Here is a 288,358-nt window from a genome sequence, read left to right as displayed (position 1 = left end):
TGTTGCACTAGCCTTAAGTTGCTCAATTTTAGTAAATAGTTCAACATTGAGATTAGCAAAGTTCTCATATTGTTCAAGCAAAGTTTTATATGCTTCTTGTGAACTATCTAGCTTCTTTTTAATTTTTCGAGCTTCTTTTGTTGACTAGTGCAAACTTTAGCATAATTAAGATTTTGTTGCACAATTTCATCATAAGAAGGTATTTCATCATCATTATCACTCTCACTAGAGGATGGGCTTTCGTTACCTCGTGCCATAAGGCACATACGAGAAGAGCTTGATGATGAGTGCTTGCGCCCTCGTCTCTTGTGATGGTGTTCTTCTTCACTTGAAGAATCATCCCATGACCTTATTGATGTGAGGGCTTGGTTTTTATATCCCTTCTTCTTTGTCTTGGGTGTGGGCTTGTTTAGACAAACTTCCACAAAGTGCCCCAACTCGCCGCATCCATAGCATACTCTCTTTCTTTGCTCATTTCTTTGATTAGTGAAATGAGATCTTGGATTTGGATGGGCACACCCTTGACATTGAGCCTTTGGATCATCTTCTCCACCTTGTTGATAAGTTTGATTGATTTTTCATCAAGGTCGGAGGTGGAGGAGGAAGATTGATCATCATCTCTTGAACCTTCATCATCATCATCATCATCCTCATCTTCTTCTTCATCTTCACTTGAGGAGCTTGAGCTTGAGCTTGTCTCAACTTGCTTGCCCTTCATCTTCTTTTTCTCGCTACATGCGAGAGGTTTGCCTTTGCTTGATGAAGAGGCTTCTTCTTGACCAATCTTACGTGACATTTCAAATGCCACTATCTTGCCAATGACTATGCCCGGAGTCATGGTGCTCAAGTTCTTCATGTTGTGAAGGATGGTGATGATGCTTGCATATTTCTTTTGTGGTAGCACGGAGATGATCTTCCTCACGATGTCCGCAACATCTAGCTTTGTTAATCCTATAGAATAGAGCTCATTGATAATTAGATTCAAATGAGAAAACATATCACGAACAAGCTCATCATCATTCATTGTAAAGGAATCATAATTTTACTTAGCTAGACAATATTTTTGCTCACGGATATTACTTGTGCCGTCATGGAGGTCTTGGAGTTTTAACCAAATTTCATGTGCCGTATTTAAAGTGAACACTTGGTTAAACACATCCATACTAAATGATTCAAACAAGCAATTTTAGCTCTAGCATTGAAATGCATTTCTCTTTCATCACTCTTTGTGGGTTTTTCGGGATTCTTAATGGGTTTCATCCCGTCACGAGTGACTCTCCAAACACCCAAATCAACCGCCTCAAGGTAGCAAGCCATTCTAGCTTTATAATAAGAGAAGTTAGTGTCGTCAAAGTGCGGAGGCCTAGAGGTATCCATCCCAACCACACTAAATAGCGCCGGCTCAACGGCGGTTAAGCCAAAGGTCCAAAATGAGCCAACTGGCTCTGATACCAATTGTAGTGGACCGTGACGCCTAAGAGGGCGGGGTGAATTAGGCAACTTAAAATTCTAACTCTAAACTATGGCCTCTTTTTCTACCCTTAGCAAACCTATGCAAAAGATAAACTATCTAAATGTGCAACTACGATTTTGCTAATGTGTTGCTATCTCTACCGCAAAAAGAGTGATGTAATCAATGTAAATGCGGAAGCTAAAGAGCAAGGTAGAGATATGCAAACTCCCACCGACGACTCCTGTATTTTTATCGAGGTATCGAGAAGCGTGCAAGCTTCCCCCTAGTCCTCGTTGGAGCCCCTCGCAAGGAATCCCTTTCAAGGGCCAAGCTCCCAATCGGGTAACTTCGTGGATAGCCTCGGGCCTTCTCCATACACAAGTGGGTCTCCGACGTGCCTTCGGCAAGCCTCTCCCGGATGCTCCCCGCCGTCTTCACTATCAAGCTTCCGGCCGAAACGCCGCGGGCCTTGTTCCCTCGGTACACGGTGGCGGCCACAGCACAAACGCGGTTGGTATCATCTCGCAAGACTACAAGCCCCTCCGATGTACAATAATGGTGCGCGCAAGCACCAAGTGTTAAGAGGTATGCAAACCTCACTAAACACTAGGCCTAAACCTAGAGCAAGCGCATAAGCGGTGGTCTAATCAACCTAAGCACTTCGCAAAGCACCTACGCTAATCAACTAATAAAACACTAAGCACTATACAAGTGGAGATCATTAAAATGGTGTATCAACACCCTAGATATGCTTCCTTAGCTCCACACTACTCAAATAGCCGGTTGGGGGGCCTATTTATAAGCCCCACTGAGAAAGTATTCGTTGGGGACGAAATCCTGCTTTTCTGGTACTGACCAGACTCTGAGCAGCGTCCGGTTAGCACTGCCCGGACGCATCCGGTCACGAAAATGGCTTTTTGGAACCTTACTGATGTTGACCGGACTCTGGCACTCAGCGTCCTGTGCAGCGTCTGGTGCAGCGTCCTGTGCATCGGAGCATCCGGTCGCTGCTGTTGACTCTACTATTGCCGAGCCTCTTGATCGGAGTGTCCGGTGCAGCGTCCTGTGCAGCGTCCAGTGCAGCGTCCTGTGCATCGGAGCGTCCGGTCACCTCTGTGAGCTTGTTTCTTCGTGATCTTGCGTCCGGCTTGGTTCCTATCTTCGTGCTTGACTTTGCTTGATGTATTGGGTCTTCTCTTGTGCTTCTGAGGTCTTGTTTATGGTGTTGATCATCGGATCATCACGTCGTCTTCATCCAAGTCACGTCTTGCATCCTATTGAACTACAAAATAATCACTTGCAAATTCATTAGTCTAATTTAATTGTGTTGATCATCAAACAATAAAATCCAAAATAAATGGGCCTATGATCCATTTTCCTTACAACGTGGACAGAGAGAATGTGAAAAGTTGGGTAGCCAGCGACGAACTGGTCGCTCGGCTCGCACTGTCTCCGGTGCACCAGCATCTCTCTGATTGCGCACCCCGTATATGCTGTTCGGCTGGACTTTTTTTTTCCTTTTTTTATTCTGAAATCAGCAGGCGATTGAGAACCCTCGTTGAGGACGCCCTAAGAGTGGGCTTGTTTGTTTGACTTTTAGCTTTTGGGCCTTTGGCCCTGTTCGCTTGGAGAAATTTGGAGTAATCTAGAGAAATTTGGATGAATCTGGAGAAATTTGTGAGAGGAAAACACTGTTCTGGATGAAAAAAAGAAGCGGATCAAGCCGGGTTCTAGAAAAAGCTATGCCACCCACTGCTCACAGTAAGGAGTAGGAATCTTCAACCCAGAAGGGCGTGCAGGAGGTATCTGGCGGCTATGGAAGCCCCAGTCACTACACTAGAATATTCAATGCCAATGCAAACAAGAAATCACTAACGGATGAACGGAAGGACACGCGAACGGAGCCTTTGTATCAAAAGTCCAAAAGTTAGCTTTTGGCTTCTAGTTTTTGACTTTTTCTATTAACTTTTGTAATATTTTTTAGTTTCTCAGCACACCAAAACCCAAAAAAAAACTTCTCTTAATATTTTTCAACTTTTAGTTTATTTTCTAGAACTCAACTTTCCAGCTTCTTGAAAACCAACTCAATAGTTGGGCCATTGGTTTTAGCGGTAGAAACTACTAAAAAGCTGAAACAAACAGGCACTATGAATATCTCCAAGAGTCTTTGTTAAACTCATTCTCTAAATCATTGTTTGGAGAGTAATTTTGAATAGAAATTGCTCTCTATATCTATGCATCCTTCAATAACTTCACGATATTTTGTGCGCACTATAAAGAGCTAAACCTGTTTTTCATCTTTAGCTAATGAAAAATCTGAAATAGATGATGGCTATATTTGGAGACTTAATTAACAAAGTGTTAGAGTGTATTTTTTAAACAAAATATCTATTTTTATTAATTAGGAATGATATAATAGACTCTTTGAGTTGCTCTAAGTATTGTATGGCCATCAATATTTCTGGTGTCCATTTTTACCGTCCACACTCCAGACTCTATCTACAGAAAATGCGAATACCGTCAGAAAAATATTTTTCTGACGGTGTACCCTAAGAACAATACACACGGAAATATAATGACAGAAAAATTCAATTGTTCTGTGTGTTCGCCGTCAGAAACAATTTTTCTATGGGTGTTACACGCACGGAAAAATTGTGTTCGGCCAGATTAAAAATAAAATTTCTGTGCATTATTCCTCACAGAAAAAAGAAAAACCCGACAAAAAAATCATTTTTCTGTTAGTGTTGTCCCGTCAGAGTTGCAGAGGTGCACTCACAGGAAAAAAAATTGTATTTTTCTGTCGGGTTTGGTGAACGCACAGAAAAATTGTATTTTTCTGTCAGGTGTTAACAGACCACAGACAGAATAATATACACTTACCCATGCAGAAAATTGGATACAATAATTATTTGGAAACAGTAACAACAACATATTAAAATATGGACTGTCCATAAAGTAATTTCATCACAACATATAAAGATGGAGTCCAAATGTTCAGCACATTCATTCATAGCATCCAGTCTACATGTAGATGATGTCCAAATATTCCGACATCAATACATTCAAAAGCATTACCACCTCATCTCAGCGGTTCATGAATTTCATTACTGATAACTATTGCACTACTATGCTGACAACCAGATCGATGTTGCTACCATTGAAAATGAGCAGCTCTTAGCTCTTTCATTGCTGCTCCTATCGACCTGCAAATAAAGCACAATAAGCAAGATAATATCAACTTGGCATACATCAGGTAGTAAACACAACTTTATTCTAGGTAGTAACTTGGCAGCTAACTTCCAGATTTTCTCTACACCATTCATTCTCCAACCCACCGATTCTTTGTTCCAGGTAGTAACTTGACTGCAGTCCTTTCCGTGGCCCTTTTGCCCTACACTGGAGAGAAAAGTTAGGTAGAACAATAACATATGAGTTTATATACTATGACAGTTGGCTGCCCAAATCCCTGCAACTATATTTTATAAAATTTTGATGGATGTATATGCAAGTAATAAAATCCATTCAGCCTGTCTGCCTCAGGTTACAGTTTCCCTATATGTGCTGTGCAGGCAACCTAATCTTCAGAAGAGTCAAGTCCTCCCACTGGTAGAGAACAGAGCTTTACTCCCGGTGGGGAACCCCCTCTAGTCTCGGTTCCCCACCCGGGAGCAAGCATCCGGGACTAAAGGGGGTCCTTTAGTCCCGGGTCAGGAACCGGGACTAAAGGAGAACCTTTAGTCCCGGTTCGTATTACCAATCGGGACTAAAGGTGCCTCCTGACATGTCACGATGGCCGGCACCTTTAGCCCCGGTTGGTAATACGAACCGGGACTAAATGTTTTTTTTTCTTTTTTCTTTTTTTTTTCATTTTTTTGTTTTTTTTTCAAAATAGGTTTTCGAAGTCATATTGTACGCTGCTAATTATACATTTATACGCGCGTATAGTATGTTTCGGTTCAAGCACAATGAACGTATTAAATCACACAATTCAAGCATAGAATATATATATATATATATATATATATATATATATATATATATATATATATATATATATATATATATATATATATATATATATATATATATATATATATATATATATATATATATATATATATATATATATATATATGCATGCATGCATCATATATATATTTACATGCATGCATGCATATGTGTATTTTACATTATATTATTTTTCATGTGCATATATTACAAAAAGATTGCATTACAATTGTTGTGATATAACAAGTTTCCTCTCATCCTCTAGCTTGGCTTCTATGGCAGTGTTGGGTCGAAGTAGAACTCGCCCTTGGAATCGATGACCTGCTCATTAAAAAATCTGGCTATAGACTCTTGAATTGCTTTGATTTGGTCTTGCCGTATGACCTTTTCCTCCAACCATCGAGTCTACAGGTTTGAATTAAAGGAAAATAAATTAATATATGTACATATATATATATATATATATATATATATATATATATATATATATAAAGACATAGTAACACAATCAATAATAATAATTAAATGAATATATAGTGTATTTTTAACGTACTTTGAGTCTCTCTGTAGTTCTTTGGGAGACCACCTTGATAAACTTGCAAACATAGTAACCACAGTAGTTGTTCCCCTGTTCCTGCCTCAGACACCACTTTACGAGAAAAAGAATTGTCATCCAATCTGGTGATCCGATGAAAGCTATATGTTTAATTAATAAAGATGATGCGATTTAGGGGACTTACTTTCAAAGGGATTACATTCAGTGGCGCTTTGCATTTTCCCATGTGTTGCTTCTCAATAAAGGTTTTCCAAACACTGCCCAATAAAAAATTTGCCACGTCATTAGATATAGTTAATCATCATGTTTGTGTATATATATAGTTGCTAGAGATACCGAAATTACCTCTGGATAATATCTATCATATCTTGGTAGTCTTGTTGTGGTTTTCTCATCGAGTCATAGATTATCAAGTGACTTTTCACCAGATCGATGTCCATCAATATCCAGTGATGGCTGCATGTGTTTATAGGATATAACGCATAACACTCATTAATTAACTAGAATCAACATATGAGCCATTAAGGATGATCGACATTATTAACACTCACTTGAAGTTGTAGGGAAAGAGTATATCCTTCTTGTGGCGTTGGTTCACTAAGAAGTTCATGAGGTTACTCTCTGACTCAGACTTCCAATTAGGCTTTGGAGTAACTAGGTCTTTGAATACTATATGGGGATCAACAAAACCAATTTCATTGTAGCCTTTTTTTCTGCGTTCTGTCATTGTAAATCTGCATATATATAGTACTTGTTAGGATAATTTATATGCATATACACACATATGATGAGTTTAATAATAGATCGAAAGAATTATAACTTACAGGCAATAGCAGCTAATGATAACTTTGTCCAGAGAGGTCAGGTGGCATAGTTGATGAAATTCTGCAAAGTCAACATACATAACATCATCGTCACAGAACCAATGTTCGTCTCTAATTCTGACACAAATGCAGAAGTCTCCACCGGTAGACGCCTGCATGTACCACTTGTTTAGCAGGTATATTTGCGTCCCTAGATCACCTAAGGCTTGAGGGTTGTATAGACTCTGGCCTAGTACAAATTTTTTCTTCCAAATATCAATCTCCACCGCACTCTCAATGTTTCCATCACCAAACATATGGTAAAGGTCGAGACCAGTCTCTTCAATAAATTCACCAAGGTGATCCAAATCGACATCCGGAGGTATGTTTGTCTGATGCATTAATCCTAAATTCGAATCATATTCATTACCAACAACTAGCGGGGGGACTGATTCGTGCGATTATTGTCCGAGTTGTGCAACTCCTTTCTCTGTCCGCTTCTTTTTCTGTGCCGCCTCAATTGACTTGGTGAGAGTGCGGTCATAGTCCGTTAACGTTGCTTTGGACGGCTTACGAGATTCCCGCTGTTGTTGCTGGTAAGAAGCCACCGTTTTTCTTAGAATATCTGGAGCTACAAAGAAGTATGGTTTCTCCGGGTTACTCCTTGCTTCTTGATCCTTTTTAAGTTTGTCATAGAATCTGGACATATCTTTTTTATATGCATCAGTTACTTCTTCCTTCTCTTCAGATATTATTTTGGGAATAGCCCTTGGTTTCACGGTGGCTTTCTTTGCCGGCGGGGGCTGGTTCTTCGTTTGCGGGGCTGGCCTCTTGCTAGTACTTGGCTTCTTGGTAGGCGGGGGCGGGGGAGGCGTTGGAGACCTCCTTGGAGGTGGTGGCAGCGACGTTGGAGACCTCCTTGGAGGTGGCGGCTGCAGCGTTGGAGACCTCCTTGGAGATGGTGTGGATGCAGCATCGCCTTCCAACACATTGTCATCGTACAGAGCACTATGATGATCTGGCGATTGAACAATTGGACTTAGGTTGGGGGATGATCTGCTACAAAAAAGGAATGACATATTATTATGAGCAGATTGTTAATTATTTAAGCCAATATAAATTAATGATGTAGTGTTTTCATCCGCACCTATGGTGAGGTAGTTCAGGAGGAGGTGGAGGCGACATCCCGAGAATGATGATGTAGCGCTTGCGCCATAGAATGAATGTCTTCTCTGCTTCTCCTAGAGTCTTCTCGCCATCACCTCTAGGAATGTCAAGAGGCAAATCACTAAAACCTTTTTTAGCTTTATCTACCGAGATGGTAGCATATCCTTCTTGGATTATATTCCCATGAATCCTTGGGGTCTTGGTTCGGTCGATAGGATTAACAAGACCGATAGCCACCTTGATTGTGGAATTCCCCTTCGAAATGTTTAGCTCACACGATGTACAAGGTTCAATGACGTCATCCATAGGGAAGCGCAGTCCTGTGTCCCCTTGATTTGGTATCTCCGTGGAAGCGCAGCTGCTTTTCAACTGAGCAGATTGGCTAATGTTGATTCCTAGCTCTGATGCCTGCTTGCTTACACTCACTGCTATTTGCACTTGCCTTCTGATTTTCTCCTGCATTCTTGCTTCAAGGTTTTTTTTTCTGCTCCTGTGCTTCACGCACCGCTTCCTCCAACCTCTGGAGCCGCTGTGCCTCTTCTTCCTTCTTTCTCTGGCGGCTTCTGTAGGAAGGTCTGTCCTGAGGGAATCCATGCTCCCACGAGACACTTCCTTTGCCTCTAGTTCGACCACCGTGTTCAATAGTCCCAATGGCGTATGTTAGTTCATCTTTCTCTCTGTTGGGCCTGAACGCACCACTAGCAGTAGCTCTCTGAGCATAAAACAATCTTTCTGCTGCTTCTTGCAGTCTTGCGCCATAAACGCACTTCCCTGTCTCCTGGTCTAGTGTTCCCCCATGAGCAAAAAACCAATTCTTTGCACGCTCTCCCCACTCGAGTGATTCTGGTGTGGTACCCTTGGCAAAAAGGTCTGCTTCCATTTTGTTCCACTTCTTAACGGCAATCGGGTAGCCACCTGATCCCAAGTTATGGTGGTATGTCTTCTGTTGGGCATTACGTTGGTTCTTTATCACCTGACTTACACCCTCTTCCGACGTCTTGTACTATACAAACTCATCCCAATAGGGCCTCTGCTTTGAGATCGGGCCTAGGACAGTGAAATCTGGTGCTATGTTCTTCTTGACATACGTCGTGTATAGGAGTTTCTTCCAAGTCTGAAACTAGGTGGCCATCTTCTTCATTGCCCAATCCCTAACTCGCTCCTTCAATTCATCACCATCTATTATATCATCATAACCATCTGTTTGGAGCGTGAAATGTTCCAAGACATCATTCCAAATTAACGTCTTGTCATGATCGGAGGCAAAACTGATATGAGGAGCATTGGTCTTCTTCTTCCATTCGCGGGTACTGATCGGGAGCCGGTCCCGTACAAGGTAACCACAGTGGTGCCCGAATTTTGTTTTATTTAGCCCCTCGGTTCGCCTATATCCACATTGAACTCCGAGATGATGAAGCGGCCCTCCAATGGCTTTTTGGGACCTCGAACATTTTTACTCTTCGTTGTAGTTGTTGATGTCGATCCAGAGGGCTACAAAACATAAACATTATTTTTAATGTCATGAGCACACATAAGACATATGATAATATATATAGCTAATAATAAAAAATATATACTTGGCCAATATGTTGTTGCTCATTTTGTTCAAGAGCTAAGTACTGACTCCCGTCATCTGCATCCTCTTGCACGTTATTTTTAGCACCATCATCGCTGGCAACTTGAGTGCCAGTGTTGATCAAATTCATCATCAACTCCTCCTCATCCATGTTTCTCAGGTCGGCCATCTAGCTTCAAAAAACAAAACCAATATATAGTACGTCAAATCTTTGCTTACATGCGTAAAATCTACGAACAATATGCATTATTAAATCTTGCCCCTCGGTCACGGACGCAATTCGCCACACTAGGGCGAACTGCGTCGGTACTAGGGCGAATTAGGGCTATACATAAACGGCCGAGGGCGAATTACGTCAGTGACTAGGGCGAACCACGTCGGTGACATCAACAACGCGGTTCGCCCTAGTCACCGACGCAATTCTCCCTAGTGTGATTGTTTAGCATTAACAATAACGATAATATGAATGTTGATCGACTAGGCTGCGAGAGAGGGCGGTGTGACGAGAGTGGCGGTGCTCCGCTCCACCGTATATATGTTTGTACACATGGGTGAACAAGGGCGGCGGTGCTCCGCCGTATAAACCCTAAACCCTAGGGCGAACGAGGATGGTGCTGCTCTGCCGTATAAACCCTAAACTCTAGGGCGAACGAGGGCATTGGTGCTCCGCCGTATAAACCCTAAACCCTAGGGAGAACGGGGGCGGCGGTGCTCTACCGTATAAACCCTAAACCCTAGGGCGAACGAGGACGGCGGTGCTCTACCGTATACATAGAAATGCATGGGCGAACGAGGGTGGTGGTGCTCCGCGACGTATATATACATGCATATGAATACAAATGACAAAAACATATGGATCGCGATCGAGGACAAGGACGTATGGCAAGACGAGCGGCGTGGTCTCGACATCGGCGCAGAGTGGGCCGGGGCAGTGGTCGGCGCAGCAGAGCGGGCCGGGCCGTGTCGGTGCGGTGGCGACCGGAGTCGGGGGCACGCACACTGCGGTCTCAGCTGATGACGACAACATGAGGCGAGCTGGGCCGGGGGCGGTGCTCGGCGTGAACTGCTAGGGGCGGTGGCACGGTGGTGGCGGCCAGCGTGCTGACCCGCGCATCGGGCCAGGGCGGTGGAGGTGTGGCCCGCGCGTCGGGCCGGGGCGGGCAGCAGCTGGCGCCACGAGGTCATCGGCACGCGGTGGAGGGCCACATGAGGTCATCGGCGTGAGGTCGTCGGTGGCCGCACGAGGCGAGGCGTGGGCTCTAGTGTCACGGCGGCGGGCTAATGCGCGGGGGCTGGGCGACCGGCGTCGAGCGGGGTGGCGACTGGTGTGCAGCAGCATCGGTGTTCGAGGTGGGGTGGCGACCGGCGTGCGGCAGCGACAGGCGTGCAACAGCGCCGGCAGGGGAAGACGAATCGGCGGCGGCGCGAGGAAGAAGAGAGAAAGGGTGGCAGTGTTCGACGAGGAAGAAGAGGAGGGGATCGATTCGTGCCAGGCACTGGCGCTTATATACCAGGGAGATTTACTCCCGGTGCCAGCCACTAGCCGGGAGTAAAGGTCCTTTACTCCCAGTGCGTGTTACCAACCGGGAGTAAAGGTATACCTTTACTCCCAGTTGGTAACACGCACCGGGAGCAAAGGTTTTTTTTGGCGGGCCACGAAACTACAACCCACCTTTACTCCCGGGTGGGCTTTCCACTCGGGAGTAAAGGTGGGCTGCAGTTTCGTTTCCCGCATGTTTTGAGCAAATGTTTTTAATAGAAATGCAATAGTCTTGTTAAATACATAGTAAATTAAATAAAAGGCATAAAATTATTTTGTTAAAAATATGGATTTTCTTTTTCTTTATTGCACATAGGAAAAATCTATAACCTAACTTTTTTATTTTTTGTTATAATTATAAAACATAATGTAACTAATATTTATTATTTTGTTAATGCAAAAATGTAGTGTTTAATTAAAATTATTAAAACTATTAGTTTTGGATAGAAAATTTGTTTTCACATCATTTTAATGTTAATATTTTAATTTTTTATCACTCAATATCCTAATTTAACTTTTCGAGAGAGAAATCCCACCAAATCAAACATTGATTTAATTTGAAACACGACATAATAAACATCTAAATTCACAATTATTACATAATATCTTAAACACACACTACATTAAATCACTATATCATCAAGTGGACACAGCAGTGAACTTCTTCTTTACGTATGTCCCTTGGTTATGATCGCGTCGTAACCATGGAGTGTCCTCATCATTTACCAAGATGCTAGGGTCTTTGTTCACTTTGAAGGGCATAATTCGATCATCCTTTTCATAATCTTCTGACATATCCGACTTGTCCTCAATTCCCACGATGACTCTTTTCCCTGAAAGAACTATGTGGCGCTTTGGCTCTTTGGTTGAGTCATTATTGTTTTTTTCCTCTTTTTGGTTTGGTAGACATATCATTGACATAGAACACCTGATTCACATCCTTGGCAAGGACGAATGGTTCGTCTTTATACCCAATATTACTAAGGTCTACTGTTGTCATTTCATACTCGTTGTCTACTGTTACCCCGCCTCCGGTCACCTTGACCCATTAGCACTTGAACAATGGGATCTTCAAAGTAGGTGCATATTCTAGTTTCCATATTTCATCTATGCGGCCATAATATGTCTGCTTATTCCCATTCGGGTCTATGGCATCTATGCAGACACCACTGTTTTTGTTGGTACTCCTTTTATCTTGGGCTACTGTGTAGAATATGTTCCCATTTATCTCGTACCCTTTGTATATGACGATATGCCATGATGGTTGCATAGTCAATAAATACAGTTGCTCATGGATGCTCTCATCACCTTGACATTTTTTTCGCAACCAACCGCTGAAAGTTTCCATGTGCTTACGCGTAATCCAAGCTTCAGTCTTCTCTGGAAACTCGGATCATAAGAGATCCTTGTGTGTCTCAATATACGGATCTACCAAAGAGGAGTTATGTAGAACTGTGTAGTGTGCTTTATTAAAATAATCATCCTTTGTACCAATATATGTTTTCCTCCCTAGTGCCCCCTTTCCGCTTAGTCTCCCCTCATGTCTCGATTCAGGAACACCAATCAAGTCAAGGTCGGGAATAAAGTCAACACAGAACTCAATGACCTCTTCTATTTCATAGCCCTTGGCGATGCTTCCTTCTGGGCGAGCACGGTTGTGAACATATTTCTTCAAGACTCCCATGAATCTCTCTAAGGGGAACATGTTGTGTAGGAACATAGGACCGAGAATGAAAATCTCCTTGACTAGGTGAACTAGGAGGTGTGTCATGATATCAAAGAAGGAAGGAGGGAACACCAACTCAAAGCTGACGAGACATTGAACCACATCATTCTGTAGTTTAGCTAGATTAGTTGGATCAATTGCCTTCTGAGAAATTGCATTGAGGAATGCACATAGCTTCACGGTGGCTAGACGTACATTTGGAGGTAGAATTCCTCTTAATGCAACTAGAAGTAATTGCGTCATGAGAACGTGACAGTCATGGGACTTTAAGTTACAAAATTTCTTCTCTGGCACATTTATAATACCCTTTTTATTCGAGGAGAATCCAGATGGTACCTTGATGTTGTTTAAGCATTCAAACATGATTTCCTTCTCCTCTTTGCTTAGAGTGTAGCTGTCAAGACGTAAGTAATGACGTCCATCATCTGTCTTCTCTGGATGCAGGTTGTCTCTTTCTCTCAAACAATGTAGGTCCTATCGTGCTTCAAATGTGTCCTTAGGCTTTCCATACACACCCATGAAGCCTAGCAGGTTCACACAAAGATTCTTCGTCAGGTGCATCATGTCGATCGAGCTACGGACCTCTAGGACTTGCCAATAGGGTAGCTCCCAAAATATGGACTTCTTCTTCTTCTTCCACATGGGTGCGTGACCGTTAGCGTCGTTCGAAACAGGTTGGCTGCCATGTCCTTTTCTAAAGATGACTTTCACATCATTGACCATATTGAGTACATCCTCACCAGTTTGGTTGCGAGGCTTGGTCAGGTGGTCTGCCTTCCCTTTAAAATGCTTGCCTTTCTTTCTTACGGGGTGATTTGCAGGAAGAAATCGACGATGGCCAAGGTACACAACCTTTCGACATTTTTTCAAGAATACACCTCTAATATCACCGAAGCAGTGTGTGCATGCATTATATCCCTTGTTTGACTGTCCTGAAAGATTACTTAGAGCAGGCCAATCATTGATTGTTATGAACAACAATGCTCACAGATCAAAGTGTTCCTATTTGTACTCATCCCACACACGTACACCTTCTTTATTCCACAAAATGAGAAGTTCGTCAATAAGTGGTCTCAGGTACACATCGATGTCATTGCCAGGTTGCTTCGGGCCTTGGATGAGCACATGCATCATAATGAACTTCCGCTTCATGCATAACCAAGGAGGAAGGTTGTAGATACTTAGAGTAACAAGCCAAGTGCTATGACTACTGTTCTGTTCTCCAAAAGAATTGATACCATCTGTACTTAAAGCAAAACTTAAGTTTCTTGCGTCATTTGCAAACTTTGGGAATTCTCTGTCGATTGCTCTCCACTGGGACCCATCAGCAGGGTGTCTCAACATATTATCTACCTTGCGGTCTTCTTTGTGCCATCGCAACAATTTTGTATGTTCTTTGTTTCTGAATAGACGTTTCAAGCGTGGTATTATAGGAGCATACCATATAACCTTGGTAGGGATTTTCTTCCGTGGACGTTCGCCCTCAACATCACCAGGGTCATCTCGCCTGATCTTATACCGCGATGCATGGCATACCGGGCATGCATCCAATTTCTCGTACTCTTTGGCACGATAGAGGATGCAGTCATTAGGACATGCATGTATCTTCTTGATTTCTAGCCCCATAGGACAGACAACTTGTTTTGCTTTGTAGATAGTGGTGGGCAATTCATTGTCCTTCGGAAGCATCTTCTTTTTGATTTTTAGTAACTCTCCAAATCCCTTGTTAGATACACCATTCTTTGCCTTCTATTGCAGCAATTCTAGTGTGGTTCCCAACTTTTTCTACCCTGCATCATAAGTTGGGTACAACAATTTCTTGTGATCTTCTAGCATCCGCTCAAACTTGATATTCTCCTTTTCACTTTCACATTCTCTTTGTGCATCATGAATAACCTGACAAAGATCATCAGCAGGCTCATCTTCTGCGGCTACCTCTTCTTCAGCTTCTCCCATTGCAGTATCATTGAAGCACGCACCATCGGGAACAATATCATTGTCGTCCCATTGTTCTTCTTCACCTTCCATTACAATGCTGGTTTCTCCGCAAATATAGTTTGGCATGAAACCCGACTTGAACAAGTGTGAATGAAGAGTCCTTGAGCAAGGATATTCCACCGTATTCTTACATATGGCACATGGGCAACATATGAAACCGTCGCGTTTGTTTGCCCCGGCCGCACGTAACAAAGAATGCACACCATCAATGAACTCTTGGGAGCGGCGATCAGCATTGTGCATCCAATGCCGGCTCATCTGCATTACATGACATAAATACCATATTAAAACCTAGATCATAATTAATTATTTATACAATATGCGTGGCACCACAAAAGGTACAAATTTACGAAAGCATCGCTACAATGTAGACAATCCCAACTACCACTAAAAGAACTAAACATAAAATACATTTCAGGAGCACAAGGATTTCGCGACCAATCTTAACTAAAACAGACAGATCCCTCGATTATGCAACATCTTTGGGCTTCTTCGGCTGGATCACTGCCTCATTAGCCGCCGTATCTGCCTGTTGTGAAAGATATTTTTGCACGAGTTCAACATACTCTTCCTCCCAGTAGAAGCCTGAACATCGCCCACTGCCATCCCGCTAAAATTAAAACAAAAAATTAGAACTTTAATAACAACCATCATGAAAATAAGTATAAACTAACAATAATCATAAAATACGATAAAATAACTCACAATGCGATCCAGACATTTGTAGAAGATACCACCATTGTTGGGACCCTCCTTCTTCACTCGGTACTCCATCACAATCTTCGTCTCATCACGACACTTGCCGCATGGAATGAGAGGGGGGCCCGGCCTAAGTCGCTTTGGAAACCCATGAGAGGCCGAGGACCCGGAAGCAGTTGCCATCTACTCTCTATACTCATTTTTTAATACACTATAAATTTCTCATTTTATAAACAAATAAAATTAAGAAACTATAAAATTATCTATATCTCTAAACAATGAAGTGTGCTATGCATGCTAGAAATAAAAAGTGAATACTAATTTTAAATACCTACTTTAACCTTTCTTCATCCAAATATGCAAACTATAAGTTATTTTGAGCTCAAATTGTTTACAAATAAAAAAACACCATAAAAACAATATATATATAGTGAACAATATGAGATAAGCCAATGATGAAAAATGAGAGTATGAGATTGATAACCTTTACAACTGAAGAATCGACGGAGGAATCAAAGAAATAAACGGAGGAATCGAAGAATGGATGGAGAAACAATGGAGGGAGGAAGCAAGAACACTAGTGCAGTGAGCTTCAAAATGTGCTGAGCTCGGGCCTCCTCGGGCTCGGGGAGGAAGAAGGAGACGACCGGGATATAAAGGGGGGACCTTTAGTCCCGGTTGGTGGCTCCAACCGGGACTAAAGGTAACTTTCCAACCCCCGGCGCAGCCACGGCCCGGGAGTAGACCTTTACTCCCGGTTGGAGTCACCAACCGGGAGTAAAAGTCTACATTTAGTCCCGGTTGGTGGCTCCAACCAGGACTAAAAGTCCCTGCCACCTCTGTCTGGCGCAGTAGCCGTTGGGCAGGACCTTTAGTTCCGGTTGGATTCACCAACCGGGACTAAAGGTCTCTCTAGTCCTGGGCACAAAAAATGCCGGGACTAGAGCCCATTTTAGCTGAGGATCAAAGGTCTGTTCTCTACTAGTGAGGCCAGTGTTAGTTGGTGCGTCATTATCCAAGAGATTAGGCCCTTTTTAGCCCAAAGTGATGCCGATCAAGAACATGTGACGTTCTTTAGCAAAAGAAACGAATTCTTCACGGGACAGAGGACACCTTCAAAAAGCAGATGTCTGTTCCAGATGCTGCGCCTGATTATCTTTGTTAGGTCTTGTAAACACAAGAAAAATAGTCAAGTTTTGAATTTGAACCTGGGCTTCTGCACAATATATGGTTGTATTTTTTAATATTAATACGGTATAAGCTGAAATAGATTACCAAGCATCAGCTTTATTAAATTTTGAATGTGTCATATGTTACTCCGAACTCAGAAATAAACACACCAATGCAAGCTTGAAATTTTTTAAATCTTTTTTTTGTTCTTTTTAGTTCGAATATATATAAGGAAGCATGAGAAGGATGGGTGGGTTCTTTTTCCAGAGTAAAGTACCTCCTGCCTTGTGGGAAGTTGGGAACCGCAAGATGCTACGATTTGGGTTACAAAAGACTTTTGCATCGTTGTTTAGTGAATCTATGTAAAAAGGATCATTTTTAGGGCTTGTTTGGCAGGGATTTGGATTCACCAGATTCAGATTCGAGAGCTTGGATCCACCAAAAATTTCCTAAACACTCCAAATTCACCAAAATCCGGATTTAAAAAAATGATGGATCTGAGGGCTGGATTCACTATTTTAGTGGATCTCCTCAGGGGTACTCCACCAAACTCAGTTTGGTGGATTTGGGAGAAATTACCCACAACTGCGACTCGTTACACAGAAAACGATTCTCTTTTTCTCTTCCGCGTCTTCCCTTCGAGTCTTCTTCCCCGTCCGTCCCCGTGCCCGGCCCCGCCGCGTGCTGCTCGGGCCGCGAGGGAGCTGCCCCGCCTTGCGGAGTCGCCCCAGCGGCAAGGAAGCCGTCGCCCATCCGCCGCGGCGAGCTCCCCCCTCTACCTCCCCCACCCTCATGCGCAAGTCCCGCACTCCTCACCGCGCCGCCGGCCACCAGAGCCGTGGGTCCCGCGCGCGCCTTGCCCTGTGAGGCCGTGAGCCCTGGGCGGCCGCAGTAGAGGCCGCCATGGCCGGCTACGCCGTCCCAGGACCCGCGCTCGCCCCTTGCGAGCCGCCGGTGCTGTGGCTGTGCTTGGCTGAGCCCCGCCCGCCGGTGGCCGCGCCGGCTGGGGCCGCACCCACCGGTGACGTGGCTGCGCCCGGCCGGAGCCCCGCCCGCCGTGGCCGCACCGGCTGGGGTCGCGCCCGTAGTTTTTTTCTTCGCTCAATTTGGTCGGAGAAGGAAGAAAGGACCAGAGATACTGACATGTGGGGCCTATCTCAGGGGCAAATTAGGCAATTCCAACCAAATTGCCCTTGTGTGGATCTGGAGCTGCTGTGTTTGCCAAACGGTTCCATCGTGGATTTAATCCACGGTGAATCCCAGATCTGGATTTACTTTTTCCGTGGTGAATCCCTGCCAAACATGCCCTTAAACCTTATTCATCGGAGATGTAGAGCTTGAAATTGCACCAAGTGTATTTTTTTCCCATAGTCATTGCACAAAGGTCACAAAAACAGTAGAACAAAGATGACCTTTGTGTTGTGGACAAAAGGGACCTGAACAAGTAGGTAGGTGTATGCGCAAGCTAAGGGGATGATAATCTGATGACCAACAGTACCCCTCTGGTCAAATGAAGGTGGGGGAGATGGGCCTTGTTGGGTCCTTGGGTGGGGTGGGAAATGGGTCCAAGAATGTATGATTTTGGGCTGAATTATTCGTAGCCTCACAGGAGTTCTATTTTAGCTTCATTTCCTCTCTTTTTTTTTTTTCAAATAATATACATGCATACACTGTACGGAAACGCTCGGCCACGGGCGTCCATCTCGTTGGACACGGCTCCTAGTCTTGACTCCTGCGCAGCGGACTGGCCTCTCAAAAAAAGAGAAAATTTCCCCACTCCGCTCATCCGCCCGTCGCGGCGTGGCTGAGCATTTCCGGGCAGCTCATCCGTCTGCCCGATGCGCCCCCTTCCCCCACCGCGCCCTGTCCCCCGTCGCAGCGTCGCGCCGTGCCCTTCCCCTCACCGCGCCGCACCCCATCGCCGACTGCACCGCGCCCCATCCCCTGCGAGCAGATGGCAATGGACGACTGCGGTCGAGCGAGCAGTGGCGCTGGAGTAGCAGTAACAGGGCCGCGCTGATCAGCACGAGCCTGGGCCGCGAGTAGGCATTGGAGAATCGTAGGAGGGTCACGCCGCTGCTGCACTGGCGAGCTCCATGCGCCGTCGCCGACCTCCACGCCGGCATCGAGCTCCGTAACGATGAGCATCCATTCGCCCAAGTAGCAAGGTGACATTATGCTAAAAGCGCATGTTGCATGCATATGTTTTAAGTGTTTCAGATGTTTCAAAGGTATATTACAAGTGTTTCATTTGGATGTTGCAAAAGTAGATCGGGATGTTGCATATGTTGCAATGGTTGTACACGTATGTTGCAAGCTTCTTTTCACAATGTTTCGTCTGTTTTTCCAGACGCATGTTGCAAGTGTGTTTATTTGTATATTGCATATGTTTCACATATATGTTATAAGTGTTTTATCTGGATGTTGCGTAGGTTTTGCAATGGTTTTCCAGTGTTTTTCTCATGTGTTTTTGCAAGTGTTTCAGATGCATGTTTCAAGAGTTTCATCTGTCTTCTGACATATGTTGTAAGTGTTGCATCTGGATGTTTCAAAAGTACATCGGATATTATATCTTTCTCCTCGCTTTCTGTTGTCTCGCCTTGGAGTCTCCTCCTCCTTGCTCCTTTTTTTTTCTTTTTTTGTTATGTATTATGGCTATTTTCATATCTTTTATTCCATTTTGACCCCTCCTAAATTCGAACTTTGTGCGGCGTGGGCCCCTCGTGGGCGCGCGAAATGGCACGGGAAATGGCTGCAGGCGAGGACATTCGGATGCCCGGTCCATCCGGACGTCCAAGCCCGGACACTATATACATTTTTCACCAAAAATTTGGGTATTCTAGAAATACCATTGAATCCAAGTGGGCCGTCCCTTTATTATGCAGCGAAATCGTGGCCGTCTTGTTCGCCAGGGAAGCATGGGTCCCTGACACGCGCGGCCTCCACAACCATGCCAGTGGACTCTAACGCGTCCACCGCAAGTCTTCGGTTCGTCCCTTCTGGCAAAATGCATGATGAGTGTACTCATTTATGTAGTCAAATTCAACTCATACCCAGCACTCGGAGGATCGAGAGAGTCAGCAAAAGCAAGATGCTTGCTAGCTGTGCCCAGCCTAAGCGAAGGCCGGCAAGCTACTAGCTAGCAATCGATGGAGCAGGTCTGCAGGTGTGAGCACAATTAGTCGATGATTCTGCTGCATGCACCCTACTAGCTACGGCGCTACGCCGCATCGATATATCCATGGCCGATCCGGTGGCTAGCGTGGAGAGGATCATCATGGTCGGGCTGAGGATCAAGGCGGCGGTGGACACGGTCCGCCGCAACGCGGCGGTGTGCCAGGAGATCCGGAGGCGCGTGCTCAGGTTCAGCGCCGTGCTCTCGCAGCTGCAGCGGGCTGGCGAGGTGGACGACAGCCCGGCCATGGGCGGCGCGCTGGACGACCTCGAGGAGACCCTCCGGCGCGCGCTGGAGCTCGTCGCGGCGTGCCAGGAGCGGACCGGCGTCGTCCGCCGGCTCCTGACGGCGGGGGACCTGTCGAGGCAGCTGCGCGCGGTGAACGAGGACATCCTCAACAAGGTCATGCTCGCGTCCTTCGCCATCAACGCTCACACCACCGTCTTGCTGCTAACTATGCAGACCGGTGGTTACCTTCTGCCTCGGCTGCAACAGGTACGGAAGAGTTCTGGGATTCAAATCATCCAAAAATTTGAAATGGACGAATCTCGGAAATTTTAAAATATGATTGACTTGTTTTGACCAGTCAAAATGTTCAGATTTAGTTAATATTTGATTGAATTTTAGCCAAAATTTGATCAATAGGCATGAATATGAAACGATTGATTTACAGGTTGGAAAGTTTAGGCTTCTATATTGAAATAAGAACTTGTAGTCATGTTTGAACTATCACCTTAACAAAAAAAAAAAAATGAATTTAACTGAATTTTTTGACTGGTATGATGTTGTTTCATTCGGATGTCACCGAAATGGGTGAATTTCACCGAAGTTCATTAATTTCGGGCGGAGTCCTGGAACCTTAACGATACCATTCTCGTTTCAACTGTTTACATCTTATTCATGTTGGCTAACTGCTGCTGCGGATGACACTCCGTCCCCACCAGGCCACCACCCACTATACAAGATTATTAATAATCTTTTTTTAGACGGTTTCTTTGTTAGTGCTTAATACGGAGTAATTGCTTAAATTTAACTTCACAACTAAGTGCAATAATTTTTAAAGGATTATGTTGTTAGTTTTTTTTTAAAAAAATCCATCACTGTTAGGTTCTCAAATTCTAGGCCACTTGTAAAAACTGGTAAAAGAAAAGGAGAAAATTCTTCTAGTGGTTCCACCATCAATATCGCTATCGACGTGTGTCCCACACACACACTCCAATCCCCTCCCAAACAAACCGAACCACCTCTCACCATTGTAGCTGATCTAGCCCTTCGTTCTGCTGCTGCCTTTCCCTCTTGCTTCTAAGGTAGTCGGATTTCGGTGAGACCTGAACCTTACAACCTGGCACAAAATCCTAACTTCACCTTTGGCGGATGAGGAGTTGGGGAGGAGAATGGGGTTTAACATAAAAAGTATATAAACCAACATAGTTCAATGGAAATACATAGCTAATGACTTGTTGAATCTCTAGGTGTGCTCACGATTACATTTTTATTTTGTTACATATACAGCTCTAAGAAAATTGGCTTACAGTAGAGACTTCATCGTGATACCATAAGCATATTATTTTCCATTTCAGGATACAGCTGGAATTGTGGAGATATCGCATAACAGTCATTCAGCTAATGATGCTAGGTCAGATGTTTACGGTGCAAGTATACCTCTATTTGTTGGCACTATATAAGATCCAAGAAACTGAAGTAAAGCATATTGGCATGTTAATAGCGGTGTTATCACTACTACCAAGTACTAACATGGTACACACTACATACTACAAATGTTAGGAGATAATCCAAAAATGGCTAGTGATTTTCAGAGACCATCTGTGTGTATTTAGTAGTTACGAAGACAGTCCAAAAAAAAAAGCTTATATAGGAAAGCAGCGAGCAATTATCTTATATTCTATACTTCTCATGTGTAGATTCTTGTAGGTCGAAAACGTTGAATAGGAGTGAGCTATTTATTTAATATAAGGGTGTAATCATATTCAAATGAAATGTGTCACATGCCGCCCCATCAAAGTTTAAGCTAATTACACTGCAATTATTTCAAATAACATTTTAAGCAATTTGTGTAATATAACTCGGATGAGGATGATGTACGTAGACATTATCTTCCTATCGTATTTCCAAATGGATGTAAAAGTTAACGAGCTAACTATTCAGCAAGCACCTTCCAAAATCTCTGTTTTATCTTTTCCCACATAAAAAGGAAGTTGTTTTCTCTGGACAATGGTAATTGCAGATCTGAACTGGACGATGAGCAAAGCATTGAACCTGGAGGAAGCGAGCAGACTATTTCCATTGTAGGTAAGATATGTGCTCTGTTCGCTTGGCTTATTATAAGCCGTACTTTTTCAGCCAATGAACAATATTTTTCTCTCACAATAAATCAACCAACAGTACTTTCAGCCATGGCTTATCAGCCAAACGAACAGGGCAATGATCCATGCAAAGTAAAATCAGTAGCTTAAAGGAATATATAGAACATACATAAAACACGCAAAGATGTTGCCTGGTGTACTCTATATCTCCAGAGGCTAGGGGATTGGGGGGATGGGTTGGGGGACACTTATTATAGATGAGTCGGTTGTATGGGCCTCATGTCCTGTTTGCCCTCATTTAGTGTAAGTGTCCATGTAGGGCCACATGGGGCCTCTAATGGAAATTTCAATGTTATAAATGTTTTCCAATTTCTGCATAAAAAAACGAATGAATATTATGGAAAATGTTCACAGTTGAATAACCTAAATTCTAACTAACCTTGGTGGTATGTGTGTTGGTTCCTCAGCAACCTTAAGAAATTTTGAGTCTACTGAAGTATGGACAGCCACAAATGGATACTCAGACAGCAACATCATTGGTCGAGGTGGCTCTAGCACAGTCTACAAGGTACTCCATATACTTGATACTCTAATTTTGTCTAGAGTTGTTTAGATGATTATTGCCAATAACCATCTTTAAATGATGACACTATATGTTTGGTGGCCTATCGCTGACAGCTTGAAAACTGTATGCGATAAGTTAATAAGTGAATGACAAACAATTAGAGCTAATAAGGTCAATGTCTATAGAACCATCTTTAGTGAGAGCTAATACCACAGTCACTTTTAACATATATAAACTGTTTGTGATGTATCCGATCTATCTCCTATTCTTCGTTACTCCCTCATTTTGAAGATGTATTCTACGTACCTTTTATTAATATCATACAACTTTTGTACCATTAAAATATAGTGTAAGAAAAATATTGTTAAAGTTATACTTTCAAAGACTTGTCATGTTGTAAGCGATATGTATCTCTTCACATAGATTGGCAAGGACATAGCACTAGGGAATCACAACTGGGTCTTGAGGTTGTGCAGAGCTGCCATTGACTTATTTCGAAGCCGAAATAATTGAAGAAACCAAACAGCTCCTGAAGCATGATACGTTATAGTAGGGTTGACTCCTTGTGACTTCCCTAAGCGTACTCTAATAGGGCTTATGTTATTTCATTGTTTACCCCACTTTCCCATCTAATACTAACTTAGTAATTTACTAATTTTATATAGGGCATTATTACATAACTAGCCTTAACTATTTTACAAAGGTAAAGGTAACACAAGCGAAAGCATAAACACAACAAAAAAATAGGATGAGATAGACAGAGCAAAGTCCTGAGACAAGAATTTTTATCTGTGACATATATCAGTTGCCAAAACGCATCCTCTAGTATACGTCCAAGTCAGCGTCTCTCCACACCGTGCTTGGAGGGTTACTGACAATGCTAGAGAGTCCCCAAGACTCCAAGTACTCAGGCACCACCGAGGTTACAAGGGCACTAAGCCATACACTCGAGCTCTCAAGTTACAAGGCCTAGATCTCAGAAAGATGAACACTAATAAGTGCTATTCTATGCCTAGGATGTGATTAATGTGAGCTTTGAGATGGATGGAGTGTAATAGAGTCACTTGCCTTAATTTCTAGCAGCCTCAATGTGGCCGGCCAAGGGCATATCTAGCCTCCTAAAAGCTACTAGCCAGTGGGAAAAACGTATAGAAGTTGTGTACACCAAAAATGATCCGGTAGCTCCTAAACCCTACACCTGATCATTCGCTGGGGTATTCGAATGTTGTCGGCCATTTGTTCCTCAGCCACTAACACTAGGTCCCACAACACTAGATAATACACTACTCTTCATATTGCACCCGGTGGACAACATGGCGACCCTACTCAACAAAGACTTGGACCTATGACACGCCTATGTATAGCACTAGATGGTACACTACTTTACTTCCTTCATTGGAGGATGATCCAGCGTGAAGAGGTGACATTGTGTAAACGCTACAAAGTGGTACGCTGTTTCGATTTGTTCGACCATTTATCCCATTTAGCTAGCTGTTTAGCTTATCTATCCTGAATAATGGCTAAATGCCAGGTGACCGACTACTTACTGTGCTTAGCATTTTGGAAAATACTATTGACACTATGGTAGATAAAACCACTATTGAAACTGCTCAGGTTGGTAAAGTAGGCGATTTTAAACATCTGGTTTTCTGGATCATTGAGGAAAATCAGATCCCGGTATACTGGTGTAGTCTAATTACTTGGATGCAACCAATAATAGTTAAAATCACTTGGATGGAAGCTCATTACTAAAATGAGTGTCATAGATGCAGCAGGTTGTACTTGAGCTTGTACTTGGTCTTATAGTAAGTGTTATCATTTATTAGTATATGCATAATTGTGTTGTTGTTGTTTTTAATAACATGAATCAATCATATACCTGGTGCTACAACTTTTTAGGGTGTGCTGGAGGATGGGAACGTGGTTGCCGTCAAGATTTTTCATAATTCTTCCTTGGGATGGGCACACAATTACAATGTATTTGTTCTTGCTTCAAAGCTTCAGCATAAAAATATAGTGAATTTTCTAGGATACACAGAAGGCAGAATTGGTGAAAATAGCCAACAACAATATATTTGGATCGAAGAATACATGCCAAAGGGAACCTTGCACAATTTTGTTTATGGAGAAGGTATGTTACCATTGAAGTAGCTTAATAGCAGTCATATCGTTATTAAGATATACCTACACAACGTTTTGGGGTGGTTGGTACTGTAGCCGCCCATACAAATCGATTTGTAGGGGCGGCTGGTGTTCCCAGACCGCCCCTATAAATCGATTTGTAGAGGCGGCTACAGTATCAACCGCCCTTACAAATCGATTTATAGGGGCGGCTGATAACACCAGCCACCCCTACAAATCGATTTGTAGGGACGGTCTGGGAACCGCCCCTACAAATCGATTTGTAGGGGCGGTCCACCTTTTTATAGGGGCGGCTGGCAAAACCGCCCCTACAAATGGTTACCAGCCGCCCCTACAAAAGGTTTTCTACGTAGTGTCAGGTCCTTCAACCCCACACATTGATACCCATCGTCTTCCTGATCTAATGACCTCACGGTGGTGAGAAGGATCAGGGACCTGCCCTCTGTACGCCTAGATCATGTAGTTTTTGTATGTTCATTATTCACATTATTTCTATTTGGTTGGTGGCTTCTTCGATGTGGCAATCAAGCAGGGCTTCAACTTTCCATTTTTTTGTTTAATTAGCGGATCAGATCCATGCCTTTGATGAGATTTTAAGCTTGTACGGGTTTGCATATCTATTTGTGAGGGGGAGGGAATTTTTGTTGTCCCTTGGTGAGGGTTTGGTTTTCGATTCTTGTCTTGCCGGTGCCATGGTGGCGATGGTGGGTGGTATTTCTAGGTAGGGGGTGGAGAATTGATTCAATGTTCAACCTTTAGCCCCGTGAGGCAACTTAGGAGATTGGAGATGAGAGAGGGTGAGTTAAGAACTTGGATGCAATTTCTATGTTATTTTCGCATATCTTCCTGTGCTCATGATGTAACACTACCGGAAACCGGCACTTTGCTGAGTGCCGGAAGCTTTGCCGAGTGTATTTTATCGGGCACTCGGCAAACACGACTTTGCCGAGTGTTTTTTTCGGCACTCGGCAAAGATGGCTTTGCCGAGTGTTTTTTTTTGGCACTCGGCAAAGATATATTTTGCCGAGTGCCATTTTTCGGCACTCGGCAAAATGCGTCTTTGCCGAGTGCCTTTTTTCTGGCACTCGGCAAAGATGTATTTTGCCGAGTGCCATTTTTTGGCACTCGGCAAAATGCGTCTTTGCCGAGTGCCTTTTTTTTGGCACTCGGCAAAGAGGCATTTTGCCGTGTGCATTTTTTTGCCCTCGGCAAATCATTTTTTCAAAGTAATTTTTGAGGCCCTAAATGAATTCAAATGAAAAACTTTTCAACTACAAAGTTGTATAACTTCTCAAGATCTACAAAGTTTATTTTGGTCATTTCTTCATTTGACAAAGCGACAATAACGTTGTTCATAAAATCTACATCTCTCTCATATCTCTCATATTAGTTTCATGAAAGTCAAAGAGAGATATATAAGATTTGTGAATAATATTACTACCACTATGTCCGATGACCAAATGACCAAAATAAACTTTGTAGATCTTGAGATGTTATGAAATTTTGTAGTTGACAACATTTTAATTTGAAATCATCTTGTCATGCAAAAATGACGTTAGAATTTGAAAATTTTAAAATTTGAATTTTTCGAAAGACCTTGGATGGAAAAACTTCCTAAATGAAAATTGTAGATCTCCAAAAGTTATGAAACTATGTAGTTGACAACTTTTTGATTTGAAATCATCTTATCATGCAAAACTACGTTTGAATCTCTCAAATTTGAAATTTGAATTTTTCAAACGACCTCGGATGGAAAAACTTCCTAAATAAAAATTGTAGATCTCCAAAAGTTATGAAACTATGTAGTTGACAACTTTTTGATTTGAAATCATCTTATCATGTAAAACTACGTTTGAATCTCTTAAATTTGAAATTCGAATTTTTCAAATGACCTCGGATGGAAAAACTTCCTAAATGAAAATTGTAGATCTCGAAAAGTTATGAAACTTTGTAGTTGACCACTTTTTAATTTGAATTCGTTTAGGACATCAAACAAGCAATTTACTCTCGATTTAGTATAATATATGAGGATACATAACGGAATCTAGACATAAGTGACAGGGCAGTGCAGTGGTAGAGCAGCAGACACACGAGGAAGAGGTTGTGAGTTCGAATCCCGCCGGCCGCATTAGCCGCAAATTTTGCTCAAAAAATACAGCGACTTCGATGGCCGGTGGCGCCGGACGGACGGGCGCTGGCCGATGGCGCCCTCCCCGAAAAACAAAAATTTGCTATTATTTTTGGGTTTTTTTTCTCATTTTCATTTTGCCGAGTGTAAATCTTTGCCGAGTGCTTTTCCGGCACTCGGCAAAGGCTGCGCCGATTGCCCGACAAAAAGCACTCAGCAAAGGCGCCGATTAATTCTTCGCCGAGTGCCCTTTGCCGAGTGCGGCACTCGGCAAAGCCTTTGCTGAGTGTATTTCGGGCTTTGCCGAGTGCCTCAGGCACTCGGTAAAGTGCGGGTTTCCAGTAGTGTAAGGGGTCTGTACTACTCAAAATTTGAAATACAGTGCTATTTCATTTGTATCTAAAAAAGGACTTTTCTCCTAATTGACGTTGTTCTATAGATGCCTATTATGCAGGACCCGGCCAGCTACTTGTCCGTTGGCGCTCCCTAATGTGTATAATAGAGGGGAGCTCAGGGTGTACATTACCTACATAAGCAACACATTGTCCATTTGGATCTGAAACCAGACAACATCCTCTTGGATTCAGAGATGAATCCTGTGATTACTGATTTTGAACTATCTAAAGTGTTGAGTGATACCAATATTCTGCGAAAAATGTACCAAACCCTTACAAGGTCTGTAGTGCATTCGAGTCGCAACCGCCAAGATGATACCGAGATCACGAGCGACCACAACAAGATATCAGGCACATTGTAAGAAGTCATTCTACATTAATATTTCTGTTCATATCAATACCTGGCACATGTATTCTTTTAGCCCGTTCGTTTTCCTTATCCATATTCTGTTTATCCCTTCTGTTCCTTATATATATCTTTCTTGATGTCTTTCTTGTTTTCTTAATCATCCAGTCCATACATAGCTCCAGAGCACACAGCAGATGGTATTATTTCAAAGAAGAGCGATGTGTATGCTTTTGGCGTCACCCTCCTGGAGGCTATCAGTGGTATCCGCAGACGTAGTGAATTTCCTTTGCATCGATGGGTAAATATTTACAGTCACTGCAATATGATCAGTTATTATCCGCAAAGAAAAAAATATATACAATGACATATACAATGGCTGCCTTACAATAGATCTTATAAATATTGCCATATGGAGTTTTGAATGGCATGGAGGAGAGAGCTGATAGGATATATATATATATATATATATATATATATATATATATATATATAAAGAGAGAGAGAGAGAGAGAGAGAGAGAGAGAGGTTGTTGTCTTGCAAACCATCGACCCCAAATTTAACATTATTAAGACAACTTCTTCACATTGTATTAGTTGTTGTCATGCTACTCATATATAACATCCATTTTGTCCACGTACAAATTAAGAGCATACGAAATTACTAAGAAGAGAACTAAAAAGACACCATATTATAATGGTTGTTTGTTAAGTCACCAAAGAATTTCGTGGTAAATGCATAACAAGATAGACAGCCTCTGAGACATTAAAATGTTGCAAATGTGTTTATCTCACATGCATGTCAGGGTTGGACGGCTTGGGAAGCTGGACGAATAGACGAGGAGTTTGATCCGGTAGTGTTTAAGGAGCGCCGGCTAATGGAGATTAGAAGGCACGTCCAGGTGGGACTTCTGTGTGTTCAGCAGGACCGGACAGACCGGCCCACCATGGCGGATGTTCTTCAGATGCTCAGTGGCAAGAAAGAGCTGCCGACCCCAAAGAAGCCAATGTACACTGAATCCTTCGACAAATGGAGACCTGCTTCCTGCCCTTCTACCAAAATTGTGGACACCCACTTGGATGAAGAACAGAGTCCTCTCATGCCAAGACACCGACGATGGGTTCTACCTAACAGTTCTTCTGCCAGGTCATCGGTTCCTGCTCCCAGTCCCAGCCCTTCTGCCAAACCAGCGGACACCGACATGCATGAAGAACGGAGTCCTATCATTCCAGGATACCGACACTACAGAGAATGGGTTCTTCCTGACAGTCCTTCTGCCTGGTCAGAAGGATCGTTGAGCCCCCGGTGAGGCTTCAGTTTGTCCCATATGCCTTAGCTATCTTGTAATGACACCCCTTTGTTGTCATCTGTCTCATCATTCATCTGTAAATTCTTTCCATCCATGGTATATTAATTGTAAGCAGAAACCATGTTGTGTTCCAGCCACAGCTGTGGGAGATTAGTTTTTTGACTGCTATACCGTCAATCTACTTCAAACAAGGATCGCAGATGAATTTAAAGTCTTCTTCTGTTTTATTTTGCTGTTTGATTCCATGTTGAGTTTCCTTTTCAGCTTGCTTTCCAATGTTTCTTAACTAGCAAGATTACCTGCGCATATAGTGCGGCTAGACTTGTTGAGTACTTATTTTTAGCATGACAAACACTTGGTTTTATGTTCACAGACATATATATGGAATTCAATTAAACATAATTTCATATGATTGTTTATTGTTGTACAAACCACTGCAAAGAAAAAGCTTAATACTAACAGACTGTAATTAACTCACTAAAGTGACGGCCGTCCTACGCTCATCACCTGAGATGCGTCACTAGCTAATGATAAGTCAAAAGTGATGGGTGATGTTTTGTGGAATATCAAGAAAAGATATCAATTTTACTAAATAAAAGGGCTCAAATTGGAAAAAGTCCACCAAGGCATGAAGCGATGGTATGGGTATGGATCCTAGGGCAATCTGTGAAGATGATCATCTGACATCGCAGACGTTGGATTGAATGGTCTTTTTGGCTGCATCCATACCTCAAGTCCCTGCCGCACTCGTCTGGGTTGAAGCCAGAAGTAAAGGAGTGGATGTCACAGGATTTGTTAGCATGACAGCATTTTCTCCTGAGCTGGGCTCAGCCGCTCAGCAGGTCCGTTATGTATCATCCTCTGTAAGTTCTTATGCCACACAGGTGCACGCACTGTGGGCTTGTTTTGTTCTACCGTCAGTCAAGGTTGTATGGCCAAGCAGCAGATCCAGACCATCGATTTCGGGTGCATGGAGGCCAAGATTGATGCTTGGCGAGGATCCTACCTGAAAGGCCGCCAACCAAATATGCCCTGTGTGCATGACCAGATAAGCGATGAACTCCTATGACCAGGCTGACAACAAACAAAGCTACGATAGGCTATGCTGCGGCTGCATGTAGTTGTTGCACTGTAAGGGCCTCTTGCACGGCTTATGCCGGCTTCAGCTTCATCTATTTTGTGCAAATTGAGGCACTGTAGCGTGAAGCCGTTTTGTAAGCCGGGGTTAAAATGAACTAGAAGTCGGGAAAAACCAGTTTTTCTGGGTTCACCAGCTTTGGCTTCACCGGTGAAGCCGTTTTGGATGAGCCGTGCCAAAGGGGGCTTAAGTGGATGCATTCAAAGATGCCCATACATGAGAGTACGGCAAGTGGGGCAGATAATATACACTTGTGGACCCATCTTGGATTAGTAGCTCGTATTGCTTCCTTACAACATATGCACTCGCACAAAATGGAACAATGAATTTTTTTTAAAAAAATAACATTATGAGAATCATGAAAGAATTGAAAAATAATAGGGGAGCAAATTTTGTGGAATGAAACAAATAAAAATTTAACATGGACCAAATCGAAAAGGAGGGACAAAATTAACCCTCACACAACCATACCTACTTGGACTGAAATCATGTTGGTTTAAGAGCCAATTCCCTCAGTGCCATTGGAAATTTTCACACCATTTATTTGGAAGGGGCAAAATGGTCATTTCCAAATCAACTTAACAGCTAAATTAACAGATTTTGATGGAAAGGCAATGAGGGAAGTGTAAATTATTCTGATGGCAATGAAGGAAGTTCAAAAATTTCGATAGCAATAAGAGAAGAGGTAAAATTTCCAATGGCACTGAGGGAATTGACTCGTTTAATAAGCATAGGCCATAAGAAAATATTGCCTCTATTGTTCAGAATGGAAGTGAAGAATAATTTGGTCGTGGACAGTGGCGGAACCAGGGGGGCCAATAGGGGCCGTTGTCATCCCCAATGCAGTGGAAATTTGTTTTAATACCCCTATAAATATTTCAATATACAACACATCAAGACATCAATTCACTCAGTTTTTATCTTAATATTATGATTTTTCGTTATGAACACTAAGTACATGTGTAGAAACAGTGAAAAAGTTGTTGATACATACACTTATGTATATATTTATTTATCATACTTAGAGGTGTCATTATATTTGTATTGTCCCCCTTCATCAAAATTGCTGGTTCCGCCATTGGGTGGTCGTGGATTACTGCCGGATGCAAACCTAGTGTCACAACCGAAATAAAAAAAAACCGACAGAGGGTAATCAATAGTGGCTTTATCAATCACTACTGGTTCCTGTGGTAGGATAATGTCATAAGGATCACTGCCAGGTCAGTGGCATCAACCAGGTATTGACATTCATTTCCTAACTTTTTGTTGATATATTTTATTATTAAATTTAAATAGAGGTTATGATCTAATGTTTTACATTTGATATTACTAATACACATAACATATATCTCACTGTCATCAAGATTATACGTACTAGTCCTCGCTAGAGCCCCTTGCAGGGACACCCTCGCGCAACCAATCTCTCTATCCGATAAGTTCGTGGATAGCCCACAAGCCATCCCCACTTGCAACATCTCAAGTGGGCCTCCTTGTGGCATCTTCTGAACTGCTCCCACGTCGTCTATGGAGAGCTTTGGCAAAACCGCCAAGGGTCTCTCATCCCTCGTAATACACCAGTGGGCACAACACAAACACGGTTGATGTCATCCACAAGATTATAAGCCCCGTGTGTACAACTCTTGGTTCGCAAGAGCATGGATAGCTTGGAGGTATGAAAACCTTGGTAGTTATGTATGATGGCAAGATGGTCATGGTCGATGAGAAGTCAAGTGCACACCAATACAATCTAAAGGGATGCATTGTCAAATGTGTAATCATGGATTGTAATATAACTATGCTAGTGTTCTATGTATCGTGGTGATGGTACGACTTTAGGATCAGCCTCTGTTTGAAGTGAGTGGCAGAGGAGACAACTCAAGTTTGTGTACACAAAGGTTTGTGAAGCCACGGCTTCAAGGTGACACACATATTTGCCAATGTGGATTTTGTTAGATATTCATCCAATACACTTATAGTTTGGTTGCAACTGATTTTGAGTTGTATTAGGGGTTAGGATAGAGTTTGAGTCCAACTCTATACCTAGGGTGCCATAAAGATGAGCCCAACCTTGTTATAACCATGAGATGACAGCTTGTTAGGGCGGCAACGAGGCTGAGGAATTGCTCGAATGCCGGTGTAGGTACTATTTATGTGAAGCTCCGATGAGCGTCCGTAGCCATGCCATAGTTAGGTGGCCAAACCTCATTAAAAGAATATCACGTCTCAGTGTTATTCTGGTTTATATTTTCTTCTATAGTGTTTATGCTTCTACTTTTTTCAGTTAATAGAACTGTTGAGCTTTTGGATTAACCGTGCATTCTAGTAGCTATATATATAACGTTATTCAATAACGTTTGGAACAAACTAAAGGAGAGTCCAATTATTCTTCCATTTGTTTTAGCTAGTCGTATTGTTCTCATCCTCCTGCATTGCTTGTTTGTCTTTTGCGCTTCATTTACTTATCTGCATTAATTTATGACTTATTGTAGTCTCTTATAGTAGAGGTGGCAATAGATTTGGATAATCCAAAATCCAGTTGGACTATTTGCTTTGGGTGCATTTGGATGAGATCTATATGGATTTGGACGTCCACAATCATTTGATTCAACCAAAATCCAACATCCAATAGACATTTACTCAAAAAGTGTAGTATCTATTGGATTTACGTGGACTTGACTACTTCAGAGGTAGATTACGCTTTAATGTATATTTTTAAATTTATGACGTGGGACCCACATGTATATGTAGTCACATCAATCTGCACAAAGTAACGAGCGATTGTACTGGGTTATCTTTCCAAAAACATTCAATTATTTTTACTAAAATTTTATGGTGTGAATGCGATGTTTTAATTTTAGAATCTGACTTTCAACATGGGGTCCATTTATATATTTAGTCACACCAATCTGTACAAAGTAGCAGACAATCATATGAAGTAAAAAAAAATTAGTCCACTTTTGTCGGTGCAGAAAGTGACCAACAAGTAGATATTTGTAGTTTTGCCATACGTTGTGATCGGAGGTGGCCTAGAACTCAATGACATAGGGTTTATACTGGTTCAGGCAACATGCCCTACGTCCAGTTTGAGTCGGTCGGTGACTTTATTCCTGAGCCCAGGTGCTCGAAATTTGCAGTGGGGTTACAAACGAGAAGGAGAAGGACGGTCGGACTCCTGCCAGAAGGGCCGAGAGTGACGGGAGCCCCGCTATGAACTAGGTGTTCGAGCGTGTGCTCGTGGTTCGAATCTGACGGTTCTGTACTAGTGAACTTGATTGATCTAATGAATCTGGAATGACTTTGAATCTCTTTGTTGGGAGAGAGCGCATCCTCTTTTATAGATGAAGGGGATGGCCTTACAAGTGAGAGAGAGAGTACGTATACTTCTAATCCTTGTTACCCATGCTGGCAGGTACAGGATGATGGTAGGCGCCCACAACACTGTTGGATGTCAGATGCACGTGGGAGGTTACGTCGTATGGTTCAGGTATGGCAGATGGGTACCTGCTATACTGTTGATGCCCAGAGGCATGTGAGGAGTTTTAACATGTTCTCCTGGTACGATAAAAGCCAACACCCACAACACTGTTAATGCCCAGAGGCATGGGGGGCCTTACCGTATGGAAGTTAATGGCGCCTATAATACCGTAGGGAAAAACGTCGGCGCCCAGAACACTGTTTTAGGCTCTGTCGTGCCAGGGAGTTTGCAGAGTACTGTTTCTGTAGGTGCTCAGGGTACGGACCCTGGTATTGCGGTTTGACTTGTGCGCCCTGCCTTGCTTTCTCCGTTCGTCCCCTAGTCCTTACCGAGCAGGTGTTCCCGGTCGGTTGATCCCAGTCGGTTCTGACCGTGCTAGTCGGAGAAGAGCAGTGGGCAGGGGTTTGCCGTATCCTCGGACGGAGACACGGGTCAGAGTCGGAAGCGGCATTGGGCCGTCTGGAGGCGGGCTGGATACCAGAGCAAGCACTCCAGTCGGAGAGGTGGGTCGGAGTAGGAAGACGGGCGCCGTTCCTCCTCGGCCAGACCTTCCGGTCGGTGATTGGATTGCCCTTCTATCCTGTTGTTTAGGTACCTGGGCCAGCCCAAAAGTTGCGCGTTGTCTATTTGGGCCGAGCCTTTGTTGGGAAGTCGGTCCGTGAGGGACCCTGGGTTTATGAACCCGACAGGAGCCCCCGAGCCCTCGGGTGATTCGGGTAGAATCGTCTAGGGGATTTTTATCTTGACGGTGGGTGCGCGCGAGCGCACCCACGGGTGTAGCCCCTGAGCCCCCGGGCGATTCAGGCAGAATCGTTTGGGGGGTTTTCGTTTCGTCAGCGGGTGCGCGCGAGAGCACCCTGCAGGTGTAGGCCCCGAGCCCCCGGGCAATTCGGGCAGAATCACCTGGGGGGTATTATCAGTGGGCGTGTGTGCGTGTGTTTTTTGTTGAGATGGAGCTGTCGACCAAGACGTCGTTGCACAGCTAAGGTGGTTAATTTTTAGGGATCGAGCGAGACGGAGCTCGCGGATCCTGGCATAGGTGTGCGCCGTGGGATCGAGCGAGTCGGCGTTGTGGATCCTGGCGTTGGTGCGTACCGTAGGATCGAGCGAGTCGGCATTTGTGGATCCTAGCATTGGTGCGTGCCGTGGGATCGAGCGAGTTGGTGTTTGTGGATCCTGGTGTCGGTGCGCGCCGTGGGATCAAGCGAGTCGGAGTCGTGGATCCTTGCGTCGGTGCGCGCCATGGGATCGAGGCAGTTTAGTTTAGTTAGTTTAGGGATCAGGCGAGCCGGAGCTCGTGGATCCTGATGGGGCGAGTTTGGGGTCGCAGACCTAGGTAGTTTTGGAGTGCAGTTGAAGCGTAGCCAGATGGGGTAGGTTCGGGGTCGCAGACCTGGGCATTTTGTGTGCAGTCGAGGCAGTTAGTTAGTTAGTTTTGAGATCAAACGAGACGGTGCTCGCGGATCTTGGCGTCGGTGCGCGCCGTGGGATCGAACGAGTCGATGTTGTGGATCTTGGCATCGGTGCGCGCCGTGGGATCGAGCAAGTTGGAGTCATGGATCCTTGTGTCAGTGCGCACCATGGGATCGAGGTAGTTTAGTTTAGTTAGTTTAGGGATTGGGCGAGCCGGAGCTCGTGGATCTTGATGGGGCGAGTTTGGGGTCACAGACCCAGGTAGTTTTGGAGTGCAGTTGAAGCGTAGCCAGATGGGGCAAGTTCAGGGTCATAGACCCAGGCATTTGGTGTGTAGTCGAGGCAGTTAGTTAGTTAGTTTTGAGATCGGATAAGACGGTGCTCGCGGATCCTAGCATCGGTGCGCGCTGTGGGATCGGGCGAGTTGGAGTCATGGATACTGATGGGGTGAGTTCGGGGTTGCAGACCCAGGCATTTTGGTGTCTTGAGCCCCCGAGCCCCATTGGGCCTTAATAGGGGTCAGTTTGAGTTGTGTGCGTTACCCCGTCCTCGGTTCCTCACAACCGGAGGGGCTGAGTTTTGTCGCTTGTCTTGATCACTCGGGCTCGAGTGACGCGCTCGGTAAGTTCGCTAACGGGTATGATCGAGTGGAATCCGGGTCTGTTGTTTGTGACAGGGTTGGCATAGCCCTCTTGTGACATTCCACTGCTCCTTTACCTGCAACCCAGTAGATGCCTGCATCGTTCCAGAGATCGACCCGGGTGGCCTAATGGCCTCCCCTCGATGGATATTTTGTGGGCTTGGCAGAGGTTTAGGATCGAATGAGAAGGTTGAGATGACCCTGTCTGCCAGACTGGGCAAGGGTCACACGGGGTTCATCTACGTTTTTCTCCCCTGGCTCTGTTTGATGTGGGCAAGCCCTTCGTGGGCCGACCTTCGAACCCCGGTCGGTCGTTGTTCATGTCGAATGAGGCAACTGCCACTTCGTGATGCAACACGGAGCGTTGTGATGCATTTCGCTGCACGTGCGATGCTTAGTTCCCGAGCCCCCGGGTGGTTCAGGGCCTGAATCGTCCGGGGGGCACGGGCGTACGGTATGAATGCGCGTATGGATGTATGAAATGTTTTAAAATAAAGAAATAGCGGGGGTCGGTAGTGTTACCTTGATGACTTGAGAGACGAGGTTTGAAGAGCTCCAGTTAGAAATGTTCGACTGGGACCCGTGCTCGTCGTTCATGATGGAGTCAGTGTGGCCTACATGGGGTGTCCCTTTGCTCCTTTACCTATCTCTCGGTGTTTTTTCGAGCCATTCGATCGACTTAGGAAGCACGATGGTCTCTCCTGGCGGAGATCCTTTTGTTTGGGTTTTTCCATGTCCCGCCTGGGGAGGCGGAGAGCCTCCTGCGTGGGGTGACGCTTCGGTTTTTGCGCTCGGTGTGCAGTAGTGGTGGGCCATACCCAGGCCATGTCCTGTCTTACCAGGCGTCCTTCCGTCTGACCAGGCGTCATTCCGTCGGTCAGTGTGCGTCCCAGCGGTCAGGGCGCGTCCCATCGTTTCCCATCCGTATTGAATGGGGGAAGGGGGAGAGTTTTTCGCTCTGATCTTTTGCCCCTCTTCAGCTGTCGCGTTTCCTCTTTAAATAGGGGAGGGAGAGGGCTTCTTGTCGTAGTCCTTTGCCTGTTCTCCAACTATTGTCTCTCCTCCTTCTTCCTCACCAAGAGTGCCTATATGCCGCGGCGGTTCCTAAGTGAGAGAGAGGGTAAGCGAGGGGGAATACTTATAGATCCTTTTGTGAATCCAGAGCGTGATGTCGAGCTAGAGGCTACCTAGGGTGGTGCTGGCCATCTTTGTCTGAGAAAGGGCGGCTTCCGCTGAAGGAGGTGGCATGCTGGATCCATCTGCGAGGCCTTTTTTGGGATGGAGCCGTGTGTGGATTTTCTCCGGTGGATCTTCACCAGGCGAGCCTTGTTGGAGGGGAAGTTGCCTAGGATGGTGCTGATGGAGGGTTCTGTGCCTGCAGTTGCTCAGGTTGGCCAGTTAATAAAGTTTGATGAGATCTCTTCTAGCCATGGTGGCCACGCCTCGGTGGCTACGTTCCTACCCAGGAGCTGCCTCGACTGCTTGAGAAGGTCAGGAGCCCCATGCTCTTCTGCTGAGCATCTATGGGCACGACGCCCTTGAGGTACCCATTGCACTCGCCGAAGTTGAGGGAGCGGATCTGGACGGGTCCCTTGAGGTACCCATTGCGCTCGCCGAAGCCGAGGGAGTGAAACCGGGTGGTGGTTATGTCCGGCGGCGTGTGCCGTGGCCTCTCCTTTGGCGTCAGGCGATGTTGTCGAGCGGCCGCAGTAGTATTTAGATTAGAAGTAGTTAGGAAAATATAATAGTTGAGTTTGTGGATGAGTCCCCGTGTGAACAATTTTTTGTATCAATGAATGCATCAGTTCTGTTTTTGTGATAGAATTACCATCCGTTCCTTGTTTTTATCCTAGCATAGCCTTTGTTTTTGTCTTTTCTTTTTCGCACCTGCCCGTTAGTTCCGTAGGCTGTAGTTTTTAAGAACCCAGGTATGGCCCGCGGGGCTCGGCTGTTCGTAACCATAGGTTGTGGCCGAGTGCATTCGGTCAAGAGCAGGAACAAAGTTACGTAGGGCAATCACAGAAATGGAATGTGCTTCTATTCGGGGACAAGATTGTTTACCATGCGATAGTAAAAAAGAGAGGTAATTTAATTCTTAGTATTGTTTCCTCATGGAGCCCCCAAGCGACCCAGGCTGAAAGTGTTCAGTCTGGGGTGCTTTACAGGAGCAAGTTTTTGACTAAAAAGCGGTAAGACCAAATTTAGGGGAAGAAACGACGTAGCTGTTCAATGTTCCAATTGTTGGTGAGAACATTGCCGTTGTCGTCCTCCAGTCGGTAGGTGCCTAGTCGGATCACTTCACTCACCATATAGGGTCCTTCCCATGGTGGAGAGAGTTTATGTTTTTCCTTCATTGATTGGGTCCTTCGGAGTACGAGATCGCTGACTTCGAGTATCCTCCCCCTGATCTTCCTTTCATGGTACCTGCGGAGAGTTTGCTGGTAGCGAGCGGAGCGGATGACGGTTGTCTCACGGGCCTCTTCGAGATGGTCAACTACGTCTTGCTGAGCCTCCGCGGCTCAGTCGCGGTCAAAAGCCTTCACTCTTGGGGCGCCGTGGTCGAGGTCGGAGGGCAGTACTGCTTCAGCTCCGTAGGCCAGGAAGAAGGGTGTGAACCCTGTGGATTGGTTTGGGGTCGTTCTTAGGCTCTAGAGGATCACTAGGACCTCTACATCCCATCGCCTGGCGTACTTGTTGAGTCGGTCAAAGATGCGTGACTTGAGTCCTTGGAGGACCATGCCATTGGCACGCTCGACCTAACCGTTAGTACGCGGGTGTCTGACCGAGGCCCAGTCGATTCTGATGCCGTACCCATCACTGAAGTCTAGGAACTTCTTCCCAGTGAAGTTGGTCCCGTGGTCAGTGATGATGCAGTTAGGAACGCCAAACCAGTAGATGATGTCGAGGAAGAATTTGACCACCTCTTCTGAGCGGATGTTGATGATGGGCTTGGCCTCTATCCACTTGGTGAACTTGTCGACTGCTACGAGTAGGTGAGTGAAACTACCTAGGCCCTTTTTGAGGGGTCCCACCATCTCGAGGCCCCAGACCGCGAATGGCCAGGTGATAGGGATGGTTTGGAGCTCATGTGCCGGCAAATGGATTTATCGAGAGTAGAACTAACATCCTTCACACCTACGGACGACCTCCTCTGCATCTCGTAGCATGGTGGGCTAGTAAAAACCTTGTTGAAAGGCTTTTCCAACCAGCGACCTTGGGGCCGTGTGATGTCCGCAAATTCCAGCATGGACCTTGAGGAGGAGCTACTTCCCCTGGTTGGTGGGAAAGCACTTCATGAGTACGCCTGATGGACTCCGTTTGTAGAGTTCATCACCGAGCATGACGAAGGTCTTGGCGCGTCGAGCGATCCATCGGGCTTCAGTCCTTTTGGGTGGGAGAACCTCCTCGAGGAGGTAGGCGAGTAGTGGCGCTCGCCAGTCGGTTCGATCGAGTGCCAATACAATGACATTGGCGGGTGACGTCATCATGGAGGTACTAGGATCGGAGCCCCCGGGCGGTGGCTTAGCGTTGGGGTCAGAGATCCCGGGCATTCGCTGGGCGTTGGGGTGTGTCCAGACTAGGCCTTCCATGATGCGGGTGGATGGTTCATGGATGTCATTGATGAAGACCCCGGCTGGGGATGGATCCCGCCTGGCGGCCAATTTTGCAAGAAAATCGAAGGCATCGTTGTCCTTTCGGGGGGACGTGATGTAGCTCAATGGCCCTAGAATTTGTCCTTGAGCTTGCGCATCTCTTGGCAGTATGCTGCCATGAGGGGGCTTTTGCAGGAGGACTCCTTCATGACCTGATCAACGACCAGCTCTGAGTCACCGCGAACGTAGAGCAGCGTAGCACCAAGCTTGATGGCGATGCGTAGTCCGTTAATGAGGGCCTCGTACTCTGCGGTGTTGTTTGAGGCTAAAAAGTGGAGGCGGATGGCATAGCGGAGCCTACTCCCGTCTAGGGAGATCAGAACCACTCTAGCTCCCGAGCCGAGCACCATTACGGACCCGTCAAAGTACATTGTCCAGTACTCATGGGTGACATCCAGGGTCGGTAGCTGCACATCTGTGAGAGCCTGAGACTTAATGGCGGTATGGGGGATGTACCTCATGTCGTGGCCCATGAGTTCAAGAGCCCACTTGGAGATCCGTCCCGCGGCATCGCGGTTGCGGATGATGTCTTCAAGCAGGTATGAAGTGACAACCGCGACTTCGTGGTCGGTGAAGTAGTGCAGGAGCTTCCAGGTCGCCATTAGAACGGCGTATAGGAGTTTCTGCACCTGGGGGTACCGGACATTGGGGTCAGTGAGTACTTCCCCGATGAAGTATATGGGCCACTGGACCTTATGGTGGTGTCCTGGTTCCTCTCTCTTGACGACCAGGGCGGCGCTTACCACATGGCTGCTGGCTGCGACATAGAGGAGGAGGGGTTCTCCTCGTTCATGTGCGACGAGGATTGGGGCCGACGTCAGGGACGCTTTGAGGCTCTCTAGAGCCTGCTGAGCTTCCTCGGTCCAGACGAAGGCATCTGTCTTTTTGAGGAGCTTGTAGAGCAGCATCCCTCATTCATCGAGCCGAGAGATGAACCGGCTCAAAGCGGCCAGACAGCTGGTGAGCCTTTGCACGCCCTTGACGTTGCGTATGGGACCGATGTTAGAGATGGCCATGATCTTTTCAGGGTTGGCCTCGATGCCGCGCTCGGATACAATGTATCCTAACAGCTTCCCCTTTGGAACCCCAAAAACGCACTTTTTGGGATTCAGCTTAATGTTGAACCTGCAGAGGTTCACGAGTGTTGCGACCAAATTTGCGATCAGGTCATAAGCTTGAGCCGTTTTGACCACTATGTCATCAATATAGACGACGATTGTTGGTTTTGGCCGCTCGGTCTGATCAGCCTGATTGAGCGGGTCGATTTGGTTGGTGAAGCATTGCTGCATGCACCTTTGGTAGGTGGCGTCAGCGTTATTCAAGCCAAAAGGCATGGTTACATAGCAGTACGAACCATATGGGGTAATGAACGAGGTTGCGAGCTGATCGGACTTTTTCATCGTGATCTGGTGATAGCCCGAGTAGGCATCCAGAAAGGAGAGGATCTCGCAACCCGAGGTGGAGTCGACTATCTGGTCTATGCGCAGCAAAGGGAAGTGATTCTTTGGACATGCCTTATTGAGGCCAGTATAATCAATGCACATTCTCCACTTCTTGGTCTTCTTTTTAACAAGAACGGGATTGGCAAGCCAGTCGGAGTGGAATACCTCTCTGATGAATCCGGCCGCCAGGTGTTTGGCGATCTCTTCGCCTATGGCCCTACGTCTCTTGTCGTCGAAGCGACACAGGTGCTGCTTGGCAGGCTTTGAGCCTAGGATGAGGCACAATGCATGCTCGGTGACTTCCCGCGGTATGCCCGGCATCTCAGAAGACTGCCATGCGAAGAGATCACAATTGGCGCGCAGGAAGTCAACGAGCTTGCATTTCTATTTGGCCGGGAGCTGGGTCCCGACCCGCACTGTCTTAGTTGGGTCGGTGGGGTCGATTCCCACCACCTTGGTTTCCTCAAGTGGGCGGAAGGCCATCGAGGAGGTTGGTTTGTTGCAGTCTGGGACTACCGGGTTCGACGACTCCTCGAGCTGCGGAAGCTCAGATGAGTTGACGACTGAGGTGGCAAGCTCAAAATGCTCGTGGTCGCACGTAAAGGCATGCGAGAAGGCGCTGCTCATGGTGATAACGTCATTTGGTCCTGGCATCTTCAGCTTGAGGTATGTGTAGTTGGGGATTGCCATGAACTTGGCGTAGCATGGTCGCCCCAAGATGTCGTGGTAGGACCCTAGAAAGTCCACCACTTCGAAGGTGAGGACCTCCGAGCAAAAGTTGGCTCGGTTGCCAAACATGATGGGCAGGTCGATCTGCCTGAGCGGGTATGCCTGCGCTCCCAGGATCACCCCGTGGAAGGGAGAGCCCGCCAGGTGGAGTTCCGATCGGGGGATGCGCATGGCATCGAGGGTGTCGACATAGAGGATGTTGAGGCCGCTGCCCCCGTCCATCAGCACCTTGGTGAGGTGCTCCTTATGGACGATGGGGTCGATGACGAGCGGGTAACGTCCCGGTCTCGTGATGTGGGAGGGACGGTCCCTCTGATCAAAGGTGATCGGAGATTCAGACTAGCTAAGGAAGGAGGGGACAGCTGTCTCGGCGACGCATGCCTCCCTATAGCGCACCTTGTGCTGGCGTTTGGTCCAGATGGTGTCGGATCCGCCGAAGATCATGATGCAATCCTCAGGGTCGGGGAAACCGTCTCCGTCCTTGCCCGCCGCGCCTCCTTTCTTGGTTGCCGCCTCTTTGCCATCCCCTTCTTTCGGCCCGCCGGCCTATCGGAGGAAACATTTGAGGAGCTCACAGTCCTTGTAGAGGTGTTTGATGGGGTAGGCGTGGTTGGTGCACGGGCTGTCCATGAGCTTGTTGAAGTGGTCAGGTAGCCCCTGCTGGGGTTGTTTCCCTGTGCGATCGGCCACAGCGACCAATGCGGTGTTGTCCGATCAGCGCCGATCTTTTTTGTTCTTCTTGCCCCTCTGTGTGGAGGGGCCCTTGTCCTAGTCCGTGCACTTGGTTAGTGGCCATAGGTTTGGTTAGTTGTGACGTTGAGCAGGTCATGGGTGGTACGGGGATTCAGGCAGCCAAGCTTGTGGATAAGGGACTCGCAGGTCATCCCAGAGAGGAATGCGCTGATGACGTCCGCGTCGACGACATCAGGGAGGGATTTGCATCGTTGGGAGAACCTACGGATGTAATCCCGTAGGGACTCGCTAGGCTCCTGCTGGCAGCTCTTGAGGTCCTAGGAGTTTCTAGGGCGGACATACATCCCCTAGAAATTTCCGACGAAGACCCTCTTGAGGTTCGCCCAGTCATGGATGCTGTCGTGCGCTAGGAATTCAAGCCATACTCGAACATGTTCCCCCGCGCAGATGGGGAGATACTGGATGATGAAATAGTCATCATCCACCCCTCCGGCTCGTTAGGCGAGTCGAAAATCTTTGAGCCAAATACCAGGGTTTGTCTCCCTGGTGTACTTAGTGATGTTGGTGGGCGATCGGAAGCGTTGTTGGAATGGCGCTCTCCGGATACATCGATCAATGGCCCATGGTCCCGGGTCCTTAGGGCTAGGACTCCGGTTGTCTGGCTAGCAACCATGCCTGGGGCGCGTTTCGCCGCTCCCTTTGATGGTTCTACCAGGACCCGTGTCACCTACCCCCATTGCCGCCCAATGGACGTCATCATCATGCCGGGTGTGATGCCGGTTGCCGATGACACTGTGAGCGTCTTAGTGAGGATCGGTGAAAGCTCTAGTTTGGTTTTGGTGAATTGATGAAACCCTAAGTGCTAACCTAGTTTATCAGTGATCATGAGATAGGTAGCACACTCCGAGTGGTGAAGCAAATGAAGATCATAGCATGATGATGATGATGGCATGGTGATTATCAAGTGCTTCGACTTGGAAAGAAGAAAGAGAAAAACAAAAAGCTCAAGGCAAAGGTATAGTTTGTAGGAGCTATTTTGTTTTGGTGATCAAGACACTTAGAGAGTGTGATCACATTTAGGATTGATAGCCATACTATTAAGAGGGGTGAAACTCGTATCGAAATGCGGTTATCAAAGTGCTACTAGATGCTCTAACTCATTGCATATGCATTTAGGATCTAGTGAAATGCTAACACCCTTGAAAATGTTTGAGAAAATATGCTAGCACATGTGCACAAGGTGATACACTTGGTGGTTGGCACATTTGAACAAGGGTGAAGAAGTTAGAGGTGAAATGGAGTTGGTCGCAATGATACTGGTGTCGGTCTTCTGACCGGACGCTGGGTCACTCAGCAACCGGACGCTGAGGACCAGCGTCCGGTCAATATGACCGAAGCGTTCGGTTGGCCCATGTTCAGCCCAGTGAAGGGGTATAACGGCTCTATTTCATGGGGGCTTCTATTTAAGCCCCATGGCCGGGTCAAGCTCACACTCTTGGCCATTTGCATTGACATAGCAACCTTGTGAGCTTAGCCAAAGCCCTCCCACTCATTTCCATCATAGATTAAACATCTTTGTGAGATTGGGAGAGAATCCAAGTGCATTGCTCGAGTGTTTGCATCTAGAGGCACTTGGTGTTTGTGTTTCGCTGTGGATTTTGCTTGTTACTTTTGGTGGTTGCCGCCACCTAGATGGCTTGGAGCAGTGAGGATCATTGAGCGGAGGGTGGTGATTGTCTCCGGCTCCGATCGTGGTGATTGTGAGGGGTTCTTGACCTTTCCCCAGCGGAGCGCCAAAAGGTACTCTAGTGGATTGCTCGTGGCTTGTGTGATCCTCATCTTGTGTTGGTTGTGCGGCACCCTATTGAGGGTTTGGCGTGTGAAGCCAATTAGCGCATGAACCTCCAAGTGAGTGTATCGCCATAACGAGGACTAGCTTGCCGGCAAGCAAGTGAACCTCGGTAAAAAATCATTGTGTTCATCATTTGATTCCGAGGTGATTGGTCTTCATTGTTATCCACACTTGTGATTGATTGGTTCATACATCTACACGGCGGTATAACCTTCTTGCCTACTCTTTACATTACCGCAAACTAGTTTTCAAGCTCTTTAGTGTAGTTAGTTGTGAGAGCTTGCTTGGTTGGTTGGTGTGGCTCTTTAGTTAGCTTTTGAGAGCATACTAACATAGGGTAGTGTTATAGCTATTGTGTGAATAGATACTATCTAAACTAGAATTGTGGTAGGTGGCTTGCATTTTGAGTAGGCTAGCGCAACATTTGCTTTACCTCTTAATTGTCTAACCGTGTTGTTAAGTGTTGTTGTAGAAATTTTTATTAGGCTATTCACCCCCCCTCTAGCCATTAGGACCTTTCAAGTGGTATCGGAGCCGAGGTCACCGTGATTTGAGGCTTAACAACCTTCGGTGTAAAAATGGCTCAAATCAACAACACAAAGAAGCCACCCCAATTTGATGGCTCAAATTATCCCTATTGGAAGGCTAAGATGACAACATATATCAAGTCAATCAATAGGAAGATTTGGAAGGTGGTAGAAACAAAAATTGAGATAGAAGATGAAGAGGCTCCCACCGCCGCCAAAGAATTGCTACTCCAAAACAATGACATTGCTCTTAGTGCCATCCATGATGCTTTGGATGAGAGAACATTTGAGCAAATCAAGAACATTGAAAGAGCTCATGAGGCATGGAAGAAATTGGAAGAATCATTTGAGGGCACCAAGGCAATCAAGGGTGCAAAGGCATACATTCTCAAGGATAAATTTGCCAGTTTCAAGATGAAGGAAGATGAGAGTGTGCCAGACGTGTTCCATCGTATGGAAGTGATTGTAAATGATCTCAAGGCACTTGGTGAGAAGATAGAGGACAAGAAATTCTCAAATAAATTCTTGAGATGCTTACCCTCAAGATTTGGTATATTGGTCACTATTCTAGTGAGGTCCGGTTTGGATACAATGACACCAAATCAAATCTTGGGAGATATCATGACCGATGATGCTTATAGAGATGATGATGAGAAGGAAGAAAAGAGGGAAAAGAAAGATGAGAAGAAGGATGACAAGAAGAAGAGCATGGCATTCAAAGCCACATCATCCAAGGGAACATCCAAGCAAGAAACATCAAGTGAAGATGATGATTCATGGGATGATGATGACGATGAGAAGATGGCTCTCTTTGTCAAGAGATTTGGCAAGTTCATGGTGAAGAAGGGCTACCGTGCTAGAAGAAAGAAGTCTTCATCCAAGAACAAAGAAGAGTTAAGAAGGTGCTTCAAGTGTGGAAGCAAAGATCATCTTGTTGCTCAATGTCCATATAATAGCGACACTGATGATAACAAGAAGAAGAACAAGAAGAAGGACAAGGAAAAGAAAGAGAAGGACAAGATGACCTTCAAGAAGAAGAAGGGTGGTTCATATGTGGTCATTTGGGATAGTGATGCTTCCTCAAGTGATGATGATGATAGTGATGATCACAAGACCACCAAGAAGAAGTCACTTGCAAACATTGCTATAAATGAGAAGCCTTCTCTCTTCGAATCTTCATCATGCTTCATGGATAAGGCCACTAAGGTACAATCTTGTGATGATGAAAGTGATGAAGAACATGATGATGAAAATGAACATGAAAATGAGAATGATAGTGATAGTGATAATGATGAACCTACTAAAGATGAATTATTTGACATGTTAGAAGTTGCTAGAGAACACTTTGACATTAAGAGAAGAGAATGCAAAAGCTTCCGTAAGGAAATTAAAGCCCTTAAGCAAGCCTTTGATGAGCTCAATGCATCTCATGAGAGGCTAGAGGAAGCCAATGAGAAGCTTGGTAAGGCTCACAAGAAGCTTGAAAAAGCTCATTCTTCTTTGCTTGATGAGCAAAATAAAAAGAAGCATGCTGAAACTTGCAATGTAGGTTTAACTTGTGATATAATTGATGAATCATTATCTATGCCTATCATTGTTGCTCCCACTGACCCTTCTTGTAGTACTTCCACTTTAATCTCATCTAGTGGTGACGGTCTCACTTGTGATGCCTCACTAGTGGTTGAGAATGAGAATCTCAAGAAGGAGGTCAACAAGTTCACTCACACTTTGGCTAAGGCCTATGGTGGTGAGGACCGCTTGCTTATGTGCTTGGGTAGCCAAAGAGCTTCTCTCTACAAAGAGGGATTGGGCTATGCCCCCAAGAAAGGCAAGGCGGCCTTTGCTCCTCATAAGACTTGTTTTGTGAAGAACAATGGTCGGTTTTGCATTAGTTGCAAGCAAGTGGGTCATAAAGAGCATGTATACACCAATAAGAGCAAAAATGCTAATGTATCCTCCCTTAAGCTTGATTCATGCTATATGCTTACTAAGGGTATAAATGGTGTGAAGGCTAAGTTCATTGGTAAACCATGGATGGGCTCAAAGAAGAAAGCTATTTGGGTACCAAAGAGCTTAGTGACTAACCTTCAAGGACCCAAGCAAGTTTGGGTACCTAAAAAGAATTGATCTTCTTTTATAGGTCAATTATAAAGCCGGAGGAAGGCATTGGGTTTTTGATAGTGGGTGCACTCAACACATGACCGGTGATGCAAGAATGTTCAACTCAATCAACACCAATGGCAATGATGGATATGATAGTATCACATTTGGTGACAATGGCAAAAGCAAGGTCAAAGGGCTTGGTAAGATTACAATATCCAATGACATGAGTATATCCAATGTGTTGCTAGTAGAGAGCTTGAACTTCAATTTGCTATCCGTGGCTCAATTATGTGATCTTGGATTCAAATGCATATTTGGGGTAGATGATGTAGAGATCATAAGTGTAGATGGCTCTAACTTGATCTTCAAAAGCTTTAGATATGAGAATCTATACTTGGTTGATTTCAATGCTAGTGAAGCTAAATTATCTACATGCTTGTTCACTAAGTCTAGCATGGGTTGGTTATGGCATAGAAAGCTTGGTCATGTTGGAATGAAACAATTGAATAGATTGGTTAAGCATGACTTGGTTAGAGGCTTGAAAGATGTTGTGTTTGAAAAGGATAAGCTTTGTAGCTCTTGTCAAGCCGGCAAACAAGTTGGAAACACCCATCCTAAGAAAAGTATGATGAGCACTAGTAAAGCATTTGAGTTATTGCACATGGATTTGGTTGGGCCAACACAATACACTAGCATTGGTGGTAACAAATATGGCTTTGTGATAGTGGATGATTACACTAGATACACATGGGTATTCTTTCTAGTGGACAAAAGTGATGTGTTTGCAACATTCAAATCATTTGTCAAGGGCATTCACAATGAGTTTGAAACAACCATCAAGAGAGTTAGAAGTGACAATGGTAGTGAGTTCAAAACACTAGAATTGATGAGTTGTGTAATGAATTTGGAATTAGACATCAATTCTCGGCCAAGTACACTCCATAATCAAATGGCCTTGTTGAGAGAAAGAATAGAACACTCATTGATATGGCAAGGTCTATGCTTAGTGAGTACAATGTGAGTCAATCCTTTTGGGCCAAAGCTATCAACACGGCTTGTTATTGTAGCAACCGCCTCTATTGTCACCGATTGAAAGAGAAGACACCATATGAGCTCTTGAATGGTAGAAAGCCCAACATTGCATATTTTTCGGTTTTTGGTTGCAAATGCTATATCTTGAAGAAAGGCACTAGATTGGGCAAGTTTGACAAGAAATGTGATGAGGGATTCTTACTTGGTTACTCCACTGCAAGCAAAGCATATAGAGTTTGGAATTTGGATAGTGGTACTCTTGAGGAAGTTCATGATGTTGAATTTGATGAAACCAAGGGTTCACAAGTAGAGAATGAGAACTTGGAAGATGTTAGAGGCATTCAACTTTCAAATGCTATAAAGAACATGGATGTTGGTGAATTGAGGCCTAGGCAAGTGAATGATGATGAAGATGATCAAGTACTAGTGCTCTCTAACTCAAATGTGCAAGATGACACAAATCAAGCTAGTACAAGTAACTCTCATGACAATGAACAAGATCAAGTGGCTAGTACATCATCTCAACCAAATGATCAAGCAAGTGCAAGCAATCAAGTCCCTATCCTCCAACCAACCAATATTGCAAGGGATCATCCATTGGACACTATCATTGGTGATATTTCTAGAGGTGTACAAACAAGATCAAGATTGGCATCATTTTGTGAACACTTCTCATTTGTGTCTTCCATTGAACCAAAGAAGATAGATGAAGTATTGAAGGATGTCGATTGGGTGAATGCTATGCATGAAGAATTGAATACCTTCACAAGAAATCAAGTATGGGAATTAGTAGAAAGACCAAAGGGACACAATGTGATTGGAACCAAATGGGTCTTTAGAAACAAGCAAGATCAAGATGGGATAGTAGTAAGGAACAAAGCAAGATTGGTAGCACAAGGCTATACACAAGTTGAAGGTCTTGACTTTGGAGAAACATATGCCCCGGTTGCTAGATTGGAAGCAATTAGAATCTTGCTAGCCTATGCTTGTGCCCACATCAAACTCTATCAAATGGATGTCAAGAGTGCATTTCTCAATGGTTACATCAATGAAGAAGTATATGTTGAGCAACCTCCCGGTTTTCAAAATGACAAGAAGCTCGACCATGTGTACAAGTTGAAGAAGGCATTGTATGGCTTGAAGCAAGCACCTAGAGCATGGTATGAGAGATTGAGGGACTTCCTACTCTCTAAAGGGTTCACAATGGGCAAGGTTGATACTACTCTTTTCATCAAGAAGATTGGAAAAGATCTATTTGTGTTGCAAATCTATGTTGATGATATCATTTTTGGATCAACCAATCAAGATTTTTGTGATGAGTTTGGAAAGATGATGGCTAATGAGTTTGAGATGTCCATGATTGGAGAGTTAAGTTACTCCCTTGGTCTTCAAATCAAGCAATTGAAGAATGGTACATTTGTAAGTCAAGGCAAGTATATCAAGGACATGATCAAGAAGTTTGGCATGAGTGATAGCAAAGTCATTAGCACACTAATGGGAACCAATGGCAACTTGGATAGTGATGCAAGTGGAAATATGGTGGATCAAAAGTTATATCGGTCTATGATTGGAAGCCTACTCTATGTGACTGCATCAAGGCCGGATGTCATGTTTAGTGTATGCATGTGTGCAAGATTTCAAGCCTCACCAAGAGAAAGTCATTTGAAGGCTACAAAGAGAATATTGAGGTACTTGAAGCATACACCAAATGTCGGTTTGTGGTATCCCAAAGGAGCAAAGTTTGAGCTAGTTGGCTACTCCGACTCGGATTATGCAGGATGCAAGGTTGAAAGGAAGAGCACCTCAGGCACATGTCAATTGTTAGGAAGATCACTTGTTTCATGGTCATCAAAGAAGCAAAATAGTGTTGCATTATCAACTGCCGAAGCCGAATACATATCCGCCGGTAGTTGTTGTGCACAAATACTTTGGATGAAGGCCACTTTGAGTGACTTTGGAATCAAGTTCAAGAAAGTGCCATTGCTATGTGACAATGAGAGTGCAATCAAGTTGACCAACAATCTGGTTCAACATGCAAGAACAAAGCACATTGATGTCCGTCACCATTTTATAAGAGATCACCAACAAAAAGGGGACATTTGCATTGAGAGTGTAGGCACCGAAGATCAACTTGCCGATATATTCACTAAGCCATTGGATGAGAAAAGGTTTTGCAAGCTAAGGAATGAGTTGAACATATTGGATTTCTCAAATATGTGTTGATGCACCCCCCACTTATATGACATGCCTCTCCTTCATGCAATCTAAGGTAAAAGTTGATTGGCATGGCATACATCCTTGCTAAGGACATGTTTAGTGCATCTAGTCATCTCTCCATTTTATTTGGCTCATTCACGAAAATCAAATGAATTTGATGTTTATATGGTATCACTATTGCTTCTATGCTTGACTTGATCTAGTGATAGCATATGACATGTTTGTGGGCTTGTAAACCTAGTGTTTAATCTAGAAAATGAGCTTTAAGTGTTTAACTCAACATGGTACAAGATAACCCTTATTTAGAGGTGTGAAGAAGCTTGTCCTTGGATCAAACCGAGTTAAATATCTTTGGAAAATATTCTAGTTTGAACTAAATTTGGGAATATAATCCTCACCCCATTGATTGACATTGATAATCCTAACCTATCTACTTTTTAAATCTTTGTGGTCATTGATGACAAAGGGGGAGAGAAACAAAGATATAAGTGATAGGGGTAGAAATAACAAAGTAATTAAGAAATGAGAGAGAAACAAAAGATATTAGTGATATTAGTGTACTAAGATGGTGAAAAGACAACGAAGGGGGAGAACTTGACATAGGGGGAGAGATATGATAAAGGAAAGGAATCAATTAGAATCTTGAGCACACAAGTAGGGGGAGCAAGCTCATGAACTTATATGGTGCATTTGAATGTGCATTTCATATGTTTGCTTGCATGGCACAAGTTTTAAATTTCAATATCCATGCTTGTGTGGTGTATGCTAGTTGTAGGTTTGAATGATGAAATAAAAAACTAGCATGCATAGGATATCTAATGATTTCATTTCCAAGTGTTGTTTCCAAGTGGTATCAAGCTAAACATGATGCTAAGGATGGTATATTGGTGCACTCCGATTGGTATCACGCTTCAAAGGTCCATCTTTTATACCTTAGCATCATTTGGTAGACATTGTCTCCTATATTTCCTATCTAAGCATATGTGCAAGCTTCAATCCAAACTCTTAGCACATATGTAGGGGGAGCAATTGCTACCATATAGGATTCATGAAACTTGTCCATATCCTTTTACACATGGTAAATATGCTTGGACAAGCAACATGGATTCAATTGAATTTTAATTCATATCTTTGTATAAGGGTTGTCATCAATTACCAAAAAGGGGGAGATTGAAAGCTCTAGTTTGGTTTTGGTGAATTGATGAAACCCTAAGTACTAACCTAGTTTATCAAGTGATCATGAGATAGGTAGCACACTCCGAGTGGTGAAGCAAATGAAGATCATAGCATGATGATGATGATGGCATGGTGATGATCAAGTGCTTCGACTTGGAAAGAAGAAAGAGAAAAACAAAAAGCTCAAGGCAAAGGTATAGTTTGTAGGAGCTATTTTGTTTTGGTGATCAAGACACTTAGAGAGTGTGATCACATTTAGGATTGATAGCCGTACTATTAAGAGGGGTGAAACTTGTATCAAAATGCGGTTATCAAAGTGCCACTAGATGCTCTAACTCATTGCATATGCATTTAGGATCTAGTGAAATGCTAACACCCTTGAAAATGTTTGAGAAAATATGCTAACACATGTGCACAAGGTGATACACTTGGTGGTTGGCACATTTGAACAAGGGTGAAGAAGTTAGAGGTGAAATGGAGTTGGTCGCAAAGATACTGGCGTTGGTCTTCTGACCAGACACTAGGTCACTCAACGACTGGACGCTGAAGGGGCGCATCTGGTCGAGTGGTCGGTCGACATAGTAATTAGGGTTAAGCACCGGACGCTGGGCTGTGTCCAGTCAGGCATGACCGGACACGTCTGGTCGGCAAAAATTGGTTTTGGACCCTTACTGTAAACGACCGGACGCTGAGGGTTCAGCGTCCGGTCAGTTCTGTAGGAGTGTCCAGTCAACTTGTTGATCATTGAGATCAAACGTTCCCAGTTGAACGTAGGTGACATGTGGCCACCATCGGGCAACCGGACGCTGAGGACCAACGTCCGGTCAATATGACCGGAGCGTCCAGTCAGCCCGTGTTCAACCCAGTGAAGGGGTATAACGGCTCTATTTCATGGGGGCTTCTATTTAAGCCCCATGGCCGGGTCAAGCTCACACTCTTGGCCATTTGCATTGACATAGCAACCTTGTGAGCTTAGCCAAAGCCCTCCCACTCATTTTCATCATAGATTAAACATCTTTGTGAGATTGGGAGACAATCCAAGTGCATTGCTTGAGTGTTTGCATCTAGAGGCACTTGGTGTTCGTGTTTCACTATGGATTTCGCTTGTTACTCTCGGTGGTTGCTGCCACCTAGACGGCTTGGAGCAGCGAGGATCATTGAGCGGAGGGTGGTGATTGTCTCCGGCTCTGATCGTGGTGATTGAGGGGTTCTTGACCTTTCCCCGGCGGAGCGCCAAAAGGTACTCTAGTGGATTGCTCGTGGCTTGTGTGATCCTCATCTTGTGTTGGTTGTGCGGCACCCTATTGAGGGTTTGGCATGTGAAGCCAATTAGCGCATGAACCTCCAAGTGAGTGTATCACCACAATGAGGACTAGCTTGCCGACAAGCAAGTGAACCTCGGTAAAAAATCATTGTGGTCATCATTTGATTCCGAGGTGATTGGTCTTCATTGTTATCCACACTTGTGATTGATTGGTTCATACATCTACACGGCGGTATAACCTTCTTGCCTACTCTTTACATTACCGCAAACTAGTTTTCAAGCTCTTTAGTGTAGTTAGTTGTGAGAGCTTGCTTGGTTGGTTGGTGTGGCTCTTTAGTTAGCTTTTGAGAGCACACTAACATAGGGTAGTGTTATAGCTATTGTGTGAATAGATACTATCTAAACTATAATTGTGGTAGGTGGCTTGCATTTTGAGTAGGCTAGCGCAACATTTGCTTCGCCTCTTAATTGTCTAACCATGTTGTTAAGTGTTGTTGTAGAAATTTTTATTAGGCTATTCACCCCCCTCTAGCCATTAGGACCTTCCAACCAGGCCGTTCGCGTACCGGTGGTCGGTGTGGAGAAGGTGCCAAGTCAGACCGTGGCACAGCCGCTGCCTCCCGAGCCGAGCTTGGCGGTTGTAGCAGCGAGCGGATGGAGCGATCCGTTTGGCGTGTGCCCACTCCCCTAGTGGGGAGAGAGGGCGCATGTCAGAGTCACGATGCTGAGCCTTCCTCCCATTGAACGGCGGCCGCTCCTGGGGGTCATCGGGCTCGGGAACACCGCGCAGAAGCATTGCCGCAGCGGCGATGTTCTGGCTAGCCTGAGCGAACTGTGGGGGGTCGTTCCCCTTGTTCATGATGTCGTGCAGGACCTGGCGGGCGCGACCCCGAGCGCTGCCCGCCGGGTCAAGCGCATGGGGCGCAACATGCTGCATCGAGCACGCTGGCGCAGGCGACGACTAGTTCTACAGCCGTTGTCATAGTTCCTCAGTGTGCCCTTGTGCCCACGCTAGGGCCCCCACATGAGGGTCCAAAGGGGTGTGAGTCTGCAAGGATTCCGCTACCATCGGTGGCTGTCCCGGAGCGTCCGCCATAGCGCACTCTCAGGACGGACGGTGGCCAGGCACCACAACGCCGATGCTGGAGCCATCGCTCTCAACCTCGTCATCCAGGAGTTCGTAGAAATAGGTGGGAGCATAGCTTGCCATCCCCACGAATTCAGATGTGAGAGGAGATGGCATCAGCATTTTTCGGAGCCCCGAGGCGTACGCATCCACGGAGGACGCGAGGCCATAGGGGAACCGGTCGTGCGGTGGTTGTGGTACGGACAACGCGGTCCCTCCAGATAATTGACGGAAGATAGTAAATAGCGAGTAAATAACAGTATGGACATTACTCACAGTGGGGTTTGAGTAGAGAGTTTGCTCGGAATGAAGCGCAGATGCCTCGTCGTTGAAGTCATCGTGCGTCCCGGAGCAGATGGAGGGCGCCCCTCCAATGGGCACCGGGATGAGAGCCTCCTCACGGAGGTGTAGTACGCCGAGCCAGCTGACAATGAAGTCTAGACTTCCGAAGAGGAAGGCCTGGGATGGCTCAAAGATGGGTGGAAGCCACATCCCAACAGGTGAGAGTGCGGGAAACTCCAGTGAGCCGAAGCGAATCGTATCGCCTGAGCCCACCATGGCGATAGTGGCGGAAAAGTGGGTCATCCGATGACCAAAAAGTATTGAACGTACAGTGTCTTCCCCAAGGACGGCGCCAACTGTCGATGCAGAAAGTGACCAACAAGTAGATATTTGTAGTTTTGTCGTACGTTGTGATCGAAGGTGGCCTAGAACTCAATGAAACAGGGTTTATACTGGTTTAGGCAACATGACCTATGTCCAGTTTGAGTCGGTCGGTGACTTTATTTCTGAGCCCAGGTGCTCAAAGTTTGCACTGGGGTTACAAACGAGAAGGAGAAGGATGGGGGGTACAAGAGGTCCGGTCGGACTCCTATCGGAAGGGCCAAGAGTATGTATGCTTCTAATCCTTGTTACCCACACCGGCGGGTATAGGATGATGGTAGGCGCCCACAACACTGTTGGATGTCAGATGCACGTGGGAGGTTACGTCGTCTAGTTCAGGTATGGCAGATGTCGGTACCTGCTATACTGTTGATGCCTAGAGGCATGTGATGAGTTTTACCATGATCTCCTGGTACGGTAAAAGCCGGCACCCACAACACTGTTAGTGCCCAGAGATATGGGGGGCCTTACCGTATGGGAGTTAATGGCGCCCACAATACTGTAGGGGAAAACGTCGGCGCCCACAACACTATTTTAGGCTCTGTCGTGCCAGGGAGTTTGCAGAGTACTATTTCTGTAGGTGCTCAGGGTATGGACCCTGGTATTGCGGTTGACTTGTGCGTCCTGCCTTGCTTTCTCCATTCGTTCCCTGGTCCTTATCGAGCGGGCGTCCCCAGTCAGTTGATCCCAGTCGGTTCTGACCGTGCCAGTCAGAGAAGAGCAGTGAGCAGGGGTTTGTCGTATCCTCGATCGGAGACGCGGGTCGGAGTCGGAAGCGGCGTTGGGCCAGGCCTTCCGGTCGGAGAGGCCGTCCGGAGGTTGGATACCGGACACTACTGGAGGCACCCTCTTTGCCGAGGGCCCAGGGCACTCAGCAAAGGCCCAAGAGCCCTCGGCAAAGGCTTTGTCGATGCCGCCCTCGGCAAAGCACCCTCGGAAAAAAATTTAACGGCAAAGAGGCTCTTTGCCGAGGGCCATTTGTTGGGCACTCGGCAAAGCCTTTTCCGAGGGCCAACGGCGGCGCTCGGCAAAGAAAAGCAGCCGTCAACGGCGCTGCTCCATTGACGGCGCCTTTGCTGAATGCCGCGGCGGCAAGGCACTCGGCAAAGACATTTTTATTTTTATTTTTAAAAACTCTTTCCTGAGTGCCACGGCGGCACGCACTCGGCAAAGCCATTTTTTAATTTTTTTAAAAAGCTCATTGTCGAGTGCCTCCCCAGCTTGGCACTCGGCAAAGATTTTTTGCTTTTTTTAAAAAAAAATATTTGCCGAGTGCAATGTCCTGGCACTCGGCAAAGTTTCCTAGCTTTGCCGAGTGCCATGACCATTGCACTCGGCAAATCAACCGAAATTGCAATTTTTTTGTTTTTTTGCATTCCACTGACACAAACAGTTCAAATATATATCACATGTCACATATATATCACAAACATCACAATAATCACATATATATCACAACGAAACCATTTTCACACATTATATCACAACCACAACTCAAATAACAACATATCGCAAGCACAAGTCAAATATCACAACCACAAGTCACAAATTCACAACCACAGTCCATCAAGTCCAAGCACAAGTCACAACCACAACTGAAGCTCAAGTCCAAGCACATGACGAAGCACAACTCCTCAAAAAGGCGGCCTATGACACGATGGTGAAGCAAAGGCTCCATCATTCGGTGACGCATGAGTGGGGTTATTTGAACCCGCCGACGGAAGCTGCAAAAAGGATAAGAGGTTGCATGTTTGAGATTCATCTAGTAAGTTTCTATGTGAAGCATTGGTGTATGTCATAGCTAGTGCAAGCATCTAGTAAGTTTCTATGTCAAGCATCTAGTAAATTGAGAATGTCAAGCATGGTTGTATGTCATAGCTAGTGCAAGCATGTAGTAAGTTTCTATGTCAAGCATCTAGTAAGTTTCTATGTCAAGCATCTAGTAAGTTTGTATGTCAACCATGGTTGTATGTCAAGGAAGCATCTAGTAAGAGTGAACTTTCATACTTACAGGAGTGGCTGTAGGAGTAGGCGGTGGAGGAGCTGCCAACGGCAAAGGTACACCCCCTTGCTGGACACTCCGCATGAAGGCCTCCATTTCTTGCATCCTCCTCTCCTAGGCCGCAAACGCTTCCCTCTGGGCCTGCAGCTGCGCACTCTGAGCCTCGACCACGAGCTTCTGGGCCTACAGCTCGGCCTGCAATTCAAACTTCAATGTTTCAGTAATGCAAATGTAACTTAGGTGTGCAAAGATGAACATACGATGAGTAAAATAGGACGTACCTCGAGAGCGTCGACCCGCTGCAGTGACGAAGTAGGCCATGGGCGTATGGGCTGGCTGGAGCTCGTGCTCCATGCTCGGAGCACGTCGACAGAGGGAACAGTGATGGAGTCGATGGCGTCGTCTGCAATCCACATCCGCCCATGCTTCTTGCCTCCTCCTAGCCTCATGATGGTCTCTGCATCAATGGGCTCAGTGCGCACATTGTAATCTTCCCCATGGACCTCCCTCACCTTTGAGGTGTACTCTTGGACCTTAGTGTGCACGGTCGGGTCAGAGTACACCTCGTGCGGGGCAGACGGGTTGAAGGAGACAGAGGAAGACGCCCCGCCCATGTGGGACATAGCCCACGTAGAGAACTCCGAGACCTCCACACCCGGGTGTGCAGCCTCCTGCGAGTAAGACGGTAAGATGGTGAGAAATAAGGCAGATCTCAGCGTCAAATAAGATAAAAGAAATCACTTACATATGCTTGTTTGTAGGCGGGGAGGCTACGGCTGCCTTGATGGTGAGTAGCACCTCGCCTCGGCAGACGCTGATCCCGCTTCCTCGCGTGGTTCTCAACAAAGTCGTTGGACAACCACCTGTCCACGATCATCTCCCAGCACACGGAGTGGGATCGGCACCACAAGGGAATCACCTATAAGTCATCGATTATTTGACATAGAAAAAGATAAAATTAAACTGACTTAATCTCAAAACAAATCATTATTAATGTTTTTCGTCTACCTCAAGGTACAAGGCCCGGGACAGCTCCACCTGTCTTGCATCAGGCTTGCTGATGGACTGCTTCAACACCACGGTGTAGTAGTCTCTGTGGGCCTACACGCGCGCCTTGTGGTGCATGTCGGTGACATACTTCCTACAGGCGGCGGCAGCCGCCTGATCCGCTCGGGCCTCAAGTCCTCCTTCCGGCTTGAAATACCTCTGCATACAAAACCGATGTATCCATTCATTATTTCAATAAAAGACTTGCCCAATGAAAATGTTGTGCAAGAGAGACTTACCCAAAAATCCGCTAGTACCCGCTCCTGCTTGTTGCGGTACCTGTCGTCAGGGGCCAGCTGGTACCTGTCCCATGTGTAGGTCGGCTCCCGCACGTCCTCGGACACGTTCACAAGGCCAGGGTACCATTTCCTGCACAAAACACCAAGGATGCTCGCAGGGAAGCATGCAGGAGTACCCAACAAAACCAACCAGGCCCTGCACAAGTGATTAAGAAAATTTATCAGTTCCTCTTTTGATTTCCAACATTATCATATAAAGTAGTTGTGATAACATCTATAGTTACTTACCTCTTTGCCATAGGGCAAATCAGTGCCCGGTTGCGAGGAAGCGGAGGCTAAGGGAGGCTCGCGGGACCTCACTGGTAGATAGTCGGGGTAGCGAAACTGTCGCCCTCGGCGGCCTCGTCCTCGGCTGCCTCGTCCTCAGTTTGTCGGACGTCCTCGTCCTCGACCTCATCCTCGGGCGTGGCCGTCACGTGCTCCTCCTCCATCACCTCATCTGAAGGTGGCGGGGAAGGAGTCCGCTGCCTCCTGCTGACCCTGGTCCTCCTCCTCTAATCTCCTGTGGACGCTACCTCTGACCCCGACCCCTCATCTAAAACGGGAGGGCGTGGTCTCCCGTAAAGGGAGGCCGTCTCATGTCATGGACGGCTGCTCGCCATCACCTGCAATCACCACTACTAGGAATCAGGCCTTGGCCAACGCCTATATTTGGTTGCAATATGGCTATTTTGGTTGCAACTGGAATCAATTGCATCTAAGTCTGGTGGTCGATAGATGGTTGCAGTTGGAACGGTGCAATAGCCTCAGGCAACCACTGAAGATGTGGTGTTGCAACAGATTTTGCTATTGCAATGTAAAAAAAAGCCTACTGCAACCAATACTTGGTTGCAAGAACAAATATTGCAACGATTAGATTGGTTGCCTAAGGTTCTATAGCCACGAAACACTTGGCTGCAATATTTCATGATTGCCACGAACGAAAGTGTTGCAATAGAAAAGTATTGCCACTCCAAAATTACGTGGCCATATGGTCATATTACTGCAAAGTGTGATCCATTGCATCAAAGTGCTTTTGCAACGTATCAGATATGGTTGCGATAGATGATATGGTAATGCAACGAACTAGTCTTCGAGGTAATATATGTAGGTTGCAACGAATTTGTGTTGGTGGTAATAGAGGCCACATGCAACAAACAATTGTTGGTGGCGATAGATGATATCATAATGCAACAAACTAGTATTCGAGGTAATATATGGAAGTTGCAACGAATTTGTGTTGGTGGTAATAGAGGCCACATGCAACAAACAATTGTTGGTGGCGATAGATGATATGATAATGCAACAAACTAGTATTCGAGGTAATATATGGAAGTTGCAACAAATTTGTGTTGGTGGTAATAGAGGGCACATGCAACAAACAATTGTTGGTGTCAATAGATGATATGGTAATGCAACACATAAAGTTCGTCGCAATAATGCATATTGCAACCAAAATCAATGGTTGCCTATTATTCTATCGCAACGAGGGGAATTTGAATAGCAGTTTTTAGATTATTTTCTCAGCATGCACATCACATATAACCAACTGATACATTCATTAATTCAAATTTTGTCTCAAACCAAAGTAACACACAATGACCAGAATTGTGCTTTAAAGAACATGACTACAACTAACAAAATAAAGAAACCATATTTAACTTAGTTCACAACATTGTTTAGCATATAATAAATCGATCTAATAATGAGTTCGCTGGTTGCTCCATCGACAATCAGCTACACAACCACAAATAAGCATCTTTGTAACTTGTCATTCTTGTTGTGGCCGGCCATCAACATTAAGCCATAGAAGCTTTCTCTAATTGTTTTGGCTGTCCGAGTTTCTCTGCGATTCATGAAAACATATATGATTAAATTAAAGGAGTAATTAGCAATCATAGAACAAGAGAAATTGAGATCAACCCTAGAAGGAGAACAACTGTGTCTTGTCACTGCTAGGAAAAAATGTTTAACAATTCAATCTATAAATAAATTCTGTGAGAATCCAATGGGACACTAGAGTTGTCAAATGTAGTTTATTTATCCCCACATGTTAAACAAAAGCAATAGCGATCAGTTACTGAATCATCTTAAATGTCAAGTGCAAAACAACTGTAGTCAGTAAAGAAATTGGAATGGCAAAGTTTATTAAATAGACATGGTAAACATCACTTGTTTCTTTACTGGAGGGCATACACAACAGAAGGCATAGGAAAAAATCTAGCAATGACATGGTAAACATCACGTGCAGATCAAGTTATGAGGATTCAAATCAAAACATTATTCATACCTGCTGATTCTTTAACTGATTACGAGTCCTCAATAGCTGATCGGAACTAACAAAACTCATCGTTGATCCAGCAGCAGCATTAGTTTTTGTAAAAATATTCCTAGCTGAAGTACTCTTTGCTTTTATGGTGTGAGGTGCAACAACTTCCTTTTCTGTAGTCATTACGCTTTGTGGTTCAGCAGTCTGCCACAAAGAAACTTTGGTGTAAACAAAATGCATTTCATTTGGAAGCATGTGTCGGGATCATACAACAGATTACCTGTACAGCATCAGCCTCTAAGCGTGGTGGTGTGATGAAGTTCTGGTTAGTAGGTCCATTTGAAACCTGTGTGGGGATCATGGTTCCAGACATAGCCTGTGCAGGACAGAAGGCAAGGGAAATTAGAGGAATACGGAGCTAAAACAATAGTTGAAACATGTTTCAAAGGGGATACCTGTTGCAAAAGCTGACGGAATTCTACCCTCATTTCATCCATTTGTTTCTTACTTTCTTCCTTATCTTTTTGCCTTGCTGAAACTTCATTTGCAAGCTGTTCTTTTAGTTCTCGAACCTCTTCTTGGTGCTGCATTCTTTCTTCTTGGGCATCCAATTCAGCACGAGCTGCATCTTCTTCTTTTTGTTTCAGTAGAGCTCTTCGTGTTGGATATTTCGCCATGTAGCCACGTCCATGAGACTTGTATGATTTTGTTCCAAGAGTTTTTGAGTAGTTGAGTTGGAAAACTAAGTTTTCCTCCTCAGCTGTAAGAAAAGGCCTATCCTTCCCTCTTTCTACATTTGTAACTTCGATGCAAGCTTTTTCCTAAGTGTAACATGTCAAACAAATTAGGAGCATGTAAGATTAAGAAGTTCCAAATTTTAAGGTAAACATGCTGTAATTTTAATGATGCAAACATACACAAAGAACTCACATAAACATCCCTAGCTTCATCAGTTGACCATTCCCCATTCTTGGTGTGAGTTTTCATCCAAAGTTGCAGATCAGTAGGTTGTTCACCTGTAGCACGGTTTGTCTAAGGTGCCAAAAATGTAGCATTAGGTGATGGCCATATATTTCAGAAAGTAATCTACATATTATTTAATGTAGTTATTACCTGTTCGAAACGAATCTGGGAAAATGGTTTCGCTCCCATGAGATGCTTAGTCTTTTGTTTCTTTCGGTTTTCTGAATTCTTTGTGCTAAGTTTCTGCAAAAGGTGAATGAGCATAGTGCTGTTAATTGCATTACAAAACCGGGATTAGTAACAAATTTGGTCACAAACAAACCTGGAATTGCTCAGATCCAAAGTATTGGATCAAGTAGTACCACTCCACGATGTCTAAGTCTTCAGGCTTATGCTTCATACGTTCAGCATCAGTGGAGTATGCCTTGTATGTAGAACTGAATGAAGTTCTCCATCCTTTGTACCTCTCTTTGGCAATTGCCAATATCTTTTCACTAGCATCTTCAACAGTGTCTAAGTCCCAAATTTTCTGTTTCAATGTAATGACCAATATAAGAGTAAAGTAGAGGCGTTGAAATCATTAGATTAGGCTAAAGCTCAAAATTTACTTACCATCATCTCTTGTACTATTGATTCTTTTACAATTTCCTTGACTTTCTTCCAAGATTTCACTCCTATAAGTGGAGTCTTTTTCCTAGTGAACACTACAATCTCATCCACAAATGTACGACTGTTGTCACCACAGGGTCCTCCCGTCAAGGCATCAAATTCAACTTTTAATTTCTGAGTTCCGCCCCTGATTCTTTTAGCAGCTGCTTTGTAACCTTTGAGACATCCACGTCGACGGGTTTTGGATACACCTAATTCACATTTGAGACAAATATAACACGCATGGTCAGCAAAAGAGTTTACAACATACATTTTAAAAATAAGAGACAAGCATATACCATTCCCTTCCTTTGGTTTTCTTGCATGAGATGGCCGATTATTATTATTGTTTGTTGTTCTCCTTTCCTGATTTCCCTCACCTCCCTCACCTTGAGACAAATGATCATTATCTGTATCTGAATGTTCTTGTAATAACGAGACTACACACAACAAAAAAAAGAGCATATATCAATTAATTTATTCAATGAACAAGTATTTGATATGCTCATGATATGCACTAGAAAAAAAGAGGCTAAATCCTATAATTTTTCACATACAACTTTCATTTAGTAGACTCTAATCCTGATGTATACAGTATTGTGCAAAGAACTATATTGACAATCTAGTGATGAAATGAGAAGCACTTTCTAGATATTGGTTTGAAACTTTCAATTAATCGGATCCAAACATTTGCCGGTAGAAAATGTCCCAAAGAATACCGGCCTACGTGGCACTATTGCTCTGCAACTGCATGGCCGGATAGACCTCCACAGATCCAGTGATTACGTGAATTTAGGCTCCACATCGACCAACTAAGATCCAACCAGGTCGTCATCGCCAAGGCAGGAAGTCATGCCCAAGAACAAAATTGCCCAAGAAAACCGAAAAAATGAACCGAAAAAATTGCTAACCCTAACCTGATCATTGCCAAGGCAGGAAGTCATGCCCAAGAACAAGAACAACTAGGGGCAATCCAAATGAAGGTAGCTAGCAGATTTATTTAGTACCTCGTGTGCAGGAAGCGTAGTACCCCCAAGCCGTCATCTTCATCTTCGTCATCAGTATCATCGTGTTGGTGTGGGCGCATCTCCTCTGAAGCAGGCTCGGCGAAGCTGACGCTTCTGCGTGTGGTGTTTGAAGATCGACAACTTTTCTTCATGGTGCCCAGCCGTGGTCGCGCACCGTCGCTGCCGTCGTCGCCGTCGCCGTGGTCGCGCGTCGTCGCCGTCTTCATGGTGAGAGTGGCAGCGCCGTCTCTTGACCTAACTGGTGAAGACGAACAGTCGATGTGTGCCGCACGGTTTTAGGAGTGGGGCGGCAGGAGAGTAAATGTAAAGGCCGCTCGAGGACTTTAGGCGCGTGAATTTCGCATCCAATCGATGCTTTGGCGGGCTCCTAAAAAACAGACGGAAAATTTAGTACGGGACTTCATATATGTACAGGGAAACGAAATTTTCATATGTGTACACATAAACGAAATTTTCATATGTGTACACATAAACGAAATTTTCATATGTGAAATTACACAATAATGAATTTTTCATATGTACAAGTCCACGCTTTGTCTCGTGCCGTACTTTGAATAAATTTTCACATAAACGATATCAAGAGTGAATGCCAAACTTTGAATATTAAGTTGTGCCATATTTTGTCTCGTGTACTCCAGTATAGTTTTCCTCGTGGCAGCACGCGACCGGGGAGCGGGCGCGTCCCTGCGGCGTGGCGCTTGACCGCGCTCGCTGGCGGGTGTGGTGGCGCGTCACGGAGCTCCTAGTCAAGGGCGACGACCATGACACGGCGGCACTATCAGGCACGGCGGCAGGCACGGCGGCACTATCAGGCACGGCGGCACTATCAGGCATGGCGGCACTATCAGGCACGGCACGGCGGGCCGCCGTGCCGACCGTGCTCGTGCCTCGCCGAGCCCGTGCCGTGCCGTGCCGTGCCGGGCCGACCGATTGAAACACTATATACTCGGCGTAAAGCGTAAACCGAAAACAAGAAGGATAGCGAGTTCCTAGTCAAGGGCCACGACCATGACACGGCGACACTATCAGGCATGGCGGCACTATCAGGCACGGCACGGCGGGCCGCCGTGCCGACCGTGCTCGTGCCTCGCCGTGCCCGTGCCGTGCCGTGCCGGGCGGACCGATTGAAACACTATATACTCGGCGTAAAGCGTAAACCGAAAACAAGGACAGCGAGTTCCTAGTCAAGGGCCACGACCATGACACGGCGGCACTATCAGGCACGGCGGCACTATCAGGCACGGCACGGCGGGCCGCACGGGCGGACCGATTGAAACACTATATACTCGGCGTAAAGCGTAAACCGAAAACAAGGACAGCGAGTTCCTAGTCAAGGGCCACGACCATGACACGGCGGCACTATCAGGCACGGCGGCACTATCAGGCACGGCACGGCGGGCCGCCGTGCCGCCGTGCTCGTGCCTCGCCGTGCCCGTGCCGTGCCGTGCCGGGCGGCCCGTTTGAAAAAATGTATACTCGTAAAGCGTAAACCGAAAACATATATTCGAACAACTTAAATATTCGAACAAACTCATTCCAATAGATTAAATATTATATTGGGCCTCTAAGAATTCAAGTTGGCTTAAAGTTGGGTGGGTTCATGCAAGAGACTACACAGTAGATACAAATTGTAGTTTGTATAATTAAAATATACAGTTGGACAAGAAAAAAGGTGAGGCAAATTTAGAATGTGATTTAGTTGGACAAGAAAAAAAGGTGTGGCAAATTTAGAATGTGATTTAATAGGGTAAATGTTAATACGAAAAATATGAATTAAAATAATTGCAATGGGCTATAGGTATAATGAAAAAGAGGGAAAAAAATTGTGCTATAGGGCCAGCCAGGCAACATCGTTACAGGCTCAACCGGCGAGCGGGAGCCCGAACGGAGCCAGCCAGCCCATTAAACCCATAGCACAGGAAGAGACCAAGCGTTGATGGATATGATTCAGTTCGGAATTCGAAGGCGCAGCCATGCCCTCCCTTTTAAGCAGTGCTACGCACTCCTCAGTGTCCGGTGTGGTACTAAATGGAGATGATTGCGACGCCGCTGCAAACAACGCTAATGGGCCGGTGCAAACAACGCTAATGGGCCGCTGCAAACAACGCACTCCTCAGTGGCCGCTGCAAACAACGAAAAGAACAGGCCAAGTCGTCTCTAGGTCACGCCGCCACGCTCCTCTTTCCGCCGCCGCCCGCTCCTCTTTCCGCCGCCGCCACGCTCCTTTTCCGGCGCAGCCCCGCCACGCCGAGCTCACCTCGCCACGGCTGCGCGACCTCTTCGACAGAGCACGCCGGGGAGAACCACGCCGCCTCCTCCTCTCTGCGCCGCTCGCCGCGCCGCCTTCTCCATCCCAACAGCGCCGCCGCCACTGCTTCTCCTGTTCCCGAGCCGACGCGCGCCGCGCCTAGCTCCGCTCCTGCGCCGTTTAACGCGGCGCGCGCTTTGCACCTCACCAGCTCCACGCCGCGCAGCTCGCCGCCTCCTGGAACGCCATCTTCGACCTCACCGCCTCGTCATCGACGCACTGCATCAACGCGTCGTCCTCGCCGTCGCGCTCTGCGCCGAGCCTGCCATAGACCACGCCGACGCGCCCAACCTCGCCGACCCGGAGCACCAGCACGCCGCCTCCTTCGTTCGCCGCCACCTGCACCTCGAGCTCGCGTCGCCGGCCAGCACCTCCTCATCAGCCTCGCCGGGCCACGTCGTCCACCGCTCTGTCTCACCGGCGCCCTGTCCTCGACGCCGTCGCGCTCTTCACCACCACTGCATAGCCGCCTCGCAGCCGGTAAAACGAAACGGCTGAGCAGCGGCAAAGAGGCACCCGCCCCTGTTCCCCTCCGGCGACCCCAGCTTGCTCCCCCTCAGCTGGCTTTTATTGTGCTTCAAACAAGGTGAGCAGAAAACACAGGGGTCCTAGTTAATTTTCCTCTCCTTGGTGAACTTTTGAAGAACTTCGAACTCTTGGGGAGAGCTGCAAAGGCATATCATGCTCATTAGGAAAGAAACTTTTCAATTCATAATGTTAGCTTGATAGTGGGTATTTATTCTGTGGATTCGTGCTCACTGTAGGGATGTCAAATGAAGATAAGAGCTGGATGCGGATGTCCAGATATACATCTGATTGGCAGGCAGGATTCAAGAATTTTTTACAGAGTGTATTTGGGGGCACATCTAGTGAAGAAACAGCTCCATGTCCGTGTACTCGATGTCGCTGCATGTCTTATCGAAGTGAAAAGGAGGTTCGAACTCATGTGGCACTGAGAGGGTTTGATGAGAGTTTCATTCAAGGAGAAGGTAATTCCGAGCCTTCGTTAGTTGAGAATGATAACAATGATGGCCCTGCGGTAGATCATGCTGAAAGTTCCCATGATTTAGTTTCTTCACTAATTAGAGGTGTTATACATGGAGAAATCACAGGAAGAGATGAGGACGAGCCAAATGCAACTGCAAAAAAACTTTTCAGGCTACTAGAAGAGGCAAAGAAAGAGTTGTATCCAGGTTGCAAAGAGGTTACAAAGATTTCTTTCATTGTCATGCTATTTCAGATTAAATGCATGGATGGCATTAGTAATAGCAGTTTAGAACGCATACTTCGGTTGTTCTTGCTTGTGCTTCCTGCTGGCCATTGTCTCCCAGCTTCCTTGGAAAAAGTGGAGAAGGTTGTTCGAGATCTTGGCCTGCATTACGATAAGATTCATGCCTGTGTCAATGACTGTGTGTTATTTCGTGGAGATTATGCTAAATTGGATAAGTGTCCAACATGTGGAGAATCTAGATGGAAAGAGACAGGCGGTACTGAAAAGGATGATCATGTTGACATTGATTGTGGAAAGAAGCAGAAGTGTTTTGCACGTAAGATCCTTCGTTATTTTCCACTTATTCCTCGCTTGCAAAGATTGTATATGAGATCATCGACATCAAAGCTGATGCGTTGGCATGAGGAAGAACTAGTAAATGATGGGAAAATGCGTCACCCGGCAGACTCATTGGCATGGAAGCATGTGAATAGCGAGTATAAGGATTTTGCTAAGGACCCTCGCAACATACGGCTCGGTCTTGCAGCTGATGGCTTCAATCCGTTTGGGATGTTGAATGTTGCATATACTACATGGCCTGTCATCCTAATCCCTTACAACTTGCCTCCTTGGTTGTGTTTGAAGCAACCCTATTGGATGATGTCTATGTTGATTCCAGGGCCAAAATCACCTGGAATGAATATTGATGTCTATTTGCAACCTCTAATTGTCGAGTTCATAGAGTTATGGGTGACAGGTGTTGAAACATGGGATGAGAATAAGAAGGAGACGTTTACTCTTCATGCGCTTCTGTTGTGGACTATAAATGACTTCCCTGCTTATGCCATGCTATCTGGTTGGAGTACTAAAGGAAAGTTTGCATGCCCATACTGCCACAAAGATACAGAGTACTTATGGTTGAAATTTGGGTCAAAGCATTGTTACATGGGTCATCGTCGATTTCTCCCTCAGAACCATAGGTGGCGCAAGAGCAAAACAAGCTTCAACAACATGACAGAGATGAGGGAGGCACCTATGCCACTAACCGGTGCTCAGGTTCTACAACAGTATGAAAGTTTTGAGCAACCAGAATTTGGGAAAGCAACAAGGAAGAGGAAGCAACGTGAAGAAGACAGTAGGTGGCACAACTGGAGGAAGAAGAGTATATTTTTTCAGCTTCCTTACTGGGAAAAATTGCTTGTAAGGCATAACTTGGATGTTATGCACATCGAGAAAAATGTCTGTGAAAGCATTATTGGGACATTGCTTCACATAGATGGTAAGAGTAAGGATAGTGAAAAGGCGAGGCTTGACATGCAACATCTTGGGATACGGCAGGATCAGCATCCGGTGGTGAAGAATGGAAAGTATATTTTGCCATCATCATTGTACTCCTTAAACAGGGACCAGAAGAAGATGCTATGCACATTCTTAGAAGGAGTGAGGATGCCTGACGGTTACGCGTCTAATATAAAGAGATGTGTGGATGTGAATGGATGTAAGGTTTCTGGACTAAAATCACATGACTATCATGTTATTTTACAGAAACTGTTGCCCTTAGTTGCAAGGCATATCTTGCCTGAAGCTGTTGCTAGACCATTGATTGAGCTTAGCAGGTTTTTCAATGCGCTGTGTTCAAAGGAGCTGGTGCAAACTCATTTAGAAACACTAAGCTCTTCAATTGCAGAGACTTTATGTAAGCTTGAGATGATATTTCCACCAGCATTCTTTGACATTATGATGCATTTGCCGGTTCATTTAGCTGAGGAGGCTAAATTTGGTGGACCTGTGTGTTATCGGTGGATGTATCCAATCGAGAGGTATCTACGTACACTTAAAGGATATGTTAGGAACAAGGCACATCCAGAAGGTTCGATAGCAGAGGGATATATCTTAGAGGAGTGCATGACATTCTGCTCTCGCTTCCTAGAAGACATTGAAACGAAGCTGGATCGACCAATGCGCCATGAGAGGAGCGTGGTCAATGAACCACCGGCTGGGTCTAGCATAGTTGGCAGCATCGACTACAGTAAGAAAGGCTGCAAATTAGAGCATCTTCCTAAATCTGAAATGTTGCGGATGCGGCACTATATGTTATCAAACTGTGATGAGGCACTGAGATGGATCGAGTAAGTGTTAGAAACATTTTTCTTTGTGTTTTTACACAGTTTATAGTTGAATGCATACTAATATGTTTTTCCCAAAATAAATGTATAGGAAGCATAAGGAGCTGTTGAGAAGAACTAGCGCACAAGGCGTTGATAAGCGTCACAGGGAGCATTTTGTTGGATGGTTTGAACGTAAGGTGAGTAATGTGCACTTGAGTAGCCTCTCGCAATGTTAATTTTCAGTTCTCGAACTCTTCAAATGTTGTGGGGAAACTGAAGTGATGTATTGTCATCCCCTATTGCTATCTGTGCAATGCTAGGGAATGCCATGAGTGTCAGCAGGCTTAACTCTCATTGTGAGATGCTTTTTCAACATGTTTGCTGGCTCACATTGCTGACTTACTGTACACTATTTTATCAGTTACAATAAGATGTAGTACTATGTCAATAATCGCCATATACAGCTGTATTTGTGTCCATCATGTATGTCTTTCCATGGAACTAGGACCATTAGGTTTAAATTCCAGCCATCACAGTTGCCTTGTTGGTCATTGCACTACTATATCCCTCATGTTACCTGTGATAACTTCCCTCATGTGCTCTTCTTGTTCCTAAACAATCTCTTGTCAATATAAATATGTGAAGAGATGCTACCCCATTGGCTCAGCATTTGAGTTATTGCTCCCGTCTCAATTTAGGTACTGGAGTTAAACAGGCTGACCTCCAACTAATCCCCCTTGCTGAAGAAGGATTAGTCATCATCAGTTGCTTTCTCAAGTTAAGAATCTCAAATATACTTACAAAAAATAATCCCCCTGTTGTGGAGCCTTTAACCAATCTGAGTAGAGTTAAGCCCACTCCAGTAAAGGGTTACTAAGAAAATAATATCTCTTTGCTGCTAGAAATTAATATCTCTTTGCCCGCTCCAGTAAATCTCTCTTCACTACTACTTGACCAACCACATAGCAGAATTCTAGCAGTATATACTAGAATGAAATCTGTATGAAAATAATATATAGTAGAATTCTGCTATGTGGTTGGTCAAAGTAGAATTCTGCTAGAATTTTACATTTCTGAAATCTGCTATGTGGTTGGTCAAAGTAATCTCTCTTACTGCTAGAAAATAATATCTCTTTGCTGCGTTTGGGTGTGATCTTTTGTTATCTGTCATCGGTGGAGAGTTAAGAATAATGCATTGATATATAGTGTCAGGGTTCAAGGTACTTTATGCATTGATATATATATATAGTGTCACTTTTAAAATACAGCAGTCCTTATATTTTTTTCTTGCGTGTAGGCCAAGGAACTTTATGAAGAGCGGAAGATCAGTGAAGAGCTATATGATCTTTCACAGGGTCCTCATTATGTGGCTCGGGTTTTCAACAGATGCGTAATTAATGATTTTTTTTTCCGAACCGCTGCTATAGAGGCTAGCTTCAATACACAAAATTCAGGAGTTCTAGTGAAGGGTGATGATAGTACGAGCAATATGGATTGGTACGGTGTCCTTAATAAGGTAATCGCACTAGATTTCCCTGGTGAAAAAGAAGTCATATTGTTTGAGTGTGATTGGTTTGATGTTCCTGCCGCATCCAAGAGTAAAAGTAAAGGGTTCAGTAAGGATCAATATGGGATTATAGATATTGATACAACTCGTCGTCGATATATGAATGATCCTTACGTTCTGGGGACTCAAGTGGAGCAGGTTTTTTACGTTAAATGTGCAAATAAACCCAAATGGAGTAGTGTTGTTAGAATGAAGCCTAGGACCTTGTTTTCCATGCCAGAACAAGGAGAAACTGAACAACAGGGACAGATTGATATTGACTCAGTCGATGTAGGTGTGGAGGACATGGACATTTGTATCCAGCTTAGAGAGTTGACAAATTGGACAAGGAATGACCTCGATGGAGTGACTGGAGATGCCAGCATTATTCAAAGTGCTATACCTGTGCCAGAACCAGATCAAGATGACATACCTGATGATGATGATGAGAATGATGACACCTACATCAACGACGGGCATGTTGCACCTGTCAACACTTTAGGCCAGGGAGAGGAAGATGAGCTTTTTACATAATTGTGATCCTATATGTATTAATGTGATATTTGTTTCTTTTAATTGGTATCTAGTATGCAAACTTTTGTTTAATTTAGACCGTGTGTTGAGCTTAAATTATGATTTTACTTGAATTCTGCAATTTAAGTGGTGCGTAAATTTGTGCTGGATGTCGTCAGGTGTTACTTCAATTTTGCAAGCTGAAAATGCAATTCGTTGCCTTTTGCAATTGTATTTTAGATGCTCATTCTAAAAGTGAAGCAATAGTAGTCAGCTTCCTGTACAAATGAACAGCACCTTCTTGTGCATTTTCTTTGGTGTTGACTGTGCATTTTCTTGTGAGAACCAAGGAGCCAAGGAGCCCTTTCACAGGCAACGATGTGGTGTGATGGTCTGTCGCACTTTGCTGTAGTCCGAGGTCCTGGGTGTCCAGTGACATGGCGAAGCGTGTGGCAAAACTGTATACAAAAAAGTTGAATGCAAGGACTACGAGCAAAGTGATTTGTAGCGCAGTGGTAAGGACCATTTCAAGTAGAAATGGAGGTGGGTTCGAAGTTCGACTCCTCTATTTGCATGTTTTTACATGCAGTTTTTTTTCTCTATTTTTTTCTAATAAATATGCAGTTTTTTCTCTATTTTTTTCTAATAAATAATAAATGAAGTTCTAAAATTGAGCGTTTGATTCTAGTAATTAGAGCTCTATAGTCTCTAAAGTTTTTAAACTTTAAATTGTTTTGATGATTAGGCAATTCAAACTAAAGCAAATAAATTGTTTTTAAACTATAAATTGTTTTCTAGATGCAACAGGCACATGAGCTATCGAAACAAAGGTTAAGTTTTAGACAACGTTATTTCATCGTGGCCACAACCAGGCATAATCGCAACCAACTAAATATTCATGGCAACAAACACAAATCAAACGCAACGAATTGTTTTCTGGATGCAACAGGCACATGAGCTATCGCAACAAAGGTTAAGTTTTAGACAACGTTATTTCATCGTGGCCACAACCAGGCATAATCGCAACCAACTAAATATTCATGGCAACAAACACAAATCAAACGCAACGAATTGTTTTCTGGATGCAACAGGCACATGAGCTATCGCAACAAAGGTTAAGTTTTAGACAACGTTATTTCATCATGGCCACAACCAGGCATAATCGCAACCAACTAAATAATCATGGCAACAAACACAAATCAAACGCAACGAATTGTTTTCTGGATGCAACAGGCATATGAGCTATCGCAACAAAGGTTAAGTTTTAGACAACGCTATTTCATCGTGGCCACAAGCAGGCATAATCGCAACCAACTAAATATTCATGGCAACAAACACAAATCTATCGCAACACTAAATCAATATTATCGCAATGCACAATTAGTTGTGGCAATAGGTACCCAAAAAGGCAACCACCTTGTTCACTGTGGCATTAACACCAACTTATTGCAACGAATGTTTTAACTGACGCAACCCACATTTTTTGTGGCCATAAGATCCAGATATCGCAACCCATTAATATGTTGGTTGCTATAAAACAAAATATTGCAACCAAATGTGTGGTGTTGCGAAAAAAAATGGTGCTCTAAGGGTCAATTCCTAGTAGTGCACAAAGAATGAACAAGACTTATTAGTATATATATTAGAAATAGATTCAAAATAAATAAAGAAAACACAAACTAAAACAAACGTAGTATTACATGTATTAGGAATAATCTTCATGATTAGGATCATAGGTGTCGTCATGACTGTCAAAATTGTCCAAATGGGCAACACTATCTGAAGGTTCAATGTTGTCTTCGTCGTCATTGCCTAGCCTTAATCGGTCAAGCATTTCTATGTCCTTGGCATTTTGCACCACATCTCCATCAACCTCGTCATCCTCCATTTCATTGTCTACTTCCATTTCGATCACTTCGGGTAAGACTATCTCAAACGTGCCTGGTAGCCCATCTTCTTGATAGAACTGTCCATCATATGTGTTTGTGTTGAAGTTATAATCGTCATCGTTTGGGGCAGGTAGTTTACCATGTGGAGACACCTGGTGCACAATAGCCCAACCCTTAAGATCCACTTTGTCTTGGTTGGCATATCGCGTATAGTACACCTGCATGGCCTGTTGAGCCACAATGTAGACATCTTTTCCTGGATAGACGGAATCTTCTCGAATCTTGACTAACCCAAGATGAGGGGTCCGTCTCATTTCTCGAGGATTAAACCGGTGGCATTTGAACACGACAGGTTTATGTTTGTAACCATGAAATGAGAGTTCATAGATTTCCTCAACTCTACCATGATAGTCGAGGCCATCAGTGCCGGGCGTACAAACTCCGCTATTTGTGGTTTTCCGTTTGGGCCGAGTCTGCTCATATCTTGTTGTGTGGAAGCGATATCCGTTCACGTCATAACCGGTAAATGACTGCACCCTAACGTCATAGCCGCCTACAACCTGTCTCAACTCCTCACTCATGGACGAGTCAGTTTGGGCCTGCAAGCTCAAGCATGATAGGTCGTTATATTAATCGAACGAACGAGAAACTTGGAATATGGAACGTGGGAGCTAAATTGGACATTACCTTTTGTTTGAACCAAGAAATGAAATCAGGCCTCCCCGCACCCGCACCCCGAGAAAGAAGGGTGTCATGTTCCCGCGAGGTAGGATCCCTTGATTGATGCCAGGACTCACGAACAAATTCCCTGTCCGAACGAGAATCAGTGGGGTTGCATGAAGAATATTTAGGGCGTATTGAAACAAGGTCGTTGAGAACTTACTCGACGAACGGCTGCACCTCGGGAAGGCTGGTCAACACATATAGCATGACACTTCGCCACTCTTCATTTCCCAATATCTTATTGGTCGATCCACTTGCGCTGCCGAGTTGGCCTTGGAACAGGCTGTGGGTCCATTCATTTTCGCCAACATTGTAACGAGGGAGTGGATTATGATTGCTAGGAAGTTTTGGCTTGTAGTATAGTGTTGTGAAGTTTGCCACCTCCTCCCTTAGACTTGCCTCTGCAATGGAAGCCTCAATTCAGGCTTTATTTGTACATTTCTTGTGAAGAGTCTTTAGACATCTCTCGATTGGATAGCACCACCGGGCTTGCACGGGCCCTCCAAACGTGCCTTGGACGGGAGGTGCACAATCAGATGCTGCATGGGCAAGAAGAAGCCGGGTGGAAATATCTTCTCCAGCTTACAGAGCAACACAGGTGCCGCTTTTTCCAAGTCCTGAGCGATGGTCCGAGATATCTCCTTGGCACAAAGCTGACGAAAGAAAAAGCTCAACTCTGCTAGCACTTGCCAGACATGGTCAGGGACATAGCCTCGGACCATCGCCGGAAGAAGCCGCTCAATCCATATGTGGTAGTCATGACTCTGTCTGGGTTTTATTCATCTGACGTCGCAACTTGCTCGAAACATTCTCAATTTTTTACCACAGCCTACACATGCGATAACATGACACCTCGACAAGTTTCATGATTTTCGGACTTTGTATGGACTTTATATAATTTTAAAACACTTTTCCGGCAAGTGGCTCGTCATGTTACGTGAAGAAGATGCGCGAAATTTGATGCGAGTTCGTGGATAGAGACTCAACATACACCAAATACTATGAATAACATTTTTCGAAGCACTAGATTACAATATTCCATGCACTTGCAGTTCAAATTTGAATTATATATAAAAATTCAACATAATCAAATTAATCAACCAAATATAACAAAAAAACTAGAAAAAGCACCAAATTTGATCATGAAGTTGTAAACAATGTAGGCGGGCCCAACAAAAAATTTGGGGTCAAAAAAACAAAAAAAATTGAAAATTTGCCGAGTGCCAGCTTGGCACTCAGCAAAGACTGTCTTTGCCGAGTGCTGGGCCAGGGGTACTCGGCAAAGAATTTTTTAAAAGAAAATTTTCAAAAACGGTTAAAAAGTTTTTGCCGAGGGCCTAACGGTGATGCCCTCGGCAAAGATTGACGGCAGGGGATGGACGTCGTGTCAGGCGGTGTTGCCGAGGGCCGGCGGCAAAGAATTATTGTTGCCGTGTGCTTGTCTTTGCCGAGGGTCTGGCCCTCGGCAAAGAGTCTTTGCCGAGTGCCCGAGCATTTTCCCTCGGCAAATCCTCAGGCCCTTGGCAAAGATGCTCTGTCCGGTAGTGGGAGCGAGCGCTCCAGTTGGAGAGGTGGGCCGGAGTAGGAAGACGGGTGTCGTTCCTCCTCGGTCAGACCTTCCGGTCGGTGATTGGATTGCCCTTCTGTCCTGTTGTTTAGGTACCTGGGCCGGCCCACAAGTTGCGTGTTGTCTGTTTGGGCCGAGCCTCTGTTGGGAAGCCGCTCCGCGAGGGACCCTGGGTATATGAACCTGACAACTTTAGTTCAAAATTTAGTTAAGCCATGGAAGCAATGTTTTAAATTTTAGAGTCCTACTTATATACCTAATCACATCGGTCTGCATAAAGTAGTGGACAATCATACGGAACCATCTCCAATAATTTTTAGTTAGTTTCGCTAAATTTTCAAGGTGTGTACACAATATTTTTAATTCTAGGGTCCAACTTTCGATGTAGGTCCCAATTATATACCTAGTCACACGAGTATGCAAAAAGTAGTAGGCAATTATACTAAATCATCTACAACAAATCATTTTAGTTAATATTTAGGGTGCAACTACGAGATTTTTAATTCTAGGGTATGACATTCGACATGGGGACCACGTATATATCTAGTCATAGCTGTCTGTACAATGTTTGATCAATTTCGCTAAAATGTTAAGGGGTGAACACAAACTTTTAAATCACGGGTCCAACTTTTGACATAGAATACCTCTAGCTGAGTTGGTTAGGTGGTCTGAGTAGCACTTCTCCGATCCTAAGTTCGACTCCTGTGGGAGTGAAAAGATCTCCTCGTCTGTCCCCACACCAACGCACAGGTCTAAGGCTCGGCCATGGTCGTAGTCGTTCTCATATGGGCTATGGCACCGTTGTGTATAGGTGGGGCAGAGGTTCGGGGCAATACCCGGAGTTGTGTGCCCCGTAGTTTTTCTTATTATTGGATCATATTAGATGGATTTGGACTTGAGCAATTGGATTGGACATTTAATCATTTTGTATTAGGAAAGGTTTGGATTTAGATTTTTTTTCCTTTGGATTTATCTATATGGATTTTTTTCCTTTGGACTTTTTTCCTTTGCCACCTCTACTTACCGGTGCAAAAGTCTTGACCATCAATAGTTTCGATATATTTCCCATTGTAATTAAGATGATGGAGACGAGCACAAGTTGACGGACAGACCAGTTTTTTTCAGGCCGGAACTACGGTGACGGTTGATGTAAAATTCTTCAGAGCCGTTTTACACCCTATTTTTCTTGTGAAATGGTAGAAAATCAGGACTTTGATTGTAGCCAGTCATCCTTGTGATGAATGATATATATATGACAGCAGATGGCGACCGCAAAACAGATTAAACTGAAACCACCACCCGTTTGGCATTATATTGCTTTGATTTGGTCTCACCGCATTATAGGTGGAGCCTGGTCAATTAGCCAAATGTGAGCAAAAACATTGTTCTAGTTGCATCTCATAGCTTCGTTTCATTGGTGCCGAATCGAGGATGGTGCAGAAACGAGGTCATAGCCTAGGTTTGCACGTCGCATTGTAACCGCTAGATTTGGATTCACTTGGTTCATGGCGTCAAGAACAATGGCATGAGTTGCTACAAATGGCATGCCCCTGCTGGTGCTGGGTGTGGGTTATTGCGCTCTCACTTCAGTTTCTGCTGGGCGACACAGGAAGAAATGTTGTCAAGAGATCGTCTTGGTTGTGTATGGACGGCCAAGATTGTCTTGCTATTCTCTCTGTCGAGTTTGAGCTTCATTGCCGTTAATCATGCCCAGCTTGATAATCACGGTAAGCAGTGTGAAGCTCTGTCCTATGGTGTTAATTTCCATTGTTATATAATCTTGAAAAAGGTTCTCTCTTTTTACCATGTACACTTATATCTAGTATATCAAGAAATGGAGAAATGAAGAATTTATAATGTCAAATCAGAGCATAGGGATCGATTTATTAATTTCTGTTACAGGCTTATTATACACTTAAGACAGCTACATTGTGACGCTTACATTCTTACTAAGAAAACATGTCTCTCTCTTGGTTTTTTGGTAGGCTTTATAAGCATTGACTGTGGATATACTCAAAGTCCGAAGTACACAGATGACAAGACAGGCATAACATATGTGGCTGATTTGGGTTTCACAGACGCAGGGTTGATCCACCCTGTGTACCCGGAGAACATGCAGCCTGATCTTGCTGCTAGGTACAATAACATACGCTACTTCCCCAACGGGACACGCAATTGCTACACGATAAGGTCCCTAACACCTGGTGCCAAGTACCTAGTGAGGGCTATCTTTGGCTATGGGAACTATGATACACTAAACAAGCTCCCTATATTTGATCTCTATCTTGGGGTCAACTACTGGACCACAGTGAGGATCGTCAATTCAAGTACAGCATACATATCTGAGACGATCTCTGTGTCCCCTGCTAACTACTTGCAAGTCTGTTTGGTCAACAAAGGGTCTGGAACTCCTTTCATTGCCGGGCTTGACTTGAGGTTTCTGCAGCCAAATCTTTATCCCAATTCCACTGAGACGCAATCTCTAGTTTTGCTCAGTTTTTTCCGTACCACCGTTAGTTTTGGGTCTAATCGCTACCACTTTGGAACTGACCTTCGTCACATTAGGTAACCTTAAGCTTATACAACTTCTCTTTAACCTATGTTATAGACAAAGCTTTTAACAGAGTTCAATATAATGTTTGTTTTTGGTTTGTAAGGTTCCCAGATGACCGCTATGACAGGATATGGCAGAGGTATGAAGAAGTTCCTACCTGGACAATAGTGCCTGATGCTATCAGTGGGAACGTCACGAACGCTCCAAATGACACCTATGATGCACCATCTGCAGTAATGCGTAGTGTATCCACTTTGGTGAATTCATCAACAATGGATCTATATTGGAATTTGGATGGATCTATGAGTGTTGATTTCAATGATAAGTACTTCGTTGTGCTCTATTTTGCTGAGGTGGAGACTTTACAGCAGAACGAGTTTCGGCAGTTCGATGTGCTACTGGATAATACCACATTAGCTAATGGTTTCAGGCCAGAGCAAATGACGACTACAGTTCTTACAGGCACTGTGCAAGGATCAGGAAGTCATAGCATATCCCTTGTGCCAGCTTTAAACTCCAAGCCACCATTGATTAGCGGGATGGAGATATTCTTGGTTCGACCCCTGAATGAATCTGCCACTGAATCTGGAGATGGTATATCCTTATCTACTAGAACTGATATATTTTTCTCCCTTGGGTATCCACATCATAATTAGTTATTAAGACACACAAACTTGCTAATACAGGTATAATGAGAAGTTTGTTTGTCATTGCTACCCAAGAACTTATACACTTGGAGTAAATACTTGTAAACATTACACTTTGTGCTTAACTCCTAAATACTTTAGCTCTCACCCTGCTATGGAGAAGTATAAGCCACTGTAGGTAGCTTCTTAGTCCCATAAGCCACTTTGTCTGATTGAAAATCACGTTTACACGTATAATTTTGATGGTAACAATCTATTAGCCATTGGCCGCCAAGATTGACTCTATTTTTTCTAATAGATTACTAAGATTAGTTATAGGAGCTAGATATTTTGGTATAATGATCACAAGGACTATAGAAATGATAACAAACAATTGTTTTTTTTTTGGTATGCATTGAAGTGAAAGTACTGTTGCTGTAATTTGTATGTAAACATTATGTTTACCATTTTCTAGCCAGTGCATGAACTAAAATGAGTCAATCAAGGGATATTAGTAAGTCCAATAAACCAGTATCTTATGAATATTACCATCTAGTATTTTGGATAACTGTGCATCTAAACTGGTTTCAGCATGCATGCATTTTCTTGTTCAATTATAAGCGCTTGACTAAACTTTTGATGTTCTTGATGACCTTTTTCAATGTTTTTATTCTCTCTTAATTAGCAACTGCAATGATGACCATCCAGACAAAGTTTTCCGTTAAGAGAAACTGGGCAGGAGATCCCTGTTCCCCCATAGCTTTTGCGTGGGTTGGCTTGAACTGTAGCTACACTCCCAGTGCTCCATCGAGAATAACTGCCTTGTAAGTTCTAAACGAACAATTTCACTTGATTCATATGCTTTAAAGTATCATGCAGAGTTATTACATGGAAACTTAATAGAGGAAAAGAAAAAAAATGGGGACTTCAAATTTTTGTGATTGGTTTAACATTCCCTGCAGATATATGTCATCTAGCGGATTAATCGGTGAAATTGATCCATCCTTCGGTCAACTAACATTGCTCCAGCACTTGTATGTCCTTTACAGTTTCAAAATTTGTCCCAGAACAGTGATTTATTGAATTGTATATTTAGGCCTGGTTTAGTTGGCGATTTTTTTTGGAAAATAGTACTATAGCACTTTCGTTGTTATTTGGCAATTAGCGTCCAATAATAGTCTAATTAGGCTTAAAAGATTCGTCTCGTGAATTTCGTCTAAACTGTGTAATTAGTTTTATTTTTTATTTATATTTAATGCTTTATGCATGCGTCCAAAGATTCGATGTGACGGGGAATCTTGAAAAATTTTGCAAAATTTTGGGAACTAAACATGCACTTAGTCATTGAAAATTAGCTCTTGTTGACAGTGGATTTCAACACATATATATTTGATATTAAAAGATAATGAATAGATTGCTTTTTCTTCATTGAGGAGCACATGTGTTTTTAGATCATTCAATTGTATCAGGTCTTATATTATCTTTTGTATGTTTATTTAAACTCCCATATTGAACCTGCTCAATTTTGCTATTATATTTGATACTAAAAGATAATTTAAACAGCAACTTTCACTCTTTTCTCCCAAAGAAAATATTCAATTACTTTGACAGAAATGAGAAGCCATTTTCCTATGTTTATTTTTAAACTCTTAAACTGAACTAAGTTTTTTATTTTTTTCTACTATATTTAACATAAAAATACTTTGTATTGCAACTATGAAGCTTTTTAAGGCCAACTTAAACTCTTAAATGCATGAGGGTGCAAAAAGATAGTTGATTTCATTTTTTTGATGTATGAGTAGTGAGAAAATAGGTATAAGTGGATTTTTGGATTAACCTTTATGTAATGGAAGTGGCTAGAAATTCTTAAATAATGGTTATGTTGGTAACGGAGAAACATGTATAAGGGTTTCTAGGCTAATACACTGGTAGTTGTTGATAATTCATCATGTAAGGGGTTACTTCTCTTTCATCATATTAACATGATAATTTCTAGATCTTGCGAATTAACATGTAGGCTTCATTTATTATACAAATAACCAGGATAATAAATTACTGTTAAAGCCTAGGGAACTGGAAGATCACAGGGAAAAACACAGCCTCAGTATGCCCTACTTTTGCCATGTTTCATGAGATGATCATGTCATCTATCTATTTTGGGCATGTTGGATATACCATATACTACTTGTCCAAATTGGTGGCAATGATATTCAAGTATTCCGATGTCCAAAAGTTTCTACTGAAAATACCTACTTCAGCACTTGTTTTTGACTGTTTCATTTTGCTTTTTGTGATTTCCAGGGATCTGTCTCACAACAATCTGACTGGACCAATACCTGATTTTCTTGGTCAACTGCCATCACTTTCATTTCTGTAAGCTTTCCTGCTGATCGACCTGCACACTATAATTAATACTGCTCAAACTCCTCTTTTTATGTTTACTTTCTCGTGTTTTGTAGGGATTTGTCCAGCAACAACCTCCGTGGATCAATACCTAATAATCTGCTACAAAGATCTCAGATAGGAGTGCTGACACTAAGGTTCACACGGTTGCACCTGCTTGCCATTTATCTTTTGTATTGTATCACTTTATGGAATCTGTTAATAGCACTTAATATATCACTAGCTTGCAAAAAAGAATGTGCATGGTTTCCAAATCCCATTATATGTATATCATTTGATTCATATGTTTCTTAAACTATATATACCATTATTAGCCTAGCCCAATATATATATATATATATATATATATATATATATTGTAGTACTGCCAGGGATAATGTTTATTTATACGACATGTATGACGGAAAATAAGAGAGTGAGAGGGCTGTTTTACTGAAAAGAGGCCACTTAGTAATTTAATCTCTCCATTTACTGCTTAAGTCTGCCGGAACTGTAGTTTAGCCTTCCCCTCAATTGCATACTTGATTCTATATATATATGAAACTATGGATGATGAGGGGTCTCGTGTTCATAAATTTCAATATTGATCAGTAGCTAATACATGTATATTACATATTCTAATAATAGCCAGGCTAACTATCATATAGTATTCGTTTCAAAAAAAAAATCATATAGTGAAGTCAGGACTCCATAACACAGGATCTTTGCAGCAATTGGTGAACACATTTTTATCACTTCATTCTAGTCTAGCTATTTATATACAATCTTTCACAAATTAATATTGTGTTTGCTAGGGTTGACAACAATCCAAACCTATGTACAAATCATACTTGTGACCCCATTCGAAACCCGAGGAAGCGCAAGGCAATACTTATAGCTGAGATTATGGCTCCAGTTGCTGGAGCTATTATCATTGTTGCTGTAGTTCTACTCATCATTTGGCATAAAACAAAGAAAAGACAAGGTAAATAAGATAGCTATGCTTAATTATGGTAGTTTTTAACTGCGCCAGGATTTTTTTTTATCATTGTATGATTACCCTTTGATATCGACTTGCATATAATAGCTAAAACATATGAAAAACTATTATTATGTGGTCAGGTGGGGCTCGTGCTTCTAATCCATTCGAGAGCCGAAGATTCAAGTACAAGGAACTCAGAGTCATCACAGATGACTTTAAAAACATAATTGGGAAGGGTGGGTTTGGCTTTGTCTACAGTGGCAAGCTGGAGGATGGAACTCCTGTTGCTGTCAAGATGAGGTCTCAAACATCGTCACAAGGGAATACAGAGTTTTTGGCTGAGGTGCACATGCATTGAACTGCTGATTCTGTAGATTACTAATTGTGTGGTGTATCATTACTAATGTTGTGCACACCAATTAGCAGGATATATATGTTGGTCATCATATAATTTCTGAGAAATATTATATATATTGCAGGCCCGGCACTTAGCCAAGGCTCATCACAAAAATCTGGTGACCTTAATTGGCTATTGCAAGGATCGGAAACATTTAGGTCTTGTTTATGAATACATGGGTGGTGGAAACCTAGAGAACTGGCTGAAAGGTTTGTAATCTTGCACTATATCTACATTAGTACAAAACTAAATCCACGTCCAATGAAATTTTTTGCACACAATACCTATATGAGTACAAAACTAAATCAACCTCCAATGATTGTTAGTGATTCACCAAAATAACTAGAGAGCTTACGAAGTTTGAAGATTTAAACATCAATTTTTTACCAGTCACAACATGCCATTTTATGTGTTGAACTTATTAGGTAAGTTGGGTCGGGTACATATTTACTAGTGTATTGGGTGAGAAGGGGTTTAGTCATAGTTTTGGGCTTGGGCTTGAAAGAACTAATTTGGTGCGGGTTGCGGAATATGGGGAGAGTTCGATCACATTAGCAAGCCTAATAAATGCCATGGACCATGGTCTAAAGGAATAAGAGAGTGTTGGGAGTGTAAGCTAGAACATAAATGCCATGAGAGAATGTTACGGACGAAATAGGCTGACTCTTCCATGAATAACATGATACAACTAACCCTCAATTTATTATAATGAAAATATACATTAATTTGAACTTGCACTGGAGTAGGCTAGCAGCAAATCATTTTACTAGATTCCCCTGTTTTGTTTGCAGGCAAGGAAGGTTGTATGCTAACTAGATTCCCCTGTTCTGTTTGTAGGCAAGGAAGGTTGTCATGCTGAATTCAACCTAACTTGGCTACAACGCCTTAAGATTGCGTTGGACTCTGCCTATGGTATACAAAAGTTTTTTTTTTGCCAACATGGGCAGCGGCCCATCTGTGTTCAGGATATTAATTCCACACCACAGATCTAACTTTGTATGGTTTTCATCCATGTTTAATGATCCATGCTTGTAGGACTGGAATACTTGCACAAGTCATGCAGCCCTCCTTTAATACACAGAGACGTGAAGACCCAAAACATTCTTCTAACTTCAAACCTGGAGGCAAAGATAGCTGATTTTGGGTTGACAAGGGCTTTCAGTAGCGAAACAAAGACACACACTACCACCCGTCCAGCGGGTACTCTTGGATACTTAGACCCTGAGTATGCATTCTTTTGAGCCTAGTATTTTACCATTCCAAGGGAAGTCATTGTGCACGTCAATATTTTGAAGATTCTAATGTAACTGTTTACCATGCGTAGATACTATAACACCTCACATTTGAGCGAGAAGAGCGATGTTTTCAGCTTTGGCGTTGTTCTCTTGGTGCTCATCACTGGCCGTCCAGCTATCATCACTGTGAACAACACTGAAAGAACCAACCTTGCGCATTGGGTGCGGGGGAGACTCTCTGAAGGAGATATCGAGAATGTTACTGACCCAAGGATAAAGGGGAATTTTGATGTCAACTCCCTATGGACGGTTGCGGAATTGGCTCTTCGTTGCACAGAGCAGGCAGGAAAGGACCGCCCCACAATGTCTGAGGTTGCGGAGGGATTAAGGGAGAGCCTGCAACTGGAGACCTTGTCACACTCCAAGAGGAGTGGTTCAATTGGGACCAATGGTTCAGCGCTCACTGAAACTGAATCTGTTGGTGCGCTGGAGTCAGAACAGATTGAAGAAACTCTACCCCGGTGACATTGCAGCTGAATCACCCACATCTTTATGTACTGATGTTTATGTACTATATGCAATCTTTTTCTGCTCACGGAAATACATAACTATGACTTTGTATAATATTTGAGAACTATTCAAGTACTCCTGGTCAACAATGAGGGGGCTCTCTGTTCCTTGAACCCACAACCTGTAACATGACTGCGCTTGTCATGACTGCAATCCCAAATACAAGAAATACTCTTATATAAGTCAATTTTCAGCAAAGATTCTAAAAAGAAATGTCATACATTTATTAGGAAGCTTTCAAACTAGTTAACTAGTTCAATGCATATATTTTTAAGAGCCCAACAAGTAGAGCATGAGAATCTAAATATCAAATTCTCTATAAACTTCACATAGTGAAACACAAGCAGTAATAATTCAGCAAAGCTCACATGGCATACTTGTTTAAGGGCAGCTGCAGTAGATGTAACATAGTATAGCACACAAGTAGATGCCTCTGCAGAAGAGATCACCATGGTATAAATAGGGTTAGCACAAGTAGATGCCTCTGCAGATGGTTTGCGATTGACTAGTAGAAATTAAATGACAGGCTTACTTGAACCATTCTGGTATACTAAGTTCCGAATACCATTAAATTTAAGGTCACACATCTGCAAGGCAAAAGCAAGTCGGTTTTAATTTAAGGTCAAGCATCTGCCATGATAATACTTAACAAGGCATACATTGCATATATTCAACTAACAGTAATGCAAGTAGTGTAGAACAAGGCATACATTGCATATATTCAACTAAAAGTTCCAAAAATCTGTTCAGGTGTATGAACTCATACACCACCATCAATGAATCTGGGTTGCTGCTGCTGTGAATGAACATCATAGAGGCAAATATTACTCTGAACTGTGTAGATGAACATAACAGCTACATGAACTGCCGCAGGGACCAAACCAGGCAAACAAAGAAAAAATAACAGCAGTTCTCTGAACCTGAAAGTGGAATGAGCTGCTGCAGTTTAACTTTGAACACACGTCCTCATGGAGCTCCAAAAGTAAACCTACAGGTTGAAAGATAATTGCGCTGCTGAAAGAGAAGCCCACCAGAAATAGCTACTAGAGAAAATCCAAACAAAAAGCACACGACTCAAGCTGTGCACTGGACAAACAAGACGCCTACTGCAGCACCGGCCTCCTACGCCATCCCTGCCACTGTCGCTGAACTGGTACACCATGGATGTGGCCTCTCTACCATGTCGCCTAATGGATCTGGCGTCCCCATTGACCAGGCGAAGCCGTCAAGATCCAGGCAATTGCAGCTCAGATCCGAATAGAAATAGACAAGGGATTGGTTATTTTCACACAGCACGAAGGGAGTGATGGACCTCTGGTGATGCTCGGCGTCCCGCTCAGTAGGAAGAGGAGGGGCGGCGCCGGCCCCAGTCATCACGACGCGGCTGGCCCGGCGGCGGCGGCAGCATGGGTCGGGCGGCGCGGTGCTTGGGGGCCGGCGGCGTACATGGGAGGCTGAGGCACAGACGGCGCGGCTGGAAGGGGCGATGCCGGTAGCGGCCCAGCCGGAGGAGAGAGCAGGCGGGAGCAGGGGGAGGCGTCACGAGAGAAGGGACCGGGAGAGAGAGAGAGAGGGAGAGCCGAGGCAGAGAGAGGCTTCGTGAGGAAGAAGACATCGGCTGGGGGAAAACGCACAACCTATCCTCATTTTCATTTTTTATTTTCTTTTCTTTTTTAATGGTATAAACTGTGATATCAATATATGTTATATCAATGTACGACACCGCTTGGAATTCAATAAGAAGCATAAATTACACCCATAATTTGTGACGATTATGTTTATCTATCAGTGACACTATTTAATCATCCATCACATATTTTTATCAGCTAAGATACAAAACGTCACATAATAGAGCTTTTTATGATGGTTTCTTTTAACGTCACGTCTTAACCGTTATGCATAAGGATATTTCTCGTAGTACGTCCAAACTGTAACACAAAATAATAGAAAATGCCGAACCAGAAATTTTTTCATGATGCGATTTCATTCCTGAACGTTTATTTATTTGCAAGACAAATACATGTAGAGAATACATGCTAAGTCTCGAACCCAGGTCTTGATGCTGCCGCTGCATGTAGTCATTGCACTTGTTTGAAGTACCTTTACTCACCCGTTGCCACTTGGTCAGCTTCTGTGACACCCGGGGAGCACGGGCCCTGTTCGTTTGGCTTATAAGCGTTTTTTCAGCTAATAAATAGTATTTTTCTTTCACAACAAATCAGCTAACAGTACTTTCAGCCATGGCTTATCAGCCAAGCAAACAGGCCTTTCGTTGCACTCTGGACGTGGACCCTAAAAATTTCATGTTTTCGAAATAGCCTAAAATGATTTATTTAAATATTTTGTGAGCATGTGAATGTAGGAAAAATAATAATATTTATGAAAATAAAATTCACTTTAAGGCTAGATACATGTTTGTGCATCCATGCCGCATTATTTATTTTGTGGTGACTGGATTTTATTCAAAAGTCAAAAGGATTTCAAAATCTCTTTGAAATGGTATTCAAAAGTTTGGAAAACTAAAAAGAAAAGGATAAAATCTCACCTCTCTCACTCTCTTGGCTTTTGGCCCAGCAAGTAGCCAAGCCCAGCTCGCCAAGCTGAGCAGGCCCGCTCCTCCTCCCTCCTCCCTGGGCCGGATGGCCGAGGCCCAGCAGCGAGGCCAGCTCGCGCGCGCAGCGTTCCACCTCTTCCTTTGCTACCGCTGATGCACGGGGCCCACCGGTCAGGGTCATCCCCTACCTTGCTGTCGTACCCGATCGGGACTCTGCCCGACCCGGAGTCCGCCTCCTCCCCGTTTGGCGTGTCCTCCACGTTGAGCCGCCTTAAATAGCGAGCGCGTCCGCATCCGCACGCTCCTCCCTCAACCCTAGTGCAAGCCGCAGCACCGCCGCCTCGCTCACAGAGCACTTTCCGCCGATCGTGATCTCGCCGATCTCGACGACAACCGCTGCCGCCAAAGACCTCACATGCTGCTTCATCGTCGCGCCTAGACGATCGTTGCCGAGTCCCTCCCTTCCCTGCCTGCACGAACTCAGCAGCAGCAGGCAACCTCTTTGCCATGGCCACGTACGTCCAGATGGAGGAGGCCAGAGGTACAAGATGATGTATTTACAGTTTTGCCACCGATCGTTAATCCTTTACCGTTTCATCGTCTTAACTCCGTTTCGAGCGATTCTAGTTGCGTTAGTTTCGTAATTTTGTGCTCTACGCAGTAGTAGTAATGTTTATCATGTCAGTTAATTATGAATTTATTAACCTAATACTAATTACATTAATAATTAGTTAATGGTTTCCCAATTAAAAACAATCAGTTTAATTTCGTTCTTGTTCTTTTACGACCGTGCTGATCATGAGGTACACATTAGTAGGAAAATTTATCATGTTTCACATCTTTGAATTTTATAAGTAAATATTAATTTGATTTGTGCTTATGCAATTGAGTTTCTAATTAAAAGTAACATAGGCATATACTTCGGTCTTTTATAAATTATTGTAAATCTAATTAATGTGCAACTAGCTTTCTAAATTAATTAAAAGCAATATAGGTTTTCCACGTCGACCTTAATAAATGAATATTAAACTGGTTATATCAATTTAAATATATGTTTTGATTATAATTTGTTTAGCTGAACCCACGTCATATTCAGTTATAGTGTAGATGCTCTTACATGTTCTTTTAATTTGAAAAGTTAAAGTTTATTTTGATTAAATAATACATGCACATCCGCTCCTTAATACATTATTAATTATTCCATTGATAAATCCTAAACTGATGTAATGCTTACATCATTTTGGTTTTCCTTTTAAAAATAATAAATGCAAGGGCTTATACGTGCCATATATGTTTTGAATATATACTCTCACTTGTTATTATATCTTTGTAAGTCAAAATTTAATTTGCATAAATGATATCAAAATAACTACAATTAAGATATGAATAGTTTATCTTAGTTTTCTAAATCTAATAACTCAAGTATAAAATGACTTAACTCAATTTAGATATTTCTCTTGAGATATCTTATACATGTTTTATAATCATTAAAATAAATAAAGCATATCGATAGACGTTTTCGTTTCACCATAGGTCTGATTAGTGTGATTTTCGCGTTTGTGTGATCACAGCAATGCGTAGGCTAGTTTTCAAACCTTTTTATTGATTGGTGTATTGTTCTAAATTTTCTATGTTTGCTATGCATGTTTGATCGGATGCTTGTGTGGTGTTCTTTGATCATGTCCAGTCGGTGAGATTTGCGTCGGTGATCTAGAACAAGTTGGTGAGCAAGAAGCAGTTCTTTGAAGGTTTCGACTTGAAGAAAGATCTGAGTTTAAGGCAAGTATAGTTTGGGTTTTCTTTCTGTGGCCATGATCTTGGGCTTGTTTAATGAAATGTGGTACAAACATAAATGATGAATGTTATCCTTTGGCAAAAGCTGGGATTTACAGTACAATTGTGAGGGCTATATGGCTCTGGCTCTAGTTGCTTAAGAAAATCTTTTCTAGCTGGTTAGAGGTCTGCGAGTTGGGTATAGGACAGCCTCTGTCCTATTGAGCCTAGCTTTGGAAGCGGCCTTTTACTTTATTTTTGGAAGGGGGGTTCCTATATCTGATGACCCTACGGCCCTGGCCGGTTAGACGAGCTCTTGGGTGGCTTTATATGGTTCTCTGTGTTTTGGGCATAGCTAACCCGGGCATACGAGAATCATGACTCATAGTGAAAGTGTACACCTCTGCGCAGAGTTTGATAAACTGGTATACTAGCCGTGCCCACGGATACGGGCAGCCCGGAAAACTAAGGGAATTGTTGTACGTTCATTTAAATTGTTTATGTGCAATTCATTACTCAATTACACTTGATCATGTGGTTATGGATTACAATACCTTGTTGCTATATTTGTTGAGTTCGACATGGACTCACTCTTGCAATTTCCCCCACACCTCAGGCTGGATAACAGTCTGTCAGAGACTTGAGAAGTTGGGCTTGTGATCAACCAGTCAGTTGGATCCAGTGGAGTGAAGTCTGCACCCGGAGTTCAGAGTTGTCTATCCGTTGATTGCTTTCTAAGGTTATCTCTTTTGCTAAGTTCGCTATATATTAAGCATTATGAATTGATACTGCCCCTTCATTTGTAGCTATATGTGAGATTTGATTTCCAGGGCTCATATATGGTGTGCATTCGGCTTTGTCCTTGAAACTGGGTGTTACAAGTGGTATCAGAGCAATGCTGACTGTAGGACGCAAGCCTAGTAGAAACTGGTCGATCTAAGGTTTACAAGTTACAACAAAAATCCTTGTTCTATAAACCTTGATATTTTCTTTCCTACTACATTCTTACCCTTGATATTCGTTCCCTCCTTGATGCTTCTTTAAAAGCGTTTTGTTCGCATCTACTCCTTGCTTTGATATGCTTTTAGAATCTTGTCTTACCACCTTCTCGTGCAATTTGAAGTTAAGCTATAGGATCTTTACCCATAATATGAAGAAGACGATAGTATCGCAAGTTTAAGTCAATGATTGAATTGTGCACCCTAATTGCTTGTTGACTTGTCATTATGCATTTTCTTGCTTTGGATCTTTGTAGTGATTGTAATGATATTGTGGGTTTGTCCACAATTTTATTTAGCTAATAGGCCTAAGGTATAAGGACTAATGAAATAGATAGTTGGGTTTTAGTTTTCTTCTGTTTTCATATCCTGTCTTTCCGGAGCAACCTATCCTCTTTGGTTTAGATCTCTATTCTTGGGTAATTAAAAATCATGACAAAATTCTGGAGAACAGTAGACTTCAACATGTTTCTTTGACCGCAAGAATCACCCTGATATCTAATTTGGTTATGGAGTTATCAAAATCTCAAGAGGATATAGCTGTCCTGACTGAGATCTGGAGCAGTATGTGGTTTTCTGGTTATATCACAATACTTGTTTGAGAAAATGTTACGAAATTTCTATGGGATCAATTGGACTTCTGTACCTATCATATGCCTCTGGATTCACCCTCATAGCTATTTTAGTTTGGGAAATATAGTCATCACAAGTTGAAGTTTTTGTGCAGTCTGAAACCTGGAACAGTTTCTGTTGTGCACTATTTTTGACCAACTTAGCTGTAGAATCTGGAGAAGTCTTCTACATGAAAGTTATAAAGGATTTAATGAGATTTCCAACGGTGTAAAGTACGACATTATTGGATTTACAGAACAGGAATTATAGTAGTTTTACTGCACTGCTGTTTTTCTACTCGCGGATAAACTGAGGTTACTTGTTCCTACTTATACACATGAGTTCCTCTTGGTTATCAAAGGTCATCCTGATAAGTTAACTCACTTAGAAGAAGATTCAAGCTATCCTTTGGTGCCCCTACTTGATCTTTTCTTAAGGGGGGTGGCCAAGGCATAAAGGAATCGCAAGATGGAGGTCTCATACAATCTAGAGCTTCACTTGGAAGTATCGGTTATTCCTATGGTTGAGGAATAACTATCAGACACAAGGATCTTTGTTCAAGATTGTTAACAGGTTGGATCATCTACAAGGAGCTCGAATATTTTGTCAGGATTGGTCTTCGCTAAGCTATCATCACTTGGGAGAGTTCAACCTTCAACTCAAGACATGTTGGCACTGAAGGCATACGAAAATGTGATGATTGGACTTCTCTACAGTTGGTTCTATGGCAACTTAAGTGAGTGAATTTTGTTTGGAGGAAGTTCCTTGAAATGGTAAGATTCTATCATAGGTTCATTAGAAGTACTATAGTGTTGAACACAAGAGTTTCTTTATAATGCGGTTAGCAAGGATATGGATGTGCTTTATGTAAGAAGAGAAGTGGTTTATGCCTCAAGTCAATTAAGTAAGTGTGCGTTGGACAACTCAACACATAGGGTGAAGTTATCCATTGTGGAGCATGGAAGTACTATTATTTTGGATGAAAAGGTGATGTCTATGTGGACCATAAGAATCTACAGGACATCCTCCGTAAGTTGGTATTGAGCTTGTGACATCATTGTTGGATTGAGTTAATCAAGATGTATATGACTATGCTATCATTTAGGGGAGGCAAAAGTCGTTGCCAATGCTTTTAGCAAAAAGGAGATGTGCTAAGAATATTCGAGCGACACCATGGACTAAGAATTGTGTTGAGCAACATAAAGTGAGTATATATAGTCAATAATGTTTTGGAGATTGGAACTCACTTTGAACCGAGAAATTTCAAGTAAAAGGCTTCATTGGAAGGTGAATATTTGAAGTAGGAGATTGGATAGCATGGATTTGAAAAAGGATATACAGAGCATGCTAAGAGTTATTGTGTTGCAGCTTGGGATTAGTAAGAACAAAAGTTTGTCATACAATTGGATCTTATGAGAAGCACATAGAGTGTTGGTGTGAAGAGTAAGCTAGTACTCCGTTGCAGCAGATCGATTAAGGTGACTAAAAAAGGCCTAACAATTGGAAGTTGCCCGAGAGTTGGTTTAGGGTTACTTGAGAGTTAATCAGAGGGCTTGTCAACACCTTGGGATCAACGAGTATGTTATTTGGAGTAAAGTTAACAAGTGTGCAAAGTCAAGTGGAATTTATATCAAGATGATGGAACTACTTGAGAAAGTGAAGAGGATTTAATGGTAGTTTGTACTCCAGCGTCTTTGATCACTATCTTCCGAATCTCGAGGACGAGATTCATCTTAGGGGGGTAGAATTGTAACACCCTAAAAATTTTATGTTTTCGAAATAGCCTAAAATGATTTATTTAAATATTTTGTGAGCATGTGAATGTAGGAAAAATAATAATATTTATGAAAATAAAATTCACTTTAAGGCTAGATACATGTTTGTGCATCCATGCCGCATTATTTATTTTGTGGTGACTGGATTTTATTCAAAAGTCAAAAGGATTTCAAAATCTCTTTGAAATGGTATTCAAAAGTTTGGAAAACTAAAAAGAAAAGGATAAAATCTCACCTCTCTCACTCTCTTGGCTTTTGGCCCAGCAAGTAGCCAAGCCCAGCTCGCCAAGCTGAGCAGGCCCGCTCCTCCTCCCTCCTCCCTGGGCCGGATGGCCGAGGCCCAGCAGCGAGGCCAGCTCGCGCGCGCAGCGTTCCACCTCTTCCTTTGCTACCTCTGATGCACGGGGCCCACCGGTCAGGGTCATCCCCTACCTTGCTGTCGTACCCGATCGAGACTCTGCCTGACCCGGAGTCCGCCTCCTCCCCGTTTGGCGTGTCCTCCACGTTGAGCCACCTTAAATAGCGAGCGCGTCCGTGTCCGCACGCTCCTCCCTCAACCCTAGTGCAAGCCGCAGCACCGCCGCCTCGCTCACAGAGCACTTTCCGCCGATCATGATCTCGCCGATCTCGACGACAACCGCTGCCACCAAAGACCTCACATGCTGCTTCATCATCGCGCCTAGACGATCATTGCCGAGTCCCTCCCTTCCCTGCCTGCACGAACTCAGCAGCAGCAGGCAACCTCTTTGCCATGGCCACGTACGTCTAGATGGAGGAGGCCAGAGGTACAAGATGATGTATTTACAGTTTTGCCACCGATCGTTAATCCTTTACCGTTTCATCGTCTTAACTCCGTTTCGAGCGATTCTAGTTGCGTTAGTTTCGTAATTTTGTGCTCTATGCAGTAGTAGTAAAGTTTATCATGTCAGTTAATTATGAATTTATTAACCTAATACTAATTACATTAATAATTAGTTAATGGTTTCCCAATTAAAAACAATCAGTTTAATTTCGTTCTTGTTCTTTTACGACGGTGCTGATCATGAGGTACACATTAGTAGGAAAATTTATCATGTTTCACATCTTTGAATTTTATAAGTAAATATTAATTTGATTTGTGCTTATGTAATTGAGTTTCTAATTAAAAGTAACATAGGCATATACTTCGGTCTTTTATAAATTATTGTAAATCTAATTAATGTGCAACTAGCTTTCTAAATTAATTAAAAGCAATATAGGTTTTCCACGTCGGCCTTAATAAATGAATATTAAACTGGTTATATCAATTTAAATATATGTTTTGATTATAATTTGTTTAGCTGAACCCACGTCATATTCAGTTATAGTGTAGATGCTCTTACATGTTCTTTTAATTTGAAAAGTTAAAGTTTATTTTGATTAAATAATACATGCACATCCGCTCCTTAATACATTATTAATTATTCCATTGATAAATCCTAAACTGATGTAATGCTTATATCATTTTGGTTTTCCTTTTAAAAATAATAAATGCAAGGGCTTATACGTGCTATATATGTTTTGAATATATACTCTCACTTGTTATTATATCTTTGTAAGTCAAAATTTAATTTGCATAAATGATATCAAAATAACTATAATTAAGATATGAATAGTTTATCTTAGTTTTCTAAATCTAATAACTCAAGTATAAAATGACTTAACTCAATTTAGATATTTCTCTTGAGATATCTTATACATGTTTTATAATCATTAAAATAAATAAAGCATATCGATAGACGTTTTCGTTTCACCATAGGTCTGATTAGTGTGATTTTCGCGTTTGTGTGATCGCAGCAATGCGTAGGCTAGTTTTCAAACCTTTTTATTGATTGGTGTATTGTTCTAAATTTTCAATGTTTGCTATGCATGTTTGATCGGATGCTTGTGTGGTGTTCTTTGATCATGTCTAGTCGGTGAGATTTGCGTCGGTGATCTAGAACAAGTTGGTGAGCAAGAAGCAGTTCTTTGAAGGTTTCGACTTGAAGAAGGATCTGAGTTTAAGGCAAGTATAGCTTGGGTTTTCTTTCTATGGCCATGATCTTGGGCTTGTTTAATGAAATGTGGTATAAACATAAATGATGAATGTTATCCTTTGGCAAAAGCTGGGATTTACAGTACAATTGTGAGGGCTATATGGCTCTGGCTCTAGTTGCTTAAGAAAACCTTTTCTAACTGGTTAGAGGTCTGCGAGTTGGGTATAGGACAGCCTCTATCCTATTGAGCCTAGCTTTGGAAGCGGCCTTTTACTTTATTTTTGGAAGGGGGGTTCCTATATCTGATGACCCTGCGGCCCTGGCCGGTTAGACGAGCTCTTGGGTGGCTTTATATGGTTCTCTGTGTTTTGGGCATAGCTAACCCAGGCATACGAGAATCATGACTCACAGTGAAAGTGTACACCTCTACGCAGAGTTTGATAAACTGGTATACTAGCCGTGCCCACGGATACGGGCGGCCCGAAAAACTAAGGGAATTGTTGTATGTTCATTTAAATTGGTTATGTGCAATTCATTACTCAATTAGACTTGATCACGTGGTTATGGATTACAATACCTTGTTGCTATATATGTTGAGTTCGACATGGACTCACTCTTGCAATTTCCCCCACACCTCAGGCTAGATAACAGTCTGTCAGAGACTTGAGAAGTTGGGCTTGTGATCAACCAGTCAGTTGGATCCAGTGGAGTGAAGTCTGCACCCGGAGTTTAGAGTTGTCTATCCGTTGATTGCTTTCTAAGGTTATCTCTTTTGCTAAGTTCGCTATATATTAAGCATTATGAATTGATACTACCCCTTCATTTGTAGCTATATGTGAGATTTGATTTCCAGGGCTCACATATGGTGTGCATTCGGCTTTGTCCTTGAAACCGGGTGTTACAGGGGCTCTCTGTTCCTTGAACCCACAACCTGTAACATGACTGCGCTTGTCATGACTGCAATCCCAAATACAAGAAATACTCTTATACATGACGGTTTACTTTTGTCACAGACAAACAAAAACGCGTCACGGTTAATTTACCATGACGAACAAAAAAAGCGTCATGTATCCCGCATCATACATTTGCTGCCCAAATTGAGCCGTCACAGATTGGAATTTGTGCCCGTCATAGAGTGGCTGTCTGTATCTTATAACCAGCCCATATCCAAGCCCAGATCCAATCCATAGTGACGAAAAAGAACATCACTAACTAGTGCCAAATCATCACTGCACTAACATACATCCCAGCTCATAAGATACACCTATCATATAATCAACACATTGATCATTCATGTATTAGCAAGCCCACTGGTGTCACATTTTATCAAACTACGAATTGACTGGCTCACAGCCAATTAGTTTGATTATCACAACAACTAAGTATGAACTAAGATTTCATCTCTAGGGAGTCTAAAATAACTAAACATTTGTATCCACGAGCACTTCAATTGGCTTGGGGTCCATAAGATGTGCTACCTGAAAACCAAAATGAATATAAGTCAATTTTCAGCAAGGATTCTAAAAAGAAATGTCATACATTTATTAGAAAGCTTTCAAACTAGTTAACTAGTTCAATATATATATTTTTAAGAGCCCAACAAGTAGAGCATGAGAATCTAAATATCAAATTCTCTATAAACTTCACATAGTGAAACACAAGCAGTAATAATTCAGCAAAGCTCACATGGCATACTTGTTTAAGGGCAGCTGCAGTAGATGTAACATAGTATAGCACACAAGTAGATGCCTCTGCAGAAGAGATCACCATGGTATAAATAGGGTTAGCACAAGTAGATGCCTCTGCAGATGGTTTGCGATTGACTAGTAGAAATTAAATGACAGGCTTACTTGAACCATTCTGGTATACTAAGTTCCGAATACCATTAAATTTAAGGTCACACATCTGCAAGGCAAAAGCAAGTGGGTTTTAATTTAAGGTCAATCATCTCCCATGATAATACTTAACAAGGCATACATTGCATATATTCAAGTAACAGTAATGCAAGTAGTGTAGAACAAGGCATACATTGCATATATTCAACTAAAAGTTCCAAAAATCTGTTCAGGTGTATGAACTCATACACCACCATCAATGAATCTGGGTTGCTGCTGCTGTGAATGAACATCATAGAGGCAAATATTACTCTGAACAGTGTAGATGAACATAACAGCTACATGAACTGCCGCAGGGACCAAACCAGGCAAACAAAGAAAAAATAACAGTAGTTCTCTGAACCTGAAAGTTGAACGAGCTGCTGAGGTTAACTTTGAACACACGTCCTCATGGAGCTCCAAAAATAAACCTACAGGTTGAAAGATAATTGCGCTGCTGAAAGAGAAGCCCACCAGAAATAGCTACTAGAGAAAATCCAAACAAAAAGCACACGACTCAAGCTGTGCACTGGACAAACACGACACCTACTGTGGCACCGACCTCCTGCGCCATCCCTGGCACTGTCGCTGAACTGGTACACCATGGATCTGGCCTCTCTACCATGGCGCCTAACGGGTCTGGCGTCCCCATTGACCAGGCGAAGCCGTCAAGATCCAGGCCATTGCAGCTCAGACCCGAATAGAAATAGACAAGGGATTGGGTATTTTCACACAGCACGAAGGGAGTGATGGACCTCTGGTGATGCTCGGCGTCCCGCTCAGTAGGAAGACGAGGGGCGGCGCCGGCCCCAGTCATCACGACGCGGCTGGCCCGGCGGCGGCGGCAGCACGGGTCAGGCGGCGCGGTGCTTGGGGGCCGGCGGCGCACATGGGAGGCTGAGGCACTGATGAAGCGGCTGGAAGGGGTGACGCCGGTAGTGGCCCAGCCGGAGGAGAGAGCAGGGAGAGGTGGGCGGCGTCACGAGAGAAGGGACCGGGAGAGAGAGAGAGAGAGAGAGAGAGAGAGAGAGAGAGAGAGAGAGAGAGAGAGAGAGGAGAGAGAGAGAGAGAGAGAGAGAGAGAGAGAGAGAGTGACGAGGGAGAGAGAGAGGCTTCGTGAGGAAGAAGACATCGGCCGGGGAAAACGCGCATCCTATCCTCATTTTCATTTTTTATTTTCTTTTTTTATCATCTTTTTTTCTTCTTTTCTTTTTTAATGGTATAAACTGTGATATCAATATATGTTATATCAATGTACGACACCGATTGGAATTCAATAAGAGGCATAAATTACACCCATGATTTGTGACGATTATGTTTATCTATCAGTGACACTATTTAATCATCCATCACATATTTTTTTTATCTAAGATACAAAACGTCACAAAATAGAGCTTTTTATGATGGTTTCTTTTAACGTCACGTCTTAACCGTCATGTATAAGGGTATTTCTTGTAGTACACCCAAACTGTAACACAAAATAATAGAAAATGGTGAACCAGAATTTTTTGATGATGCGATTTTATTCCTGGACGTTTATTTTTGAGTTAAATGCACTCTAGGTCCACAAACTTGTTTAGGGGTGCCAGATAGGTCCATAAACTTGGAAAATACATTTGTGGCACAGTAATCTTGAGTTTTGGTTCACTCTAGGTCCATGTTGCCAAATAAGCAGGTTTATGCTGATGTGGCGTGTCCAGGGTGTACTGAGCCTCCTAGCTGTGTCACATGAGCGGCGCGTGATGCCACCATCCTCTTTGCCAATATACAGAAAGCCCCCACCGCATCCTCCTTTTCCCCATTTGACCGAGCGTTTTGTTCTCGAGTTTGTCGTGCGGGAGGCAAAGAGACAGGCGAGCGGGAGAGGTGACCGTGGAGTGAAATCGGCATCGCGATTGGAGTGTTGTGCGGCGACGACAGGTCGTTCTCCCCGCGGCGAGGGCAGTCTTCCTTGGCGATCCTGGTGGAAGTGCAGAATGAAGGCCAGAGTGCGGCGGAAAGGGGAGCCACCCCCTGATTACAGTAAGTGCCTCCAAGGTTCAATCTTGGTTGTGTTTCATAGTGTTTATCGCTGATTTGTTGAGAAGGATTCATGGATGGGGTCATATAGAAGCTTTTTTGCCTAGGCTAGGGTTTCTGACTTGGTTGTTGTAGGTCGAATTAGATGGATGGATGCCTAAATATGTTCTGTTGTTGTTCATGTAGGTGGAATTAGTGATCAGTTTACAGTTGAGATACATCACAATGGTTTCTTTGTTGGTCATGGTACGAATCGGTCATACATTGATGAGAGAGTGAGCTTTATCGATTATGTTTAAGCCCAAACTTTGTGTCCACAGACCTTTCATGACCTCAGTTTCATGCTTCACTATCCAAGGAATTCAGAATTGAAGGTGTTTTGGTTACTTCCTGGAAAGGATTTCCCAGATGGCATCAGGCTGATTGTTTCAGAAGAAGACACTTTAGTGATGGCTTCAGTTGTGCACAAAGTGAAGACACTTGTATTGTATTTTGATCATGAGGCCATTACATCAGGCTTAGATTGGGATGATGTAGTTGCAAACCCTGTTGCATCCTTGCCTAGAGTGATCAGCCCATCCAAAGGTCAGACAAGGCAGAGAAACAATGAGGCAGCAGATGACAAAGGCCCTGAAGATGCACATGACAGCTCAAGTGATGATAGTGATTTTGAGATAGTGATTATGACTTAGAGGATGATGATGACCTTTTTGTTGACAATGTTGATGAACATGTGACAAATGAAGGTGTTGCCAAAGGGAGGAAGATAGCTAAGGGAACCAAGAGGGCAGCAGGAAGGACCAGTACTGGAACTTCAGTAGTTGCTCATGATGATGATGAAAATGAGGAGTTAACTTATGATGATAGGCTAGAATTACCTCAGTCTAATGGTGAATGTGAACCAGCATTCAAATTCAAGTCATTCAAACCAGAGGACATGGCCCACCCAGTGTTTAAGGTGGGTATGATGTTTGACACTATTGAGATGCTAAGGAAGGCTATAACTGAATACAGTCTTAGGAACAAAGTGGATATCAAGATTCCTAGGAATGAACAGAAAAGGCTTCAAGCTAACTGTTCAGAAGGATGTCCTTGGTTCCTTTATGCATCATATGATAAGAGGGCTAATGGCATGATGATCAAGACTTATACTGGGAAACACAGTTGCCAGAAGCAATGGGTCTTGAAGAGGTGCACATCTACTTGGCTTGCTAAGAAATACATTGAGACATTCAGAGCAGACCAAAAAATGTCACCGTCCAACTTTTCTAGGACAGTGCAGAAGGAGTAGAATCTTACTCCATCAAGGACCAAGCTTGCTAGAGCTAGAAGGTTGGCTATGAAAAAGGTGCTGGGAGATGAAGAGGAACAATATCACATGCTTTGGGATTATGCACATGAGTTGAGGAAGACCAATCCTTACAGCACCTTCTACCTTAACCTAGATGGCAACATATTCAAGTCACTGTATGTGTCTCTGGGTGCTTGCAAAAGGGGATTTCTTGGAGGATGTAGACCTCTTATTTGTTTGGATGGGTGCCATTTGAAGACTAAGTATGGTGGTATAATGCTTACTATAGTTGGAATTGATCCTAATGATTGCATCTTCCCTATTGCTTTTGGTGTAGTTGAGGTGGAATGTTTAGATTCTTAGAGATGGTTCTTGACAACACTGAAGCAGGATTTAGGGATTGAGAACACATACCCCTAGACACTAATGACTGACAAGCAGAAGGTGAGGAATCTTCCATTCATTGTAGTCCAAGTTATGTTAAATCTATGAACTTATGACAACTGTGTGTGATTGTTGTATACTTATGACAATCTATGTACTTGAATTTTGCAGGGCCTAATTAAAGCTGTGGGTGAAGTATTTCCAGAGTCTGAGCATAGATTTTGTGTTAGACACATGTACTCCAACTTTCAACAGCACTTCAAAGGTGAGAACATTGAAAAAACAACTCTGGGCATGTGCAAGATCTAGTACTGTAGTTCAGTGGACAAAAAACATGGACAAACTTAGGGTGGCTAGATGAGAAGGCTTATAAGTGGGTTGAGAAAATGCCCCCTAACACATGGTCTAGATCTTTTTTAGTACTTACAGCAAGTGTGACATCCTATTGAATAACAGTTGTGAGGTTTTCAACAAATTCATCCTAGATGCTAGAGAAATGCCTGTGTTGAGTATGATAGAGCAAATTAAGAATCAATTGATGGCAAGGCACTACTCCAAGGAGAAAGAACATGGAGATATGTGGTAGGGTCCAATATGTCCCAAAATAAGGAAAAAGGTCAATAAGATTTCTGAGTGGGCAAACACATGTTATGCCATCCCTTCTGGTAAAGGAATCTTTTAGGTTCAAGATAGGGACCATAGTTACATAGTTGATATAGGACTCAAGAAATGTGAGTGCAGGAGATGGGATCTCACTGGAATGCCTTGCTCCCATGCCATCTCATGTCTTAGGCATGAAAGAATTCCTATAGAATCAATGGTCCATGACTGTTACAGTTATGCAAGTTTCCTTGTAGCATATGGTCCTAAGATCATGCCATGTAGTGATAAGACCACCTGGGAGAAGGTATCTACACCCAAGGTTCTACCTCCCAAGTATGAGAAAAAGGTGGGTAGGCCTTCAAAGAATAGAAGGAAACTACCAATAGAAATAGAAACTGCTACAGGAAGTAAACTGTCAAAACATGGAATGGCTATGACATGCAGCTACTGTGGAGACAAAGGCCACAATAAGAAGGGCTGCCAGCTTAGGAAAGCAGGACTGATGCCCAAAAAACAGCCAGAGACCAATGCTGAAGATGAAGAAATAAGACAGTCAGATCAAGGGGAAGCAATGCCAAGTAATATGCATGAAGAAGACATGTATGATTATGCAAGGGCTCAGGTACTTGCAGTGCTACAAATTTGTCTCATTTCACTACCATGCAACAAATTTGTCTCATTTCACTGACATTATTCTGTTGCAGACTGTGTACCATTTTGTAGATGGGAGTCAGCCACCATGGTCTCATATTACAGAAGGAAGTGTAGAGGTAATAGAGACAATGATTTCACATCTGGACCAAGAGGTATGTATAGAACATCATGGCTGTCACTATTTTCCTTTGCATTTCACAACATGACTATAGAATTGTACTAGTACACACAGGTTGCAACATCAAGCGTCCAACCTCAACCTCTGCCTAACTCAACCTTCATCATGTCAAACCTGCCTGCTGCAAGACCTCTAGCACCATCTACTGCTACCAAGAAAGGAAGAGTTGTAGTAGGAAAGCGCAAGGTGCTTATAAATCCCAAGGAGATACCTTAGGTTGCAAAGAAGCCAGGGAAGAAGACTACTCCAACAAAAAAACTTGTGTGTAAATATGTGATGTAGCACCCAAAACAATGTGATGTAACACTTGGATGCTGATATCATTTTGGTACTAGAGTAACTTAGTGGAAGTCAAATTACTAGAGTAACTTAGTGGTGGTGGCACCGGTACACACAGGTGGTGAAAGATGCTTTTGATTGACTGGTGGTGATACCAGTTACGCACAGATGACATGCTTTTGGTTCTGTAAGATGAAAGTGCTACTGTTGGTGACTTGGTTGCCATGAATGCTGCTTGTGAACTTTTTCAATGCAATGTCAAGCTCAGTTGGTGTCAAATATTTCCTGTGTCCACAATGTCTGTTAAAATTTTGCCTAGGTTCACATTGCCTGCCAAATATTTCTGTCAGCCTCAAAGATTACTGGGTTCACAATTTGTGTCAAATATTTCAAGATCAATGGCATGATACTAACTGCCATTCCATTGCATCATTATGGTTAACAAAAGTACAGACTAACAATTTACATGATGTCATTGACTACACTAACAATACTAACACTACATGGTGCCATTCACTTCACTATCAACACTAACAAGATCAGCACCTGAACTACTAGCATACAAACACACACAAAACACAGAGCCTTCAATGTCACAAGCAGTTCTTCCCTAGGTGCTACTGCTAACACTCCTGACTCCTTCACCATTGGTTCTTCCCTAGGTGCTACCAGCCCAATATCCTTCATCTCAGAAGCTACTGCATCCACTTTGGGAACTCCAGTGCTGTGCTCTCCATCACTTGCCAACAATGGAGCCAACAGTACTTCCCTGGCTAGCACCTTCAGATGCTCCTCATACTCATCTTCCCAGTAGGAAAAAGGACAACCCAAATTCCTCTGCAGCCAAAATGAAATCAAGATCGAGATGCAGCTCACAGGCAACCAAGAATCAAACTTTCCAAACCCTAACTTACCTTATGGAAGGGGCAATAGTAAAAAACTTGCCCTCGGCTGTGCTCCTGCGTTGAAACCTGCCGCACCACCCTCCGCCGGCTGCAATCCGAGCATATGATGAGAGGGAGGTCAAGGTTGCGCCGATTCGGGACCGAGCTGATCCACTATTGCGCCATGGAGGAGACGACAGAGTGGAGGGTGTAGGCAAGGGCAGAGAGAATGAGGGGAGCAGGGCAGCCCGAGAGAGAGACAGTGACTGAGAGAGAGCGAAGGAGGATGCGGCGGGGGCTTTTTCTATATTGGCAAAGAGGATACGGGCATCACGCGCCGCTCACATGACATAGCTGGGAGGCTCAGTCCACCCTGGACACGCCACATCAGCATAAACCTGCTTATTTGGCAACATGGACCTAGAGTGAACCAAAACTCAAGATTACTGTGCCACAAATGCATTTTCTAAGTTTATGGACCTATCTGGCACCCCTAAACAAGTTTGTGGACCTAGAGTGCATTTAACTCTTTATTTATTTGCAAGACAAATACATGTAGAGAATACATGCTAAGTCTCGTACCCAGGTCTTGATGCTGCCGCTGCATGTAGTCATTGCACTTGTTTGAAGTACCTTTACTCTCCTGTTGCCACTTGGTCAGCTTCTGTGACACCCAGGGAGCACGAGCCCGGTTCGCTTGGCTTATAAGCGCTTTTTTAGCCAACAAATATTATTTTTCTCTCACAACAAATCAGCCAACAGTACTTTCAGTCATGGCTTATCAGCCAAGCGAACAGGACTTTCGTTGCACTCTGGATGTGGATGCATTTAAAGATGCCCGTGATTCATGAGAGTGCGGAGTGCATGATCCTTGATGCCTATGTTTGGCAAGTGAGGGACAGAGAGAATACACATGTGAATCCATCTTGCATTAGTAGCTCGTATTGTTTCCATACAACACATGCACTAACACACCATGGTGGAACAATGAAAAAAAAACAAAAACCTGAACATTATGGGAATCATAAAAGAATTGAAAAACATTAGCGGAGCAAATTTTGTTGAACAAATAAAAAAGTAACATGGACCAAAATCAAAAAGGAAGAAAAAATTAAGCCTAACACAACCATACCAACTATTTCAACATAAACATCAGCATAAGCTAAATTTCAGCATAAGCGAATAGGGCGCATATTTGTTTTATGGGAAGAACTAACAAAGCATAGGTCATGTAGCACCTGGTTTTAAAGACAAAATCAGATACACACCATACATGTGCCCAGAAATTCAATTCACACATATAGTTACAAATGAAGGGGTAATATGAAAGACAATGCCTTTATTACATAGCACATAAATATTTGTTACAAAAGACATAGCCTTACTTTATAGTATATACTAAACTCTATTCTTCTAGCGAAGCCTCCAACACCACAGGAATCATAAACTGGTTGATCACAAACCTAACACCTATTGGAAAACTCCACTGAAGAACCTCCATCTGATACCCATCCGGGATTTTGCCAAAGTATTGAAATAAAATAAGCGTAAGCTACTACCACTTAGCAAGCATAACATGAGGGGATGCAGGCTCAAATGGCTTGACACGGCTAAACTGTGGTAAGCACTTTTAGTTGGTCATATTTTATTATTAATCATAAGTTGCTAAGTTATGCTTAGGCTCCCGAATATGAATAATTAGAGATATCAGCAATTTAATCATAACCCAAAACATCCAAGTAACCAACTATTCAGTAAGGATCTAGGCCGCTCATGTTCATGAGCACGGCTGATATACCAGTTTTACACTCTGCAGAGGTTGTACACTTTCACCATGAGTCGTGTTACCCATATGCTCGGGTTAATTACTCCCAAACCACTTCCAAGGTGGGCAGGCAGGGTACACTATGAAGCTTTTCCCCAGTCGTTCTAATAAGGAGCAGCCGCTAAGGATTCCATCTTCCAAATGTTATGGAGCCATCTCTAGAAATGGCACTAATACTCGCAGCATAGTACACACCCTGGGGATGAGACCCATACCCAGCCTGGTATGCCCCTCTTGCCCTTTCAGTAAACTGCTACAAACTAGAAAGAGCAAGGTACTGGACTAAGACCAGAGCCATGTGGTCCTCATGGTTGTACTGTAAGTGATTCCATCTCCCAAGTGTTATGGGGTCCTCTCTAGAAATGGCACTAATACTTGCAGCATAGTACACACCCTGGGGATGAGACCCATACCCAGCCTGGTATGCCCCTCTTGCCCTTTCGGTAAACTGCTACAAACTAGAAAGAGCAAGGTACTGGACTAAGACCAGAGCCATGTGGTCATTATGGTTGTACTGTAAGTCCTGGGTTGCCACTTAAAGATGAGTTCTTATGGAGAGAAACTAGAGCACCCTAGGAAAAGGCCCAATGCTCTAGCCCCCTTGTTCCATGTTGCTAAAAAACATCTTTTAATACCAAGTTGCATATATCTTTTATTGTATTCTTTAATCAATATTAGTTGGAGCAAACTGAGCATACTACCCACATGCACAACCCATAGGTAAATCAAGGACAAGATAAGCAATATCAAGGTAAATAGACTCCAAGCGGTTCATCAACATATGCATATGAATTGAGATTGCATTAAAGTTAATAGGTAACAAGGAGCCTCATATTATACTTGCCTTAATTCAAAGTATCGCTGCTGGTCTTGATCTTCAAAGAGTTGCTCCAGATCACCAACACAAAACTCACTGTCAACTCGAGATCAAACAGCACCACACAGGCATCCATACATACATGCATAGCAAACAGATATAAGCTAATTAGAACAATACACCAAACAGTAGAAATAGAAGTTAAAAAGGTTTTAAAACTGTTCTACGCAAAGCTACGAACACGCAGACGCGATAATCACTCAAATCAGAGTTAAAATGGACAAGTTATGAATTAAACAAGATTTCTTTTTGTAAAATAAAAAATTAAAGCTAACCTCGATTTTAAAAGTTGAAAACATACTCAACAGTAGTATGAACACGTAGATTATGAAATTACAAACCTAACGCAAGTTGAACGGATCAAATTCTCCTATTTTAAAATATTGCAATTTTTAGGGTGTTACAATTCTACCCCCTTAAAATGAATCTCATCCTCGAGATTCGGACAGTGCTTACTCAAAAAGCTGCGGGTATGTTTTTCTCAAATCCTCTTCTCTTTCCCAAATAGCCTCATCTTCAGTATACCGATTCCACTGAACCTTACACATCCTTATAACTCATCTCCTTGTAACTCTTTCTGCTGTCTCCAAAATTTTTACCAGAAATTCCTCATAGGTGAGATCTTCCTTAACTATAAGCTCCTCTAATAGAATCTACTCCTCAGGTACACGCAAACACTTCTTTAATTGAGACACATGAAACACATCATGTACACCTGACAAGCTCCCAGGCAATTCCAACTGATAAGCTACTTCTCCACGTCTCTCCAAAATCTTGAAAGGTCCAATATACCTTGGAGCTAACTTTCCTTTCATATTAAATCTTCTCACACTTCTCATAGGTGACACTTTTAGGTAAACATAATCCCCTATTTCAAAAACCAATTCCCTTCTTTGAGTGTTAGCATAACTCTTCTGTCTAGACTGTGCCACCCTTAAGTTTTCCCTGATAGTCTGCACTTGCCTTTCAGCATCCTTGAGGATCTTAGGTCCAAACACTTGACTTTCTCCGGTCTGATTCCAGAACAATGGAGTTCTGCACTTTCTACCATATAGTGCCTCGAATGGTGGCATCTTGAGACTCTTCTGGTAACTGTTGTTGTAGAAGAACTTAGCGTAACACAAACTCTTATCCCAACTTGTACCATATTGCAAAGCACAAGCTCTCAACATATCCTCTAAGATCTGATTGGTTCTCTCTGTTTGTCCATCAGTTTGTGGATGATAAGCTGAGCAGAAGTTCGACTTAGTGTCCATAGACTCATGCAATTTCTTCCAAAAGTGTGATGTAAACTGAGTACCTCTATCTGACACAATCTTCTTAGGAACTCCATGCAAACATACTATCCATTACATGTATAATTCTGCCAACTTTGCACCCGTATATGTAGTCTTGACCGGTATGAAGTGAGCAACCTTAGTCAATCGATCTACTATTACCCGAATTGAGTCATAACCACTTTGAGTGCGTGGTAATCCAACAATGAAATCCATACCAACTTCTTCCCACTTCCACTCAGGTATCTTCATAGGTTGAAGTAAACCTTTTGGCCTTTGATGTTCTGCCTTAACTCGCGGACATGTGTCACATATTGCTACATACTCGGCCACGTCTCTTTTCAAACCATACCACCAGTACTTCTCCTTCAGATCTAGGTACATCTTAGTACTACCTGGATGGATAGAGTATGCTGAGTCATGAGCTTCTCTTAGAATCATCTCTCAAATGGACTTTATCTCTTATCTCTGGCACACATATTCTCTTTTCGAACCACACTGTTCCCTGATCATCCAATCGAAAACCCGGTGCTTTACCAATTGTGATAAGTTCTGCGATCTCTTTGATTTTCTCATCGTCTAAATGACCCTTGCGGATCTCTTGTTCAAGTGTAGGTTCCACTTCCAATTCCATCGCATTAGCAACTATTCCCAAATTAAGATGCTTGAATTCAACACATAACTCCTTGGGTAACTATGTCACTAGAGCTACATTAACATATCTCCTTCAGCTCAGAGCATTAGCTACAACATTTTCCTTGCCAGGGTGATAGTGTACCTCAAGATCATAGTCTTGATTAGCTCTAACGAACGACGTTGCCTCAAGTTCAAATCTGACTGAGTGAAAATATACTTCAAACTCTTGTGATCTGTATAAATGTAACACTTATGTCCAACAAGATAATGTCTCCAAATCTTCAATGCATGAACCACAGCTGCTAACTCCATATCATGGGTGGGATAATTTAGTTCATGCTTCTTTAGTTGTCCAGATGCATAAGCCACTACTCGTCCTTCTTGCATAAGAACACAACCCAAATCAGGTCGAGATGCATCACAGTAGATGGAGAAACTCTTGTTTAGATCTGGTAGTACCAGCACTGGAGCTGTAGTCAACCTTTTCTTTAACTCTTCAAAACTAGCTTGGCATTGCTCAGTCCATATGAACTTAGCATTCTTCTCAAGTAGAGATGTCCTAGGCTTGTCAATCTTAGAAAAACCTTCAATGAACCTCTGATAATATCTGGCCATTCCTAGGAAACTCCAGACTTCACTTACATCCTGAGGCGAATTTCAACTCAACACATCACTAACCTTCTTGGGATCCACAGCTACTCCACCATTAGAGATAACATGCCCAAGAAAAGAGACTTCCTTCAGCCAGAACTCGCACTTGCTTAACTTAGCATACAGTTGATGTTCTCTAAGTTTCTGTAGGACTAATCTCAGATGCTCTTCATGTTCTGCTTCTGTTTTGGAGAAGACTAGAATATCATCAATGAAGACCACAACAAACTTGTCGAGATATTCCATAAACACCTTATTCATCATATACATGAAGTATGCAGGGGCATTAGTCAATCCAAAAGACATAACCGTGTACTCATAAAATTCATACCGAGTAGTAAAGGCAGTCTTGGGAATGGCCGAAGAACGAATCATCAACTGATGATAACTAGAGTGAAGATCAATCTTGAAGAACACACAAGCACCTCGTAATTGATCAAACAGATCATCAATTCTAGGCAAAGGATACTTGTTCTTGATGGTTACCTCATGAAGAGAGCGATAATCCAAGCACATCCTCTGTGTACCATCTTTCTTATCAACAAATATTCATAAATCGATTATTTTATATTTAATTAGTGTAAATCAATTAGGTGTAAGTTTTATATTTAATTAGTGTAAATCGATTATTCATAAATGAGAATAGTCAAAATTTATCGATTATTCATAAATGAGAATAGTCAAAAAAATTGTGGTGCTCAGAGGTACAATGTATTCATGGTTTTGAAGTTAGAAAAGGACTGTCTCAGCTGACTCGATATGATGAAAACTATGCAGTCAAGTAGGTAAGTTAGAGAATGGCTAACAATAAATGATCCTAACAAAAATATTTTCACTGCAATTGGTAATACAAGAAAAGGAAATATTTGTCCTCCACTTGTACTTCAGATAACATGATTGTCGGTTGCTTATATAAATCTATAGTGTTCCCCATTTTAAGAACATTGAGCCCCACACACTTCAAGCATCCAGCAAAGTGTAGACTAGAGGAACGATCCAAAGGGTTGGAAAAGTCTGCTAGGTATGATTGGGATTTCGAGGCATACAGGAAATAGAAAACACCAGGCCCTCTAGATCGAAATCATTGATGGAACATCAAGAAAAGAACACCTTTGGCTTTAGGAGGTCATCACCACCTCGTGGTGGTGGGATTGGGAACCTGGCAGCAGACAACACCAACGCCTCCATTTTGACGACATGCTGAGGGAAGAACACTATATGCCTTCGGTGTCCAAACGTCAATGTCGCCATGCGGTGGCGGCGATACCTGTGCTCCCATCCACATATCCTCTGGCAAGGAAACCCGAAATGCATGTTCCTACCACTCCTTCCATGCAGCTTACCTTTTAGGAATACTAGATTTAAGAAGAAAGGCACCTGCATGGTGTGTTGGAATGGGAGGCCAAAGGAAAGTGGACACGACACGATGAAGATGTTCGAGATAATCCTACTCATGGGCCACTGGTGTTCGGCTCTTTTTTTGTTTGTCTATATCATTTTATTTTGCTCTTTTTTGTCTGTCTGTATGTCTTAAGATTTCAAAGGGAACCAAATAAAACATACAGACAAACAAAAAAGAGCCAAAAAATGATCTGATAACTCTTTGAATAATTTTGACTATTCTCATTTATGAATAATCGATTTACACTAACTAAATATAAAACTTACACCTAACTATAAATAGTAAAATGCGGTTCAATACAATGTAATATGTTCCTATTAAAGAAATAAATTGTAACGCCCCATAGTCCAAACAGCTTAGATCCCACTCTGCACGCTGAGCAAACCACACCTACCACCATCCCACTTACGCTTTCGGTCGCGTAAAAGGATTAACCCAGGGATGGTGGGATAGACTCTAGAAGCCTTATATGTTGGTCTGTCCTATCTTTAACAACCATGGTGAGACTAAACTCTCCATAATATCTCATTAACTTGCATATGGGCCACTATGGGCCAAATTCCAAACTGGGTCGGATGTCACATACACCCCCCTCAAAGGAACCGACGTCCTCGTCGGCCCAACACACCCACAACCGGGAAAACGATGACCAAGAACATTCCCTCTTAGCACACGCAATCGTGCGCCCAGTGCCGACACATGTGCCATGCCGTGCACCCCGCAGGGCCTACACGCGCAATCAACCCCATGTCTGTGCCCCTGGCCCGCACACGCCCGTGGCCGCGAAGGTCGGCTCTGATACCATTTGTAACGCCCCAGAGTCCAAATGGCTCAGAACCCACTCTGCACGCTGAGCTGACACCTACCACCATCCCACTTACGCTTTTGTCCTCGCTTCGCGTAAAAGGATTAACCCGTGGATGGTGGGATGGACTCTAGAAGCCTTATATGTTGGTCTGTCCCACCTTTAACAACCAAGGTGGGACTAAACTCTTCATAATATCTCATTAACATGCACATGGGCCACTATGGACCAAATTCCAAACTAGGCTGAATGTCACATACACCCCCCTCAAAGGAACCGACGTCCTCGTCGGCCCAACACACCCACAACCAAGCAAACGATGACCAGGAACGTTCCCTCTTAGCACACACAACCGTGCCCCCAGTGCCGGCACATGTGCCATGCTGTACACCCCGCAGGGCCTACACGCACAATGAACACCATGTTCGTGCCCCTGGCCCACACACGCCCGTGGCCGTGAAGGTCGGCTTTGATACCATTTGTAATGCCCCAGAGTCCAAACGGCTCAGATCCCACTCTGCACGCTGAGCGAACCACACCTACCACCATCCCACTTATGCTTTCGTCCTCGCTTCGCGTAAAAGGATTAACCCGAGGATGGTGGGATGGACTCTAGAAGCCTTATATGTTGGTCTGTCCCCACCTTTAACAACCAAGGTGGGACTAAACTCTCCACAATATCTCATTAACTTGCATATGAGCCACTATGGGCCAAATTCCAAACTGGGTCAGATGTCACATACACCCCCCTCAAAGGAACCGACGTCCTCGTCGGCCCAACACACCCACAACTGGGCAAACAATGACCAGGAACATTCCCTCTTAGCACATGCAACCGTGCACCCAGTGCTGGCACATGTGCCATGCCGTGCACCCCGCAGGGCCTACATGTGCAATGAACCCCATGTTCGTGCCCCTGGTCCGCACACGTCCGTGGCCGCGAAGGTCGGCTCTGATACCATTCGTAACACCCCAGAGTCCAAACGGCTCAGATCTCACTCTGGACGCTGAGTGAACCACACTTACCACCTGCTGACTGTAGGACACAAGCCTAGTAGAAACTGGTCGATCTAAGGTTTAGAAGTTGCTACAAAAACCCTTGATCTATGAACCTTGATATTTTCTTCTCTACTATATCTCTACCTTTGCTATTCATCTCTATCTTGGTGCTTATTTTAAAGTCTTTGTTCTCATCTCCACTCCTTGATTTGATATGCTTTTAGAACCATCCCTCATCACCATCTTGCGTAATCTGAAGATAAGTCTTAGGATTGTTACCCCTAGCATAATGAGGACGATAGTATCGCAAGTTGAGTTAATGATTGAATTGTATATCTTTATTACTTATTGAATTGTCATTATGCTTATGATTGTTTTGCATCTTTGTAATGATTACAATGATCTTGTTGGGTGTTCCCACAATTTCATTTAGCTTATAGGCTTAAGGTATAAGGATTAATGAAATAAATAGTCGGGTCTTGGTTTTCTTTTGTTTTCCCTATCCTGTCTTTTTGGAGCAGTTTGCACTGATCAGCTTATATCTCTAATCTTGGATGAACAAAAATCATGAGGAAATTCTGTACAATAGTAGACTTCAATATCTTTCTCTGAGCGCAAGAATCACTTTGATAGCTATTTTGGTTATGGAGATATGAAAATCACAAGGCGATGCATCTGTGCTGTTTGGAATCTGGAACAGTTTCTGTTGTGCACTATTTTCGAGCACCTAAAATGCAGAATTTGGAAAAGTGTTCTACAAGTAAGTTGTGTAAAATTTTATAATCTTTCCAACGGTATAAGTTACAACTTCATTGGGTTAACAGAACGGGAGTTACAACTGTTTTACGGCACTGCTGTTTTTCTACTCGCGAGGAATTCCAGATTTTTGTTTTTGCCCATACACGAGAGTATCATTGAGATGTCAGAATGACTTCATATTAGTTAGCTCATCTAAAAGAATGTGCAAGCTATGCTTGGTGTCTCCTAGTTAATCTTTTCTTAAGGGGGGTAGCCAAGTTGAAGAATTTATAAGATGAAGTATCCTACGTTCTAGTTTGCGCAGCAGAAGCATGGTGGTACCCAAAGAATGTGAGAGAAACTTAGAGTCTCAATGAAGTTTGATTAAAGGTTCAAGGGAGGTTTAACCAAGATCATTAGGATATTGATAATGCCACCATAGAAGTTTTAAGTTAGTTTGGATCAAGAGACCTCAGCTAAGTGTTTGAAGGAGTTCAAGAAGATGTTGAAGTAAAACCTAAGAATTAGCTTTGCCAGATCAGGACAAGAGCCTTATATCCACTAGGATGCACTTTGTCAGGGTGTGGAATGTGTCCTTATACGAGAATAAAAGAAGTGGCTTGTTCATTAAGTCAATTAAGGAAGCGTGAGATGAACTACCTAACATGTTATCTGGAGTTATCTATTATGGAGCATGGAAGTAATATCTCCTTGGAAGAAAAAGTGACTTATAGGAGGGTCACAAGAACCTACGGGACATCTTTATTAAGTTGGTCTTGAGCTTGTGTTATTCTTGTTGGAATGAAATGGATTATGACTTAGAAAAGTGCTATCACTTGGAGAAGAAAAAGTCATGGCCGATGCCCTTAGCAAAGGAGAATTGTGCTAAGAAGGATCGGGTGACACCAAGGATTAAGAATTGTAATCTAAGTTCGAGCGACTTGACCAGAATCATTAATGTTTTGAAGATTGGTAGTAGAATTCCCTTCTGACCAAGAGAATTATCAGGCTTTGTTGGAAGGTGGATATCTTAAGGCAGAGAATTGGTATTATAGGAAAGATGGCCTAGTGATTGGAGTTACCTGAGTATCATTTGGAGTAACTATCAGAACATTGGAATCAGTTTAGCAAGATACTTGGAGTAAGGTCAATAGGTATGCAAAAGTAAAGTGGGATCATTATCAAGACGATGGAACTATACGAGAAAGTAAAGAAAAATACAAAGACAAAGTATCCCTATCTCCTAGTCGACGTCTTTCGAATCTCGGGGACGAGATTCATCTTAAGGGGGTAGAATTGTAACACCCTAAAATTTGCCTCTTTTGAAAATAGGTACAAAATGATTAATTTCTGAATTTTGTGCTCATAAAATATAGGAAAATAAAATTTTTCATTTAATTAAAATTCATCATAAGGTTTAACAACGTGTTTGTGCATACATGTTGGTGCATTTGTTTCTTTGAATGGTGTGGATTTGATTCAAATTGAACATATTCCACAATGCTTTTGGAGTTGGCTTTGAGGTAAAAGAAAAGAAAATTAGGAAAATAAAAGAATTTAAAAAAAGTTATAAAATTTATTTTTTAAAGTCTACCAAAATTGTTCATTTTGAATAGAATTGAAAAGTGTATTTTAAATCATGTTTATACTTGATTCGGTTCATATTTGAATTTGTTTTGAATTAAGAAAAGAAAAGGATTTGGAAAAAGAAAAGAAGAAAATTCTCCCTTTCTCTTATTAGGCCCAAGTGGCCCGTTTCTCTTTTTCTTCCCACCGGCCCAGCGTTCTCCCCTCTCCTCCCTGCTCGGGCCGAAGCCCAGGTTGCCCTGCCTCTTCCCTCAGCCGTCCTGCTTCCGTTTTTTTCGCGTTCGGCCCAACCTCCCTTCATTCCTCCCCCTTGGTCCGGCTCTCTGTCTTTCCCCGCTTCTCCACGTGGCCTAGCAGCGCTGCCCTGCGGCCCACCCCGCGTGCCGGCCCAATCCGCGCGGACACCGCCCGCTCTCCTTTCTTCCTCAGTCACCGACCGCCCGGGCCCGCCCATCAGTTCTGCCTCCTACCTCGGCTCGTCGTCGAAACGGACTCGCGCGAGTGTCCTTGTTCGCCCCGGCCTCGCCGTTTGCCGTGCGCCCCATGCGAAGCGCCCTATAAAACGAAGCCCCGGTGCCGCACGCCGCCCCTATCCCCTAATCCTAGCGCATAGACGCCTCGCCCTAGCCCTAGCCACGCTGTGCAACCCTAGCTTGCCATCGTCACACGCGTCCCCATCGCCTCGCCGCTCCACCGACGCTCCTAGCTGCTCTCCGGGCTTCGTACCATGGTAAGGATGCTGTAGGTACCAGTAATTTCCACCTTCTCTTTTCCTATCCCACTGTTCACGCTAGCCGGAGCTTCGTCGGACACTCGAGCCGCAAGATCATGCACGCCGCCATCTCTGTCGTGTCCCGACCTCAACCAATACCCCCATCAAGTTCACCGTTTTCCCCTCTGTCTTACTGTACTATTCGTTGAATTAATTGAGCCCGAAAATCGCCGTTTTGGTTAACACCGGCGACCTCCTCTGTCTTCCGGCAATGGCGCCGCCATCGGCTACAGCGCTGGTCACCCCTCCCCCTCTCAATCAATTTTAGCCGTCCGTTTTTAGATCTGTGGCCCAGATTAGAAGATACCCTTTCACTAGTATTTTTATTAAAGAGCCCCTCGGTTTCTTTCAATTAGAACCCGCGGTCCATTGCGTATTTCACAGCTTACGCTTTCTTCTTTTAAAAGCGTATTTCATTTAGTTGACTTCAAAAGTACGTATTCACTTATTTACAGATTTGCCACTGATTTTGTTTTAGCCATAACTTCTCCGTTTTAACTCCGATTTAATCCGTTCAAATTGCGTTAGGTTCATAATTTCATAATCTACATGTTCATACTACTATTAAATATGTTTTCAACTTTTAAAATTTGAGGTTAGATTTAATCTATTATTTTAATAAAGGGAATCTTATTTAAATCCTATCTTCTACGTTTTAACTCTGTTTTAGCCCATTCAAGTTGCGTTAGGTTCATAGCAACGAGATCTACATGTTAGTGACAATATTTATCATGTCACTAATATTGAAATTTCATGGTTTAAATCATATCTTGAATAACAATTCTGCAACTGGATTTTATAAATAAAATATGATTTGTTTCACTTTAGTTTTATAATTCAAATCTAAAATTTGACTTAATTCAATTTATAGTATTTATAAAATATCTTATATATGTTTTTATATAATTAAAACACATGAAGCTAATAGTTTTATAAGTAGATCTTTCGGTAGATGTATCTTCTTTACCGTAGCTCCGATTAGCGTGCTCTTCGCGTCTGTGTGTTCGCAGTGAGACGTAGATTCGTTTTACAAACTCTTTATCTTGATTTTATGATTGGTGTACTGTTCTGATTTAGTTCTATTATTTGCTTCGTGTATGATTGTATGGATGCTTGTGTGGTGCTTTATGATTTCGTCCAATCGGTGAGATATACGTGGTGATCAAGAAGAAGAAGAAGAACGTTGAAGATTAAAGCTTAACGAAGGATCGGTGTTTAAGGCAAGTATAGCATGGGACCATCCTTGTTACCTATTCACCTTTAATCATTTAATTCATACTGTATGTGTCTACCTTGACCGCTACTAAGGATTTTCTAGTACTTTGTATCATGTGCCTTGTTACCTTTGGGGTATTGCATTGGGTAGTATGATGCTAGTGCTCAACTACAACCATGATCTTGTAACTTGACTAATGGTATATGCAATAAACATTAAAAGATGTTTTTAGCAACATGGAACAAGGGGGCTAGAGCATTGGGCTATTTTTATGGTGCTCTAGATTCCTCTCCCTAAGGACTTATCTGTAAGTGATCATTCGGGACTTACAGTACAACTGTGAGGGCTATATGGCTCTGGCTTTAGCTCAGTATGAGGACCTTTTCTACCTTGTTAGTGGTTACCTTTATGGCGCAAGAGGGGTGTGTTCCGGGTTGGATATAGTGCGGCCTCTGTCCGTTAGTGTATAGGTTGCACGTTATTATGCCTATCGGAAGGGGAGCTCTACATTCACAGGCCACAGAAACCTAGCGGCCCTAACTTGTTAGATGAACATTTGAAAGGCTTCATAGTGAACTCTGCCGACCTTCCTTGGTAGTGGGTCAAGAGGCTGATCACCTCGGGCGAAAGGATAAATCACTGACTCACAGTGAAAGTATACAACCTCTGCAGAGTGTAAAACTGGTATATCAGCCGTGCTCACGGTCACGAGCGGCATTGGAACCCTTACGGAATAGATGATGAACACTGATGATACTGATGATAAAGATGCTCACTAATGATTACTGTTTATGATATTCATTATTCATGTTTACCTGATCATGTGTTTATATGAGCTTGTGATAAACTTGTTGCTACTCAATTGCTAAAATTATGACAATTAAAAGCTAATCGCAGTTAAAATAGTGTCAGCATTTTGAACCTCATGAACCGCATGTTATATTTGTTGAGTACGACATGTACTTACGCTTGTTTTACTTTTTTTAAATCTTTGGATAAAAATCCCGGATGGGTACCAGATTGCTAGAGTTTAGAGGAATTAGGTTTGTGATCAACCAGTCAGTTGTCCCTGTGGAATTGGAGTCTTCACCCGAAGATCGGAGTTGTCTTTCCGCTGTTTGCTATCTAAGGTTATATTTTCTATACTAAGTACGTTATTTATTGAGCATTGTCTTTCGATATTATCCTTATTTGTAGCTATATGTGAGATTTAACTTCCTGAACTCGCGTATTTGATTTTGTTCTTAAAACCAGGTGCTACATAAATCTGTATAAGGACGAGGTGACGTGATAGCGACGCATCCGCACATGCATGCATGCCGAGCTAGTGGCTAGCCGGTGGTCTTGGGACAGCAAAGAAAACAGCCTTGCTGCAACATTACTAGGTAGCTGCACACATGCATGGCTAGCTAGTGGCTAGCCGGTGGTCTTGGTCTTGGGACAGCAAAAAACGAGGCGCACAGCATGCACATCTCTGGTCATAAAACAGAGTAGGAGTACTAGTACACCGCAGCACACAGCACCGCCCGCAAAATTGAGCCGCCCGACCGCCATGCACACCATCTCCACCCTCTCCACTGTCTCACAGCTCTGCAGCGCCCCGTTCAGTCCCGTCCCATGTCGGAGGGGAGCGCGGCATGGTGTGTGAGCCCCGTGATCGGACGGCCTAAAAAATCGAGTGACACAAGCGACAGAATTGCCAGATTATTTCTATAGAAACATGGGCCATCCGTCTCTCCATGTCCAAGGTGGCCGCGCCATGTGTCGTGGTGCGGCGGCACCGCGCCAAGATCGGTGGCGTGGCAGACCCTGCCACGTCACCAGTCAGTAGCTCCGGTCGTCGCCACGTCATCCTCCTGTCGCGCTACCATGCATAGCGCGACACAGGCGTTTCGCCGCGCCATGGCAATATGCGCGGCCAAAAGTGTTAGTTTTGAAGAAAAAAACAATGTTAGATTTAAAATTAGTTTAAAAAGTGTTAAAAAAATCACGGTTGATGTAAAATTCTTCAGAGCCGTTTTACACCCTATTTTTCTTGTGAAATGGTAGAAAATCAGGACTTTGATCGTAGCAGGTCATCCTTGTGATGAATGATATATATATATATATATATATATATATATATATATATATATATATATATATATATATATATATATATATATATATATATATATATATATATATATATATATATATATATAACTACTATCCTGTAGCTGGCTGCAGAATAACTTATTCTGTAGCCACTTTGAGTTACAATAATTAATATGTTAATTTACGAGATTATAGTAACTCCTTACTAAGTGTTCTAATATAATGTTATGGTAAATATCCCCATGTGTTATAGTAATCCAACTATCGTAAATATGTATTGACATTATCGTAAATTAGTATATAAAATTATAGTAAATGGAGGTGGCTATAGAATAATTTATTTTGTAGCCGGCTACTGAATAGCCTCTCCATATATATATATATATATATATATATATATATATATATATATATATATATATATATATATATATATATATATATGACAGTAGATGGCGACCGCAACACAGATTAAACTGAAACCACCACCCGTCTGGCATTATATTGCTTTGATTCGGTCTCACCGCATTATAGGTGGAGCCTGGTCAATTAGCCAAATGTGAGCAAAAACATTGTTCTAGTTGCATCTCATAGCTTCGTTTCATTGGTGCCGAATCGAGGATGGTGCAGAAACGAGGTCATAGCCTAGGTTTGCACGTCGCATTGTAACCGCTAGATTTGGATTCACTTGGTTCATGGCGTCAAGAACAATGGCATGAGTTGCTACAAATGGCATGCCCCTGCTGGTGCTGGGTGTGGGTTATTGCGCTCTCACTTCAGTTTCTGCTGGGCGACACAGGAAGAAATGTTGTCAAGAGATCGTCTTGGTTGTGTATGGACGGCCAAGATTGTCTTGCTATTCTCTCTGTCGAGTTTGAGCTTCATTGCCGTTAATCATGCCCAGCTTGATAATCACGGAAGCAGTGTGAAGCTCTGTCCTATGGTGTTAATTTCCATTGTTATATAATCTTGAAAAAGGTTCTCTCTTTTTACCATGTACACTTATATCTAGTATATTAAGAAATGGAGAAATGAAGAATTTATAATGTCAAATCAGAGCATAGGGATCGATTTATTAATTTCTGTTACAGGCTTATTATACACTTAAGACAGCTACATTGTGACGCTTACATTCTTACTAAGAAAACATGTCTCTCTCTTGGTTTTTTGGTAGGCTTTATAAGCATTGACTGTGGATATACTCAAAGTCCGAAGTACACAGATGACAAGACAGGCATAACATATGTGGCTGATTTGGATTTCACAGACGCAGGGTTGATCCACCCTGTGTACCCGGAGAACATGCAGCCTGATCTTGCTGCTAGGTACAATAACATACGCTACTTCCCCAACGGGACACGCAATTGCTACACGATAAGGTCCCTAACACCTGGTGCCAAGTACCTAGTGAGGGCTATCTTTGGCTATGGGAACTATGATACACTAAACAAGCTCCCTATATTTGATCTCTATCTTGGGGTCAACTACTGGACCACAGTGAGGATCGTCAATTCAAGTACAGCATACATATCTGAGACGATCTCTGTGTCCCCTGCTAACTACTTGCAAGTCTGTTTGGTCAACAAAGGGTCTGGAACTCCTTTCATTGCCGGGCTTGACTTGAGGTTTCTGCAGCCAAATCTTTATCCCAATTCCACTGAGACGCAATCTCTAGTTTTGCTCAGTTTTTTCCGTACCACCGTTAGTTTTGGGTCTAATCGCTACCACTTTGGAACTGACCTTCGTCACATTAGGTAACCTTAAGCTTATACAACTTCTCTTTAACCTATGTTATAGACAAAGCTTTTAACAGAGTTCAATATAATGTTTGTTTTTGGTTTGTAAGGTTCCCAGATGACCGCTATGACAGGATATGGCAGAGGTATGAAGAAGTTCCTACCTGGACAATAGTGCCTGATGCTATCAGTGGGAACGTCACGAACGCTCCAAATGACACCTATGATGCACCATCTGCAGTAATGCGTAGTGTATCCACTTTGGTGAATTCATCAACAATGGATCTATATTGGAATTTGGATGGATCTATGAGTGTTGATTTCAATGATAAGTACTTCGTTGTGCTCTATTTTGCTGAGGTGGAGACTTTACAGCAGAACGAGTTTCGGCAGTTCGATGTGCTACTGGATAATACCACATTAGCTAATGGTTTCAGGCCAGAGCAAATGACGACTACAGTTCTTACAGGCACTGTGCAAGGATCAGGAAGTCATAGCATATCCCTTGTGCCAGCTTTAAACTCCAAGCCACCATTGATTAGCGGGATGGAGATATTCTTGGTTCGACCCCTGAATGAATCTGCCACTGAATCTGGAGATGGTATATCCTTATCTACTAGAACTGATATATTTTTCTCCCTTGGGTATCCACATCATAATTAGTTATTAAGACACACAAACTTGCTAATAATACAGGTATACTGAGAAGTTTGTTTGTCATTGCTACCCAAGAACTTATACACTTGGAGTAAATACTTGTAAACATTACACTTTGTGCTTAACTCCTAAATACTTTAGCTCTCACCCTGCTATGGAGAAGTATAAGCCACTGTAGGTAGCTTCTTAGTCCCATAAGCCACTTTGTCTGATTGAAAATCACGTTTACACGTATAATTTTGATGGTAACAATCTATTAGCCATTGGCCGCCAAGATTGACTCTATTTTTTCAAATAGATTACTAAGATTAGTTATAGGAGCTAGATATTTTGGTATAATGATCACAAGGACTATAGAAATGATAACAAACAATTGTTTTTTTTTGGTATGCATTGAAGTGAAAGTACTGTTGCTGTAATTTGTATGTAAACATTATGTTTACCATTTTCTAGCCAGTGCATGAACTAAAATGAGTCAATCAAGGGATATTAGTAAGTCCAATAAACCAGTATCTTATGAATATTACCATCTAGTATTTTGGATAACTGTGCATCTAAACTGGTTTCAGCATGCATGCATTTTCTTGTTCAATTATAAGCGCTTGACTAAACTTTTGATGTTCTTGATGACCTTTTTCAATGTTTTTATTCTCTCTTAATTAGCAACTGCAATGATGACCATCCAGACAAAGTTTTCCGTTACGAGAAACTGGGCAGGAGATCCCTGTTCCCCCATAGCTTTTGCGTGGGTTGGCTTGAACTGTAGCTACACTCCCAGTGCTCCATCGAGAATAACTGCCTTGTAAGTTCTAAACGAACAATTTCACTTGATTCATATGCTTTAAAGTATCATGCAGAGTTATTACATGGAAACTTAATAGAGGAAAAGAAAAAAAAATGGGGACTTCAAATTTTTGTGATTGGTTTAACATTCCCTGCAGATATATGTCATCTAGCGGATTAATCGGTGAAATTGATCCATCCTTCGGTCAACTAACATTGCTCCAGCACTTGTATGTCCTTTACAGTTTCAAAATTTGTCCCAGAACAGCGATTTATTGAATTGTATATTTAGGCCTTGTTTAGTTGGCGAATTTTTTTGGGAAATGGTACTATAGCACTTTCGTTGTTATTTGGCAATTAGTGTCCAATAATAGTCTAATTAGGCTTAAAAGATTCGTCTCGTGAATTTCGTCTAAACTGTGTAATTAGTTTTATTTTTTATTTATATTTAATGCTTCATGCATGCGTCCAAAGATTCGATGTGACGGGAAATCTTGAAAAATTTTGCAAAATTTTGGGAACTAAACAGGCACTTAGTCATTGAAAATTAGCTCTTGTTGACAGTGGATTTCAACACATATATATTTGATATTAAAAGATAATGAATAGATTGCTTTTTCTTCATTGAGGAGCACATGTGTTTTTAGATCATTCAATTGTATCAGGTCTTATATTATCTTTTGTATGTTTATTTAAACTCCCATATTGAACCTGCTCAATTTTGCTATTATATTTGATACTAAAAGATAATTTAAACAGCAACTTTCACTCTTTTGTCCCAAAGAAAATATTCAATTACTTTGACAGAAATGAGAAGCCATTTTCCTATGTTTATTTTTAAACTCTTAAACTGAACTAAGTTTTTTATTTTTTTCTACTATATTTAACATAAAAATACTTTGTATTGCAACTATGAAGCTTTTTAAGGCCAACTTAAACTCTTAAATGCATGAGGGTGCAAAAAGATAGTTGATTTCATTTTTTTTATGTATGAGTAGTGAGAAAATAGGTATAAGTGGATTTTTGGATTAACCTTTATGTAATGGAAGTGGCTAGAAATTCTTAAATAATGGTTATGTTGGTAACGGAGAAACATGTATAAGGGTTTCTAGGCTAATACACTGGTAGTTGTTGATAATTCATCATGTAAGGGGTTACTTCTCTTTCATCATATTAACATGATAATTTCTAGATCTTGCGAATTAACATGTAGGCTTCATTTATTATACAAATAACCAGGATAATAAATTACTGTTAAAGCCTAGGGAACTGGAAGATCACAGGGAAAAACACAGCCTCAGTATGCCCTACTTTTGCCATGTTTCATGAGATGATCATGTCATCTATCTATTTTGCGCATGTTGGATATACCATATACTACTTGTCCAAATTGGTGGCAATGATATTCAAGTATTCCGATGTCCAAAAGTTTCTACTGAAAATACCTACTTCAGCACTTGTTTTTGACTGTTTCATTTTGCTTTTTGTGATTTCCAGGGATCTGTCTCACAACAATCTGACTGGACCAATACCTGATTTTCTTGGTCAACTGCCATCACTTTCATTTCTGTAAGCTTTCCTGCTGATCGACCTGCACACTATAATTAATACTGCTCAAACTCCTCTTTTTATGTTTACTTTCTCGTGTTTTGTAGGGATTTGTCCAGCAACAACCTCCGTGGATCAATACCTAATAATCTGCTACAAAGATCTCAGATAGGAGTGCTGACACTAAGGTTCACACGGTTGCACCTGCTTGCCATTTATCTTTTGTATTGTATCACTTTATGGAATCTGTTAATAGCACTTAATATATCACTAGCTTGCAAAAAAGAATGTGCATGGTTTCCAAATCCCATTATATGTATATCATTTGATTCATATGTTTCTTAAACTATATATACCATTATTAGCCTAGCCCAATATATATATATATATATATATATATATATATATATATATATATATATATATATATATATATATATATATATAGAACTACTATCCTGTAGCTGGCTACAGAATAACTTATTCTGTAGCCACTTTGAGTTATGATAATTACTATGTTAATTTACGAGATTATAGTAACTCCTTACTAAGTGGTTTAATATAACGTTATGGTAAATATCCCCATGTGTTATAGTAACCCAACTATCGTAAATATGTATTGACATTATGGTAAATTAGTATATAAAATTATAGTAAATGGAGGTGGCTACAGAATAACTTATTTTATAGCCGGCTACTGAATAGGCTCTCCCTATATATATATATATATATATATATATATATATATATATATATATATATTGTAGTACTGCCAGGGATAATGTTTATTTATACCCACATCTTTATGTACTGATGTTTATGTACTATATGCAATCTTTTTCTGCTCACGGAAATACATAACTGTGACTTTGTATAATATTTGAGAACTATTCAAGTACTCCTGGTCAACAATGAGAGGGCTCTCTGTTCCTTGAACCTACAACCTGTAACATGACTGCGCTTGTCATGACTGCAATCCCAAATACAAGAAATACTCTTATATAAGTCAATTTTCAGCAAAGATTCTAAAAAGAAATGTCGTACATTTATTAGGAAGCTTTCAAACTAGTTAACTAGTTCAATGCATATATTTTTAAGAGCCCAACAAGTAGAGCATGAGAATCTAAATATCAAATTCTCTATAAACTTCACATAGTGAAACACAAGCAGTAATAATTCAGCAAAGCTCACATGGCATACTTGTTTAAGGGCAGCTGCAGTAGATGTAACATAGTATAGCACACAAGTAGATGCCTCTGCAGAAGAGATCACCATGGTATAAATAGGGTTAGCACAAGTAGATGCCTCTGCAGATGGTTTGCGATTGACTAGTAGAAATTAAATGACAGGCTTACTTGAACCATTCTGGTATACTAAGTTCCGAATACCATTAAATTTAAGGTCACACATCTGCAAGGCAAAAGCAAGTGGGTTTTAATTTAAGGTCAATCATCTGCCATGATAATACTTAACAAGGCATACATTGCATATATTCAAGTAACAGTAATGCAAGTAGTGTAGAACAAGGCATACATTGCATATATTCAACTAAAAGTTCCAAAAATCTGTTCAGGTGTATGAACTCATACACCTACATCAATGAATCTGGGTTGCTGCTGCTGTGAATGAACATCATAGAGGCAAATATTACTCTGAACTGTGTAGATGAACATAACAGCTACATGAACTGCCGCAGGGACCAAACCAGGCAAACAAAGAAAAAATAACAGTAGTTCTCTGAACCTGAAAGTGGAACGAGCTGCTGCAGTTTAACTTTGAACACACGTCCTCATGGAGCTCCAAAAGTAAACCTGCACGTTGAAAGATAATTGCGCTGCTGAAAGAGAAGCCCACCAGAAATAGCTACTAGAGAAAATCCAAACAAAAAGCACACGACTCAAGCTGTGCACTGGACAAACAAGACGCCTACTGCGGCACCGGCCTCCTGCGCCATCCCTGCCACTGTCGCTGAACTGGTACACCATGGATGTGGCCTCTCTACCATGGCGCCTAACGGATCTGGCGTCCCCATTGACCAGGCGAAGCCGTCAAGATCCAGGCCATTGCAGCTCAGATCCGAATAGAAATAGACAAGGGATTGGTTATTTTCACACAGCACGAAGGGAGTGATGGACCTCTGGTGATGCTCGGCGTCCCGCTCAGTAGGAAGAGGAGGGGCGGCGCCGGCCCCAGTCATCACGACGCGGCTGGCCCGGCGGCGGCAGCAGCATGGGTCGGGCGGCGCGGTGCTTGGGGGCCGGCGGCGTACATGGGAGGCTGAGGCACGGACGGCGCGGCTGGAAGGGGCGACGCCGGTAGCGGCCCAGCCGGAGGAGAGAGCAGGCGGGAGCAGGGGGAGGCGTCACGAGAGAAGGGACCGGGAGAGAGAGAGGGAGAGCCGAGGCAGAGAGAGGCTTCGTGAGGAAGAAGACATCGGCTGGGGGAAAACGCACATCCTATCCTCATTTTCATTTTTTATTTTCTTTTCTTTTTTAATGGTATAAACTGTGATATCAATATATGTTATATCAATGTACGACACCGCTTGGAATTCAATAAGAGGCATAAATTACACCCATAATTTGTGACGATTATGTTTATCTATCAGTGACACTATTTAATCATCCATCACATATTTTTATCAGCTAAGATACAAAACGTCACATAATAGAGCTTTTTATGATGGTTTCTTTTAACGTCACGTCTTAACCGTTATGCATAAGGATATTTCTCGTAGTACGTCCAAACTGTAACACAAAATAATAGAAAATGCCGAACCAGAAATTTTTTCATGATGCGATTTCATTCCTGGACGTTTATTTATTTGCAAGACAAATACATGTAGAGAATACATGCTAAGTCTCGAACCCAGGTCTTGATGCTGCCGCTGCATGTAGTCATTGCACTTGTTTGAAGTACCTTTACTCACCCGTTGCCACTTGGTCAGCTTCTGTGACACCCGGGGAGCACGGGCCCTGTTCGTTTGGCTTATAAGCGTTTTTTCAGCTAATAAATAGTATTTTTCTTTCACAACAAATCAGCTAACAGTACTTTCAGCCATGGCTTATCAGCCAAGCAAACAGGCCTTTCGTTGCACTCTGGACGTGGACCCTAAAAATTTCATGTTTTCGAAATAGCCTAAAATGATTTATTTAAATATTTTGTGAGCATGTGAACGTAGGAAAAATAATAATATTTATGAAAATAAAATTCACTTTAAGGCTAGATACATGTTTGTGCATCCATGCCGCATTATTTATTTTGTGGTGACTGGATTTTATTCAAAAGTCAAAAGGATTTCAAAATCTCTTTGAAATGGTATTCAAAAGTTTGGAAAACTAAAAAGAAAAGGATAAAATCTCACCTCTCTCACTCTCTTGGCTTTTGGCCCAGCAAGTAGCCAAGCCCAGCTCGCCAAGCTGAGCAGGCCCGCTCCTCCTCCCTCCTCCCTGGGCCGGATGGCCGAGGCCCAGCAGCGAGGCCAGCTCACGCGCGCAGCGTTCCACCTCTTCCTTTGCTACCGCTGATGCACGGGGCCCACCGGTCAGGGTCATCCCCTACCTTGCTGTCGTACCCGATCGGGACTCGGCCCGACCCGGAGTCCGCCTCCTCCCCGTTTGGCGTGTCCTCCACGTTGAGCCGCCTTAAATAGCGAGCGCGTCCGCGTCCGCACGCTCCTCCCTCAACCCTAGTGCAAGCCGCAGCACCGCCGCCTCGCTCACAGAGCACTTTCCGCCGATCGTGATCTCGACGACAACCGCTGCCGCCAAAGACCTCACATGCTGCTTCATCGTCGCGCCTAGACGATCGTTGCCGAGTCCCTCCCTTCCCAGCCTGCACGAACTCAGCAGCAGCAGGCAACCTCTTTGCCATGGCCACGTACGTCCAGATGGAGGAGGCCAGAGGTACAAGATGATGTATTTACAGTTTTGCCACCGATTGTTAATCCTTTACCGTTTCATCGTCTTAACTCCGTTTCGAGCGATTCTAGTTGCGTTAGTTTCGTAATTTTGTGCTCTACGCAGTAGTAGTAATGTTTATCATGTCAATTAATTATGAATTTATTAACCTAATACTAATTACATTAATAATTAGTTAATGGTTTCCCAATTAAAAACAATCAGTTTAATTTCGTTCTTGTTCTTTTACGACCGTGCTGATCATGAGGTACACATTAGTAGGAAAATTTATCATGTTTCACATCTTTGAATTTTATAAGTAAATATTAATTTGATTTGTGCTTATGCAATGAAGTTTCTAATTAAAAGTAACATAGGCATATACTTCGGTCTTTTATAAATTATTGTAAATCTAATTAATGTGCAACTAGCTTTCTAAATTAATTAAAAGCAATATAGGTTTTCCACGTCGGCCTTAATAAATGAATATTAAACTGGTTATATCAATTTAAATATATGTTTTGATTATAATTTGTTTAGCTGAACCCACGTCATATTCAGTTATAGTGTAGATGCTCTTACATGTTCTTTTAATTTGAAAAGTTAAAGTTTATTTTGATTAAATAATACATGCACATCCGCTCCTTAATACATTATTAATTATTCCATTGATAAATCCTAAACTGATGTAATGCTTACATCATTTTGGTTTTCCTTTTAAAAATAATAAATGCAAGGGCTTATACGTGCTATATATGTTTTGAATATATACTCTCACTTGTTATTATATCTTTGTAAGTCAAAATTTAATTTGCATAAATGATATCAAAATAACTATAATTAAGATATGAATAGTTTATCTTAGTTTTCTAAATCTAATAACTCAAGTATAAAATGACTTAACTCAATTTAGATATTTCTCTGAGATATCTTATACATGTTTTATAATCATTAAAATAAATAAAGCATATCGATAGACGTTTTCGTTTCACCATAGGTCTGATTAGTGTGATTTTCGTGTTTGTGTGATCGCAGCAATGCGTAGGCTAGTTTTCAAACCTTTTTATTGATTGGTGTATTGTTCTAAATTTTCTATGTTTGCTATGCATGTTTGATCGGATGCTTGTGTGGTGTTCTTTGATCATGTCCAGTCGGTGAGATTTGCGTCGGTGATCTAGAACAAGTTGGTGAGCAAGAAGCAGTTCTTTGAAGGTTTCGACTTGAAGAAGGATCTGAGTTTAAGGCAAGTATAGCTTGGGTTTTCTTTCTGTGGCCATGATCTTGGGCTTGTTTAATGAAATGTGGTATAAACATACATGATGAATGTTATCCTTTGGCAAAAGCTGGGATTTACAGTACAATTGTGAGGGCTATATGGCTCTGGCTCTAGTTGCTTAAGAAAATCTTTTCTAGCTGGTTAGAGGTCTACGAGTTGGATATAGGACAGCCTCTGTCCTATTGAGCCTAGCTTTGGAAGCGGCCTTTTACTTTCCTTGAAACTGGGTGTTACAGGGGCCTCATGTTCCTTGAACCCACACCCTGTAACTGACTGCGCTTGTCATGACTGCAATCCCAAATACAAGAAATACTCTTATACAATGACGTTACTTTAGTCACAGACAAACAAAAACGCGTCACGGTTAATTTACCATGACGAACAAAAAGCGTCATGTATCCCGCAATCATACATTTGCTGCCCAATTGAGCCGTCACAGATTAGAATTTGTGCGTCAGAGTGGCTATCTGTATCTTAAACCAGCCCATATCCAAGCCCAGACCAATCCATAGTGACGAAAAAGAACACACTAACTAGTGCCAAATCATCACTGCACTAACATACTCCCAGCTCGTAAGATACACCAATCATATAATCAACACATTGATCATTCATGTATTAGCAAGCCCACTGGTGTCACATTTTATCAAACTACGAATTGCCTGGCTCACAGCCAATTAGTTGATTATCACAGCAACTAAGTATGAACTAAATTTCATCTCTAGGGAGTCTAAAATAACTAAACATTTGTATCCACAAGCACTTCAATGGCTTGGGGTCCATAAGATGTGCTACTGAAAACCAAAATGAATAGTCAATTTAGCAAATTCTAAAAAGAAATGTCATACATTTATTAGAAAGCTTTCAAACTAGTTAACTAGTTCAATGTATATATTTTTAAGAGCCCAACAAGTAGAGCATGAGAATCTAAATATCAAATTCTCTATAAACTTCACCAGAGTGAAACACAAGCAGTAATAATTCAGCAAGCTCACATGGCAACTTGTTTAAGGGCAGCTGCAGTAGATGTAACATATAGCACACAGTAGATGCCTCTGCAGAAGAGATCACCATGGTATAAATAGGGTTAGCACAAGTAGATGCCTCTGCAGTATGGTTTGCGATTGACTAGTAGAAATTAAATGACAGGCTTACTTGAACCATTCTGGTATACTAAGTTCCGAATACCATTAAATTTAAGGTCACACATCTGCAAGGCAAAAGCAAGTGGGTTTTAATTTTAAGGTCAATCATCTGCCATGATAATACTTAACAAGACATACATTGCATATATTCAACTAACAGTAATGCAAGTAGTGTAGAACAAGGCATACATTGCATATATTCAACTAAAAGTTCCAAAAATCTGTTCAGGTGTATGAACTCATACACCCACCATCAATGAATCTGGGTTGCTGCTGCTGTGAATGAACATCATAGAGGCAAATATTACTCTGAACTGTGTAGATGAACATAACAGCTACATGAACTGCCGCAGGGACCAAACCAGGCAAACAAAGAAAAAATAACAGTAGTTCTCTGAACCTGAAAGTTGAACGAGCTGCTGCAGTTTAACTTTGAACACACGTCCTCATGGAGCTCCAAAATAAACCTACAGGTTGAAAGATAATTGCGCTGCTGAAAGAGAAGCCCACCAGAAATAGCTACTAGAGAAAATCCAACAAAAAGCACACGACTCCAGCTGTGCACTAGACAAACACGACACCTACTGCGGCACCGACCTCCTGCGCCATCCCTGGCACTGTCGCTGAACTGGTACACCATGGATCTGGCCTCTCTACCATGGCGCCTAACGGATCTGGCGTCCCCATTGACCAGGCGAAGCCGTCAAGATCCAGGCCATTGCAGCTCAGACCCGAATAGAAATAGACAAGGGATTGGGTATTTTCACACTGCACGAAGGGAGTGATGGACCTCTGGTGATGCTCGGCGTCCCGCTCAGTAGGAAGACGAGGGGGTGGCGCCGGCCCCAGTCATCACGACGCGGCTGGCCCAGCGGCGGCGGCAAGCACGGGTCGGGCGGCGCGGTGCTTGGGGGCCGGCGGTGCACATGGGAGGCTGAGGCACCGACGAAGCGGCTGGAAGGGGCGACACCGGTAGCGGCCCAGCCGGAGGAGAGAGCAGGGAAGAGGTCGGCGGCGTCACGAGAGAAGGACCAGGAGAGAGAGAGAGAGAGAGAGAGAGAGAGAGAGAGAGAGAGAGAGAGAGAGACTAGGGAGAGAGAGAGGCTTCGTGAGGAAGAAGACATCGGCTGGGGGAAAACGCACATCCTATCCTCATTTTCACTTTTTATTTTCTTTTTTTATCATCTTTTTTTCTTCTTTTCTTTTTTAATGGTATAAACTGTGATATCAATATATGTTATATCAATGTACGACACCGCTTGGAATTCAATAAGAGGCATAAATTACACCCATGATTTGTGACGATTATGTTTATCTATCAGTGACACTATTTAATCATCCATCACATATTTTTTTATCTAAGATACAAAACGTCACAAAATAGAGCTTTTATGATGGTTTCTTTTAATGTCACGTCTTAACCGTCATGTATAAGGGTATTTCTTGTAGTACGCCCAAACTGTAACACAAAATAATAGAAAATGCCGAACCAGAATTTTTTGATGATGCGATTTTATTCCTGGACGTTTATTTTTGAGTTAAATGCACTCTAGGTCCACAAACTTGTTTAGGGGTGCCAGATAGGTCCATAAACTTGGAAAATGCATTTGTGGCACAGTAATCTTGAGTTTTGGTTCACTCTAGGTCCATGTTGCCAAATAAGCAGGTTTATGCTGATGTGGCGTGTCCAGGGTGGACTGAGCCTCCTAGCTGTGTCATGTGAGCGGCGCGTGATGCCACCATCCCCGCATCCTCCTTTTCCCCATTTGACCGAGCGTTTTGTTCTCGAGTTCGTCGTGCGGGAGGCAAAGAGACAGGCGAGCGGGAGAGGCAACTGTGGAGTGAAATCGGCATCGCGATTGGAGTGTTGTGCGGTGACGATAGGTCGTTCTCCCCCGCGGCGAGGGCAGTCTTCCTTGGCGATCCTGGTGGAAGTGCAGAATGAAGGCCAGAGTGCGGCGGAAAGGGGAGCCACCCCCTGATTACAGTAAGTGCCTCCAAGGTTCAATCTTGGTTGTGTTTCATAGTGTTTATCGCTGATTTGTTGAGAAGGATTCATGGATGGGGTCATATAGAAGCTTTTTTGCCTAGGCTAGGGTTTCTGACTTGGTTGTTGTAGGTCGAATTAGATGGATGGATGCCTAAATATGTTCTGTTGTTGTTCATGTAGGTGGAATTAGTGATCAGTTTATAGTTGAGATACATCACAATGGTTTCTTTGTTGGTCATGGTACGAATCGGTCATACATTGATGAGAGAGTGAGCTTTATCGATTATGTTTAAGCCCAAACTTTGTGTCCACAGACCTTTCATGACCTCAGTTTCATGCTTCACTATCCAAGGAATCCAGAATTGAAGGTGTTTTGGTTACTTCCTGGAAAGGATTTCCCAGATGGCATCAGGCTGATTGTTTCAGAAGAAGACACTTTAGTGATGGCTTCAGTTGTGCACAAAGTGAAGACACTTGTATTGTATTTTGATCATGAGGCCATTACTTTAGGCTCAGATTGGGATGATGTAGTTGCAAACCCTGTTGCATCCTTGCCTAGATTGATCAGCCCATCCAAAGGTTAGACAAGGCAGAGAAACAATAAGGCAGCAGATGATGAAGGCCCTGAAGATGCACATGATAGCTCAAGTGATGATAGTGATTTTGATGATAGTGATTATGACTTAGAGGATGATGATGACCTTTTTGTTGACAATGTTGATGAACATGTGACAGATGAAGGTGTTGCCAAAGGGAGGAAGATAGCTAAGGGAACCAAGAGGGTAGCAGGAAGGACCAGTACTGGAACTTCAGTAGTTGCTCATGATGATGATGAAAATGAGGAGTCAACTTATGATGATAGGCTAGAATTACCTCAGTCTAATGGTGAATGTGAACCAGCATTCAAATTCAAGTCATTCAAACCAAAGGACATGGCCCACCTAGTGTTTAAGGTGGGTATGATGTTTGACACTATTGAGATGCTAAGGAAGGCTATAACTGAATACAGTCTTAGGAATAGAGTGGATATCAAGATTCCTAGGAATGAACAGAAAAGGCTTCAAGCTAACTGTTCAGAAGGATGTCCTTGGTTCCTTTATGCATCATATGATAAGAGGGCTAATGGCATGATGATCAAGACTTATACTGGGAAACACAGTTGCCAGAAGCAATGGGTCTTGAAGAGATGCACATCTACTTGGCTTGCTGAGAAATACATTGAGACATTCAGAGCAGACCAAAAAATGTCACTGTCCAACTTTTCTAGGACAGTGCAGAAGGAGTAGAATCTTACTCCATCAAGGACCAAGCTTGCTAGAGCTAGAAGGTTGGCTATGAAAAAGGTGCTGGGAGATGAAGAGGTACAATATCACATGCTTTGGGATTATGCACATGAGTTGAGGAAGACCAATCCTTACAGCACCTTCTACCTTAACCTAGATGGCAACATATTCAAGTCACTGTATGTGTCTCTGGGTGCTTGCAAAAGGGGGTTTCTTAGAGGATGTAGACCTCTTATTTGTTTGGATGGGTGCCATTTGAAGACCAAGTATGGTGGTATAATGCTTACTACAGTTGGAATTTATCCTAATGATTGCATCTTCCCTATTGCTTTTGGTGTAGTTGAGGTGGAATGTTTAGATTCTTGGAGATGGTTCTTGACAACACTAAAGCAGGATTTAGGGATTGAGAACACATACCCCTAGACACTAATGACTGACAAGCAGAAGGTGAGGAATCTTCCATTCATTGTAGTCCAAGTTATGTTAAATCTATGAACTTATGACAACTGTGTGTGATTGTTGTATACTTATGACAATCTATGTACTTGAATTTTGCAGGGCCTAATTAAAGCTGTGGGTGAAGTATTTCCAGAGTTTGAGCATAGATTTTGTGTTAGACACATGTACTCCAACTTTCAACAGCACTTCAAAGGTGAGAACTTGAAAAAACAACTCTGGGCATGTGCAAGATCTAGTACTGTAGTTCAGTGGACAAAAAACATGGACAAACTTAGGGTGCTAGATGAGAAGGCTTATAAGTGGGTTGAGAAAATGCCCCCTAACACATGGTCTAGATCTTTTTTTAGTACTTACAGCAAGTGTGACATCCTATTGAATAACAGTTGTGAGGTTTTCAACAAATTCATCCTAGATGCTAGAGAAATGCCTGTGTTGAGTATGATAGAGCAAATTAAGAATCTCATGTCATCTCATGTCTTAGGCATGAAAGAATTCCTACAGAATCAATGGTCCATGACTGTTACAGTTATGCAAGGTTCCTTGTAGCATATGGTCCTAAGATCATGCCATGTAGTGATAAGACCACCTAGGAGAAGGTATCTACACCTAAGGTTCTACCTCCCAAGTATGAGAAAAAGGTGGGTAGGCCTTCAAAGAATAGAAGGAAACTACCAATAGAAATAGAAACTGCTACAGGAAGTAAATTGTCAAAACATGGAGTGGCTATGACATACAGCTACTGTGGAGACAAAGGCCACAATAAGAAGGGCTGTCAGCTTAGGAAAGCAGGACTGATGCCCAAAAAACAGCCAGAGACCAATGCTGAAGAAGAAGAAATAAGACAGTCAGATCAAGGGGAAGCAATGCCAAGTAATATGCATGAAGAAGACATGTATGATTATGCAAGGGCTCAGGTACTTGCAGTGCTACAAATTTGTCTCATTTCACTACCATGCAACAAATTTGTCTCATTTCACTGACATTATTCTGTTGCAGACTGTGTACCATTTTGTAGATGGGAGTCAGCCACCATGGTCTCATATTACAGAAGGAAGTGTAGAGGTAATAGAGACAATGATTTCACATCTGGACCAAGAGGTATGTACAGAACATCATGGCTGTCACTATTTTCCTTTGCATTTCACAACATGACTATAGAATTGTACTAGTACACACAGGTTGCAACATCAAACGTCCAACCTCAACCTCTACCTGACTCAACCTTCATCATGTCAAACCTGCCTGCTGCAAGACCTCTAGCACCATCTACTGCTACCAAGAAAGGAAGAGCTGTAGTAGGAAAGCGCAAGGTGCCTATAAATCCCAAGGAGATACCTTAGGTTGCAAAGAAGCCAGGGAAGAAGACTACTCCAACAGAAAAAACTTGTGTGTAAATATGTGATGTAGCACCCAAAACAATGTGATGTAACACTTGGATGCTGATATAATTTTGGTACTAGAGTAACTTAGTGGTGGTGGCACCGGTACACACAGGTGGTGATAGATGCTTTTGATTGACTGGTGGTGATACCAGTTACGCACAGATGACATGCTTTTGGTTCTGTAAGATGAAAGTGCTACTGTTGGTGACTTGGTTGCCATGAATGCTGCTTGTGAACTTTTTCAATGCAATGTCAAGCTCAGTTGGTGTCAAATATTTCCTGTGTCCACAATGTCTGTTAAAATTTTGCCTGAGTTCACATTGCCTGCCAAATATTTCTGTCAGCCTCAAAGATTACTGGGTTCACAATTTGTGTCAAATATTTCAAGATCAATGGCATGATACTAACTGCCATTCCATTGCATCATGCTAAGTCTCATACCCAGGTTTGTGGACCTAGAGTGCATTTAACTCTTTATTTATTTGCAAGACAAATACATGTAGAGAATACATGCTAAGTCTCATACCCAGGTCTTGATGCTGCCGCTGCATGTAGTCATTGCACTTGTTTGAAGTACCTTTACTCTCCCGTTGCCACTTGGTCAGCTTCTGTGACACCCGGGGAGCACGAGCCCTGTTCGCTTGGCTTATAAGCGCTTTTTTAGCCAACAAATATTATTTTTCTCTCATAACAAATCAGCCAACAGTACTTTCAGTCATGGCTTATCAGCCAAGCGAACAGGCCTTTCGTTGCACTCTGGACGTGGATGCATTTAAAGATGCCCGTGATTCATGAGAGTGCGGAGTGCATGATCCTTGATGCCTACGTTTGGCAAGTGAGGGACAGAGAGAATACACATGTGAATCCATCTTGCATTAGTAGCTCGTATTGTTTCCATACAACACATGCACTAACACACCATGGTGGAACAATGAAAAAAAAACAAAAACCTGAACATTATGGGAATCATAAAAGAATTGAAAAACATTAGCGGAGCAAATTTTGTTGAACACATAAAAAAGTAACATGGACCAAAATCAAAAAGGAAGAAAAAATTAAGCCTAACACAACCATACCAACTATTTCAACATAAACATCAGCATAAGCTAAATTTTAGCATAAGTGAATAGGGCGCATATTTGTTTTATGGGAAGAACTAACAAAGCATAGGTCATGTAGCACCTGGTTTTAAAGACAAAATCAGATACACACCATACATGTGCCCAGAAATTCAATTCACACATATAGTTACAAATGAAGGGGTAATATCAAAGACAATGCCTTTATTACATAGCGCATAAATATTTGTTACAAAAGACATAGCCTTACTTTATAGTATATACTAAACTCTATTCTTCTAGCGAAGCCTCCAACACCACAGGAATCATAAACTGGTTGATCACAAGCCTAACACCTCTTAGAAAACTCCACTGAAGAACCTCCATCTGATATCCATTCGGGATTTTGCCAAAGTATTGAAATAAAATAAGCGTAAGCTACTACCACTTAGCAAGCATAACATGAGGGGATGTAGGCTCAAATGGCTTGACACGGCTAAACTGTGGTAAGCACTTTTAGTTGGTCATATTTTATTATTAATCATAAGTTTCTAAGTTATGCTTCGGCTCCCGAATATGAATAATTAGAGATATCAGCAATTTAATCATAACCCAAAACGTCCAAGTAACCAACTATTCAGTTAGGATCTAGGCCGCTCGTGTTCGTGAGCACGGCTGATATACCAGTTTTACACTCTGCAGAGGTTGTACACTTTCACCATGAGTCGTGTTACCCATATGCTCGGGTTAATTACTCCCAAACCACTTCCAAGGTGGGCAGGCAGGGTACACTATGAAGCTTTTCCCCAGTCGTTCTAATAAGGAGCAGCCGCTAAGGATTCCATCTTCCAAATGTTATGGAGCCATCTCCAGAAATGGCACTAATACTCGTAGCATAGTACACACCCTGGGGATGAGACCCATACCTAGCCTGGTATGCCCCTCTTGCCCTTTCGGTAAACTGCTACAAACTAGAAAGAGCAAGGTACTGGACTAAGACCAGAGCCATGTGGTCCTCATGGTTGTACTGTAAGTGATTCCATCTTCCAAGTGTTATGGGGTCCTCTCCAAAAATGGCACTAATACTCATAGCATAGTACACACCCTGGGGATGAGACCCATACCTAGCCTGGTATGCCCCTCTTGCCCTTTCGGTAAACTGCTACAAACTAGAAAGAGCAAGGTACTGGACTAAGACCAGAGCCATGTGGTCGTTATGGTTGTACTGTAAGTCCTGGGTTGCCACTTAAAGATGAGTTCTTATGGAGAGAAACTAGAGCACCCTAGGAAAAGGCCCAATGCTCTAGCCCCCTTGTTCCATGTTGCTAAAAAACATCTTTTAATACGAAGTTGCATATATCTTTTATTGTATTCTTTAATCAATATTAGTTGGAGCAAACTGAGCATACTACCCACATGCACAACCCATAGGTAAATCAAGGACAAGATAAGCAATATCAAGGTAAATAGACTCCAAGCGGTTCATCAACATATGCATATGAATTGAGATTGCATTAAAGTGAATAGGTAACAAGGAGCCTCATATTATACTTGCCTTAATTCAAAGTATCGCTGCTGGTCTTGATCTTCAAAGAGTTGCTCCAGATCACCAACACAAAACTCACTGTCAACTCGAGATCAAACAGCACCACACAGGCATCCATACATACATGCATAGCAAACAGATATAAGCTAATTAGAACAATACACCAAACAGTAGAAATAGAAGTTAAAAAGGTTTTAAAACTGTTCTACGCAAAGCTACGAACACGCAGACGCGATAATCACTCAAATCAGAGTTAAAACGGACAAGTTATGAATTAAATAAGATTTCTTTTTGTAAAATAATAAATTAAAGCTAACCTCGATTTTAAAAGTTGAAAACATACTCAACAGTAGTATAAACACGTAGATTATGGAATTACAAACCTAACGCAAGTTGAACGGATCAAATTCTCCTATTTTAAAATATTGCAATTTTTAGGGTGTTACAATTCTACCCCCCCTTAAAATGAATCTCATCCTCGAGATTCGGACAGTGCTTACTCAAAAAGCTGCGGGTATGTTTTTCTCAAATCCTCTTCTCTTTCCCAAGTAGCCTCATCTTCAGTATACCGATTCCATTGAACCTTACACATCCTTATAACTCATCTCCTTGTAACTCTTTCTGCTGTCTCCAAAATTTTTACCAGAAATTCCTCATAGGTGAGATCTTCCTTAACTATAAGCTCCTCTAATAGAATCTACTCCTCAGGTACACGCAAACACTTCTTTAATTGAGACACATGAAACACATCATGTACACCTGACAAGCTCCCAGGCAATTCCAACTGATAAGCTACTTCTCCACGTCTCTCCAAAATCTTGAAAGGTCCAATATACCTTGGAGCTAACTTTCCTTTCATATTAAATCTTCTCACACTTCTCATAGGTGACACTTTTAGGTAAACATAATCCCCTATTTCAAAAACCAATTCCCTTCTCTGAGTGTTAGCATAACTCTTCTGTCTAGACTGTGCCACCCTTAAGTTTTCCCTGATAGTCTGCACTTGCCTTTCAGCATCCTTGAGGATCTTAGGTCCAAACACTTGACTTTCTCCGGTCTGATTCCAGAACAATGGAGTTCTGCACTTTCTACCATATAGTGCCTCGAATGGTGCCATCTTGAGACTCTTTTGGTAACTGTTGTTGTAGAAGAACTTAGCGTAACACAAACTCTTATCCCAACTTGTACCATATTGCAAAGCACAAGCTCTCAATATATCCTCTAAGATCTGATTGGTTCTCTCTATTTGTCCATCAGTTTGTGGATGATAAGCTGAGCAGAAGTTCAACTTAGTGTCCATAGATTCATGCAATTTCTTCCAAAAGTGTGATGTAAACTGAGTACCTCTATCTGACACAATCTTCTTAGGAACTCCATGCAAACATACTATCCATTACATGTATAATTCTACCAACTTTGCACCCGTATAAGTAGTCTTGACCGGTATGAAGTGAGCAACCTTAGTCAATCGATCTACTATTACCCAAATTGAGTCATAACCACTTTGAGTGCGTGGTAATCCAACAATGAAATCCATACCAACTTCTTCCCACTTCCACTCAGGTATCTTCATAGGTTGAAGTAAACCTGCTGGCCTTTGATGTTCTGCCATAACTCGCGGACATGTGTCACATATTGCTACATACTCGGCCACGTCTCTTTTCAAACCATACCACCAGTACTTCTCCTTTAGATCTAGGTACATCTTAGTACTACCTGGATGGATAGAGTATGCTGAGTCATGAGCTTCTCTTAGAATCATCTCTCGAATGGACTTTATCTCTTATCTCTAGCACACATATTCTCTTTTCGAACCACACTGTTCCCTAATCATCCAATCGAAAACCCGGTGCTTTACCAATTGTGATAAGTTCTGCGATCTCTTTGATTTTCTCATCGTCTAACTGACCCTTGCGGATCTCTTGTTCAAGTGTAGGTTCCACTTCCAATTCCATCGCATTAGCAACTATTCCCAAATTAAGATGCTTGAATTCAACACATAACTCCTTGGGTAACTATGTCACTAGAGCTACATTAACATATCTCCTTCAGCTCAGAGCATTAGCTACAACATTTGCCTTGCCAGGGTGATAGTGTACCTCAAGATCATAGTCTTGATTAGCTCTAACCAACGACGTTGCCTCAAGTTCAAATCTGACTGAGTGAAAATATACTTCAAACTCTTGTGATCTGTATAAATGTCACACTTATGTCCAACAAGATAATGTCTCCAAATGTTCAATGCATGAACCACAGCTGCTAACTCCATATCATGGGTGGGATAATTTAGTTCATGCTTCTTTAGTTGTCTAGATGCATAAGCCACTACTCGTCCTTCTTGCATAAGAACACAACCCAAATCAGGTCGAGATGCATCACAGTAGATGGAGAAACTCTTGTTTAGATCTGGTAGTACCAGCACTGGAGCTGTAGTCAACCTTTTCTTTACCTCTTCAAAACTAGCTTGGCATTGCTCAGTCCATACGAACTTAGCATTCTTCTCAAGTAGAGATGTCATAGGCTTGGCAATCTTAGAAAAACCTTCAATGAACCTCCGATAATATCTGGCCATTCCTAGGAAACTCCAGACTTCACTTACATCCTGAGGCGAATTTCAACTCAACACATCACTAACCTTCTTGGGATCCACAGCTACTCCACCATTAGAGATAACATGCCCAAGAAAAGAGACTTCCTTCAGCCAGAACTCGCACTTGCTTAACTTAGCATACAGTTGATGTTCTCTAAGTTTCTGTAGGACTAATCTCAGATGCTCTTCATGTTCTGCTTCTATTTTGGAGAAGACTAGAATATCATCAATGAAGACCACAACAAACTTGTCGAGATATTCCATAAACACCTTATTCATCATATACATGAAGTATGCAGGGGCATTAGTCAATCCAAAAGACATAACCGTGTACTCATAAAATTCATACCGAGTAGTAAAGGCAGTCTTGGGAATGTCCGAAGAACGAATCATCAACTGATGATAACCAGAGTGAAGATCAATCTTGAAGAACACACAAGCACCTCGTAATTGATCAAATAGATCATCAATTCTAGGCAAAGGATACTTGTTCTTGATGGTTACCTCATGAAGAGAGCGATAATCCAAGCACATCCTCTGTGTACCATCTTTCTTATCAACAAATATTCATAAATCGATTATTTTATATTTAATTAGTGTAAATCGATTAGGTGTAAGTTTTATATTTAATTAGTGTAAATCGATTATTCATAAATGAGAATAGTCAAAATTTATCGATTATTCATAAATGAGAATAGTCAAAAAAAATTGTGGTGCCCAGAGGTACAATGTATTCATGGTTTTGAAGTTAGAAAAGGACTGTCTCAGCTCACTCGATATGATGAAAACTATGCAGTCAAGTAGGTAAGTTAGAGAATGGCTAACAATAAATGATCCTAACAAAAATATTTTCACTGCAATTGGTAATACAAGAAAAGGAAATATTTGTCCTCCACTTGTACTTCAGATAACATGATTGCCGGTTGCTTATATAAATCTATAGTGTTCCCCATTTTAAGAACATTGAGCCCCACACACTTCAAGCATCCAGCAAAGTGTAGACTAGAGGAACGATCCAAAGGGTTGGAAAAGTCTGCTAGGTATGATTGGGATTTCGAGGCATACAGGAAATAGAAAACACCAGGCCCTCTTGATCGAAATCATTGATGGAACATCAAGAAAAGAACACCTTTGGCTTCAGGAGGTCATCACCACCTCGTGGTGGTGGGATTGGGAACCTGGCAGCGGACAACACCAACGCCTCCATTTTGACGACATGCTGAGGGAAGAACACTATATGCCTTCGGTGTCCAAACGTCAATGTCGCCATGCGGTGGCGGCGATACCTGTGCTCCCATCCACATATCCTCTGGCAAGGAAACCCGAAATGCATGTTCCTACCACTCCTTCCATGCAGCTAACCTTTTAGGAATACTAGATTTAAGAAGAAAGGCACCTGCATGGTGTGTTGGAATGGGAGGCCAAAGGAAAGTGGACACGACACGATGAAGATGTTCGAGATAATCCTACTCATGGGCCATTGGTGTTCGGCTCTTTTTTGTTTGTCTATATCATTTTTTTGCTCTTTTTTGTCTGTCTGTATGTCTTAAGATTTCAAAGGGAACCAAATAAAACATATAGACAAACAAAAAAGAGCCAAAAAATGATCTGATAACTCTTTGAATAATTTTGACTATTCTCATTTATGAATAATCGATTTACACTAACTAAATATAAAACTTACACCTAACTAGAAATAGTAAAATGCGGTTCAATACAATGTAATATGTTCCTATTAAAGAAATAAATTGTAACGCCCCATAGTCCAAACAGCTCAGATCCCACTCTGCACGCTGAGCAAACCACACCTACCACCATCCCACTTACGCTTTCGTCCTCGCTTCGCGTAAAAGGATTAACCCGGGGATGGTGGGATGGACTCTAGAAGCCTTATATGTTGGTCTGTCCTATCTTTAACAACCAAGGTGAGACTAAACTCTCCATAATATCTCATTAACTTGCATATGGGCCACTATGGGCCAAATTCCAAACTGGGTCGGATATCACATACACCCCCCTCAAAGGAACCGACGTCCTCGTCGGCCCAACACACCCACAACCGGGAAAACGATGACCAAGAACATTCCCTCTTAGCACACACAACCGTGCGCCCAGTGCCGGCACATGTTCCATGCCGTGCACCCCGCAGGGCCTACACGCGCAATGAACCCCATGTCTGTGCCCCTGGCCCGCACACGCCCGTGGCCGCGAAGGTCGGCTCTGATACCATTTGTAATGCCCCAGAGTCCAAACGGCTCAGAACCCACTCTGCACGCTGAGCTGACACCTACCACCATCCCACTTACGCTTTTGTCCTCGCTTCGTGTAAAAGGATTAACCCGGGGATGGTGGGATGGACTCTAGAAGCCTTATATGTTGGTATGTCCCACCTTTAACAACCAAGGTGGGACAAAACTCTTCATAATATCTCATTAACATGCACATGGGCCACTATGGACAAAATTCCAAACTAGGCTGGATGTCACATACACCCCCCTCAAAGGAACCGACGTCCTCATCGGCCCAACACACCCACAACCAGGCAAACGATGACCAGGAACGTTCCCTCTTAGCACACACAACCGTGCCCCCAGTGCCGGCACATGTGCCACGCTGTACACCCCGCAGGGCCTACACGCGCAATGAACACCATGTCCGTGCCCCTGGCCCACACACGCCCGTGGCCGTGAAGGTCGGCTCTGATACCATTTGTAACGCCCCAGAGTCCAAACGGCTCAGATCCCACTCTGCACGCTGAGCGAACCACACCTACCACCATCCCACTTATGCTTTCGTCCTCGCTTCGCGTAAAAGGATTAACCCGAGGATGGTGGGATGGACTCTAGAAGCCTTATATGTTGGTCTGTCCCACCTTTAACAACCAAGGTGGGACTAAACTCTCCACAATATCTCATTAACTTGCATATGAGCCACTATGGGCCAAATTCCAAACTGGGTCAGATGTCACATACACCCCCCTCAAAGGAACCGACGTCCTCGTCGGCCCAACACACCCACAACTGGGCAAACAATGACCAGGAACGTTCCCTCTTAGCACACGCAACCGTGCACCCAGTGCCGGCACATGTGCCATGCCGTGCACCCCGCAGGGCCTACATGTGCAATGAACCCCATGTTCGTGCCCCTGGCCCGCACACGCCCGTGGCCGCGAAGGTCGGCTCTGATACCATTCATAACGCCCCAGAGTCCAAACGGCTTAGATCCCACCCTAGACGCTGAGTGAACCACACTTACCACCTGCTGACTATAGGACGCAAGCCTAGTAGAAACTAGTTGATCTAAGGTTTAGAAGTTGCTACAAAAACCCTTGATCTATGAACCTTGATATTTTCTTCTCTACTATATCTCTACCTTTGCTATTCATCTCTATCTTGGTGCTTATTTTAAAGTCTTTGTTCTCATCTCCACTCCTTGATTTGATATGCTTTTAGAACCATCCCTCATCACCATCTTGCGTAATCTGAAGATAAGTCTTAGGATTGTTACCCCTAGCATAATGAGGATGATAGTATCGCAAGTTGAGTTAATGATTGAATTGTATATCTTTATTACTTGTTGAATTGTCATTATGCTTATGATTGTTTTGCATCTTTGTAATGATTGCAATGATCTTGTTGGGTGTTCCCACAATTTCATTTAGCTTATAGGCTTAAGGTATAAGGATTAATGAAATAAATAGTCGGGTCTTTGTTTTCTTTTGTTTTCCCTATCCTGTCTTTTTGGAGCAGTTTGCACTGATCAGCTTATATCTCTAATCTTGGATGACAAAAAATCATGAGGAAATTCGGTACAATAGTAGACTTCAATATCTTTCTCTGAGCGCAAGAATCACCTTGATAGCTATTTTGGTTATGGAGATACGAAAATCACAAGGCGATGCATCTGTGCTGTTTGGAATCTGGAACAGTTTCTGTTGTGCACTATTTTCGAGCACCTAAACTGCAGAATTTGGAAAAGTGTTCTACAAGTAAGTTGTGTAAAATTTTATAATCTTTCCAGCGGTATAAGCTACAACTTCATTGGGTTAACAGAACGGGAGTTACAACTGTTTTACGGCACTGCTGTTTTTCTACTCGCGAGGAATTCCAGATTTTTGTTTTTGCCCATACACGAGAGTATCATTGAGATGTCCGAATGACGTCATATTAGTTAGCTCATCTAAAAGAATGTGCAAGCTATGCTTGGTGTCTCCTAGTTAATCTTTTCTTAAGGGGGGTAGCCAAGTTGAAGAATTTATAAGATGAAGTATCCTACGTTCTAGTTTGCGCAGCAGAAGCGTGGTGGTACCCAAAGAATGTGAGAGAAACTTAGAGTCTCAATGAAGTTTGATTAAAGGTTCAAGGGAGGTTTAACCAAGATCATCAGGATATTGATAATGCTACCAGAGAAATTTTAAGTTAGTTTGGATCAAGAGACCTCAGCTAAGTGTTTGAAGGAGTTCAAGAAGATGTTGAAGTAAAACCTAAGAATTAGCTTTGCCAGATCAGGACAAGAGCCTTATATCCACTAGGATGCACTTTGTCAGGGTGTGGAATGTGTCCTTATACGAGAATAAAAGAAGTGGCTTGTTCATTAAGTCAATTAAGGAAGCGTGAGATGAACTACCTAACATGTTATCTGGAGTTATCTATTATGGAGCATGGAAGTAATATCTCCTTGGAAGAAAAAGTGACTTATAGGAGGGTCACAAGAACCTACGGGACATCTTTATTAAGTTGGTCTTGAGCTTGTGTTATTCTTGTTGGAATGAAATGGATTATGACTTAGAAAAGTGCTATCACTTGGAGAAGAAAAAGTCATGGCCAATGCCCTTAGCAAAGGAGAATTGTGCTAAGAAGGTTCGGGTGACACCAAGGATTAAGAATTGTAATCTAAGTTCGAGCGACTTGACTGGAATCATTAATGTTTTGAAGATTGGTAGTAGAATTCCCTTCTGACCAAGAGAATTATCAGGCTTTGTTGGAAGGTGTATATCTTAAGGCAGAGAATTGGTATTATAGGAAAGATGGCCTAGTGATTGGAGTTACCTGAGTATCGTTTGGAGTAACTATCAGAACATTGGAATCAGTTTAGCAAGATACTTGGAGTAAGGTCAATAGGTATGCAAAAGTAAAGTGGGATCATTATCAAGACGATGGAACTATACGAGAAAGTAAAGAAAAATACAAAGACAAAGTATCCCTATCTCCTAGTCGACGTCTTTCGAATCTCGGGGACGAGATTCATCTTAAGGGGGTAGAATTGTAACACCTTAAAATTTGCCTCTTTTGAAAATAGGTACAAAATGATTAATTTCTGAATTTTGTGCTCATAAAATATAGGAAAATAAAATTTTTCATTTAATTAAAATTCATCATAAGGTTTAACAACGTGTTTGTGCATACATGTTGGTGCATTTGTTTCTTTGAATGGTGTGGATTTGATTCAAATTGAACATATTCCACAATGCTTTTGGAGTTGGCTTTGAGGTAAAAGAAAAGAAAATTAGGAAAATAAAAGAATTTAAAAAAAGTTATAAAATTTATTTTTTAAAGTCTACCAAAATTGTTCATTTTGAATTGAATTGAAAAGTGTATTTTAAATCATTTTTATACTTGATTCAGTTCATCTTTGAATTTGTTTTGAATTAAGAAAAGAAAAGGATTTGGAAAAAGAAAAGAAGAAAATTCTCCCTTTCTCTTATTAGGCCCAAGTGGCCCGTTTCTCTTTTTCTTCCCACCGGCCCAGCGTTCTCCCCTCTCCTCCCTGCTCGGGCCGAAGCCCAGGTTGCCCTGCCTCTTCCCTCAGCCGTCCTGCTTCTGTTTTTTTCGCGTTCGGTCCAACCTCCCTTCATTCCTCCCCCTTGGCCCGGCTCTCTGTCTTTCCCCGCTTCTCCACGTGGCCTAGCAGCGCTGCCCTACGGCCCACCCCGCGTGCTGGCCCAATCCGCGCAGACACCGCCCGCTCTCCTTTCTTCCTCAGTCACCGACCGCCCGGGCCCGCCCATCAGTTCTGCCTCCTACCTCGGCTCGTCGTCGAAACGGACTCGCGCGAGTGTCCTTGTTCGCCCCGGCCTCGCCGTTTGTCGTGCGCCCCACGCGAAGCGCCCTATAAAATGAAGCCCCGATGCCGCACGCCGCCCCTATCCCCTAATCCTAGCGCATAGACGCCTCGCCCTAGCCCTAGCCGCGCTGTGCAACCCTAGCTTGCCATCGTCACACGCGTCCCCGTCGCCTCGCCGCTCCACCGACGCTCCTAGCTGCTCACCGGCCTTCGTACCATGGTAAGGATGCTGTAGGTACCAGTAATTTCCACCTTCTCTTTTCCTATCCCACTGTTCACGCTAGTCGGAGCTTCGTCGGACACTCGAGCCGCAAGATCATGCACGCCGCCATCTCCGTCGTGTCCCGACCTCAACCAATACCCCCATCAAGTTCACTGTTTTCCCCTCTGTCTTACCGTACTATTCGTTGAATTAATTGAGCCCGAAAATCACCGTTTTGGTTAACGCCGGTGACCTCCTCTGTCTTCCGGCAATGGCACCGCCATCGGCTACAGCGCCGGTCACCCCTCCCCCTCTCAATCAATTTTAGCTGTCCGTTTTTAGATCTGTGGCCCAGATTAGAAGATACCCTTTCACTAGTATTTTTATTAAAGAGCCCCTCGGTTTCTTCCAATTAGAACCCGCGGTCCATTGCGTATTTCACAGCTTACGCTTTCTTCTTTTAAAAGCGTATTTCATTTAGTTGACTTCAAAATTACGTTTTCACTTATTTACATATTTGCCACTGATTTTGTTTTAGCCATAACTTCTCCGTTTTAACTCCGATTTAATCCGTTCAAATTGCGTTAGGTTCATAATTTCATAATCTACATGTTCATACTACTATTAAATATGTTTTAAACTTTTAAAATTCGAGGTTAGATTTAATCTATTATTTTAATAAAGGGAATCTTGTTTAAATCCTATCTTCTACGTTTTAACTCTGTTTTAGCCCATTCAAGTTGCGTTAGGTTCATAGCAACGAGATCTACGTGTTAGTGACAATATTTATCATGTCACTAATACTGAAATTTCATGGTTTAAATCATATCTTGAATAACAATTATGCAACTGGATTTTATAAATAAAATATGATTTGTTTCACTTTAGTTTTATAATTCAAATCTAAAATTTGACTTAATTCAATTTATAGTATTTATAAAATATCTTATATATGTTTTTATATAATTAAAACACATGAAGCTAATAGTTTTATAAGTAGATCTTTCGGTAGATGTATCTTCTTTACCATAGCTCCGATTAGCGTGCTCTTCGCGTCTGTGTGTTCGCAGTGAGACATTCGTTTTACAAACTCTTTATCTTGATTTTATGATTGGTGTACTATTCTGATTTAGTTCTATTATTTGCTTCGTGTATGATTGTATGGATGCTTGTGTGGTGCTTTATGATTTCGTCCAATCGGTGAGATATACGTGGTGATCAAGAAGAAGAAGAAGAACGTTGGAGATTAAAGCTTAACGAAGGATCGGTGTTTAAGGCAAGTATAGCATGGGACCATCCTTGTTACCTATTCACCTTTAATCATTTAATTCATACTGTATGTGTCTACCTTGACCGCTACTAAGGATTTTCTAGTACTTTGTATCATGTGCCTTGTTACCTTTGGGGTATTGCATTGGGTAGTATGATGCTAGTGCTCAACTACAACCATGATCTTGTAACTTGACTAATGGTATATGCAATAAACATTAAAAGATATTTTTAGCAACATGGAACAAGGGGGCTAGAGCATTGGGCTATTTTATGGTGCTCTAGATTCCTCTCCCTAAGGACTTATCTGTAAGTGATCATTCGGGACTTACAGTACAACTGTGAGGGCTATATGGCTCTGGCTTTAGCTCAGTATGAGGACCTTTTCTACCTTGTTAGTGGTTACCTTTATGGCGCAAGAGGTGTGTGTTCCGGATTGGATATAGTGCGGCCTCTGTTCGTTAGTGTATAGGTTGCACGTTATTGTGCCTGTCGGAAGGGGAGCTCTACATTCACAGGCCACAGAAACCTAGCGGCCCTAACTTGTTAGACGAACATTTGAAAGGCTTCATAGTGAACTCTGCCGACCTTCCTTGGTAGTGGGTCAAGAGGCTGATCACCTCGGGCGAAAGGATAAATCACGACTCACAGTGAAAGTGTACATCCTCTGCAGAGTGTAAAACTGGTATATCAGCCGTGCTCACGGTCACGAGCGGCATTGGAACCCTTACGGAATAGATGATGAACACTGATGATACTGATGATAAAGATGCCCACTAATGATTACCATTTATGCTATTCATTATTCATGTTTACCTGATCATATGTTTATATGAGCTTGTGATAAACTTGTTGCTACTCAATTGCTAAAATTATGACAATTAAAAGCTAATCGCAGTTAAAATAGTGTAAGCCTTTTGAACCTCATGAACCGCATGTTATATTTGTTGAGTACGACATGTACTTACGCTTGTTTTACTTTTTTTAAATCTTTGGATAAAAATCCCGGATGGGTACCAGATTGCTAGAGTTTAGAGGAATTAGGTTTGTGATCAACCAGTCAGTTGTCCCTGTGGAATTGGAGTCTTCACCCGAAGATCGGAGTTGTCTTTCCGCTGTTTGCTATCTAAGGTTATATTTTCTATACTAAGTACGTTATTTATTGAGCATTGTCTTTCGATATTACCCTTATTTATAGCTATATGTGAGATTTAACTTCCTGAACTCGCGTATTTGATTTTGTTCTTAAAACCAAATGCTACATAAATCTGTATAAGGACGAGGTGACGTGATAGTGACGCATCCGCACATGCATGCATGCCGAGCTAGTGGCTAGCCAGTGGTCTTGGGACAGCAAAAAAAAACAGCCTTGCTGCAACATTACTAGGTAGCTGCACACATGCATGGCTAGCTAGTGGCTAGCCGGTGGTCTTGGTCTTGGGACAGCAAAAAACGAGGCGCACAGCATGCACATCTCTGGTCACAAAACAGAGTAGGAGTACTAGTACACCGCAGCACACAGCACCGCCCGCAAAATTGAGCCGCCCGACCGCCATGCACACCATCTCCACCCTCTCCACTGTCTCACAGCTCTGCAGCGCCCCGTCCAGTCCCGTCCCGTGTCGGAGGGGAGCGCGGCATGGTGTGTGAGCCCCGTGATCGGACGGCCTAAAAAATCGAGTGACACAAGCGACAGAATTGCCATATTATTTCTATAGAAGCATGGGCCATCCGTCTCTCCATGTCCAAGGTGGCCGCGCCATGCGCCGTGGTGCGGCGGCACCGCGCCAAGATCGGTGGCGTGGCAGACCCTGCCACGTCACCAGTCAGCAGCCCCGGTCGTCGCCACGTCATCCTCCTGTCGCGCTACCATGCATAGTGCGACACAGGCGTTTCGCCGCGCCATGGCAATAGGCGCGGCCAAAAGTGTTAGTTTGAAGAAAAAAACAATGTTAGATTTAAAATTAGTTTAAAAAGTGTTTAAAAAATCACGGTTGATGTAAAATTCTTCAGAGCCGTTTTACACCCTATTTTTCTTGTGAAATGGTAGAAAATCAGGACTTTGATCGTAGCAGGTCATCCTTGTGATGAATGATATATATATATATATATATATATATATATATATATATATATATATATATATATATTATATATATATATATATATATATATATCTATATATATATATATATATATATATATATATATATATATATATATATATATATATATATATATATATATATATATGACAGTAGATGGCGACCGCAACACAGATTAAACTGAAACCACCACCCGTCTGGCATTATATTGCTTTGATTCGGTCTCACCGCATTATAGGTGGAGCCTGGTCAATTAGCCAAATGTGAGCAAAACATTGTTCTAGTTGCATCTCATAGCTTCGTTTCATTGGTGCCGAATCGAGGATGGTGCAGAAACGAGGTCATAGCCTAGGTTTGCACGTCGCATTGTAACCGCTAGATTTGGATTCACTTGGTTCATGGCGTCAAGAACAATGGCATGAGTTGCTACAAATGGCATGCCCCTGCTGGTGCTGGGTGTGGGTTATTGCGCTCTCACTTCAGTTTCTGCTGGGCGACACAGGAAGAAATGTTGTCAAGAGATCGTCTTGGTTGTGTATGGACGGCCAAGATTGTCTTGCTATTCTCTTTGTCGAGTTTGAGCTTCATTGCCGTTAATCATGCCCAGCTTGATAATCACGGTAAGCAGTGTGAAGCTCTGTCCTCTGGTGTTAATTTCCATTGTTATATAATCTTGAAAAAGGTTCTCTCTTTTTACCATGTACACTTATATCTAGTATATCAAGAAATGGAGAAATGAAGAATTTATAATGTCAAATCAGAGCATAGGGATCGATTTATTAATTTCTGTTACAGGCTTATTACACACTTAAGACAGCTACATTGTGACGCTTACATTCTTACTAAGAAAACATGTCTCTCTCTTGGTTTTTTGGTAGGCTTTATAAGCATTGACTGTGGATATACTGAAAGTCCGAAGTACACAGATGACAAGACAGGCATAACATATGTGGCAGATTTGGGTTTCACAGACGCAGGGTTGATCCACCCTGTTGACCCGGAGAACATGCAGCCTGATCTTGCTGCTAGGTACAAGAACATACGCTACTTCCCCAACGGGACACGCAATTGCTACACGATAAGGTCCCTAACACCTGGTGCCAAGTACCTAGTGAGGGCTATCTTTGGCTATGGGAACTATGATACACTAAACAAGCTCCCTATATTTGATCTCTATCTTGGGGTCAACTACTGGACCACAGTGAGGATCGTCAATTCAAGTACAGCATACGTATCTGAGACGATCTCTGTGTCCCCTGCTAACTACTTGCAAGTCTGTTTGGTCAACAAAGGGTCTGGAACTCCTTTCATTGCCGGGCTTGACTTGAGGTTTCTGCAGCCAAATCTTTATCCCAATTCCACTGAGACGCAATCTCTAGTTTTGCTCAGTTATTTCCGTACCACCGTTAGTTTTGGGTTTAATCGCTACCACTTTGGAACTGACCTTCGTCACATTAGGTAAGCTTATACAACTTCTCTTTAACCTATGTTATAGACAAAGCTTTTAACAGAGTTCAATATAATGTTTGTTTTTGGTTTGTAAGGTTCCCAGATGACCGCTATGACAGGATATGGCAGAGGTATGAAGAAGTTCCTACCTGGACAATAGTGCCTGATGCTATCAGTGGGAACGTCACGAACGCTCCAAATGACACCTATGATGCACCATCTGCAGTAATGCGTAGTGTATCCACTTTGGTGAATTCATCAACAATGGATCTATATTGGAATTTGGATGGATCTATGAGTGTTGATTTCAATGATAAGTACTTCGTTGTGCTCTATTTTGCTGAGGTGGAGACTTTACAGCAGAACGAGTTTCGGCAGTTCGATGTGCTACTGGATAATACCACATTAGCTAATGGTTTCAGGCCAGAGCAAATGACGACTACAGTTCTTACAGGCACTGTGCAAGGATCAGGAAGTCATAGCATATCCCTTGTGCCAGCTTTAAACTCCAAGCCACCATTGATTAGCGGGATGGAGATATTCTTGGTTCGACCCCTGAATGAATCTGCCACTGACTCTGGAGATGGTATATCCTTATCTACTAGAACTGATATATTTTTCTCCCTTGGGTATCCACATCATAATTAGTTATTAAGATGCAAACAAACTTGCTAATAATACAGGTATAATGAGAAGTTTGTTTGTCATTGCTACACAAAGAACTTATACACTTGGAGTAAATACTTGTAAACATTACACTCTGCGCTTAACTCCTAAATACTTTAGCTCTCACCCTGCTATGGAGAAGTATAAGCCACTGTAGGTAGCTTCTTAGTCCCATAAGCCACTTTGTCTGATTGAAAATCACGTTTACATGTATAATTTTGATGGTAACAATCTATTAGCCATTGGCCGCCAAGATTGACTCTATTTTTTCAAATAGATTACTAAGATTAGTTATAGGAGCTAGATACTTTGGTATAATGATCACAAGGACTATAAAAACGATAACAAACAATTGTTTTTTTTTTGGTATGCATTGAAGTGAAAGTACTGTTGCTGTAATTTGTATGTAAACATTATGTTTACCATTTTCTAGCCAGTGTATGAACTAAAATGAGTCAATCAAGGGATATTAGTAAGTCCAATAAACCATTATCTTATGAATATTACCATCTAGTATTTTGGATAACTGTGCATCTAAACTGGTTTCAGCATGCATGCATTTTCTTGTTCAATTATAAGCGCTTGACTAAACTTTTGATGTTCTTGATGACCTTTTTCAATGTTTTTATTCTCTCTTAATTAGCAACTGCAATGATGACCATCCAGACAAAGTTTTCCGTTAAGAGAAACTGGGCAGGAGATCCCTGTTCCCCCATAGCTTTTGCGTGGGTTGGCTTGAACTGTAGCTACACTCCCAGTGCTCCATCGAGAATAACTGCCTTGTAAGTTCTAAACGAACAATTTCACTTGATTCATATGCTTTAAAGTATCATGCAGAGTTATTACATGGAAACTTAATAGAGGAAAAGAAAAAAAATGGGGACTTCAAATTTTTGTGATTGGTTTAACATTCCCTGCAGATATATGTCATCTAGCGGATTAATCGGTGAAATTGATCCATCCTTCGGTCAACTAACATTGCTCCAGCACTTGTATGTCCTTTACAGTTTCAAAATTTGTCCCAGAACAGCGATTTATTGAATTGTATATTTAGGCCTTGTTTAGTTGGCGAATTTTTTTGGGAAATGGTACTATAGCACTTTTGTTGTTATTTGGCAATTAGTGTCCAATAATAGTCTAATTAGGCTTAAAAGATTCGTCTCGTGAATTTCGTCTAAACTGTGTAATTAGTTTTATTTTTTATTTATATTTAATGCTTCATGCATGCGTCCAAAGATTCGATGTGACGGGAAATCTTGAAAAATTTTGCAAAATTTTGGGAACTAAACAGGCACTTAGTCATTGAAAATTAGCTCTTGTTGACAGTGGATTTCAACACATATATATTTGATATTAAAAGATAATGAATAGATTGCTTTTTCTTCATTGAGGAGCACATGTGTTTTTAGATCATTCAATTGTATCAGGTCTTATATTATCTTTTGTATGTTTATTTAAACTCCCATATTGAACCTGCTCAATTTTGCTATTATATTTGATACTAAAAGATAATTTAAACAGCAACTTTCACTCTTTTCTCCCAAAGAAAATATTCAATTACTTTGACAGAAATGAGAAGCCATTTTCCTATGTTTATTTTTAAACTCTTAAACTGAACTAAGTTTTTTATTTTTTTCTACTATATTTAACATAAAAATACTTTGTATTGCAACTATGAAGCTTTTTAAGGCCAACTTAAACTCTTAAATGCATGAGGGTGCAAAAAGATAGTTGATTTCATTTTTTTATGTATGAGTAGTGAGAAAATAGGTATAAGTGGATTTTTGGATTAACCTTTATGTAATGGAAGTGGCTAGAAATTCTTAAATAATGGTTATGTTGGTAACGGAGAAACATGTATAAGGGTTTCTAGGCTAATACACTGGTAGTTGTTGATAATTCATCATGTAAGGGGTTACTTCTCTTTCATCATATTAACATGATAATTTCTAGATCTTGCGAATTAACATGTAGGCTTCATTTATTATACAAATAACCAGGATAATAAATTACTGTTAAAGCCTAGGGAACTGGAAGATCACAGGGAAAAACACAGCCTCAGTATGCCCTACTTTTGCCATGTTTCATGAGATGATCATGTCATCTATCTATTTTGCGCATGTTGGATATACCATATATAGGTGTAAGCTTCTACTTGTCCAAATTGGTGGCAATGATATTCAAGTATTCCGATGTCCAAAAGTTTCTACTGAAAATACCTACTTCAGCACTTGTTTTTGAGTGTTTCATTTTGCTTTTTGTGATTTCCAGGGATCTGTCTCACAACAATCTGACTGGACCAATACCTGATTTTCTAGGTCAACTGCCATCACTTTCATTTCTGTAAGCTTTCCTGCTGATCGACCTGCATACTGTAATACTGCTCAAACTCCTTTTTTCATGTTTACTTTCTCGTGTTTTGTAGGGATTTGTCCAGCAACAACCTCCGTGGTTCAATACCTAATAATCTGCTACAAAGATCTCAGATAGGAGTGCTGACACTAAGGTTCATACGGTTGCACCTGCTTGCCAATTATCTTTTGTATTGTATCACTTTATGGAATCTGTTAATAGCACTTAATATATCACTAGCTTACAAAAAAGAATGTGCATGGTTTCCAAATCCCATTATATGTATATCATTTGATTCATATGTTTCTTAAACTATATATACCATTATTAGCCTAGCCCCCTGATGCAGTCTAATTTATTTTATATATATATATATATATATATATATATTTATTGTTGTACTGCCAGGGATAATGTTTATTTATACGACATGTATGATGGAAAATAAGAGAGTGAGAGGGCTGTTTTACTGAAAAGAGGCCACTTAGTAATTTAATCTCTCCATTTACTGCTTAAGTCTGCCGGAACTGTAGTTTAGCCTTCCCCTCAATTGCATACTTGATTCTATATATATATGAAACTATGGATGATGAGGGGTCTCGTGTTCATAAATTTCAATATTGATCAGTAGCTAATACATGTATATTACATATTCTAATAATAGCCAGGCTAACTATCATATAGTATTCGTTTCAAAAAAAAATCATATAGTGAAGTCAGGACTCTATAACACAGGATCTTTGCAGCAATTGGTGAACACGTTTTTATCACTTCATTCTAGTCCAGCTATTTATATACAATCTTTCACAAATTAATATTGTGTTTGCTAGGGTTGACAACAATCCAAACCTATGTACAAATCATACTTGTGACCCCATTCGAAGCCCACAATGTCTGAGGTTGCGGAGGGATTAAGGGAGAGCCTGCAACTGGAGACCTTGTCACACTCCAAGAGGAGTGGTTCAATTGGGACCAATGGTTCAGCGCTCACTGAAACTGAATCTGTTGGTGCGCTGGAGTCAGAACAGATTGAAGAAACTCTACCCCGGTGACATTGCAGCTGAATCACCCACATCTTTATGTACTGATGTTTATGTACTATATGCAATCTTTTTCTGCTCACGGAAATACATAACTGTGACTTTGTATAATATTTGAGAACTATTCAAGTACTCCTGGTCAACAATGAGAGGGCTCTCTGTTCCTTGAACCTACAACCTGTAACATGACTGCGCTTGTCATGACTGCAATCCCAAATACAAGAAATACTATTATATAAGTCAATTTTCAGCAAAGATTCTAAAAAGAAATGTCATACATTTATTAGGAAGCTTTCAAACTAGTTAACTAGTTCAATGCATATATTTTTAAGAGCCCAACAAGTAGAGCATGAGAATCTAAATATCAAATTCTCTATAAACTTCACATAGTGAAACACAAGCAGTAATAATTCAGCAAAGCTCACATGGCATACTTGTTTAAGGGCAGCTGCAGTAGATGTAACATAGTATAGCACACAAGTAGATGCCTCTGCAGAAGAGATCGCCATGGTATAAATAGGGTTAGCACAAGTAGATGCCTCTGCATATGGTTTGTGATTGACTAGTAGAAATTAAATGACAGGCTTACTTGAACCATTCTAGTATACTAAGTTCCGAATACCATTAAATTTAAGGTCACACATCTGCAAGGCAAAAGCAAGTGGGTTTTAATTTAAGGTCAATCATCTCCCATGATAATACTTAACAAGGCATACATTGCATATATTCAACTAACAGTAATGCAAGTAGTGTAGAACAAGGCATACATTGCATATATTCAACTAAAAGTTCCAAAAATCTGTTCAGGTGTATGAACTCATACACCACCATCAATGAATCTGGGTTGCTGCTGCTGTGAATGAACATCATAGAGGCAAATATTACTCTGAACTGTGTAGATGAACATAACAGCTACATGAACTGCTGCAGGGACCAAACCAGGCAAACAAAGAAAAAATAACAGTAGTTCTCTGAACCTGAAAGTTGAACGAGCTGCTGCAGTTTAACTTTGAACACACGTCCTCATGGAGCTCCAAAAATAAACCTGCAGGTTGAAAGATAATTACGCTGCTGAAAGAGAAGCCCACCAGAAATAGCTACTAGAGAAAATCCAAACAAAAAGCACACGACTCAAGGTGTGCACTGGACAAACACGACGCCTACTGCGGCACCGACCTCCTGCGCCATCCCTGCCACTGTCGCTGAACTGGTACACCATGGATCTGGCCTCTCTACCATGGCGCCTAACGGATCTGGCGTCCCCATTGACCAGGCGAAGCCGTCAAGACCCAGGCCATTGCAGCTCAGATCCGAATAGAAATAGACAAACTCAAGTTAGGGATTGGGTATTTTCACACAGCACGAAGGGAGTGATGGACCTCTGGTGATGCTCGGCGTCTCGCTCAGTAGGAAGAGGAGGGGCGGCGCCGGCCCCAGTCATCACAACGCGGCTGGCCGGGCGGCGGCGGCAGCATGGGTCGGGCGGCGCGGTGGTTGGGGGCCAGCGGCGTACATGCACTGGTAGAGAACCGAGCTTTACTCCCGGTGGGGAACCCCCTCTAGTCCCGGTTCCCCACCCGGGAGCAAGCATCCGGGACTAAAGGGGGGGTCCTTTAGTCCCGGGTCAGGAACCGGGACTAAAGGAGGACCTTTAGTCCCGGTGGGTAACACCAACCGGGACTAAAGGTGCCTCCTGACATGCCACGATGGCCGGCACCTTTAGTCCCGGTTGGTAATACGAACCGGGACTAAAGGTTTTTTTCTTTTTTCTTTTCTTTTCATTTTTTTGTTTTCTTTTCAAAATAGGTTTTCGAAGTCGTATTGTACGCTGCTAATTATACATTTATATGCGCATATAGTATGTTTCGGTTCAAGCACAATGAACGTATTAAATCACACAATTCAAGCATAGAAATATATATATATATATATATATATATATATATATATATATATATATATGCATGCATCATATATATATTTACATGCATGCATGCATATGTGTATTTTACATTATATTATTTCATGTGCATATATTACAAAAGATTGCATTATAGTTGTTGTGACATAACAAGTTTCTTCTCATCCTCTAGCTTGGCTTCAATGGCAGTGTTGGGTCGAAGTAGAACTCGCCCTTGGAATCGATGACCTGCTCATTAAAAAATCCGGCTATAGACTCTTGAATTGCTTTGATTTGGTCTTGCCGTATGACCTTTTCCTCCAACCATCGAGTCTACAGGTTTGAATTAAAGGAAAATAAATTAATATATGTGCATATATATATATATAAAGACATAGTAACACAATCAATAATAATAATTAAATGAATATATAGTGTATTTTTAACGTACTTTGAGTCTCTCTGTAGGAGTTCTTTGGGAGAGCACCTTGATAAACTTGCAAACATAGTAACCACAGTAGTTGTTCCCCTGTTCCTGCCTCAGACACCACTTTACGAGAAAAAGATTTGTCATCCAATCTGGTGATCCGGTGAAAGCTATATGTTTAATTAATAAAGATGATGCGATTCAGGGGACTTACTTTCAATGGGATTACATTCAGTGGCGCTTTGCATTTTTCCATGTGTCACTTCTCAATAAAGGTTTTCCAAACACTGCCCAATAAAAAATTTGCCACGTCATCAGATATAGTTAATCATCATGTTTGTGTGTATATATAGTTGCTAGAGATCCCGAAATTACCTCTGGATAATATCTATCATATCTTGGTAGTCTTGTTGTGGTTTTCTCATCGAGTCATAGATTATCAAGTGACTTTTCACCAGATCGATATCCATCAATATCCAGTGATTGCTGCATGTGTTTATAGGATATAACGCATAACACTCATTAATTAACTAGAATCAACATATGAGCCATTAAGGCTATGATCGACATGATTAACACTCACTTGAAGTTATAGGGAAAGAGTATATCCTTCTTGTGGCGTTGGTTCACTAAGAAGTTCATGATGTTACTCTCTGACTCAGACTTCCAATTAGTCATTGGAGTAATTGGGTCTTTGAATACTATATGGGGATCAACAAAACCAATTTCATTGCAGCCTTCCTTTCTGAGCTCTGTCATTGTAAATCTACATATATATAGTACTTGTTAGGATAATTTATATGCATATACACACATATGATGAGTTTAATAATAGATCGAAAGAATTATTACTTACAGGCAATAGCAGCTAATGATAACTTTGTCCAGAGAGGTAAGGTGGCATAGTTGATGAAATTCTGCAAAGTCAACATACATAACATCATCGCCACGGAACCAATGTTCGTCTCTAATTCTGACACCAACGCAGAAGTCTCCACTGGTAGACGCCTGCATGTACCACTTGTTTAGCAGGTACATTTGCGTCCCCAGATCAGATAAGGCTTGAGGGTTGTATAGACTCTGGCCTAGTACAAATTTTTTCTTCCAAATATCAACCTCCGCCGCACTCTCAATGTTTCCATCACCAAACATCTGGTAAAGGTCGAGACCAGTCTCATCAAGAAATTCACCAAGGTGATCCAAATCGACATCCGGAGGTATGTTTGCCTGATGCATTAATCCTAAATTCGAACCATATTCATTACCAACAACTAGCGGGGGGATTGATTGGTGCGCTTGTTGTCCGAGTTGGGCAACTCCTTTCCCTGCCCGCTTCTTTTTCTGTGCCGCCTCAATTGACTTGGTGAGAGTGCGGTCATAGTCTGATAACGTTGATTTGGACGGCTTACGAGATTCCCGCTGTTGATGCTGGTAAGAAGTCACCTTTTTTCTTAAAATATCCGGAGCTACGAAGAAGTACGGTTTCTCTGGGTTTCTCCTTGCTTCTTGATTCATTTTAAGTTTGTCATAGAATCTAGACATGTCTTTTTTATATGCATCAGTTCCTTCTTCCTTCTCTTCAGATATTATTTTGGGAATAGCCCTTGGTTTCACGGTGGCTTTCTTTGCAGGCGGGGACTGATTCTTCGTTTGAGGGGCTGGCCTCTTGCTAGGCTTCTTGGTAGGCGGGGGCGGGGGAGGCGTTGGAGACCTCCTTGGAGGTGTTGGCAGCGGCGTTGGAGACCTCCTTGGAGGTGTTGGCAGCGGCGTTGGAGACCTCCTTGGAGGTGGCGGCTGTGGCGTTGGAGACCTCCTTGGAGAGGGTGTGGATGCAGCCTCGTCTTCCAACACAATGTCATCGTACAGAGCACTATGATGATCTGGCGATTGAACAATTGGATTTAGGTTGGGGGAGGATCTGCTACAAAAAAAGGAATGACATATTATTATGAGCAGATTGTTAATTATTTAAGCCAATACAAATTAATGATGTAGTGTTTTCATCCGCACGTACCTATGGTGAGGTAGTTCAGAAGGAGGTGGAGCCGACATCCCTGGAATGATGATGTAGCGCTTGCGCCATAGAATGAATGTCTTCTCCGCTTCTCCTAGAGTCTTCTCGCCATCACCTCCAGGAATGTCAAGAGGCAAATCACTAAAACCTTTTTCAGCTTTATCTACCGAGATGGTGGCATATCCTTCTTGGATTATATTCCCATGAATCCTTGGTGTCTTGGTTCGGTCGATAGGATTAACAAGACCGATAGCCACCTTGATTGTGGAATTCTCCTTCGGAATGTGTAGCTCACACGTTGTACAAGGTTCAGTGACGTCATCCACAGGGAAGCGCAGTCCTGTGTCCCCTTGATTTGGTATCTCCGTGGAAGCGCAGCTGCTTTTCAACTGAACAGATTGGCTAATGTTGATTCCTGGCTCTGATGCCTGCTTGCTTGCACTCACTGCTATTTGCACTTGCCTTTTGATTTCCTCCTGCATTCTCGCTTCAAGGTTTTTTTCCTGCTCCTGTGCTTCACGCACCGCTTCCTCCAACCTCTGGAGCCGCTGTGCCTCTTCTTCCTTCTTTCTCTGGCGACTTCTGTAGGAAGGTCTGTCCTGAGGGAATCCATGCTCCCACGAGACACTTCCTTTGCCTCTAGTTCGGCCACCATGTTCAATAGTCCCGATGGCGTATGTCAGCTCATCCTTCTCTCTGTTGGGCCTGAACGCACCACTAGCAGCAGCTCTCCGAGCATAAAACAATCTTTCTGCTGCTTCTTGCAGTCTTGCGCCATAAACGCACTTCCCTGTCTCCTGGTCTAGTGTTCCCCCATGAGCGAAAAACCAATTCTTTGCACGTTCTCCCCACTCGAGTGATTCTGGTCTGATACCCTTGGCAAGAAGGTCTGCTTCCATTTTGTTCCACTTCTTAATGGCAGTCGGGTAGCCACCTGATCCCAAGGTATGGTGGTATGTCTTCTGTTGGGCATTACGTTGGTTCTTTATCACCCGACTCACACCCTCTTCTGAAGTCTTGTACTGTACAAACTCATCCCAATAGGGCCTCTGCTTTGAGATCGGGCCTGGGACAGTAAAATCTGGTGCTATGTTCTTCTTGACATACGTCGTGTATAGGTGTTTCTTCCAAGTCTGAAACTGGGTGGCCATCTTCTTCATTGCCCAATCCCTAACTCGCTCCTTCAATTCATCACCATCTATTATATCATCATAATCATCTGTTTGGAGCGTGAAATGTACCAAGACATCATTCCAAATTAACGCCTTGTCATGATCGGAGACAAAACTGATATGAGGAGCATTGGTCTTCTTCTTCCATTCACGGGTACTAATCGGGAGCCGGTCCCGTACAAGGTAACCACAGTGGTGCACAAATTTCATTTTATTCGGCCCCCCCGGTTCTCCTGTATCCACATTGAACTCCGAGATGATGAAGCGACCCTCCAATGGCTTTTTGGGACCTCGAACATTTTTACTCTTCGTTGTAGTTGTTGATGTCGATCCAGAGGGCTACAAAACATAAACATTATTTTTAATGTCATGAGCACACATAAGACATATGATAATATATATATATAGCTAATAATAAAAAATATATACTTGGCCAATATGTTGTTGCTCATTTTGTTCAAGAGCTAAGTACTGACTCCCGTCATCTACATCCTCTTGCACGTTATTTTTAGCACCATCATCGCCGGCAACTTGAGTGTCAGTGTTGATCAAATTCATCATCAACTCCTCCTCATCCATATTTCTCGGGTCGGCCATCTAGCTTCAAAAAACAAAACCAATATATAGTACGTCAAATCTTTGCTTATTACATGCGTAAAATCTACAAACAATATGCATTATTAAATCTTGCCCCTCGATCACGGACGCAATTCGCCACACTAGGACGAACTACGTCGGTACTAGGGCGAATTAGGGCACGAGAAAGGGCGGTGTGACAAGAGTGGTGGTGCTCCACTCTGCCGTATATATGTCTGTACACATGGGTGAACGAGGGCGGCGGTGCTCCGCCGTATACATAGAAACGCATGGACGAAATGCATATGAATACAAATGACGTATATATACGTGTCGGCGCGGTGGCCGGTGTGCTGACGACGATGACGTGAGGCGGGCCGGCGTGCTGACGACGACGACGACGTGAGGCGGGCCGGGGCGGTGTCGGTGCGTGATGTTGTGATCCTATGTACCATGTGATCAACCATGTAGTCATTCATCATATGAGAAAATTCTATGTTAATAATATAAGTATAAGCCATTATGAAATGTAAGTATATGTGTCTTATTGCTCATATAACCATTACTATTTCCGAAATGATAAGAATTTATTTTCTTCTTCTACAGGCGATCTCTGATGCTATGATATAAAGTTTGAAGATAGTCTTCCCGGAAAAAAATATGTAATGCTCATATTACTTTAGCAACATTAATATATTATATCTGTATATTCAAAGTTCACAAATGAAGAAACATGTGATATTTTTGATAAACTAAAAAACGCTTAGTTTATAAACTGGGTATCAAAATTGAGTTCCTATTTGACCATTATATATCCTACAACAAATCCTTCAAAAAAAAGACCCTACATGAATATATTTGGATAAAATTTCGTTAACAAACATTGATCTATGAAGATAGAAAAAATTCTTCTATTGAAACTGCATCTTGAAATAATGGCATATCATATAGTGATGAATATATGGCGGTTGATGGGCTGGATCATTAGCGGATGGTTCGTAGCGTTGTTTCCAAATAATATATAGCGTGTTTATTATACAAGCCATGGATTTACATCGATCTAATTAATTTCTAAAGTAATTTCATTGGTGATCCTTAATTATACTTGTCATTTAGAGTTCCAAATATTCAAAACTTGCCTTAAGATATGTTTTTATTTAAAATCATTTAGAGTTCCAAATATTCATTTTTAGTTTCTATAGATTTTGTGATTCAAAATTTGGAATTTTCAATCGACCTCGACCGTTGACACATGGCTTACACCAAAGTTGTAGTTTTCGACGTGATCTATAACTCGGCAGTGGAGGGCTCGGACGAATGTACAAAGAGATCGACGAATATATCACCTCGAAGCTCGGCAGTGTACGTACTGGAGGGCCTCGGGCCGGCGCGGTGGGGCAACGCGCGGTGGAGGGCCTCGGGCGCGGAGGAGGGCGCGGTGGAGGGCCACGGGCAAGCGCGGAGGAGGGGCACGGGCGCGCGCGGTGGAGGCCGCACGAGGAAGAAGATGGCGGCGCCGGTGTCACGGAAGGCGAACGGACGCGGCGCGAGGTCGAAGAAGAGGGCGGCGGTGTTCGACGAGGAAGAAGACGAGCAGATCGATCTGCCAGGCGCTGGAGGTTATATAGCAGAGGAGAATTACTCCCGGTGCCAGCCACCAACCGGGAGTAAAAACCCTTTACTCCCGGTGCGTATTACCAACCGGGAGTAAAGGTGCCTTTACTCCCGGTGCGTGTTACCAACCGGGAGTAAAGGTATACCTTTACTCCCGGTTGGTAACACGCACCGGGAGTAAAGGCTTTTTTTTGGCGGGCCACGAAACTGCAGCCCACCTTTACTCCCGGGTGGGCTTCCCACCCGGGAGTAAAGGTGGCCTGCAGTTTCGTTTCCCGCCGGTTTTAAGCAATAGTCTTGTTAAATACAATAGAAATGCAATAGTTTTTATTAAATACATAGTAAATTAAATAAAAGGCATAAAATTATTTTGTTAAAAATATGAATTTTATTTTTGTTTATTGCACATAGGAAAAATCGATAACCTAACTTTTTTTTTTTTTGTTAGAATTATAAAACATAATGTAACTAATATTTATTATTTCGTTAATGCAAAAATGTAGTGTTTAATTAAAATTATTAAAATTATTGGTTTTGGACAGGAAATTTGTTTTCACATCATTTTAACGTTAATATTTTAATTTTTCATCACTCAGTATCCTAATTTACCTTTTTGAGAGAGAAATCCCACCAAATCAAACATTGATTTAATTTGAAATATGACATAATAAACATCTGAATTCACAATTATTACATAATATCTCAAACACACACTATATTAAATCACTATATCATCAAGTGGGCACAGCAGTGAACTTCTTCTTTACGTATGTCCCTTGGTTATGATCGCTTCGTAACCATGGAGTGTCCTCATCATTTACCAAGATGCTAGGGTCTTTGTTCACTTTGAAGGGCGGAATTCGGTCATCCTTTTCATATTCTTCTGACATGTCCGACTTGTCCTCAATTCCCACGATGACTCTTTTCCCTGAAAGAACTATGTGGCGCTTTGGCTCTTTGGTTGAGTCATTATCGTTTTTCCCTCTTTTTGGTTTGGTAGACATATCATTGACATAGAACACCTGATTCACATCCTTGGCAAGGACGAATGGTTCGTCTTTGTACCCAATATTACTAAGGTCTACTGTTGTCATTCCATACTCGTTGTCTACTGTTACTCCGCCTCCGGTCACCTTGACCCATTGGCACTTGAACAATGGGATCTTCAAAGTAGGTGCATATTCTAGTTCCCATATTTCATCTATGCGTCCATAATATGTCTGCTTATTCCCATTCGGGTCTGTGGCATCTATGCGGACACCACTGTTTTGGTTGGTACTCCTTTTATCTTGGGCTACTGTGTAGAATATGTTCCCATTTATCTCGTACCCTTTGTATGTGACGATATGCCATGATGGTTGCATAGCCAATAAATACAGTTGCTCATGGATGCTCTCATCACCTTGACATTTTTTTCGCAACCAACCGCCGAAAGTTTCCATGTGCTTATGCGTAATCCAAGCTTCAGTCTTCCCTGGAAACTTGGATCGTAAGAGATCCTTGTGTGTCTCAATATACGGATCTACCAAAGAGGAGTTCTGTAGAACTGTGTAGTGCGCTTTATTGAAATAATCATCATCCGTACCAATATATGTTTTCCTCCCTAGTGTCCCCTTTCCGCTTAGTCTCCCCTCATGTCTCGATTCAGGAACACCAATCGAGTCATGGTCGGGAATAAAGTCAACACAGAACTCAATGACCTCTTCTGTTCCATAGCCCTTGGCGATGCTTCCTTCTGGGCGAGCACGGTTGTGAACATATTTCTTTAGGACTCCCATGAATCTCTCTAAGGGGAACATGTTGTGTAGGAACACAGGACCGAGAGTGAAAATCTCCTTGACTAGGTGAACTACGAGGTGTGTCATAATATCAAAGAAGGAAGGAGGGAACACTAACTCAAAGCTGACGAGACATTGAACCACATCATTCTGTAGTTTAGCTAGATCAGTTGGATCAATTGCCTTCTGAGAAATTGCATTGAGGAATGCACATAGCTTTACGGTGGCTAGACGTACATTTGGAGGTAGAATTCCTCTTAATGCAACTGGAAGTAATTGCGTCATGAGAACGTGACAGTCATGGGACTTTAAGTTACAGAATTTCTTCTCTGTCACATTTATAATACCCTTTATATTCGAGGAGAATCCAGATGGTACCTTGATGTTGTTTAAGCATTCAAACATGATTTCCTTCTCCTCTTTGCTTAGAGTGTAGCTAGCAGGACGTAAGTAATGGCGTCCATCATCTGTCTTCTCTGGATGCAGGTTGTCTCTTTCTCTCAAACAACGCAGGTCCTGTCGTGCTTCAAATGTGTCCTTAGGCTTTCCATACACACCCATAAAGCCTAGCAGGTTCACACAAAGATTCTTCGTCAGGTGCATCACGTCGATCGAGCTACGGACCTCCAGGACTTGCCAATAGGGTAGGTCCCAAAATATGGACTTTTTCTTCCACATGGGTGCGTGACCGTTAGCGTCTTTCGGAATAGGTTGGCTTCCATGTCCTTTTCCAAAGACGACTTTCACATCATTGACCATATCGAGTATATCCTCACCGGTTCGGTTGCGAGGCTTGGTCAGGTGGTCTGCTTTCCCTTTAAAATGCTTACCTTTCTTTCTTACGGGGTGATTTGCAGGAAGAAATCGACGATGGCCAAGGTACACGACCTTTCGACATTTTTTCAAGAATACACCTCTAATATCACCGAAGCAGTGTGTGCATGCATTATATCCCTTGTTTGACTGTCCTGAAAGATTACTTAGAGCAGGCCAATCATTGATTGTTACGAACAACAATGCTCGCAGATCAAAGTGTTCCTGTTTGTACTCATCCCACACACGTACACCTTCTTTATTCCACAAAATGAGAAGTTCATCAATAAGTGGTCTCAGGTACACATCGATGTCATTGCCAGGTTGCTTCGGGCCTTGGATGAGCACAGGCATCATAATGAACTTCCGCTTCATGCATAACCAAGGAGGAATGTTGTAGATACTTAGAGTAACAGGCCAAGTGCTATGACTACTGTTCTGCTCTCCAAAAGGATTGATACCATCTGTACTTAAAGCAAACCTTAAGTTTCTTGCGTCATTTGCAAACTCCGGGAATTCTCTATCGATTGCTCTCCACTGGGACCCATCAGCAGGGTGTCTCAACATATTGTCTACCTTACGGTCTTCTTTGTGCCATCGTAACAATTTTGCATGTTCTTTGTTTCTGAACAGACGTTTCAAGCGTGGTATTATAGGAGCATACCACATAACCTTGGCAGGGATTTTCTTACGTGGACGTTCGCCCTCAACATCACCAGGGTCATCTCGCCTGATCTTATACCGCGACGCATGGCATACCGAGCATGCATCCAATTTCTCGTACTCTTTGCCACGGTATAGGATGCAGTCATTAGGACATGCATGTATCTTCTCTATTTCTAGCCCCATAGGACAGACAACTTGTTTTGCTTCGTAGGTAGTGGCGGGCAATTTATTGTACTTCGGAAGCATCTTCTTTTGGATTTTTAGTAACTCTCCAAATCCCTTGTCAGATACACCATTCTTTGCCTTCCATTGCAGCAATTCTAGTGTGGTTCCCAACTTTTTCTGCCCTGCATCACAAGTTGGGTACAACAATTTCTTGTGATCTTCTAGCATCCGCTCGAACTTGATCTTCTCCTTTTCACTTTCACATTCTCTTTGTGCATCACGAATGACCTGACAAAGATCATCAGCCGGCTCATCTTCTGCGGCTACCTCTTCTTCAGCTTCTCCCATTGCAGTATCATTGAAGCACGCACCATCAGGAATAATATCATTGTCGTCCCATTGTTCTTCTTCATCTTCTTCCATTACAACACCGGTTTCTCCGTGCTTTGTCCAACAAATATAGTTTGGCATGAAACCCGACTTGAACAAGTGTGAATGAAGAGTCCTTGAGCAAGGATATTCCACCGTATTCTTACATATGGCACATGGGCAGCACATGAAACCGTCGCATTTGTTTGTCTCGGCCGCACGTAATAAAGAATGCACGCCGTCAATGAACTCTTGTGAGCGGCGATCAGCATTATACATCCAATGACGGCTCATCTGCATTACATGACATAAATATCATATTAAAACCTAGATCATAATTAATTATTTATACAACATGCGTGCCACCACAAAAGATACAAATTTATGAAAGCATCGCTACAATGTAGACAATCCCAACTACCACTAAAAGAACTAAAGCTAAAATACATTTCAGGAGCACAAGGATTTCGCGACCAATCTCAACTAAAACAGACAGATCCCCCGATTGTGCAACATCTTTGGGCTTCTTCGGCTGGATCACTGCCTCATTAGCCGCCGTATCTGCCTGTTGTGCAAGATATTTTTGCACGAGTTCAACATACTCTTCCTCCCAGTAGAAGCCTGAACATCGTCCACTGCCATCCCACTGAAATTAAAACAAAAAACTAGAACTTTAATCACAACCATCATGAAAATAGGTATAAACTAACCATAATCATTAAATACGATAAAATAACTCACATTGCGATCCGGACACTTGTAGAAGATACGATCCTTGTTGGGACCCTCCTTCTTCACTCGGTACTCCATCACAATCTTCATCTCATCACGACACTTGCCGCATGGAATGAGAGGAAGGCCCGGCCTAAGTCGCTTTGGAAACCCATGAGAGGCCGAGGACCCGGAAGCAGTTGCCATCTACTCTCTATACTCATTTTTTAATACACTATAAATTTCTTCTTTTATAAACAAATAAAATTAACAAACTATAAAATTATCTAGATCTCTAAACAATGATATTTTTAATGGTCATTGTGTTCTCGTCTTTTACTGCGGCAGGTAAGTAATTCATATGATATTTCCGCAAATTAACAGAAGAATGGGAATGTACACACATAACAGACTACTACGACGATATCGGGACGTGTGAATAAATAACCATCCGTACTAGTTGACCTTGCTTACGTGATCATCTCGGCGAGCATTTCTCCACCGGACAGCACCGTACTTGGTCAAGGAAGAGCTCCGATTCTATGAGGAAGGGAACACGGTCTCCCACGACCGTTGTCGCTCTCCCTCGTAGAATCAAAGCTCCTCCTTGATGTCCGTTACCGCTCGACAGAGAACATGCTTGCCGAGCTGAACACGGTCCGCAAGTTCAACTAGTACGGATTTTCTATAATTTTCTAACTATTTTCTAAGTTTTTATTTATATATACTACGTTTAGGTACGGTGATTGACAGACTACTGCGACGATATCGGGACATGTGAATAAATAACCATCCGTACTAGTTGACCTTGCTTACGTGATCAGCTCGGCGAGGATTTCTCCACCGGACGGCACCGTACTTGGTCAAGGAAGAGCTCCGATTCTACGAGGAAGGGAACACGGTCTTCCACGACCGTTATCGCTCTCCCTCGTAGAATCAAAGCTCCTCCTTGACGTCCGTTACCGCTCGGCAGAGAACATCCTCGCCGACCTGAACACGGTCCGCAAGTTCAACTAGTAAGGATTTGCTATAATTTTCTAACTATTTTCTAACTTTATATTTATATATACTTTAACCTTCTTTCATGTAAATATGCGAGCTTAAAGTGATTTTGAGCTCAAATTGCTTACAAATGAAAAAAAACCACAATAAAGAACCATAAATATATATAGTGAATAAAATGGCATAAGAAAATGGTAAAAAATGAGAGTATGAGATTGGTAACCTTTACAACTGAAGAATCGACAGAGGAATCGAAGAATGGATGGAGGAACAATGGAGGGAGGGAGGAAGCAAGAACACTACTGCAGTGAGCTTCAAAATGTGCTGAGCTCGGGCTCGGGGAGGAAGAAGGAGACGGCCGATTTATAAAGGGAGAACATTTAGTCCCGGTTGATAGATCCAATTGGGACTAAAGGTAACTTTCCAACCCCGGGCGCAGCCACGACCCGGGAGTAGACCTTTACTCCCGGTTGGAGCCACAAACCGGGAGTAAAAGTATACCTTTAGTCCCGGTTGGTGGCTCCAACCGGGACTAAAGGTCCCTGCCACCTCTGTCTGGCGCAGTAGCCGTTGGGCAGGGACCTTTAGTCCCGGTTGGAGCCACCAACCGGGACTAAAGGTATTTCTAGTCCCGGGGGCAAAAAATTCCGGGACTAGAGCCCATTTTGGCCGAGGATCAAAGGTCTGTTCTCTACTAGTGATGGGAGGCTGAGGCACCGACAGCGCGGCTGGAAGGGGCGACGCTGGTAGCGGCCCAGCCGGAGGAGAGAGCAGGGAGAGGTGGGCGGCGTCACGAGAGAAGGGACCGGGAGAGAGAGAGAGAGCCGAGGGAGAGAGAGGCTTCGTGAGGAAGACATCGGCTGGGGGAAAACGCACATCCTATCCTCATTTTCATTTTTTATTTTTTTATCATCTTCTTTTCTTTTTTAATGGTATAAACTGTGATATCAAGCCCTTGTTTAGTTTCAACAACTTTACACCTTCAAAGTTTGCACAGTGCAAGATTCTCCATCACATCACATCACATCAAATCTTTAGACACATGCATGAAGTATTAAATGTAGGTAAAAAAATAACTAATTACACAGTTTGGTTGTACTTTGCGAGACGAACGTTTTAAGCCTAATTAGTCAACAGTTGGACAATTATTACCAAATACAAACGAAATACTACAGTACCACTATAGTACACAGTGCTTTTTGATGTGTAAAGTTTGGGCAACTAAACAACCCCCAATATATGTTATATCAATGTACGACACCGCTTGGAATTCAATAAGAGGCATAAATTACACCCATGATTTGTGACGATTATGTTTATCTATCAGTGACACTATTCAATCATCCATCACAGATTTTTCTCAGCTAAGATACAAAACGTCACGGAATAGAGCTTTTTATGATGGTTTCTTTTAACGCCACGTCTTAACCGTCATGTATAAGGGTATTTTTTTATAGTACGTCCAAACTATAACACAAAAAAATAGAAAATGTCGAACCAGAAATTTTTTGATGATACGATTTTATTCCTGAACGTTTAGTTATTTGCAAGACAAATACATGTAGAGAATACATGCTAAGTCTCGTACCCAGGTCTTGATGCTGCCGCTGCATGTAGTCATTGCACTTGTTTGAAGTACCTTTGCTTTCCAGTTGCCACTTGGTCAGCTTCTGTGACACCCGGGGAGCATGGCCTTTCGTTGCACTCTGGACGTGGATGTATTTAAAGATGCCCGTGATTCATGAGAGTGCGGAGTGCATGATCCTTGATGCCTATGTTTGGCATGTGAGGGACAGAGAGAATACACATGTGAATCCATGGCGGTGTTTAGTTCTCCCAAACTCTCAACTTTGGCACTATGTAAGAAGAAGATTCCCCGTCACATCAAACTTGCGGTACATGTATGGAGTACTAAATGTAGATGAAATAAAAAACTAATTGCACAGTTTGGTTGAACTTTGCGAGACGAATTTTTTGAGCCTAATTAGTCAATGTTTGGACAATAATTCCAAAATACAAACGAAATTGCTACAGTGTTTGCCGTCACATCAAACACTGTGCAAATGCCGATTCCGGCCGACCTAAACAAGGGCCATCTTGGATTAGTAGCTCGTATTGTTTCCATACAACACATGCACTAACACACCATGGTGGAACAATGAAAAAAAAAACCTGAACATTATGGGAATCATAAAAGAATTGAAAAACATTAGCGGAGCAAATTTTGTTGAACAAATAAAAAAGTAACATGGACCAAAATCAAAAAGGAGGAAAAAAAAATAAGCCTAACACAACCATACATACTATTTCAGCATAAGCTAAATTTTAGCATAAACAAACAGGGCGCATATTTGTTTTATGGGAAGAACTAACAAAGCATAGGTCATAAGAAAATGTGTCGTTTATTGTTTGTAATGGGAGTGAAGAATAATTTGGGCCAAAATCGGGCCCACGTAACAGTTGCTTAATAAATACTACCTATGTACCAGAAAGAATAGAACGGTAACATAGTCATAAGTCAAAATATGCGAACCTGACCAAATTTATAAAAAGTATAATTTTTTGTCATATGAAAGAAGTATTATCACATTTTCCGTGGAATATATTTTCATAGTGTCGGAGCTAAACTTGTTTAAGTTGGTAATTAGTTGTCACAATTTTCATTCTCTACCATCGCTGACTTAATTTTAATGCAAACTGGTACATCATCTACAACAAGAATCTTGAATTCTTAGGCCTGTTTGGCAGAGCTCTGGCTCCTCTGAAAATGGCTTCGGCTTTGGCTCCTCTGAAAGAGCAGCTCCTCTGGAGGAGCTGAAGCCGTTCTGGAAAACGTTTGGCAAAACGGCTCCTTCGCACTAGACGACGTGAACCCACAGCACGGAGCCACACGAAGCTCGTTTTTTAGGCTTCTCCTGCGCAAGCAAAAAAAGGCTCTGGCTTTTGACCGGCTCCCCATGAGGAGCCCTTTCCAAAATAGGTGTTTGGCACAGCTCCTGCAAGTGCCGGAGCTGAAGCCCCTGCAGGAGCCCTGCCAAAGAGGCTCTTAGTAGTCGCAGTTTGGTGGAGCTCTTGCAGACAATGGCATTGACTACTCCCGTACAATGTACAGATGTTGTTTATCTGTTTTCTAAAAATGAAGTAGAAGCCAATAAAGTCACTGTTTTTCGCTTCACTGACTCCCACTCCCCTGTACACTATGTCAAGAAAACAAAGCCATCTGGAGCGGGGCCTGTTCGGTTGGTATTAAAGTCAGCTGATAAGCCGGCTGAAGCTGTTTTACTGTGAGAGAAAAATATTGTAGATTCTAGCTGATAAGCCAGCTGATAAGTTCAAGGGAACGGGCCTAGTAATGGCAGAATCAGCTATTGTCTCATCACCCTCTTCCATTGTACATAGCTTGCCACCCAACATTGACATGACATCATGTGTTTCGCTAATTAACCTACTATATATGATGTGGACTATTCTGACACAAGGACATCACTCCTCCCGCATGCACCGTCCAATATAGAGTTTCTTCACATCTCCCGCACACAATGTCGGTGCCGCTCTACACCAAGCTCAACTGTTGGAGTCATTAAGACTCCAAGGCTGGCACACCAAGATTACAAGGAACACAAAGCGCTATCTCTCTCTCTCTCTCAAGCTCTCAAGTTAAGGTCTAATCACTTACTAAATATGCAAAAAACATGATTGCAAGCCTCGGATATGGCAACTAAGCTATAGATATGGTCAAAATGTATTTTTCATGTGTGGCAAGTCCGATCCCTCTAGCTTCTCCAGTCTACAACTCACTTGAAATCGGATTGGAGGGGTAGAAATAGTCCAAGCGTGCTGATAGCCGTTTCAATCAAATGTTAATTTTCTACACATATAGGAGAGATAGAAATATCGGGCATGTTCGCTGGTTGGTTTTTGGGCTGGTTTGAACTGGCTGGTGCTGGTTTATTGTGAGAGAAAAACACTGTTGGCTGGCTGGTTTGGGCTAGCTGAAACCAACAAGCGAACAGGGCGATCGATGGGAGGGAGGGAGAGAGGCTTCAGTGTTGGGCAAGACAAGAGAGACTTGGATATGTCGCCTTCTTCGCAGCGGCTACCTGGTCGCTGGCGGATACTTGTTCTTCGTAGTGGCTACCTAGTCGCTGACGGATACGGTCGCCTTCTTGTTCGCAGCGGCTACCTGGTCGCTGACGGATATTGTCGCCTTCTCCTTCGCAGCGGCTACCTGGTCGCTTTGTGGATGGATGCTGTGCTCTCCGCAGCGGCTACCTGGTCACTTGCAGATGGATGTTGTGCTTTTCTACCGGTGGATGCTTTGCCACCACGGCTTCACCCACCCTCTGATGGCGACCATTGCGTGGATGTATTTTTCTTGGCAGGCAAAGTCAGTTGGTCTGTTGAGGTGGAGGTTCCCCTCCTGTTTTCTTACTGTTCGTTTGTGTCTTTGGGATTCCGTCGGTAATCCTTGGATTACTTGGGAGTCATTTGTATCCGTATTTTGGCCTTTCTTATGGCCTTTCCTCTTAATGAAAAATGGATAAAAGATCCAATCGAGAAAAAAAAGAGAGACTTGGACGGCAACAGCTGGTGGGAGAGAGAGAGAGAGAGGAGCTGAGAGGTAGATAGGTTTTCTTTATATGGGCGTTGGGACTCTGTTTTCGGAGATGGGTCACATAAGGATCTGCCTCTAAAAATAGGCTAGTTTACAGAGGCAATGCACATAGGCAGGCCGTGTGTATGGGATGAGGTCTCTTATGAACTGTCTCTCTTAAAATAAAATAGGGAGTCTCTCCAAAAGTAATTTTGTAGTAGTGTCCTAAAATCACCAACAATTATCATTAATAGTGTGTTCCGTAAAAACGTGTTTATCAGCTAAAAAGTAAATCCAATTATGTGTTTAGGGGTTACTGAGATTTGAATAGCTAGGATTTAATTTGAATTTGAAGTAAGTGGTGATTATTGAAATGCCTAGAGCAATCACCCCTCTTAAAAACTGGCTATGACCACTGAGAAGACCAACAAGCAGAAAATCCTACAAAAGATCCAAGAGCAACCCGTCTTCTAAAATTTAGGCAAAGTGTATGGAATAGGAACCGTCGTCATATATAGCACTAACAGACTATTTTCTGTTTGCATGTGATGTTTACAACACACCATATATAGAAATACCACGGTACTAGTATCCAGTCCTTTCTGAAAAAGGGACATGTGCTCTGCAATTGACATTAGAAACGGAAGCAGAAGTTTGTACAACATGCCGATGGAACCAGCATTGGGAGCCATGCATAATAATCACAAAAGCAAAGGAACAATAAAAACGTATCTGCTTAGGAAAGTACTGGTACACATGTACTGGAAACAACAGAAGGTTAAAGAAAGGACCCTGCTAGCCATGTGCTCATTTAAAATGGAGATAAAGATGTATTGAATGATGTTGATAGGACAAGGTCTAATTAACATAAGTAAAGAACCAAAAATTTCGAAACTCATGAGGACATTTGGGGCTCCAGGAGCTCTCTCTCTATATATATGGTCATACTTGAATTGTATGATGATACATATGTTACCTACATGTCGATGCATGCTGTATGGTTTTCTTTCTAGGATATACCAATCAGCATTGCTGAGCGCGAGAGGCATCAGGAATAGGTTATCTTCCTGCCGCGTCCACGGCTTTGTGCCGTTCCACCTTGGAGAGACGTTCCAGATTGGAGAGATGGTCCATGAAGCTATGACACTACCAGCTTGGCCAGCCAGTCATTGGTGCCTGTCATGTCACTACGAGCGGGAGTGCAGTGCCATGAGGTCAAGAAGGTCACTACGAGATGACTATCCTCGTAGTCATGCACACACGGCCAGTGACATGCTGGGGGCCAAGAACCTCCTATTCCCGACACTAACGCACCGGCAGCCTCAGTGTTTCCAGCGACTTCAGAGCTTGCAATCGGAACTAGAACAGAAACCGCCACAACTTCAATACTTCCAGGATCATGGTATCAAGGGAGGTTTGCTGTCCTTGTGGAACTCATGGTCGGGTACGGTTCAGGTGTGGCCGCATGCACAATCGGCCCGCACAGGCCCCCCTCCATCCTTGACCCATGTCCAGGCACCTGGGCACCGTACCACAGGCATTCCTTGCTGTGCAGCAGTTCAGCGTCCATCCTGGTGACCCTGCATATGGGCCATCACTTCTTGTGAGTGCCTTCAATTAACACCTTGACTATGACACCTCCACCAAGCATATTGCCTCGGACATAACCTCAGATCTCTGTGGTTCATCATTCTTCCTTTTGTTCTAATACTAATGTCTTTTTGTTTGTAATGTCTCATTTCTGCCAATCATCCTTCAGACAGTTTGAGAATAATCCATTACTGCCAACTATTCAATACTTAAGTTTGACAAATCTCTATATACTACTACTGTGATGCACAATTACGATACCTAGTTAGGCTAAGAGTATGGAATAGGAACCAACATAGCACTAGCAGACCATTTTCAGTTTGAATGTGATGTTTACAATGCACCATATATAGAAATACCATGGTACTACTATTTGTCCTTTCAGTACGTACAGGGACACGTGCTCTGCCAATTGACATTAGAAACAGCAGAAATATGTACAACCTGCTGATTTTTTTTTGAAGACAATACAACCAGCTGATGGAACCAGCATTGGGCGCCATGCATAATCACAAAAGCATAGGAACACTAAAGACGTCGGCTTAGGAAAGGACTAGTCACTATAGGACACCCTCTCTTTGCCGAGTGCGGCACTCGGCAAAACCTTTGCCGCACTCGGCAAAGGGCACTCGGCAAAAAATTAATCGGCAAAGAAGCCTTTGCCGAGTGCTTTTTGCCGAGCACTAGGCAAAGATTTACACTCGGCAAAATGAAAATGCGAAAAAACCCCAAAAATAATAGCAATTTTTTTTCGAGGGAGGCTGCCACCGGCCAGCGCCTGCCCGTCTCCATCGAAGTCGCTGCATTTTTTGCGCAAAATTCACGGCTAACGCAGCCAGCGGGATTCGAACTCATGACCTCTCCCTCGTATGTCTGCTGCTCTACCACTGCACTACACTGTCACTTGTGTCTAGATTCCGTTATCTATTCTCATATATTATACTAAACCGAGAGTAAATTCCTTGTTTGAGACCCCTAAACAAATTCAAATCAAAAAGTGGTCAACTACAAAGTTTCATAACTTTTTGAGATCTACAGTTTTCATTTAGGAACTTTTTCCATCCGAGGTCGTTTGAAAAATTCGAATTTCAAATTTGAGAGATTTAAACGTAGTTTTGCATGATAAGATGATTTCAAATCAAAAAGTTGTCAACTACATAGTTTCATAACTTTTGGAGATCTACAATTTTCATTTTGGAAGTTTTTCCATCCGAGGTCTTTTGAAAAATTCAAATTTTAAAATTTTCAAATTCAAACGTCGTTTTTGCATGACAAGATGATTTCAAATCAAAATGTTGCCAACTACAAAATTTCATAACTTCTCAAGATCTACAAAGTTTATTTTGGTCATTTGTCCATCCGACATAGTGGTAGTAACATTATTCACAAATCTTATATATCTCTCTTCTACTTTCATGAAACTAATATGAGAGAGATGTAGATTTTATGAACAACGTTATTGTCGCTTTGTCAAATGAAGAAATGACCAAAATAAACTTTGTAGATCTTGAGAAGTTATACAACTTTGTAGTTAAAAAGTTTTTCATTTGAATTCATTTAGGGCCTCAAAAATTGCTTTGAAAAAATGATTTGCCGAGGGCCAAAAAAAATGCACACGGCAAAATGCCTCTTTGCCGAGTGCCAAAACAAAGGCACTCGGCAAAATACATCTTTGCCGAGTGCCAGAAAAAAGGCACTCGACAAAGACGCATTTTGCCGAGTGCCAAAAAATGGCACTCGGCAAAATACATCTTTGCCGAGTGCCAGAAAAAAGGCACTCGGCAAAGACGCATTTTTCCGAGTGCCGAAAAATGGCACTCGGCAACATACATCTTTGCCGAGTGCCAAAAAAAATACTCGGCAAAGCCATCTTTGTCGAGTGTTTTTTTTGGCCGAGTGTATTTTATTTGGCACTCGGCAAAGACCGTCTTTGCCGAGTGCCCGATAAAATACACTCGGCAAAGCCTCCGGCACTCGGCAAAGTGCCGGTTTCCGGTAGTGAGTACACATGTGCCAGAAACAAAAGAGCTTAAAAAGAAAGGACGCTACTAGCCATGTGCTCATTGAAATGCAAGAAAAAAATAAACACAAGTATCCCGTAGTGATTGAAGGATGTTTATAGGACAAGGTATAATAAACACAAGTAAAGAACCAACAATTTCAAAATCCACGAGGCATTTGGAGCTCTCTATATATATCATACTTGAATTGAATGGCGATATATACCTACTAGTGTATGCATATGTATGTGTTTCTTTCTAGGAATTAGGATATGCCATCAACATTGCTGGGTATGAGAGGTATCAGGAATAGGTTATCCTCCTATCACGTTCATGCCTTTATGCCGTTCCAGCGTGGAGAGACGGCCGCGAAAGTACTAGTACCAGCTTGGCCTGCTGGTTATTGATGCTTGTCATGTCTCACTACGAGAGGGAGGCCAGCGACATGAGGCCAAAGCCACTGCAAGACAACTGACCTCCTACGTGCGCGTGGACTATCAGTGAGACTTACATAACAAGCGCCTCCTATCCCCGACGCCAAAGCACGGGCGACTCCAAAGGCACATCCCCATGCTTCGTCATCGGTGATGCATCCTAGGACAACCATGCCGACTATGCAAGCACAACTTGAGAAGCTGAGGAAATACTTGACCATTTAGATCATTTGGTGATTTTGTAATTATTCATCTTTATAGTTCATGAGTAGTATACGTACATCCGGTGCATAATTAGACCCTTCTACAGTCTTCAGAATGGCACATAATTTGATTATGGTTTGTTTGGACTCACTAGCGCTAATATATAGCAACTAAAATTAATACTAGTAGATCCAAATTAAACAGACTTGCTAATAGACCAACTAACTATTAACTAAAGAGGCTGCTAACTATTAGTTTCACTAGTAGGTTTAGGGCTGTTGCTAATAGGTGCCAATAGTCACCAACCACTTATTAGCAACATATTATAGTAGGTGGATCCAAACTGCTCATGCAATTAATTAGCTAGCTAATAGTTAGTAGCTATTATCAAGCTAGCTGTTAGGATTCAAACAAGCACTTTTCCCTACCTACGTAGCCACCATCACCCCTGTAGAAAGCCACTGTCACCCTTTGTTCCTCGTCGTCGAAGCTACCGCCACTGAGGGCCTTCTTCCTTTTCTCCGTCCAGAACATCACTGGCAAGAAGGAGAGAGAGGACCACCACCCCTTGTTTCATTAAATCTAGTCTGCTTAGGTTTAGTTCAAATAAATCTATCAACCAAATCAGATGACTTCTAGTCTAGACCTTGTTAGTTGCTATGATTTCAGTGACTGCCATGATGAGATCACCATTGCAGGTGTCGGTTTCATCAGTAGGAGGCAAATTTGTGGCTATTATCTACAAGGGGAAGGGTGCTCATAAGCACTTCCCACAAGGACAGTAACTCTAGGTCATCGATCTTATCATCGATGGTCACAAAGACGAAATTAGACATTCAGCATGACGAGCAAAGGGTTGGAGTGATGAATCAGTAGCCTATGTTGTACCTAGCTATAATCCAACTGTCAATGTTCTTTCATCGCATCAGATGCATTTTGGACTAGTCTAGGAACATTGGATCTTGTAGCATGTCCAATGTTTTAGTTTAATTGTTGGATTTCGCATGAGGACTGTACCGTGGTTTCAGTGTTCAACAAGGCTCTATCTAAAGCAATGGTTGTATCGAGGAAAGTCACTAGGGAAGAAGATAATGGAAGAATCTTGATAGAATATATTGTATTATTTTATATTTTTTCATGTGTAATTTGGGGATATACTATGCCAAGTTTTAATATAATTCTCTGTTCCTATTGAAAAAAAATCAGAATTGTCTGTCTATAATTAGTCCCTGTTATTAGAGCAAGGCTCACTGTTCCATGCCTGGAAGCATGTCTTGCGTGACGTGATACAGCATATGCGTCCAGGTGCACAACTCGATCGACTCCTGAAGATCGGCTTCGGATGGCAACAAATACCAATAGTTAGATAGTTCTATGTGGCCTTTTCCTAGATATTACATTGTATATCATCCAAAACTCAAATCTGAGTATCTCATGTTTTTAAGTGGTAAACAGACTTTCAGATTCAATGTGGTGTTTACAATACACCATAGAAATACCACGGTACTAGTATTTGTCCTTCCTGTACAGGGACATGTGTTCTGCCAATTGAGATTAGAAATGCGGCAGAAGATTGTACAACCGGCTGATGGAACCTGCAGCATTGGGAGCCATGCATCACAAAAGCGATCAGCTTAGGCAAGGACTAGTACACATGTGCCGGGAACAATAGATGGTGTTAAAGAGAATGGAACCCAGCACTAGCCATGTGGTCATTAAAATGGTGGAAAGAAAGAATTATTGAATGATGTTGATAGTAGGACAGGTAGGGGCGGATCCAAAGGGGGGGTTGTCGGGGCTACAGCCCCACAGTGAGCCTGATTTCTTCATTAGACCATGGTTACTTAGCCTCAAATCATCATTAATCTCTAGCCCTAGCCCTAGATCTTCATTATTTAGCCTCCCGTTTGTTCCCATCCTGCATCCACCACTAGACAGGCTATAATAAACACAAGTAAAGAACCATCAATTTTGAACTCAAGAAGACATTTGGAGCTCCAGAGCTCTCTATATATATTATATTTGAATTGGATGATGATATATACCTTCTTGTCGATGTATGATTTTCTATACCATCAGCATTTTTCTAGGCGTGTGAGGTATCAGGAATAGGTTATCCTCCTGCCACGTCCACTCGTTTGTGCCGTTCCAGCTTGAAGAGATGGGTCGTGCAGCTGTACCAGTAGCAGCTTGGCCAGCCCGTCATTGACACCTGTCATGTCACCACGAGAGGGAGCACCGAAGCATGAGGCCGATGCCACTATGAGACAACGATCCTCATACGCGTGCACGCATGACAAGTGACAGACTGACCCACCAGGCGCCCCCTGTCCCTGATATCAGCGGCGGATCCATGAAAAATTTTAGAGGGGTTGAATAACATATATCTTCGACTGCTGCTCGATCTTAAGCCTCAGCCCCATCTACACTATAGAACTTTGCCTAAAAATTCATGGGGGCTCCAGAGGTTCCATTGTTCCAGTATGGGCCCCCGCCCCACCGTTGTATCCGCCCCACCGTGATGCCAATGCACGGGCGACTCCAGTGCTTTCAGTGACTTCAGCTCCTGAAACTGGAACTAGAGTAGAAACCGCCGCAACTTTGTTACTTCAAGTGACGGATCGTGGTAGCTAGGGCGGTTTGCTGTCCTGGAACTCGTGGTCAGCCATGGTTCAGGCTTCAGGTGTGGCCACACGCTCGGTGCCCACAATGCCCTCCGTCCTTAAACCATATACAGGCTCCAAGTTCAGCAATTCAGTGTAAACAAGATGATTACAAGTTCATATGGTTTGCCTGTTAGCTCCGACCTCATGTCCATTTACATTTTCCTACTTCATCTTGTCTTGTCGTTGAGAATTTTGATTTAGTATAATGTGACCTATAGACTTCTTCGGTTGTTAGCGCCTCCGAATAGAAATATTATTTAGTTATTCTTAACGATGACTCCCATATTCTTTCGACAATTGCACTTAAAATATGATAGTTTCTCCACTATCTCCAGTTTTTTTTACCTATGTCCAGACTATCACAAAGTGTGCAATGCAACAATGGATACGAGTTTGAATACTCTGTTGCATGCACCTTCTTTCTCACCCACGGCTCTCACTAGTAGAGAACAGGCCTTTGATCCTCGGTTAAAATAGGCTCTAGTCCCGGCATTTTTTGCGCCCGGGACTAGAGATACCTTTAGTCCCGGTTGGTGGCTCCAACCGGGACTAAAGGTCCCTCCCAACGGCTACTGCGCCATACAGAGATGGCAGGGACCTTTAGTCCCGGTTGGAGCCACCAACCGGGACTAAAGGTAGACTTTTACTTCCGGTTGGTGGCTCCAACTGGGACTAAAGGTCTCTGCCACCTCTGTCTGACGCAGGAGCCATTGGGAGAGACCTTTAGTCCTGGTTGGAGCCACCAATCGGGACTAAAGGTCCTCCCTTTATATATTGGCCGTCTCCTTCTTCCTCCCCGAGCCCGAGCTCAGCACATTTTGAAGCTCACTGCACTAGTGTTCTTGCTTCCTCCCTCCATTGTTCCTCCATCCATTCTTCGATTCCTCCGTCGATTTCTTCGATTCTTCAGTTGTAAAGGTTACAAATCTCATACTCTCATTTTTCACCATTGTCTTATCTCATTTTATTCACTATATATATATGGTTCTTTATTGTGGGTTTTTTCATTTGTAAGCAATTTGACCTCAAAATCACTTCAAGCTTGCATATTTACATGAAAAAAGGTTAAAGTAGCTATTAAAAACTAGTATTCACCGTTCATTTGTAGCATGCATAGCACACTTCATTGTTTAGAGATATAGAGAATTTTAGAGTTTTTTAATTTTATAGAAAATAGTTAGAAAATTATAGAAAATACGTACTAGTTGAACTTGTGGACCGTGTTCAGCTCGGCGAGCATGTTCTCTGCCGAGCGATAACGGACATCAAGGAGGAGCTTTGATTCTACGAGGGAGAGCGGCAACGGTCGTGGAAGACCGTGTTCCCTTCCTCATAGAATCGGAGCTCTTCCTTGACCAAGTACGGTGCCGTCCGGTGGAGAAATGCTCGCCGAGATGATCACGTAAGCAAGGTCAACTAGTACGGATGGTTATTTATTAAAACATGTTTTTGAGCTATAAATTCTGCTGGCCGTCTTCTTCCTCCCCGAGCCCGCCCGAGAGCTTAAGTTCAAATTTAAGCAGTGTTCTTGCTCTTTCTCCATCCATTCTTCTATTCCTCCATCGATTCCTCCGTCGATTCTTCGGTTCTAAAGGTTACCAACTTCATACTCTCATGTTTCATCATTGTCTTATCCCATTTTGTTTACTATATATATATGGTTCTTTATTGTGGTTTTTTCCATTTGTAAGCAATTTGACCTCAAAATCACTTCAAGCTTGCATATTTACATGAAGGAAGGTTAAAGTAGCTAGTTGAACTAGCGGACCAGTGTTTCATTTCGGCGAGCATGTTCTCTGCCGAGCGGTAACGGACGTCAAGGAGGAGCTTTGATTCTACGAGGGAGAGCGGCAACGGTCGTGGAAGACCGTGTTCCCTTCCTCATAGAATCGGAGCTCTTCCGTGGCCAAGTACGGTGCCGTCCGGTGGAGAAATGCTCGCCGAGATGATCACGTAAGCAAGGTCAACTAGTACTGATGGTTATTTATTCACACGTCCCGATATCATCGCAGTAGTCTGTCAATCACCGTACCCAAACGTAGTATATATATAAATATAAACGATAATCGATTGTTATGTGTGTACACTCCCATTCTTCTGTTAATTTGCGGAAATATCATGTGAATTACTTACCTGCCGCATGTAAAAGACGAGAACACAATGACCATTAAAAATATCATTGTTTAGAGATATAGATAATTTTATAGTTTCTTAATTTTATTTGTTTATAAAATGAGAAATTTATAGTGTATTAAAAAATGAGTATAGAGAGTAGATGGCAACTGCTTCCGGGTCCTCGGCCTCTCATGGGTTTCCAAAGCGACTTAGGCCTGGGCCTCCCTCTCATTCCATGCGGCAAGTGTCGTGATGAGACGAAGATTGTGATGGAGTACCGAGTGAAGAAGGAGGGTCCCAACAAGGATCGTATCTTCTACAAGTGTCCGAATCGCAATGTGAGTTATTTTATCGTATTTAATGATTATGGTTAGTTTATACCTATTTTCATGATGGTTGTGATTAAAGTTCTAATTTTTTGTTTTAATTTCAGTGGGATGGCAGTGGATGATGTTCAGGCTTCTACTGGGAGGAAGAGTATGTTGAACTCATGCAAAAATATCTTGCACAACAGGCAGATACGGCGACTAATGAGGCAGTGATCCAGCCGAAGAAGCCCAAAGATGTTGCACAATCGGGGGATCTGTCTATTTTAGTTGAGATTGGTTGTGAAATCCTTGTGCTCCTGAAATATATTTTAGCGTTAGTTCTTTTAGTGGTAGTTGGGATTGTCTACATTGTAGCGATGCTTTCATAAATTTGTACCTTTTGTGGTGACACACATGTTGTATAAATAATTAATTATGATCTAGGTTTTAATATGGTATTTATGTCATGTAATGCAGATGAGCCGGCATTGGATGTACAATGCTGATCGCCGCTCCCAAGAGTTCATTAACGGCGTGCATTCTTTGTTACGTGCGGCCGAGGCAAACAAACGCGATGGTTTCATGTGTTGCCCATGTGCCATATGTAAGAATATGGTGGAATATCCTTGCTCAAGGATTCTTCATTCACACTTGTTCAAGTCAGGTTTCATGCCAAACTATATTTGTTGGATGAAGCACGGAGAAACCAGCGTTGTAATGGAAGAATGTGAAGAAGAACAATGGGACGACAATGATATTATTCCCGATGGTGCGTGCTTCAATGATACTGCAATGGGAGAAGCTGAAGAAGAGGTAGCCACAGAAGATGAGCCAGCTGATGATCTTTGTCAGGTCATTCATGACGCACAAAGAGAATGTGAAAGTGAAAAGGAGAAGATCAAGTTCGAGCGGATGCTAGAAGATCACAACAAATTGTTGTACCCAACTTGTGATGCAGGGTAGAAAAAGTTGGGAATCACACTAGAATTGTTGCAATGGAAGGCAAAGAATGGTGTATCTGACAAGGGATTTGGAGAGTTACTAAAAATCCAAAAGAAGATGCTTCCGAAGGACAATGAATTGCCCGCCACTACCTACGAAGCAAAACAAGTTGTCTGTCCTATGGGGCTAGAAATCGAGAAGATACATGCATGTCCTAATGACTGCATCCTGTACCGTGGCAAAGAGTACGAGAAATTGGATGCATGCCCGGTATGCCATGCATCGCGGTATAAGATCAGGCGAGATGACCCTGGTGATGTTGAGGGCAAACGTCCGCGGAAGAAAATCCCTGCCAAGGTTATGTGGTATGCTCCTATAATACCACGCTTGAAACGTCTATTCAGAAACAAAGAACATGCAAAATTGTTGCGATGGCACAAAGAAGACCGTAAGGTAGACAATATGTTGAGACACCCTACTGATGGGTCCAAGTGGAGAGCAATCGACAGAGAATTCCCTAGAGTTTGCAAATGACGCAAGAAACTTAAGGTTTGCTTTAAGTACAGATGGTATCAATCCTTTTGGAGAGCAGAACAGTAGTCATAGCACTTGGCCTGTTACTCTAAGTATCTACAACCTTCCTCCTTGGTTATGCATGAAGCGAAAGTTCATTATGATGCCTGTGCTCATCCAAGGCCCAAAGCAACCTAGCAATGACATCGATGTGTACCTAAGACCATTTATTGACGAACTTCTCATTTTGTGGAATAAAGAAGGTGTACGTGTGTGGGATGAGTACAAATAGGAACACTTTGATCTGCGAGCATTGTTGTTCGTAACAATCAATGATTGGCCTGCTCTAAGTAATCTTTCAGGACAGTCAAACAAGGGATATAATGCATGCACACACTGCTTCGGTGATATTAGAGGTGTATTCTTGAAAAAATGTCGAAAGGTCGTGTACCTTGGCCATCGTCGATTTCTTCCTGCAAATCACCCCGTAAGAAAGAAAGGCAAGCATTTTAAAGGGAAGGCAGACCACCTGACCAAGCCTCGCAACCGAACCGGTGAGGATGTACTCGATATGGTCAATGATGTGAAAGTCGTCTTTGGAAAAGGACATGGCAGCCAACCTGTTCCAAACAACGCTAACGGTCACGCACCCATGTGGAAGAAGAAGTCCATATTTTGGGACCTACCCTATTGGCAAGTCCTAGAGGTCCACAGCTCGATCGACGTGATGCACCTGACGAAGAATCTTTGTGTGAACCTGCTAGGCTTCATGGGTGTGTATGGAAAGCCTAAGGACACATTTGAAGCACGACAGGACCTGCGTTGTTTGAGAGAAAGAGACAACCTGCATCCAGAGAAGACAGATGATGGACGCCATTACTTACGTCCTGCCAGCTACACTCTAAGCAAAGAGGAGAAGGAAATCATGTTTGAATGCTTAAACAACATCAAGGTACCATCTGGATTCTCCTCGAATATAAAGGGTATTATAAATGTGCCAGAGAAGAAATTCTGTAACTTAAAGTCCCATGACTGTCACGTTCTTATGACGCAATTACTTCTAGTTGCATTAAGGGGAATTCTACCTCCAAATGTACGTCTAGCCACCATGAAGCTATGTGCATTCCTCAATGCAATTTCTCAGAAGGCAATTGATCCAACTAATCTAGCTAAACTACAGAATGATGTGGTTCAATGTCTCGTCAGCTTTGAGTTGGTGTTCTCTCCTTCCTTCTTTGATATCATGACACACCTCCTAGTTCACCTAGTCAAGGAGATTTTCATTCTCGGTCCTATGTTCCTACACAACATGTTCCCCTTAGAGAGATTCATGGGAGTCCTAAAGAAATATGTTCACAACCGTGCTCGCCCAGAAGGAAGCATCGCCAAGGGCTATGGAACAGAAGAGGTCATTGAGTTCTGTGTTGACTTTATTCCCGACCTTGACTCGATTGGTGTTCCTGAATCGAGACATGAGGGGAGACTAAGCGGAAAGGGGACAATAGGGAGGAAAACATATATTGGTACGGAGGATGATTATTTCAATAAAGCGCACTACACAGTTCTATAGAACTCCTCTTTGGTAGATTCGTATATTGAAACACACAAGGATCTCTTACGATCCGAGTTTCCAGGGAAGACTGAAGCTTGGATTACGCATAAGCACATGGAAACTTTCGGCGGTTGGTTGCGAAAAAAATGTCAAGGTGATGAGAGCATCCATGAGCAACTGTATTTATTGGCTATGGAACTATCATGGCATATCGTAACATACAAAGGGTACGAGATAAATGAGAACATATTCTACACAGTAGCCCAAGATAAAAGGAGTACCAACCAAAACAGTGGTGTCTGCATAGATGGCATAGACCCAAATGGGAATAAGCAGACATATTATGGCCGCATAGATGAAATATGGGAACTAGAATATGCACCTACTTTGAAGATCCCATTGTTCAAGTGCCAATGGGTCAAGGTGACCGGAGGCGGGGTAACAGTAGACAACAAGTATGGAATAACAACAGTAGACCTTAGTAATATTGGGTACAAAGATGAACCATTTGTCCTTGCCAAGGATGTGAATCAGGTGTTCTATGTCAATGATATGTCTACCAAACCAAAAAGAGGGAAAAACGATAATGACTCAACCAAAGAGCCAAAGCGCCACATAGTTCTTTCAGGGAAAAGAGTCATCGTGGGAATTGAGGACAAGTCGGACATGTCAGAAGATTATGAAAAGTATGACCGAATTCTGTCCTTCAAAGTGAACAAAGACCCTAGCATCTTGGTAAATGATGAGGACACTCCATGGTTACGACGCGATCATAACCAAGGGACATACATAAAAGAAGAAGTTCACTGCTGTGCCCACTTGATGATATAGTGATTTAATGTAGTGTGTGGTTGAGATATTATGTAATAATTGTGAATTCAGATGTTTATTATGTCGTGTTTCAAATTAAATCAATGTTTAATTTGGTGGGATTTCTCTCTCGAAAAGTTAAATTAGGATATTGAGTGATGAAAAATTAAAATATTAACGTTAAAATGATGTGAAAACAAATTTCCTGTCCAAAACCAATAGTTTTAATAATTCTAATTAAACACTATATTTTTGCATTAACGAAATAATAAATATTAGTTACATTATGTTTTAAAATTATAACAAAAAATAAAAAAAGTTAGGTTATACATTTTTCCTATGTGCAATAAAGAAAAAGAAAATCCATATTTTTAACAAAATAATTTTATACCTTTTATTTAATTTACTATGTATTTAACAAGAAAATCCATATTTCTATTAAAAAATTTGCTCAAAACAGGCGGGAAACAAAACTACAGGCCACCTTTACTCCCGGGTGGGAAGCCCACCCAGGAGTAAAGGTGGGCTGCAGTTTCGTGGCCCGCCAAAAAAACCCTTTACTCCTGGTGCGTGTTACCAACCAGGAGTAAAGGTTACTCCCGGTTGGTAACACGCACCGGGAGTAAAGGGACCTTTACTCCCGGTTGGTAATATGCACCGGTAGTAAAGGACCTTTACTCCCAGCTGGTGACTGGCATTGGGAGTAAATCTCCCTGGTATATAACCGCCAGTGCCTGGCGCAGATCGATCCCCTCCTCTTCTTCCTCGTCGAACACCGCCGCCCTCTTCTTCCTCGCACCGCCGCCGATTCATCTTCCGTGACACCGGAGCCCGCGCCTCGCCTCGTGTGGCCCTCCACCACCGACGACCTCATGCGGCCCTCCACCGCGCGCGCCCGTGGCCCTCCACCACGCCCACCCGAGGTGAGTTCGTCTCTCGGCTTTCGTGGCAATGGCGCACGGCTGTCATGGCCACTGGCCGGGTTCCAAAAACCAGTGAGCTAGATAACGCTAACAACGCTAGCAACAACGAGAGCTTCCACAACATTCAAAGCTTCCATTTTTTTATCCCACCCAACCCAGACTACCCAGACAGGCAGCCATGGCCGCCTCACCAGAGGATTTCGTGACTGACCCTGCCGAGCCCTTCTCCCCCTCCATCTTCCTCGACCTGCCCCCGACGCCCTGCCCGGACGGCAATGGTGAGGGCAAGGACCCGGCCTCCAACGACCTCGGCCTCCCCTTCATCGAGCGCATGCTCATGGAGGAGGGGATCAACGAAGAGTTCTTCTACCAGTACCTGGACCACCCCGCGCTCCTCCAAGCCCAAGAATCGTACGCGTGGGTCCTCTCCGACACCACCACGGATTCCTCTTTGGACGGCTGCCCCACCGTGTCGGTGTCCTCCGGCTCCGACACGGGAGTGGGGGCCAACGACCTCACCACAGATGCTAGCACCGCATCCGAGCAGAGCCCCGCGCAAGCGCAACTGGGGGATGCTGGCGTCCGGAGTGACGCTGCCACCACGGAGGAGATGGAGAAAAAGGCCAACAGTACCATGCTTGCAGCCGTCGATGGTGACCACGCCGCGCTGGCCTCAGCGTTCTTCAGCGCCCAGCAGGATGGGGGAAGCAACGCCATGCTCAACTTGGCATTCCTGATGGGCATGGAAAAGGCCAACAAGTTCCTGCCTAGAGACATCGATCTGCTGCGTGGCTCTGCCACCGTCCTTCAACAAGGTCGCCTTTCAAGGTTCAAGCCTTCTATTGGTAGCTAGGGAGCATGTAACCATGCCGTAGATATAAGGGTCACTCGCCTGGGAGCCGTCACCCACATCCTGGTAACGGTAGGTGGCCTCTCGAAGCTGCGGCGCGCGAATCATTTCCTTGATTGTTACTGGCGAACCTACTCCGGCGGCCCTTAATTGTTGTCTCCAGAAGTCACTGGCGAATCTCGCGATGTGTTTCTATGTATACGGCGGAGCACCGCCGCCCTCGTTCACCCATGTGTACAAACATATATACGGTGGAGTGGAGCTCCGCCACTCTCGTCACACCGCCCTCTCTCGCGGCCTAGTCGATCAACATTCGTATTACGTGTCGGCATAAGATATATTGTAGTTAATAAAGTGACTATGTTTAGTTTAAGATATATGATGAATGACTACATGGTTCACATGGTACATAGGATCACAACATCACGCACCGACACCACCTCGGCCCGCCTCACATTGTCATCATCAGCACGCCGGCCCGCCTCACGTCGTCATCGTCAGCATACCGGCCACCGCGCCGACACGTATATATACGTCGCGGAGCACCACCGCCCTCGTTTGCCCATGCGTTTCTATGTATACGACGGAGCACCACCGCCCTCATTCACCCATGTGTACAAACATATATACAGCGGAGTGGAGCACTGCCACTCTTGTCACACCACCCTCTCTCACGGCCTAGTCGATCAACATTTGTATTATCGTTATCGTTAACGCTAAACAATCACACCAGGGCGAATTGCGTCGGTGACTAGGGCGAACCGCGTTGTTGATGTCACTGACGTGGTTCGCCCTAGTCACCGAAGCAATTCACCCTCGGTCGTTTATGTATAGCCCTAATTCACCCTAGTACCGACGCAGTTCGCCCTAGTGTGGCGAATTGCGTCCGTGACCGAGGGGCAAGATTTAATAATGCATATTGTTCGTAGATTTTACGCATGTAAGAAAAGATTTGACATACTATATATTGGTTTTGTTTTTTGAAGCTAGATGGCTGACCCGAGAAACATGGATGAGGAGAAGTTGATGATGAATTTGATCAACACTGGCACTCAAGTTGCTGGCGATGATGGTGCTAAAAATAACGTGCAAGAGGATGCAGATGACGGGAGTCAGTACTTAGCTCTTGAACAAAATGAGCAACAACATATTGGCCAAGTATATATTTTTTATTATTAGCTATATATATTATCGTATGTCTTATGTGTGCTCATGATATTAAAAATAATGTTTATGTTTTCTAGCCCTCTGGATCGACATCAACAACTACAATGAAGAGTAAAAATGTTCGAGGTCCCAAAAAGCCATTGGAGGGCCGCTTCATCATCTCAGAGTTCAATGTGGATACAGGCGAACCGGGGGGGGCCAAATAAAATGAAATTCATGCACCACTGTGGTTACCTTGTACGGGACCGGCTCCCGATCAGTACCCGTGAATGGAAGAAGAAGACCAATGCACCTCATATCAGTTTTGTCTCCGATCATGACAAGACGTTAATTTGGAATGATGTCTTGGAACATTTCACACTCCAAACAGATGGTTATGGTGATATAATAGATGGTGATGAATTGAAGGAGCGAGTTAGGGATTGGGCAATGAAGAAGATGGCCACCCAGTTTCAGACTTGGAAGAAACACCTATACACGATGTATGTTAAGAAGAACATAGCACCAGATTTTACTGTCTCAGGCCCGATCTCAAAGCAGAGGCCCTATTGGGATGAGTTTGTACAGTACAAGATGTCAGAAGAGGGTGTGAGTCGGGTGATAAAGAACCAACGTAATGTCCAACAGAAGACATACCACTATAACTTGGGATCAGGTGGCTACCTGACTGCCATGAAGAAGTGGAACAAAATGGAAGCAGACCTTCTTGCCAAGGGTATCACACCAGAATCACTCAAGTGGGGAGAGCATGTAAAGAATTGGTTTTTCGCTCATGGGGGAACACTGGACCAGGAGACAGGGAAGTGCGTTTATGGCGCAAGACTGCAAGAAGCAACAAAAAGATTGTTTTATGCTCAGAGAGCTACTGCTAGTGGTGCGTTCAGGCCCAACAGAGAGAAGGATGAACTGACATACGCCATTAGGACTATTGAACACGGTGGCCGAACTAGAGGCAAAGGAAGTGTCTCGTGGGAGCATGGATTCCCTCAGGACAGACCTTCCTACAGAAGCTGTCAGAGAAAGAAGGAAGAATAGGCACAGCGGCTCTAGAGGTTGGAGGAAGCGGTGCGTGAAGCACAGGAGCAGGAAAAAAACCTTGAAGCAAAAATGCAGGAGGAAATCAGAAGGCAAGTGCAAATAGCAGTGAGTGCAAGCAAGCAGACATCAGAGCCAGGAATCAACATTAGCCAATCTGTTCAGTTGAAAAGCAGCTGCGCTTCCATAGAGATACCAAAGCAAGGGGACACAGGACTGCGCTTCCCTATGGATGACGTCACTGAACCTTTTACATCGTGTGAGCTACACATTTTTAAGGGAATTCCACAATCAAGGTGGCTATCGGTCTTGTTAATCCTATCGACCGAACCAAGACACCAAGGATTCATAGGAATATAATCCAAGAAGGATATGCTACCATCTCGGTAGATAAAGCTGAAAAAGGTTTTAGTGATTTGCCTCTTGACATTCCTGGAGGTGATGGCGAGAAGACTCTAGGAGAAGCAGAGAAGACATTCATTCTATGGCGCAAGCGCTACATCATCATTCCCGGGATGTCGCCTCCACCTCCTCCTGAACTACCTCACCATAGGTGCGGATGAAAACACTACATCATTAATTTATATTGGCTTAAATAATTAACAATCTACTCATAATAATATGTCATTCCTTTTTTTGTAGCAGATCCTCCCCCAACCTAAATCCAATTGTTCAATCGCCAGATCATCATAGTGCTCTGTACGATGACAATGTGTTGGAAGACGAGGCTGCATCCACACCATCTCCAAGGAGGTCTCCAATGCCACAGCCGCCACCTCCAAGGAGGTCTCCAAAGCCACAGCCACCACCTCCAAGGAGGTCTCCAACGCCTCCCCCGCCCCCGCCTACCAAGAAGCCAAGTACCAAGAGGCCAGCCCCGCAAACGAAGAACCAGTCCCCACCGGCAAAGAAAGCCACCGTGAAACCAAGGGCTATTCCCAAAATAATATCTGAACAGAAGGAAGAAGTAACTGATGCATATAAAAAAGGTATGTCCAGATTCTATGACAAACTTAAAAAGAATCAAGAAGCAAGGAGAAACCCAGAGAAACCGTACTTCTTCGTAGCTCCAGATATTCTAAGAAAAAAAGGTGGCTTCTTACCAGCAACAACAGCGGGAATCTCGTAAGCCGTCCAAATCAACGTTAATGGACTATGACCGCACTCTCACCAAGTCAATTGAGGCGGCACAGAAAAAGAAGTGGGCAGGGAAAGGAGTTGCACAACTCGGACAACAATCGCACCAATCAGTCCCCCCGCTAGTTGTTGGTAATGAATATGGTTCGAATTTAGGATTAATGTATCAGGCAAACATACCTCCGGATGTCGATTTGGATCACCTTGGTGAATTTATTGATGAGACTAGTCTCAACCTTTACCAGATGTTTGGTGATGGAAACATTGAGAGTGCGGCGGAGGTTGATATTTGGAAGAAAAAATTTGTACTAGGCCAGAGTCTATACAACCCTCAAGCCTTATGTGATCTAGGGACGCAAATGTATCTACTAAACAAGTGGTACATGCAGGCATCTACCGGTGGAAACTTCTACGTTGGTGTCAGAATTAGAGACGAATATTGGTTCTGTGGCGATGATGTTATGTATGTTGACTTTGCAGAATTTCATCAACTATGCCACCTGACCTCTCTAGATAAAGTTATCATTAGCTGCTATTGCCTGTAAGTAATAATTCTTTCGATCTATTATTAAACTCATCATATGTGTGTATATGCATATAAATTATCCTAACAAGTACTATATATACGTAGATTTACAATGACAGAGCTCAGAAAGGAACGCTGCAATGAAATTGGTTTTGTTGATCCCCATATAGTATTCAAAGACCCAGTTACTCCAAAGACTAATTGGAAGTCTGAGTTAGAGAGTAACCTCATGAACTTCTTAGTGAACCAACGCCACAAGAAGGATATACTCTTTCCCTATAACTTCAAGTGAGTGTTAATAATGTCGATCATCCTTAATGGCTCATATGTTGATTCTAGTTAATTAATGAGTGTTATGCGTTATATCTTATAAACACATGCAACAATCACCGGATATTGATGGACATCGATCTGGTGAAAAGTCACTTGATAATCTATGACTCGATGAGAAAACCACAACAAGACTACCAAGATATGATAGATATTATCTAGAGGTAATTTCGGTATCTCTAGCAACTATATATGCACACAAACATGATGATTAACTATATCTGATGACGTGGCCGCTTTTTTATTGGGCAGTGTTTGGAAAACCTTTATTGAGAAGCAACACATGGGAAAATGCAAAGCGCCACTGAATGTAATCCCTTTAAAAGTAAGTCCCCTGAATCGCATCATCTTTATTAATTAAACATATAGCTTTCACCGGATCACCAGATTGGATGACAAATCTTTTTCTCGTAAAGTGGTGTCTGAGGTAGGAACAGGGGAACAACTACTGTTGTTACTATGTTTGCAAGTTTATCAAGGTGGTCTCCCAAAGAACTCCTACAGAGAGAGACTCAAAGTATGTTCACTATATATTCATTTAATTATTATTATTGATTGTGTTACTATGTCTTTATATATATATGTATGTACATACATTAATTTATTTTCCTTCAATTCAAACCTGTAGGCTCGATGGTTGGAGGAAAAGGTCATATGGCAAGACCAAATCAAAGCAATTCAAGAGTCTATAGCCAGATTTTTTAATGAGCAGGTCATCGATTCTAAGGGCGAGTTCTACTTCGACCCAACACTGCCATGGAAGCCAAGTTAGAGGATGAGAGGAAACTTGTTATATCACAACAACTGTAATGCAATCTTTTGTAATATATGCACATGAAATAATATAATGTAAAATACACATATGCATGCATGCATGTAAATATATATATGATGCATATATATATATATATATATATATATATATATATATATATTTCTATGCTTGAATTGTGTGATTTAATACGTTCATTGTGCTTGAACCGAAACATACTATACACGCGTATAAATGTATAATTAGCAGCGTACAATACGACTTCGAAAACCTATTTTAAAAAGAAAACAAAAAAATGAAAAGAAAAGAAAAAAGAAAAAAATCTTTAATCCCGGTTCGTATTACCAACCGGGACTAAAGGGCGCCGGCCATCGTGGCATGTCAGGAGGCACCTTTAGTCCCGGTTGGTGTTACCCACTGGGACTAAAGGTCCCCCTTTAGTCCCGGTTCCTGACCCGGGACTAAAGGACCCCCTTTAGTCCCAGATGCTTGCTCCCGGGTGGGGAACCGGGATTAGAGGGGGTTCCCCACCGGGAGTAAAGCTCTGTTCTCAACCAGTGTCTGCACTATACATGCTATGTCCACATACTTCTCTAAAATGGAAAAGCTGAACTATATATGATTCGTTCCATCAATAACATCATGTGACTCACGTTTCAAGCCCTTCTTCCCCGATCTTATTGGGTTGAACATATATTTATTTAACCGTCACCCTACTAAAATCCTGACGATCCTTCAAACACCATATTTCACTCTCCATGGTGTAAGCACATCTATAAAGCTACAATGCAATTATCTATTATTTACGATACTACTTCTCATCTAATTTCTTGAAACTTTTCACGAAATGGGTATATACAAAATGTTAGCGAATTTTGCTCAGGGATACTGTTTGTACACTAGAACAAAAAGATTTTTAAGATGTCTCCTATTTATTTCTTGCAAGGAAGGTTTCTAGCTAGCTCCCGGAGCACTATAGCTTTATAAACCGTCGCTAGAAATATATTTTTAGGGGCAGTTGTGTTAAGTAAACTATCACTAAAAATAGATCTATTTTCAAGGACAGTCAACTTAAGAGAGCTAAAATACGTGAGTTCTAGGGACAGTTGACATAAGACAACCGCCCCGAGAAATCGATTTTTAAAGGTGGTTGAATAAGTCAAACACCCTTAAAAATAGTTGCATCACAAATAAAATTATAACAAAATTATAGAGCTCCATGAGATCCAAAACTTTATAGTTGATGAAATTTTTATTCAAGATTGTTTAGGGTCCTAGATATATAAATTAAGTTGTCATATTTTGAATTTTAAATTTTTTATTTTTCCAAATTATCTTGAATGGAGACATGTCATATATCAAACTTGTAGTGTTCGACGAGATCTGTAGTTGAAAATTTTCTTATTTAACATTGTTTACGAGTCAAAATATTGATTTCAAGATTCGTTCATATTAGTTTTTATCATGCTACTGATTACATCCATTCTGACCCCGTACAAATTAGCAGCATTAAAAATTACTAATAAGAGACAACTAAAAAGACACTGTCGGGTTCATAAACCCGGGGTCCCTCGAGGACCGTCTTCCACGTCCGGGCTCGGCCCAGAAAAACAACATATATTTCATGAGCCGGCCCAAAAAAAAACTAAAACACAGCGGGTCGGAAGAGAAGTTCAGTCGTCGATCGGAAGGTCTATCCTTAAGAATAGGCACCTGCTCATCAACTTCTTCGGCCCACCTCTCCGACCGGAGCACTCGCTTCAGCCACCAGCCGTCTCCAAGCAGTCTCTCCAATCAGAAGGCTTGACCCAAAACGCTGCTTCCTACTCCGACCCCGCGACTCCGACCCCGCGACCGGGGCTCGTAGGAAGCCTGCTCACCGCTCTTCTCCGACCGACGCACCGAGAGCCGACTGGAGTCATCCGACCGGGGGCTCCCCGTTCGGAAGGAACCAGAAGACGTGCGAAGAAAGGCAAGACATGGCTCACAAGTCAAAACCACTGTACCAGGGACCATACCCTGCACGAAACAGTGCTCTGCAGCCACCCTGACACAAAGTATTGCAGGGGCCACTAGAAACTCCCATATGGTAAGCCCCCCGCGTGTCTCTGGACATCGATCACAGTATGGGCTCCAGGATTTGCCATACCGGGTGAACACAGCGCGACTCGTCACATGCCACTAGGCATCCAGAAGTATTTACAGGTACTGGCATCCATCCTTCCTAAAGAAGATAGCTCGACCCCCCGTACACATCTGACATCCTACAGTGACATCGACAGTATTGGGGGGCTTCAACCATTATCCAGTTTTCATCACCGTAGGCAGCAAGGCTTAGAAATATCTGTACTCTCTCCCTCTCACCTGTAAAAGCCATCCCCTTCATCTATAAAAGGGGGTGTGCTCCCTCCAACCAGGGGGGAGATCGACTTCACAAAGCTCAGACTCACTAGATCGACACCAACCCCTTACAACCGTAGGACCACCAAGTTCCGACCGCGGCCCTTCCGGTCGGAGCTATCCGAACCTCTTGTATAACCCCTCCTTTCTCCTTCTTGTTTATAACCCCACTACAGACTTCGAGCACTTGGGCTCAGGAATAAAGTCACCGACCGACCCCTGACTGGACGTAGGGCACGTTGCCTGAACCAGTATAAATCATGTGTCATTGAGTGTTAGGCCACCTCCGATCACAACGTACAGCAAAACTACAAATATTTACTAGTTGGTCACTTTCTGCACCGACAGTTGGCGCCGTCCGTGGGGAATACGTTGTACGTTCAACACTCTTTTGGTCATCGGATGGCCCATTTTTCTGCCACTCCCGCCATGGTCGGCTCGGGCGATACGATTCGCTTCGGCTCACTAAGAGTTCCCTACACTCTCGCCTGCCGAGATGCGGGTTCCACCCGTCTTCGAGCTAGTCCCGGGCCTTCTGCTTTGGGAGCTTGGACTTCGTCGCCGACTGGCTCAGCGTACTTCACCTCCGTGAGGAGGCTCGTGACCCGGAACCCATCAGAGGGACGTCCTCCATCGACTTTGGGACGTGCGACTTCAACGGCGTGGCATCTACGCTTCTTTCCGAGCAAACTCTCTGCTCAAACCCCGCTGTAAGTAATATGCGTACTACTCACCCTTTATTCGCTATCTCTCACCAGTCACCCGGAGGAAATGTATCGCCCACGCCACAAACGCCATATGATCGGTTCCACCACTGCCTTGCGTCCTCCGTGGATGCCTATGCTCGGGGGCTCCGAAGGATGCTGGCATCGTCCCTCCTCACGTCCGAGTTCGTGGGAGTGGCGGGCTTCGTTCCTGCCATTTCCCACAAACTCTCGGATGGTGATGGCTAGAGCAACAGGTTCAAGCATCAGTGACTGTGGCACCCCGCCACTGTCCGTCCGGGGAGTGCGCTATGGCGGACGCTACATGACAACCGTCAGTGGTTGCGGAGTCTGTGCAAACTCACACCCCTCTGGACTCGCGTGCGGGAGCCCTTGCATTTGCGCAAGCACACGCTGAGGAGTTAGGACAACGATGGCAGAATCAGCCACCGCCTGAACCGGCGCCATCGGTGCAGCACGTTGCGCCCCACGCGCCTGGCCTGGCGGGTGGCGCCCAGGGTCGCGCTCGTCAGGTTCAGCACGACATCGTGCGCGAGGGGAACGATGTCCCACAATTCACCCGGGCTGGCTAGAATATCGCTGCTGCAGCAATGCTTCTCCGCGGTGTTCCCGAGCCCGTCGACCCTCAGGAGCGGGCAGTCTACCGGAACCTCCAGGGTCTAGTAGAGGCCACCACCGTCCAACAGGCGGAAAGCTCCGCACCACGACTCCAACCTGCGCCCTCTCTCCCCATTGGGGGGAAGGGGACGCACCCACCGGATCGATCCGTTCGCTCACCGCCACAGCCAGTAGGCTCGGTTTGGGGAGCGGCAGCCGCGCCATGGTCCAACTAGGCGCCTGCTCCACACCAACTGCACCAGGACGCTCGTAGCATCGCTGGCAACCATCAGTTGGGCCCGACACGGCAATGGCGTCCGCCATACTGTAGCAGGCGACACGAACCCTAGCTAAACCATCGAGGGAAGCGATGAAACGCGCCCCTAGGCACGATCACCGGCCGGATAACCAGAGCCCTAGCCCTGAGGGCCCTAGGCCACAGGTCTTCAGTCGGCGCATCCAGAGAGCACCGTTTCCATAGCGTTTTTCGGCCTCCCATCAACATCACCAAATACACCAAGGAGACAAACCCAGGCATCTAGGCTCGAAGACTTCTGGCTCGCCTATCGAGCCGGAGGGGTGGATGATGACTTTTTCATCATCCAATATCTTCCCATTTGCGTGGGGGAACATGTTCGGGCATGGCTCGAATTCCTTCCACACGACAGCATCCACGACTGGGCAGACCTCAAGAGGGTCTTCGTCGAGAATTTCCAGGGGACGTATGTCCGCTCGGGAAACTCCTAGGACCTCAAAAGCTGCTAGGAGGAGCCTAGCAAATCCCTGCGAGATTACATCTGCAGGTTTTCCCAATGATGTAACTCCCTCCTTGATGTCAGTCAACGCAGATGTCATCAGTGCTTTCCTCTCTAGGGACAAACTGCAAGTCCCTGATCCACAAGCTTGGCTACCTAAAACCCCGCACCACCCACGCTCTGCTCGACGTTGCCACCAACCATGCCTCTGGCGAGGAGGCGGTCGGAGTGGTCTTCAGCGGAGGCCGGGACAAAGGCAAGCCCAAGCGCGCAGATCCAGACGAAGGCCCCTCCACTCAGAGGGGCAAGAAGAACAGGAAGGATCGGTGCCGGTCGGACGACACCGCGTTGATCGCCGTAGCTAAACGCACGCCTAGGCAGCCCCAACAGGGACTGCCTGACCACTTCAACAAACTCATGGATGGTCCATGCCCCAATCACGCCTATCCTGTTAAACACCTCTACAAGGAGTGCGAGCTCCTCAAATGTTTCCTCCGATAGGCCGTCGCGCCAAAGGAGGGGGACGGCAAGGGGCCTGTAGTCAGGAGGGGTGGTGTGGCAGGCAAGGAAGGGGACGGTTTCCCTGAACCTAAGGAGTGCATCCTGATCTTCAATGGGTCCGACGCCATCTGTTCCAAACGCCACCATAAGGTATGCTACAGGGAGGCATGCGCCGCCAAAACGGCCGTCCCCTCCTTCCTCAGCTGGTTGGAGTCTCCGATCACCTATGATCATAGGGACCATCCCTCCCACGTCGCAAGACCAGGACGCTATCCGCTCGCCGTCGACCCCATCGTCCGCAAGAAGCGGCTTACGAGGGTGCTAATGGACGGCGGCAGTGGCCTCAACATCCTATACATCGACACCCTCGATGCCATGCGCATCCCCCGATCGGAACTCCGCCCGATGGGCTCTCCATTCCACGGGGTAATCCCGAGAGCGCAGGCATACCCGCTCGGGCAGATCAATCTGCCCGTCACATTCGGCAGCCAAACTAAATTCCGCTTGGAGGTTCTCACCTTCGAGGTGGTGGACTTTCCAGGGTCCTACCATGCCATCTTGGGGCGGCCATGCTATGCAAGATTCATGGCAATCCCCAACTACACCTACCTCAAGCTGAAGATGCTGGGACCAAACGGCGTCATCACTGTGAGCAGCGCGTTCTCGCACGCATTCATGTGCGACCGCGAACACTACGAGCTCACCACTACAGTCATCAACTCGTCCGAACTCCCATGGCTCGGGGAGTCATCGGTCCCGGCAGCCCCGGACTATAACCAACCAACTTCCTCATTGGCCTTCTGCCCGCTCGAAGAAACCAAGGTGGTGGAAATCGATCCCACCAACCCAACCAAGACATTTCGGGTCAGGACCTAGCTTCCGGCCAAATAGGAAAGCGAGCTCGTCAACTTCCTGCGCGACAACCGCGATGTCTTCGCATGATAGCCGTCTGACATGCCGGGGATACCCCGGGAGGTCACCAAGCACGCACTACGCCTTACCCCGGGCTCTAAACCCGCCAAACAACGCCTGCGTCGCTTCGACGACGAAAGGCACAAGGCCATAGGCGAGGAAATCGCCAAACTCCTGGCAGCCGGGTTCATCAGGGAGGTCTTCCATTCCGACTGGCTTGCCAATCCCGTCCTGGTCAGAAAAAAGACCGGGAAGTGGAGAATGTGTGTCGATTATACTGGACTTAACAAAGCGTGCCCAAAAGATCATTTCCCATTACCACGCATAGACCAGATAATTGACTCCACCTCGGGTTGCGAAATCCTCTCCTTTCTGGATGCCTACTCAGGCTATCACCAGATCGCGATGAAAGAGTCTGATCAGCTTGCAACCTCGTTCATCACCCCATATGGTTCGTACTGCTACGTAACCATGCCTTTCGGCCTAAAGAACGCTGGCGCCACCTACCAAAGGTGCATGCAGCAATGCTTCGCCGACAAAATCGACTTGCTCGACCAGCCCGATCAGACCGAGCGGCCAAAGCCAATGATCGCCGTCTATGTTGATGACATAGTGGTCAAAACGGCTCAAGCTTGCGACCTGATCGCAAACTTGGCTGCGACGTTCATAAATCTCTGAAGGTTCAACATCAAGCTAAATCCCGAAAAGTGTGTTTTCGGGGTTCCAAAGGGGAAACTGCTTGGATACATCATGTCCGAGCGCGGCATCCAAGCCAACCCCAAAAAGATCATAGCCATCTCCAACATGGGCCCCATACGCAATGTCAAGGGCATGCAGAGACTCACCAGTTGCCTGGCTGCCTTAAGCCGCTTCATCTCCCGGCTCGGCAAATGGGGGATGCCGCTCTACAAGCTCCTCAAAAGGATGGATGCCTTCGTCTGGACTGAGGAAGCCCAGCAGGCTCTCAAAAGCCTCAAAACATCCCTAATGTCGGCCCCAATCCTCGTCGCTCCCAAGCGGGGAGAACCCCTCCTCCTTTACGTCGTGGCAAGTAACCATGTGGTGAGCGCCGCCCTGGTCGTAGAGAGGGAGGAACCGGGACACCAGGCAGGAAAATATAAAATGGTGGAAAGGAAAATGGTGACCAGGCAGGAATATGGTTTGGGTATTGGTGGGTGTAAGAAGTTGTTGTCGATGTTTCACCACCGATAACCCGTCATGGGGTACCCGGGACGGTGATTTGTTCGGAGGGGTATCGGCGTTTGCAGGAACTCGATGGTAAACGCAGGGAGACAACGATTTATACTGGTTCGGCATGCCGGAAAGTCACGGCGCCCTACGTCCAGTTTGGTGTGGATAGTATATTGCGCCCTGCGCTATCTGTTGTGTTGCGAGGTATGTTGTGGTTGTGTGTGTTGATGTCCCTGATCTAGGGACCCGTGCCCTCCTTTATATAGTCCAGGAGAGGCGGGAGTCCTAGTTGGTTACAAAGTAGAGATCCTAGTAGAATTACGTGCAACTAGTCCTAGTAGGATTACATGTAGGGAATCCTAGTTAGACTAGGTCTTCTTCTCTCTTCTCCGTGGGAAACCCCATGGGTCTCGCATCGACAAGCCCCCGAGCATCTCATGGATGAGCTTCGGAAGCCTTCTTGTTCTTCTTGGTCTTCGTTGAGTTGTTGTAAATCCGTTCGAGGTTCTTCTTGAAGTGAAACCTTGAGATGGTCTTCTTTGTCTTTTCTTCGGCTGATGTGCACTTTTGGATAAAAGTGCACTCAGTGAGTGTAGCTTCCGAGCCTCTTGCTTGTTGGGACAAGAAGCCAGAGGGTCCCTTTAGTCTTCTTGGTTGCTCCGAGTTCTTTTTCAGTGGGTGCAATTTTTCGTAAAAATTGCACTCACTGAGTGTAGCCCCTGAGCCTCTTGCTTTTGCTTGCAAAAGTTGGAGGGTCCAGATTCTTGTCTTCAAAAAATTTTTGGGGTTATGTATCCCGCAGCCCCCGAGCCTTCTCTGAGTACTTTTCTTTAGAATAGAAATCGGATGAAGGGTCTTGATGTGTTGTTTTTGTTGTAGTCTTGAGTACTTGTATTCTTGGTCTTTCATCCTTGAATTCGAGCCCCCGAGCATAGTTGAAGCGAATGCCGAGCCCCCGAGCTTAGTTTTTTGACTAAGCCGTGATGCTCTTCCGAGTTGTTTTTTATTCAACGAGGTCGTTTCTAGACTTCTCTGGTTCTTGATGTCCCTCTTCCAGGTTGTTTGCACTTCGTCCAGGTTCTTTCTGAATTTGTATGTACCTCATCCTGGGTTGTTTGCACTTCGTCCAGGTTCTTTCTGAATTTGTATGTACCTCATCTGAGTTTTTTTTATCAATCCAGGTTCTTTCTGAAATGTTCTTCCAGGTTGTTTTTGATTCATCCGGGTTCTTTCTGATCTTGTCTTGGTTCTTGCCTGCACCTCTTCCTAGGTTGTTTACGCTTCGTCCAGGTTCTTTCTGAACTTGTATGTACCTCATCTGGGTTGTTTTCTGATCAATCCGGGTTCTTTCTGAATTTGTCTTGGTACTTGCAGCACCTCTTCGGGGTTGTTTGCGCTTCGTCCAGGTTCTTTCTGAATTTGTATGTACCTCATCCGGGTTGTTTTCTGATCAATCCGGGTTGTTTCTGGACTAGCTCTCAGGAGCGTGTTTTCCTGATCTCATGGTACCGATGTAGCTCCCCTGTATGTTAAACATAAAAATATGTTGTAAATGACATTTCGGATATGAAGTGGGGAGCATGTCCCATATTTGAATAATCAATCAGGGGCGGGCCCCTGCATTATGAAATGTATATAAACTTTTTGCAGTCTTGCTCTTGCTAGGCCATGTAAATTCCTCAGGTAGTGTCCTGTTACGTTTAAGCACTTGAATCTCGCGTGTGGTTCAGAGGTTCATTGACGTGACCATCCGTTCGAGTAGACAAGCTTCACGGATTAAGGTCTGTTCTACCTGAGGACTTTAGCGACCGTTAAGAGAAGACTTAGAGCACTATGTTTGCTCACATGATGATTTTTTGTGTCTTCCCTTGCTAGGTCGGTTAATTTTCTAGGTAGTAGCCTATTACGTTTAAGCACTTGAATCTCGCGTATGGTTCAGAGGTCTATTGACGTGACCACCCGTATGGTTCAGAGGTTCTTTGACGTGACCATCCGTATGGTTCAGAGGTTCATTGACGTGACCATCCATTCGAGAAAACAAGCTTCACGAATTAAGGCTTACTATCCGAGAAAATTAATAGCCGTTAAGGGAAGATGATATGGCCACATAGGCATACGAATAATATCCAAAATATATAAAAAATGAGATGTGACTTAGCTTGGTTCGTGGCCGCGTTGTTGACGAAGCCGTGGCGGTCGTCGATGAAGCTGACTAGTTGGAGTGGATTCCGACTAGTTGCCGATGGTGTCAAGCTTGCCCCGGCTAGTTTTCTAGTCGAGATGAGTAGTCGAGGTCGTTATCGGCGGGCTTCACGGAGTAGTCGAAGTAGTCCGTCTTTGACTAGTATTTTAGTTGAGATGAGTAGTCGTCGGCAAGTCCATGTCATAGTCGAAGAAGTCGTCAGTGAGCCGCTCGTAGCCGTTGGCGAGCCCGCGATGTGATCGAAGAAGTCGTTGGCGAGCCGCCCGTCGAAGTAGTCGTTGACGAGATAGTTTGCGGCCGGATGTCGATGCTGCCGATTTGATGCAAATTTCTGGTAGAGCAGCCTTTAGTTGCTTGATTGCTTGGACATGCTGTGGCAGTGTAGCTCGTGGCTTTGATCCCGTAGGCTTGGATGATTCGTAACCTTCTGGTGTCTTCTGACAGATACAACAGGCCAGCTGACACCACCGCCTTGATCTTGAGTTGTTCTCCGCTTCGGACTACTGAGCTACTGTCCGCTTGCGACACGCTTTTCAGCTCTTGGCCTCGAGCAAAAAGTGGACTGCCTCAATGGATGCCTTTGAACTCGACGGACAAGCGAGCGCGGAAGACCGTGACTTGAACTCGACGCAGACGTGCACTGATCAGCCGATCGATCTCGTACGGAGCATCATTACCGGATTCAACTTGTACAAGGACCCTCGACTTCTCTCGTTGAGTAGATCGATCTTGTATTTTGGAGAACCTTGCCGAGCCGGCGAGTTGTGATGGTCGGCACATAACTGCAACCATGCCGAGCCACAACAAATCTTTGATCTTGAGGTCCACCGAGCTCTCAAACGCAAAGCGCCGAGAACCCCTACCTGGCGCGCCAGCTGTCGATGTTTCACCACCGATAACCCGTCACGGGGTACCCGGGACGGTGATTTGTTCGGAGGGGTATCGGCGTTTGCAGGAACTCGATGGTAAACGCAGGGAGACAACGATTTATACTGGTTCGGCACGCCAGAAAGTCACGGCGCCCTACGTCTAGTTTGGTGTGGATAGTATATTGCGCCCTGCGCTATCTGTTGTGTTGCGAGGTATGTTGTGGTTGTGTGTGTTGATGTCCCTTGATCTAGGGACCCCTACCCTCCTTTATATAGTCCAGGAGAGGCGGGAGTCCTAGTTGGTTACAAAGTAGAGATCCTAGTAGAATTACGTGCAACTAGTCCTAGTAGGATTACATGTAGGGAATCCTAGTTAGACTAGGTCTTCTTCTCTCTTCTCCATAGGAAACCCCATGGGTCTCGCATCGAAAGTTGTGTCACTGTGGACACGGGACATGACTTGGTTACACTGCTTTCCTGTCTGTGTCGATTAAGGACCGGCCGTTGCATAAGACTCTAGGCAAGTCACAGACTTATTATCCGAGCACATACTTGGGTATGGGCGCTTGGAAGACTTGTTGCTCTCTTGGCGTGGGTTTAGCTCTTTCCGGACCGATTGTCAGGGTTTCTTTTGGTGGAGGAGGTCCTTGCATCGCACTGAGTATGGGACTCAGGGGCGGAGGCTTGGAGTCCCAGTTTGGATGGGGACCTTGGACCCCAAGATAGGAGAGTGATGGGTGGTCCATGCTTGTGCATTGGATAACAGCGGGGCGTGTGTTTTAGGGTACCCAGCTGGGGGCATTGATCGTGAATTCGCCGGCGTTCCGGTACAGCTTGTCTACGGTTTAGCGGAATTCGTAGTAAGAACTGAAAAGATGAAAGATGGAAAAAGGAAATCTGATTGCTTACCACCTACTTGAAAGTAGCACATGTGCTTACATAGAAGGGTTAGTTTAATGAAACAATGCGGCTATTATTAAAAATCGAATATAAGGACGCACGTTTAGTAATGCTTCCTGCAAATGCAATAACCCACAAGCCAGATAGCCTTGCATGTCCTTGAGTCTTTTCTTGCTCCTATCGGGTAAGTTTTGCTGAGTACAATTGAGTACTCAGGGTTTTATTCCCCTGTTGTAGGTGACAGATGGGTGCAGCAGAGCTGACTCTTGTGTGTGGATTCCTCCTGGTGGGCTCAGAGAGGATTTCTTTTACGCTGCGATCGTAGTTTTTATTTCATACTCTCATCAAATGTTTTATAAATGAAAGCTTTATAATATGTTGTCCTAGTTATTTATCAATGCTTCCTCATATCATGAATAGATATTTATTTCCGCTGCAATTCAGATCACATGTTTATATTTCGTTGTTTATATTAAATTGTTCATAAACTTGATAAGATGATTACATTCCGCTATTATACAATAACTATTATACTATGATGTTGTATTAAAAGTGATATAAGAAATGGTTAAGAATGATGTAAGCTTTATTCTCTCATTTATGATCCTGATGGCAAAATGTGGATTTTCGGGTTCTCCCCTGGGGTGTGTGCCCGACATAATCGAGTAATTTGGTGTTCTCCCTTGGGTGCTTAGTGTCTAATGGAAGACAAGCACTCCTGGGTGGCATTAGATTAGGCGGTTCTGCCACAGCAAGAGCATGGATAGCTTGGAGGTATGAAAACCTTGGTAGTCATGTATGATGGCAAGATGGTCAATGAGTCGATGAGAAGTCAAGTGCACACCAATACAATCTAAAGGGATGCATTGTCAAATGTGTAATCATGGATTGTAATATAACTTTGCTAGTGTTCTATGTATCGTGGTGATGGTATGACTTTAGGATCAACCTCTGTTTGAAGTGAGTGGCAGAGGAGACGACTCAAGTTTGTGTACACAAAGGTTTGTGAAGCCACGGCTTCAAGGTGACACACGTATTTGCCAATGTGGATTTTGTTAGATATTCATACAATACACTTATAGTTTAGTTGCAACTGATTTTGAGTTGTATTAGGGGTTAGGATAGAGTTTGAGTCCAACTCTATACCTAGGGTGCCACAAAGATGAGCCCAACCTTGTTATAACCATGAGATGACAGCTTGTTAGGGCGGCGACGAGGCTGAGGAATTGCTCGAATGCCAGTGTAGGTACTATTTATGTGAAGCTCCGATGAGCGTCCGTAGCCATGCCATAGTTAGGTGGCCAAACCTCATTAAAAGAATATCATGTCTCAGTGTCGTTCTGGTTTATATTTTCTTCTATAGTGATTATGCTTCTACTTTTTCAGTTAATAGAACTGTTGAGCTTTTGGATTAACCGTGCATTCTAGTAGCTATATATATAACGTTATTCAACAATGTTTGGAACAAACTAAAGGAGAGTCCAATTATTCTTCCATTTGTTTTAGCTAGGCATATTGTTCTCATGCTCCTGCATTGCTTGTTTGTCTTTTGCGCTTCATTTACTTATCTGTATTAATTTATGACTTATTGTAGTCTCTTATAGTAGAGGTGGCAATAGATTTGGATAATCCAAAATCCAGTTGGACTATTTGCTTTGGGTGCATTTGGATGAGATCTATATGGATTTGGACGTCCACAATCATTTGATTCAACCAAAATCCAACATCCATAGACATTGTTGACAGAATATCGTCAGTAGTCCTCCAAGGGGCATCCCACGAAGGTAGATTGATCGGCAGAGGTACGCGTAATCAAGAACAAGAAGGCAATAGAGACACAAGAGTTAGATAGGTTCGGACCATCTGCACGATGTAATACCCTACTCGTGTGGTATGTTGGTTTGTATTGGCTATTGTATCATATTGCGTGTGTTTAGATGCCTTAGGCTAAGCCTAGGATCCGTATGGGGATGGGGCATGCCGACTAGGGGACCCCTGTGCCTCCTTATATACTCTGGAGGGTAGGGTTACAAGGAAAGTATCCTAGTCGGTTACATGGCATGTATTAGATTACAATATCTGTAGTATCCGATCAAATCTTCTAGATGTCTTGCAGTGTATACCGAGCAGTGCCATGCGCCGCAAGTCTTGAATCTTGTGGGCTGGACCGTCCCTAACTGTGCGGTCCATGTCCCTTGCTGGGGTACCTGGGGTTATACCCCCCCACAGCTAGTCCCCGAGCACCTTGTATCATTTGAGCAGCGTCGTCTTGAACAAGTCCGACCAGTTTGACGTGAAGCCGACCAGTTTAACTAGTGATCCGAGCAGTGGAAGTCAAAGCCGACCAGTTTAACTGGTGACCTGGGCGGTGAAAATCAAAGCCGACCAGTTTAACTGGTGACCTGGGCGGTGAAAGTCAATGCCGACTAGTTTAACTGGTTAGGAGACCTCGGACTTAGCCAAGTAAGGCTTGCCAGAAGGATGTAAGGGGCTCGAGATAAAATTTGAAAATTCTTCCACTGAGGAGAAGTGTAGTCACTTAGACTCCGTCAATAAAGAGGGTAAATCAATAAATAAGTACTACATTCACCGCCAGGTGAAGTGTAGCCACTTAGTCCCCGAGCGTACTAGAAGATGAAGAATGAATCTTGAAGTAGGGTCAAAGAAAAGAAGTCTGAAAGCTTGTCGACGTCATCTGACATGCACGTATTAAGACCCTAGATGTGCAGCCCAAGATCAGCACCCTGATTCGAAGAGCATGGAGCAGCTTGATAGCACACCGATGAGACGTAGCAAGACCCGGCCGCCAAGGGAGTCCCTAGCCTTAGCTAGCAACTCTTGCACGAAGAATCCGAACACTGATTAGTCCCTAGCTTAGCTGGTAAGCTCCCAGCGTAGCTGACAATGAAGCGCGAGCGACGAACAGTCCAGCCAACTGGTCGGCAGCGAAGTGAGCATTGAGTAGAAGTGACCGGCGAACAGTCCAATCAACTGGTCGGCGATGAAGTCCATAAACATAGCGGTCCGACTAGTTGATTGGTGGAGAAGTCCGAGTACCTGGTGGTCCGACCACCTAGACGATGATCTTATCAAGGCCCCCGATGTGCCGCCTAAGATCAGCACCCTGATCCGGACAGCATGGACCACCTTGATAGCACACATAACATGCAGCATTGTCAAAAAGTAATAAGCCAGCAGGCGAATCGACAGACGAGACGTAGCAAAATCTGACCACCAAGGGAGTCCCCAGCTTAGCTGGTGACTCTTGCACAAAGAATCTGAACACCGAGGAGTCCCTAGTGTAGCTGGCGAGCCCCCAGCGTAGCTGACGATGAAGCACATGCGATGAGCAGTCCAACCAACTGGTCGACGGCGAAGTGAACGCCGAGCAGGAGTGAGTGCCGAGCAGTCCGACCAGTTAGTTGGCAGTGAAGTCCATCCGATAGGTGGTCCGACCACACAGATGATGATCATCTTGTCCAGTCCCTAAGCGTAAGCTCGTTGACCGAGCCGTGCCCCTTCGAAACAAATAGGTAGTATATGATGTAAAAATAAAATATATGAACTCAATGACGATAAAATGGCATATGCAGCTCGGCGATCAGTTGGTGTGAACACTTAGTGTTATTCTGAAGATGTGTTTATATTTAATATAAACCATCCGATCAGTTAGTGTGTAGCTGAGTCTCCAGTCCTAGCTAGCCTGTTAAACATAACGTGGAGCGCGAAGCCCCTGTGCGTGTAGGAAGAGCAGGGCGTTGCTAAGGAGGAGCTACCGACCACCCCAAACGCAGAGGGCAGGCGCTGGTGCACGTGTATGGAGAAGCTGAAGACAGAGCCGTCTCTGGAGACATCCGAGCATCAACATGACTGTTTGGGGATTTACTTTAGACTTAGCTGTATGTCATCTTTAAGATGGTATACATGAAAGAAAATTGTTTGGTGAACAAACATGGAGAAAACAGCTCGGAGAAACATCATGGAGATATATGAAGGTTGGGGAATATTTAGAAAAATGTTAAAGCGTGACTTAGCTTTAGACAGGTCGGAGAAACGTCTGGTCGGCGGCGTATGGCGTTATCTGGTCGGGGTTGACGAAATTACCCGGCCCTCGAGCTTTCCAAACTATCGTCATGGCGGCGGTCGCGGTTGTCACGGCGCCGTTCTTCGCGACGTAGCAGTTGGTCGGAGTAAGTAGTCCGGGTGATGTCATCCTTATATTACTGGTCGGCCTTAGGCAGATCAGATTCAGGGAGATCGTTGACATAGCCGCATTTTATCTGATTGGAAAAGCGATGCTGCATGGCACTTTGATAGATGACCCAGCGGAGTAGTCGTGTGTCGTATAGGCGTAGTAGGTCGGACCACATTATCCGTGCAAAATTCAGAGCCCACAAACATGCGGAGTCGTGACGTAGTCTGATGGAGTCCACTGCGTAGAGAGATATACACGCAGATATTTGCATGCTTGATTGGTAGATGCATCCGGGCATGCACACGTGCAGGCGCCTTAGCAATCTGTAGTTTGCTTGCATGTAGATGTACACGTACGCCTTCCTTATGTGCTTGCATGCATGCAGATTTGCTTTCATGGAGATCTCTGCCGCACGTTGTGTCCGATTCGAGGATGCCGCCCGGAGTACGAACGCCATACAGTCGCGCCGCAGAGTCCTCGGCGGGTCGACGAAGTCGGAGAAGACGCCGATGACGAGGTTGCGTGCATGCGGCTTTGCATGTATCATCTGATAGCACAGCGCTGCTTTGCATGGAGTCTTGTTGAAATCCATCGGCTTGCACGTGGTGCTGAGGATGTCCCGAATTCCACGGAGCCACCGCCGGCTTCATATATTGGAAAACACATCTGAATCACGTGCAAAGCGGCATCGCCACGGGAGACACCCGCACGGACGCCACCCTCAACACGATCCGGCACGTGAACGTGGTGAAGCCTTGCCCAACGGCGACCCGTAAACAGTTCGAAGGCATGGGGCCGTCGTCGAGAAAGTGCTTGTTGACGTCGAGGTACCATCTTGTTCGTTATGGAAACAGCTCGCACATCCCTCTCTGGCACGTCAACTGTCTACAGAATATTGTCGGCAGTCTTCCAAGGGGTATCCCACGAAGATAGATTGATCGGTAGAGGTGCGCTAATCAAGAACAAGAAGGCGACAAAGACACAAGAGTTAGACAGGTTCGGGCCGTCTGCACGACGTAATACCCTACTCATCTGGTATGTTGGTTTGTATTGGCTATCGTATCATATTGCGTGTGTTTAGATGCCTTAGGCTAAGCCTAGGATCCGTATGGGGATAGGGCATGCCGACTAGGGGACCCTATGCCTCGTTATATACTCTGGAGGGTAGGTTATAAGGAAAGTATCCTAGTCGGTTACATGGCAAATATTAGATTACAAAATCTATAGTATCCGATCAAATCTTCTAGATGTTTTGCAGTGTACGCCGAGCAGTGCCGTGCGCCGTAAGTCTTGAATCTTGTGGGTTGGACTGTCCCTGACTATGCGGCCCATGTCCCTTGCCGTGGGTAGCTGGGTTATACCCCCACAGACATTTACTCAAAAAATGTAGTATCTATTGGATTTACGTGGACTTGACTACTTCAGAGGTAGATTACGCTTTAATGTATATTTTTAAATTTATGACGTGGGACCCACATTATATGTAGTCACATCAATCTGCACAAAGTAACAAGCGATTGTACTGGGTTATCTTTCTAAAAACATTCAATTAATTTTGCTAAAATTTTATGGTGTGAATGCGATGTTTTAATTTTAGAATCTTACTTTCAACATGGGATCAATTTATATATTTAGTCACACCCATCTGTACAAAGTAGCAGACAATCATATGAAGTCAAAAAAAAAAATTAGTCGACTTTAGTTCAAATTTTAATTAAGCCGTGGAAGCTATGTTTTAAATTTTAGAGTCCGACTTATATACCTAATCACATCGGTCTGCAAAGTAGTGGACAATCATACGGAACCATCTCCAACAAATTTTAGTTATTTTCGCTAAATTTTCAAGGTGTGTACACAATATTTTTAATTCTAGGGTCCAACTTTCGATGTAGGTCCCAATTATATACCTTGTCACACGAGTATGCAAAAAGTAGTAGGCAATTATACTAAATCATCTACAACAAATCATTTTAGTTAATATTTAGGGTGCAACTACGAGATTTTTAATTTTAGGGTATGGCATTCGACATGGGGACCACGTATATATCTAGTCATAGCTGTCTGTACAATGTTTGATCAATTTCGCTAAAATGTTAAGGGGCACTGGTAGAGAACCGAGCTTTACTCCCGGTGGGGAACCCCTTCTAGTCCTGGTTCCCCACCCGGGAGCAAGCATCCGGGACTAAAGGGGGGTCCTTTAGTCCCGGGTCAGGAACCGGGACTAAAGAAGGACCTTTAGTCCCGGTGGGTAACACCAACCGGGACTAAAGGTGCCTCCTGACATGCCACGATGGCCGGCACCTTTAGTCCCGGTTGATAATACGAACCGGGACTAAAGGTTTTTTTCTTTTTTCTTTTCTTTTCATTTTTTTTGTTTTCTTTTTAAAATAGGTTTTCGAAGTCGTATTGTACGCTGCTAATTATACATTTATACGCACATATAGTATGTTTCGGTTCAAGCACAATGAACGTATTAAATCACACAATTCAAGCATATATATATATATATATATATATATATATATGCATGCATGCATCATATATATATATATATTTACATGCATGCATGCATATGTGTATTTTACATTATATTATTTCATGTGCATATATTACAAAAGATTGCATTATAGTTGTTGTGACATAACAAGTTTCCTCTCATCCTCTAGCTTGGCTTCAATGGCAGTGTTGGGTCGAAGTAGAACTCACCTTTGGAATCGATGACCTGCTCATTAAAAAATCCGGCTATAGACTCTTGAATTGCTTTGATTTGGTCTTGCCGTATGACCTTTTCCTCCAACCATCGAGTCTACAGGTTTGAATTAAAGGAAAATAAATTAATATATGTACATATATATATAAAGACATAGTAACACAATCAATAATAATAATTAAATGAATATATAGTGTATTTTTAACGTACTTTGAGTCTCTCTATAGGAGTTCTTTGGGAGAGCACCTTGATAAACTTGCAAACATAGTAACCACAGTAGTTGTTCCCCTGTTCCTACCTCAGACACCACTTTACGAGAAAAAGATTTCTCATCCAATCTGGTGATCCGGTGAAAGCTATATGTTTAATTAATAAAGATGATGCGATTCAGTGGACTTACTTTCAAAGGGATTACATTCAGTGGCGCTTTGCATTTTTCCATGTGTTGCTTCTCAATAAAGGTTTTCCAAACACTGCCCAATAAAAAATTTGCCACGTCATCAGATATAGTTAATCATCATGTTTGTGTGTATATATGTTACTAGAGATCCCGAAATTACCTCTGGATAATATCTATCATATCTTGGTAGTCTTGTTGTGGTTTTCTCATCGAGTCATAGATTATCAAGTGACTTTTCACCAGATCGATGTCCATCAATATCCAGTGATTGCTGCATGTGTTTATAGGATATAACGCATAACACTCATTAATTAACTAGAATCAACATATGAGCCATTAAGGCTATGATCGACATGATTAACACTCACTTGAAGTTATAGGGAAAGAGTATATCCTTCTTGTGGCGTTGGTTCACTAAGAAGTTCATGAGGTTACTCTCTGACTCAGACTTCCAATTAGTCTTTGGAGTAATTGGGTCTTTGAATACTATATGGGGATCAACAAAACCAATTTCATTGCAGCCTTCCTTTCTGAGCTCTGTCATTGTAAATCTGCATATATATAGTACTTGTTAGGATAATTTATATGCATATACACACATATGATGAGTTTAATAATAGATCGAAAGAATTATTACTTACAGGCAATAGCAGCTAATGATAACTTTGTCCAGAGAGGTCAGGTGGCATAGTTGATGAAATTCTACAAAGTCAACATACATAACATCATCGCCACGGAACCAATGTTCGTCTCTAATTCTGACACCAACGCAGAAGTCTCCACTGGTAGACGCCTCCATGTACCACTTGTTTAGCAGGTACATTTGCGTCCCTAGATCAGATAAGGCTTGAGGGTTGTATAGACTCTGGCCTAGTACAAATTTTTTCTTCCAAATATCAACCTCCGCCGCACTCTCAATGTTTCCATCACCAAACATCTGGTAAAGGTCGAGACCAGTCTCATCAAGAAATTCACCAAGATGATCCAAATCGACATCCGGAGGTATGTTTGCCTGATGCATTAATCCTAAATTCGAACCATATTCATTACCAACAACTAGCGGGGGGATTGATTGGTGCGCTTGTTGTCCGAGTTGGGCAACTCCTTTCCCTGCCCGCTTCTTTTTCTGTGCCGCCTCAATTGACTTGGTGAGAGTGCGGTCATAGTCTGATAACGTTGATTTGGACGGCTTACGAGATTCCCGCTGTTGTTGCTGGTAAGAAGTCACCTTTTTTCTTAGAATATCTGGAGCTACGAAGAAGTACGGTTTCTCCAGGTTTCTCCTTGCTTCTTGATTCATTTTAAGTTTGTCATAGACATATCTTTTTTATATGCATCAGTTCCTTCTTCCTTCTCTTCAGATATTATTTTGGGAATAGCCCTTGGTTTCATGGTGGCTTTCTTTGCAGGCGGGGACTGGTTCTTCGTTTGAGGGGCTGGCCTCTTGCTAGGCTTCTTGGTAGGCGGGGGCGGGGGAGGCGTTGGAGACCTCCTTGGAGGTGTTGGCAGCGGCGTTGGAGACCTCCTTGGAGGTGGCGGCTGCGACGTTGGAGACCTCCTTGGAGATGGTGTGGATGCAGCCTCGTCTTCCAACACAATGTCATCGTACAGAGCACTATGATGATCTGGCGATTGAACAATTGGATTTAGGTTGGGGGAGGATCTGCTACAAAAAAAGGAATGACATATTATTATGAGCAGATTATTAATTATTTAAGCCAATACAAATTAATGATGTAGTGTTTTCATCCGCACGTACCTATGGTGAGGTAGTTCAGGAGGAGGTGGAGCCGACATCCCTGGAATGATGATGTAGTGCTTACGCCATAGAATGAATGTCTTCTCCGCTTCTCCTAGAGTCTTCTCGCCATCACCTCCAGGAATGTCAAGAGGCAAATCACTAAAACCTTTTTCAGCTTTATCTACCAAGATGGTAGCATATCCTTCTTGGATTATATTCCCATGAATCCTTGGTGTCTTGGTTCGGTCGATAGGATTAACAAGACCGGTAGCCACCTTGATTGTGGAATTCTCCTTCGGAATGTGTAGCTCACACGTTGTACAAGGTTTAGTGACGTCATCCACAAGGAAGCGCAGTCCTGTGTCCGCTTGATTTGGTATCTCCGTGGAAGCGCAGCTGCTTTTCAACTGAACAGATTGGCTAATGTTGATTCCTGGCTCTGATGCCTGCTTGCTTGCACTCACTGCTATTTGCACTTGCCTTCTGATTTCCTCCTGCATTCTCGCTTCAAGGTTTTTTTCCCGCTCCTGTGCTTCACGCACCGCTTCCTCCAACCTCTGGAGCCGCTATGCCTCTTCTTCCTTCTTTCTCTAGCGACTTCTGTAGGAAGGTCTGTCCTGAGGGAATCCATGCTCCTACGAGACACTTCCTTTGCCTCTAGTTCGGCCACCATGTTCAATAGTCCCGATGGCGTATGTCAGCTCATCCTTCTCTCTGTTGGGCCTGAACGCACCACTAGCAGTAGCTCTCTGAGCATAAAACAATCTTTCTGCTGCTTCTTGCAGTCTTGCGCCATAAACGCACTTCCCTGTCTCCTGGTCTAGTGTTCCCCCATGACCGAAAAACCAATTCTTTGCACGTTCTCCCCACTCGAGTGATTCTGGTCTGATACCCTTGGCAAGAAGGTCTGCTTCCATTTTGTTCCACTTCTTAATGGCAGTCGGGTAGCCACCTGATCCCCAGGTATGGTGGTATGTCTTCTGTTGGGCATTACGTTGGTTCTTTATCACCCGACTCACACCCTCTTCCAAAGTCTTGTACTGTACAAACTCATCCCAATAGGGCCTCTGCTTTGAGATCGGGCCTGGGACAGTAAAATCTGGTGCTATGTTCTTCTTGACATACGTCGTGTATAGGTGTTTCTTCCAAGTCTGAAACTGGGTGGCCATCTTCTTCATTGCCCAATCCCTAACTCGCTCCTTCAATTCATCACCATCTATTATATCATCATAACCATCTGTTTGGAGCGTGAAATGTACCAAGACATCATTCCAAATTAACGCCTTGTCACGATCGGAGACAAAACTGATATGAGGAGCATTGGTCTTCTTCCATTCACGGGTACTAATCGGGAGCCGGTCCCGTACAAGGTAACCACAGTGGTGCACAAATTTCATTTTATTCGGCCCCCCGGTTCTCCTGTATCCACATTGAACTCCGAGATGATGAAGCGACCCTCCAATGGCTTTTTGGGACCTCGAACATTTTTACTCTTCGTTGTAGTTGTTGATGTCGATCCAGAGGGCTACAAAACATAAACATTATTTTTAATGTCATGAGCACACATAAGACATATGATAATATATATAGCTAATAATAAAAAATATATACTTGGCCAATATGTTGTTGCTCATTTTGTTCAAGAGCTAAGTACTGACTCCCGTCATCTGCATCCTCTTGCACGTTATTTTTAGCACCATCATCGCCGGCAACTTGAGTGCCAGTGTTGATCAAATTCATCATCAACTCCTCCTCATCCATATTTCTCGGGTCGGCCATCTAGCTTCAAAAAACAAAACCAATATATAGTACGTCAAATCTTTGCTTATTACATGCGTAAAATCTACGAACAATATGCATTATTAAATCTTGCCCCTCGGTCACGGACGCAATTCGCCACACTAGGACGAACTACGTCAGTACTAGGGCGAATTAGGGCTATACATAAACGGCCGAGGGCAAATTGCGTCGGTGACTAGGGCTGAACCACGTCGGTGACATCAACAGCGCGGTTCGCCCTGGTGTGATTGTTTAGCATTAACGATAATGATAATACGAATGTTGATCAACTAGGCCACGAGAAAGGGCGGTGTGACAAGAGTGGCGGTGCTCCACTCCGCCGTATATATGTCTGTACACATGGGTGAACGAGGGCGGCGGTGCTCCGCCGTATACATAGAAACGCATGGACGAAATGCATATGAATACAAATGATGTATATATACGTGTCGGCGCGGTGGCCGGTGTGCTGACGACGATGACGTGAGGCGGGCCGGGGCGGTGTCGGTGCGTGATGTTGTGATCCTATGTACCATGTGAACCATGTAGTCATTCATCATATGAGAAAATTCTATATTAATAATGTAAGTATAAGTCATTATGAAATGTAAGTATATGTGTCTTATTGCTCATATAACCATTACTATTTCCGAAATGATAAGAATTTATTTTCTTCTTCTACAGGCGATCTCTGATGCTATGATATGAAGTTTGAAGATAGTCTTCCCGGAAAAAAATATGTAATGCTCATATTACTTTAGCAACATTAATATATTATATCTGTATATTCAAAGTTCACAAATGAAGAAACGTTGAAGTTTTCCTTCATTTGTCTGTAGCCATGCATGCAAGTCCAACCAAAACTGCTAACATCATCACATGTGATATTTTTGATAAACTAAAAAACGCTTAGTTTACAAACTGGGTATCAAAATTAAGTTCCTATTTGACCAGGATTTACAAATAATATATAGCGTGTTTATTATACAAGTCATGGATTTACATCGATCTAATTAATTTCTAAAGTAATTTCATTGGTGGTCCTTAATTAAACTTGTCATGAGTTCAGGTCCCAGTGATCTTAAAATGTATTTTTGTACCATAAAATGCAGTTTTTGACACTCTAATTAAACTTGCTAATTTATCCATATAATATCCAAATATTCAAAACTTGCGTTAAGATATGTTTTTTATTTAAAATCATTTAGAGTTCCAAATATCCATTTTTAGTTCCTAGATTTTGTGATTCAAAATTTGCAATTTTCAATCGACCTCGAGCGTTGACATGGCTTACACCAAAGTTGTAGTTTTCGACGTGATCTATAACTCGGCAGTGGAGGGCTCGGACGAATGTACAAAGAGATCGACGAATATATCACCTCGATCGAGCTCGGCAGTGTGGAGGGCCTCGGGCGCCGGTGGGGGCAACGCGCGGTGGAAGGCCTCGGGCGCGGAGGAGGGCGCAGTGGAGGGCCATGGGTGCGCGTGGAGGAGGGGCACGGGCACGCGCGGTGGAGGCCGCATGAGGAAGAAGAGGGCGGCGTCGGTGTCACGAAAGGCGAACGGACGTGGCGCGAGGAAGAAGAGGGCGGCGGTGTTCGACGAGGAAGAAGACGAGCGGATCGATCTGCGCCAGGCGCTGGAGGTTATATATCAGAGAGAATTACTCCCGGTGCCAGCCACCAATCGGGAGTAAAAACCCTTTACTCCCGGTGAGTATTACCAACCGGGAGTAAAGGTACCTTTACTCCCGGTGCGTGTTACCAACCGGGAGTAAAGGTATACCTTTACTCCCGGTTGGTAACACGCACCGGGAGTAAAGGGTTTTTTTGGCGGGCCACGAAACTGCAGCCCACCTTTACTCCCGGGTGGGCTTCCCACCCGGGAGTAAAGGTGGCCTGCAGTTTTGTTTCCCGCCTGTTTTAAGCAATAGTCTTGTTAAATACAATAGAAATGCAATAGTTTTTGTTAAATACATAGTAAATTAAATAAAAGGCATAAAATTATTTTGTTAAAAATATGAATTTTCTTTTTGTTTATTGCACATAGGAAAAATCTATAACCTAACTTTTTTTATTTTTTGTTAGAATTATAAAACATAATGTAACTAATATTTATTATTTCGTTAATGCAAAAATGTAGTGTTTAATTAAAATTATTAAAACTATGGGTTTTGGACAGGAAATTTGTTTTCACATCATTTTAACGTTAATATTTTAATTTTTCATCACTCAGTATCCTAATTTACCTTTTTGAGAGAGAAATCCCACCAAATCAAACATTGATTTAATTTGAAACATGACATAATAAACATCTGAATTCACAATTATTACATAATATCTCAAACACACACTATATTAAATCACTATATCATCAAGTGGGCACAGCAGTGAACTTCTTCTTTACGTATGTCCCTTGGTTATGATCGCTTCGTAACCATGGAGTGTCCTCATCATTTACCAAGATGCTAGGGTCTTTGTTCACTTTGAAGGGTGGAATTCGGTCATCCTTTTCATATTCTTCTGACATGTCCGACTTGTCCTCAATTCCCACGATGACTCTTTTCCCTGAAAGAACTATGTGGCGCTTTGGCTCTTTGGTTGAGTCATTATCGTTTTTCCCTCTTTTTGGTTTAGTAGGCATATCATTGACATAGAACACCTGATTCACATCCTTGGAAAGGACGAATGGTTTGTCTTTGTACCCAATATTACTAAGGTCTACTGTTGTCATTCCATACTCGTTGTCTACTGTTACCCCGCCTCCGGTCACCTTGACCCATTGGCACTTGAACAATGGGATCTTCAAAGTAGGTGCATATTCTAGTTCCCATATTTCATCTATGCGTCCATAATATGTCTGCTTATTCCCATTCGGGTCTGTGGCATCTATGCGGACACCGCTGTTTTGGTTGGTACTCCTTTTATCTTGGGCTACTGTGTAGAATATGTTCCCATTTATCTCGTACCCTTTGTATGTGACGATATGCCATGATGGTTGCATAGCCAATAAATACAGTTGCTCATGGATGCTCTCATCACCTTGACATTTTTTTCGCAACCAACCGCCGAAAGTTTCCATATGCTTATGCGTAATCCAAGCTTCAGTCTTCCCTAGAAACTCGGATCGTAAGAGATCCTTGTGTGTCTCAATATACGGATCTACCAAAGAGGAGTTCTGTAGAACTGTGTAGTGCGCTTTATTGAAATAATAATCATCCGTACCAATATATGTTTTCCTCCCTAGTGTCCCCTTTCCGCTTAGTCTCCCCTCATGTCTCGATTCAGGAACACCAATCGAGTCAAGGTCGGGAATAAAGTCAACACAGAACTCAATAACCTCTTCTGTTCCATAGCCCTTGGCGATGCTTCCTTCTGGGTGAGCACGGTTGTGAACATATTTCTTCAGGACTCCCATGAATCTCTCTAAGGGGAACATGTTGTGTAGGAACACAGGACCGAGAGTGAAAATCTCCTTGACTAGGTGAACTAGGAGGTGTGTTATAATATCAAAGAAGGAAGGAGGGAACACTAACTCAAAGCTGACGAGACATTGAACCACATCATTCTGTAGTTTAGCTAGATCAGTTGGATCAATTGCCTTCTGAGAAATTGCATTGAGGAATGCACATAGCTTCACGGTGGCTAGACATATATTTGGAGGTAGAATTCCTCTTAACGCAACTGGAAGTAATTGTGTCATGAGAACGTGACAGTCATGGGACTTTAAGTTACAGAATTTCTTCTCTGGCACATTTATAATACCCTTTATATTCGAGGAGAATCCAGATGGTACCTTGATGTTGTTTAAGCATTCAAACATGATTTCCTTCTCCTCTTTGCTTAGAGTGTAGCTAGCAGGACGTAAGTAATGGCGTCCATCATCTGTCTTCTCTGGATGCAGGTTGTCTCTTTCTCTCAAACAACGCAGGTCCTGTCGTGCTTCAAATGTGTCCTTAGGCTTTCCATACACACCCATAAAGCCTAGCAGGTTCACACAAAGATTCTTCGTCAGGTGCATCACGTCGATCGAGCTACGGACCTCCAGGACTTGCCAATAGGGTAGGTCCCAAAATATGGACTTTTTCTTCCACATGGGTGCGTGACCGTTAGCGTCTTTCGGAATAGGTTGGCTTCCATGTCCTTTTCCAAAGACGACTTTCACATCATTGACCATATCGAGTACATCCTCACCGGTTCGGTTGCGAGGCTTGGTCAGGTGGTCTGCCTTCCCTTTAAAATGCTTGCCTTTCTTTCTTACGGGGTGATTTGCAGGAAGAAATCAACGATGGCCAAGGTACACGACCTTTCGACATTTTTTCAAGAATACACCTCTAATATCACCGAAGCAGTGTGTGCATGCATTATATCCCTTGTTTGACTGTCCTGAAAGATTACTTAGAGCAGGCCAATCATTGATTGTTACGAACAACAATGCTCGCAGATCAAAGTGTTCCTGTTTGTACTCATCCCACACACGTACACCTTCTTTATTCCACAAAATAAGAAGTTCGTCAATAAGTGGTCTCAGGTACACATCGATGTCATTGCCAGGTTGCTTCGGGCCTTGGATGAGCACAGGCATCATAATGAACTTCCACTTCATGCATAACCAAGGAGGAATGTTGTAGATACTTAGAGTAACAGGCCAAGTGCTATGACTACTGTTCTGCTCTCCAAAAGGATTGATACCATCTGTACTTAAAGCAAACCTTAAGTTTCTTGCGTTATTTGCAAACTTCGAGAATTCTCTGTCGATTGCTCTCCACTGGGACCTATCAGCAGGGTGTCTCAACATATTGTCTACCTTACGGTCTTCTTTGTGCCATCGTAACAATTTTGCATGTTCTTTGTTTCTGAACAGACGTTTCAAGCGTGGTATTATAGGAGCATACCACATAACCTTGGCAGGGATTTTCTTACGCGGACGTTCGCCCTCAACATCACCAGGGTCATCTCGCCTGATCTTATACCGCGACGCATGGCATACCGGGCATGCATCCAATTTCTCATACTCTTTGCCACGGTATAGGATGCAGTCATTAGGACATGCATGTATCTTCTCTATTTCTAGCCCCATAGGACAGACAACTTGTTTTGCTTCATAGGTAGTGGCGGGCAATTCATTGTACTTTGGAAGCATCTTCTTTTGGATTTTTAGTAACTCTCCAAATCCCTTGTCAGATACACCATTCTTTGCCTTCCATTGCAGCAATTCTAGTGTGGTTCCCAACTTTTTCTGCCCTGCATCACAAGTTGGGTACAACAATTTCTTGTGATCTTCTAGCATCCACTCGAACTTGATCTTCTCCTTTTCACTTTCACATTCTCTTTGTGCATCACGAATGACCTGACAAAGATCATCAGCCGGCTCATCTTCTGCGGCTACCTCTTCTTCAGCTTCTCCCATTGCAGTATCATTGAAGCATGCACCATCAGGAATAATATCATTGTCGTCCCATTGTTCTTCTTCACCTTCTTCCATTACAACACCGGTTTCTCCGTGCTTTGTCCAACAAATATAGTTTGGCATGAAACCCGACTTGAACAAGTGTGAATGAAGAGTCCTTGAGCAAGGATATTCCACCGTATTCTTACATATGGCACATGGGCAGCACATGAAACCGTCGTGTTTGTTTGCCTCGGCTGCACGTAACAAAGAATGCACGCCGTCAATGAACTCTTGGGAGCGGTGATCAGCATTATACATCCAATGACGGCTCATCTGCATTACATGACATAAATATCATATTAAAACCTAGATCATAATTAATTATTTATACAACATGCGTGCCACCACAAAAGATACAAATTTATGAAAGCATCGCTTTAATGTAGACAATCCCAACTACCACTAAAAGAACTAAAGCTAAAATACATTTCAGGAGCACAAGGATTTCGCGACCAATCTCAACTAAAACAGACAGATCCCCCGATTGTGCAACATCTTTGGGCTTCTTCGGCTGGATCACTGCCTCATTAGCCGCCGTATCTGCCTGTTGTGCAAGATATTTTTGCACGAGTTCAACATACTCTTCCTCCTAGTAGAAGCCTGAACATCGTCCACTGCCATCCCACTGAAATTAAAACAAAAAATTAGAACTTTAATCACAACCATCATGAAAATAGGTATAAACTAACCATAATCATTAAATACGATAAAATAACTCACATTGCGATCCGGACACTTGTAGAAGATACGATCCTTGTTGGGACCCTCCTTCTTCACTCGGTACTCCATCACAATCTTCGTCTCATCACGACACTTGCCGCATGGAATGAGAGGAAGGCCCGGCCTAAGTCGCTTTGGAAACCCATGAGAGGCTGAGGACCCGGAAGCAGTTGCCATCTACTCTCTATACTCATTTTTTAATACACTATAAATTTCTCCTTTTATAAACAAATAAAATTAACAAACTATAAAATTATCTAGATCTCTAAACAATGATATTTTTAATAGTTATTGTGTTCTCGTCTTTTACTGCGGCAGGTAAGTAATTCATATGATATTTCCGCAAATTAACAGAAGAATGGGAATGTACACACATAACAGACTACTACGACGATATCGGGACGTGTGAATAAATAACCATCCGTACTAGTTGACCTTGCTTACGTGATCATCTCGGCGAGCATTTCTCCACCGGACGGCACCGTACTTGGCCACGGAAGAGCTCCAATTCTACGAGAAAGGGAACACGGTCTTCCACGACTGTTGCCGCTCTCCCTCGTAGAATCAAAGCTCCTCCTTGACGTCCGTTACCGCTCGGCAGAGAACATGCTCGCCGAAATGAACACGGTCCGCTAGTTCAACTAGTACGGATTTTCTATAATTTTCTAACTATTTTCTAAGTTTTTCATTTCATAAAAAGTTAAAATAAAAAGTACGGTGATTGACAGACTACTGCGACGATATCGGGACATGTGAATAAATAACCATCCGTACTAGTTGAACTTGCTTACGTGATCATCTCGGCGAGCATTTCTCCACTGGACGGCACCGTACTTGGTCAAGGAAGAGCTCCGATTCTACGAGGAAGGGAACACGGTCTCCCACGACCGTTGTCGCTCTCCCTCGTAGAATCAAAGCTCCTCCTTGATGTCCGTTACCGCTCGACAGAGAACATGCTTGCCGAGCTGAACACGGTCCGCAAGTTCAACTAGTACGGATTTTCTATAATTTTCTAACTATTTTCTAAGTTTTTATTTATATATACTACGTTTAGGTACGGTGATTGACAGACTACTGCGACGATATCAGGACATGTGAATAAATAACCATCCATACTAGTTGACCTTGCTTACGTGATCAGCTCGGCGAGCATTTCTCCACCGGACGGCACCGTACTTGGTCAAGGAAGAGCTCCAATTCTACGAGGAAGGGAACACGGTCTTCCACGACCGTTGTCGCTCTCCCTCGTAGAATCAAAGCTCCTCCTTGACGTCCGTTACCGCTTGGCAGAGAACATCCTCGCCGACCTGAACACGGTCCGCAAGTTCAACTAGTAAGGATTTGCTATAATTTTCTAACTATTTTCTAACTTTATATTTATATATACTTTAACCTTCTTTCATGTAAATATGCAAGCTTGAAGTAATTTTGAGCTCAAATTGCTTACAAATGAAAAAAAAACCACAATAAAGAACCACAAATATATATAGTGAACAAAATGGCATAAGAAAATGGTAAAAAATGAGAGTATGAGATTGGTAACCTTTACAACTGAAGAATCGACGGAGGAATCGAAGAAATCAACGGAGGAATCGAAGAATGGATGGAGGAACAATGGAGGGAGGGAGGAAGCAAGAACACTACTGCAGTGAGCTTCAAAATGTGCTGAGCTCGGGCTCGGGGAGGAAGGATGAGACGGCCGATTTATAAAGGGAGAACATTTAGTCCCGGTTGATGGATCCAACCGGGACTAAAGGTAACTTTCCAACCCCGGGCGCAGCCACGGCCCGGGAGTAGACATTTACTCCCGGTTGGAGCCACCAACCGGGAGTAAACGTATACCTTTAGTCCCGGTTGGTGGCTCCAACCGGGACTAAAGGTCCCTGCCACCTCTGTCTGGCGCAGTAGCCGTTGGGCAGGGACCTTTAGTCCCGGTTGGATCCACCAACCGGGACTAAAGGTATCTTTAGTCCCGGGCGCAAAAAATCCCGGGACTAGAGCCCATTTTGGCCGAGGATCAAAGGTCTGTTCTCTACTAGTGGGGTGAACACAAACTTTTAAATCATGGGTCCAACTTTTGACATAGAATACCTCTAGCTGAGTTGGTTAGGTGGCCTGAGTAGCACTTCTCCGGTCCTGAGTTCGACTCCTGTGGGAGTGAAAAGATCTCCTCGTCTGTCCCACACCAACGCACAGGTCTAAGGCTCAGCCACGGTCGTGGTCCTTCTCATATGGGCTATGGCGCCGTTGTGTATGGGTGGGGCAGGGATTCGAGACAATACCCGGGGCTGTGTGCCCCGTAGTTTTTCTTATTATTGGATCATATTAAATGGATTTGGACTTGAGCAATTGGATTGGACATTTAATCATTTTGTATTAGGAAAGATTTGGATTTAGATTTTTTTTCCTTTGGATTTATCTATATGAATTTTTTTCCTTTGCCACCTCTACTTACGGGTGCAAAAGTCTTGACCATCAATAGTTTCGATATACAGCCTGTTCGTTTGGCTGGGCTGGTTCGTTGCTGATTCGTGAAGAAGTACCGCTGGCTGGTTTGTGTGAGAGAAAAATATTGTTCCGGCTGAAAATTTACCATCGTTTACGATCGTTTCACTCTAGCCAAACAGGCTTCCCATTGTAATTAAGATGATGGAGACGAGCACAAGTGGACGGACAGACCAGTTTTTTTTCAGGTCGGAACTACGGTGACGGTTGATGTAAAATTCTTCAGAGCCTTTTTACACCCTATTTTTCTTGTGAAATGGTAGAAAATCAGGACTTTGATCGTAGCCAGTCATCCTAGTGATGATGAATGATATATATATATATATATATATATATATATATATATATATATATATATATATATATATATATATATATATATATATATATATATATATATATATATATGACAGCAGATGGCGGCCGCAACACAGATTAAACTGAAACCACCACCCGTTTGGCATTATATTGCTTTGATTCGGTCTCACCGCATTATAGGTGGAGCCTGGTCAATTAGCCAAATCCGAGGAAAAACATTGTTCTAGTTGCATCTCATAGCTTCGTTTCATTGGTGCCGAATCGAGGATGGTGCAGAGACGAGGTCATAGCCTAGGTTTGCACGTCGCATTTGACGGATATTGCTATTTTTGGTGCTAGCTGTTGGATATTGGTTCATGGCGTCAAGAACAATGGCATGAGTTGCTACAAATGGCATGCCCCTGCTGGTGCTGGGTGTGGGTTATTGCGCTCTCACTTCAGTTTCTGCTGGGCGACACAGGAAGAAATGTTGTCAAGAGATCGTCTTGGTTGTGTATGGACGGCCAAGATTGTCTTGCTATTCTCTTTGTCGAGTTTGAGCTTCATTGCCGTTAATCATGCCCAGCTTGATAATCACGGTAAGCAGTGTGAAGCTCTGTCCTCTGGTGTTAATTTCCATTGTTATATAATCTTGAAAAAGGTTCTCTCTTTTTACCATGTACACTTATATCTAGTATATCAAGAAATGGAGAAATGAAGAATTTATAATGCCAAATCAGAGCATAGGGATCGATTTATTAATTTCTGTTACAGGCTTATTACACACACTACCGGAAACATCAAATTTGCCGAGTGTTTTTGTGTTTGCCGAGTGTATTATCTCGGGTACTCGACAAACAAGTTCTTTGCCGAGTGCTGCCATAAAAACACTCAGTAAAAAGATGGTTTGCCGAGTGTCAAAAAAAAACACTCGGCAAAGATGGGGTTTGCCGAGTGTTTTTTTTTTTACACTCGGCAAAGGAAAAAATAGTTTTTCTGCGAAAGAAAGAGAAGAAAAAAAATAAAAAAAATCTTTGCCGAGTGCCCAGATCTAGGACACTCGGCAAAGTAAAAAAAATAGTTTTTCTGGGAAAGAAAGAGAAGAAAAAAAAAATCTTTGCCGAGTGTCCAGATCTAGGACACTCGGCAAAGTAAAAAAATATTTTTTACTGGGAAAGAAAGAGAAGAAAAAATGAAAAAAAAACTTTACTGAGTGCCCAGATCTAGGACACTCGGCAAACGAAAAAATACTTTTTTTAACCCCAGCGTCGTGGCCATCTCCCCGCGCCGCGTCCGCACGCTCCCCTTCTCCCCGCGCCGCTCCAATTCTCCCAGCGCCGCTCCCCTTCTCCCCGCCTGCGTAGCTCCACTTCTCCCCGCCTGCGCAGCTCCACTTCTCCCCGCGCCGCTCCCCTTCTCCACGCCCGCACCGCTCCCCGCCCGCGCCGCTCCCCGCTCCCCTTCTCCCTCGCCGGCGCGGTCCGCCCTCCCCTCCTCCCTCGCCGGCGCACCTCCCTCCCTCCTCCACCGCCTCCACCAGATCCGGCCTCGGTGCTGGCGGATCTAGCGACGATGGCGCACGGGGAGGCCGGATCCGGCCCCTACGCGGCCGCCCCCTCATCTCCCTTTCCTCCCACCGCCGGCGCCCCTCCCCCTCCTATCCCTCATCTCTCTTCCCCGGCGGCGCATCCGGCGCGGCCGCCCCCTCCTCTCCCTCTCTTCCCACCGCCGGCGCCCCTCCCCCTCCTCTCCCTCCTCTCTCTTCCCCGGCGGCGGATCCGGTGCGGCAGCCCCCTCCTCTCCCTCTCTTCCCACTGCCGGCGCCCCACCCCCTCCTCTCCCTCCTCTCTATTCCCCGGCGGCGGATCCGGCGCGGCCGCCCCCTCCTCTCCCTCTCTTCCCCGGATCCGGCGGCCGCGCCCTCCTCTCCCAATCTTCCCCGGCGTGGTGGGTGGGGCGTGGTGGTGGTGGCCGGTGGTGGGTGAGGAGACCGACGGCGGGCGGCCGGCCGGTGGTGGCCTTTTTTCGAAAAAAATGTTTGTGGTGGCTTTTTTTTGAAAAAATGTTTGCCGAGTGTATTTTGGTCACTCGGCGAAGTCTTTGTCGAGTGTCCGATAAAAAACACTAGGCAAAGTTTGTTTGCCAATAAAAATTCACCGAGTGTCGTTTGCCAAGTGTCACACTCGGCAAACCCTTTGCCACGTGTTTTGTAGGCTTTGCCGAGTGCCAGGGGCACTCGGCAAATCTCCTTATTGCCGTAGTGACACTTAAGACAGCTACATTGTGACGCTTACATTCTTACTAAGAAAACATGTCTCTCTCTTGGTTTTTTGGTAGGCTTTATAAGCATTGACTGTGGATATACTGAAAGTCCGAAGTACAGAGATGACAAGACAGGCATAACATATGTGGCTGATTTGGGTTTCACAGACGCAGGGTTGATCCACCCTGTGTACCCGGAGAACATGCAGCCTGATCTTGCTGATAGGTACAAAAACATACGCTACTTCCCCAACGGGACACGCAATTGCTACACGATAAGGTCCCTAACACCTGGTGCCAAGTACCTAGTGAGGGCTATCTTTGGCTATGGGAACTATGATACACTAAACAAGCTCCCTATATTTGATCTCTATCTTGGGGTCAACTACTGGACCACAGTGAGGATCGTCAATTCAAGTACAGCATACGTATCTGAGACGATCTCTGTGTCCCCTGCTAACTACTTGCAAGTCGGTTTGGTCAACAAAGGGTCTGGAACTCCTTTCATTGCTGGGCTTGACTTGAGGTTTCTGCAGCCAAATCTTTATCCCAATTCCACTGAGACGCAATCTCTAGTTTTGCTCAGTTTTTTCCGTACCACCGTCGGTTTTGGGTCTAATCGCTACCACTTTGGAGCTGACTATCGTCACATTAGGTAAGCTTATACAACTTCTCTTTAACCTATGTTATAGACAAAGCTTTTAACAGAGTTCAATATAATGTTTGTTTTTGGTTTGTAAGGTTCCCAGATGACCGCTATGACAGGATATGGCAGAGGTATGAAGAAGTTCCTACCTGGACAATAGTGCCTGATGCTATCAATGGGAACGTCAAGAACGCTCCAAATGACACCTATGATGCGCCATCTGCAGTAATGCGTTCTGTATCCACTTTGGTGAATTCATCAACAATGGATCTATATTGGAATTTGGATGGATCTATGAGTGTTGATTTCGATGATAAGTACTTCATTGTGCTCTATTTTGCTGAGGTGGAGACTTTACAGCAGAACGAGTTTCGGCAGTTCGATGTGCTACTGGATAATACCACATTAGCTAATGGTTTCAGGCCAGAGCAAATGACGACTACAGTTCTTACAGGCACTGTGCAAGGATCAGGAAGTCATAGCATATCCCTTGTGCCAGCTTTAAACTCCAAGCCACCACTGATTAGCGGGATGGAGATATTCTTGGTTCGACCCCTGAATGAATCTGCCACTGACTCTGGAGATGGTATATCCTTATCTACTAGAACTGATATATTTTTCTCCCTTGGGTATCCACATCATAATTAGTTATTAAGACGCAAACAAACTTGCTAATAATACAGGTATAATGAGAAGTTTGTTTGTCATTGCTACCCAAAGAACTTATACACTTGGAGTAAATACTTGTAAACATTACACTTTGCGCTTAACTCCTAAATACTTTAGCTCTCACCCTGCTATGGAGAAGTATAAGCCACTGTAGGTAGGTTCTTAGTCCCATAAGCCACTTTGTCTGATTGAAAATCACGTTTACACGTATAATTTTGATGGTAACAATCTATTAGCACTACTACATAATGGACTTGTTGTCCCGGGCGGTAACGGCCTTTAGTCCCGGTTACCACGCCGGGACAATGATCCCGGGACTAAAGGTGGAACCTTCAGTCCCGGATCATCGAGCCGGGACTAAAGAGGGACCTTTAGTCCCGGTTGGTGTTACCATCCGGGACTAAAGGCCCTCCAGCCGAGCAAACGTGGCCGCACCCTTTAGTCCCGGTTGGTAACCCCAACCGGGACTAAAGGTTCCTTTTCTTTTTCTTTTTTTTTTGTGTAATTTGTTTTCAGTTCAGTTACACATATTTGTTTAATATATAATATGTTTTTATGTACGTATTCTACACTGCTAATATAAATACACGCACGCATATAATTATATCTAATTCTCATCTCGAGCATTATTATATTCGAATAAAGTATGAAACTATATATATTATAGATATATATGTATATATACAACACTTTCATAATCTTGTTCTCGAAAATAACGATATCAATAAACATTTAATTTACATCATTAGTTCCTTAGGATCAAAGTAGAACTCGCCGTTGAGATTTAACACTTTTTCTAGAAGATATCCTGCTATTGACTCTTGAACTGCTTTCAGATGGTCTTTTTGCATGACCCTTCGTTTCAACCATTTAGTCTTGCATTTGAAATAAAAGGAAAAGTATTAATACATATATATATATATATATATTCATTTAAAAATAAATAAAAATTTGATATATACGTACTCTGAGGACATCTTCAGGAGTTCTTCTTATGTATGCAGTGATAAATTCACAAACGTAGTATCCACACAAGTTATTACCTGGTTCCTGCCGCAAACACCACTGTACGAGAAGAAGATTATTCTCATCATCTCACACGTAAATTGAAGTACGATATAGTAATTAAACACGTGGGGAAGTATATATAGTACAACTTACTGGTATTTCAACTACATTAAGTGGTTGCCTTGCAATCCTTGCGGTGTTTGCCGAATAAACTCTTTCCAAATAATGTACATCGTTAATAAATTATGGCAAAGTCTATTCAATAATAGTGTGCACGAGAGATCGAAATTACCCCTGGATAATGTCTATCATATCTTGGTATAGTGCTCGCTCTTTTCTCAATGAGTCCAAGATTACTAACTGACTTGAGTTTAACTCAATAAGTATCCAGTGAAACCTGCATTGGTTTATACACACACGTACATGCATATAAGTTGTATTGATATTACATAAAATGTGTAGAGTACATTATTATTAACACTTACTCAAAGTTGTACGCGAAAAGTATTGTTGTCTTGTCATGCTGCTTCACGAAGAACTTCATGATATTCGTCTGTGCTTCAGATACCCAGTGCTCCTTGACAATAATATCGGTTTTGAATACGATATAAGGATCAATGAAGCCAACACTGGTTGTCTTGTATTCTTTGGAGCTCTGACATCTGGAATCTGTATATAAATATAAGTTACATGTGAGGATAATTATATACACGTACGCATGGAAGTGAGTTTATTAAATAAAAGTAAGAATCACTTACAAACAAAAGGAGCTAATGATTGATTTGTCCAGAGCGTCCAAGTGGTATAGTTGATGCAATTCTTCAAAACTAATATGTAAGATGTCATCGCCATGGAAGTAATGATGGTCTCTAAATCTGACAAAGATCCACTGCTCACCCCTGCCACACGCCTGCATGTACCACTTGTTGAGCAAGTACATTTGCGTACCCAATTCATTCAGAGCCGCAGGGTTGTATAGACTTTTGGCCAAATTTATAAGTCTTCCAGGTATCAACTTTGAGGTTCTGGATTGGAGCTTTGCCCGTCACTTGATCCAAGGTTAAACCAGTTTGTTCAAAAAAGCATTAAGGTCTTGAACCGACACTTCTCCAGAGTTGTCTAGTCGATAGACTTCTATGTTTGGAACCATATTCATTAGACAACAACAAGATTTTGCATTGGTTGCTTCTGTTGTTCGAGCTGTGGGACATCCTTCCCTGATGCTCTTTTCCTTTTCTTATGTGGCATCATGTGACTTCACGAGGGAGCGGTCATCGTCTGATAGTGGCGGAGGCTTACGAACTTCAAGCATCTTTTTCTTGTGAGCTTCGACCTTCTGCCTCAGCTGATCTCGTGGTATGTAAAAGTACGCCTTCTCCTTAAGCTTGCTTGTCTCTGCTTTTTGGAATCTATAAAAAATCTTTTCACTTTTTTGTCTTCTTCAGCTGCTATTTGCTCATCAGTCTTTTCAGGAAGTATTTCTTGAGAAATAACTCTTTTTTTGGGTCTTCTTTGCCGCGGGACCTTAGACGTCTTTGTAGTGCGTCGCTGTGGAGGGGGTGGGGGCGGTGTTGGAGAGGCGTGGAGGCGATGAGGCCGGTGTTGGAGTCCGGCGTGGAGGCGTTGGAGATCGTTGTGGAGGCGGTGGGGCCGTGTAGGAGTTGGAGATCGTTGTGGAGGCGATGGGGCCGGTGTAGGAGTTGGAGATCGCCGTGGGGATGAAGTCGTCTCGCCCCCCGCGAGCTGTGATGAGATGGGGAATGAATGATTGGGCTAGGCGGGGGAGACCCTGCTACAAAAACAAGTTGTGGGTCAATTATTTTTGAAGCCAATATAAAATTAATGGAAAAATAATATTTCATTCACTTTCATTCGTACCTAGGGTGAGGTAGGGGAAGCTGGCGCCCAGGAATGATGATGAAGCGTTTGCACCATTGAATAAATGTCTTCTCTGCTTCTCCTAGTGTCTTCTCCCCATCAACCGCCTTCAATGTCAAGAGGAACATTGCTTGTAACCTTTGAGCACTCTATCGACCGAAGACGCTAGCATATCCAGGTTGAATAACTAACCCCATGGATTCTTGGTGTCTTCGTTCGGTCTATTGGAGATACAAACCCCGACAGCCACCATGATTGATGCATTATTACCATCTGGAATGTGCAGCTCACATGTTTGTTAGAGGCTCGGTAATGTCATCAAAGGGAAGCGCAACCCAGTGTCACCTTGAATAACTGGCAGCTCCGTGGAAGCACAACTACTTTTCATCTGACCAACGGGGCTAATGGTTGACTCCCGGCATTGATTGCGATTGCATTTGACTTATTGCTAGCCTGCACTTGCCTCTTGATCTCCTCCTGCATTCTTGCCTCAAGAGATTTTTCTCGTTCACATGATTCAAGCAATGCTTGTCGTGACTCATTAACATATTGCTCCAATACACGGATTCGGTCTGCCTCCTCATCCTTCTTTCTCTGGCGGCCTTCTGTAGGTATCCCTATCTGCTGGGAATGCTTTGTAGCCACGGAACCGCCCCATAGCCTCTTGTTCGACCACCCTGTTCGGGATTCTCTAGGGCATATGTCAATTCATCTTTTTCTCTATTGGGCTTGAAAAACACCCACTATCAGCTTCTTCCCTAGCACGAGCTAGTCTCTGTGTTGCTCTCTCAATTTTTTGGCCGAAAATTAGCTTGCCAGTGTCTGGGTCTAGGCTTCCCCCATGAGCGTAGAACCAATTCTTCGCGCGTTGAGGCCAGTTCTTCTCTATTGTTTCAGGTATGATTCCCTTGGCAGTAATCTCTGCTTCTAGGTTCTGCCACTTGGGAATAGCACTCCTATAACCACCTGATCCCATGCGATGATGGTATTGCTTCTGTCGGGCATTCTGCTGATTCCTCATCACACGTTCCTCACTCTCTTGAGATGTCTTGTATTGTACGAAGTCATCCCAATGGGACTCCAACTTGACAAATGCCTTAGCATTGAAATTCGGCGTTTCATTCTTCAAGATAAACTTTTTATACAATGTCTTCTTCCAACTCTGGAACAATGTTGCCATCTTCTTCATTGTCCAATCCCTCACTAGCTCCTTCAAAGCATCATCTGCTTGTAATGTGAAATGCTGAGTGATATCTCTCCAAGCTAGGTTCTTGTCACGATCAGATACAAAACTAACATTAGGAGCGGATATCTTCTGCTTCCATTCATGAGCACTAACTGGGATCCTATCCCTTATAATGAACCCACATTGATTGACATATGTCTGAGCATGTGGTCCCAATGGTTTGCCGGTGTCGGTGTCGAATTCTGATATTATGAAACGGCCCTCTAATGGCTTTTTTGGCCCTCGGACATTCCTACTCTTGCCGGTGGTTGATGTAGATCTAGAGACCGGCTACATGAGTAGAAACACAACGATTAACAACAAATATATGTACGCATGCATCTATAAGAGATGATAGATAATCGAATATACCTCGCTAGTATTTTCTTGCGCGACAATTTGTTGATCTTCAACCACCGGCATATTCAGGATATCCTCATAATCAGCAAAGTACTGACTCGTGTCATCTACATCTACATTGGTGCCGGCGTTGATAATATTCGCCATTATGTCATCATTCAAGTTATCATCCGGAGCAGCCATTTGTATCTTCAAGATAACACATAGATAGAATTACTATAGCACATAACATAAGTGCATGTGATAACACATATAGAATTACTAAATCCAATTAAATATAATAACACATAATATTTCATAAGGATAAACAATAATAAGGTATAGGCTTTGGAATCGAATAAAAAACACTTTCGATCCAAAAACATGGAAATAAGTACATGTATATATACACATAGAATGATACAATTTTCTCTCTCTCTCAACACATAGAATAAGTGCATATGTATATATCTCTAGATATGCATGTGATAACACATAGAATGTCTCTCTAGATACAATTTTCTCTCTCTCTCAACACATGGAAATAATTAAGTATATGTATATATATACACATAGAAATAATTAAGTACATATATATGTATACATATAGAATCTCTAGATAGAATTAATTACTAAATCTAATTAAACCTAACATATATACATAGATAGAATTACTAAATCAAAATTAAATCTAACACATATAGAGAGAGAGATAGAATAATAATTACTAAATATATCAAAAACTATCTAAATAAAGTACTAATTAAATTTTAATACATTTAAATCTAATTAACATATATCAAAAACTATCTAAAAAACTAAGAATAAACTACTAATTAAATTTTAATACATTTTAATCTAACATATATATCAAACACTACCTAAAAAACTATCTAAAAAAACTATCTAAAAAAGTATCTAAAAAAATATGGCCGAGCGCTAGCAACAGGCTATGGATCGATGGCCATGGCGGCCGGGCGTGCTGGCCGGCCACGGGGCCGAGCAGAGCCGTGCGAGGACGACGTACGGCAGAGACTCGACGGCCGCCGGGCAGGGCTCGACGACGAGGCCGGGCGGGGGTAGACGACGACGGCGGCGCGGGCACGGCAGAGACGACGAGATCGACGTTAGATCGAAAAGTAGAAGATGAACAAAGGAACCATTCGATATATATTGGTCAGGACCCTTTAGTCCCGGCTGGTAACACCAACCAGGACTAAAGATCCTTTAGTCCCGACTGGTAAGCCGAACCGGGACTAAAGGTCCAACCCTTTAGTCCTGGCTCGGCTTACCAGCCGGGACTAAAGGATATTTAGTCCCGGTTGGTGTTACCAGCCGGGACTAAAGGTATTGTTGGGCAGGCAATTCCGCCCACCATTTAGTCCCGATTCCTGGCCTGGGCCGGGACTGAAGGCCTGAAATTTTTGGAGCCCGCCAAAGTGTTGTTTTTTCATTAAGGATTGTAGATCTTGATGAGCAGCTCAAATGAGACACTAAATGACCTCAGATGAAAAATCTCTGAATACCAAGTTTGATCATCTCAGTAAGATCTACAATTGTTACATAGCTCATTTTCCTATTTGAGAAAGTTTTATCAAACACTAGTCACAAATTCTTGAATCTCATATAGACTTTCTAAAACTATGTCACACACTTGTGAAATTTGAACTACATTTTGTTCAAACTTTCTCAAATGAAAAATGGCTTATATAAGGATTGTAGATCTTGATGAGCTGAATAAACTTGGTATTCAAAACTTTTCAATTTGAGACAATCTAGGGTTCCGAAAACTAGTTTGTAGGCGTCGAAATTTAAAAATCACAAATTTGAACCGTCCAAACTATCTCAAATGGAAAGTTGACCAAAACAACAATTGTAGATCTTGATGATTTTAACAAACTTACTATTCAAAACCTTTCAATTTGAAGTCATTTAGAGTTCATAATACTAGAGTCAAAGTGTTGTTTTTTCATTTGACCAAATTTGACTTGGTCAAACTTGCTCAAATGAGACACTAAATGACCTCAGATGAAAAATCTCTGAATACCAAGTTTGATCATCTCAGCAAGATCTACAATTGTTACATAGCTCATTTTCCTATTTGAGAAAGTTTTATCAAACACTAGTCACAAATTCTTGAATCTCATATAGACTTTCTAAAACTATGTCACTACTTGTGAAATTTGAACTACATTTTGTTCAAACTTTCTCAGATGAAAAATGGCCTATATAAGGATTGTAGATCTTGATGAGCTGAATAAACTTGGTATTCAAAACTTTTCAATTTGAGACAATCTAGGGTTCCGAAAACTAGTTTGTAGGCGTCGAAATTTAAAAATCACAAATTTGAACCGTCCAAACTATCTCAAATGGAAAGTTGACCAAAACAACAATTGTAGATCTTGATGATTTTAACAAACTTAGCTATTCAAAACCTTTCAATTTGAAGGTCATTTAGAGTTCATAATACTAGAGTCAAAGTGTTGTTTTTTCATTTGACCTAATTTGACTTGGTCAAACTTGTTCAAATGAGACACTAAATGACCTCAAATGAAAAATCTCTGAATACCAAGTTTGATCATCTCAGCAAGATCTACAATTGTTACATAGCTTATTTTCCCATTTGAGAAAGTTTTATCAAACACTAGTCACAAATTCTTGAATCTCATATAGACTTTCTAAAACTATGTCACACACTTGTGAAATTTGAACTACATTTTGTTCAAACTTTCTCAAATGAAAAATGGCCTATATAAGGATTGTAGATCTTGATGAGCTGAACAAACTTGGTATTCAAAACTTTTCAATTGGAGACAATCTAGGGTTCCGAAAACTAGTTTGTAGGCGTTGAAATTTAAAAATCAGCAAATTTGAACTAGTCCAAACTATCTCAAATGGAAAGTTGACCAAAACAACAATTGTAGATCTTGATGATTTTAACAAACTTGGTATTCAAAACTTTTCAATTTGAGGTCATTTAGAGTTCATAATACTAGAGTCAAGTGTTGTTTTTTCATTTGCACCTAATTTGACTTGGTCAAACTTGCTCAAATGAGACACTAAATGACCTCATATGAAAAAATCTCTGAATACCAAGTTTGATCATCTCAGCAAGATCTACAATTGTTACATAGCTCATTTTCCCATTTGAGAAAGTTTTATCAAACACTAGTCACAAATTCTTGAATCTCATATAGACTTTCTAAAACTATGTCACACACTTGTGAAATTTGAACTACATTTTGTTCAAACTTTCTCAAATAAAAAATGTCCTATATAAGGATTGTAGATCTTGATGAGCTGAACAAACTTGGTATTCAAAACTTTTCAATTGGAGACAATCTAGGGTTCCGAAAACTAGTTTGTAGGCGTCGAAATTTAAAAATCATAAATTTGAACCAGTCCAAACTATCTCAAATGGAAAGTTGACCAAAACAACAATTGTAGATCTTGATGATTTTAACAAACTTGGTATTCAAAACTTTTCAATTTGAAGTCAGTTAGAGTTCATAATACTAGAGTCAAAGTGTTGTTTTTTCATTTGACCAAATTTGACTTGGTCAAACTTGCCCAAATGAGACACTAAATGACCTCAGATAAAAAATCTCTGAATGCCAAGTTTGATCATCTCAGCAAGATCTACAATTGTTACATAGCTCATTTTCCCATTTGAGAAAGTTTTATCAAACAATGGTCATAAATTCTTAAATCTCATATAGACTTTCTAAAACTATGTCACACACTTATGAAATTTGAACTACATTTTGTTCAAACTTTCTCAAATGAAAAAATGGCCTATATAATGATTGTAGATCTTGATGAGCTGAACAAACTTGGTATTCAAAACTTTTCAATTTGAGATAATCTATGGTTCCGAAAACTAGTTTGTAGGCGTCGAAATTTAAAAATCATAAATTTGAACCATCCAAACTATCTCAAATGGAAAGTTGACCAAAACAACAATTGTAGATCTTGATGATTTTAACAAACTTGGTATTCAAAACTTTTCAATTTGAAGTCATTTAGAGTTCATAATACTAGAGTCAAAGTGTTGTTTTTTCATTTGACCAAATTTGACTTGGTCAAACTTGCTCAAATGAGACACTAAATGACCTCAGATGAAAAATCTCTGAATACCAAGTTTGATCATCTCACCAAGATCTACAATTGTTACATAGATCATTTTCCCATTTGAGAAAGTTTTATCAAACACTAGTCATAAATTCTTGAATCTCATATTGACTTTCTAAAACTATGTCACAACAGTGCATCGTTGTATCATGCGGGCACAACAGTGAATTTTTTCTTGACGTATGACCCTTGGTTATGATCTTGTCGTAACCATGGAGTGTCTTCACCATTTAACATGATGCTTGGATCTTTCTTCACTATGAAGGGTGGAATTCGGACATTTCTTTCATAATCTTCTGACATATCTGACTTGTCTTCAATTCCCACTATATTTATTTTCCCAGAAAGAACTATGTGGCGCTTTGGCTCATTGATCATTGAGTTGATGTCTTCATTTTTTCCTCTCTTTGATTTTGTAGACATGTCTTTCACATAGAACATCTGACTCACATCGGCAGCAAGGACGAATGGTTCGTCTTTGTACCCAATACTTGGTGAGGTCCACTGTTGTCATTCCATACTCTTTGTCGACTGTTACCCCTCCTCCGGTCAGCTTCACCCATTGGCACCGGAACAAAGGGACTTTAAAATTAGGTGCGTAGTCTAGTTCCCATATATCTTCTATGCGGCCATAATATGTTTGTATATTCCCATTTGGATCTGTGCCATCTATGCGAACACCACTATTTTGATTGGTGCTCCTTTTATCTTGGGCAACTGTGTAAAATGTATTCCCATTTATCTCGTACCCTTGGTACGTGAGGATATGCCATGATGGTTGCCTAGCCAACAAATACAGTTGCTCATCAATATTGTCATCGCCTTGACATCTTTTCGCAACCAACCACTGAAACTTTTCATGTGCTGACGCCTAATCCAAGCTTCAATCTTCCCTGCAAACTTGGATCGTAAGAACTCCTTATGTATCTCGATGTACGGATGCACCAATGATGAGTTCTGAAGAACTGTGTAGTATGCTTTATTGAAATAATCGTCTTCCATGCCAATATATGTTTTCTTCCCTAAAGTTCCTTTACCACTGAGTCTCCCCTCGTGTCGCGATTCGGGAACACCAATCGGGGCAAGGTCAGAAATAAAGTCAACACAGAACTCAATGACCTCCTCTGTTCCATAGCCCTGGGTGATGCTTCCTTCAGGCTTAGAACGGACTTTCACATATTTCTTCAAGACTCCCATAAACCTCTCGAAGGGGAACATGTTATGTAAGAACACAGGTCCAAGAATACTAATCTCCTTCACCAAATGAACTAGGAGGTGTGTCATGATATTAAAGAAGGATGGAGGGAACACCAACTCAAAGCTGACAAGACATTGAACCACATCATTCTGTAGAGTAGCTAGTTCCACTGGATTGATTGCCCTCTGAGAAATTGCATTGAGGAATGCACATAGCTTCACGGTGGCTAGACGTACATGTGGAGGTAGAATTCCTCTTAAAGCAACTAGAAGCAATTGCGTCATAAGCACGTGGCAGTCGTGGGACTTTAAGTTTAGGAATTTCTTCTCTGGCACATTTATTATACCCTTTATATTGGAGGAGAATCCTGATGGAACCTTTATGCTGCTTAGACATTCGAACATGCTGTCCCTCTCTTCTTTGCTAAGCGTGTAGCTAACAGGACTTAAGTAATGACGTCCATCACTTGTCTTCTCTGGATGAAGGTTGTCTCGTTCTTTCATGCCCTGCAAGTCCTAGCGTGCTTCAAGTGAATCCTTTGGCTTCCCGTACACACCCATGAATCCTAACAGGTTCACACACAGATTCTTTGTTAGGTGCATCACGTCGATTACGTTGCAGACCTCTAGGACTTGCCAATAGGGTAGCTCCCAAAAGATGGACTTCTTCTTCCACATGGGTGTGTGTCCCTTAGCATCTTTGGGAATAGATTCGCTACCTTGTCCCTTTCCAAATACTACTTTCACATCCTTGACCATTGCGAGTACATCTTCTCCGGTTCGGTTATGAGGCTTCTTTCGGTGGTCTGGCTTACCTTTAAAATGCTTACCTTTCTTTCTTACTTGGTGATTCAAAGGAAGGAATCAACGATGGCCAAGGTACACGACCTTTTGACATCTTTTCAAATATATACTGTCAAGGTCATCAAAACAATGTGTGCATGCATTATATCCTTTGTTTGTCTAACCTGAAAGATTACTTAAAGCAGGCCAATCATTGATTGTTACGAACAACATTGCTCGTAGGTCAAAGTGTTCTTGTTTGTACTCATCCCAGACACATACACCTGGTTTGTTCCATAAAACTAGAAGTTCTTCAACTAATGGCTTCAGATAGACATCAATGCCATTGCCAGGTTGCCTCAGACCTTGGATGAGGATCGGCATCATAATGAACTTCCGCTTCATGCATAACCATTGAGGAAGGTTGTAGATACATAGAGTAACTGGCCAAGTGCTATGACTAGTGCTTTGCTCCCCAGAAGGATTCATACCATCTGTACTTAAGGCGAACCTTAAGTTTCTAGCCTCATTTGCAAACTCTGGAAATTCCCTGTCTATCGCTCTCCACTGGGACCCATCAGCTGGGTGTCTCAGCATATTGTCTACCTTACGGTCTTCTTTATGCCACCGCAACAACTTTGCATGGTCTTTATTTCTGAACAAACGTTTTAAGCGTGGTATTATAGGAGCATACCACATAACCTTAGTAGGGATTTTCTTTCTAGGACGTTGTTCACCCTCGACGTCACCAGGATCATCGCGCCTGATCTTATACCGCGCTGCTTTACATACCGGGCATTCATCCAAATTCTCGTATTCATTGCCATGGTAGAGGATGCAGTCATTAGGATATGCATGTATCTTCTGGATTTTTAATCCCAAAGGGTAGACAACCTTTTTTGCTTCGTACGTAGTGGTGGGCAATTCATTTGGCTTCGAAAGCATCTTCTTTATGAGGTTCAATAAATTCCCAAATGCCTTGTCGGATACACCATTCTTTGCCTTCCACTGTAGCAATTCCAGTGTTGTACCCAGCTTTTTTTGCCCCTCTTCGGCCGTTGGGTATAGCAACTTCCTATGATCCTCAAGCATGCGCTCGAACTTAACTTTCTCTTTTTCACTTTCACATTCTGGTTGTGCATCACGAATGGCATCACCAAGAGCATCACCAAGATCATCTTCTACCGCTATCTCTTCTTCATCTCTCCCTATTGTAGTATCATCAAAGGCACCATACTGAGCAATAATGTCATCAATGTCTAAATCTTCTCCTTCACCTTCTTCCATCATGACCCCGCTTTCTCCATGCTTAGTCCAACATATATAGTTTGACATGAAACCTGACTTAAGCAAATGTGAATGAAGACTCATTGAGCTTGAATATTCCTTTAAATTCTTACATATGGCACTGGACAGCACATGAAACCATCCCGCTTATTTGCCTCGGCCACACCTAAGAAATAGTGCACGCCCTCAATAAAGTCTTGGGAGCGGCGATCGGCATTGTACATCTAATGGCGTGACATAATCTGCATTACATGACAAATTATGAAAACCTTGAACATAATTAAGTATTTTATTACACAACATAGATGACACACACACGGTTGATTAATTAACTAAGCCTGGCTACAACGTAAGCAATCCCAACTATCACTAAACAAACTAAAACTACAATGTACTTCAGTAACATAATTATTTTGTGATCGTACGCAACTAAAACAGACAAATCATTCTTCTGTTGAATATCAATAAGCTTCTCCTGCGGGCTCACTGCCTCATCATCAGCAGCCGCTACCTTAAGCGCACCCGAATTATGCACGTATGTAGCATAATCTTCCTCCCAGTACCAACCATCGCATCCATTGCCCTCCCACTGAAATTAAATCCAAAAAATATTTAGTAAAAAATATTCAAGAAAAGCAGGTTAATTAGCCATAATAATCAAATGCGTAAGAAACTCACATCGCGATCCGGGCACTTGTAGAAAACACGACCCTTGTTGGGTCCCTGTCACTTGACTCGGTACTTCATCACAATCTTCTGCTTACACTTGCCACAGATAATGAGAGGGAGTTCTGGCCTCAGTCGTTTCGCAACCGAACGAGAGGCCGAGGATCCGGTACCAGTTGTCATCTACTTTCTATACTTATTTTTGCAAACTAGTGTAAATTTCACATTTTCTAAAATAATATATTTAAACAAAACTAAAATTATTTATTTATCTAACTAAACCATGAAATATGTACTATGTATAATAGTAAAATACCAAACTATCAAGTGATTTTACTATTGTAAATCATCATGTGATTTTGAGCTAAAAATGACATAGAAATCACATAGCTCAAAAACATGTTTCAATAAATAACCATCCGTACTAGTTGACCTTGCTTACGTGATCATCTCGGCAAGCATTTCTTCACCGGATGGCACCGTACTTGGCCAAGGAAGAGCTCCGATTCTACGAGGAAGGCAACACGGTCTTCCACGACCGTTGCCGCTCTCCATCGTAGAATCAAAGCTCCTCCTTGACGTCCGTTACCGCTCGGCAGAGAACATGCTCGGCGAAATGAACACGGTCCGCAAGTTCAACTAGTACGGATTTTCTATAATTTTCTAACTATTTTCTAAGTTTTTCATTTCATGGAAAATTTAATTCTAAAAAATAAAGGCATGATTTCTAAATAGTTCATTTCATGGAAAAAATAATTCTAAGTGACCTGCTCGATATCAGCGAGCTCGCGGGCGTTTAGGTTGCCGAGGATAGTAACATTTCTAGATGACATTTGTAGGTCTGAAGTTATCAAATATCTATCAAATTATTGCTCAAAAACATGTTTCAATAAATAACCATCCATACTAGTTGACCTTGCTTACGTGATCATCTCGGCGAGCATTTCTCCACCGGACGGCACCGTACTTGGCCAAGGAAGAGCTCCGATTTTATGAGAAAGGGAACACGGTCTTCCACGACCGTTGCCGCTCTCCCTCGTAGAATCAAAGCTCCTCCTTGACGTCCGTTACCGCTCGGTAGAGAACATGCTTGCCGAGCTGAACACGGTCCGCAAGTTCAACTAGTACGGATTTTCTAACATTTTCTAACTATTTTCTAAGTTAGAATAAATAATTCTAAGATCACGTAAGCCGCCGGGGATGAGGATGGCGCGTGCTCCAGTGAGGACGAGCGAGGCGTGATTTTGATGAACTAATTTAACTTTTGTGTATCCAAACATATATGCAAATCATCATGTGATTTTGAGCTAAAAATGACATAAAATCAAAATAAAGTCCAACATATAAAGTTACATATGCATCTACATCGCAAAATGAGATAAGCTATTGATAAAACATAAGAGGATTAAGTTTGTTACCTCCAAAATCGAAGAGCAACACCAATGGAGGAGGAGAGAGCAAGAACAACAATAAGCTGAAGAACAGAGGCAGTGAGTTTGAATGGAATGGCTCGGGCTCGGGGAGGAAGAAATAAGCCGGTGTATAGGCTGGCATAATTAGTCCCGGTTAGGTGGCCAAATCGGGACTAAAGATTAATATTTATTCCTGGAGTATCACCCAAACCGGGACTAAAAGCTTTAGTCCCGGCTGGTATTACCAACCGGGACTAAAGGTTTACCTTTAGTCCCAGTTTGTAATACCAGCCGGGACTAAAGATCCCTGCCCCGCAGACGACCATTGGGCAGGGACCTTTAGTCCCTGGTTGGTATGACGAACCGGGACTAAAGGGTCCTTTAGTCCTGGGGGCAAAAAATGCCGAGGCTAATGCTAAATTGGGACATCGTTCTAAAGTCTGTTCTCTAGTAGTGTAGCCATTGGCACTAATAGCTTTAGCTTGTAAAGCATAAGAAAATCTTTGTGTTGCTCTTTTGAGTTTTGGGCCATGAACCAGCTTCCCGGTCTCTAGGTCCAGTCTTCCCCCATGAGCAAAAAACTAATTCTTCGCGCGTTTGGATCAATTGAGTGATTCTGGTGTGATACCCTTGGCAAGAATGTCCACTTCCATTTTTTCCCATTTGGGAATGGCAGTCGCGTAGCCACCTGTTCCCATGAAATGGTGGTATACCTTCTGTCGGGCATTCTCTTGGTTCCTTCTCACCCGTTCCTCACCCTCTTCTGATGTCTTGTACTGTACAAAATCATTCTAGTAGGGCCTCAACTTTGTGAGCGGGCCACTAGTATTGAAATTGGGCGTTAGGTTCTTCTTGACGTATTTCGTGTATAGGGATTTCTTCCAAGTCTGAAATTGTGTGGCCATCTTCTTCATAGCCCACTTTCGAACTAGTTCCTTCAATTCATCATCGTTGATAGCATCATAATCATCCGCTTGCAATGTGAAATGTTGAAGGATATCATCCCAAATTAAATTCTTATCAAGATCAGAGACAAAACTAACATGTGGCTCGTTGATCTTTTGCTTCTATTCACGGGCACTGATCGAAAGTCAGTCCCTTACAAGGCACCCACAGTGTTGCACGAATTTTCTTGTATGTGGACCAAGTGGTTCACCTGTCTCGATATTGAATTCCGATATTATGTAGCGCCCCTCCAATGGCTTTTTCGGGCCTCGAATATTTTTGCTTTTCGCCGTTGTGGTCGTCGATCCAGAGGGCTACGTATAAAAAAGAATAAATAAATATCATGTGTACACATAATAGATGATAGATATTCAAATATATATATATATATAATATTCAAATATATATATAAATATATATACCTCGCCAGTATTTTCTTGCACAATATTTTCTTGGTTATCTTCAAGAGCCAGTTATTGACTCCCGTCATCTACATCCTTGCTGGTCACCATCGGCAAATTAAGTGCCGGTGTTGATAATATCCATCATTTCTTCATCCATGTTGTCTCTCGGGGTAGCCATCTAGCTTTTACACCACTAAATATATCTATAAAAAATAAAAACTATATATATAAAATTGACTCCTGCAGGACGTGCCACCTCGAGGATAGTAACATTTGTATACGACAATTTTCTAACTATTTTCTAAGTTTTTCATTTCATGGAAAAATTAATTCTAAAAAATAAAAGGCATGATTTCTAAGTATTTTATTTCATGGAAAAATTAATTCTAAGTGACCTGCTCGACATCGGCGAGCTCGCGGGCGTTTCATCGAAAAAATTAATTCTAAGTGACCTGCTCGACAAAATTGAGAAAAAACACACGCTCTCATGACCTCTCACATCTTCTAGGATCACGTAAGCTTCCGTACTAGTTGACCTTGCTTACGTGATCATCTCGGCGGGCATTTCTCCACCGGACGACACTGTACATGGCCACGGAAGAGCTCCGATTCTACGAGGAAGGGAACACGGTCTTCCACGACCGTTGCCGCTCTCCCTCGTAGAATTAAAGCTCCTCCTTGACGTCCGTTACCGTTCGGCAGAGAACATGCTAGCCGAGATGAACACGGTCCGCAAGTTCAACTAGTACGGATTTTCTACAATTTTCTAACTAGTCCGCACCAAGGAGGCGGAGGTATGCCCGCCCGAGTACGGGAACTACGTGCCCTGCTACTACAACATCACGGACGCCGTCGAACGTCTCAGATCTGGGGGCCGACGTCATCATAAGCTAGCACGCAAAAAGGAGGAAACTGACGAGACACCGGGCCTCGCCCGTGCTCCACTAAGCTCGATGGCTCAGCTCAAAATCGCATTACAAGATTGCCGGCACGAGGGCTCGGCACACGCATCCATCCGATTACAAAAGGTTGGAGCAATTAATCCATCAAAAACGGATTATATATGGTGGCGGCGGATGGCTCACATCCAAGGTGTCAAACGCGAGGTCCAGCTCCTACAGCCAAAAAACATGTTAGAGACTTAGACTTTACTAAAAAACAGTAATAATCTGTTTCATTATAGGACTGGGAAGGCTATCACTATTCCTACAATCAGAAAGAATATTTTGCCTCTTAAGAGCAGAAAGTATGGTTAGGTGAAATCAAATATTGCCATGCAAAAGTAGCAGACTAGCTAAATTGTTACCCTCAACCTCAAGTGGCATGGGTGCTTGACCGGTAATAACAGTGGTACACGTCTTTGCTATTTAATTTGATCATCGACACGCACATGCAAATACATATTACATAGGGCCAGACACAAGCACAAATATCAGTATGAATTCATAGCCTCAGTCGCCCACATTCTATAGCACCAAGGAGCCTAACATATAAACAGAAGTATGCACCAATTGCAAAGGCTACTAGCTAGCACCAAATCGAAGCGATACATTCATTGAGCAACGGCACTGAATGAGTTGGCCATACAACAGCAAGAGAGTGCAGAGGAAGAGGGAGACCGGGCCAAACCTGGAGAAGACGTACGTGCCATAATAGAGATGTTGTGGCCTGCTGTGGATCTTGGAGAAGACTTCATCTCACGGATCTAACACAAGAACGAGGGCTTCAAAGTTCAAACATAGCACAGAGAGGAGGATGAAGAAGGGGATGAATTGGAGGAGATAGACACCTCGAAGAACCTTGAACCGCTTGGGGGCGAGGTGGGCCGGGAACGAGGACGACGCGAGGTGTGCGCTGGCCGGCCGGAGAAGAAGTGCGTGTGCGCGTGGGGCTGGTGACAGCATGTGCGTGTGATGAGGCGAGGCTAGGGTGGTCGCTTGGGGGCGGCGACACTGCTGGATCAGATCGATCTGGTGGAGAAGATGAGGCGACGGAGAAGAAGGCTTGGCGGCTACTGGATCCGGTTGGAGAAGAAGGCGGCAGAGACAGAGAAGAAGAGAACTAAGGGAGAAGGGCGTGGTTTATAAAGGGGGACCTGTAGTCCCGGGTGATGGTTAGAACCGGGACTAAAGGTTCTTTAGTCCCGGGTGATGGTTAGAACTAGGACTAAAGGTCTGACCTTTACTCCCGGGTGTAGCCACGGCCTGGGAGTAAAGGGGATTTTGGCGGGCCACGAAAACGCAACCCATCTTTAGTAGTCCCGAGTGATGGTTAGAACCGGGACTAAAGGTTCTTTAGTCCCGGGTGATGGTTAGAACCGGGGCTAAAGGTCTGACCTTTAGTCCCGGGTGGTTGGTCCACCCGGGAGTAAAGGTGGGCTGCAGTTTGGCTTCCCGCCAGTTTGTAGAAGTTTTTCCTTTTTTATATATTTCTTTTATATAAATATGCAGAGAGTTGTTAATTGCCTAGTAAATAAAATATTAGCAAAAAAATTACAAAAAGAATTCTGGGACCTGGTTTTGCATTATTGTACATAAGAAAAATCTGTAACCTAAACTCTTTTGTTTTACCGTATAAATATTTAACATAGTGTAAATAATAATCATAATTTTCACTATGCAAAAATGTACTACTTAATTAAAATCATTAAAACTATTGTTTTTCGACAGGAAATTAGTTTTCACATCTTATTGACGTTGATCATTTATTTTTTCATCACATATTCTCCACATGAAATCCACCGTCAAACAAAAAATTCATTTAAATCGTAGAAAATATGAATACACGACAGAAATATGAATACACTATATATATCAAGCGGGCACAATAGTGAACTTCTGCTTAATGTATATCTCTTGGTTATGATCACGCCATAACCATGGAGTGTCCTTATCATTTAGTTGGATGCTTGGGTCTTTGTTCACTGTGAAGGGTGAAATTCAGTCATTCTTTTCATAATCTTCTGATATGTCTGACTTGTCTTCAATTCCGACGATGTTTCTTTTCCCTGAAAGAACTATATGGCGCTTTGGCTTATTGATTGGGTCGTTGTTGTTTTTCCCTCTCTTCGGTTTTGTAGACATGTCCTTGACATAGAACACCCGATTCACATCCTTGGCAAGGACGAACGGTTCGTCTTTGTACCCAATATTATTGTGGTCCACGGTTGTCATTCTATACTGGTTGTCGACTGCTACCCCGCCTCTAGTCGCCTTTACCCATTGGCACTTGAACAAAGATACCTTAAAAGTAGGTGCATAGTTTAGTTCCCATATCTCCTCTATGCGGCCATAATATGTTTGCTTATTTCCATTAGGGTCGGTGGCATCTATGCGGACACCACTGTTTTGGTTGGTGCTCCTTTTATCTTGGGCTACTGTGTAAAATGTATTCCCATTTATCTCGTACCCTTTGTATGTGAGGATATGCCACGATGGCTGCCTAGCCAACAAATACAGTTGCTCATCAATACTCTCATCACCCTGACTTTCTTTTCGCAACCAGTTGCTGAAAGTTTCCATGTGCTGACGCGTAATCCAAGCTTCAGACTTCCCTGGAAACTCGGATTAGAGCAATTCTTTATGTGTCTCGATATACGGATCCACCAAGGAGGAGTTTTGCAGAACTATGTAGTGTGCTTTATTAAAATAATTGTCCTGCGTGCCAATATATGTTTTCTTCCCTAGTATCCCCTTTCCACTTAGTCTCCCCTCGTGTCGCGATTCAGGAACACCAATCGGGTCAAGGTTAGGAATAAAGTCAACCCAAAACTCAATGACCTCCTCTGTTCCATAGCCCTTGGCGATGCTTCCTTCTAGCCGAGCATGGTTGTGAACATATTTCTTTAGGACTCCCATGGACCTCTCAAAGGGGAACATGTTGTGCAGGAACACAGGACCAAGAATGCTAATCTCCTTGACCAGGTGAACTAGGAGGTGTGTCATGATATTAAAGAAGGAAGGAGGGAACACCAACTCAAAGCTGACAAGACATTGAACCACATCATTCTGTAGTTTAGCTAGATCCATTGGATCGATTGCCTTCTGAGAAATTGCATTGAGGAATGCACATAGCTTCATGGTGGCAAGACGTACATTTGGAGGTAGAATTCCTCTTAATGCAACTAGAAGCAATTGCGTCATGAGCACGTGGCAGTCATGGGACTTTAAGTTTAGGAATTTCTTCTCTGGCACATTTATTATACTCTTTATATTCGAGGAGAATCCAGATGGTACCTTGATGCTTGCTAGGCATTCAAACATGCTTTCCTTCTCTTCTTTGCTAAGAGTGTAGCTAGCAGGACTTAGGTAATGGCGTCCATCATCTGTCTTCTCTGGATGTAGGTTGTCTCGTTCTTTCAAACATCGCAGGTCTTGTCATGCTTCAAGTGTGTCCTTAGGCTTCCCATACACACCCATGAAGCCTAGCAGGTTCACACAAAGATTCTTTGTCAGGTGCATCACGTCGATCGCGCTATAGACCTCTAGGACTTGCCAATAGGGTAGCTTCCCAAAATATGGACTTCTTCTTCCACATGGGTGCATGACCGTCGACGTCGTTCGGAACAGGTTCACTGCCATGTGCCTTTCCAAATACTACTTTCACATCCTTGACCATATTGAGTACATCCTCACCAGTTTGGTTGCCTGGCTTGGTCTGGTGGTCTGCCTTACCTTTAAAATGCTTGCCTTTCTTTCTTAGGGGGTGATTCGCAGGAAGAAATCAACAATGGCCAAGGTACTCGACCTTTCGATATTTTTTCAAGAATATAACTTTAATGTCATAGAAACAGTGTGTGCATGCATTATATCCCTTGTTTGATTGTCCTGAAAGATTACTTAGAGCAGGCCAATCATTGATTGTTACGAACAACAATGCTCGCAGGTCAAAGTGCTCCTGTTTGTGCTCATCCCACACACGTATACCTGGTCTGATCCACAAAAGTAGAAGTTCTTCAACTAGTGGCCTCAGGTACACATCGATGTCGTTGCCAGGTTGCCTTGGGCCTTGGATGAGCACTGGCATCATAATAAACTTACACTTTATGCATAACCAGGGAGGAAGGTTGTAGATACATAGAGTAACAGGCCAAGTGCTATGACTACTGCTCTGCTCCCCGAAAGGATTCATACCATCCGTACTTAAAGCAAACCTTAAGTTTCTTGAATCATTTGCAAACTCCGGGAATTCTCTATCGATTGCTCTCCACTGGGACCAATCAGCAGGGTGTCTCAACATATTGTCTACCTTACGGTTTTCTTTGTGCCATCGCAATAACTTTGCATGGTCTTTGTTTCTGAATAGACGTTTCAAGCATGGTATTATAGGAGCATACCACATAATCTTGGCAGGGATTTTCTTCATGGGACGTTCGTCCTCAACATCACCAGGGTCATCTCGCCTGATCTTATACCGCGATGCATGACATACCGGGCATGCATCTAACTTCTCATACTCCTCGCCACGGTAGAGGATGTAGTCATTAGGACATGCATGTATCTTCTGGATTTCTAATCCCAAAGGGCAGACTACCTGTTTTGTTTCGTACGTAGTGACGGGCAATTCGTTATCCTTCGGAAGCATCTTCTTTTGGATTTTCAGTAACTCCCCAAATCCCTTGTCAGATACACCATTCTTTGCCTTCCATTGCAGCAATCCAGTGTGGTACCCAACTTTTTCTGTCCCGCATCACAAGTTGGGTATAGCAATTTCTTGTGATCCTTTAGCATGCGCTTGAACTTGATCTTCTCCTTTTCACTTTCTCATTCTCTTTGTGCGTCACGAATGGCCTGACCAAGATCATCAGCGGGCTCATCTTTTGCCGCTACCTCTTCTTCAGCTTTCCCCATTGCAGTATCATTGAAGGCACCATATTCAGCAATAATGTCATCATCGTCCCATTGTTCTTCTTCACCTTCTTCCATTACAACCCCGGTTTCTCCGTGCTTCGTCCAACAAATATAGTTTGGCATAAAACCCGACTTCAACAAGTGTGAATGAAGACTCCTTGAGCTAGCATATTCCTTCAAATTCTTACATATGGCACATAGGCAGCACATGAAACCATCGCGTTTGTTTGCCTCGGCCACACGTAAGAAAGAATGCACGCCCTCAATGAACTCTTGGGAGCGGCGATCAGCATTGTACATCCAATGTCGGCTCATCTGCATTACATGACATACATACCATATTAAAACCTAGAATATAATTAGTTAATTATACGACATGCATGCCACCACACAAGGTATTAATTTATGAAAGTCTCGCTACAATGTAGACAATCCCAACTATCACTAAAAAACGAAAGCTAAAATGCACTTCAGCGGCATAAGGATTTCGTGACCAATCCCAACTAAAACAGACAGATCATGCGTTTGTTCAACATCTATGGGCTTCTTCCGTAGGATCACTGCCTCATCAGCCGCCGTAGCCGCCTGTGCAAGAGAGTTTTGCACGTGTTCAACATACTCTTCCTCCCAGTACCAGCCTGAACATCCAGTGCCATCCCACTGAAATTAAAACAAAAAATTAGAACTTTAATCACAATCATCATGAAAATAAGTATAAATTAACCATAATCATCAAATGTGACAAAATAACTCACATTGCGATCCGGACACTTGTAGAAGATACGGCCCTTGTTGGGACACTCCTTCCTCACCCGGTACTCCATCACAATCTTCTCCTCACACTTGCCGCATGCAATGAGAGGGAGGTCCGGCCTCAGTCGCTTTGGAACCCGATGAGAGGCCGAGGACCCGGAAGCAGTTGACATCTACTCTCTATACTCATTTTTAATATAATATAAATTTCTCATTTTATAAACAAATAAAATTAAAAAAACTCTAAAATTCTCTATATCTCTAAACCATGAAGTGTGCTATGCATGCTAGAAATGAAAGTTGAATACTAGTTTTAAATAATTACTTTAACCTTCCTTCATCCAAATACGCAAACTTTAAAGTGATTTTGAGCTTAAATGGCTTACAAATAAAAAAAATCCACCATAAAAACCCAGATATATCTAGTCCACAAAATGAGATATGCTACTGATGAAACATGAGAGTATAAAGTTGGTAACCTTTAGAACCGAAGAATCGATGGAGGAATCGAAGAAATGTTGTGATTACCGGCGATGACGAAGAAGAGAGGCCGACGATGAAGCAAGAACACTAAGCTCGAAGTGGCTCGGGCTCGGGGAGGAAGAAGGGCTATATAGGAGGGGACCTTTAGTCCCGGTTGGAGACAGAAACCGGGACTAAAGGTCCCTTTCTAGTCCCGGACAGAGCCTCCAGCCGGGAGTAGACTTTTACTCCCGGTTGGAGGGACCAACTGGGAGTAAAAGTTAACCTTTAGTCCCGGTTGGTAGCTCCAAGCCGGGACTAAAGGTCTCTTGTAGCAAAAGCCTGCCGCAGTAGCCGTTGGGCAGGATCCTTTAGTCCCGGTTGGAGCTACAAACCGGGACTAAAGGTTTCTCTAGTCCCGGGCGTGAAAAATACCGGGACTAAAGCTAAATTTTGAGCTGGATCAAAGGTCGTTTCTCTACTAGTGTACGGTGACGGTTGATGTAAAATTCTTCAGAGCCTTTTTACACCCTATTTTTCTTGTGAAATGGTTGAAAATCAGGACTTTGATCGTAGCCAGTCATCCTAGTGATGAATGATATATATATATGACAGCAGATGGGGATCGCAACACATATTAAACTGAAACAACCACCCGTTTGGCATTATATTGCTTTGATTCGATCTCACCGCATTATAGGTGGAGCCTGGTCAATTAGCCAAATGTGAGCACAAACATTGTTCTAGTTGCATCTCATAGCTTCGTTTCATTGGTGCCGAATCGAGGATGGTGCAGAGACGAGGTCATAGCCTAGGTTTGCACGTCGCATTGTAACCGCTAGATTTGGATTCACTTGGTTCATGGCGTCAAGAACAATGGCATGAGTTGCTACAAATGGCATGCCCCTGCTGGTGCTGGGTGTGGGTTCTTGCGCTCTCACTTCAGTTTCTGCTGGGCGACACAGGAAGAAATGTTGTCAAGAGATCGTCTTGGTTGTGTATGGACGGCCATGATTGTCTTGCTATTCTCTTTGTCGAGTTTGAGCTTCATTGCCGTTAATCATGCCCAGCTTGATAATCACGGTAAGCAGTGTGAAGCTCTGTCCTCTGGTGTTAATTTCCATTGTTATATAATCTTGAAAAAGGTTCTCTCTTTTTACCATGTACACTTATATCTAGTATATCAAGAAATGGAAAAATGAAGAATTTATAATGTCAAATCAGAGCATATGGATCGATTTATTAATTTCTGTTACAGGCTTATTACACACTTAAGACAGCTACATTGTGACGCTTACATTCTTACTAAGAAAACATGTCTCTCTCTTGGTTTTTTGGTAGGCTTTATAAGCATTGACTGTGGATATACTGAAAGTCCGAAGTACACAGACAGGGCAGGCATAACATATGTGGCTGATTTGGGTTTCGCAGACGCAGGGTTGATCCACCCTGTGTACCCGGAGAACATGCAGCCTGATCTTGCTGATAGGTACAAGAACATACGCTACTTCCCCAACGGGACACGCAATTGCTACACGATAAGGTCCCTAACACCTGGTGCCAAGTACCTAGTGAGGGCTGTCTTTGGCTATGGGAACTATGATACACTAAACAAGCTCCCTATATTTGATCTCTATCTTGGGGTCAACTACTGGACCACAGTGAGGATCGTCAATTCAAGTACAGCATACATATCTGAGACGATCTCTGTGTCCCCTGCTAACTACTTGCAAGTCTGTTTGGTCAACAAAGGGTCTGGAACTCCTTTCATTGCCGGGCTTGACTTGAGGTTTCTGCAGCCAAATCTTTATCCCAATTCCACTGAGACGCAATCTCTAGTTTTGCTCAGTTTTTTCCGTACCACCGTTAGTTTTGGGTTTAATCGCTACCACTTTGGAACTGACGATCGTCACATTAGGTAAGCTTATACAACTTCTCTTTAACCTATGTTATAGACAAAGCTTTTAACAGAGTTCAATATAATGTTTGTTTTTGGTTTGTAAGATTCCCAGATGACAGCTATGACAGGATATGGCAGAGGTATGAAGAAGTTCCTACCTGGACAATAGTGCCTGATGCTATCAGTGGGAACGTCACGAACGCCCCAAATGGCACCTATGATGCACCATCTGCAGTAATGCGTAGTGTATCCACTTTGGTGAATTCATCAACAATGGATCTATATTGGAATTTGGATGGATCTATGAGTGTTGATTTCAATGATAAGTACTTCGTTGTGCTCTATTTTGCTGAGGTGGAGACTTTACAGCAGAACGAGTTTCGGCAGTTCGATGTGCTACTGGATAATACCACATTAGCTAATGGTTTCAGGCCAGAGCAAATGACGACTACAGTTCTTACAGGCACTGTGCAAGGATCAGGAAGTCATAGCATATCCCTTGTGCCAGCTTTAAACTCCAAGCCACCATTGATTAGCGGGATGGAGATATTCTTGGTTCGACCCCTGAATGAATCTGCCACTGACTCTGGAGATGGTATATCCTTATCTACTAGAACTGATATATTTTTCTCCCTTGGGTATCCACATCATAATTAGTTATTAAGACGCAAACAAACTTGCTAATAATACAGGTATAATGAGAAGTTTGTTTGTCATTGCTACCCAAAGAACTTATACACTTGGAGTAAATACTTGTAAACATTACACTTTGCGCTTAACTCCTAAATACTTTAGCTCTCACCCTGCTATGGAGAAGTATAAGCCACTGTAGGTAGCTTCTTAGTCCCATAAGCCACTTTGTCTGATTGAAAATCACGTTTACACGTATAATTTTGATGGTAACAATCTATTAGCCATTGGCCGCCAAGATTGACTCTATTTTTTCAAATAGATTACTAAGATTGGTTATAGGAGCTAGATATTTTGGTATAATGATCACAAAAGGACTATAAAAATGATAACAAACAATTGTTTTTTTTGGTATGCATTGAAGTGAAAGTACTGTTGCTGTAATTTCTATGTAAACATTATGTTTACCATTTTCTAGCCAGTGCATGAACTAAAATGAGTCAATCAAGGGATATTAGTAAGTCCAATAAACCAGTATCTTATGAATATTACCATCTAGTATTTTGGATAACTGTGCATCTAAACTGGTTTCAGCATGCATGCATTTTCTTGTTCAATTATAAGCGCTTGACTAAACTTTTGATGTTCTTGATGACCTTTTTCAATGTTTTTATTCTCTCTTAATTAGCAACTGCAATGATGACCATCCAGACAAAGTTTTCCGTTAAGAGAAACTGGGCAGGAGATCCCTGTTCCCCCATAGCTTTTGCGTGGGTTGGCTTGAACTGTAGCTACACTCCCAGTGCTCCATCGAGAATAACTGCCTTGTAAGTTCTAAACAAACAATTTCACTTGATTCATATGCTTTAAAGTATCATGCAGAGTTATTACATGGAAACTTAATAGAGGAAAAGAAAAAAAATGGGGACTTCAAATTTTTGTGATTGGTTTAACATTCCCTGCAGATATATGTCATCTAGCGGATTAGTCGGTGAAATTGATCCATCCTTCGGTCAACTAACATTGCTCCAGCACTTGTATGTCCTTTACAGTTTCAAAATTTGTCCCTAGAACAGCGATTTATTGAATTGTATATTTAGTCATTGAAAATTAGCTCTTGTTGACAGTGGATTTCAACACATATATATTTAATATTAAAAGATAATGAATAGATTGCTTTTTCTTCATTGAGGAGCACATGTGTTTTTAGATCATTCAATTGTATCAGGTCTTATATTATCTTTTGTATGTTTATTTAAACTCCCATATTGAACCTGCTCAATTTTGCTATTATATTTGATACTAAAAGATAATTTAAACAGCAACTTTCACTCTTTTCTCCCAAAGAAAATATTCAATTACTTTTACAGAAATGAGAAGCCATTTTCCTATGTTTATTTTTAAACTCTTAAACTGAACTAAGTTTTTTTATTTTTTCTACTATATTTAACATAAAAATACTTTGTATTGCAACTATGAAGCTTTTTAAGGCCAACTTAAACTCTTAAATGCATGAGGGTGCAAAAAGATAGTTGATTTCATTTTTTTGATGTATGAGTAGTGAGAAAATAGGTATAAGTGGATTTTTGGATTAACCTTTATGTAATGGAAGTGGCTAGAAATTCTTAAATAATGGTTATGTTGGTAACGGAGAAACATGTATAAGGGTTTCTAGGCTAATACACTGGTAGTTGTTGATAATTCATCATGTAAGGGGTTACTTCTCTTTCATCATATTAACATGATAATTTCTAGATCTTGCGAATTAACATGTAGGCTTCATTTATTATACAAATAACCAGGATAATAAATTACTGTTAAAGCCTAGGGAACTGGAAGATCACAGGGAAAAACACAGCCTCAGTATGCCCTACTTTTGCCATGTTTCATGAGATGATCATGTCATCTATCTATTTTGCACATGTTGGATATACCATAGGTGTAAGCTTCTACTTGTCCAAATTGGTGGCAATGATATTCAAGTATTCCCATGTCCAAAAGTTTAAGCTACTGAAAATACCTTTTGTACTTATACTTCAGCACTTGTTTTTTAGTGTTTCATTTTGCTTTTTGTGATTTCCAGGGATCTGTCTCACAACAATCTGACTGGAGCGATACCTGATTTTCTAGGTCAACTGCCATCACTTTCATTTCTGTAAGCTTTCCTGCTGATCGACCTGTATACTATAATACTGCTCAAACTCCTCTTTTTATGTTTACTTTCTCGTGTTTTGTAGGGATTTGTCCAGCAACAACCTCCGTGGATCAATACCTAATAATCTGCTACAAAGATCTCAGATAGGAGTGCTGACACTAAGGTTCACACGGTTGCACCTGCTTGCCATTTATCTTTTGTATTGTATCACTTTATGTAATCTGTTAATAGCACTTAATATATCACTAGCTTACAAAAAAGAATGTGCATGGTTTCCAAATCCCATTATATGTATATCATTTGATTCATATGTTTCTTAAACTATATATACCATTATTAGCCTAGCCCCTGATGCAGTCTAATATATATATATATATATATATATATAACTACTGTTTTGCAGCTGGCCATAGAATAATTTATTTTGTGGCCACTTTTGAGTTACGATAGTTACTATGCTAATTTACGAGACTACAGTAACTCCTTACTAAGTGATTTACTATAATATTATAGTAAATATCACGGTGAGTTGTAGTACTGCCAGGGATAATGTTTATTTATACGACATGTATGATGGAAAATAAGAGAGTGAGAGGGCTGTTTTACTGAAAAGAGGCCACTTAGTAGTTTAATCTCTCCATTTACTGCTTAAGTCTGCCGGAACTGTAGTTTAGCCTTCCCCTCAATATAATTGCATACTTGATTCTATATATATATATATATATATATATATATATATGGAACTATGGATGATGAGGGGTCTCGTGTTCATAAATTTCAATATTGATCAGTAGCTAATACATGTATATTACATATTCTAATAATAGCCAGGCTAATTATCATATAGTATTTGTTTCAAAAAAAATCATATAGTGAAGTCAGGACTCTATAACACAGGATCTTTGCAGCAATTGGTGAACACGTTTTTATCACTTCATTCTAGTCTAGCTATTTATATACAATCTTTCACAAATTAATATTGTGTTTGCTAGGGTCGACAACAATCCAAACCTATGTACAAATCATACTTGTGACCCCATTCGAAACCCGAGGAAGCGCAAGGCAATACTTATAGCTGAGATTATGGCTCCAGTTGCTGGAGCTATTATCATTGTTGCTGTAGTTCTACTCATCATTTGGCATAAAACAAAGAAAAGACAAGGTAAATAAGATAGCTATGCTTAATTATGGTAGTTTTTAACTGCGCCAGGATTTTTTTATCATTGTATGATTACCCTTTGATATCGACTTACATATAATAGCTAAAACATATGAAAAACTATTATTATGTGGTCAGGTGGGGCTCGTGCTTCTAATCCATTCGAGAGCCGAAGATTCAAGTACAAGGAACTCAGGAGTCATCACAGATGACTTTAAAAACATAATTGGAAAGGGTGGGTTTGGCTTTGTCTACAGTGGCAAGCTGGAGGATGGAACTCCTGTTGCTGTCAAGATGAGGTCTCAAACATCGTCACAAGGGAATACAGAGTTTTTGGCTGAGGTGCACATGCATTGAACTGCTGATTCTGTAGATTACTAATTGTGTGGTGTATCATTACTAATGTTGTGCACACCAATTAGCAGGATATATATGTTGGTCGTCATATAATTTCTGAGAAATATTATATATATTGCAGGCCCGGCACTTAGCCAAGGCTCATCACAAAAATCTGGTGACCTTAATTGGCTATTGCAAGGATCGGAAACATTTAGGTCTTGTTTATGAATACATGGGTGGTGGAAACCAAGAGAACTGGCTGAAAGGTTTGTAATTTTGCACTATATCTACATTAGTACAAAACTAAATCCACGCCCAATGAATTTTTTTTTGCACACAATACCTATGAGTACAAAACTAAATCAACCTCCAATGATTGTTAGTAATTCACCAAAATAACTAGAGAGCTTGCGAAGGTTGAAGATTTAAACATCAATTTTTTACCAGTCACAACATGCCATTTTATGTGTTGAACTTATTAGGTAAGTTGGGTTGGGTACATATGTACTAGTGTATTGGGTGAGAAGGGGGTTTAGTCATAGTTTTGGGCTTGGGCTTGAAAGAACTAGTTTGGTGCAGGTTGCGGAATATGGGGAGAGTTCGATCACATTAGCAAGCCTAATAAATGCCACGGACCATCAGCCTGTTCGTTTGACTGTGGCTTGTTTTAAACGATCGTAAATTTCCAACCGGAACAGCATTTTTCTCTCACACAACCAGGCAGCAGTACTTCTTCACGAACCAGCAACGATACGAACCAACCAACCGAACAGGGTGCATGGTCTAAAGGAATAAGAGAGTGTTGGGAGTGTAAGCTAGAACATAAATGCGATGAGAGAATGTTACGGACGAAATAGGCTGACTCTTCCATGAACAACATGATACAACTAACCCTCAATTTATTATAATGAAAATATACATTTTGAACTTGCACTGGAGTAGGCTAGCAGCAAATCATTTTACTAGATTCCCCTGTTTTGTTTGCAGGCAAGGAATGTTGTATGCTAACTAGATTCCCCTGTTCTGTTTGTAGGCAAGGAAGGTTGTCATGCTGAATTCAACCTAACTTGGCTACAACGCCTTAAGATTGCGTTGGACTCTGCCTATGGTATACAAAAGTTTTTTTTTTCATGGGCAGCGGCCCATCTGTGTTCAGGATATTAATTCCGCACTACAGATCTAACTTTGTATGGTTTTCATCCATGTTTAATGATCCATGCTTGTAGGACTGGAATACTTGCACAAGTCATGCAGCCCTCCTTTAATACACAGAGACGTGAAGACCCAAAACATCCTTCTAACTTCAAACCTGGAGGCAAAGATAGCTGATTTTGGGTTGACAAGGGCTTTCAGTAGTGAATCAAAGACACACACTACCACCCGTCCAGCGGGTACTCTTGGATACTTAGACCCTGAGTATGCATTCTTTTGAGCCTAGTATTTTACCATTCCAAGGGAAGTCGTTGTGCACGTCAATATTTTGAAGATTCTAATGTAACTGTTTACCATGTGTAGATACTATAACACCTCTTATTTGAGCGAGAAGAGCGATGTTTTCAGCTTTGGCGTTGTTCTCTTGGTGCTCATCACTGGCCGTCCAGCTATCATCACTGTGAACAACACTGAAAGAACCAACCTTGCGCATTGGGTGCAGGGGGAGACTCTCTGAAGGAGATATCGAGAATGTTACTGACCCAAGGATAAAAGGAAATTGTGATGTCAACTCCCTATGGACGGTTGCGGAATTGGCTCTTCGTTGCACAGAGAAGGCAGGAAAGGACCGCCCCACAATGTCTGAGGTTGCGGAGGGATTAAGGGAGAGCCTGCAACTGGAGACCTTGTCACACTCCAAGAGGAGTGGTTCAATTGGGACCAATGGTTCAGCGCTCACTGAAACTGAATCCGTTGGTGCGCTGGAGTCAGAACAGATTGAAGAAACTCTACCCCGGTGACATTGCAGCTGAATCACCCACATCTTTATGTACTGATGTTTATGTACTATATGCAATCTTTTTCTGCTCACGGAAATACATAACTGTGACTTTGTATAATATTTGAGAACTATGCAAGTACTCCTGGTCAACAATGAGGGGGCTCTCTGTTCCTTGAACCCACAACCTGTAACATGACTGCGCTTGTCATGACTGCAATCCCAAATACAAGAAATACTCTTATATAAGTCAATTTTCATCAAAGATTCTAAAAAGAAATGTCATACATTTATTAGGAAGCTTTCAAACTAGTTAACTAGTTCAATGCATATATTTTTAAGGGCCCAACAAGTAGAGCATGAGAATCTAAATATCAAATTCTCTATAAACTTCACATAGTGAAACACAAGCAGTAATAATTCAGCAAAGCTCACATGGCATACTTGTTTAAGGGCAGCTGCAGTAGATGTAACATAGTATAGCACACAAGTAGATGCCTCTGCAGAAGAGATCACCATGGTATAAATAGGGTTAGCACAAGTAGATGCCTCTGCAGATGGTTTGCGATTGACTAGTAGAAATTAAATGACAGGCTTACTTGAACCATTCTGGTATACTAAGTTCCGAATACCATTAAATTTAAGGTCACACATCTGCAAGGCAAAAGCAAGTGGGTTTTAATTTAAGGTCAATCATCTGCCATGATAATACTTAACAAGGCATACATTGCATATATTCAACTAACAGTAATGCAAGTAGTGTAGAACAAGGCATACATTGCATATATTCAACTAAAAGTTCCAAAAATATGTTCAGGTGTATGAACTCATACACCACCATCAATGAATATGGGTTGTTGCTGCTGTGAATGAACATCGTAGAGGCAAATATTACTCTGAACTGTGTAGATGAACATAACAGCTACATGAACTGCCGTAGGGACCAAACCAGGCAAACAAACAAAAAATAACAGTAGTTCTCTGAACCTGAAAGTGGAACGAGCTGCTGCAGTTTAACTTTGAACACACGTCCTCATGGAGCTCCAAAAATAAACCTGCAGGTTGAAAGATAATTGCGCTGCTGAAAGAGAAGCCCACCAGAAATAGCTACTAGAGAAAATCAAAACAAAAAGCACACGACTCAAGCTGTGCACTGGACAAACACGACGCCTACTGCGGCACCGACCTCCTGCGCCATCCCTGCCACTGTCGCTGAACTGGAACACCATGGATCTGGCCTCTCTACCATGGCGCCTAACGGATCTGGCATCCCCATTGACCAGGCGAAGCCGTCAAGATCCAAGCCATCGCAGCTCAGATCCGAATAGAAATAGACAAGGGATTGGGTATTTTCACACAGCACGAAGGGAGTGATGGACCTCTGGTGATGCTCAGCGTACCGCTCAGTAGGAAGAGGAGGGGTGGCGCCGGCCCCAGTCATCACGACGCGGCTGGCCAGGCGGCGGCGGCAGCATCGGTCGGGCGGTGCGGTGCTTGGGGGCCGGCGGCGTACATGGGAGGCTGAGGCACGGACGGCGCGGCTGTAAGGGGCGACGCCGGTAGCGGCCCAGCCGGAGGAGAGAGCAGGCGGGAGCAGGGGGAGGTGGGCGGCGTCACGAGAGAAGGGACCGGGAGAGAGAGAGAGGCTTCGTGAGGAAGAAGACATCGGCTGGGGGAAAACGCACATCCTATCCTCATTTTCATTTTTTATTTTCTTTTTTTATCATCTTTTTTTCTTCTTTTTTTTAAATGGTATAAACTGTGATATCAATATATGTTATATCAATGTACGGCACCGCTTGGAATTCAATAAGAGGCATAAATGACACCCATGATTTTGTGACAATTATGTTTATCTATCAGTGACACTATTTAATCATGCATCACAGATTTTTATCAGCTAAGATACAGAACGTCACATAATAGAGCTTTTTACGATGGTTTCTTTTAACGTCACGTCTTAACCGTCGTGTATAAGGGTATTTCTTGTAGTACGCCAGAACTATAACACAAAATAATAGAAAATGTCGAGCCAGAAATTTTTTGATGGTGCAATTTTATTCCTGGACCACTAGTAGAGAAACGATCTTTGATCCAGCTCAAAATTTGGCTTTAGTCCCGGTATTTTTCGTGCCCGGGACTAGAGAGACCTTTAGTCCCGGTTTGTAGCTCCAACCAGGACTAAAGCTCCCTGCCCAACGGCTACTGCGGTAGGCTTTTGCTGCAGGGGACCTTTAGTCCCGGTTGGAGCTACCAACCGGGACTAAAGGTTAACTTTTACTCTCGGTTTGTTCCTCCAACCAGGAGTAAAAGTCTACTCCCGGCTGGAGGCTCTGTCTGGGACTAGAAAGGGACCTTTAGTCCCGGTTTCTGTCTTCAACCGGAACTAAAGGTCCCCTCCTATTTAGCCCTTCTTCCTCCCTGAGCCCGAGCCACTTCGAGCTCAATGTTCTTGCTTCATCGCCGGCCTCTCTTCTTCCTCATCGCCGGTAATCACAAGATTTCTTCAATTTCTCCATCGATTCTTCGGCTCTAAAGGTTACCAACTTTATACTCTCATGTTTCATCAGTAGCATATCTCATTTTGTAGACTAGATATATGTGGTTTTTTATGGTGGATTTTTTTTATTTGTAAGCCATTTAAGCTCAAAATCAATTTAAAGTTTGCATATTTGGATGAAGGAAGGTTAAAGTAGTTATTCAAAACTAGTATTCAGCTTTCATTTCTAGCATGCATAGCACACTTCATGGTTTAGAGATATAGAGAATTTTAGAGTTTTTTTAATTTTATTTGTTTATAAAATAAGAAATTTATATTATATTAAAAATGAGTATAGAGAGTAGATGTCAACTACTTCCGGGTCCTCGGCCTCTCATTGGGTTCCAAAGCGACTGAGGCCGGACCTCCCTGTCATTGCATGCGGCAAGTGTGAGGAGAAGATTGTGATGGAGTACCGGGTGGGGAAGGAGTGTCCCAACAAGGGCCGTATCTTCTACAAGTGTCCGGATCGCAATGTGAGTTATTTTGTCGCATTTGATGATTATGGTTAATTTATAATTATTTTCATGATGATTGTGATTAAAGTTCTAATTTTTTGTTTTAATTTCAGTGGGATGGCACTAGATGTTCAGGCTGGTACTGGAAGGAAGAGTATGTTGAACACGTGCAAAACTCTCTTGCACAGACGGCTGATGAGGCAGTGATCCTACGGAAGAAGCCCATAGATATTGAACAAACGCATGATCTGTTTATTTTAGTTGGGATTGGTCGCGAAATCCTTATGCTGCTGAAGTGCATTTTAGCTTTAGTTTTTTTAGCGGTGGTTGGAATTGTCTACATTGTAGCGAGACTTTCATAAATTAATACCTTGTGTGGTGGCATGCATGTCGTATAATTAACTAATTATGTTTTATGTTTTAATATGGTATGTATGTCATGTAATGCAGATGAGACGGCATTGGATGTACAATGCTGATCGCCGCTCCCAAGAGTTCATTGAGGGCGTGCATTCTTTCTTACGTGTGGCCGAGGCAAACAAACGCGATGGTTTCATGTGCTGCCCATGTGACATATGTAAGAATTTGAAGGAATATGCTAGCTCAAGGAGTCTTCATTCACACTTGTTGAAGTTGGGTTTCATGCCAAACTATATTTGTTGGACGACGCACGGAGAAACCGGGGTTATAATGGAAAAAGGTGAAGAAGAACAATGGGACGATGATGACATTATTGCTGAATATAGTGCCTTCAATGAGACTACAATGGGGGAAGCGAAGAAGAGGTAGTGGCAGAAGATGAGCCCGCTGATGATCTTGGTCAGGCCATTCGTGACGCACAAAGAGAATGCGAAAGTAAAAAGGAGAAGATCAAGTTCGAGCGTATGCTAAAGGATCACAAGAAATTGATATACCCAACTTGTGATGCGGGATAGAAAAAGTTGGGTACCACACTGGAATTGCTGCAATGGAAGGCAAAGAATGATGTATCTGACAAGGGATTTGGGAGTTACTGAAAATCTAAAAGAAGATGCTTCCGAAGGATAACGAATTGCCCGTCACTACGTACGAAACAAAACAGGTAGTCTACCCTTTGGGATTAGAAATCCAGAAGATACATGCATATCCTAATGACTGCATCCTCTACCGTGGCGAGGAGTACGAGAAGTTAGATGCATGCCCGGTATGTCATGCATCGCGGTATAAGATCAGGCGAGATGACCCTGGTGATGTTGAGGGCGAACGTCCCACGAAGAAAATCCATGCCAAGATTATGTGGTATGCTCCTATAATACCACGCTTAAAACGTCTTTCTAGAAATAAAGATCATGCAAAGTTATTGCGATGGCACAAACAAGACCGTAAGGTAGACAATATGTTGAGACACCCTGCTGATGGGTCCTAGTGGAGAGCAATCGATAGAGAATTCTCAGAGTTTGCAAATGACGCAAGAAACTTAAGGTTTGCTTTAAGTACGGATGGTATGAATCCTTTCGAGGAGCAGAGCAGTAGTCATAGCACTTGGCCTATTACTCTATGTATCTACAACCTTCCTCCCTAGTTATGCATGAAGCGTAAGTTTATTATGATGCTAGTGCTCATCCAAGGCCCAAGGCAACCTGGCAACGACATTGATGTGTACCTGAGGCCACTAGTTGAAGAACTTCTACTTTTGTGGAATAGACCAGGTATACGTGTGTGGGATGAGCACAAACAGGAGCACTTTGACCTGCGAGCATTGTTGTTCGTAACAATCAATGATTGGCCTGCTCTAAGTAATCTTTCAGGACAATCAAACAAGGGATATAATGCATGCACGCACTGTTTCGATGACATTAAAGGTATATTCTTGAAAAAATGTCGAAAGATCGTGTACCTTGGCCATCGTCGATTTCTTCCTACGAATCACCCCCTAAGAAAGAAAGGCAAGCATTTTAAAGTTAAGGCAGACCACCAGACCAAGCCGAGCAACCGAACTGGTGAGGATGTACTCAATATAGTCAAGCATGTGAAACTAGTATTTGGAAAGGCACATGGCAGCGAACCTGTTCCAAACGATGCCGACGGTCACACACCCATGTGGAAGAAGTCCATATTTTGGGAGCCACCCTATTGGCAAGTCCTAGAGGTCCGTAGCGCGATCGATGTGATGCACCTAATGAAGAATCTTTGTGTGAACCTGCTAGGCTTCATGGGTGTGTATGGGAAGCCTAAGGACACACTTGAAGCACGACAAGACCTATGATGTTTGAAAGAACGAGACAACCTACATCCAGAGAAGACAGATGATGGACGCCATTACTAAAGTCCTGCCAGCTACACTCTTAGCAAAGAAGAGAAGGAAAGCATGTTTGAATGCTTAGCAAGCATCAAGGTACCATCTGGATTCTCCTCGAATATAAAAGGTATAATAAATGTGCCAGAGAAGAAATTCCTAAACTTAAAGCCCATGACTGCCACGTGCTCATGACGCAATTGCTTCTAGTTGCATTAAGAGGAATTCTACCTCCAAATATATGTCTAGCTACCGTGAAGCTATGTGCATTCCTCAATGCAATTTCTCAGAAGGCAATCGATCCAATGGATCTAGCTAAACTACAGAATGATGTGGTTCAATGTCTTATCAGCTTTGAGTTGGTGTTCCCTCCTTCCTTCTTTAATATCATGACACACCTCCTAGTTCACCTGGTCAAGGAGATTTGCATTCTTGGTCCTGTGTTCCTGCACAACATGTTCCCCTTTGAGAGGTTCATGGGAGTCCTAAAGAAATATGTTCACAACCGTGCTCGGCTAGAAGGAAGTATCACCATGGGCTATGGAACATAGGAGGTCATTGAGTTTTGTGTTGACTTTATTCCCGACCTTGACCCGATTGGTGTTCCTGAATCGCGACATGAGGGGAGACTAAGTGGAAAGGGGACACTAGGGAAGAAAACATATATTGGTACACAGGACAATTATTTTAATAAAGCACACTACATAGTTCTGCAAAACTCCTCCTTGGTGGATCCGTATATCGAGACACATAAAGAGTTGCTCCGATCCGAGTTTCTAGGGAAGTTTGAAGCTTGGATTACGCGTCAGCACATGGAAACTTTCAGCGACTGGTTGCGAAAAGAATGTCAGGGTGATGAGAGTATTAATGAGCAACTGTATTTGTTGGCTAGGCAGGCATCGTGGCATATCCTCACATACAAAGGGTACAAGATAAATGGGAATACATTTTACATAGTAGCCCAAGATAAAAGGAGCACCAACCAAAATAGTGGTGTCCGCATAGATGCCACCGACCCTAATGGAAATAAGCAAACATATTATGGCCGCATAGAGGAGATATGGGAACTAAACTATGCACCTACTTTTAAGGTACCTTTGTTCAAGTGCCAATGGGTAAAGGCGATTAGAGGTAGGGTAGCAGTCGACAACCAGTATGGAATGACAACCGTGGACCTCAACAATATTGTGTACAAAGATGAACCGTTCGTCCTTACCATGGATGTGAATCAGGTGTTCTATGTCAAGGACATGTCTACAAAACCGAAGAGAGGGAAAAACAACAACGACCCAATCAATGAGCCAAAGCGCCACATAGTTCTTTCAGAGAAAAGAAACATCATCGAAATTGAAGACAAGTCAGACATATCAGAAGATTATGAAAATGATGACCGAATTCTACCCTTCACGGTGAACAAAGACCTAATCATCTAGCTAAATAATGAGGACACTCCATGGTTACAGCGCGATCATAACTAAGGGATATACGTTAAGAAGAAGTTCACTACTGTGCCCGCTTGATATATATAGTGTATTCATATTTCTGTCGTGTATTCTTATTTTCTACCATTTAAATGAATTTTCTGCTTGACGGTGGATTTCCTGTGGAGAATGTGTGATGAAAAAACAAATGATCAACGTCAATAAGATATGAAAACTAATTTCCTGTCGAAAAGCAATAGTTTTAATGATTTTAATTAAGTAGTACATTTTTGCATGGTGAAAATTATGATTATTATTTACACTATGTTAAATATTTATACGATAAAACAAAAGAGTTTAGGTTACAGATTTTTCTTATGTACAATAATGCAAAACCAGGTCCCTAAATTCTTTTTGTATTTTTTGCTAATATTTTATTTACTGGGCAATTAACAACTCTCTTCGTATTTATATAAAAGAAATATATAAAAAAGGAAAAACTTCTACAAACTAGCGGGAAGCCAAACTGCAGCCCACCTTTACTCCCGGGTGGACCAACCACTCGGGACTAAAGGTCAGACCTTTAGTCCCGGTTCTAACCATCACCCGGGACTACTAAAGATGGGCTGCGTTTTCGTGGCCTGCCAAAATCCCCTTTACTCTTGGACCGTGGCTACACCCGGGACTTAAGGTCAGACCTTTAGTCCCGGTTATAACCATCACCCGGGACTAAAGAACCTTTAGTCCCAGTTCTAATAATCACCCGGGACTATAGGCCCCCCTTTATAAACCACGCAGTTCTCCCTTAGTTCTCTTCCTCTCTGTCTCCACCGCCTTCTTCTCCAACCGGATCCAGTAGCCGAAGCCTTCTTCTCCGTCGCCTCATCTTCTCCAACCGGATCCAGCAGCGCCGCCGCCCCCACCGGCCCCACGCGCACGCGCGCTTCTTCTTCGGCCGGCCAGCGCACGCCTCATGTCGTCCTCGTCCCCGGCCCACCTCGCCCCCAAGCAGTTCAAGGTTCTTCGAGGTGTCTATTACGACACATCTTCTCCAGGTTTGGCCCGGTCTCCCTCTTTCTCTGCACTCTCTTGCTGCTGTATGGCCAACTCGTTGATCAATGCCGTTGCTCAATGAATGTATCGCTTCGATTTGGTGCTAGCTAGTAGCCTTTGCAATTGGTGCATACTTCTGTTTATATGTTAGGCTCCTTGGTGCTAGAATGTGGGCGACATACTTGCTGCTGTATGGCACTAGATACGTTACGACCACCGCCTGCCCCGATTGTCTGTTGGTGGATTCGCTTTCATCGGAGTTGACACGTCGTGGCGTGGCGTGGTCCACTGCCCACGCGCACCACCACCGAGACTCGGAGAAGGTAGGCGCCCGCCGGTGCGGGCTACCTGGGGCGGCTGGCGTCGAGTCATGCCGTGGCCGCGGGCCTCCGCTACGTCCTTGGCTGCACGCTACACGTGACTGCGTTCTATTGGGATTTTGTACGCCGTCATCTCGGCTCCATCTTGTGTTTGTTGCATTTTTCGTTTTGACTTCACCACTCAACAGTTTGGCTAAAATTAGTTGACAAATTCCATTATTTAGCCATTTTGTAAAATAGAAAACTTCTAAAAAAAGAAGAGATCTACAACAGCTTTGTTTGATTATATATGGCCACAGTTATATATACAGAATATTACATGTCACAGCGATGGTTACCTTGTTTGCTACATGGCAAGTCTCAGTGCCAATATAAAAGCATTACAGAGTGCTAGCCTACTAGGTAGTAATATTATACAATTAGTAGGATGTGGAGTCTAGGCTCTGTGAGATGCAGTGTACAAATGGATGGGCAGCCATATTTACCATCGGCCTGTAATGAAACAGATTATTACTGTTTTTAGTAAAGTTTAAGTCTCTAACATGTTTTTTGGCTGCAGGAGCTGGACCTCGCGTTTGACACCTTGGATGTGAGCCACCGCCGCCACCATATATAATCCGTTTATGATGGATTAATTGTTCCAACCTTTTGTAATCGGATGGATGCGTGTGCCGAGCCCTTGTGCCGGCAATCTTGTAATGCGATTTTACGCTGAGCCATCGAGCTCAGTGGAGCACGGGCGTGGCCCGGTGTCTCGTCGTTTCCTCCTTTTTGCGCGGTAGCTTATGACGACGCCGGCCCCTAGATCCAAGACGTTCGACGGCGTCCATGATGTTGTAGTAGCAGGGCACGTAGTTCTCGTACTCGGGCGGGCATACCTCCGCCTCCTTAGTGCGAACTAGTTAGAAAATTGTAGAAAATCCATACTAGTTGAACTTGAGCACCGTGTTCATCTCGGCTAGCATGTTCTCTGCCGAGCGGTAACGGACGTCAAGGGGGAGCTTTAATTCTACGAGGGAGAGCGGCAACAGTCGTGGAAGACCGTGTTCCTTTCCTCGTAGAATCGTAGCTCTTCCGTGGCCAAGTACGGTGCCGTCTGGTGGAGAAATGTCTACTGAGATGATCACATAAGCAAGGTCAACTAGTACGGAAGCTTACGTGATCTTAGAAGAGGTGTGAGGTCATGAGAGCGTGTCACTTAGAATTAATTTTTCCATGAAATGAAATACTTAGAAATCATGCCTTTTTATTTTTTAGAATTAATTTTTCCATGAAATGAAAAACTTAGAAAATAGTTAGAAAATTATAGAAAATCCGTACTAGTTGATCACGTAGGTGGACCGTGTTCATCTCGGCTAGCATGTTCTCTGCCGAGCGGTAATGGACATCAAGGAGGAGCTTTGATTCTATGAGGGAGAGCGGCAACGGTCGTGAAAGACCGTGTTCCCTTCCTCGTAGAATCGGAGCTCTTCCGTGGCCAAGTACGGTGCCGTCCGGTGGAGAAATGCTTGCCGAGATGATCACGTAAGCAAGGTCAACTAGTACGGATGGTTATTTATTTAAACATGTTTTTGAGCTTAATTTGATGGATATTTGGTAGATATAGTTTTTATTTTTTATAGATATATCTAGTGGTGTAAAAGCTAGATGGCTGCCCCGAGAGACAACATGGATGAAGAAATGATGGATATTATCAACACCAGCACTCAATTGGCCGATGGTGACCAGCAGGATGTAGATAACGGGAGTAAATACCTGGCTCTTGAAGATAACCAAGAAAATATTGTGCAAGAAAACACTGGCGAGGTTTATATATTTATATATATATTTGAATATTATATTTATATATTTGAATATCTATCATCTATTATGTGTACACATGATATTTATTTATTCTTTTTTATACGTAGCCCTCTGGATCGACGACCACAACGGCAAAAAGCAAAAATATTCGAGGCCCGAAAAAACCATTGGAGGGGCGCTACATAATATCGGAATTCAATATCAAGATAGGCGAACCACTTGGTCCACATGCAAGGAAATTCGTGCAACACTATGGGTGCCTTGTAAGGGACAGACTTCCGATCAGTGCCTGTGAATGGAAGCAAAAGATCAATGAGCCTCATGTTAGTTTTGTCTCTGATCTTGATAAGAATTTAATTTGGGATGATATCCTTTAACATTTCACGTTGCAAGCGGATGATTATGATGCTATCAACGATGATGAATTGAAGGAACTAGTTCGAAAGTGGGCTATGAAGAAGATGGCCACACAATTTCAGACTTGGAAGAAATCCCTATACACGAAATACGTCAAGAAGAACCTAACGCCCAATTTCAATACTAGTGGCCCGCTCGCGAAGTTGAGGCCCTACTGGAATGATTTTGTACAGTACAAGACATCAGAAGAGGGTGAGGAACGGGTGAGAAGGAACCAAGAGAATGCCCGATAGAAGGTATACCACCATGGCATGGGATCAGGTGGCTACGCGACTGCCATTCCCAAGTGGGAAAAATGGAAGCGGACATTCTTGCCAAGGGTATCACACTAGAATCACTCAATTGGCCCAAACACGCGAAGAATTGGTTTTTCGCTCATGGGGGAAAACTGGACCTAGAGACCGGGAAGCTGGTTCATGTCCCAAAACTCGAAAGAGCAACACAAAGATTTTCTTATGCTCTATAAGCTAAAGCTATTGGTGCATTCATGCCCAATAGAGAGAAGGATGAACTGACGTATGCCATTGGGACTGCTGAACACAGTAGCCGAACGAGAGGTTTAGGATGGAACATTTCTTGGGAGCATGGTTTCCTAAACGACAGAGATACCTACAGAAGCCGACAGAGAAGGAAGTATGAGGAAGCAGCGCGGATCAGCAGGTTGGAGGAATATGTTCATGAGTCACGGGAGGCATTGCTTCAAGCACAGGAGCACGAAAAAAGACACGCAAGCTAGAATGCAGGACGAAATCATAAAGCAAGTGCAAATAGCAATGAGTGCCCAAAGGCAGGCATCAGATCCAGGAATCAACATTAATATTGGCCCCCTGATTAGTTGAAAAGCAGCTGCGCTTCCACGGAGTTGCCAAATCAAGATGACGCAATGCTACGTTTTCCCGTGGATGACATCACTGCACCATTTACATCATGTGAGCTACATATTCCAAAAGGGAATACCACAATCATGGTGGCTCTCGGTGTTTTTTCTCCTCCAGATCCTACCAAGACACCAAGAATCCATGGGGCAATAATACCACCTGGATATGTTAGCGTCTCAGTGGATAGAGTTAACAAAGGTTTTAGTGATCTGGCTCTTGACATTCCAGGAGGTGATGGGGAGAAGACTCTAGGAGAAGGAGAGAAGACATTCATACTATGGCGCAAGCGCTACATCATTATTCCTGGGGTATCTAGTCCACCGCCGCTTCCTCAATTGCCAGACAATAGGTGCAGACAAAAATGAACGAAACAATTTTTTCACTAATTTTCTATTGACATGCATGATTAATAATAACAATTTCTTATACCTAATTATTCTTTTTTGTACTCACATAGCAGGGCCTCCACCAACCTAAGTCCAATTATTCAATCTCTAGATCATCATAGTGCTTCGAGCAATGATTATGCAACGCCACCACTGCCGCCACCTCCAAGGAGGTCTCCAACGCCTCTAAGGAGGTCTCCAACGGCTGCCCCGCCTCCCTTCATGACCACGAAGTAGCCAGCTCCTAAGAGGTCCGCCCTGCAAATGAAGTCATTGGCCCACCAGCCGGCAAAGAAGAAAGCCTCCTCTAATCCAGTTATTCCCCAAAAACTGGCTTACGAGAAAAGTGAAAAGGAATTAAATGTTGCAGTACAAAAAGATGTGAGCAGTTTCTTCGAAAAAGTAAGAAAGCAACGAGAAGCGAGGGAGAACCCAGAGAAACCGTACTTCTACCTAGCTCCAGATCTTCTAAGAAAGAAGGTGGACCAGAAAAAGCAGGAATCTCAAAAGACCCTACCAAAATCGGACTACGACCGCTCTCTCACCAAGTCATTTGAGGCGAAGCAGAAAAAGACTAGAGCGGGGAAAGGTGTTGCACAACTCGGATAACAATCACAACAATCAGTCCCCCCTCTTATCATTCGTAATGAATATGGTTCAAACTTAGACGTACGAGGATACCGGTTTGGACCTTGCCCAAATGCTCGCTGAAGGACCATCTGCTCCGAAAGTGGATCCTTGGAAGAAATTTGAACATGGAAAGAGTCTATACAACCCTGAGGCCTTAGGTGAATTGGGTACGCAAATGTACCTGCTAAACAAGTGGTACATGGCGGTGTGTGAATGGGGAGAGACCTTTGTTTCTGTCAGAGTTAGAAACCAACATTACTTCCGTGGCGATGACATTATATATGTCGAGTTTTCAGAATTACACCAACTATGCCACCTGGACTCTCTCGACAAAAGTCTCATTAGCTGCTATTGTCTGTAAGTGTGATTATTTTCTACTATTAAAATGTATATATATAAAGCTACACGTATATATATAAATTATATATCCTCACACTATATTTTTATATATGCAGATATGAGATGATAGAACTCAGAAAGAGAAAGGATAATGATATTGGTTTCGTTGATTCAAATGTCGTATTCAAACAGCCTAATCTCCCGCCTCAATGGAAAGTTGAACTCGAGAAAAATCTCATGGGGTTCTTAGTGAACCAACAAAACAAGAACATACTCTTCCTCTACAACTTCAAGTGAGTGTTAAATAATTAATGTCGATCATATGGACATTTGTTCAGTTATTTGCTTACTAGCTAAGGTATCTCCCATATATATATGTTGACTCTAGTTAATGTCGATCATATTTGTGTATAAAAACATATGCAGTAATCACTGGATATTGATGATCATCGATATGGCCAATAGTCTGTTGAGCATCTTAGACTCGTTAAGAAAAGAGCAAACAGAGTACCAAGACATGATAGATATTATCCAAGGGTAATTTGGTCTCTCTAGCAACCATATATACCCCAATCTCTTAACTGCAACAATTATTAAAGGCCAAATTAATTTTTTATTTTATTGGGCGCAGTGTTTGGAAAAGTTTCATTGAGGAACACCACATGAAACATTGCAAAGCGCCACTGGATGTAATCGCACACAAAGTAAGTACTAGCTACATATATATATATATATATATATATATAATTCAATTAACACCATGCATGCTTTCAATTCACCGGATCTTTTTTCTCGTAAAAGTGGGTTCTGAGGCAAGAACAGGGGAACAACTACTGCGGATACAATGTTTGCGAGTTCATCATGGCGTACTCAAAAAGAACTCCTGAAGAGAACCTCAAAGTACGTTATATAAATATATTCATATATTCACAATTTCTTTTATTGCTCATATATATAAGTAATCACGTGACCAACACATATATATATATATATATATTAATACTTTTCCTTTAACTTTTATTGAAGACTCTATGGTTGAAGGAAAAAGTCATACGACGTGACCAACTGAAAGCAATTCAAGAGACCATAGCAGGATTTTTTAATGACCAGGTCCTAAACCCATAAACCCAGCTAGCGAGTTCTACAATGACATGAACGAAACATGGAAGCCAAACCAGATGGAGTGAATTTATTATGCCAAGAATATGATAGAATATACAATGCAAGCTTTATTTGTAATATATATATATATATACATATTATATGTACATAAAATAATGTACAATATATATATATGTAATATATACGTTAGTTTCATACTTTAGTTTGTACAAAATGTTCGAACATTGTAAACGTGTAGAATACGTATATTATTAGCAGCATAGAATGCGTATTCGAAAACCTATTCGAAAACCAAAACGAATCATCAATTGAAAATAGAAACAAAAAATAAAGAAAATAAAGAAAACCTTTAGTCCTGGGCGCGAAATCGGGACTAAAGGAGGGGCCCTTTAGTCCCGGATTCGTGCTCCTAGTTCCAAAACTGGGATTGAAGGGTGTTGAGAACCGGGAGTACAGCCTGTTTTCTCTACTAGTGGATGTTTATTTATTTGCAAGACAAATACATGTAGAGAATACATGCTAAGTCTCGTACCCAGGTCTTGATGCTACAGCTGCATGTAGTCATTGCACTTGTTTGAAGTACCTTTACTCTCCAGTTGCCACTTGGTCAACTTCTCTGACACCCGGGGAGCACGAGCCCTGTTCGCTTGGCTTATAAGTCGTGTTTTTTCAGTCAACGAACAATATTTTTCTCTCATAACAAATCTGCCAATAGTACTTTCAGTCATAGCTTATCAGCCCAGCAAACAGAGCCACTCTGGTCGTGGATGCATTTAAAGATGCCCGTGATTCATGAGAGTGCGGAGTGCATGATCCTTGATGCCTATGTTTGGGGACAGAGAGAATACACATGTGAATTAGTAGCTCGTATTGTTTCCATACAACACATGCACTAACACACCAGGGTGGAACAAAGAAAAAAAAACCAGAACATTATGGGAATCATAAAAGAATTGAAAAACATTAGCGGATCAAATTTTGTTGAACAAATAGAAAAGTAACATGGACCAAAATCAAAAAGGAGGAAAAAAATAAGCCTAACACAACCATACCTGCTATTTCAGCGTAAGCTAAATTTCAGCATAAGCGAATATGGCGCATATTTGTTTTATGGGAAGAACTAACAAAGCATAGGTCATGTAGCACTTGGTTTTAAGGACAAAATCAGATACACACCATATGTGTGCCTAGAAATTCAATTCCCACATATAGTTACAAATAAAGGGGTAATATCAAAGACAATGTCTTTATTACATAGCGCATAAATATTTGTTATAAAAGACATAGCCTTACTTTATAGTATATACTATAACTCTATTCTTCTGGCGAAGCCTCCAACACCACAGGAATCATCAACTGGTTGATCACAAGCCTAACTGTAAGTGCAATCAAGTCCTATTGTGGGTTTTGGCATTGATGACCACCAAATTAGAGGACTAATGAGATTTATCAAGATGACAAGCAGAGAATCGAAAAATGAGGATGATGTACAGGTTGCAGGTGTCCTAATTATAAAAGGTGGCTAGACCTAGCTCAAAGGAGGTTTAAATTCTTTTATGTTTTGAAATTGAGTTTAGGGAAAGCCATAGTATTAAGAGGGATTTTAGAACAGTTGGTCAACTGTTGAACAAGATGCTCAAATTCTCAGATTTACATCTTCTCACCTAGTCAAAATAGCCAGCCAAATTTCACCTCAACTTACCTATTTTGGCTAGGGCGACAGTGCCGCCCTTAACTGACCGTTGGACCCAAGGGGTATTTATACCCTTCAGGCCCCGCCCACAACGGTTATCTACTTCACTTCAGCCATTCTGCTCGAAACAGAACAGAACCAAAGCTCACCCTCTCTCCTCCATTGTTGCTCCTTCATCCCTCAAGCAAATCCTTGATTCCAACCATCAAAACTTGAGAGAAAAGGCAGCAAAACTCAATTGAAGAGCAGATCCACTGATTCCCAAAGTCTAAGAGCATTTGGTTCATGTTTGGCCGGCGGTTCTAGAGTTTGTTACTCTTGGAGCTTGCTCCTAGCCGGCTAGGCGTCGCCCTTGAGCTTGCCAACTCGTGTGGCAGCCTTGGAAGGTTTGTAACCTCATTCTCAGAGCTAAGAAATCACCTCTCACTTCAAGAGTTCATCCTCTTGATTTGAGAATGAGGGTAAGGCAAGCCTTTGTGGCAAGCCCAAGCCTTTTATGGCTTCCTCAACAACGTGGACTTAGGCAAACCTTTGTGCTGAGCTGAACCATGAGATAAATCTTGTGTTTTGCGTGCTTTATCTTGTTTACTTGCTGGTTTAGCTCTTTGGTAGCTGGTGCTAGGGTTTGGTTGCTCGATCCACTCTTGTGTGGTGTTTCTGTGGTATTCAGTCTTCGAACTGGATCTTATCTTTATATTGCAGGATTAAGCAGCTAATGGGGTCAGGTTCATCTCTATAAAATCTCAGCTATGTTAGATTTATTTTCCAAGAGCAGCAGTGCCGCCCTGCAGGCCGGCAGTGCCGCCCTCTGTTCTCACAGAGTTTTGAGTTGAATTTTTACCGACCTATTCACCCCCCTAGGTCTCCTTTATCTTCCTGTAGATCCTACAAGTGGTATCAGAGTGAGGTTGCTTCGTATACGCTTCACCGCGTGAAGTATGGAAGAAGAAGGAGGTTCGAGGACCATTCGCGATGCAAACGCAAGTGGTGTGCACATCGAGGATGTCGGCAGCAACAACGAGTTGTCCATGTCAACAGCAAGTGATGGCACCATCAAAGAAGCCAAGACCACCGATGCCGAAAGAAGAAAGGCAAGAAAAGAAAGAAAAGCCACCAAGATCGCAACAAGAGAAGCTAGAGAAAAGAAGAAGGAAGAGCAGCGGCTCAAGGACAAGAAGAAGAGAAAAGAAGCTAGAAGAATCACAAGAGAGGCAAGAGTCAAGAGAAGGGCAGCAAGAGCTCAAGAGCAAGAGAAGAATGAGTATGATGCATCATCTAGTGAGCTCTCTAGTAGCTCAGATGATGGAGATGATGATGTGTCATGCCATCATTCAAAAGATAGCAAGAAGGTGAAGAGCAAGGACAAGAAGGAGGATAGCAATGACAAGGGCAGCAGCAACAACAAGAACAAATATGCTGCCGTATCCTTTAATTATTCTTATTTGTCTAACCATAACAAAAGGTCCTTTATCAATGTACCCGTGGGCAAGTTGCCTCATTTTGATGGGACAAACTTTGCCAAGTGGAAGCACTTGATGGGTGCCTATCTTGTAGGTCTTCACCCCAGTCTTTGGGAGATTGTGGTGAATGGATTGCAGCCACCGGAAGATCCCAAAGAGCCAACAAATGAGGAGTTAGCTGCTGTCCATCTCAATGGCCAAGCCACTAGCATTCTTCTTAGTGCCTTAGATGGAAATGAGTACAACCGAGTGATGAATGTTAATGTTGCATAGCAGATTTGGGACACTTTGCATCTAGCACATGAAGGTGTTGATAAAGTGAGGAAAGCAAAGATTGATTTGTTGATGGCTAAGCTCAATAGGTTCGTGATTGTTGATGGAGAGGGGCCACAAGAGATGTTTGATGGATTGATGACCTTGGTGGGCAAGATTAGAGGCTATGGATGTGATGAGCTTGATGATCACAAAGTGGTGAAGATTATGTTGGAAGCCTACTCACCAAGAAATGAGACCGTAGTTACCTTGATTAGAGATAAGAAGAAGTTTGAGCACTTCACACCAAATGATGTGCTTGGAAGATTGTTGACATTTGACATTCAAAGAGAAGAAGCCAATGAGAGGAGAAGACTTGGTGAGTTGCAAGCCAAGCTAGAAGGCATGAAAATCAAGGAAGTAGCTCTCAAGGACAATAAATCAAGCAATCAAGGCACCTCCAACAAGGCAAAGGGCAGCAAGCAAGCATCAACAAATCAGCCCAAGGAAATCAAGTCAACTCCATAAAATGATGATCCAAGTTCATCCTCAAGTGAAGATGAAGATGATGGGGCTGATTACACGAAGATTGATGACATGGCTTTGTTCATGAAGAACTATCACAAGGGGCTAAAAAGGAATGGGTATAAAATAGTGCAAAGAAGGTTTCCAAACAAGAAGAAGAGGACTTGCTACAATTGTGGCAGCACCGAGCATTTCATTGCTAAGTGTCCCTATGAGAAGAAAGACAACAAATACAAGAGGGGCAACAATGAAGGCAAGCATGCACACAAAAAGAGATATAAGCAAATGGGAGAGGCACACATTGGGCATGAATGGGACTCAACTAAGGAGTCAAGTGATGATGATGTGAAGGTTGCAACCGTGGCTATTCAAAAGCCATCCTCTACACCAAGGCTCTTCAACAACATGTCCGATGATGATAACCACCACTCCACTCACATTTGTCTTATGGCAAAGGGTGAGAAGGTAAAATGAAGAGCCAAATCTCCTCCACCTCCTAGTGACATCTCTAGTAGTGAACTTAGTGATTCTAGTGATGATGAAACTAGTGATGTTGAGAAATATGCTAAATTGACTAAAAATTTGGATCCTAAGACCAAGCTCTTCATCACAAATCTAATGGAGGAATTAGAAAGTGTCAAAGCCGAGCTAGCCGATAGAGATGAAAATCTTGAGGAAACCGAAAAGATGTATATTGGCTTCAAGGAAGCTCTTGAGTTAGAGAGGAGTGAGGTGGACTCTTTGAACAAGGCCTTGGCCAAAGAACAAAGAGAACATGCTCTCACAAAGAAGGCAAATATTGCACTCAATGACAAGTATTGTGTCTTAGTTGAAAAGCACAACAAACTTGAGGAGCAATATAATCTTCTATTGGAGAGCACCCCTCTACCCTCTAACACAAATGACATTTCTATTCCCTCCACAAGCCAAGGGTGTGGAAAATGCTATAATCTTGACTTAAATATTTATTCCACTAACCTTACAAACATGGAGGTTATGAAAAAGGAGATTGCTAGGCTCAATGCTATGTTAGGCAAAAGGTGCATGGAAGGTAAGAAATCTGCTGGTGGCAAAGTTGAACAACCAAAGAGGCCGCAATACAAAGATGGAAGAAATCCACACATCAAGGATGGGCTTGGGCACACTCATGGAGGTAAAACCAATGGGAGAAAGGTAATCAATGGATATGAGTGTGTTCAGTTCATGAGCAAAGGGCAGGAAGGTATAGATAGGTCTGCACAGATGGTGGCACAAGGCCAGCCCAGAGCAGCACCGCTGCCTATGGGCGGTAGTGCCGCTGTAAAGGGCGGTAGTGACGCCCCCCACAGAAAAGGGAAGACCACCTCCTCCTCCTCCTCTACTCATGTCAAGCCCAAGAAGAAGGTGTCTCATCCTGAGCAGGTTGTCCAGAAACCAAAGAAATCTATCTGGGTCACTCCAAATAGATATGCTTATCAACCAAAGGCAAAAACACATCAACAATGTTTGAATTCTAACTTTGTTTTGCAGTACAACAGCAAGGGGGAAGTGTTTGCCAAGTTTGTTGGCAATGGTCGAAATGTTTATCTTAATGCTTCCATTTGGGTTCCTAAAGTTCTTGTGACTAACGTGCAAGGCCCTAAGAATATTTGGGGACCTAAAACTAGGAACTAAACTTGTGTTGCAGGCATACTCCTCTGGTGAGTCAAGTTGGGTACTTGACAGCGGCTGTACAAATCATATGACTGGAGAAAGGAGTATGTTCTCATCATACTCCCCAACTACAAACTCATATGAGAATATCATATTTGGTGACAATTCAAAAGGGGGTGTGATTGGACTTGGTAAAGTAGCTATTACACTTGATCATTCAATTACAAATGTCTTACATGTTGATTCCTTGAAGTATAATCTGATGTCTGTCTCTCAATTGTGTGAGATGGGCTACAATTGTCTCTTCATGGATAAGGGTGTGGAGGTCTCTAAGAGGGAGGATTCCTCTATTGTCTTTACGGGTCGCCTCAAGAACAAGCTTTACCTAGTTGATTTCAGCAAAAGTAAAGCTAAGCTTGAGACCTGTTTAGTGGCAAAATCTAGCATGGGTTGGCTATGGCATCGCCGACTAGCTCATGTTGGGATGAGGAACTTGGCCAAACTCCTAAAAGACAACCACATCCTTGGACTAACCAATATTCAATTTGAGAAAGATAGGATTTGTAGTGCTTGCCAAGCTAGAAAGCAAGTAGGTGTACCTCACCCACCAAAGAGCATCATGACCACCACACAACCGTTGGAGTTGATTCACATGGATCTCTTTGGACCAGTCGCCTACCTGAGCATCGGGGGTAACAAATATGGTCTAGTTATTGTTGATGATTATTCCTGCTTCACTTGGGTGTTCTTTGTTTATGATAAGTTCCAGGCACAAGAGAAAGTCAAGATATTTGTGAGAAGGGCACAAAGGGAGTTCGGTCTTCCTATCAAGAAGATGAGAAGTGACAGTGGGACTGAATTCAAGAATACTCTAGTTGAAGAGTTTCTTGACGATGAGGGCATCAAGCATTAGTTTTCAACTCCTTACACTCCTCAACAAAATGGTGTAGTAGAGAGGAAAAGCCGTACACTTCTTGATATGGCAAGGACAATGCTAGATGAGTACAAGACGTCGAACCTCTTTTGGAGTGATGCCGTCAACACCGCTTGCCATGCCATCAACCGCCTCTACTTACACAAGAAACTCAAGAAGACTTCATATGAGCTTCTAACCGGTAACAAACTAAAGGTGTCATACTTTAGGGTGTTTGGGTGCAAGTGTTTTATACTTAACAAAAGACACAAAACCTCTAAATTCGCACCTAAAGTTGATGAAGGCATTCTTCTTGGTTATGGATCAAATGAGCATGCCTATCGTGTCTTCAACAAAACCATGGGTAGAGTTGAAGTCATGGTAGATGTGACATTTGATGAATCTAATGGCTCTCAAGTGGAGCAAGTTGATTCAAGTGTTGTAGAAAAGGAGGATCCACCATATGAGGCAATCAAGCAAATGGCTATAGGCGACATTAGGCCACAAGAAGATCGAGCCACTGATGATGAGGATCCCTAGGCTGTTGCTGCACAAATTTCTGTTGGCGTACTCCATCGACAAGGGCAGCACTCACCTGCTGAAAATTAGTAGGGCGGCAGTGCCGCCCCATCCACCTCAGTAGCAGCTCCTTCAACTCCTACTCCACCACTTCAAGGGCTCAACTTGGAGCCTATCTTTGAACAAGAAGAAGCTAAAGGTCCAGAAGAAGAACAAGGAGGTATTGAGCATCCAAGGCTACGTCAAACTATACAATGGGATCACCCCATTGACAACATCCTTGGGAGCATTCGAAAGGGGGTAACAACTCGTTCACATTTAGCAAATTTTTGTCAATGTTACACATTTGTTTCCTCTTTGGAACCTCTCAAGGTAGAACAAGCACTTGGAGATCCGGATTGGGTCATGGCCATGCAAGAAGAGCTCAACAACTTTGAGAGAAATCAAGTGTGGAACTTGGTGGAAAGGCCCAATACCAATGTCATTGGTACCAAGTGGGTCTTCCACAACAAGCAAGATGAAAATGGCGTGGTGACAAGGAACAAGGCAAGATAGGTGGCCCAAGGCTTCACTCAAGTAGAAGGCTTGGACTTTGAAGAAACATATGCACCGGTGGCAAGACTTGAAGCAATTCGAATGCTTCTAGCCTTTGCTGCCCATCATGACTTCAAGCTGTACCAAATGGATGTCAAGAGTGCATTCCTCAATGGCCCAATACAAGAGTTGGTGTATGTGGAGCAGCCACCAGGGTTTGAAGATCCCAAGTTCCCCAACCATGTCTATAAACTCCAAAAGGCGCTCTATGGGCTTAAGCAAGCACCAAGAGCATGGTATGAATGCCTTAAAGAATTCTTGCTCAAACAAGGCTTTGAAATAGGCAAAGCTGACCCTACACTCTTTACTCACAAAGTTGGAAATGATATATTTGTGTGCCAAATATATGTCGATGACATAATATTTGGTAGTACTAACCATGTGTATTGTGAGGAGTTTAGTAGGATCATGACTAAGAGATTTGAGATGTCCATGATGGGTGAGCTGAAGTTCTTCCTTGGATTTCAAATCAAGCAAATGAAGGAAGGGATGTTCATTAGCCAAACTAAGTACACCCATGATATGCTAAAAAAGTTCGACATGATGAATGCCAAGCCTATCAAAACTCCCATGCCAACCAATGCACATCTTGATCTAAATGAAGAAGGGAAAGCCGTGGATATCAAGGTATATCGCTCCATGATCAGCTCTCTACTTTACTTATGTGCATCTAGGCCGGACATAATGCTTAGTGTGTGCATGTGTGCTAGATTTCAAGCCAACCCGAAAGAGTGTCATTTAGTGGCTGTTAAAAGAATCTTGAGATATTTAGTACACACTCCTAACCTTGGCTTGTGGTATCCCAAGGGCTCCAAGTTCAATCTACTTGGCTATTCGGATTCCGATTATGCCGGTTGCAAGGTAGATAGAAAAAGCACTTTGGGGACATGTCAATTCCTTGGACGGTCCCTAGTGTCTTGGAGTTCAAAGAAGCAAAATTGTGTAGCCCTTTCCACCGCCGAGGCCGAGTATGTTGCAGCCGGTGCATGTTGTGCTCAACTACTTTGGATGAGGCAAACCCTTCATGATTTTGGATGTCAATTCACCAAAATCCGACTCTTGTGTGACAATGAAAGTGCCATAAAGCTTGCAAACAATCCTGTAAGCCACTCAAGAACCAAACATATAGACATCCGACATCACTTCCTAAGAGACCACGAAACTAAAGGAGATATCTTCACTAAGCCTCTTGATGAGTCAAGGTTTTGTGCTTTACGTAGTGAGCTAAATATACTCGATTCTCGTAACGTGGTTTGAAATATGGCACACCTCGGTTTGACAACCTAGCGACATAGGAAAATGATTTAAAAAGATATTATATTGTGTTTCAAAACCATTTCAAAAGGCCAACTAAGTGTCATGACCATTGTCTGTATTGTTGATTGCTTACTGGTCATGATATTTAGATAATATATATATCCATATCTGAGGTAAAGGAGATCATAAAGTTTCAGCATAATCCCTGCAAAATTGGTAGGGCGGCAGTGCCACCCATTATGGCCGGCAGTGCCGCCCTCTAAAAACTAGGCCGTTTTCTACCAATTTTGACTGGGTTGCGGGGCCCGTTTTCTTTTATCTATTCCATTCTCTGGCCCCCGACCCAACTCTCTCCTTCTCTCCCAGCCGACGCCGATGCCCGTGCTTCTCTCTCTTTCTCTCTCAAGCACGCACCGTCGTCGTTCCTTGTGGTCTGCCACCCAGGCAGTGCCGCCCCTACAGCCAGTCAAGTCTCCTCGTCATTGGCCCCCTGTAGGAAGCTCCTAGCCGAGCCCTTTCTCCTCTTCTCCCTCCATTCCATCGTTTTGGAAGCAAGGTGAAACCCTAACCCCATTCGATCTATGCAATGTGAAGGTTTTAGTCATCGATTTTTGTTTCTAGGGGGAGTATGAAGGGTTTAGAAAGGATTTTGATGATTAAATCGAAGTGATTTTGAATTTCACCGGTTGGATGATTTTGGGGAGAGCGGCAATGTCGCCCATGGGACCATTAATGGCACCCCTAGTAGATTCAAACTGCTATACTCAATCTCATTAAAATGATGAAGTTCAGAATGGATTGGATTCATTTATCAAAATTGTTTCTAAAGTTTTTCATACTCAATCTTTCAAATCCATGGCTAGGGTTTCATATATCTATTTTTAGACTGTGATTATGAAATTGTGATGATGGATAGACATTGTTGGAAGTAGAATTTAACCAGAACGAGAAAGTTGAAAATGAACTAGTGAAGCAACTGAGGGCGGCACTGCCGGCCTCAGGGGGTGGTAGTGCCGCCCTACCTTGCTAATTCCAAATCCAACAAAGCTTCCTATGTCATTTTCAAAATTCTTTTTCTTGTTAAAACCTGCTTGCAACTGTTTCTAACTCATTATCTTATACAATTTCTTATCAAGTCTCATTTAATTGCATAGATGGACCGAGGAAAAAGGAAGGTGATGTCAACTAAGCAAAAGGTCAAGAGAGGCAGGGGACAGGCAAGCTATATTCCTAGTGATAGAAATCTTGATGAAGACCTTGCTAAAGAAGAAAGAATTTAGAGGATGGGAATGATCATTCATGTGTGGCCTAATTCTCCTCTGCATATTTCAGAGTTTGATAGCAGCTACATGAGAGAAAACAATGATGGGTTCAACCTCAATCCTCCCCAAAACAGTGACAATCATACAGTTCTTTATTATTCCATGAGTTGGAAGAAGATAGGTGAAGCTAGAGAGATTGATCCTTACTCCTCTAACAGGTCTAGTGGCATTGATTATAGATTTTGGAATACTTTCCAATCTGATTTTTATGCCACAACCATCCTGTCTAAGCCAAAGGGCAAGATCAGCAAGATGCAGTATATTGATTTTGGTGACTTGGAGAGTAGGGATGATCATGGGTTTGCTGCAGCCATCAAGACCTATGACCGCTTTGAGATGACAGATATCATGAGTTTCAGGCATGATTGGAATAGGGAGATTCTTGCACAGTTCCATGCCACTTACTATTAGAATAGGGAAGTGGATGAGCTTCATTGGATGACTGATGGGTGACATTATCGCATTGATTTTGTCACCTTCTATCGTATTCTTAGTTTTGGACACATCCACAGGGGATATGAGAGGATTCATAATGAACGTCGTCTTGAACCAATGGAAGTAAGCTTCATGTGGGAGAATCAAAATCTTGCAGTTCCTGATTGGTCAAGGACCAAGCCCAAGAGTTTCTATTACATCATGAACAATCTTTTTAGGATCACTCTTAACCCCAAAGATAATGCAACAGATTTGAATGGCTACATCACTAATGTATTGTCTAGGTTTCCCAATAGTGAAAAGTTTAATGTTCCAAGGTTTATTTGGGTTGAGCTAGCATATGCCATGGATGATGGGAGGAGATCTTTGCCCTATGCTCCTTACCTCAAGTTTGTGATTGAGAGAGTGACTGGCATGTGGTTCCCTAAGGATTATGAGCACACTGTTTACAAGATCAAAAAGACCCATGGTGGCTTAGGGGGACTTGGGTTAGTTACTTAGTGCACTTGTTCTAGAGGACATGGAGATAGTGGGGTGGCAGGCTTTCACTCTTCTGGAGCTGCACATAGAGATATTCCTAAGTTGTCCAGGGCTAGGGAACAAAAGAAAAAGTCAAAGTGGGGGAAGATGAGTGCATGGATGAAGGCAATCTTTGCTCATTGTGCATATGCTTCACAGACTGCTTATGAGGATAGAATGGAAAATAGGGAAGCAGTGAGGCATGCTAGGGAAATGGCAAGGTTGCCACCCCTTCCACCAGTGTAGTCTCCACCTCAGTTTCCTAACTTGCCTCGCCTTTCTTCGTCTGACGAGGAGCAGGATCAGCGACATAAGCATCATTATGAACAACCAGATGATCAGCAGTATGGGCACTCATATGAGTCGTTCAGTCAGTACTACGGGTACCCACAGGGGCAGCATTTTGAGCAGCCCCCAAGGTAGTAGGACCTTGGTGCAGAGATTCACTCCACAGAGGCCGATCCACAGGTTCAGGCAGCCTTGTTTCGCACATATTCCAGGAGACCGCACCCTTCGATGGATCAGCCAGGTCCTACTTTAGCTGGGGCATCTCCTCCGTGACGTTCAGCATGCTTCACTTCACACACCCATGTCGTAGGATGTGCCCGTGTTGACTCCGACAGTGACGAGTGACCTTTCTTCTTTTTCTTCCTTTTTTTGGTACTTGATGCCAAAGGGGAAGAAAATTAGAGGGGTCAATAGATTTTCGACGCCTTGAGTTCTCTACAACTGCGCTTTATGTCCAGATCCTATGAGAGTAGTTGTTAGGTTGTGAGTTTGAGAGTCGCTCAAAACTCTATTTTATGAAATTAAGCTACTTTATGACTTAATTTGCTTCGGATATGGACATGTATTCATGGTTACTGTTTTAGCTTGTCATATTCTAAGTTTAGATTGTTTTATATTCATATGATCTGCTGTAGGAACTTGATTGTTATCTGACCGATATAGTCAGGACGGCAGTGCCGCCCTATGTTGTATTAGCCAGGGTCTTGTATGCTTGAACTGATATAACATGTCATATGCATCACGTTTATTCTTGTGACACCTTGTTCAGCACCCCACAACAGGCATGGATGTAGGGGGAGGTTCCCATAACACCTAAAATGTGAATCGTGGCCTTTCATGCCAAATTGAGAATTCAAATCTCTATTCACATATTTAGGGGGAGACTCCTACACCCATAGCTCGAAAATCTCAGTTTAGATTTCATATCTTTTGTAAGCTCTAATTGGGTTGTCATCAATCACCAAAAAGTGAGAGATTGTAAGTGCAATCAAGTCCTATTGTGGGTTTTGGCATTGATGACCACCAAATTAGAGGACTAATGAGATTTATTGAGATGACAAGCAGGGAATTGAAAAATGAGGATGATGTACAGGTTGCAGGTGTCCTAATTACAAAAGGTGGCTAGACCTAGCTCAAAGGAGGTTTAAATTCTTTTATGTTTTGAAATTGAGTTTAGGGAAAGCCGTACTATTAAGAGGGATTTTAGGACAGTTGGTCAACTGTTGAACCAGATGCTCAAATTCTTAGATTTACATCTTCTCACCTAGTCAAAACAGCCAACCAAATTTCACCTCAACTTACCTGTTTTGGCTAGGGCGACAGTGCCGCCCTGTTAAGAGTGGCAGTGCCACCCTTAACTGACCGTTGGACCCAAGGGGTATTTATACCCTTCAGGCCCAGCCCACAACGGTTATCTACTTTACTTCAGCCATTCTGCTTGAAACAGAATAGAACCAAAGCTCACCCTCTCTCCACCATTGTTGCTCCTTTATCCCTCAAGCAAATTCTTGATTCCAACCATCAAAACTTGAGAGAAAAGGCAGCAAAACTCGATTGGAGAGCAGATCCACTGATTCCCAAAGTCTAAGAGCATTTGGTTCATGTTTGGCCGGCGGTTCTAGAGTTTGTTACTCTTGGAGCTTGCTCCTAGCTGGCTAGGCGTCGCCCTTGAGCTTGCCAACTCGTGTGGCAGCCTTGGAAGGTTTGTAACCTCATTCTCAGAGCTAAGAAATCACCTCTCACTTCAAGAGTTCATCCTCTTGATTTGAGAACGAGGGTAAGGCAAGCCTTTGTGGCAAGCCCAAGCCTTTTGTGGCTTCCTCAACAACGTGGACTTAGGCAAACCTTTGTGGTGAGCTAAACCATGGGATAAATCTTGTGTTTCACGTGCTTCATCTTGTTTACTTGCTGGTTTAGCTCTTTGGTAGCTAGTGTTAGGGTTTGGTTGCTCGATCCACTCTTGTGTGGAGTTTCTGTGGTATTCAGTCTTCGAACTGGATCTTGTCTTTATATTGCAGGATTAAGCAGCTAATGGGGTCAGGTTCATCTCTGTAAAATCTCAGCTGTGTTAGATTTATTTTCCAAGAGCGGCAGTGCCGCCCTGCAGGCCGGCAGTGCCACCCTCTGTTCTGATAGAGTTTTGAGTTGAATTTTTATAGGCCTATTCACCCCCCTCTAGGCCTCCTTTATCTTCCTGTAGATCCTACACTAACACTTCTTGGAAAACTCCACTGAAGAACCTCCATCTGGTACCCATCCGAGATTTTGCCAAAGTATTGAAATAAAACAAGCATAAGCTACTACCGCTTAGCAAGTATAACATGAGGGGATGTAGGCTCAAATGGCTTGACACGACTGAACTGCGGTAAGAACTTTTAGTTGGTCATATTTTATTATTAATCATAAGTTGCTAAGTTAAGCTTAGGCTCCCGAATATGTATAATTAGAGATATCAGCAATTTTAATCATAACCCACACCATCCAAGTAACCAACTATTCAGCAAGGATCCAGGTCACTCGTGTCAGTGAGCACGACTAATATACCAGTTTTATACTCTGCAGAGGTTGTACACTTTCACCATGAGTCGTGTTGCCTATATGGCTAGGTTAATTACTTCCAAAACACTTCCAAGATGAGCAGGCAGGGTACACTACGAAGCTTTTCCCCAGTCGTTCTAATAAGGAGCAGCCGCTAAGGATTCCATCTCCCAAGTGTTATGGAGTCATCTCCAGAAATGGCATTAATACTCGTAGCATAGTACACACCCTAGAGATGAGACCCATACCTAGCCTGGTATGCCCCTCTTGCCCTTTCGGTAAACTGCTACAAACTAGAAAGAGCAAGGTACTGGACTAAGACCAGAGCCATGTGGTCCTCATGGTTGTACTGTAAGTGATTCCATCTCCCAAGTGTTATGGAGTCATCTTCAGAAATGGCATTAATACTCGCAGCATAATACACACCCTGGGGATGAGACCCATACCTAGCCTGGTATGCCCCTCTTGCCCTTTTGGTAAACTGCTACAAACTAGAAAGAGCAAGGTACTGGACTAATACTAGAGCCATGTGGTCATCATGGTTGTTCTGTAAGTCCTGGGTTCCACTTAAAGATGAGTCCTTATGGAGAGAAACTAGAGCACCCTAGGAAAAGGCCCAATGCACTAGCCCCCTTGGTTCCATGTTGTTAAAAAACATCTTTTAATACCAAGTTGCACATATCTTTTATTGTATTCTTTAATCAATATTAGTTGGAGCAAACTGAGCATACTACCCACATGCACAACCCATAGGTAAATCAAGGACAAGATAATCAATATCAAGGTAAATAGACTCCAAGTGGTTCATCAACATATGCATATGAATTGAGATTGCATTAAAGTGAATACATAACAAGGAGCCTCATATTATACTTGACTTAATTCAAAGTATCACTGCTAGTCTTGATCTTTAAAGAGTTGCTCCAGATCACCAACACAAAACTCACTGTACACTCGAGATCAAACAGCACCACATAGGCATCCATACATACATGCATAGCAAACAGATATAAGCTAATTAGAACAATACACCAAATAGTAGAAATAGAAGTTAAAAAGATTTTAAAACTGTTCTACGCAATGCTATGAACACGCAGACGCAATAATCACTCAAATCGAAGTTAAAACGGACAAGTTATGAATTAAACAAGATCTCCTTTTGTAAAATAATAGATTAAAGCTAACCTCGATTTTAAAAGTTAAAAACATACTTAACAGTAGTATGAACATGTAGATTATAGAATTACAAACCTAACGTAAGTTGAACGGATCAAATTCTCCTATTTTAAAATATTACAAATTTTAGGGTGTTACAATTCTACCCCCTTAAAATGAATCTCGTGCTCAAGATTCGGACGGTGCTTACTCAAAAAGTTGCGGGTATGTTTTCCTCAAATCCTCTTCTCTTTCCCAAGTAGCCTCATCTTTAGTATACCGATTCTACTAAACCTTACACATCCTTATAACTCGGCTCCTTGTCACTCTTTCTGCTGTCTCCAAAATTTTTACTGAAAATTCCTCATATGCGAGATCTTCCTTAACTGTAAGCTCCTCTAATGGTATCTACTCCTTAGGTACACACAAACACTTCTTTAATTGAGATACATGAAACACATCATGTATACCTGACAAGCTCCCAGGCAATTCCAACTAATAAGCTACTTCTCCACGTCTCTCCAAAATCTTGAAAGGTCCAATATACCTTGGAGCTAACTTTCCTTTCATATTAAACCTTCTCACACTTCTCATAGGTGACACTTTTAGGTAAACATAATCCCCTATTTCAAAAACCAATTCACTTCTCTAAGTGTCAGCATAACTCTTCTATCTAAATTGTGCCACTCTTAAGTTTTCCCTGATAGTCTACACTTGCCTTTCAGCATCCTTGAGGATCTTAGGTCCAAACACTTGACTTTCTCCGATCTAATTCCAGAACAATGGAGTTCTGTACTTTCTACCATATAGTGCCTCGAATGGTGTCATCTTGAGACTCTTCTAGTAACTGTTGTTGTAGAAGAACTTAGCGTAACACAAACTCTTATCCCAACTTGTACCATATTACAAAGCACAAGCTCTCAACATATCCTCTAAGATCTGATTGGTTCTCTCTGTTTGTCCATCAGTTTGTGGATGATAAGATGAGCTGAAGTTCAACTTAGTGTCCATAGACTCATGCAATTTCTTCCAAAAGTGTTATGTAAACTAAGTACCTCTATCTAACACAATCTTCTTAGGAACTCCATGCAAACATACTATCCATTGCATGTATAATTCTACCAACTTTGCACCCATATATGTAGTCTTGACCAGTATGAAGTGAGCAGCCTTAGTCAACAGATCTACTATTACCCAAATTGAGTCACAACCAGTTTGAGTGCATGGTAATCCAACAATGAAATCCATACCAACTTCTTCCCACTTCCACTCAGGTATCTTCATAGGTTTAAGTAAACCTGCTGGCCTTTGATGTTCTGCCTTAACCCGCTGACATGTGTCACATATTGCTACATACTCGGCCACGTCTCTTTTCAAACCATACCACTAGTACTTATCCTTCAGATCTAGGTACATCTTAGTACCACCTGGATGGATAGAGTATGCTGAGTCATGAGCTTCTCTTAGAATCATCTCTCGAATGGACTTTATCTCTGGCACACATATTCTCTTTCCGAACCACACTGTTCCCTGATCATCCAATCGAAAACCCAGTGCTTTACCAATTGTGATAAGTTCTGCGATCTCCTTGATTTTCTCATCTTCCAACTGACCCTTGCGGATCTCTTGTTCAAGTGTAGGTTCCACTTCCAATTCCATCGCATTAGCAACTATTCCCAAATTAAGATGCTCGAATTCAGCACATAACTCCTTGGGTAACTATGTCACTAGAGCTGCATTAACATAGCTCCTTCGGCTTAGAGCATCAGCTACAACATTTGCCTTGCCAGGGTGATAGTGTACCTCAAGATCAAGTCTTGATTAGCTCTAACCAACGACATTGCCTCAAGTTCAAATCTGACTGAGTGAAAATGTACTTCAAACTCTTGTGATCTATATAAATGTCACATTTATGTCCAACAAGATAATGTCTCCAAATCTTCAATGCATGAAGCACAACTGTTAACTCTAAATCATGGGTGGGATAATTTATTTCATGCTTCTTTAGTTGTCTAGATGCATAAGCCACTACTCGTCCTTCTTGCATAAGAACACAACCAAAACCAAGTCGAGATGCATCACAGTAGATGGAGAAACTCTTATTTAGATCTAGTAGTACCAGCACCGGAGTTGTAGTCAACCTTTTCTTCAACTCTTCAAAACTAGCTTGGCATTGCTCAGTCCATACAAACTTAGCATTCTTCTCAAGTAGAGATGTCATAGGCTTGGCAATCTTAGAAAAAACTTCAATGAACCTCCGATAATATCCAGCCATTCCTAGGAAACTCTAGACTTCACTTACATCCCGAGGTGGATTCCAACTCAACACATCACTAACCTTCTTGGGATCCACAGCTACTCCACCATTAGAGATAACATGCCCAATAAAATAGACTTCCTTCAGCCAGAACTCGCACTTGCTTAACATAGCATATAGTTGATGTTCTCTAAGTTTCTATAGGACTAATCTCAGATGCTCTTCATGTTCTGCTTCTATTTTGGAGAAGACTAAAATATCATCAATGAAGACCACAACAAACTTGTCGAGATATTCCATAAACACCTTATTCATCATATATATGAAGTATGCAGGGGCATTAGTCAATCGAAAAGACATAACCGTGTACTCATATAATCCATACCGAGTAGTAAAGGCAGTCTTGGGAATGTCCGAAGAACGAATCATCAACTGATGATAACCAGAGCGAAGATCAATCTTGGAGAACACACAAGCACCTCGTAATTGATCAAATAGATCATCAATTCTAGGCAAAGGATACTTATTCTTGATGGTTACCTCATTAAGAGAGTGATAATCCACACACATCCTCTGTGTACCATCTTTCTTATCAATAAATATAACTAGGGCTCCCCATGGTGAAGAACTAGGACGTATGAAACCTTTTTTCTATAGCTCCTTTAACTATTTCTTAAGTTCTTCTAGCTCATTGACTCCCATCCGATATGGTCTCTTGGCTATAGGTGCAGTTCTAGGCAAAAGCCCAATAATAAATTCAATATAATGGTCTGGCGGCATACCCGGCAAATCATCAGAAAAAATATCTAGAAACTCATTAACAACCTTGGTCTTATCTTTGGTTGCACCTTCCATCTGATTGACACTGCACACCTTTCTTGTTGTTGTAGTTGCCTTGCATACAACTTCTTCTCCTGACTTGGATGTCAAGTGTACCATACCATTCTCACATTGGATAATAGCCTTTTGTGGATTTAGCCAATCCATTCCAAGAATTACATCTATGCTTGAAGACTTTAGCACAATCGGATTTGCCAAAAACTCTACCCCCTTATTTCAACTCTTACACTGGGACACATTAGAGTAGCTTGCATATCCCCACAAGGTGAGTCAACTAACATCTGTTTCTTTATATGACACTTTGGTATATTGTGCTCCTTAACAAAACGATGTGCAATGAAGGAATGTGAAGCTCCCGAATCAAACAAAACTGATGCAGGGCTAGAGTTGACTAGACACGTGTCAAACACAACATCTCGAGCTTCTTGTGCAGATTCTATTGTCACATAATTGACTCTGCCTTGCACATGGTTCCGCTGTTTGTGGTTTACATTCTAGGGCTGCTGCTTGTTCGGCTTCTTCAGACACTGACTTGCATAGTGACCAGGTTCACCACAGCGGTAGCACTTCTTGCCTGAAGAGATAGTGTTGGGCACACTATCCTTCATTGGGGAGTTGATAAGGGGTTCCTGGGGTGGACTCTGGTTCACATACTGCTGCTCTTGCTAGTATTGAGGGAGTTGGTGAGGAGGATCAAAATCCCATTGACTAGTTGGTTCCTGGTACCTCTGCTGAAATTCTTGTTGGGGAGTGTAGCAGGGGCATGTGTTGCTACCTACAGATTGGCTTTGAATTCTTCTTTTCTTCTCTTCCATTTCTCGACGTTTGTTCTCAATTAAAATGGTCCTATTCACCAAAGTTTGGAAGTCAGCATACACAACAGTCATCAACTGCAGTTGAAGTCCATCATTCAATCCTTTCAAGAAGCGTTTTTGTTTCTTGGTATCATTAACCACCTCTCCTAGAGTATAACGTGATAGACGAGTCAATTTGTTACGATACTCACACACTGTCATGGAGCCTTGTTTCAAGTTGAGGAACTCCTCCTTGATCTCCACCAAAGCTTCAGGAACATGGTAAGATCTAAAAGCAGTCTTGAAATCTTTCTAGTCTAAAGCTGCTCCTTGAAGTTGACCGGAAGCATAAAACACTTTCTCCACAACTTCAATACTTCCAGGATCATGGTATCAAGGGAGGTTTGCTGTGCTCGTGGAACTCATGGTCGGGTACGGTTCAGGTGTGGCCGCATGCACAATCGGCCCGCACAGGCCCCCCTCCATCCTTGACCCATGTCCAGGCACCTGGGCACCGTACCACAGGCATTCCTTGCTGTGCAGCAGTTCAGCGCCCATCCTGGTGACCCTGCATATGGGCCATCACTTCTTGTGAGTGCCTTCAATTAACACCTTGACTATGACACCTCCTCCACCAGGTGAATGGTTCATGCATTCTGACCGCCTCCACCAAGCATATTGCCTCGGACATAACCTCTGATCTCTGTGGTTCATCCTTCTTCCTTTTGTTCTAATACTAATGTCTTTTTGTTTGTAATGTCTCATTTCTGCCAATCATCCTTCAGACAGTTTGAGAATAATCCATTACTGCCAACTATTCAATACTTAATTAAGTTTGACAAATCTCTA

The 288,358-nt window shown here is 42.9% G+C and overlaps 6 protein-coding genes, 2 long non-coding RNA genes and 1 pseudogene across 25 annotated transcripts; 5 read left to right on the top strand and 4 right to left on the bottom strand.

Moving 5' to 3' along the window:
- Positions 1 to 19,697: 19,697 nt before the first annotated feature.
- Positions 19,698 to 29,271, top strand: LOC136487134 (G-type lectin S-receptor-like serine/threonine-protein kinase At1g61420; annotated as a pseudogene).
- Positions 29,272 to 56,782: 27,511 nt separating this feature from the next.
- On the bottom strand, positions 56,783 to 57,889 carry LOC136487135 (uncharacterized). The gene is made up of 5 exons (XM_066484266.1): positions 57,800 to 57,889; positions 57,512 to 57,707; positions 57,234 to 57,431; positions 56,971 to 57,144; positions 56,783 to 56,896 (listed from the first exon to the last, which is right to left on the bottom strand). Exons 1-3 carry the CDS (start codon positions 57,808 to 57,810, stop codon positions 57,327 to 57,329), a joined length of 312 nt encoding a protein of 103 aa, XP_066340363.1. The 5' UTR covers positions 57,811 to 57,889; the 3' UTR covers positions 56,783 to 56,896; positions 56,971 to 57,144; positions 57,234 to 57,326.
- Positions 57,890 to 75,937: 18,048 nt separating this feature from the next.
- LOC136489518 (putative leucine-rich repeat receptor-like serine/threonine-protein kinase At2g19230) lies at positions 75,938 to 83,079 on the top strand. Its single transcript, XM_066486128.1, has 13 exons — positions 75,938 to 76,049; positions 76,308 to 76,887; positions 76,980 to 77,470; positions 78,188 to 78,326; positions 78,465 to 78,536; positions 79,804 to 79,875; positions 79,962 to 80,042; positions 80,700 to 80,869; positions 81,007 to 81,209; positions 81,346 to 81,472; positions 82,101 to 82,175; positions 82,299 to 82,488; positions 82,588 to 83,079. The coding sequence occupies exons 1-13, from the start codon at positions 75,938 to 75,940 to the stop codon at positions 83,021 to 83,023; spliced, it is 2,748 nt and encodes a 915-aa protein (XP_066342225.1). The 3' UTR covers positions 83,024 to 83,079.
- A 66-nt stretch (positions 83,080 to 83,145) lies between these two features.
- On the bottom strand, positions 83,146 to 83,979 carry LOC136485608 (uncharacterized). 2 transcript variants are annotated; one of them, XR_010766500.1, is made up of 3 exons: positions 83,601 to 83,979; positions 83,446 to 83,501; positions 83,146 to 83,189 (listed from the first exon to the last, which is right to left on the bottom strand). It is a non-coding gene; the product is annotated as an uncharacterized lncRNA (long non-coding RNA). The 2 variants fall into 2 exon arrangements; XR_010766499.1 differs by having other exon boundaries at positions 83,152 to 83,215.
- A 9,706-nt stretch (positions 83,980 to 93,685) lies between these two features.
- On the bottom strand, positions 93,686 to 95,029 carry LOC136487133 (uncharacterized). The gene is made up of 4 exons (XR_010767151.1): positions 95,013 to 95,029; positions 94,625 to 94,679; positions 94,470 to 94,525; positions 93,686 to 93,705 (listed from the first exon to the last, which is right to left on the bottom strand). It is a non-coding gene; the product is annotated as an uncharacterized lncRNA (long non-coding RNA).
- A 20-nt stretch (positions 95,030 to 95,049) lies between these two features.
- LOC136487131 (uncharacterized) lies at positions 95,050 to 257,150 on the bottom strand. 17 transcript variants are annotated; one of them, XR_010767144.1, is made up of 13 exons: positions 256,255 to 257,147; positions 256,062 to 256,138; positions 255,863 to 255,930; positions 255,475 to 255,529; positions 255,320 to 255,375; positions 153,298 to 153,365; positions 153,088 to 153,173; positions 152,910 to 152,964; positions 152,755 to 152,810; positions 122,290 to 122,357; positions 121,902 to 121,956; positions 121,747 to 121,802; positions 95,053 to 95,079 (listed from the first exon to the last, which is right to left on the bottom strand). XR_010767144.1 is itself a non-coding variant. In XM_066484259.1 (7 exons), exons 1-6 carry the CDS (start codon positions 256,560 to 256,562, stop codon positions 153,324 to 153,326), a joined length of 606 nt encoding a protein of 201 aa, XP_066340356.1. In that variant the 5' UTR covers positions 256,563 to 257,147; the 3' UTR covers positions 152,972 to 153,173; positions 153,298 to 153,323. The 17 variants fall into 17 exon arrangements, 8 of the variants coding, with proteins under 8 accessions (XP_066340362.1, XP_066340356.1, XP_066340355.1 ...); XR_010767145.1 differs by having other exon boundaries at positions 153,088 to 153,170; XR_010767142.1 differs by having other exon boundaries at positions 95,050 to 95,079; positions 153,088 to 153,365.
- On the top strand, positions 98,385 to 120,809 carry LOC136489516 (probable LRR receptor-like serine/threonine-protein kinase At1g05700). The gene is made up of 12 exons (XM_066486127.1): positions 98,385 to 98,402; positions 98,514 to 98,607; positions 99,200 to 99,567; positions 99,650 to 99,751; positions 116,622 to 116,745; positions 116,997 to 117,576; positions 117,669 to 118,159; positions 118,879 to 119,017; positions 119,157 to 119,228; positions 120,496 to 120,567; positions 120,654 to 120,734; positions 120,803 to 120,809. Exons 1-12 carry the CDS (start codon positions 98,385 to 98,387, stop codon positions 120,807 to 120,809), a joined length of 2,148 nt encoding a protein of 715 aa, XP_066342224.1.
- On the top strand, positions 131,324 to 152,195 carry LOC136487250 (putative leucine-rich repeat receptor-like serine/threonine-protein kinase At2g19230). The gene is made up of 10 exons (XM_066484378.1): positions 131,324 to 131,512; positions 131,595 to 131,696; positions 147,316 to 147,433; positions 147,692 to 148,271; positions 148,358 to 148,848; positions 149,572 to 149,710; positions 149,849 to 149,920; positions 151,200 to 151,271; positions 151,354 to 151,434; positions 152,111 to 152,195. The coding sequence occupies exons 1-10, from the start codon at positions 131,324 to 131,326 to the stop codon at positions 152,193 to 152,195; spliced, it is 1,929 nt and encodes a 642-aa protein (XP_066340475.1).
- On the top strand, positions 247,773 to 254,904 carry LOC136487130 (putative leucine-rich repeat receptor-like serine/threonine-protein kinase At2g19230). Its single transcript, XM_066484256.1, is given in 15 exon segments — positions 247,773 to 247,845; positions 248,104 to 248,680; positions 248,767 to 249,257; positions 249,981 to 250,119; positions 250,258 to 250,329; positions 251,376 to 251,447; positions 251,530 to 251,610; positions 252,440 to 252,609; positions 252,745 to 252,806; positions 252,808 to 252,948; positions 253,085 to 253,211; positions 253,979 to 254,053; positions 254,172 to 254,361; positions 254,461 to 254,599; positions 254,601 to 254,904. Coding segments are annotated over 15 exon segments (2,706 nt in total). The 3' UTR covers positions 254,898 to 254,904.
- Positions 257,151 to 288,358: the final 31,208 nt, after the last annotated feature.

This window comes from Miscanthus floridulus, chromosome 10 (genome assembly GCF_019320115.1).
Source record: "Miscanthus floridulus cultivar M001 chromosome 10, ASM1932011v1, whole genome shotgun sequence".
NCBI classification, from domain to species: domain Eukaryota; kingdom Viridiplantae; phylum Streptophyta; class Magnoliopsida; order Poales; family Poaceae; genus Miscanthus; species Miscanthus floridulus.
This window is presented reverse-complemented; position numbering and strand designations above follow the sequence as displayed.

What these genes read in the sequence shown, in the direction of transcription:
- LOC136487135 (XM_066484266.1), bottom strand. An exon ending in GGGTACTAGCGGATTTTTGG is followed by an intron (nt 57,432 to 57,511) that starts GTAAGTCTCTCT and finishes TTTTGTATGCAG; the next exon opens with AGGTATTTCAAGCCGGAAGG.
- LOC136489518 (XM_066486128.1), top strand. Translation starts at nt 75,938, where the DNA reads ATGTTGTCAAGAGATCGTCTTGGTTGTGTATGGACGGCCAAGATTGTC. An exon ending in ATAGGAGTGCTGACACTAAG is followed by an intron (nt 80,043 to 80,699) that starts GTTCACACGGTT and finishes TGTGTTTGCTAG; the next exon opens with GGTTGACAACAATCCAAACC. An exon ending in ATACAGAGTTTTTGGCTGAG is followed by an intron (nt 81,210 to 81,345) that starts GTGCACATGCAT and finishes TATATATTGCAG; the next exon opens with GCCCGGCACTTAGCCAAGGC.
- LOC136489516 (XM_066486127.1), top strand. An exon ending in GCTTGATAATCACGGAAGCA is followed by an intron (nt 116,746 to 116,996) that starts GTGTGAAGCTCT and finishes GTTTTTTGGTAG; the next exon opens with GCTTTATAAGCATTGACTGT. An exon ending in ACTGACCTTCGTCACATTAG is followed by an intron (nt 117,577 to 117,668) that starts GTAACCTTAAGC and finishes TTGGTTTGTAAG; the next exon opens with GTTCCCAGATGACCGCTATG.
- LOC136487250 (XM_066484378.1), top strand. Translation starts at nt 131,324, where the DNA reads ATGACATACAGCTACTGTGGAGACAAAGGCCACAATAAGAAGGGCTGT. An exon ending in TGCCCAGCTTGATAATCACG is followed by an intron (nt 147,434 to 147,691) that starts GTAAGCAGTGTG and finishes GTTTTTTGGTAG; the next exon opens with GCTTTATAAGCATTGACTGT. An exon ending in ACTGACCTTCGTCACATTAG is followed by an intron (nt 148,272 to 148,357) that starts GTAAGCTTATAC and finishes TTGGTTTGTAAG; the next exon opens with GTTCCCAGATGACCGCTATG.
- LOC136487131 (XM_066484257.1), bottom strand. Translation starts at nt 256,562, where the DNA reads ATGTGCGTTTTCCCCCAGCCGATGTCTTCTTCCTCACGAAGCCTCTCT. An exon ending in AGTATACCAGAATGGTTCAA is followed by an intron (nt 255,376 to 255,474) that starts GTAAGCCTGTCA and finishes TCTCTTCTGCAG; the next exon opens with AGGCATCTACTTGTGTGCTA. An exon ending in CCCTTAAACAAGTATGCCAT is followed by an intron (nt 255,064 to 255,310) that starts GTGAGCTTTGCT and finishes GTCATGTTACAG; the next exon opens with GTTGTGGGTTCAAGGAACAG.